Here is a 243,793-nt window from a genome sequence, read left to right on the forward strand (position 1 = left end):
GGCCCCAGCATCATGCACGGCTTGCCTCCTTTGTGCGCCTCTCACCGTCTCCCAAGAACAAACCCTGCGTTACAACTATGGCTTCTCAAGGGAGAGACAAGCCAGAATTCCAGGTTCAGGGTACCATGAACCTTGACTTGGTTTGCTGCTCTGCTTCAGGCAGCAAAATGACTTGGGCTGGCCCTGAGAGACTGTTAGTAAAGAAAATCACCAAGCAAAGAAGGTGTTGCTGCAGTATTCTGTGAGTTTTTGTCTCCCATGTTATGCTGCAAATAGGAGTGACCACTCCCCTAAGCTGCTATATTCATGCTGCTTTTTACACATCTAACATTAATGGTACTATATATATGGCTTGAAAATCATAGAGCTCAAGAAGCCTCACTTCAGTATCATAATACAGCCCTCCTACTTTTAAAAATTAATGCTGGTTTGAATATTAAGTAAATAATTATGTTGCAAACGTATACACCAACTTTCATTCATATATTTCAGTCTTCAAGGTAGCTACTTCGTTAAAATGTGTTTTTGCAACTTTTCTCCCATTTATAATGGGTGTGGGACCTAACTAGTATTCAAACTTGAAACAAAATTGTGACCTGGGCAAGTGTACCATTCAATTCTGAGATCTTAATGTTCACGGGAGATAATTTGTAATAAAAGAAATTAATTGAAAACAGAAAAAGTGAAACAGACGATTCAAACCAATGGCCTCATTCCACTCCTCCAGTTCTTTTGGATATACATTAATCTAATGTCCCCATTACAGGAGCCCCTGGGACATAAGCAAATCCCCAAAGCGATAGTTGTAATTTTTAATAAGATTTCTGCCAATCTTAGGGCAAAACTAACCAAGACATCAGGAGAGCCATGTGTCTGTTTTAAAATGGCAAATGCAGCCATGGGGGAAGAGGGCAGTTCAGGAGCCAATCTGCATGGCCGATTTAATGAGGAGGGAGAGCACATCAGGGTTGTTGGCAACAAATGACTCTGTCACCAATCCACAGCCAACCAGCTCTTTTCCCTCTTGAAAAGCTGCATTTTCAGAAAGTATGTTTAGTCCATATTTTTTACTTAAAGTGGCTCCCAGATGGTTCCGCTGCAGTATGCCCAGTTTCCCCATATTAAATCCTGGGCATGCCTCTGTGGCGTGGTTGTGACCTGGCAGTGAAATGGTCAAGGGCTGGGGCCACCCATTCCCTCCCCCCATTAACTTTTTTCCCCATTGGCAGTAAGCCCCATTGGCACAGCCTTCAGACTGTGTTTCCCATTCAGAATACCACAGTAGCACATTTTTGAGGAGTCAGGATAGCGAAGTAGTTGCTTTTGCCAGTCAGAGTAACTAGCCTACCTTTCCCATTCATGAAAGTGCTACAGTGAGGTTTCAGAATTGCACAGTTGTTGCTTTCATCAGTCAGAGTAACTAGCTTGCCTTTCCCATTCATGAAAATGCTACAGTGCTGTTTCTAGCCTTCACAGTTGTGCAGTAGCAGCTTTCGCGGTTCACAGTATGTAGCCTTATTTCAGAGCGCAGTAGCAGGGGCAAGCCTGGACAGGGGTGGGAAACAAGCCAATCTCATTTGCTAAGCAGCAGCTCTCGCCCAGGAGGAGAGGCAGCTTATTGGGAGGGGGACACCCACCGAGCTTGCTTTCAGCACTGCCTGTCCTGCAGTCAGTCAAATTCGAATATGATCCTGGTATGACATTGAGTAGACACATACATAGGACTGAGCCACACGGAACTAAAGTGTGTGTGTGTGTGTGTGTGTGTGTGGCGGGCTCCTGATGCTGGACACCCCTTTTCCTTCTGCTCCCTGTATTGTTTACTTTTCAGCAGATCGCAGTAATGCTACTGCAAAATACTGCTACTGAAGGCTCCCGGTACTGGCAGCCTCCTCGCCTTTTGGCTGTGTATTCTTCATCGTGCACAACATATTGTGAATAGCTAGTCTGGGGACAGACATCCTGCACGGATGGAAAGGGCTGGAGTTGCCTCCCTCTGCTAGCCTCTGTTTTCCCAGCTCCAAACTCTTGTTTCTGCAGGAAAGCCTCCTCCTCCTTTCCACGCATGCAGGGAGGAGCATGGACAGGGGTGAGGAACAAGCCTCTGTCATTTGCAGAGCAGAGTTGATGGGGCTGATGACATTCAGTTCTACTCCACTGACCTGGAATGAGAAGCGCTTTCATGTGACCCATGAAAGTGGGGTTTTAGCTGCTGTATACTCTGCTTTTTCTGCTTTGTGTGCCCCTGACAAACTAAAGCAATTTTAAAAAAAATCCATATATAACCAGATAGCGCTTCTCATTCCATTTCCATGTAGGACCCCCCCCCCATATTGGAGCTGCAATGCTGAGGGAAGGGGTATTTAACCCTTTTCCTTGTGCAGTTTTCCCAGTGTGAATTGCTCCCATGAAGCTGCTCTTTACTTATGTGAGGAACCTAGAAGTACTCTCCCAGCACCACAGCCCCAATCTGAATTGGGCCCCCATAATAGCATTTACTATTTTTAAAAAATTGTAGTAGATCTGGTCACAGACTTTCTGTTGTCAGGTGTGGTTTAGCTTTCATATGTATCTTTCAGGAGTGTGGAATACAAATGCCTGTATGTTAAATAGTGTTGGCATTGTTTAAATTGCTTACTATAGCAATCAGAATACTGTTACCTGCTCCACCCATGATTCTTATAGGGATGTCAGAGAATTCCGCCACGGATCTTGGGGATGCCGAATGCCAGCGCATTCGGCCCCCCGAAATCGGTGGCAGAACGGTCTGCCACCCCCCCGCCACCCCCACCCCCCCGGGACGAGACTTACCTGGGGCAGATCTTCCTAGCGGCGGTGGCTCCGGTGGTGGCTCTGGCGGCAGTTCGACGGCGGCGGCTGCAGCAGCCGGTCTTCCAACCAGCTGCCGCCGCCGCCATTTCCAGTTTAAAAAAAAAAAAACGTGATAGGCTACGTAAAGATTTACGTAGCCTAACACGGCTAGGTTTAAAAAAAACCAACGTGATAGGCTACGTAAATCTTTACGTAGCCTATCACGTCTGACTTAAAAAAAACACACAAAACCATGCGTACGCAAATGGCGGCAGCCACGGCCGCCGCCATTTGCGTTCCTTATTTTGGCACGTCTTAGTGTACATCAAGATTTACATAGACTAAGACGGCGAAAATAAGGGGAACGCAAATAGCATAGCGTCTACTACGCTATTTGCGTTCCTCTTATTTTCGCCATCTTAGTCTAAGTAAATCTTGAGGTAGACTAAGACGTGCCAAAATAAGGAACGCAAATGGCGGCGGCCATGGCCGCCGCCATTTGCGTACACGCGTGTTTTTTTTTAAAGTCAGATGTGGTAGGCTACGTAAACATTTACGTAGCCTATCACGGCTGACTGCAGGGACGCAAACGGCAGTGGCTACGGCTGCCGCCATTTGTGTCCCTGCTAGCCAGCAGCCGGATGTCCGACTGCTGGCAGAGCCGGCCGGCGGCTCTGCAGAATCGCTGCGGAGCACAGCCGGCCGGCGAGGATTCCGGGGGGAGGGATGGAGCACCTCCCCCCCATCAACATAATCCGCGAAAGGTACGTGACTTCCGTACATCCCATGATCTTCAACTCTAGCAGAGCAATCCTAGGCATGTCTACTGAGAAGTAAGCACCACTAAGTTCAATGGGGCTCACTCCCAGGCAAGTGTGTATAGGATTGCACCTTAAGTAGCTACATCTATATTTCTAGGTTAAGCATTTCCAAAGTAGGCTATCCAATTTAGACAATGCTTCATCAAAACTATTGGGAATTCTATGATTAAATAGCTTGATTAGACTTGGTTATTATTATCGCAGCACCCTTGTTTTTATGCTAAGAATGTAAAACAATTAGCCTGATTTTGAAAAACGCTTAACCTAAATTTTCATAAGTAATTGGTGATTTTTATCACTTCATTTTAGATAGCTTAAAGAATATTTAATTATAAGAACATCCGATAGCACCATTGAACAGGAGGGTCCTTTTAACAATTTGCAAACAATTGTTGAGTGTGGATCTGAATATATATCATTTCCCCATATATTCATAATAATTTCCAGTAAAGACTGACATGGGTATCTAGCATTATCTATTAATGCTAGATTTTGTGTGAAGTAAATACAACAGTATATGTTAACCAGAGTGTGTTTATTCAAAGTTTTCTTTAACTCTCAAGATAGAATGGATAATTGCTTAGCCAGTTCTGGATTAAAAACCAAAACAAAACTTAAGTTGTTTCCTGAACTTGACAAGAAAGACTCTGCTGACTACAGGATATCTGAAGGATATTTCAACTGACCCCACTCCTTTTCAGGCTCCCAAATTCTCATGCTATTTGACATTTAGGACAGGGCATGCATTACTTAATTTATATTCTGCCAGTATGCCTGTTTGTGAGTGTCTTGTTATTGGGAGAAATCCTGGGAGGCCTTAAATTAGAGAGCTTGAGAACTGTAGACTGCGAGATTCCAAACCTTATGACTATATTTCTAGCAGTACTTGGGAGCAGTAAACACAGCTGGAGCAACAGAGGTGCCTTATGGGGATATCTGACTACGATTGCATGGCAATTTCAAGTGTGTGTTTTTTAATTAATTGTGGCCCACTAACTCCTGGCTCACAAAGATTTGGGAGCATGAGAAAGAGTGGATCCTGGAGGTTTTAGGACACATGACATTCCATTAAAAATCCAGCACAATGTCAGGCAAGATTAAGCCAATCAGGCCTAAGCTATTCAAACCTTTCCTTGGATTTAAGCACATCTAGCTCTGTACTGGTTTATGGCCTTTGTGACACCTACAACCAATCACAACTATAACCTATTGGGATGGTGCTGGAAGTAATTCTATCCCATACCAGGGGCTGGGAATCTGTAGCCCTCCAGAAGCTGTTGGACTACAACTCCCATCATACCTGAGCATTGGTCATGTTGGCTGGGGCTGATGGGAGTTGTGGTCCAACAATATCTGGAGGGCCACAGGTTTCCTACCCTACATGCCATAGATCTTTGGACCTCTCTGTGATGATACAAAGGTCTAATGGTTGTCATGTATGTGGCATTCTTCCATTTTAGATATTCCTTAAACTGGCTCATTTCTGAAAGTATATTGTTTAAAAATTAATAGCTAAGGAAAAAACAGCAGGTGAAACATTTTAAACAATTCATGTTTTAAGGTAATTTTAAATTTTAATGGCTTACCTTTTTCTCTCTGAAAAGATTTAAATTTTAAAAGTTTAGCTCTAAGTGATTTAACAATGAAATCCAAAGCAGGCTGATGACTTTATTACATTTTGTTCTTACCTTTATAGCTAAAAGGTGAAGTTAAACAGATTTTATTTAACCGTGAGGGTAAGAGATGAAGGAGAATGTCACTAATTGAAGCCAAAGGGGAAATGGATACTTGTCATAGTTATATTTTCAGTAGATTTAATTAATTTTGTACCATAAAGAAATCTGTGTCATATATAAAACCAGATAATTTTATATTCCCATTAAAGCTACAATGAATTCCCTGCTTCTAGAAGGAATCGCATATTGACCTTACTGAAATTGTGGCTATTAATCAAAGGAAAGGTGGAGGGAGCACTGGAAGATAAGGCTTCTAGTTTCCTGATTCTCCATTGTATTTCCTTCCTGTCTGATCTCACTAAATTGTTCAATAAAAGCTCATTGCTTCTGCGGATCTTGGATACAGTGGATACTTACACAATGCCAAAAAGAGGATATGCACTACCAAGAAGTAGGATACAAATTTGCTATGCTAATACGTATAGATACAAATCTAGAAATAATGACTAGAATTTAAATTTCACAGAAGGCAAGCCAGTTAATTTCCCATCCAAATCACCCCAAATAAATTCTTCAATTAATTTGCATCACATCTCTGAATCACAACAGTTTCACTCCAGTCAATTAACTTCCAATTAATTCCCTTACCAAATCATCCTCCAAATCAATTTCCTTCCATTAATTCCCCCTCCGTCCATACACACACACAATAACTCACACTCAAAATGAATAGGGTAAGAAAACAGTTGGGTGGTGATTGCTTGCTGGACCACAGAGGGAGAGAGTTAAAGGGGTGAGAGTTAGATCATCCCCACTCATCTGGAGTTGAGGAGGTGCATGTGAATTACTAGTATTCCTTCCCCCACTGACTGCTGTCACTACCAGCCCCACTGTCTTCAATGGGATTTACTGTCTGGTATAATAAACTAGGTTTAGGGTTGCAGTCTTAGTGGCAACTCCTCAGGTTAAAATGAAAAAGAGGGAAAGGAGCTCTTCAGGGGGCTTTTTTAACCCCACAGTATCCCTTTAAACATCCAGCAAAAATTAGGGGGAACTTTTAGTATGGGATGAAATGCCTGGCAGGTGGTCTGTCTTTTTTTCTTTTACTTACTTTTAATCTAAAGGCAAGCTGGCAGCTCAGCAATTAACACTCCATGCAAAGCCTCTGCATGCTGATGGGGAATTCAAATGACATACACTCCTTCTCTCTTCCTCTTCCACCCCCCAGCCAGCCACCCCAGTGATGCACAGCTGGCATTAAAAAGGCAGCCAGAAGCAGCCCTGTTGTGGATGCAGCAGTTTGTTGTGACTGGCCTGGAGTGGGGTGCTCTCCCCTCCAAAAAGAACAACAAAGAGAAAAAGTAAAATAAAAAGCATGGCTACAGTAGTACACACACAGCGTTCCTCTGGAATCATAGCTGTTTAAAGGACAAATTTGGAACCCAGACAGAACCCAAACAGAACCTTAAAACAGTGGACTACCCAGGAGAATAGAGGACACCTGGCCCACATAATATTGGACCCTGCTTCTTGATTTTAAAATTTGCACTGGACATAACTACTTAGAAATAAGTTTTCTACGGAGTGGGCACTTCTCCGTTAGAAACTGAAGCAAGGTCACCAATTAACTTCAAATAAACTTCTTCATTGGTTGCTGGACAGTAACTGTTGCCTGATCCCTCATTTGATTTAAGTCATCCCAAAGGCAGTTTCCATTCCAAAACCCAACTTGAAACGTATCTAGAAAATCAGTTTCATTCCAGTATGTCTGGAGCTGACTGGTAACCATCCGCCTGAGCACCTTGCTCATGAAGGGGATATTAGCAATCAGCCTATAGTTGTTTACATCTTCTAGATCCAGGTTAAGTTTTCTTCAGGAGTGCTCTCAACACTCTGAAACGCAGAAGCTTTGCAAAGACTAGCATACTTAATGTATGAGAAATAGTCTGTCTGCTTCTGAATAACAGCACAATGCTGAAGTCTTTGCAGGGGGAGAACTGCATTAAATCCTTGGAGAAGCTTTCCAAGGTGAAAACGAATGAAGAGTTGGGGCAACCTATTTTAGCACTGTGAATCCTGTTCCTGTACTGTGAGATACATAGGTGGACCTGATCAAGAGATGGGGAACCTCTCGGTGAGGATTTGTGAAATTTCTCAGAACTACCTGAAGCAGATGAACCATTTCTCATGCATTAAGTATGCTAGCCTTGGCAAAACTCCTGTGTTTCAGAATTAAATAAATAAAGGATGTGTTACAATGCAACATAGCTCTTTTACCACCCAGTGTTGCATTGTGACGCATCCTTTTTTTTCCTTTCCTTCTTTACCATTATGAGAGGGAATGGTTGAGTTGATGGTAGTGGTGATTTGGGGTGAGATGCAAGGGAAGGGCCGTGATAAATCCATGCTGATAAAAGGTTGTGTATACAAAAGGTTGGGGAAGGCTACTACAGTACTGTTCCAAAGTTGGCGTATACAACTGGTGACCCACCAAGTGGCTAGCAATGTATTGTGTGGCCTGTCAAGTACTCAACCCCTCCCCTCTTTTCTGGAGGCAGAGCAAGAGAAAGTTTATTGAGCCCTTTGTGGGTCACAAGCATGGGCTGGCAAGGCACAAGTTGTGCGGGCAGCAAGCACTTTCCCCTGGAAACTACTTTCAGCCTTTCCTCTGGTTGGCACAGCCATTGTATACGAGGCTGACACACAAATGAAAACATGGGCCATATTAATAGGGATTGATAAGGGAGATGGAAGAAGTGATGTGAAAACAGGAGGCAGGCATGACAAAGCCCACATGGGGTAAGTTTCCCCACCTCTTGATCAGGTCCACCAATGTATCTCACAGTACATATCTGCTTTAAAATATGAATAAGAACTTGATTGTGGCCAAGGGCTCTAAATCACAGTTAGGCAATCCTTTTGGACCTGTGGACGCATTTGGCAATTTGATATACTGTCCTGGGCACCACCACAAAATGACTGCCACAGGAGGTGTGGCTTACCAGACAGAAGTGACAGGAGTCCCCTTTTCTTTCTTTTTTCCTTATTTTTCTTGGTGATTGGACACATGACAGAGGAAAGCATCAGTCTGCAGCCGCCCACCAGCTTTGTTTCCTAAAAATGTCTCTGAGCCAAGGTGTTCATGGGAAAGGAAGATGGCAGAGGCTGGAGGCCCTCATTTGCTTTGAAGTGATTCTAGCTGCTGGTAAAGAAATTAAACTGCTAATTTTTTAAAAAGTGGGAGAGGTACCAAGAAAAGTGTCTGATTGTGCACTGGTGGCCACGGGCATCATGTTGCTAACCCCTGCTCTAAATAAATAAAGCAACTCTCCTGTCCTTAGATGACACTTGAAATGGCAATAATTTGTTAGCTTGAGTGATTGCCAGTGAGTATGCTTTTCTTGTTTGGACATATTTGAAAAGAGAGGAAAGCAAGCAAAAGCATTTATCAAAGAGTTGCACAACAGAGGCCACAACAAAAACTGTGTATTAGTTAGCCCTTAAAATACTGTTCCGTTTAAAGGCTTTAGTAGTTTTGCTAGTCTGCAGGGGATATTAAAATGAATACGGACGAGATTCCCCCCTAATGTTAATTATCATAATCACTGAAGGATCAAAACCTGCCACAGCTTTTCTTTTAGTTGTTGCCAGTTGCTGCCAGTTTTTCCCCTTTGTTGAAATGTTGTTCGTTATTTTGATGTTTTTATAAAACAGCATACTTCTCAGCAGCAATGAAGATTTCTCAACAGCTCTGTGAGGCTCCATCTGTTCATTGTGAATTGGGGTGTCCCTGGGCTAAATTACTGGAAACATTACATTGATGATCCAAGAAAAGAAGTAATTTTGAATATATGAGTACAAAAAGATGATCACCAAACTTGAAGAATTTGTCTCTTTTTCTCATCATTTCAAGGAGTCTTCTGTTAATCTGTTTAAAAGTTGAATAAAAGTAGGGGAGGCCTGTTGCATTCAAATCTGTTTTGTAGGCTTCCTAGAATCACCTGGCTGTGCTCTATTTGGAACAGGAAGCTGCACAAGATGGACCTTTGATCTGATCCATCAGTGCTGCTCTTGTGTTCCTATGTAACTTTCTCATGCACTCGTTCTTTTTCTTAGATGATGAGAGTGGAGTGGGAGCTGTTGAAGCTCATTGCCTTCCTGCATCACCATGGTAACATGAGGCACCTCACGCTACATGAGAGGAATCCACAGTGCCCTGTCTACATCACCCTTGCCCGTGTTTCCAGTGTTGGAGTGGACAGAGCCACTGTTTGGCCACATCTCACATTCCCCAATAATCTAGGAAGGCAGGCAATTGTGAGATCAGCGCTTAATCAGACCCACATGGAGCTGTTCCACAAACAAGATCATTGGTGGGGTGTAGTCAGAATTTGCTCTGAATTAGGGGTAAGTGGCTGTACACCAAGGAATCAAAATAAAATGCTGCATTCGTTTTATTTTGGTAATAACTTTATCCTCAGAATGATTATGGCACTATTCCATATCTGATTTCAAGCTATAGCTGCCATATAGTCATGGTATCCATGCTGATATCATGCTCTGAATTTACCAGGGATTGGTGACTTTTTGTTAGGGGCTGGGGGTTGCACACCATTGCAAGAGCAGGTTTTTAGAGCACTCACAGTTGCAAGCATAGGTTCACTGAAATCCATGCTTTACTTGATATGAAAATATCCTGAGAGGAGGTCTTCAAAGGTGCCTTTCAAGTATCAAGTCAGATAAGAACTATGTGTACTGTGTGCTCAGCAAGGAAAACCTTACCTCAAGGAAACTCGTATTCTGCTTTAAGAAAAACTAAATGTTGCAACCTGTATAAATTATGCAGCTTAAATCTGCACATCTTATTTTACATAATTCATCCTGCATTTTTACTGTTTTTAAATAGTTTGTTCTACTTCTGCTAACTATGGGGAGGAGTAAAGAGATGTAAAGCACAGTGAAGCCCGACATATACAGAGCAGTGTGAGGAACTCACAAACTTCCAGGGATCTGTATTTTTGTGTGTAAATACCTTCTTTTTGTCTACATAGAGCCATCATGCCCTTAGTTGTGTCATTTTAAACAAATTCTCAGGAGTTGGAATGATCATAAGCATTCTGTAATAACTCAGCAGCTGAGCTGATTCCAAGATAACTTAAATCACAGTCCTTACAGCCAATTACTTTGAGGGTATCAACGGTTGCAGCCGTTGTGTTATATTGTTGTTGTTTTTGTTGGTGGTGTTGAGCTTATTTGATTTGGGGGATAAACTGAGAAAAGCATTCATTCTTTGCAAATGTACATGTTTTGTACTCTGATATCTTAAATATTCCTGCTCATGCCATGAGATTGTCATTGGAGGCCCTGCTCTGAGTGCCCCACCCCCACCCGCTGAGTTTTAGTGGGTGGCTGTTCGTGAATGGGCCTTTTCTGCAATAGCTCTCGAACTGTGGCATGCCATCCCTAGAGAGGTCTGCCTAGTGCCTACTTCATTGACTTTTTGGCACCAGGCAAAGATGTTTTTATTCTCCCAGGCCTTTTGAAAGTATTTTAACTAATGCTTGCTTTATTTTTTAATATGTTTAATGCTGCTTTTTAAAATCATCTTGCAGCTCAGTTATTTATCTACTCTAGATGCTGAATGTTTGTTGCTGCTTTTAAAAACAATACTTTACATGTGTTTTATTATGTGGTTTTATCAACAGTTTTATGTTTGCTTTTATTATGCACGTCACCCTGACAGCATTTGCTGTAGGGCGAATGATAAATTGAATAAATCTAATTAAATGAAATTAATATCCCAATCACCTCTCTTTTACTACAGTAAATGCCCTAAAACATATTTTAAGGGCACAATCCTATCCAGATAGTCAGCAGCCTCCAAATTTGGAGGCTGCCGAGTATCCAATGCAGGACAGGAGGAGAGTGAAGGCAATTGTTGCCTCCACGCTCTAGCTGCCCTGCATTTCTGCTAGACGGGTGATTTTGCCTGTCTAGCAGTGGTGCCTCAGAGTAGGAGGGAAGGAGGCTGGGGCAGCCATAGGACATGTCGTATGGCCACCACCCCGGTCTTCTCCCCTCCTTCCCTGGGAATGTCCCCTTTTCCCCATCTCTGCACTCCATTTTCTGAGTGCAGGGAGGTAGCCAGCACAGTTCTCTCCATGCCAGCTATGAGGGGGCAGGGAGCACAGTTTCCTGGCTCCAAGGTCAGAGCCCTATCTCCGAACCTCAGAGCCAGAAAATCAAACTTTGCTATGTTGTCAGAGCCGAGAGAAACTGCGGTTGTGAAGAATGTAAGCATGGAAGATCAACATAAGAAAAAAAAGCATCCATGTCCTGCTCTGATGTTTTACTTCCCATACTATACAAATGAGAATAAGACTTTAAAAATTGTGAATTTATATCTGAGAGAGAGGTGTATATCGTATCACTCTCACCTTAAATAGCTGAAGTAAAATTTCAATGTTTTTGCTGCTTAAGATGATATACCAGAATCTTACTGGGATGTTCTCCATTTTCCCAATATGCCTGTTATAAACAGGTTAAGGCAAATTCCACCTGCTGTGAAATATTATTTAACTCATGTGTAACATTGTACAACTCCTGATAAAGTTGCGGAGCTGGGCAGGCGGCAAACTGGGCTATAAGAAATTTCAACTTCTTATTTAGAGATATTTTTTGCTTTTTAAAAAAATCCTGTAAGAAGCGTATGCAATAATTCAGCTTGATATAAAAGCTTTACTGGCCTCCCACTCAGTGGCACAAGAATCAACTTTACCCTCATTAATTTTGAAATATTCAAGTAACTCAGTGAAGATCTGTAATTTAAACACCTCATCAGGAGTGAAACATTACCGCAACAGAGACTGGGAGGCCTCAAGCAGATCTAAAATTTGCAACTCCCCAGGCAGACTGGAACAAGGTCTGAGATTACCAGCATATCAGCCTTACAAATGCCCTAAAACATTACCTGGTATGGTTTTAACTTTGGTTAAAGTTAAACCAAGCTGGTTTTAACTTTGCAAATGATATAATGTAATATAAATGTGGTGAACAAATAATACACTACAATTTAAAGTTAAAGTTGTGGAGGTCTCATTACACATTACATGGGGAAGAAAATCCCTTATAAAATTAAGTAATGGCTTTTTATTCACTGTGAAGTGTGGCATACCATTTTATATTTGACTTGATAGCTGATGGGTCTGCAGGCAAAATTTGTCTAAGAGATGATAGTGCATCACTACAGAAAAACTGAAATCATAACTGTAATGGTACCAGATGCTACTCCCTTGAGGCCAAAGAGCATATTGTAGACAATGGTAATGATGCAAAATCTCTCTCCCCCTCCTATCATTTGCATAGAAATACCATTTCTGCTATGATCAAAAGACTGTGGCTGGATCTACACTTACCACCTTTTTTTGCTTCCAATGAGGTTTCACCGCCCGCCTTTCACACTACACAGTACCCGCCTCGAATTGGAACCGGAATTTCCCACTTCCATGCTCCCGCTTTCAATACCCTAATATCCCAGTATTTCCCCTTAATGTGCTCTGATTTTCCGCCTTCGCTACCATAGCCAGTCGTAGTCCCCTCCCCCGCCTGTCCATATACGGCGGTGTTTGTATTTCCCTCCTGTCCAATCACAGCTCTTGACAGCCCCATGTCTTCTTCTGGCTACTGATCGCATAGCTTCCTCAGCAGCCCCCGTTTCCACAGCAACAAGCAAAGGGCTGGATGTGCGTGCGCTTGTCTGATCTTGGATGCTAGGCGGGGTCGGCCCCGGTCAGTAGTTGGATGGGCGACCGCCTGGTAATCAGGCTTCCTGCACTGAGCAGGAGGTTATTCTATCCCTTCAAATGAGACTAAGTTTTACCCCCTCCTATCCCCCACTCCGGATGTGTGTGTTTTTAAATTCAGGCATTATCCTCGCAGAATCGGGGCTTCTCTGCGATGTTTTTTTTCTAATTCAGGCATGATCATTGAAGATTCGAAGTTGTGAAGCTGTGTTCGAATCTTCGAAGATCATGCCTGAATTAGAAAAAAAAACATTGTGGAGAAGCCCCGATTCTGCGAGGATAACACCTGAATTTTTAAAAAAACATCCGGAGTGGAGGAAAGGAGGGGGTAAAACTTAGTCTCATTTGAAGGGATAGAACAACCCCCTGCTCAATGCAGGAAGCCTGATTCCCAGACGGTCGCCCATCCAACTACTGACCGGGGCCGACCCCGCTTAGCATCCGAGATCAGACGAGTGCGTGCAGGAAAACAGCAGGAAAACAGCACAGCGCTCGAGTGTGAACCAAACCCGCGCATTCAATGAAGCACTGCAAAGGGGGAAATGGGTGAGTGTGAATAATCATGTTTTAAAGAGCGTTTAACCCAACGGGACACCAAATTCATTGCGATGGCAGGCACAATGTAGATCGGCCCTGTGTCACACCACTGCTATCCTATTGTTTACCAATTGCTGCTGAGAATGTTAAGGAATTTCTAATATAGAGTTATTCTGGTTTTTTAGAGTAGTTTGCTACTGATGATTTGAAATGGACTACACTGCCTTTGAACTGAAAATGAGTATTCTCAGTCACTAGTATATACAATTATTGCTTTTTATTTGTTCATGCCAAAGCATTAGGGCAGAGCAAGAAGTTCCACTTGATGTGCAATTGCCAACAAAAATGGTGGCCCCATGGCAAAGTTAATCATCTAGGCACAATTACTGATGCCAATGCAATGTGTGCTGGGGGTGTGGAAACACATGATCACAACATGGGGCAGCATGCCTAAGTGTTATGGAGAAGGGTATGAGAACTTGTGTGAGAGGTGATGCTGGTTCACACGTCACGATAAGCCATCCTGAAAATAAGCTTGGTTGTTCATCGCTAAGCCACATTACTCCCAACAGACAACCGGGTGGTGTGAGGCTTCCCATGACTTGTTCCTCCATTAGTCCTCTAACCCTTGCCTGGCATGTATCCCAGGAGCCCTTTTGGTACAATTCTATCCCAGGAGTCTTTGCAGGAAAGGCTGATGACGTTGCAGCAAAGGCCTTTTTGCCATTGGTCTGCTGAGGGTCCCTGGTGTGTTTTCTTTTGCCAGCTTTTCCTGGCTACAAGTGGAAAGTTTTCAGAATTAGCAGTGTAATTCCCCTTCCCCCGAAGCTTTTACTGGCACTTCTTTATCCCCACCTCTGTCTGTGATTTCCTCTCTGCTCAATGCAGAGAGCCCCCACCAGCTCACTGCCCCCACCAGCTCAAAATGTGGCAATCCTTCGCCCTCATTGTGCACCACCTCTGACTGCTCCAGTTTCTGCATTCATTGCCCCCTGCTTCATAATCAATGATCCTTCATCCTCCTCCTTTGCTTGCCCATGGAGATTATTTTTTTTTGCCCCATCTTCCCCAACCCACCCCACTTTCAAGGACTCTGCTTGCCCTAGTGGGTCACTTTTATGCTCAATCTCTCTCCTGCCCCCCCAATGTATGCATGGATTTTTTGGTTCCTCCCTCCCCAGTGAACTCCCCCACCCGGACCAGGGTAAGTGATCCGCCCATCCCTAGACACAGTTGCCTGAAATGTTTGGACTGCCCTTGGAGACTGTCACAATGAGCTCTTGCATTTCTAAATTTACCACTACACCACTGTGTGTGTGTGTGTGTGTGTGTGTGTGTGTGTGTGTGTGTAGTTCAATCCAGCTGGCTGTGTGGACGTTTCTGTTGGAGGGGGAGGGAGGAAATATAATGAAGGAGCTTAGGGAGACTAATGGGTAATGTTGGAGTGCTAAGGGAGTGTGCAAGGGGGCCGTTTAAATGAGATGGGATCTGTCCATGAGTGCTGAGTTGAGAGGGTGAAGTTTCCATACAGTCTCATATTTTGAAAACCTAAAATGTTTGTGAGTGAGTGAGCGGATGAAAACAATTTTAACACCGCTGCATTTTTTCTCAGACGTCCAGTTGAAATACCCCTGCCATACTCTCAGCTGCACTGTTTTTGGATCCCAGTTGAAGGTTGTATATCTTACAAGGTTGTGTAATCTTAGAAGGGGGCGTGGCTGTGACTGTCACGAAGGGACCCTGAACTTCTGAATTTGCCACTACACTACTGGATAAAAGTAACTCACAAAAGCAAGCAGAATCCATGAAAGCAGAGGTGGAGGGGAGACTGGGCATAAAAGTAACCTGTTGGGGCAAGTGGAGTCCATCACAGCAGGAGGTGGGGGAGATGGAGAATAAAAGTAACCCTCTAAAGCAAGCCTAGCCTGTGAAAATGGGGGGGATGGGGTGTAAAAATAACTTCTAGGGCAAGCAGAGGAGGAGGGTGAAGTATCACTGATCTTGGAGTGGGGGGCAGCATACGGAGAAACTGGAGCAGCCAGAGATGGTGTAGGGGTGCTTAGGGATTGCAAAGGATCACTACATTTCTAGTGGGCAGGGGCAGCAAACAGAGAAGAAAGCTCAGACTGGAGATGGGGACAGAGAAGCGCTGGTAAAAGCTTCAGGCAGAAAAAAAATATTTACACCAACTAACTCCAACAACTCTCCATCTACAGTCATTAAAAACCCAAATGGTCTTTGTGGCTCATAGCACCTTTTAGGTTGATATGCCAGTTACAGTCATACCTGGATTGAGATAGCCAAGCTACAGGTTACCCATGTTCTGGTAATCTCCTGTTTAAATTATTGCTATGCATTGTATGTGAGTGCTACCTTTGGAAATAGTTCAGAAAATGCAGTTGACTGAAACTGGGCTGCCAGATTGTTAACTAGGATGGGTATTTGAACATACCACATCAGTACTTTATCAGTTACACTGGCTCCCAGTCCATTTTGAGTCCCAATTCAAGTGCTGATTTTAACCTTTAATATGCGTAATGGATTGAGACCAAGATACATGAAATATTGCTTCCTCCTACATATACCTACCCAAACCTTCAGATCTTCTTCCAAGGCCATACACGAGGTGGCCCCACCAAGTGAAGAGAAACAGGTGGTTGCCCAGGAGAGCCTTCTCTGTGATGGCACTCCAGTTGTAGAATGCCTTCCCCAAAGAGGCTCACCTGGTGCTTTTCTTAGGGTCATTTAGCACCTGGTGAAGGTTTTTTAAAAATGTATCTGGCCTTTCTAGATTTTTGCCAGATGTACAAACTGGGTTTAGAAAAGGCAGAGGAACTAGAGACCAAATTGCCAATATCTGCTGGATAATGGAGAAAGCCAGGGAGTTTCAGAAAAACATCTATTTCTGTTTTATTAACTATTCTAAAGCCTTTGACTGTGTGGATCATAACAAATTGTGGCAAGTTCTTGGTGGTATGGGGATACCAAGTCATCTTGTCTGCCTCCTGAGGAATCTGTATAAGGACCAAGTAGCAGCGGTAAGAACAGACCACGGAACAACGGACTGGTTTAAGATTGGGAAAGGAGTACGGCAGGGCTGTATACTCTCACCCTACCTATTCAACCTGTACGCGGAACACATCATGCGACGTGATGGGCTGGATGAAGCCAAGACTGGAGTTAAAATCGCTGGAAGAAACATTAACAGTCTCCGATATGCAGATGATACCACTTTGATGGCGGAAAGTGAGGAGGAACTGAGGAACCTCATGACAAAGGTGAAAGAAGAAAGTGCAAAAGCTGGGTTGCAGTTAAACCTCAAAAAAACCAAGATTATGGCAACCAGCTTGATTGATAACTGGCAAATAGAGGGAGAAAACGTGGAGGCAGTGACAGACTTTGTCTTTCTAGGTGCAAAGATTACTGCAGATGCTGACTGCAGCCAGGAAATCAGAAGACGTTTACTTCTTGGGAGGAGAGCAATGACCAATCTTGATAAAATAGTGAAGAGCAGAGACATCACACTGACAACAAAGGTCCGCATAGTTCAAGCAATGGTATTCCCCGTAGTAACCTATGGCTGCGAGAGCTGGACCATAAGGAAGGCTGAGCAAAGGAAGATAGATGCTTTTGAACTGTGGTGCTGGAGGAAAATTCTGAGAGTGCCTTGGACTGCAAGAAGATCAAACCAGTCCATACTCCAGGAAATAAAGCCAGACTGCTCACTTGAGGGAAGGATATTAAAGGCAAAACTGAAGTACTTTGGCCTAGGGATGTCAGAAAATTCCACCACGGATCTCGGTGAGGCCGAATGCCAGCACATTCGGCCCCCCGAAATCTGTGGTGGAACAAAGCCCCCGCCCCCCCCCCACGAAAGGCGTGCAAAACGGAGCACTTACCTGCTGCCATCCGCACTGACTTGTGAATGGCGTCTGCGGCCGCCATTTGCTTCCTCATTATAGCCATGATAGGCTACGTAAATAATTACGTAGCCTATCACGGCTAATGCAGGGATGCCATTTGCATCCCTGTGGAGGCTGTGATAGGCTACGTAAGTATTTACATAGCCTATCACGTAAAAAAAAAAAGTGAACGCAAATGGTGGCGGCTACGGCAGCCGCCATTTGCGTTCCCTTTTTTTTTGCCGTTTTAGCCTACGTAAATATTTACACAGGCTATTACAGCAAAAAAAAAGGGAACGCAAATGGCGGCCACCGTAGCCGCTGCCATTTGCGTTCGCTGTTTGGTGTGGGGTTTTTTGCTGTGATAGGCTACATAAATACTTACATAGCCTATCACAGCAAAATGCAGGGACGCAAATGGCGGCAGCTACGGCAGCTGCCATTTGCGTCCTTGCAGGCTGCCCAGCTGCTGGATGCCTGGCTGCAGGTGGCCCCAGCCGGCGGCTCTGTGGAATCTCTGCGGAACGGAGCCGGCCAGAGAGAATTTCAGGGGGAGGGACAGAGCGCCTCCCCCCCACCGTGAATGTCACCCTTCGAAAAGGTAAGTGACTTTTGTACATCCCTACTTTGGCCACATAATGAGAAGACAGGAGATCCTGGAGAAGATGCTGATGCTAGGGAAAGTGGAAGGCAAAAGGAAGAGAGCCAAGGCCTGCAGGAGAAGCCACCACCACCGGGGAAGAGGCGTGCCTGCTGCTGCTGGGCCTGCTGCTGCTGCCGCCGCCGCCACCGCTACCACCGCCACCACCACCACCACCACCACCACCAGGCTTTCCCTGCAGACTTCTGCCTGGCGGACTGCCAGTCCCTGCAGGACCAGGCCCCCAGGTACTGAGCCAGCTGTGCTGCTTCCACCTGCCCCTCCCTGGAGGGGCTACATAAGCTGGCTGGCTGAGGTGGCCTGGGAGAGCCAGAGCCTGCAGGAGAAGCCACCACCACCGGGGAAGAGGCGGGCCTGCTGCTGCTGGGCCTGCTGCTGCTGCTGCACCACCATGTTTCAATCCACGGTTACGAGCTCTGAAACAGGAGGTGAGACGGCTAGAGCGCCGGTGGTGGAAGTCTCGCTCCAAAGACAATCAGACACAGGCTAGAGCTGTATCTTCAGCCTATCATGTGACGGTGAAGGCAGCAAAAAAGGAATATTATGCTGCCTCTATCGCGCCTGCAGAGTGCTGTCCCAGGAGGCTGTTCCAAGTGGTCCGGAGCCTGGTCGCTCCTGTGGCTCCTGAACCACTGGAGCATTCTAAGGCCTCCGGTGAGGCTTTGGCAAGGCACTTTGCAGATAAAATTGATCAGATTAGGTGTGTTACTCTGCATGCTGTGGATACAGTTAGTGAGCAAGAGGTGGCCTGTGGCAAACCGGTTTTGTGGGATCGGTTCCAGCTTCTTCCTCCTGATGAAGTGGACAAGGTGCTTTCATCTGTACGGCCGACCACCTGCTTACTTGATCCTTGCCCATCTTGGCTCATTATGGGCTGCAGAGAGAGACTGGGTGAGGGGATCAGGGCAGCGGTAAACGCCTCCCTTGAGGAGGGAGTGATGCCATCAGCCCTCAAGGAGGCAGTGCTAAGACCGCTCTTAAAGAAGCCCTCCTTGGATCCTCAAGTTCTGTACAACTTTCGCCCAGTCTCAAATCTGCCATTTTTGGGCAAGGTGATTGAGCGGGTGGTGGCGATGCAGTTGAAGGCACACTTGGAAGAAACTGATTATCTAGACCCATTTCAGTCGGGCTTCAGGCCTGGGCATGGGACAGAAATGGCCTTGGTCGCCTTGGTAGATGATATGAGGAGGGCTCTGGATAGGGGTGAATGCTCCTTCCTTGTTCTCCTTGACCTCTCAGCGGCTTTTGATACCATTGACCATGGTATCCTCCTGGACTGCCTGGAGGGGTTGGGCATTGGAGACACCGTATCGCGGTGGTTCCGGTCCTTCCTCTCCGGCAGGTACCAGAGGGTAGCACTGGGAGAGGAGGTTTCGGACCCGTGGCCACTCACTTGTGGGGTGCCACAGGGTTCCATCTTCTCCCCGATGCTATTTAATCTCTATGTGAAGCCACTGGGGGCTATCATCAGGAGGTTTCGGGTGCGGTGTTTAGGGATGGCGGAGAATTTCTCCACGAATCTCAGGGAGGCCGAATGCCAACGCATTCGGTCCCCCGAAATTGGTGGTGAAATTCTCCGCCGCCCCCCTGCCCCCCCCAGGATGGGACTTACCTCCTTCGAATGTCCCTCTCGCCGGCGGGTTCCGGTGGCATTTCGGTGGTGTTTCGGAGGTGGCCTTATTTGTGTTGCCCTTATTTTCGCCGTAGTCTACGTAAATCTTTACGTAGACTACCTCTGCCCAAACAAGTAACCAAATGGCGGCGCCCATGGGCGCTACCATTTGCATACGCGCTTTTTTTTTCTTCCAAAGTCACCCGTGATAGGCTACGTAAAGATTTACGTAGCCTATCACAGCTGACTTTGAAAATCTAGCTGAGATAGGCTACGTAAATCGTTACGTAGCCTATCACGTGTGTGTGTGTTTTTTTAATTTACTTTGTAATGGCAGTGGCGGCAGCCGGTCGGAAGACCGGCCACCGCCACCGCCACCGCCCCCGCTGAAACGCCGCCGAAACGCCGCCGGGACCCGCCGAGACTTTGAAAATCTAGCCGTTATAGGCTGCATAAATCGTTACGTAGCCTATCACGTGTTTTTGTTTTAAATTTACTTTTTTTATTTCAGGGCCGGGAAGACGGGGCGCTCCCCCCCGGCCTGAATTTTGGCGGCGAGGGATGGGGCACCTCCCCCCCGGCCTGAATTTCGGCCGGGAGGGGCGGGGCGCCTCCCCCCTGCCAAGAATTTCGGGGGGAGAACCGAAGCGCCTCCCCCCAACGCGAAGCAAGCTGCGGGACCAGGTAAGGGACTTTCATCCATCCTTAGGTGTCATCAATATGCGGATGAACAGCAGCTCTACCTCTCGTTCAAATCTTCACCAAGGTTGGCCGTAGAATCTCTGTCCAAATGTCTGGAGACAGTGAGTGGCTGGATGGGGAGGAATAAGCTGAACCCTGACAAGACCTAGGTAGTTTTGGTGGGAGACAAGAGGAGGCTGGGGGATGTTGACCTGGGGTTGAATGGGGTATGGCTACCCTTGAAAGACCAGGCCATCAGCCTGGGGGACATTTTGGACTCCCAGCTGTCCATGGAGGCTCAGGTGTCAGCTGTGAGCCGGACAGCGCTGTATCAACTCCATCTGATACGGCAGCTGCGCCCCTTCCTTCCCGACCATCTGCTCCCATCGGTAGTACATGCCCTGGTCTCCTCTCATTTAGACTACTGTAATGCACTCTACGTGGGGTTACCCTTGAAGACAGTTCGGAAGCTGCAGCTGGTACAGAACGCGGCGGCTCACCTGATTAAAGGCAGCCACCGGTGAGATCACATCACTCCAGTGCTGAAGGAGTTGCACTGGTTACCAGTTGTTTTCCGGGCCAAATTCAAGGTGTTGGTTTTGACCTTTAAAACCCTATATGGTTCCGGCCCAGCCTATCTTAAGGAGTGCCTCCAGCAGCACCAGACAGGCCGCTTAACAAGATCAGCCTCGGATGGCCTTCTCTCTGTCCCATCAGCCAGGACAGCTAGACTGGTGGGGATGAGGGTGAGGGCCTTTTCTGTGGTGGTCCCCACTCTGTGGAACTCCCTCCCTAGGAACTCCGCCATGCCCCCTCTTTAATGAGCTTCCGTTGTGCATTAAAAACGTGGTTGTTCAGGCAGGCATTTGGAGTGGGTTTGGGTATTTTAGAAAATGTTTTTATTGTAGAATTTTATTGTTTTAAACTGTTTTATTGTACGTTGTCCATCGCCCAGAGTGACTGGGTGACCAGCCAGATGGGCAATTAATAAATTTAATAATAATAAATAAATAAAAGAGGGGCCAACCAAGGGCAAGATGGATGGATGATATTCTGGAGGTGGCGGACTTGAGCTTGGTGGAGCTGGGGATGGCGATGGCTGACAGGAAGCTCTGGCGTGGGCTGGTCCATGAAGTCGCGAAGAGTCGGAAGCGACTGACCGAATAAACAACAACAAGAGTGCAATCCTATTCAGATAGGCAGCCTCCTCTGAACTCAGAGGCGACCGCCTATCCAATGCAGAGCATGAGAAGCATGGAGGGGATCATTCCGCACTCCTCCTGCCCTGCATTTTCGGCTAGACAGCCTGTTGCGGCTGTTTAGCCACGGGAGGGCTGAGCAGGGGAGGAGGCTGCTGTATGACATATTGGATATGCCCTTCTCTGCTCTCCCCACCCTGGAACGCCTCCTGGAATGCCTCTTTTTGGCCACTCCGCACTCACCTTGCGAGCGCGGAGGATGGGGCTGGTCCGCGCTGCCTTGGAGGCAGTGCAGAAGTCAGGGGAGATCGGTTCCCGGAAAACCAGATATCCTATGGCCATCTAGCCATTGTCTAGAGGCCATAGGATTGCTCCCTCTCTTTGGACATTTTTACATCAGAAATTTTAATGCCCCAAATACTTATTTTATGATATTGCATTTTTAAATTGTATTACTGTTCTATGCTGTAAGCTGCCCAGAGAACTAGTAGTGATGGTAATAGCAGTAGTATTAAATAGATTAAAATAAAGAAATACGTGCATAAAAACTCAGCACATATGAAATACTGATATTGAGCATTCCATGCTAATCTCAAGATTAGCATGGAACTGTAGAAGTGTCAAAGAAGAAGAAAGTCTAAGCAATTTCTTTAGATTGCTTTAATCTGTGTAGTAGCAGATGTTGTAGACTAGATAAAAATTCTTTTATTCCCTAAAACAGACTTTCCAAACTGTGTGCCGCAACACATTAGTGTGTCGGCAGCAGTGTGTAGGTGTGTCGCGCGAAATGCATAAAATTGTACGGGAGGGCACTGCGGAGCTCCCTTACTTGCATTTGCTTCCCTTGGCCCCTCTCCTGGAACTTCCTAAAGCAGCTAATGTTAAAGCAGCTAAGCCTTAGCAGCTAAGCCTTAGGTGCTTTAACATTAGCTGCTTTAGGATCATGTGGCGTCTTGACGTAGGATGCACGTGATTGGCGGTGTTGGAGCGGTATGGCGAGGAGCGTGGTAACGCTGGCTGCACGAGGAGTGTGGAGAATTCGAAGTTAGCGGAGCAATTAGTTGAGCAATTTGCAATCAGCTTGGGTGAAAGGCTTCCCCGCATCCTCGGTGCGGCTGCAGGGCAGCAGGGGAGAACAATGGCCCGCTGGATGTCCCCAGAGCAGGGAGGGCTGCGCTATGCAGGCGAGGAGCTTCGAGCCTGCGCTCCCCGGAAAGATAGAGGCATGGGGCGAAGAGAGGGGAAGGGAAGCGCTGCCCTGGGAGCAGAGCTCAGCCGACGCCAGTGCAGAGAAGTGGTAGCAGCCACCAGCCCTGCGTGGTTTCGGGCGTGCCCTTCACGGACTTTTGCACTGCGCTGCTGTGCAGCCAGGCCAGAGTAACACGTGGGTGGAAACGCCGCCTGGGACTGCACCGAGCGGGCCATCCGCCATCTTGGCCAGTCAGAATGGATCTCAGTGGAGGCCAGAAGCCTCACGATCAGCGTGCTCCCAATCACCCGGGTGAGCACAGCTGCAGGCTGTCACCCAGTCAATCCACCTGCTGCTGGCTGAAGGGAGGCCACCCTCCCAAACCCAATGTGGCAAACAGCAAGTCACCCACTACGTGGCACTTATGATTTGACTTCTGCCATTTACTTTTATTTTTACTCTGCTGTAATCATGGATTAACCACCCAGTGGCAGTGTACCACCGGAGAGTGCTGGAACTGGACTCTGGACATAGGCATTGCAAATATTTACAGCAGTATAGCCTTGTAGTGAGACATATATATTTACACCATTTTTGTTGGACTTTTGCTTCTCTACTTCATGTGTTTTTGCAGCTGAGCTCCTTCCTGGACCTATGTGTCCTAATATGTATTGTAAATACTTTAGTTAATTTTGTTTATTTTTCACATTTTCTCCTGGTCCTGATTCCTATCTTTATCTCACTCACTGTGGGAGTGGAGCGCAGGTGCTGTTATTTTCATAAGAAAAAACAGAGAAAGATAAGCGCTAAGAACAGTCCTGTTATTTTCATATTTAGTTAATGCTAAAACCTAGAAATAAATTTGCATAGATTTATTAAATTGCAGTTGAATTACCCGTAAAATGGATACGTTTCTAATTAAGAAAAGGAAAGCTGGTGAAGATGATGTTTGCAATAAACAAAATGTAGCCGCTATAGAGGAAACTACGCAAGAATCAACTGTTGAACGGTCTGTATTAGTACATAAGAAGTGTAAAGGAACAATTTCCAAGCCTCATTTATATAGTAAAGATTATATGAAACTGGGGTTCACATTTCTGGTAATGAAAACAATCCTTGTCCCCAGTGTTTAGTTTGTGGGGATTTACTTGCAAATGAAAGTATGGTACCAAACAAATTAAAGCATCATTTTACCTCAAAACACTGTCATTTGTCAGAAAAACTAGTAGAATACTTTATTGAGCTTTCAGAATCTATAAACAAGCAGTCTGCATCATTCACAAAGAGAATGAAGACATCAGAGAAAGCTCAAAAGGCAAGTTACTTGGTTGCTCAAATAATTGCCAAAAACAAGGACCCACACACTATTGCCAAAACCACCATAAAGGAATCTTGCTGTGCTATTGTTCGAACAATGTTTGGGCCCAAATTTGAGATAGAAGTTAATAAAATCCCTTTGGCAGATAACATGATTGGAAGACGTATTCAAGACATATCTGATGACATTAAGCAGCAAATGAAGGATATTTTTCAAGACGGTAATATGATCTTTCCATTGCAATTAGATGAAGCAACAGATGTCAGTGGGTTAGCACAATTATTGATTTTTATACATTTCATTCATACTGACAGAATTATTGAGCAATTCTTGTGTTGTCTAGAACTTCCAATGAGAACTAGAGGTGAAGATATATTTAAAACTTTTGATTACTTCATGAAGGAAAATAATTTGCAATGGTTAAATTGTGTAGGAATATGCACAGATCGCGCACCCTCAATGGTTGGTTCAACAAAAGGTTTTATAGCTTTAGCAAAGAAAGAGAATGAAAATATTATAATTACTTATTGCTTTTTACATCGCGAAACACTAGTCGTGCAAACCATTGGAAATGAATTAAGAAAAGTTTTGGACAAAGTGGTTCAAATGGTCAATTACATTAAAAGTAGACCTCTTCAATCAAGCTTATTTGCTCATATTTGTGAAGACATGGGGGCAAGGTTTAAAAAACTTCTACTACACACAGAAGTTTGTTGGCTCTCAAGAGGTTGAGTACTTTGTCGTGTATATGAATTGAGGGAAATGATGCTTAAACTTTTTGAGGAAAATCAGCAAAATGAATTCTGCGATCTAATTCAAACCAAACTTTGGTGCACAAAATTGCCATATCTTGCTGACATATTTGAACATTTGAATAAAATAAACACCAGTATGCAAGGAAAAGGAGAAAATATCTTAATAGCGGTAGATAAAATGTGTGCTATGAGAGACAAAATAGCAATTTGGAAAAGGAAAGTGAAAGAAGGAAATTTTGAAATGTTTTCCAAAACTGCTGAGTGCCAGCTAAAATGTGATATCAGCTCGCTAATTGTTGACCATTTAACATTGCTTGGAGAGAAAGCTCATCATTACTTCCCAAATGTTGAAATCCAAGACTATGATTGGATCAGAAATCCATTTCTTTCAACTGAAATGAGGAACTTTTCACTTATTGAAGAAGAAGAATTAGCAGACATAAAAAAATGATCGAAATCTGTTAATGATGCATGAACAGGGTGACTTAGACAGCTTTTGGATTTGCATTTCAAAAATGCATCCAAACATAGCTTAAAAAGCGTTAAAAATTCTTCTGCAGTTTTCTACTACATACATTTGTGAAGTATCCTTTTCAACGATGGCAAACTGAAAGACACTGAAATGTGGAAGCTTAAAAATGTCTGATGATGAAATGCGAGTGTCTTTATCTAATATTCCACCAAATATTGAAAAGCTGTGTTCATCCCATCAACCTCATACATCCCATTAAAATGGTAAGTAGTTATTGGTGTTATTCAACTTTTTAAAATTCTTGCACATATTTACATACTGTTACTCATAAATGACAACAATGTATGTTATTACCTTACAAATCCTATATTTTAAAAAATATAAATGAAAGGTTTTCATGAGATATGTTGTATCCCCATACATTTCGTTATTACAATTTATGTATGTGTCCATATCTCTTATAACAGGTTAGTTTAACCTCCGGTTTGCTAGTAAAAAAATGATGCATGTCTAAAAAGTGTGTCACCAACATGAAAAGTTTGGAAAGCTCTGCCCTAAAAGTTGTTTTTCTATAGTCAGAGATTTAGGATTTTAAAAAATACTTGCATCCAACTACCATTTTTGGACCTAAACCTCATGTTCGTTTTTTTATATAATAAATAATGTGGGCAGGGGACCATAATAGGCATTCCATTAATGCAAATTACACTGTGCGAGTGTAAGGGACCTCTAGGGCAATACCCGTCACTCAAATGACTGCTATTGGTGTTTCGCTAGAGGTCCCTTACGCTCGCACAACATAATTTGCATTAGCGGTATGACACTGTGGGATACTACCCATACTCTCCTTTCTTACAGCACAGCCATGCTTTACAAATTCCTCGCTCCCATTCCTCTGGAGACCCTTTTTATACTGATTTTTCTTTATAAGGTCAGTTTCCTTAAAGAGTGCTGGGGACTTAGGGGGGCTTCTGGAGTAAACTCTGAATTTATTTATTTATTAACAATATTTATATACTGCTTCTCATTTGAATTTACAAATCTACTTAGGCAGGGAATCAAGCAAGAACACAAAGCAGTACTAGTCATGAGCAGTACTAGAATTTTACATTGAATTCTGTAATTGGAGTGGGGGTGGGAAATATACTAAAGTAGCATTTGTTCTCTGATATATGGTTGACTGGACATTAATGCCATTTACTCTTTGTTAAATTATTTTCTCATTTACTTGGAATGAAAACTCTCTTCCTATCTGTTTCAGGGCCCTGTGCCTTGAAGTAAGGAAAATCTGTGTAATACTTTGGGGAGTCCTGCTTATTTTGTGTATGCTTGGTGACATTTTATCAAATTTACCTATTTTCTTGTCTTAATGTGGAAAACACAGTTGTACATTCAGAAGTTAATTATTAAAGCTGTTCAAAATGCTTTAGATGTATTTTCACATCTTGAAAGTACATCCCGCGAGTACAATGAAAATAGACCTTTCTGGATCAATTACATTCAGGTTTTAGGTAATAAATGTTTTGAGCATCATTTAGTTGTAAACAAAACTGGTTAAGAATTTATGCACAAGAGACACAAAACCTAATAATTCCATTGATGACGCTGGAGATCTGTGGACTTAAAAGAACGGAATGTAGCCTTGTTTAGGAGTCTTAGCCCTTACATCAGGGATGGAGAACCTTGGGCCCAGGAGCCAAATCTGGACCTCCTGGGATGCCAATCTGGCCCTTCAGAGTTTCCAACGTGGCCATGCGCCCTTTCATGGCCCTACTCCCCCCAACCACTGATCATTTGGTGGTTTCCCAGTTTTGGTGCTGTTCCCCACATTCTTAAAGGTTGAAATGCCTCTCCTAAGGCTTAGTTACTGGCAGGAAGAGCTTTAAGCTAAAATATGCTGCTGTCTTTGGATTTTTTTGGATTTTGGCCCCACCCCTTTTGCCTTTGGCCACACCCACCTCTGCAATGCGGCCCCCAAGAGCATCTCCAAAATGGAATTTGGCTCTTGGGCAGAAAGAGGTTCCGCACCCCTGTCTTCCATGCTGAGGAAAGAGTGGGGATGCACTCACTAATTCCACCCACTTTGTTCCATCCCTGCTGCTTTCCACATGTTGGTCAAGAAACTCTGAAGCAAGGGATCTGGCTCGGTGGAGGTAGGTTTCCTATGCTATTTAGAACTCTGATTTAGGTTTCTAAATCATGTGGGGAGTCTACACGGGTAGAGAAGGCTGCCTACTGCAGACCTCCCAACCTGTGGAGGGCCATGGGGCTAGGTGACAGGGTCACAACAGAGGTGGGGGGCCCTGCTCTCACCTCACGTGATTCTAGTTGTGTGAGGGCTAGAATGTCTGATCCTTTAGGGAGAATGCAGACCCCTCCAGGACAGGCTGAACACCACTCACCTGGGTGGATGAACCACTTCTCACAGTGCACAGAAGGGAATCCACACAAGCTGGTGATTCAGGAAGAAAGGACTCCCTTTCTCAGTACACAGAGAGGAAACATCAGAGCAGCTCCCTCTTATCTGCTGCTCAGCAGTGGAGAAGACGGAGCTGCTTCTTCAGGAACCAATTCAAGGTGCTCCAGATGCAGCTCCCAACTAAGGCGCATCCCTTGCCCTTCTCTGAGGTCTGGGGCTTAGGAGAAGGGCTTTGGCAGTGCTGGATGGGGAGGTCTAGCAGGAGAGAGGTTGCTACTGCTATATGAAAAAGTTAGAATAATGTAGCATTTATGTTGGGCATCCATAAACACATCAATCTACCTCCTCATCATTTTTTTTTCTGTCTCCCTCTTTTAACAATAAGCTGCCGATACATATTGTTGGATGACAGAAATAGTTGTGAAAATGAAGGAAAAGGTTCCACACATTTGTAAACCTGTGAGAAATGGTAAACCTCTAGTGACAGAGGGCATTTCTACACCAGCCTAAAATCCTGCATGTAAAACAGGACTTTCTGCTTCCATTTTAAATGCAAGATCACCAGTGACTCTCTTTACATGCGCTTCTTTCCTCCTCCCCTTCCCCCCTCCTCCCTCCCCTTCCCCCCCTTCTCCTTGTAGCTGAGTCTTCCATTATCTTTCATTGATCTCGCTCCTCTTCTTGCTGCTTTTACTCTTTGCACGGAGGAAATCTGTGATCTATTTAAAAACGGAACAAAGGGCATTTAGTGCAGGAGGCTCACGGCAGGGTCACGGCGTCATGTAAACAGCCCGCAAACCTCCGTGAAGGAGCAATCTCAGTCTCAGGATAAAAGTGCCGTGTGATGAAGCCCCTAGTGGTGGGAAACAAACACTTGCTGATTACGGATACTTAAACTTGGGTGAGTGGGGCTTATTGACATTTGAATTGCTCAGATGTTTGAAACATAGGAACAGTACAGTAAAGTATTATATTCCTATCAGGGGAAGAACATGTATACCATACTAATTAAGGCCAAACTGAAAGTTATCTGAAAACATACAGCTTGAAATTGGGGGCTGGGAAAATTTGCTGGCGGGGGGACTAGGAAGCAGTTGGAGAGGTTGAAGGTTTTGTGGGTCTTGAGACATACCATGGGTTGTGCTAGCATATCAACCCTGTTTTCTTTTAAAAAATACCTCTTCTTTTTTACCCCCCCCCCCCACTGCTGCACATGGTGGTAATTGTCAGGAGGCCCTAACCGGCCTCTTTCAGTCTACTCCAGTAGCCAACTCCAGACACAGACAAAGGATTCTTTTCAAGGCTTTATTCCTTTTATAACTTAATAACTCTATCATCAGCAACTAAGCTATGAACAGCAGAGTAATCTATGCCCTGGGTTAGAAACAGCTGGTCCTCGTTTGAACGAGAATCACTTGCAGACCCTGAACTTATGGGCTAGGGAGAGTCCTTCCCCTTTTCCCTTGGGTCCTCTGGACATGACCATTGCTTGTGCACCAAACAGGCGCTACGCCTCCTTTCCGCGCCCTCCATCGCTCGTCGCTCTCTGCGTCTGCGTCGAGCATCCAGCCAGTCCTCCTCCCATGCTCTTTTACTCCCAGGACAGCTATCTATGTCTGTAATGCTGGCAGGAGGAATCTCTGCCAGCTGTAGGGCCTGGGAGGGAAGAGCGCGCTCCTCTCCCACGGACGGCTGTTCCTCCTCAGAATCAGAACTGCTCTGAGGTTCTATGGGCTCAGTGTCCACCCTGACATCAATAGCCACGAATTATTGCTGTAGAATGTAGATCTTTGTGCTTATTCTTGTATATGTTGTTTTTTTTTTAGCTCTGTGTAGAAATGTCATGAATCTACTGCTGCCCCTTAATTTCCATGGTAAATATGTGTGTGGGGGTGTATCTGCCAACTAAGAATAATACTGACAAAGTGGCCTCTAGTCCAGGAAATATTATGTTATGTCATAATAAATGTTAGATTTTAAAGTATCTGCCTGTTATAAATGAATAAATACTGAACGTAGTACTGAGGAGAGAAAAAACAGTTCACGACCTTCTCATAATTATGTAAAGTCTTGAAAAATGTTTTGTGAAGTTGACAGAGGCTATTCCACGTCCCCTGCTTCTTCCTCTCCACTCCATATTTTAATGTAACGTACCCTAGAAGTGATGATTGATGCCTCCTTGGCTCGTTTCAAGGAATCATCATCATCATCCTATTTTTAATGCTTAACTTCCTAATGTTATGAGTGAGGCAGACTAAAATGAGGCAAAGAATGAGATACTAACAAACAGATGAGCTACAAAACTAAAATTTTATAGCCAGAAAGTCTCATAAAGATAATCAACAAAGGAGTTGAAACTGAGCTCAGGAAACCAAACAGATAATCCAGATGTGCCTGTACACTTCCTTTAGAATGCACTGCAGGGGCACTTTGTACAATCAGCAGAATGAAGTAGTAAAGCTTTCCTTTCTGTACTTTTGCTGGTGGTGGTGTGTAAATGTTGCTCTCCCTAAATAAATAAATCCTTAAACATAGAAAACTAGTATGTCAGGTTCAGCCTAGCCTTCTCCATGGCATGTAATTTTTCTGTGTGGCTGCCTTTTTTTATTGTTTTGGGGGGTGGGGAAGCATTCAGAGACACAGTCTTCCCTGCAGCTCAGTTGTATAAGCTGCACTCATCAAAATTCTTTTCTGAATACTGTAATTCAACTAGATGAAAATAGGAAAGTCCTTATCTACTAACATTTGTAAAATATAAATCTACTGTTGTGGAGCAAAGTACTTTGCAATCTGGTGTAATAAATTCCATTGACAACATTTACTGCTGTTATAACAAGGCTCTTTATGAAAGTAATAATTTCGCCTTCCGTCGCTGCATTAACTAAGAATACTTATTTTTTCAGGCAAATGTTGGCTGTTACCACTTGAATCTTTTTAGTATTTTCCCATTCTTTTGACCAACTAGATGCTTGTAAGTAAAATTATATTTATTCAATTTACTTTAGATTTACTGCAATATGTCTGGCTATTGTGTGAATGGAATTAGACACTCTATGGTTGCTTCCACTGCTGACATATTGCCTTTCCACAATTAGCTGAAAACTGAATTAAAAAAACATGGTTCCACATGGCACTTACTGTAGTGCTATATTATTCAGCAATACGTGTCCCCATAGTCAAATTCCTTCCTACTATGTTTGCTCACAAGTAAGTCCCATTCAACATAGGTTCTCCACAACTGCCCCTTTAATGAGACACTTCCTCCTTGTGGTTTCTGCCCCTTGAATTGCTTCCTATGCAGCAGGAACACTGCATTCATTAGTTCCTCTTTCCCACATGTACTAACTGCTATTTCCCATAGTAATTGCTCTTTTTAGAAAGAGTACTGCAAAATTGCAGTACTGCAAAATAGCATTCATTTAACAAAAGGGAACAGGAACTGAGCAATTAAGGGGCAATTCAGTGTGGCACTCTCCCCTGAACTGAGACAGAAAGCCTAAGGAAGAAATGTCTAATTAAAGAGACAGTAGCCCTTGAAAACTTCAGTAGTGCTTTGCCATCCTGCACTGCAAAGGCTAGAATGGTGCAATTGCATTTTAACTTAATATATTGCAAAAACAATCAGATCTGAATGAAGACAGGAGGACAATACAGAAAACCATGGAATGCAATGGGTTGCAAAAATTTCATTTGGATTCCCGTAGAATGCTGTGAATGAAGAATAGTAATTTTTGACTAAATAGCTAGTGTGGAAGCAACCTATGTACCTGAATTCATGTAACATTTCATTTCATTTCATTTTTGTGTCCTGGTGTTGCATTTCTAATCTTGGATAGAGTTGAAATGAATTTGGTCCCAAAAATTCCACACAAAATTTATCTCTGAATGTTTGTTTGAATATTTGTTTAATGTTCTGAAGTTTGTTAAGGATATCAGACAAATTGATATTTGTATTTGGCATGTTATTTTAATAATTTTATACTTGACAGCATTTGATCACTGAAAAACATTTCAATTTGTGGTAGTGAGAGATTCGATCATTAAACACATAGACAGCTGGGTTTGTGATGCAAGTGTAGACTAGGGATGTCATGAGAGTCCATGGGGGTGATGGTGGAATCCAACAGATTCCCCCTCGCCCGCCCTCCTGGACCCCACTCACCAAACCACAGGGCACTCGCAGTCCTGTTCAGCGAGCGGCCTGTGGCGTGGCAAACGTCAGGCAGCTGTCCCATCCTCCTAGTGAGCTGTCATTGTAATTGCGCCCTGTAATGTTGCGAACATTGGCCCTTTATGGCCACCAGTTACACAACATTACCAACCTGGAAGTGCCCAAGCTGCCATTGCTGCACACAGTGGTGGCTTGCTAGGAGGACGGGTGGCCCTGTGGCTTTGTTGGGCAATCACCAGGCTGTGGCAAAGCTCACATGGTGCTGCAAGCAGGGGTGGGCAGCGGTGGTTCAGCGAGCACCTGACAAAGCTAGGCGTGGGTGAGTCGGTCCATCCCTAGTGTAGACTGCATGGTAAATTGCCTGCCTGGTGTGAAGATTATGGATATCGTGCACCATCTAGATAGCATAGTAGATAGTGCAGGGATGGAGTCAGTGGCTGTGGTCCATCTTGGTACTAACAATGTGGGAAAATGTAGTCATGAGGTCCTGGAAGCCAAATTTATGTTGCTAGGTAGGAGGTTGAAATCCAGGACCACTAAGGTGGCTTTCTCTGAAATGCTACCTGTTCCACGTGCAGGTCCAGCTAGACAGGTGAAGCTGAGGAGTCTCAATGCATGGATGAGATGGTGGTGTAGGTAGGAGGGGTTCAGACTTGTTAGGCACTAAGGAACAATTTGGGATAAGCTGGGCCTGATCAAGAGGAAGGGGCTCCACATGAACCAAAATGGAACAAGAATCTAGATATACTGAGCATTATGGAAACCTGGTGGAATGGAGAGAACTAGTGGGATATGGTAACCTCTGGATATAAACTTTATAGGAAGGACAGGGAAGGGCATACCGGAAGAGATGCTGCTCTGTACGTCGAAGAGGGCATAGTGTCGAGAAGACTAGAAAACCTAAAATGGGAAGACTCTTCCGTAAAAGTGCTGTGGGTGACAATATTGAGCTTCAAAACTAAAGTAGTACTACATTAGGAACATGCTTTCGTCCCCTAGACCAGAATGCTCAAGGTGATCTTGATGCAGAAAATGAAATCAGGGAAGTCTTCGAACGAGGAAGTGTTGTAATAATGGGTAAGTTCCGTTAACCCCACATTGATTGGATAAATGCATGTTCCAGTCATGACAAAGAGGTTACATCTCTCAATGCCCTTGTGCCTTAGAACAGTTGGTCATGAAACCAACTAGAGGGGAGGCAACCCTGGATTTAATCCTAAATTGTGTTGCCCAAGACCTAGTATGAGATGAGTGTTGTTGAACCAGCAGGCAACAGTGACCACAGTGCTATCAGTTTTAATATATATTTAAGTGGGAAATTGCCAAGGAAGTCCAACACAGTCACATTTGACTTCAAAAGAGGAAACTTCTCTAAAATGACAAACCTGATGAAAAGTAATCTGAAAGAGGGAGTCAAGAAGGTTAAATCCCTTCAAAATGCTTGGAGGTTACTCTAAATCACAATAATAGAAGCAGTCCAAACAACAGAAGTGACCACCAGTAGCACATCCAGTTTATACATTTTATAGATTTAAATGTTTTAAATTTTATAGATTTAATTTTTTCTTAAAATACATACATATATACAGTGTGTGTATATATATATATATATATATATATATATGTATATGAACAGATTTTAAACTGTTAAAAGTTTCAGAATAAAACACCATCTTCAGCTACAAATAAGAGTATACTGCAGTACCACTTATAAACCGAGCCAGGGCCAATCAGGACTAAGCCAAGCCTCAATGAGGAACCATGGGTTGACAATCAAGTACCTGTATTCAACAACCAATCAAGCTGCATGAATAAACATCATGGCTTATTATTTATTATTATTAATGGTATTTAATATTTGCAATGCAATGGTATTTAATATTTGACAGTTGGGCGCTTGTAAGATTTCATATTTGATGCCTGCCAAAATCAAGATACCAAAGAAAATGCTAAGGCATGCTGAAATACTTCTAACATATGTATTCCTTCTCTTGAAGGAAGACATGACACCAAAAGAGGAGTATAATTAGGCCACAACTGTATTAAAAGATTATTCATTAGTCAGGACTGTTAACTGTAACGTCAAATATTGTAGTCTTAAGGGAGTATAGAGCTGCTGCCTCCCTCTCTGTGAACCAGGCACAGAACCAGCTACCCCTGGTCCTTGTTACCGTCACACCCATGAAGACCTCTATGTTTGGCCAGAGATTCAAGTTTCAAAGTTCAAGCTTCAAGGCTTCAAGCCTTGTATTTTTGGCCAGGGCCTCAGCACACTTCAAGTCCTGTATTTTTGGCCCTGTATTTTTCACCAGCCCTGTATTTTTGGCCATCACACCCTCAAAGGCCTCAGCACACTTCAAGCCCGTATTTTTGGCCCTCATGGATCACTGCCTTGTTGTGGCGAAGGGGCTTGCATAACTCAGTGAAGCCATAAGCTATGCCGTGCAGGGCCACCCAAGATGGACAGGTCATGGCAGAGAGTTCTGACAAAATGTGGTCCACTGGAGAAGGAAATGGCAACCCACTCCAGTATTGTTGCCAAGAAAACCCCATGGAACGTATCACAAGGCTAAAAGATATGACGCCGGAAGATGAGCCCCTCAGGTCGGAAGGTGTCCAATATGCTACTGGGGAAGAGCAGAGGGTATTTCCAAGTAGCGCCAGAAAGAGTGAAGCGGCTGGGCCAAAGCCGAAAAGCCAAATCCACACTCAGCTGTGGATGTGTCTGGCGGTGAAAAGAAAATCGGATGCTGTAAAGAACAATATTGTTTAGGAACCTGGAATGTCAGATCAATGAATCAAGGTAAGCTGGAGGTGGTCAAACATGAGATGGCAAGATTGAACATCGACATCTTGGGAATCAGCGAACTAAAATGGACAGGCATGGGCGAATTTAATTCAGGTGACCATCATATCTACTAGTGTGGGCAAGAATCCCTTAGAAGAAATGGAGTAGCACTCATAGTCAACCAAAGGGTGGAAAAAGCAGTACTGGGGTACAATCTCAAAAATGATAGAATGATCTCAGTACGAATCCAAGGCAAACCATTCAACATCACAGTAATTCAAGTCTATGCCCCAACCACTGAGGCCGAAGAAGCTGAGGTTGATCGTTTCTATGAAGACCTACAACACCTTCTAGAACTAACACCAAAAAAAGATGTCCTCTTCATCATAGGGGATTGGAATGCTAAAGTAGGAAGTCAAGAAATCACCAGGATAACAGGCAGGCATGGCCTTGGTGTACAAAATGAAGCAGGACAAAAGCTAATAGAGTTTTGCCAAGAGAACATGCTGATCATAGCAAACACTCTTTTCCAACAGCACAAGAGGCGACTCTACACATGGACGTCACCAGATGGTCAATATCGAAATCAGATTGATTATGTCCTTTGCAGCCAAAGATGGAGAAGCTCCATACAGTCAGTAAAAACAAGACCTGGAGCTGACTGTGGCTCAGATCATGAGCTTCTTGTTGCAAAATTTCGGCTTAAATTGAAGAACGTAGGGAAAACCACTAAACCGTTCAGGTATGACCTAAATCATATCCCTGATGAATATACAGTGGAGGTGAGGAATAGATTTCAGGGATTAGACCTGATAGACAGAGTGCCTGAGGAACTATGGACGGAGGTCCGTAACATTGTTCAGGAGGCAGCAACGAAATCCGTCCCAAAGAAAAAGAAATGCAAGAAAGCCAAGTGGCTGTCTGATGAGGCTTTACAAGTAGCTCACGAAAGAAGGGAAGCGAAAAGCAAAGGAGAAAGGGGAAGATATACCCAACTGAATGCAGAGTTCCAGAGAATAGCGAGGAGAGACAAGAAGGCCTTCTTAAATGAACAATGCAAAGAAATCGAGGAAAACAACAGAATGGGAAAGACTAGAGATCTCTTCAAGAAAATTGGAGATCTCAAGGGAACGTTTTGTGCAAAGACGGGCATGATCAAGGACAAAGAAGGCAGGGACCTAACAGAAGCAGATGAGATTAAGAAGAGGTGGCAAGAATACACAGAAGAACTATACAGGAAAGATCTGAATGTCCCTGATAGCCATGATAGTGCGGTCACTGAACTTGAGCCGGACATCCTAGAGAGTGAAGTCAAGTGGGCCTTAGGAAGCATTAGTAACAACAAAGCTAGCGGAGATGACAGTATTCCAGCCGAGCTATTTAAAATCCTAAAAGGTGATGCTGTTAAAGTGCTGCATTCAATATGCCAACAAATCTGGAACACTCAACAGTGGCCACAAGACTGGAAAAGGTCAGTTTACATTCCAATTCCAAAGAAGGGCAACGCCAAAGAGTGTTCAAACTACCGCACAATTGCGCTCATTTCACATGCCAGCAAGGTGATGCTCAAAATCCTACAAGCTAGGCTTCAGCAGTATGCGAACCGAGAACTACCGGAAGTACAAGCTGGGTTTCGAAGAGGCAGAGGAACTAGAGATCAAATCGCCAACATTCGCTGCATCATGGAGAAAGCAAGAGAATTCCAGAAAAACGTCTATTTCTGCTTCATTGACTACGCTAAAGCCTTTGATTGTGTGGATCACAACAAACTGTGGCAAATTCTTAAAGTGATGGGAGTACCAGACCACCTTACCTGTCTCCTGAGAAACCTGTACGAGGGTCAAGAAGCAACAGTAAGAACCAGACATGGAACAACCGATTGGTTCAAAATTGGGAAAGGAGTACGACAAGGCTGCATATTGTCACCCTGCTTATTTAACTTATATGCAGAGTACATCATGAGAAATGCCGGGTTGGATGAATCAGAGGTCGGAATTAAGATTTCCGGGAGAATTATCAACAACCTCCGATATGCAGACGATACCACCCTAATGGCAGAAAGCGAAGAGGATCTCAAGAGCCTCTTGTTGAGGGTGAAAGAGGAGAGTGCAAAAGCTGGTTTGAAACTCAACATTAAAAAAACTAAGATCATGTCATCTGGCCCTATCACTTCCTGGCATATAGAAGGGGAAGAAATGGAAGCAGTGACAGATTTTACTTTCTTGGGCTCCAAGATCACCGCAGACAGTGACTGTAGCCATGAAATTAAAAGACGCTTGCTCCTTGGGAGGAAAGGTATGGCAAACCTAGACAGCATAGTAAGAAGCAGAGACATCACCTTGCCGACAAAGGTCCGTGTAATCAAAGCTATGGTTTTCCCAGTAGTAATGTATGGCTGTGAGAGCTGGACTATAAGGAAGGCTGAGCGCCGAAGAATTGATGCTTTCGAACTGTGGTGCTGGAGAAGACTCTTACGAGTCCCCTGGACTGCAAGGAGGTCAAATCAGTCCATCCTAAAGGAAATCAACCCTGAGTGCTCATTGGAAGGACAGATAATGAAGCTGAAGCTCCAATATTTTGGCCACCTAATGCGAAGAGAAAACTCCGTGGAAAAGACCCTGATGCTGGGAAAGACTGAAGGCAAAAGGAGAAGGGGACGGCAGAGGATGAGATGGCTAGATAGCATCACGGATGCAATGAATATGAACTTGAGCACGCTCCGGGAGAGAGCGCAGGACAGGAAGGCCTGGCGTGCTATGGTCCATGGGGTCACGAAGAGTCGGACACGACTGAACGACTGAACAACAATTTTTCACCAGCCCTGTATTTTTGGCCATCACACCCTCAAAGGCCTCAGCACACTTCAAGCCCGTATTTTTGTCCAGGTTACAGCCCTATGTCTGGACTGCAACAGGAGGGGGCTTACACAATTGAATGCTTCCCGTATAAAACATTCTCTTAACATAGGAAACTAGCATGTGAGGCAGAAGGGTTGGCACTTAACCTTCTCTGTAACATCTAATTTCCTATATATGCAGGAAATATATCGGCAGACATACAAGCTCCCACCTGCAGTCTAAAGTAGTATACCCTTGACACAAGCTTACCATCTCAGTGAGAACTAGACCCCAGAAAGGGTGAAGCTTAAAAAGTCCAAAAGGATTTCCTTGGCCAGCTGCCAGCCTCTCCAGCACTGTGGGCCTACACCAAAGCAACCTGTACCACAACATGCTTTCTGGAGTTTTGCCAACACACTCTCTTCTCTTCTCTTCTCTTCTCTTCTCTTCTCTTCTCTTCTCTTCACCTGAACTGGGAAATCTATATGGCAGCTAATAAATGGGTTAAATAAAGAAGTCCCACATCAGGTAGCCACCAAAAAAAGGGACACATTTGCATATAATTTCGTACACTAATTTATATGTATAAATGCAAAGTTACAGACAATGACTATAACTTAGAGTGCTAGACAGCATCTAGATGGCCATAGGATTTTCTGGTTTCTGGGAATTGAGCTCGGAGCCAGGGCTCCAAGCTTGGTTCACAGAAACCCGACTCCCCACCCCCTCCCCCACTGCCTCATAGGCAGCATGGTTCGTCCCCAGCTCCACGCTCGTAAGAGCAGTGTGAAGCGGCCCAAAAGGGTGCGTTCCTGGGGGCAGAGAGGGGGGACCATGGAAGTGCAGTTATGATGCTTCCTATGTGCTTCCAGCCCCCCCACCCCTGCTCTGACACACCCTGGTAGACAGCCAAAATCGGCCGTCTAGCTACAAATGCAGGGCAGCCAGAAGGTGGATGAGAGGATCCCCTCTGTTCTCCGCTCGCTCTGCATTGGATAGTTGGCCTCCTCTGAGTTCACGCAGCCGACTGTCTCCATAGGATTGTGCCCTTAATCAGAAATACATCTCACCATTGCGGGGAAGACTGTAACAAGGTGCTCTGTGTACCTGCTTAATCTTTTCTGGAGCTCACTATTGATGGGCAACTTCAAAGCCCAACGTATGGTTCTTTATTTCGCTTCTTATGAGTCTTTAACTGTAACCCAGACTTGGATTGGACAGCCTTTGAAATAGAAAGCACAATCAAATAGAGGGCTGTCCACTGTAAAGCAGAAAACATGGCCACTATAATCCCATACCAGATCAATCCTGTATTTGTCCTCTCTCTGGATCATCTCAGTTTTGTAGGTGTCCTAAGAAGAAAACACTTTAGAATAGGATAAATTTAAATAAAATCAATATCCTTGATTCCCCCCACCCCCATAATAATAATATATATAGCAGCTTTAGACTTTCAAACTTGCAGGGGGAACAGAAAGCACAAGTAACTCATGATTTCTGTTTTCACACCTCTTTGAAAGGTTTGAAATGAAAGTCACATGTATCCAACAGTGGGAGAAGCACGTGTTCCCAACAAGAGAGCACAATAAAGAAGTGCACAGAAAAAAAGGAAGCACAAGTTTCTTGCACTTCCTGTTTCTCCTGAAGGTTCAGACCCCTAAAACTGCTTCTTAGATATAGTAGCTAGCTTAGAAAGTGATTCTGAGGTACTATCCAGAATGGGGAAAAAGCATACTGAAGAAGGATTAATATGGTCCCATGTGGTGTAGCCCATTTATGAAATGATGTTTGGCCTACTATTGGCCAACACCCTCCTGCTCTCTTTTTCCAGCTAATGAAGGGGAGCACCCCAAATGCTATTAAAAGATGTGTAGGTGATGTCTCTACAGGTGGAAGGAGGGTACAGATGCAACAACATAATTTAGGCTTCTTTGTAACAATAAAGCCCCAATAATATAGGTAGAGGGTGGTATAATGGGCGGGAAGAGAGATGGCTCAAGAAATATGTCCAAACCACTCTTGAAAATGTTTTCCCTAAAGAGGTACAGATCATACTACAAAGAACAAAATGTTAAAGCAGATATCAATATAACCTGCACTAAAATGATTATCATGTTACATTGGTTTTTTATTTTAGCCAAAATAGAAACTCATTCTGAATACTTTTGTTAGCTTGAGAATACTTTTCTAATCTCATCAAATGCAGCACAGGTCTAAAAGCTCCTTAGGCTTTGTGCCACAATTCCTCAAGTAAGGGGAGAGAGAGCTTTAGTATAAATGATTAGTCATGTCAGCTATAAATTTTGGTTTAATTGGTTTACTGCCTTGGGCACAACAGACTATATTGCAGATTTTTTTAAAAATGCTAATTTGATAACACAGTAAACAATTCAACAGTTGCTGTTAGAATAACTTCAGACCTAAACTTCTGGGGAAATGTAAAATAGAACAATCTAATAATGAAACAGCAGCTGAAGATCCTTTCCTCCCAAGTTCTGCCCATTGAGAGTTCTGCTGTGAAATGGGAGTCCCTTGAGAGTGCTATTTGTACCTCAGGTATCAGTGGTGAACAGATGTTAGAGATCAGTTTGTACTGTTGTCTTCTTTCAGAGGTTATGTTGCCCATACGATTTGCACATCCAGATCTCCTTTGCTTGGATCAACAAGGAACAGCAGGTACTAGCAACTCATTGATGCCAATAACAGAAGAAACAGGTTTTTTTTTAAATATGGCAGGCACTGTCAGGATCAAACCAGGGATTTTACCAGTCAGGCACCAATTATCTGCTCTCTGTACCACCAGGGGAAGTACTCGGAGAGAGGAACTCTAAAAAGGAGCACATATGACCCCCTCCACACACTGAATGAACACATAGCCATGAGGGCTACACCTGGCCACCACCACAACTGCGCACAACTACCATGCTCCTCCAACGAATGTCCAGTTGACATTCATCAGGAAGAGTTCTTTGGAGAGCTGAGCTCCTACACAGGAAGATGGATCCTGGTCAATAAGTTGTGCTCCTGGCATGTAGGAGTTATCCATGCATACACCTGTATGTGCAGAGAACTCTTTCTGATAATTGACAAAAAGATGTTCGTCACGGGAGTGTGGCAGTGCTGCACGACGATGGCAGTGGGCAGGGCAAGCCCGCATGGACCCCTCTGCGCATTCATTTAGTGCAGGGGTGCAGAATTATTTTTAGGTGGGCAGGCAGATTACCCTCACAGGCTGGATGATAACAGGGGACATGGCCCCACCCCCTGACATCATCGCCGCTTCTTTTCCTTTCTTTTCTTCATGCTGGGAGAGGTCTGGCTATGCGCTGTGCAAAGCAACTTGGTTTGTGCTAGGGAGAGTGGCTGCTCTTGCTATCATAGGCCAAGTCCCACTGCCCCATATCCCTTCTCTTATCTCTGATCTGAGATCACGGATAACAGTGAGGATGCCTCTGCTGGTGTGCTGCTGAGTCCTACCACCCTACATCCCTGCTGCTATCTCCAGTTTGAGACTGGAGATAACAGCAGGGGTGGCTCTGCACACTGAGCACTAGTGGCGACATCTCTGCAATGATGTCCTCTGAGGGGATTCCTCCAGGGGGTGGGACTTGGAAGCGAAGCCCCACCCTTGGAGGAACCCTGGGAGGTGCCAGATTGGGGTGCCCTGAGGGCAGTATCCAGCCCATGGGGTGGAGGTTCTGTATCCCTTCTTTGATGCAAGGACAAGGTTGTATGTAACCCTTTACATCATTCAAACCAGGATACTAACATCACAGACCAGACTCCTCCTTCCTTGGGCATCAGGTGATCCTGGAGAATTAATTCTATGTTGCTGGCTGCTTTATGTTTTCAATATTTGCTGCTTTCCTTCAGGCTGAGTAACATGTTACTGAGGCAAAGTAACTAAGCCTTCTAAATCTGACTAACTGCTGCCCCCCTCACCCCATGCCATCTACCTGCTGCTTTGTGTATTGGGGGTGGATGGGGGCTAGACCCTGCCAGCTCTTGAGCTCTTGTATGAGCTGTTAGTAGCTCATACAACCACACACATGACACACATGTCCTTGAGTTGTCTAGTTAACCATGGTTCACAAAATAATGATCCCACAATATCTAAGCCAGAATGAGTTAAATAAATTATCACTTATTGCCAGTATGTGGCTTAGCCCTTTCCACTTAAGTTCTAGCGACAGAAAATCAATACATATTGGATCCATACCTTACTTTGTATGTACTGATTAAGCCGATAGCTGTGCTAAAAAAAATTCCCAGGTTGTATACCTCATCCAAATGTTAATTCTTCTCAACATCCTTAGCTAATTGAGAATAAGAACACCTTTTTCTTATCAAATCCAGTGCTTTATCTACACCTAAATGACATATGACTCATCATGCAAAGACTTCAGCATTATGCTTCTCAGTTTTTCTGCTACCACTAGTTAAACAAAATGCTGATACAGATTTCTGCTAGTTTCTTAGTATAGCAACCCCCTTTCAAAGATAAGTGATCCAGTTCTCTACCACAGAGCAATAGCAAATATAAAACTTTTTGGAATGCTTTCCGTTTGTTGTTGTTTAGTATGGCAATCTCCAGTAGTGATATCCCCATACTAAATTCATAATTGATCTGTTTAAAATGGATTTGTTAAGAGGATGTCCACTGAGTTAATCAGGTTTTGTACTCCAGATGGCTGTGAGGACTCTTGATAAGTCAGATCCTGGTTTGGCCTAAACTTTCCACAGTAGCTGTAGCATGAATTTACTTGTGAACCCATCATCACAGTTTGTCTGAGGCCCACTTCTTCTCCCTCACACTATTCCATTGCTCGCTGTCTGTGATGTCTAAGAAAGGGTGAGATCTGAGAAGGCATTTTTTTTTTTTTTAGTACAATAATGTTTAACCACAGCAGTGTCCCTACAGTGTAAGGGTTATTCTTTTCTAGGAATGTCTGGTCTGGTCTCAGTGTTCTCCTTGGAAGCATGATGGGCCCTAGAGACCTTTTCAGTCCCATTTCAGAAGCTTTGGCTAAAATGAGGTGAAAAAGAGTGGACCTGCTAAACTGAGGGCAGTTCTAGATCCATCCCACTCCTAAATTCCAGAGAGGTTGTATTGTTTTGTTATTTTTTTATCTGAATAATTTACTATCTATATTTGTGATTTGGTTTAATCTATGTTAACAAAAACAGTAACAATATGGGGCACATTTCATTCCCAGTGAGGCAAAGAATGTGATTAACTCTCCAACTAAAATAAAGGGGACTTAAAGGTCCTTAACTTTGGCTGGAGGCTTGCCCATATTTTTCAAGAAGGAAGATTTAGAAACCTGCTGGCTGTTCAGAAAACTTATCCATAATAGTGAATAAGTACTTTTCACTTCAGGAGCAGATCATAATAGATATTTATTACATCCCTCTTTTAGTTTCTTCATTTGCTAACAGAATAAAGTATTGTTGCTTAAGAATCAACAAAAATCTACAAAAGATTTTATAGATACACAGAAACACAATATGCTTTTCACTTGGGGCATACTGAGCCCTCTGTTTGGATATTTCTTATGGTTTCTTGTTCATGTAGTTACAGCTGGACATTTGCTCCTAAACTTTCTGAAAACCAATTTACACCATTTTATTCCCCCCACCCCCATATTATTATTATTTTTGTTCAGATTAGATCCGAGCTGAAACAGGAATTTTTCACATTTGATGACTTTTCAGGGCTCTGCTAGCAGACAAAACTGTTTGCAGCCCTCATTCTGAAATGGGTTGATGATGTCTTCATATAGCCAAATCTGGGGACATGGCATCATTACATCATTATGTTCACATCTTCATCCCTGGTTGGCTGGGGGAACACAGAGTTGTGAACAAAAAGAGGCAAGTGGAAAATCACACTAGAGCAGCAGCCGAGATGGGCTGCAAATACCAGCAGGCAGGTGCAAAAAAGGGTAAATGTTGGGATGTTCAGGGGGCATTTCAAATCACCGATGTTGTGTCTACAGTATTCACTGGAGAATATCAGTGCAATATTGATGGATATGTCTGGTCCCTGGAGTGAAGATAAGATATAATTAACATGTGAAGGCTTTCCCTTTGAGCCTATATTGCTATTCTGTAGTCTAGTCCCAGAAGGTTCCAGTTGGTGAAGTATAATACAAATTTTGGTCTAGTCTGTATGTCCAGCTTATGAATGAGACAGCATGCTGGTGCACACTGCCTGATGGCTGCTGCTCCAGGTGGGAGCTGCTAAACAACCATGGACTTTCTGTCTGTGGCTGCTTACCATGACATGTGAACTCAGAACTCTGGCCGGTCTCTCCCCCAGCAAGCTAGAGTCCATGTTTTTGTGTGTGTTAGATTAGGACTCTGTCTTGTTGGAGAGACCAGCCAGAGTTCTGAGTTCGCACATTATGGTAAGCAAACCATGCTGCTCGTAAAGCCATGGTTACCATGTGCAAACTCACCCACTAGATCACTGAGTCACATTTTCTATTCTTTCAAGGAGCTGAGGAAGAGGTTTGTTGTGTGTGTGACCTCCATACCCGGATACTATAGGTTATTTGTGGGTTAAACAAACCAGAGTTAACCTAAGAACTAATTGTAGGTTAACTTTGGGTTGTTTAACCCACAAACAACTGCTGGTGTCCAGGTTTTCACGTCACGCAACGAATTGCAATTGGGCTAATCGGAGGTTGATTATGCAAAGTGGAAGCGGCATGCACACAGCACACAACTCGGCAAATCATAGGTTTGCCCATGATTTGCCGCCATTATGTGCAAACCGGGTCAGTGACTCTGAAGCACTTCTTTTTCTGACTAGACATTTCAGGCTCCAGTCTGCATTTTACAATATGGAATTGAAGAAAGCTTTACTGAAATGATGCCAATTTACGACAACATAACTGATGAGAAATTTACCAAGGAATAGTGAAAAAATAGCACTACTGAAAAATGGAATGCACAGCTACAGCAGTGTTTCAAGGTTATGTTATAAATTTGTTGGAAGGCTGAGTGTTGCATCTCATTTACTTATCATGCAGTTTAGTGTATACTATCGCAAATAAGGAGAGAAGAATTTCTTAAGTCATTGTTTTAAAAGTGGGGGCAAGCTATTGAAAGACAGACGGGCATCTCAGTATGGGATGTGGAGGGTGGGGGATATTCTATGACAGACTGCATTTTTCACCATCCGAACTTGGACCAGCAAAAGGTATGTTTTATTATCAGCAGATGCACCAGACTTTATCTTAAGTTGAGCAACCCATTGAAATGGCCGCCTTTAGAATTTAGTACTCCATCTGGTATCATCTGGCTTTGAGCTCATACAAAAAAATATATATGAAATCCTCCATTTCAGGGACTATCTTTTCCATGTGCCTGGAAGGCTGAGATGCCCACCAAATGGTGGTAATATGTAGGAATGTTTAGAGATAAAGATGAGTGGGTGGGCGAGTGCTAATTCCAGCTTCCCTTCCCAGCTAGCTTTGCCTGTCTTTTATTTCCCTGCTTCCTCTCTCTTGCTTCATCCCTTGGAATCCTCATCTCTGTCCCTGGTTCCCCAGGTTTTGCATTGTCACTTGAAGAATTTCCAGAAACAATTTGCTGGTTGTCCCTCACCATCTCCATTCTTGACTATGTGATCCCAAACCTATTGAGGATTACAGTTTTTCTCTCAGGTAGCCTTGCACAAAGTTGTTTATTGTGGTTCTACTGGATAAGAGGAAGCCCAGCCAAACAACTGCTACATTTTTAATTTTTAAATGTCATGGATTCATGTTTGTTTCACAAAGTAAATAATTCTGAACGAGATGGCAAATAAGGATGAATTGCCAGCATGCAAAAGAATTTAACAATAATTCCTCCCCTACTCCATGAGACATCATAATACTGGTTTACATAAATTAAGAATATTCCTTCTCAGATTTGCTACTCATCTAATTCCTTCTCAGCACCAGGCATTAGAGGGACTTTTAAAATGAGGAAACGACAACGGTATCAGAGGGCTGAAACAAATGGAATATCCTCTTGTTAATTCAATTCAGCCTTAAGACTTGAAAGATGTGACATGTTAAAGCTTGTGTAATTGTCTGGTAAAAGTAGGTGAACATCATTAATTCTCAATCTGATCTAATAAATAAGCTTAGGGAAACCTAAATGGAAATTAATCCCCCTTTCATGAAAAAGGCCACAGGCGGGTTATCTTTTCTTGCAACAGTAATACATGAAAAAGGGTTCACTTCCTCTTACAGTCCTAGTTCACATCCCATTGAATTAGATGGCAAAAAGTATAGATTTTTATGGCTCTGGATTTCACCCAGCATGACTTGCAACGATGTTAATAATTCTACTGGTTGCAACGTAATTGTGGGTAGGAAAGTAGGACTTTGGGGATATCAACTGTTGGGGGAATTTAAGCAATGTAAGTTGATTGACTGGTTGCCTACTCAGCTGATTAAGTTTAATAATTATCTTCCAAGAATTAAGAAGAACATGGTATAAAAAGAGTCCAAATCTCTTTCACTAATTACTACCCCCTTTATTTGAAATCACCAAGGTAGTAAAAGTGCAAAAAGCTGAAGTACATTCCATTGTCAGTGCTGGTGATTCCCAAACTGGTACCCTGTGTTGGACTGCAACTCCCATCATTCTCAGACAGCATAGATATTGGCCATGCTGGCTGGGAATGATTGGAGTTGCAATCCAAGACATCTGGGGAGGGCACCAGGGGTGTGTTTCCACCCTTTCGGCTTCACTTTGTTTGCAACTTTGTTGTGAAGTTTGTTTCCCCAATCGCGTCTTCTCCTTTTCCAGTTTCCACAGTGCTTAAAGTCCCGGCTTACCATCGCTGTAGCCTGGGGCTCTGTGCAGTTTCCACTGAGCTCTAATCGAATTATTTTCTTAATGGCTGGGTGGAGTCTGAGTGGACTCTGGGTTGGGTCTGATCAGTGTTCCCGCCTCCATGGCCGTGTTTCCAGGACAACGGAAGGAGAAGCTAATGGAGGAGTGCCGGATTTTTAAAAAGGAGTCAGCTTTGCTGTGAAGAGAGGCTTCCCCCCCCCACCTTCTCCTCTCCCCTGAAAGTCCAGATGCACATGCATTTCAGGAGCAAGCCTCATGGAGCACAATGGGAGTTACTTCCAAGTAGACACACATTTGCTTGTGCTGGGAAAGGGGGAGGAGAACACAAAGAGGGAAACTAGCCCCTATTTTAACTCAGAGGACCTCATTGACCACAATGGGAGTTACTCCTGACAAGACAGTAATGGGTTTGTTGTGGGAAAGAAGCGAAACCAGCCCCCTTTTGAATGCATAGGATCTCCATATGGAAGCTGTGAATGAATTACGTCCTAAGACAATGGACCAAAGCCTCGAGATCACACTTAATTGCATTTAAGGAACTGGGCTTAAAAGTGTGCCATTTCAATTGAGGGGGAATTTCTGTAAGTTCCGATGTAGGCATTCAAAGGCAAGCCTCATTCAGCACAATGGGAGTTACTTCTGAAGAGACACTAATGGGTTTGTTGTGGGAAAGAGACTTAAACCAGCCCCCATTTTAAAGCACAGGATCTCTATATTGAAGCTGTGAAGGAGTTATGTCCTAAGGCAGTGGACCGAAGCCTCGATAATGTTCTTAATTGCATTTAAGTAATTGAGGGCCTTGATACGTGCCATGTCAATTGAGGGGCTTCTCTGGTATTTCTGTGGTCATTGAGAGGGCAAGCCTCATTCAGCACAAAGGGAGAACCCCCCACCTGCTCCAAAACGGCGTTGTAACTTCCGGAAAACAGGGAGGGAAAGGGTTGGGTCACTGAGGTCAGAGCGACACACCCACAAAGGCTGGGCTACATGCCCCATCAGCAGGACTATGATACCAGACCCAGTGTGATTATGGAAACACGTCAGTAATGGATCCGCGGTAAGCTGGAAAAGTCGGACTATAAGCAGTCTCAGAAGAAGCAGTTGTTCAGCGACAAAATGCAGGGCTGGTTCTGAAAGGCCAAGACGTCATGGAAACACAGAGACTTCATCGCGCAGCCAGGTTGGAGTAAATCTCTGGTAGAAACACAGCCCAGCAGTCAGTTCATAGGTGAAAGTTTCACTGGGAATGCTGAAGTGTGCTGATGAATACAGAATGGCCTCCAGCAGTCCTTATTTGAAGGGTGCAGGGAAGTATGTTTCTCCTCAAATACATGCCAGCAGCTTCCAGAAAAGATTATTAAACTGCTCTTGAGGCAAAATGTTTCCTATTCATAAGCAATTTTTTTTTTCCTGGCAGTGATTCAGAATGGTGAAAATATGTTAGTGACAAAAGATGTGGTTAAAACAGAGACAGAGAAGTGCAGCAGTTTAAGACTTTCTGCTTAGAATAAGTATGATCTTTTCAAGTGTCATTTCCTTTAACTGTCATAATATTGACCAGGTCCCATTAGAGTCAAGGGTAAGGAGGAAGCATACATTTCTGATTGTTATACAAAATGTAGAAGCAAGAATATCTTATTTCAATTGTATGTGTGCCTGTCTGTCTGTCCTTTACTCCAGAGTAGGTAATCTCTTAGTGAACTTTGTGATTCAGTTTCCTGGCATGTCCTTTCCTTCCACAGTTGTAGGCATTTAGAACAAAATTGAAGTGGGCTGGCATGTTAGTGAGTGGAAACAAAATGGCAGGCAGCACCAAACAGCACTGCAATGAGACCACCACGTTTCAAGTAAGTCAGCCTGGACAAGAGGCACTTGGGGTGGGTGGGTAGAGTTGCCCTTGAAATGAAATAGTCTCATGCAAATAGACTGTTTTCTAGTACTTGCTGGGGTCCCCTCCTTTCTCCTTTTTTATTTGTATTTTTGTTTTTTATTTGTTTGGATTTTTAATGGTTGCTTACCTTAGCTGGATTCCCCCATTTACATTATCTGACACTTTTATGGCTGGTAAGCAGAGTAATGTCCACCATATATTTAAATCAGTCTATCTGGAAGCTGGAATGTGACCCACTTTTGTGCAGCGACTCATCGTGTGTACTGGATCATTTTCTTCAACTCACCGGGAACCATTTTTCCTGTGGCTTGGAGAGGCCCGGAAAAGGGTCTCATCATCACTTTAAATACAGCACATGTGGTGCCTCACTGTGTGGTGATGGGTGGAGCTAAACTGTCTTCTCCAAAGAAGTGGGGAAGTCTGCAAACTGGCCCTTACTCATCTGGAAATTGCTTTCATTCAATCAAATCTTGCTAAATTATCCCATTGACTTCTAGCACTGAGTGAGGTACCCCCAGCTTGCATCAGAAGAGATGTGGCCTACCTGCTTTCACTTTATGAGCCCCCAAACCACCTACCAATCTTCTGAGCCCCCTCCCCACTTCCTTCAGCCACTTCCTTCAGTTGGTCCTCCAACACTGGCTAGTTGTAGGAAAAGGGAAGGATCTCCCCCTCCATCTTCTAAGCATGGCAGCGCCCCAGGCCACAATGCCACAAGTAGCCACTGAAAAATGTAGGCAACTTATCTAGGCTTAAGGACTTCCCCACTTATGGAACAAGTGCTGTTATCCAACAGCACAAGAGACGACTCTACACATGGACATCACCAGATGGTCAATATCGAAATCAGATTGATTATGTCCTTTGCAGCCAAAGATGGAGAAGCTCTATACAGTCAGTCAAAACAAGACCTGGAGCTGACTGTGGCTCAGATCATGAGCTTCTTGTTGCAAAATTTCGGCTTAAATTGAAGAATGTAGGGAAAACCACTAAACCATTCAGGTATGACCTAAATCATATCCCTGATGAATACACAGTGGAGGTGAGGAATAGATTTCAGGGATTAGACCTGATAGACAGAGTGCCTGAGGAACTATGGACGGAGGTCCGTAACATTGTTCAGGAAGCAGCAACGAAATCCATCCCAAAGAAAAAGAAATGCAAGAAAGCCAAGTGGCTGTCTGATGAGGCTTTACAAGTAGCTGAGGAAAGAAGGGAAGCGAAAAGCAAGGGAGAAAGGGGAAGATATCTCCAACTGAATGCAGAGTTCCAGAGAATAGCAAGGAGAGACAAGAAGGCCTTCTTAAATGAACAATGCAAAGAAATCGAGGAAAACAACAGAATGGGAAAGACTAGAGATCTTTTCCAGAAAATCGGAGATCTCAAGGGAACGTTTTGTGCAAAGATGGGCATAAAGGACAAAGAAGGCAGGGACCTAACAGAAGCAGATGAGATTAAGAAGAGGTGGAAAGAATACACAGAAGAACTATACAGGAAAGATCTGAATGTCCCTGATAGCCATGATAGTGTGGTCACTGAACTTGAGCCGGACATCCTAGAAAGTGAAGTCAAGTGGGCCTTAGGAAGCATTAGTAACAACAAAGCTAGCGGAGATAACAGTCTTCCAGCTGAGCTATTTAAAATCCTAAAAGATGATGCTGTTAAAGTGCTGCATTCAATATGCCAACAAATTTGGAACACTCAACAATGGCTGCAAGACTGGAAAAGGTCAGTTTACATTCCAATTCCAAAGAAGGGCAACGCCAAAGAGTGTTCAAACTACCGCACAATTGCACTCATTTCACATGCCAGCAAGGTTATGCTCAAAATCCTACAAGCTAGGCTTCAGCAGTATGTGAACCGAGAACTACCGGAAGTACAAGCTGGGTTTCGAAGAGGCAGAGGAACTAGAGATCAAATCGCCAACATTCGCTGCATCATGGAGAAAGCAAGAGAATTCCAGAAAAACGTCTATTTCTGCTTCATTGACTACGCTAAAGCCTTTGATTGTGTGGATCACAACAAACTGTGGCAAATTCTTAAAGTGATGGGAGTACCAGACCACCTTACCTATCTCCTGAGAAACCTGTACGAGGGTCAAGAAGCAACAGTAAGAACCAGACATGGAACAACTGATTGGTTCAAAATTGGGAAAGGAGTACGACAAGGCTGCATATTATCACCCTGCTTATTTAACTTATATGCAGAGCACATCATGAGAAATCCGGGTTGGATGAATCACAGGTCGGAATTAAGATTGTCGGGAGAATTATCAACAACCTCCGATATGCAGACGATACCACCCTAATGGCAGAAAGCGAAGAGGATCTCAAGAGCCTCTTGTTGAGGGTGAAAGAGGAGAGTGCAAAAGCTGGTTTGAAACTCAACATTAAAAAAACGAAGATCATGGCATCTGGCCCCATCACTTCCTGGCCTATAGAAGGGGAAGAAATGGAAGCAGTGACAGATTTTACTTTCTTGGGCTCCAAGATCACCGCAGACGGTGACTGTAGCCCTGAAATTAAAAGACGCTTGCTCCTTGGGAGGAAAGCTATGGCCAACCTAGACAGCATAGTAAGAAGCAGAGACATCACCTTGCCGACAAAGGTCCGTCTAATCAAAGCTATGGTTTTCCCAGTAGTAATATATGGCTGTGAGAGCTGGACTATAAGGAAGGCTGAGCGCCGAAGAATTGATGCTTTCGAACTGTGGTGCTGGAGAAGACTCTTACGTATCCCCTGGACTGCAAGGAGGTCAAATCAGTCCATCCTAAAGGAAATCAACCCTGAGTGCTCATTGGAAGGACAGATACTGAAGCTGAAGCTCAGATATTTTGGCCACCTAATGCGAAGAGAAAACTCTCTGGAAAAGACCCTGATGCTTGGAAAGACTGAAGGCAAAAGGAGAAGGGGACGGCAGAGGATGAGATGGCTAGATAGCATCACCGATGCAATGAATATGAACTTGAGCACACTCCGGGAGAGAGCGCAGGACAGGAAGGCCTGGCGTGCTATGGTCCATGGGGTCACGAAGAGTCGGACACGACTGAACGACTGAACAACAACTTATGGAACACGTACACTTAAGAATTATATGAAATATACACATTTACCTATTACATCAACTGTTACATATAATATGCAAAAGAGATATGTAATGTGTGAAATCACTTTATTTCTTGTAACTTGAAAAGATTGTTATTTTGCTTATGAATGAACATATATTGATTAAAATTCGGTAAGGGCCAGGTAAAATGCTTTGGGGGTTGGAGCCACCCCATGGCTATCTCTTAGCTAAGAGACAAGATATGCAACAGAGTCCAGGGGTGGCAGAATCAATAGGTCGGAGGTTCTTTGGCCTTGCCATGTGTTGAAGATGTGGGGATGGATTTCATAGTAAATTTCCAGATTCTTCAGAGGCATCAGATACTCATAAGCAGAAGAATCAGAAAGGGGCAGGGAGGGGAGGAGTTTAGAATCTCTGTTCCCTGATGCAGTTAGAGGAGAAAATACTATGTATTATTGGTCTAAGGAAAGAAAGAGGAAGCAACTTTACACATTTCCAGGTATAGCCAATGGGTGGAGAAGGGAAAGGCTGAAATAGCGGGTTCCTATATCATTACCTCTATGCACTTGGCAAGGATAAGACTTAGTTCCCCATCTTGGCAAGCCACATAAATTTACAACTTTGCTGGAGCCAAAAAAAATCTGAAAGGACTCCAGTTTCCGTTAGAAGAATCATGGTTCCCGCCCACCACATAGTTGCTGTTTGGGGGAGTAGGGATATACAGAGCTTGTTAAGCCTGTTCCATCTGTGTTTTGCGGATTGTAAAGCGTCTTTCATTCCATCATCCTCTCATTGACAGAACCAGACTTTTGTATGAGAATTTTATTCCTGTTTGCAAATGCGCACTTGTGCAAATCCACAAGTGCACATCCCCCAAAGTAAAAAACTGGTCTGCAAGTCTGTAGAATCTGCATGACTCAGAAGAAGCTGGTCCGCTACAGAATTGGCAGGTTGGATCCATAGAAATCCGAACTAATTTGAATCTATTGTGGATTTCTCTGACATCCCAATTTGGGGGTAGGTGGGTATTTTCAGGCTTCTGGTTGAGGTTTAAAGATCATTTCATGTATACGTTCTAAAGCCCCCCATCTCTTGGATATACCTCTTAATTTCTGGGGTAAACATCCATTTGGAGGTGCTATTATTTTCTTGCTCAAGAAAATAAAACATTTTTCTAAGGAAAAACTAGAGGGGAAAGCACAGAAAAGTTTATTGATCACTGTTACTGGTACAAATTGAAATGGAAGGGGGCTGGAAATGCCGGGCACATCCTCCACCAGTTCATTAACTTCTGTTAATAGATACTCACAAAAGGCACTTAAAGCACATATTGTGCAGCACCTTTAATGCTTATTGTGGCCTTTAACTTTTCTGACATCTCCTAAAAGAAAAAGTCTGCTGATTTACGGTTTCCAAACAGGTTTGTACCAAACGGATGCTGTATTATAGCATCTTCCAGTGTTTTATTAAAAAAGCCAGCATGAAACAGCTCGTGCAGCACTTTTCAAGATTGGTTTTACTTGAAGCTGCTGGATTCTGTGACCCATCACGCTTAAGAAATTGTTTCTAGAACTTGGGAAAACAAAAATCTTAAGAATTTTTGTGCCTTGCACAATCATTTAGTCCTGAAAATGGTTCTCCTTGTTTATTGCCAATATCCAAGCATCCACAAGAGTTTATGGAAAAGTTTTACATCCCTAATAAAACCTGAGGGAGATTAGGGGCTTTGATGGCAAAGACAAAACTTAAAACCTTACTGAGAAACATTGATGATACCGTCAATATTATTTCCATTTGTATTGCAATTGTGTCTAGACATCTCCAATTACAAGGATAGCCTTGTTGAGCCTGACATTCTGCAATGATTAAGCAAGAGATCATGGACATGATCCAAGAAGTGAATAGCATGGGGTGGGTGGTCAGAGATTTCTCAGAATTGGCTTTTAAACAGGTTGGGCTCATGATTCTTTGCCTTCCATAAGCAACAATGGGATCAGGCTGGCCTGTCTGAATCACAGCCAATGTACCCAGAATGTCACCCATGCAATGCAAATTGTAAGACTGGGAATTGTTCAAAAACATGGCCATGCTCTTAAGCTAGTCCTACCCAACTTGTGACCCAAACCCACCAAGCTGAATACCAGCCAGAGGTGAAGTACACCTAGGGATCTCTGTTTGCTATTTGCCTGAAACGGCATCAGCAGGACCTGTCAGCTGCAATATATGGCTAAAGGGCAGAGTGCAGCTTGATGGTTTTGATCAATGAAAATGGTGTTTTCGCAGGATAAATTCCTAGTGAATTATGCCTAATGAATTTAAATCTGTGGTCTGCAACAAGTTGCTGGAAGGTCAATTTGAGAAGCAAGTGAGGGAGAAACAACTTCTAAGTGGCCTGCTGGCTAGTCTTGTTGCAACAGATCTCAATCCCACAAAGTAACAACTGCATGACATTATTGCATGTCTGTAGCGCAAATTCCTTGACATCCCTATTTGGGGGTAGATGGGTATTTTCAGGCTTCTGGTTGAGGTTTAAAGATTATTTCGTATATGTGTTCTAAATCCCCCGCCCATCTTTTGGATGTACCTCTTAATTTCTGGGGTACACATCCAGTTGGAGGTGCTATTATTTTCTTCTGCATCTATCCAAGAAAAAACATTTTCTAAGAAAAAGCACAGAAAAGTGCTTTTGGGCTGAATATCAGTGTGGACAATAGAATTCACATGGAGGTTGTTCATTTTTAGCATATGCCTGGCACCTTTGCTTACTAGAAAGAAAGAATGGTAAAAACTGGTACCTACTTTGGAAAAGGTGGAGCCCTGCATAATCTGGTGTAACAATGTCATATTTTAAAATGGAGAAGTCTTTATGGTAGGTGAGTTCACGATTTATAATATAGTTTGAAACTTTTGTTGTTGTTCAGTCGTGTCCGACTCTTCGTGACCCCATGGACCATAGCACACCAGGCCTTCCTGTCCTCCGCTCTCTCCCGGAGCGTGCTCAAGTCCATATTCATTGCATCCGTGATGCTATCTAGCCATCTCATCCTCTGCCGTCCCCTTCTCCTTTTGCCTTCAATCTTTCCCAGCATCAGGGTCTTTTCCAGGGAGTTTTCTCTTCGTGTTAGGTGGCCAAAATATTTGAGCTTCAGCTTCAGTATCTGTCCTTCCAATGAGCACTCAGGGTTGATTTCCTTCAGGATGGACTGATTTGACTTCCTTGCAGTCCAGGGGACTTGTAAGAGTCTTCTCTAGCACCACAGTTTGAACGCATCAATTCTTGGGCGCTCGGCCTTCCTTATAGTCCAGCTCTCACAGCCATACGTTACTACTGGGAAAACCATAGCTTTGATTAGACAGACCTTTGTCGGCAAGGTGATGTCTCTGCTTCTTACTATGCTGTCTAGGTGTGCCATAGCTTTCCTCCCAAGGAGCAAGCATCTTTTAATTTCATGGCTACAGTCACCGTCTGCGGTGATCTTGGGGCCCAAGAAAGTAAAATCTGTCACTGCTTCCATTTCTTCCCTTCTATATGTCAGGAAGTGATGGGGCCAGATGCCATGATCTTAGTTTTTTTAATGTTGAGTTTCAAACCAGCTTTTGCACTCTCCACTTTCACCCTCAACAAGAGGCTCTTTAGATCCTCTTCGCTTTCTGCCATTAGGGCCTGCATATCTGAGGTTGTTGAGAATTCTCCTGGCGATCTTAATTCCGACCTGTGATTCATCCAACCTGGCATTTCTCATGATGTACTCTGCATATAAATTAAATAAGCAGGGCGACAATATACAGCCTTGTCGTACTCCTTTCCCAATTTTGAACCAATCGGTTGTTCCATGTCCGGTTCTTACTGTTGCTTCTTGTCCCTCATACAGCTTTCTCAGGAGACAGGTAAGGTGGTCTGGTACTCCCATCTCTTTAAGAATTTGCCAGAGTTTGTTATGATCCACACAACCAAAGGCTTTAGCGTAGTCAATGAAGCAGAAATAGACGTTTTTCTGGAATTCTCTTGCTTTCTCCATGATGCAGCGAATGTTGGCGATTTGATCTCTAGTTCCTCTGCCTCTTCGAAACCCAGCTTGTACTTCCGGTAGTTCTCGGTTCACATGCTGCTGAAGCCTAGCTTGTAGGATTTTGAGCATAACCTTGCTGGCATGTGAAATGAGCACAATTGTACGGTAGTTTGAACACTCCTTGGCATTGCCCTTCTTGGAATTGGAATGTAAACTGACCTTTTCCAGTTTTGTGGCCACTGTTGAGTGTTCCAAATTTATTGACATACTGAGTGCAGCACTTTAACAGCATCATCTTTTAGGATTTTAAATAGCTCAGCTGGAATACTGTCATCTCCGCTAGCGTTATTGTTAGTAATGCTTCTTAAGGCCCACTTGATTTCACTCTCTAGGTTGTCTGGCTCAAGTTCAGTGACCGCACTATCATGGCTATCAGGGACATTCAGATCTTTCCTGTATAGTTCCTCTGTGTATTCTTTCCACATCTTCTTAATTTCATCTGCTTCTGTTAGGTCCCTGCCTTCTTTGTCCTTTATGCCCATCTTTGCACAAAACGTTCCCTTGAGATCTCCGATTTTCTTGGAAAGGTCTCTAGTCTTTCCCATTCTGTTGTTTTCCTCGATTTCTTTGCATTGTTCATTTAAGAAGGCCTTCTTGTCTCTCCTTGCTATTCTCTGTAACTCTGCATTCAGTTGGAGATATCTTCCCCTTTCTCCCTTGCTTTTTGCTTCCCTTCTTTCCTCAGCTACTTGTAAAACCTCATCAGACAGCTACTTTGCTTTCTTGCATTTCTTTTTCTTTGGGATAGATTGAGTTGCTGCCTCCTGAACAACGTTACGGACCTCTGTCCATAGTTCCTCAGGCACTCTGTCTATCAGGTCTAATCCCTTAAATCTATTTGTCACCTCCACTGAATATTCCTAAGGGATATGATTTAGGTCATACCTGAATGGTTTAGTGGTTTTCCCTACTTTCTTCCATTTAAGCCAAAATTTTGCAAGAAGCAGCTCATGATCTGAGCCACAGTCAGCTCCAGGTCTTGTTTTTACTGACTGTATGGAGCTTCTCCATCTTTCGCTGCAAAGGACATAATCAATCTGATTTCAATATTGACCATCTGGTGATGTCCATGTGTAGAATCGCCTCTTGTGCTGTTGGAAAAGAGTGTTTGCTATGATCAGCGTGTTCTCTTGGCAAAACTCTATTAGCCTTTGTCCTGCTTCATTTTGTACACCAAGGCCATGCTTGCCTGTTATCCTGGTGATTTCTTGACTTCCTACTTTAGCATTCCAAACCCCTATGATGAAGAGGACATCTTTTTTTGGTGTTAGTTCTAGAAGGTGTTGTAGGTCTTCATAGAACCGATCAAACTCAGCTTCTTCAGCATCAGTGGTTGGGGCATAGACTTGAATTACTGCGGTGTTGAGTGGTTTGCCTTGGATTCGTACTGAGATCTTTCTATCATTTTTGAGATTGTACCCCAGTACTGCTTTTCCCACCCTTTGGTTGACTATGAGTGCTACTCCATTTCTTCTAAGGGATTCTTGCCCACAGTAGTAGATATGATGGTCACCTGAATTAAATTCGCCCATGCTTGTCCATTTTAGTTCGCTGATTCCCAAGATGTCGATGTTCAACCCTGCCATCTCATGTTTGACCACCTCCAGCTTACCTTGATTCATTGATCTGACATTCCAGGTTCCTAAACAATATTGTTCTTTACAGCATCGGACTTTCTTTTCACCACCAGACACATCCACAGCTGAGTGTCCTTTCGGCTTTGGCCCAGCCGCTTCACTCTTTCTGGCACTCCTTGGAAATTGCCTCTGCTCTTCCCCAGTAGTATATTGGACACCTTCCGACCTGAGGGGCTCATCTTCCAGCGTCATATCATAGTCATTTAGCCTTGTGATACGTTCCATGGGGTTTTCTTGGCAAGAATATTGGAGTGGGTTGCCATTTCCTTCTCCAGTGGACCACATTTTGTCAGAACTCTCCGCCATGACCTGTCCATCTTGGGTGGCCCTGCACGGCATAGCTTATGGCTTCACTGAGTTACGCAAGGCCCTTCGCCACAACAAGGTAGTGATCCATGAAGGGGAATTTGAAACTAGAAGGGGATATTTGGATTCCTAAGTTGACTGTTAATTGAACTGGGCCCAGTTGTTTATATTCTTAAAATATGTTAGTCTGATGTATTTTGTAATGTTCCCCAAAGTGTTCTTTTTTATTCCTCATATGCTAGCTGTGTGTCCATTCGAGGATATGTGTGCAGACTGTAGTCAGTAATTTGAACTAGGGGGCTAGGAGGGGCATGAAATGGCACAAACCTAAATACAGGTATTCAAATATGTTTTAGCTATTTACAGTGCAATCCTGTACATGTCTACTCAGCAGTAAGCCCCATTTAATTCCCAGATTACTCCAAGTTAAGTGGCTATAGGTTTACAGCCTCAAAGTATTAAAATATTAATAAATGATACATTTTAATAAATCTAAGTGTCAAACCTTGCTTGTCAGTTGTCCCAGTGATTTTATGCTCATTGACTGGAACATGGGAAGCTTGGAGCAGATTTGCTGATTAATGGGCAATAGGGTAGAATGCTGCCTGCATACTTTTCATGACATCTCCATAAGTAAAAGAGTAGAGGCTTACTTAAAAATAAGGAGGGAAATCAGAACATTTAAAGAAGGGGCTGGGAATATCACACTGAGAGTGTAGCTCTTCTATGGCCATGGCCCTGGATACTTCATCCTGATCCATTTATTGTGTGAGGGCACAAAAATTCTGCTGCATCTCTGGAGCAAAGGCATGTCTCTGTCTATTGGGTCCCCCCACTGCAATAAATGGAGATGCCAATGCATGCAGGACTTCTGTTGGTACTTCAGCTCTGTTTGTACACAGAATTCTATATCTCTGTTTCAGAATTCATAAGGGCTCTTTCACACATCTGCCGTGATCCACCATGGGAGATATGCCTGTGGAAGCAGCCTTCCATGTGCATAGCTGATGTGCTTCCCCATCCACATTGCAATGCTCAACAGGGCCTAACAGTCTAACAGGGTCTAACAGTCTAAGTGACTGGAGGCATCTTTTTATGTGGATCAAACCGAGCTGGGATTACCAGTTGTAGCACATGCGTCTGCAGCTAGAGATGGAAAGAAGTATTTATATTTAGGGTGTGTACACCTATGGTATTTAAAAGTGTATACTTAAGAACGTTACATGAATAAGAGGAACATGCTTAGAAGCTTGTGTATCATACAGGTACATTCACTGGAGAGCTAGGATTGGGTGCAGCTTCCTGCCAAATGTTGTACACTTGGCAACAAAACTATGTTTGGTGCCATGTAATGTGCTGAATGGCCCTTAATCCCTAACTCCACTTCCTAAAATAGCTGTCTGCTTTCTGACTCCAGGATTGCAGATTTCCCTGATCAATACTATGCTTCTTTATCCAAGTTTACAGAAAACTTATTTTCTGTTATCATAGAACTTTTGGAGAGCTGAAACTATCAGTAGAGTTCTTCAATGGTGATGCTAAAGTTGTCATTACACCAGTTTTTAAAATATTTGTGCAGTTTTGATGGTTATGTACTTTTCCCTAGATTACAGATAAATAGGTTGAAAGTAGCTGCAGTCTAACAACTGCTTCAGTCTAAAGTCCATTCTGATTGACGCAACTGGCAGCTAATCTGTTCCACCTGTTTTCTTACTCGCTTGGCAAAGCAACAGAAATGCTAAAGCTTTTCTGTCTCTGATATAGCCCACTGTGCTCACTACAGTTGGTTTTCAAAGGAGACACTGAAATTTGTCCCATTGCTCCTTTTGTGTTTCTCTGATCAGTTAATGTCACTCTAACCTGTATCGCAGGCAAGTTTTTTTTAATCTTATCCAGATTGTATTCAGATAGATAGAACTATGAGAGAGCCTCAAAACATCCTCCTTGCTCTGTGGTGTCATGTAGCCAAAATAGACTCTTTCAGTAGCTTGCATTTTTCTAGTATTTTCTAATTTGTTCTGGTAGACTTCTTTCCTTCCCTATACCATCCATGTTAGTAGACTCACCTAATGCCTGTACCACAAAATTAAAGGTAAAAAAAGACTAATTCAGGATCTCATTAAGTTCATTTGAATGTTGATCAGATATTCAGTGGGAAGAGGGAGACCTGGCAATGAGACAGAATGCAATTAGCTAAGCTATCAGAGGAAGTTAACCGCAGTGTTGCTAAATCCAGACCTTGAGAGAACCTTTGAGGTTCCATGGAAGGTGACATATGGTCCTGTGCATCTTCTTCTTTCACTCAATGTTATGTTGGGAAAAGCCACCTGTGCTGAAATTATGTGGTCCCACTTGTTACAATAGCAAAGGTTAAAAATAAAACATCCTATCAAATGTGAACCACTTCACATAGAGCGGGGGTGTAAACCTGTGGCTCTTCAGATCTTGAATGACAACCGCCATCACCCCTGACCATTGGCTGGGTCTGGTGGGATTTGGCGTCCAACATGCCTGGAGGGCCACAGGTTCCTCGCTCCTGCCATAGTACAATCATCATCACTCAGCCAAGCTTGCAAAATTCAGAGATTCATTCAAATGGATAACATTCAAATCAGAGTTCAATACAACTGCAACAAAAGCAAGTTAACTGAGGTACAGCAGAAATCCCATTAAGAACAAAGAGAGATGGGCTCAGGAATAATATGTCATGAAGTATATGGGACTTAATAGAGTTTACTGGATTTTAAAATGTTGTAAACTCCCATGGGGACAGGTGTCGAGCCTGCCTGGACATCACATATTCTGGCCTAGAAATTTATTTTTCTGAATGTTAGAGCTGTATGAGGGTTTCCTGTAGCACAAGGAAAGCATTCTGCATATGCTCAAAGTTCATATGTGCTTGATTTTTTTTCCACATAAAATGAATCCTGGCACCAGAAATGGCTTTAGAGGCTAAGCTCTTGTGAAGCCTAGTTCAACTTAAATCCTGAAAGTATTGTGAGTCCAGCCTTTACACATCACCATCTCTTAATTGACCTGTTATGAACATGCCTTGTTGATTGTTTAATATGTGTATATGTTGCAGCGAAGATCAGAAACTTGAGGCCCAGCGGAAATGCCAGAAATATTTGCATAATATTTGTTTTTTATTCAACTATGGCAGGGAAGGCCTCCTTTATTGGTAAAATATGGAATTGAAGATGATATTTGGACACTTCCTGAAGACACTCAGATGGCTTTCAAATTTACTGGTAAATAGCAGAATTTTCTGGCATTTCCCTCTGGCCCTTTAAAAATTTTAAGACTTGCTAGTCAGTGTGAAAGGTCAAGTAATTCACCAAATTTTTGAAACCTACCGCATCTTATAAATGGTATAGTGAATATCCAAAATGTGTTAACTAACCACAGAAGAGAATGTTGACAATTATTCATGACTCTGGTGAATGTTCAAAATTATGGGGTTACACTAGTAAACATTGACAATGTCCATTAGGTAGTCTATATTTGCATTTTTGAATATTTTCCAGAGTACATGGCAGCTTATCAACATAGCATTATGACTGTTGGCAGTCACCATATTTTGGGCATTCACTGTAGCTTGTGGTGTATTAAAACAGATTTATTAAATCTCTTTGTTTCACCTAATGACTTTTATCTCCATTGTTTTGAATGGCCTCTGGATGATTCTCCCCACACAACACTTTGTAGAATGGGTTCTATCTCCCTATCCTCTATAATGAAAGCCAGGCTTCAGCTAAAGCAAATGCAAATCTAAATGAGTTTAACATGAAGATGCCAAGAAGAGCCCCTCAGCAGACAGCCGTGTTTGAAAGCTTTTTTTAGTATTATTAAAGGGGAAGGGAAACAGAGAGAGAACATCCGATATGCAATATTTATTTGTTCTACCTGCTTTCAGAACAACCTTTGCCAGCAGGCATCCCTTTTCTCCAGCTGTGCTCAACCCAGCACAAACTTTTCTTCTCAAGCACAATCCACGGAGATAGGAATGTGTGTGAGGGAGGAGTACAAATGATTTATTGTTTATGAAGGTGTATGTGCCAGTGCACTGTGAGGTACAAATCAACTCTCCCAGCAGAACTGGCTGTTAGTAATATATTGCAGCCAAAAGGGTGCCAAAGGGCTTGCCTGCAAGTTGTATAAAATATTTTTCCCTCCCCAGTATGCAGTATATTTTTCGTTTCTAGTTGACCTTATAAAAAGTATTTTTGTTATACTAAGATACAACAGTGAGCTCAGTGGATAATTGAAACTTACCTGTTTTGTTGAACTGATCTTGATTAAAATAAAAGAGTTGCATGTTTTGCAGAATAAAATAGTTGAATGTTTTGATTCTTCAATAATTTTCCAAACATTTTTAATAAATCCTGATGGTATGCAGTTTGTCACATTGATCTGAAGGAAAAGTTTCCTTTATGCTGTACACATTACTTTCCTCTGTTTGTGTGCTTGATTAACTTTAGGTTGTGTTTTATTTCTTCTTTTCATCCTTATAAAGCACTATGAACACTGATCGTAGGATATAGGCAATAACTACAACTTTAGCTTTTGGAGGATAATACAATCTAATATCCCCTTCATGGGTCACTGCCTTGTTGTGGCAAAGGGGCTTACGTAACTCAGTGAAGCCATAAGCTGTGCCGTGCATGGCCACCCAAAAAGGACAGGTAATGGCGGAGAGTTCTGACAAAATGTGGTCCACTGGAGAAGGAAATGGCAACCCACTCCAGTATTGTTGCCAAGAAAACCCCATGGAACGTATCACAAGGCTAAAAGATATGACACGGGAAGAAGACCCTCTCAGGTCGGAAGGTGTCCAATATACTACTGGGGAAGAGCAGAGGGAATTTCCAAGTCGCGCCAGAAAGAGTGAAGCGGCTGGGCCAAAGCCGAAGGGACACTCAGCTGTGGATGTGTCTGGTGGTGAAAAGAAAGTCCGATGCTGTAAAGAACAATATTGTTTAGGAACCTGGAATGTCATATCAATGAATCAAGATAAGCTGGAGGTAGTCAAACATGAGATAGCAAGACTGAACATCAACATCTTGGGAATCAGCGAACTAAAATGGACAAGCATGGGCGAATTTAATTTAGGTGACCATCATATCTACTACTGTGGGCAAGAATCCCTTAGAAGAAATGGAGTAGCACTCATAGTCAACCAAAGGGTGGGAAAAGCAGTACTGGGGTACAATCTCAAAAACAACAGAATGATATCAGTACGAATCCAAGGCAAACCATTCAGCATCACAGTAATTCAAGTCTATGCCCCAACCACTGAGGCCGAAGAAGCTGAGGTTGATCAGTTCTATGAAGACCTACAACACCTTCTAGAACTAAAACCAAAAAAAGATGTCCTCTTCATTATAGGGGATTGGAAAGCTAAAGTAGGAAGTCAAGAAATCACCAGGATAACAGGCAAGCATGGCCTTGGTGTACAAAATGAAGCAGGACAAAGGCTAATAGAGTTTTGCCAAGAGAACACGCTGATCATAGCAAACACTCTTTTCCAACAGCACAAGAGGCGACTCTACACATGGACATCACCAGATGGTCAATATTGAAATCAGATTGATTATGTTCTTTGCAGCCAAAGATGGAGAAGCTCTATACAGTCAGTCAAAACAAGACCTGGAGCTGACTGTGGCTCAGATCATGAGCTTCTTGTTGCAAAATTTCGGCTTAAATTGAAGAACGTAGGGAAAACCACTAAACCATTCCGGTATGACCTAAATCATATCCCTTATGAATATACAGTGGAGGTGAGGAATAGATTTCAGAGATTAGACTTGATAGACAGAGTGCCTGAGGAACTATGGATGGAGGTCCGTAACATTGTTCAGGAGGCAGCAACGAAATCCATCCCAAAGAAAAAGAAATGCAAGCAAGCCAAGTGGCTGTCTGATGAGGCTTTACAAGTAGCTGAGGAAAGAAGGGAAGCGAAAAGCAAGGGAGAAAGGGGAAGATATCTCCAACTGAATGCAGAGTTCCAGAGAATAGCAAGGAGAGACAAGAAGGCCTTCTTAAATGAACAATGCAAAGAAATCGAGGAAAACAACAGAATGGGAAAGACTAGAGATCTCTTCAAGAAAATTGGAGATCTCAAGGGAACGTTTTGTGCAAAGATGGGCATGATAAAGGACAAAGAAGGCAGGGACCTAACAGAAGCAGATGAGATTAAGAAGAGGTGGCAAGAATACACAGAAGAACTATACAGGAAAGATCTGAATGTCCCTGATAGCCATGATAGTGTGGTCACTGAACTTGAGCCGGACATCCTAGAGAGTGAAGTCAAGTGGGCCTTAGGAAGCATTAGTAACAACAAAGCTAGCGGAGATGACAGTCTTCCAGCTGAGCTATTTAAAATCCTAAAAGATGATGCTGTTAAAGTGCTGCACTCAATATGCCAACAAATTTGGAACACTCAGCAGTGGCCACAAAACTGGAAAAGGTCATTTTACATTCCAATTCCAAGAAGGGCAATGCCAAAGAGTGTTCAAACTACCGCACAATTGCGCTCATTTCACATGCCAGCAAGGTGATGCTCAAAATCCTACAAGCTAGGCTTCAGCAGCATGTGAACCGAGAACTACTGGAAGTACAAGCTGGGTTTAGAAGAGGCAGAGGAACTAGAGATCAATGCCAGTGCATTTGGCCCCCCAAAATCTGTCACGGAACAAAGCCGCTGCCCCCCCACCCTGTGAAAGGCGCGCGGGACGAAGTCCCCGCTGCCCCCAACCCACAAAAGGCACAAGAAATGGAGCACTTACGAAATGGAGCTACTGCCATTTGCATACACTGGGTTCCCCCCCCCCCCCGCCGTGATAGGCTACATAAATATTTATGTAGCCTATTACGGCTAAATACAGGGATGCAAATGGCGGCGGCTACGATAGCTGCCATTTGCATCCCTGCAGGGCTGCCCAGCGGCCAGATGTCCGGCTGCGGGCGGCCAGAGCCGGCCAGCAGCTCCGCAGCTTGGCCATGGAGCGGAGTCGGCTGGGCAGGATTCCGGGGGGGAGGACCAGATCACCTCCCCCCCATCGAGGATTCCAGGGGGAGGGACAGAGTGCCTCCCCCCCCAGCGGAAACAGAACGGAACGGAAGGTAAGTGTTCCGCCCATCCCTATCACTGATGTAATGAATATGAATTTGAGCACACTCTGGGAGAGAGCGGAGGACAGGAAGGCCTGGCGTGCTATGGTCCATGGGGTCACAAAGAGTCGGACATGACTTAACGACTGAACAACAACAACAACAATCTAATATGATTGCAGGGAATAAAGTAGGGATGTCAGAGAATTCCGCCACGGATCTTGGGGAGGCCGCCAGCGCATTCGGCCCCCTGAAATCGGTGGCGGAACGGTCAGCCACCCCCCGCCCCTCCCCAGGGACGGGACTTACGTTGGGCGGATCTTCCTGGCGGCGGCGGCGGTGGCCGGTCTTCCGACCGGCTGCCGCTGCCGCCATTTCCAGTTAAAAAACAACAACAAACGTGATAGGCTACGTAAAGATTTACATAGCCTATCACGGCTGACTGCAGGGACACAAATGGCGGTGGGTACGGCCGCCGCCATTTGCGTCCCTGCTAGCCAGCGGCCAGATGTCCGGCCGCTGGTGGAGCCGGCTGGCGGCTCCACAGAATCCCTGCGGAGCGGAGCCGGCCGGCCAGGATTTGGGGGGGGAGGGATGCAGCGCCTCCCCCCCGGCCAGAATTTCGGGGGGAGGGACAGAGCGCCTCCCTCCCACCACGAATGTCACCCTTCGAAAAGGTAAGTGACTTTCGTACATCCCTAGAATAAAGATATGGGAAATTGGTAAAGGAAAGCTGGTGATTAGCACATTTGGAGTATATTTGTTTATACCAACCAGGCCAGCACTGGTGACCCACCAAACCAAACATAGCCTGTCAGCCATGTTTTGTTGCCTACCAGAGGGGCTCAATTAACCACCCATTTTAATGCCTTACTGCAACTGCTAAAATAAGAAGGTTGTCAGATCTGTATACCCCACTACATGGTTTGTGGGCTGCATTCGGCTTGGCGGACCACATGTTTTGCAGGTTGGGCTGACAATACAAATGTTTATCATTATTCCTTTTTCTTCTGGATTCCTCAACAGAGTATATTTTTCCATATTTGTGTAGCCATGTTCAAAAGGTCTTGGCTGCTAGAGACTTTGGTAGAGCCCCCTACGTAGAGAGGTTGGAATCTACATTTAACAACTGAGGTGCTGAATGGGTGAGAAAATTTAAGTATTTATTTCAGGGTAGGGAATGGCTGGAAATCAGTGGGGTCTTGAAAAAGAAAATGAAGCACAATTACTTTGTGATAACTTCTTAGAGTGGCTAGATGCCCAGCACTACCCTCCACTGAATTAACTGAATGAAGACCACTTAGGGCTTTTGGTGTTGCTGTAGTCCATGAGTGCACTGGCTTGCCTATGGAGTCCAGCCAACAAAGCGGTCCTGGGGCACTAACCCAGGAAGAGTTATTTCGGTCAGCAGCTGTGCCAAGAAGACTGCACTAAGTGCAAACTCCACTTCTCAGAATAGGCCAGGAGTGGCATGGGTGGGGAGCTGAAAGGAGGACAGAGGCACAGGTAGGCCAGTTTGCCACTTGACAGCTTACCCATAGAAATTGGTACAGTTCCCAGGTAAGCAAACAGACATCAGCTTATGTGACTTGTTGTAAGAATCTCTAAGGAAAAAATATCTTGGTTGAAACTGGCTTGAGTAAGTTTGATTTGGGGTAGGGGTGCAGTGAGTATGAAAACATTTGGTACTGTAAAATGTGAGGGAGTGCAGATCAACCATTATTAGTTAAAGTAGAATCCACAGGTAGGAATCTACAGGGACAAATTCTTCTGTGAATTCTATGAAAGTTATACCAATTATTAAGCCTACATATCTAGAATGTCCAAACTCTGCAAAGAATCTCTTAGTATGTATAGAATTGGTGATCACATTCAATGCAATATATAAGGTCCTATATTATATATCACCCTGATCCTCCACTTATTTTTGTTCTTCATGGCACCTGAACCTGGAAATCTCCGAACCAGCAGAATGTCCAGTTCATGGAAGAAAGTATGGGAAAGCAGTTTCATTGGTTTTCTTCACATGGAGCTTTTATCCTGCAATTGAGATTGCTCCCTCACGGAAGTTTGCGGGCTCTTTACATGATGCCATGATCTTCCAGGGCACCTCCCACACTAAATGCCTTTTATTCCATTTTTAAATAGATCACAGATAATGAGCTATCAAATTACCCCATTGTGTTCCGTTTGAGTTCCTTCCATGAAAAGAGGAAAAGTGGCAAGAAGAGGAGCGAGATCAGTGAAAGATAGTGGAAGACTTAGATACGGAGAGAAGGAGGGGGGAAAGGGGAGGGAGGGAAAGGAAGTGGGTGAAAAGGGGAATCCTTGTGATCCTGCATTTAAAACGGAAGCAGAAAGCCCCATTTTAAATGCAGGATTTTATGCTGGTGTAGAGATGCCCATTGAAAGTATATGTTTTTCTGTCAGTATGTAGAAGGACCATAGCCCACATACAACTACTAGAACTTTTGGTAAGATGTCTACAGCACAATCCTATTCATGTCTACTCTGAAGTAAGTCCCACTGAGTTCAGTTATGCTTACTCCCAGGTAAGTGGAAATAGGATTACAGCAGGGGTAGACAGCCTTTTAAGCTCATAGGCAAATTTGCACATTTGAGAAATGGTCCTGGACTCAACTGTAAAATGGCTGCCATGGGTGGATATGACTAGTCACAAAGGACAAGTTCCCAGAGACATTCATGGGAAATTAAGATGACAGCAGCTAGAGGCCTTCACTTGAAGATGACAACACTTGAAACCACCATACTTTGGGGTTGGGTGGGAGGAGTCCAGCAAGTAGAACTGAACATCATCAACCAGGTAGGTGCTGCACAGCAAATGAGAGCAGCTTGCTCCCTGCCCCCTTTCAATGCTCCCCGCTCAAGGAAGTTTAATGGAAGAGATTAATTACATTCCATAGTTTACCCCACACCTTCCCCTCACATCCAACAGGACTGTGAAGCAACAATATTGAAGCCCTGCTCCCTGCATTAGTTACTATAGTCTGCTAGTGCAATATTGCACAATTGTACGATTACAGGACTGTGAAGGAGCAGTATTGAAGCCCTGCTCCCGGTGTGAGGTACTGCCCCTGTACAATTCAATTCTGAATATCACCCTAATGCGACATTGCACAATTACATGATTATTACAGGCATGTGAATTAGCAATTATGTACTGCAAAGTAAAAATAAACAGGACAGGACAGCAGCCAAATAGTGTGACTGCATAATAGTGCTAAGTGGGAACAGAAGACTGTCCAAAGGGGCTGCTGCCAATGGTGGGGGGGGGATGGGGTGAAAAAAGGGATGGCCCCACCTCTTGACCAGGTCACAGCCAGGTCATAGATACACCCCTAGGAATGCCCAGTATGCAGGATTTAATTCAGGGGAATGGGGCACACTGCAACAGATCCATGTGGGAGCTGGGTTTCAGGAAAAAAGCGCAGTAAAAGAACTTTGCGAAAATGCACCTTTTTGAGAGTGAAACTGCACGGCTGCGGGTTGCTGCAGGGTGGTGACAACATCATGTGTTGCGAGTACAAATTTCAACTAAAAAAAAAATCCCCAAATATATACTTTAGGATAAAATGCATATTTTGTGAGAGAACACATTAAAAAAGTGTGTGTGTGTGTGTGTGTGTGTAAGTGTGTGTTTAAATAGCACTTTGAAAAAATTATTAATGGGTGGATGTTCTCATAACTGAAAGTGCATCAGTATGCACTTTCCACTAGGAAATATTTCTTATTTAAACACACAATTTTTGTTTAAGCACATGAATAATAAAAGCTCTCTCTTGGAGAGCTTGATAGTTCTGGCTGTTTGTTTCTAAGAATGAGATAAATTCAGTACTATCTTCAGCTGTGTTTTGATAGTTCATATTAATAGACCTTTAATGTAATATATACAGCCAGTGTCACTCCTGGCTTCTGTTAAGCTGATGGCAGAATGGTGCAAAGGAAGAAGGTAAAAGAAATTGGTAGCCAGCAGGGAGCAGTGAGAGCAGAGTTTCTACATCATTCAAATTAGTAAGGCGGCAGGGAGAACTGTCCAACCCTGTCTTGCATATTGGTGTGATGTGGCGTCCTCCTTGCTGGTGTAGTTGGTTCCCCAGCAGTTCCCTTGGAGCACAGACATGAAATCCCTCAGGTCAGCAGTTCAAGATGCATTGCTGCTTCAGTCCTGATGGTCAGATGGCATTGGTTTCCTCTTGGTGCTTTGGGAAAGAAAGCAAGAAGGCAGGAGGTGAAGAAATCAGCCAATTTAACTTCTCCTGTGGTCCTCATTGTGGTCACCGACTGGAAGTTTTCTTTCAAGGCTGCCTACACTAAAACAACCATTTATCCTCTGTAACTTGTCTCCTATGGGCTTCTGTACTTACCTATCCAACCTCTTTATATGCTGTACTGTGGCAAGGCAATTAAGCCTGGGGAGAAAATCAAGACAATGCATCAAGGCTAAACCAACAAGCAATTTAAATTTTATAAAGGTTTCGAAACACAGCAATTTAACTGTTACTGGGATGATTTTTCTAGAGGCAGGGGTAACCAATTTTAAAAGTGTTTTAGCAGTTAGCCATAAAAGCAGTTAGAATATGAAAATAATATGGAAAAGTACATCCATCTAAACTTAGGCTAGACTGTTTCCCTGCTTATGCCAAGTTCTACCAGTAAAGTCATTTCAGCTCATCCTAGTCCTTTAGCAGTGCAGCTTCCAACCTACTTACTTTCAGCTCAGCTTCTTTCCCCCCTGGAATCTGCAAAGTTCTGTGCTGCAACATTGTCTGGCTTTCTCTAATTTCCGTTCTCGCTCTCTGTTGACCAACGACCCTGTAACACTCCCAGTGCTCTTGCTTGGTCCACTAATAACTCCCCCCCCCCAGCTTTTAGCTCAGGGGTGAGCAAACTGTGGCTCTCCAGATGTTTTTGCCTACAACTTCCATCATCCCTCACATTGGCTATGTTGACTAGGGCTGATGGGAGTTGTAAGCCAAAACATCTGAAAGGCCACAAGCTGCCAACCCCTGTCTTAGACAATCAGAAGGGCAAAAGAGCCAAATTAAGTTTTTATTAACCATAGCAAACTAGGTTTCTCTTTCCCCCTTAGTTTCTTGGGTTAACCTTTTAAATCTTTTGGCAAGAACAGCCTATAAACAGAAAGCAACCATTTTACAACCAAGAACAAAATACAAAATGGCTGAACAGTTTCATTCCTTCACAGTGCCATATTGAATGGAAATTCACCATAATTTTCTGTGGCGTAAGTATATATCTAGTTAGGAATAATGTGGCTCTCACGATAACACCAATGGCCATTCTAGGCAACTAGTGTAAATCCTGTGTCGCCACAGGTGCTAGTAGTCTGAGAATGATTAGATTAAAATACGTTCGCCCATTTCCCTTGCAACTGGAACTTTACACTTTGAAAATAAATGTACTACAAATAAACCGACAACAGTGAAAACAAAAAAATGTTCATTTTAAAAAGATCATTTACCATTTCTTCAAGTTTGAGATCGAAAACACATGATGTAAGATTCGACAAAGTGCCCCATGATATCCTGATGAGCAAACTAGCTCAAACTGGGCTAGATGAAACAATGATCCGGTGGATCCACAGTTGGCTACAGAATCGGACTCAAAGAGTGCTTATCAATGGGACCTTCTCAAATTGGGGAGAGGTAATGAGTGGGGTACCGCAGGGCTCAGTCCTGGGCCCAGTGCTCTTCAACATTTTTATTAATGACTTGGATGAGGAGGTGCAGGGAATGCTGATCAAATTTGCAGATGACACAAAATTGGGCAGGATAGCTAATACTTTGGAAGACAGAAACAAAATTCAAAGTGATCTGGATAGACTGGAGCGCTGGGCAGAAACCAACAGAATGACATTTAATAGGGATAAATGCCAAGTTCTGCACCTAGGAGAAAGAAACCAAATGCACAGTTACAAGATGGGGGATACATGGCTCAACAACACTACAAGCAAGAAGGATCTTGGAATTGTTGTTGATCACAAGCTGAATATGAGCCAACAATGTGATGTGGCTGCAAAAAAGGCAAATTCTATTTTGGGCTGCATTAATAGAAGCATCGCTTCCAAATCCTGGGAAGTACTAGTTCCCCTCTACTCAGCACTGGTTAGGCCTCATCTGGAGTACTGTGTCCAATTCTGGGCACCACACTTTAAGAAGGATGCAGACAAACTGGAGAGGGTTCAGAGGAGGGCAACAAAGATGTTCAGAGGACTGGAAACAAAGCCCTATGAAGAGAGACTGAAAGAACTGGGCATGTTTAGCCTTGAGAAGAGAAGACTGATATGATATATGATAGGGGAGATATGATAGCACTCTTCAAGTACTTGAAAGGTTGTCACAGAGAGGAAGGCCAGGATCTCTTCTTGGTCATCCCAGAGTGCAGGACACGGAATAATGGGCTCAAGTTACAGGAAGCCAGATTTCGGCTGAACATCAGGAAAAACTTTCTGACTGTTAGAGCAATACGACAATGGAACCAATTACCTAGGGAGGTAGTGAGCTCTCCCACACTGGAGGCATTCAAGACGAGACTGGACAGCCATCTGTCAGGGATGCTCTGACTTGGATTCCTGCATTGAGCAGGGGGTTAGACTCGATGGCCTTGTAGGCCCCTTCCAACCCTACTATTCTATGGTTCTATGATTCTGTTCTCCCTCTGGTGTCCTTTCAGCTCTTTCTCCTCAACTTCTCTTTCTGCTTCATCTCTCAACAACTGACTTTTCTTCAGCCCCTTTCCCAACATTCTGTGCCTATCCTTTTATTGGCCAGCACTATAAGGGTTCACAGGGGTAAGCATTATTACACATGCATACACACACTGCGTCACATGTTACATTACATGCACAGTGTGGGCCATATGCATTAACTTTCCCTTTGCCTCACCCCTCTCCTTTCCTGAGCTGCCCAAAGCTCAAGCTTTGAAATTTTTCAAAGTTTCAAAATTTTCTGCACATCTATGCTGCTCAAGCTTCAGTTAAAAAAAAATGAACAAAATTGGTCTGGTAGATCTCTAATAATACGCCTCATGCTACTGTATTCCTATGTAAGATTGTAATTCCAGGGAAGGTTTTCTGTACTTTTGATAAATTAATAATTAGTTAAATTATATCAACGGTTCTACTGTAAAATAATTGATTGAAGTGAACAAAATGATCAATATGCTAGCTTTACATTTCTGGACATTTCTAGTATGCTGTATTCTATTATAAAGAGTAGAAGGGCACTCAAGAGATGTGGCACCTAAGAATATGAATCTTTTTGGAAATGTTTGCCTTGATCTGCATAAATTCAGAAAATTACCCCCATCCAGCTTGTAACCATGATTTTTACAAAGTAAAACGTCCTACTTTAAACTGAATACATGTTTGTGTGCAAAACCCCTGCCTAATATTATGAACAAAGAGCAGGATCTTGTAGTTTAGAAGAAGACCAAAGCCATATAATTGTATCTTTAGGATAGATATTTATTTGGAAATGAAAACCAAAGATTATAAGATGAGTTTGCTGTACCCTCAGTTTTCTGTTAGTTTCTTCTGTTAGTTTCAAAACTTCGTTCATTGTTTGCAATATGGCAGTCTCTGTGGAAAAAAGTTTAGAAATAAGGGCAATAAATTAAAAGCTTCAGAATTTTGTGATTCATCAGCTGTTTTCCATTTTGTGGGGAGGAGTGGTGATTGTGGTGGAGTAACTGTTTTGTGATGAACTATCCTCCCATGCCAGTCAGTTAAGGCTTTTATGTGTCCTTCTGTCACTTAGGAAACCTTTTATAGCACCATTATGCAAATAGATGGTATGTCCTCAACCTTGGCAAAGTGTTCAGTTTCTGCTGCCTCTGCCTCTCAGCAGAAAAGAGGAGTCCAGGAAATGGCAAACTGGCACCAAATAACAGAGAGAGAGAGAGAGAGAGAGAGAGAGAGAGAGAGAGAGAGAGATCCATATCCAGCTAAAGTTACTAATGAGAGGATTTATGGGGCCTGGGGCACATGTGATGTTGGGGGTTCTGCCGCTGCCCTCTACAAGGACTCATGGCTGTGTGGGGCTTTGCTGAACAATGTGGCACGGCCACTGGGCCAGGGCAAGGACCAACAGTATGCACAGAGAAGCAAGGGATGGACCTCTTGCATTGTGGAGCCCAAGCGAATTGCTTCATTCTTCCCCCCTCTAGGCAGCTGTGGTCATTACTAAGTCTCAAAAGAAATTAAACTTGAGTTAACTGTGAGCAAAGTGTACTGGTTTCAATGGGACTTAGACTGCAGTTCTATACACCGGGGTGGGCAACTAAATTGGGCGGGGGGACTGGATGATCCCCCATGGACCTCGTGATGCCAGGGGGTGTGGCCATGCCCCTGACATCATTTGGCCTCTTGTCAACACACTGCATGGCCAGCATGCTGCTTGGGACCTGCTTCACTGTGCTTTGGCTTCTCCCGTTATGGAAGGCTGAAACGCAGTGAAGCCACCATGACTGATCCCACAGCTGGAAAAGTGCTCCAGCTGCTGTCCCAAACCAGGGACACTTCACCCACGCTACTCCTCCCCCAGTGCATCCTCTGCTGCATTTCCCGATGCAGCCCCCTGTCTGCATCTCCTGCTGCTACCTCCAATCTGTAATTGGACATAACAGTGGGGATTCCCCTGCTCGGTGCTCATGTTCAGGGGAATCCCTGCTGTTATCTCCAGCCACAGCTTGGAGGTAACAGTGGGGATTCCTCCAGGCCTCAAAGCCCCACCCCCTGGAGGAGTCAAGGAAGGCGCTGAGGGCCAGCTGGAAACTTCCACAGGCTGGATTAGACTCATGGGCCTTTTGGTACTGTGCTAAAAACAGAGCAAATTTTCCCGCATGTGTGCTGGATGTGTTGCAGAACTCAAGCATACTGGAAAATGATTAAGCAAGAAATATGGTCCTTTACTAATGTTAATGTACCTAGAGTTCAGGGGTGGACAATCCATGGCTCATTGGTTGCATGCACTGCAACAGGGGTGGACAACCCGTGGCCATGTTTGCTGCTTCCCTGCTGCCAAATTTGCTGCTTTGGCCACTCCCCACATGCCTTGGCAATTTCAGTGGCAGTGCCAACCATTTCAGTGGTCGGGGTGAGGTGTGGTCCCTGGAGGGAACTACGTGGCCCCTGACCCCTGGACTCTGGCCACCCCTGCTACAGATCCTCTTGTTTGTCTTCCTAATTTTATACTAGATATAGAGAGGCATGTATTGTGAACTTGTGATTCCTCACTTATGGTAGTTTGTTGGTTCTTTACACAACGTCATCCTCCAGAGCCTCTCCAGTGCTTTGCAACCATTGCAACCATTTTAGTGGGGTTTTTCCTAACAAGGAAAGTCTGATATATCCTGAATGGTGGCATAAAGCCCTCCATGTATTTCTGCAAATTCTGCTATGCCACAGCACCACCTAGTGGTTGTGTAATGGAACATATAGAAAGACAGAGAAAGAAAACCCCTGGAAAAAGACATGTGTAAAGGAGCCAAACTTAATCCCACAAAGAATCCAGAAACAGAAGTCTTGGTAAAGTGGTGGGTTAAAAGCCTCATATAGAAAAGCCCAAAGGAAATATGAGATAGTGTTAAATGTACTAGTGGATGCTAGGCTGGTTTATGCTCATTATTGGAAATGTAAAGAGATACCTTTCATACTAAAATGCCTAGGGAAACTGTGGGATAGTCTTTCATTAGCTAAGTTGATGGCATTTCATACATTCTCAAATGCATTTGAATGTGTTAATGAAATATAGAGCCCAGGAATTGTCACAATATGTAAAAACATGAATAGGTTTTGCTTCCTAGGAGGAACCAGGAAGTAGTTAAGGGCAAGACACACTGCTTCTGGCCTGAGGAGAGAGTGGCCAGAACCTGAGAGAGCTCTAGAAGCCCTTGTTTAAATAAAACTTGGAAGTTTATTTGTGAAGCAGAGTCTGTTTGAATCTGTGGGGTGTTGTCCACCAACTTTGAAACAGGAGTTGTTTTTATGAAGAACTATTTGTCACTAGGTTATGACCAATTAAAATAAAATAAATTTGTATAGAAGTTGAAACATACATTACACATAAGAAATACCTTTCTCTAAGACAAAATCCTTCCCAGAGAGGCTCACCTGGTGCCCACATTGTGTTCTTTTCAGCACCAGGTGAAGAACTTATTTTGCCAGGCATTTTACTCTTTCAGTTTCTGTTGTTTCAAATCTTTTACTGTATTTCAAATCTTTGCACTGCTGCTACATTTTATTTTAGTTTTTATTTTATACTGTAGTTTTACACTTTTAAACTTTTATATTGGGCAAGTTCGCACATCAAGCTAAGCTACCCTGACAATAAGCCACCGTGGGTTGTTTGTTTGCTAAACAACCCATATTACCCTATATGGCTCAGGTCCAGATTATCTGAAAGACCATATTCTCCCCTATGAGCCTACCCAAGCCCTGAGATGTTCAGGGAAGGTGCTTCTCGCAGTCCCACCACCATCCACAGGCTTGCCCGAGGCAGGAGAGGGACTCCTTGGTGGCTGCCCCAAGGCTCTGGAACTCCCTTCCCAGGGAGGCAAGAGTGGCACCCTCCTTGGTATGTTTTCGCAGGCAGTCCAAAACTTTTTTGTTCTGACAGGCCTCTGGGGATAGATAGTCTGGACCTGTGAGTATATGATGGATTGATACTATTGTTTATATTGTTGGCTTTTTAAATTCTAAAATTTTATACAGTGTTAATATTATTGATTTAATTATATTTTTAACTTTTGTATATTTCTATTTCTGTGTTTTAACTGTACAAGTTTTTAATGTTGTAAAGCCGCCTTGAGTCCCAGTATTGGGAAAAAGGCTATAAATCAATATAATGATGATGACGATGATGATGTTACTCCTGACAGACAGCTGGGCATTTGGAGGCTTGGCGTGGCTTCCTTCCCTCTCAGTCCTCCGGTCCACTCCTGGCACGTGTATCAGCTGCCTTTGCAGCACCCCCTTCTCAGATTCTCAGATTCCCAACAGCTGAGAGCTCCCCTCCCCCCAGTCACTACATGACTTCCAAACGTACAGGTTGCAAAGCACAAAATATCAGAGCTTTGAGAGAACTCCCCCCCCCCCCCGGAGCATTATCCCTTTTCTGAGCAATTTTAATGTTGGCAACACTTTTTTCGGTCCTTCAAATTTGCGCAAATGGTTTCAGGCTTTGTTTCTCTTCCTCCTGTCCTTCACACATGTGGATATTTGCAGGACCGCAGTTTACATTCTTATGTTGTATCAGTATGACAATAGCTAGTGCAGGACCCAAGTGCGTTCTGCCCTCTGCACATCTAGAAATGCCAATTGTCAATTCCCCCTCTCATAACATGTTGAAATGCCAGCTGTCAAATTCCTGTTCCATTTCAGCACTTCCTTTGACAGCAAATTCCGAAAGGGGTGGCTGAACAAGATGAGAACTTTTGCTGTAGGTGGGACTGTGGGAGTTTGGGAAGCTTATTTTTGCTTTGCCAATTTAACAATCAATGAAGCATGTGAATAAAATAGAAAATATGCCTTGCTGTGGTCCTTTGACTGTGTACAGTTGCACACTTGCGCAGAACCAAAGAAAAAAGCAACAACCCCGAACCAATTCGTACAATTTTTGAGACCTGAACAAAGGGCTGCCAACGCAATGGGGCATTGCCAAGTGTCAATGAAGTACTGGTGAAGGAAGAGGGTGGATGGCAGTGGCACTAGCAACATTGTGAGGAGTGGCTGCCAGCGTTCGCTTGCTGCTCTTCTCACCATTTTAAACAACCCATGTTGAAGCAACTCTGCCAGGTTTGGACATCACAGCAAGCCACCCTGAGAACAAGTCACCCTAAACAACCCTACTACAAGCCATGAATTCTCGGGGTGGCTTGTTTGCAAAAAACAACCCATAACAGAAAACTTGCACTGGGTTCAGGCGTCACAGTAAGCCACCCTGCAACTACCCATGGTGACAACCCACCATGGCTTAGTGTGATGTGCAGACCAGGTCATTGTATTTTATCTTGTTGTATTTTATGGTTTTAATTGTTGTGAACCACCCACTGAGCTTCGGCTATTGGGCAGTACAGAAATGTAATAAATATATAAATAACACACTGAAATTGAAAAGTGGCTGATATTCTAAGGAGTCCAAAAAGCATGATGCAAAACTGGAATACCAGGGTCATATAGGGTTATCATTATAGAATCTGTCAGTAGACAGTGATAACTGTCTTCTCCAACCTGTACTATGTTTTCTTTCTGTACATAATAGAACACTGAAGGAATTAAGAATGTAAGGAGGTGCATTATACTATTAGATGAATAGTCCATCTAAGCTAGTATTTTTCTTTCCTGATTAGCAATGACTCTCCAAGGGCTCAGGCTTTGGTCTTTCTCTGGTCTGCTACCTGAGATATCACAGTTTGAACCTGAGAACTTACATGTATAAAACAAGTATTCTACCATTGAACTATCCCCTCCCATATGGAGAATACCGCTAAAGAGTCTCCTGAAGTGGATCAAAATTTTAAGAAGACCATCCGGTTTAGTCACAAAGCCTACTAGACTTTTCCCGTGTTCTTTGGACTCATCAGTTTCCTCTAATCTTTGACATTTGAGCACTTATTTTTTTAAAATATATATATTATGGGAAGTGGAACATGAGCCTTGTAACATCCATCTTTGCATGAGCTTCTGCAAACTGATAATGTCCTCAGATGTTCCCCAATATAGTTGACAAAATTGGACTGGTATAGACTTGAGATAATCACAGGTGGCATTATTCACTGAAATGAACACAAATACAACATTGAAAACATGAGATCTGCATTTTCCTTACACTTAAGATTAGTGACTATTGCAATAATCTGTTACATCTGTGTGGATTTTAGACCAAGAAACAGATGAATAGCCAATAAGAATGAACTAGAGGAACTGGATGAAATGGGAGAATTCTAAGCAGACATTGTTTTCCAAGTATCTCCTCAGTATTCTAATACTCATCATGCTCAACAATTTCTGTTTCAACATGCATCTCAGCTACAATCCAAGGAGCTTAAAATATAGCTTTGCAAAACCCAGGGACACAGGCTGTTCCTATCCCTCTGTACATTTGTGCAGATAGGCTCCACTCACAAAGAGCTTCACAGTGCATTCAAAAACATAAAATTTTGCTAATGAATAGGGTGGATGTCAATTTTTGTAATTCTCCATGAGAGAGTTTTTAAATAATAACGATGTGCTTTGGGAAACCTGAATGCCTTGATATAAGGCCACTCATAGAGTTCCGCCTCCTGCCAATGCAGGTAATCCACTACTACAGCATCCCTGATATGTGTATAGTAGAAAGCTCTCCCTTCACTTGAAGCAATCTCATTGCTGCTAAGAAATGTAAAAAAATATTTTGCAAATAAAAATTGGGAGGAGGGGGGTGCCATGGTGGGCATATGGGAAGATGTTCAGGGGCACATTTGTGCCCATAGGCAACATGTTGTCTATCCCTGGTGGATACATTTCTTTTACATTTATGTACCCTCTCTCCTTCCAGTCTTTCCCCCCATTCCTCAGAACCCAGGCTGCTGCGTTAGCATCAACCTGTCAGGTTTTCAACAGAGCTGCTGAATGTGAGATTGGTGAGCATAAAAAGGATTTGATCCTGGATGAGAGTGCTGACCTGATGTGTAATCACTGGAAGAAGGTAGAGGTGTAAATCTCTCCTAGCTTTGCCCACCTGGTTTCTCAGTGCAGCAGCCCTGTAGGACAGGGAGGGGTGCAGCCCAGGTCTATTGGGATTCCTGTTCCCTTTCCAGATGCCCTGCTGTGCAGTTTGCAGAATTGTTGTGCCTGAAATTGAGCCTTCAAAACAGGATTGGGATTCCGTTGATGTACCACTCACCCTACCACCCAACAAGCTGCCTGCCTGAACTGATGTGGTTGTTTCAGGCAAGGTTTTGGAAACTTCTAGGCTCATTGTTAGCCATTTTGTATTTTTATGGTATTGTGTATGTTCTTATTTTTTATGTTTTTTATGTTTTATTACATTTATATCCCACCTCTCTTCCATCATGGAACTCGTGATGGCTACAAGTGGTTCCCAGGTAGTCTCCCCTCCAAGCACTGACCAGACCCAAACCTGCTTAGCTTCAGCAAGGTGGCTGCCTCGTGTGCCTTCAGACTATGCCCTGGTTTAAAGCCACCATGGGCATTCTAAGGGAAAGAAGGAATTAAAACATTTTGAAGAAATAATAAACAGCTACAAAACTACCACCTTGTCAGGTGAAACCATAGGTCCATTGCCTTAGGTTTGATCAGGCCCAACACATACAGGAGGTCATACACTCATTCTAGTCTTCTGTCCTGGGCAGGAAGAGAGTGATATGCAGGTGGAGGAACTAGATGTGGCTCCCATGTTTTGAACAAATTTCTTCCTGGTTAGGTTTAGGCTAGGGATGATGTCTGACCACTGCAGGGCTGGGGAGGCCTATTAGGATAACCTGCCTCTGGAGGCTTCTGGATCCAGATAATTTCTTTGTGTCTTTGGGGGAGTTTCCTGGCTGCTATAACCTCTGGATTATTGAGATGCAATTGCTCCTAGAGCCAAGTTGAAAGTGAAGCAAGTGGAGCAACAGCTAGAGCACAAATGGTGGACAACTTAGGCTAAATCCAACTGAACATGGGTTAGAGCCCATTTTACGGCCTAATCTGTGGTGGTGACAACAGTGTGGCAGCGGGGGGGGGGCGATCTTTTTGTATGCCACTGTCAAGTCTGCTCAGTGGTTAGAGGCTCGTTACATCATGGGGAGGGGAAGTGGAGGATGGATTAGAACTCTCAGAAATGCACTGTGAGCAATTTGCAGGATAAAATTGCTCATATCTGGTCTGTTTTAAATCTCATCATTATTTCAGAGATGGTGCTGGTTGGCACTGGTATTCTGTCTACTCGATTTTCTACAGGTACTTCTCCATTTGTGCAACCTGTGGCTGTGGACAAGGTTCTTAGAGATGTGAGACCCACCATACGTGTGCTTCATCTCTGGCCACCTTGACTTATAAAATCAGCTAGAACTAGGGGTGTACGAAACCCCGCTTACCTGGCTCCGCCGGGTTCTGCTGGGGGGGGAGGCGATCCGGTCCTCCCCCCTGGAATCCTCGAAAGCCAGCTGTGCTCCACGGCGGCTCCGCGGAGCAGCCGGCCAGGCCCAGGCCAGGGCCGTCCGCAGCCAGATTTCCGGCCGCGGAGGGCACTGGGTAAGGAAAAAACAAAACAAAACGCGTATGCAAATGGCGGCGGCTATGGCCGCCGCCATTTGCGTTTCTTATTTTTCTTCGTCTTAGTCTACATAAATATTTACGTAGACTAAGACGAAGTAAAATAAGGAACGCAAATGGCGGCGGCTGTAGCCACCGCCATTTGCGTACACCTTTTGTTTTTTGTTTTTTTTACCCAGACGCTTTAGGCTACGTAAAAACTTACGTAGCCTATCACGTCTCTGTAAACAACAACAAAAAAAGACAAGACTGCAAATGGCGGCAGTGGCAGCCGGTCGGAAGACCAGCTGCCGCTGCCACCGCCAGAGCCGCCGCTGCCCGGAACATCCACCCCAGGTAAGTCTTGTCCCGGGGGGGATCCGCGGGGGGGCGGGGGGGCAGGCCGTTCCGCCACAGAGTTCGGGGGGCCAAATGCACTGGCATTCGGCCTCACCAAGATCCGTGGCGGAATTCTCTGACATCCCTAGCTAGAACAGGGCTTGGGGTTTGAGTTGCAGAGAGGCCTGGTGTTACAGGTTGGCATACTGAGGTATTTGCTGAGTCCCCAGGGCTTCAGGAGGATCCACCCATGAATCCAGCCATGCTGCATCCTCATAGACAGCTACGTGCTACAGTAGTAGTAGTTAATCCAACTGTGGCATACATACTCCCAAGTAAACTTATATAGGGTTACAGCCCCTAATCAGTATTGTGATTCTTCACTATCTTTCTTAGTCAGATAGTGGGTAAAATAATAAATCACTCTGTGCCAGTTTTCTTACCAGCTATTCCTTTGTTGATAGAGGAAACAATTTTCAGTCTCAGTCAGAAGTATTTTTATTATTAATATTTTATGAACCCAGAATCTTGAGCAGCATCAGTCTGAGTAAATATAGCTTTTCATCTCTCCCTCCTGGCATGTCACTATTGCTTGTCCTAGTCTACCTCTCAGGGCTCTTTAGAGGTAAAGTGAGGTTAATTCCATGTATGTCAAATCATTTCGCTATCTGACTTGATGTTTGTAATTTTTTTCTTTGACAATAGAGGGTTGTCATGACCTCTAAAGAAGGAAGGGCCAAAAGGGAGGGGCCAAAGATGGGAGAGGTGTGGTCAGAAGAGGAAGGGGTAGTACCCAATGGTCAGTACCAAAAGGGCTGAACTGAATACTCTGTTGCTCAGGGTCCACAAAAATCTGGAGACGGTCCTGCCTGCAGAAGCGGTAAATGCCTCTTTGAGGGAGGGTTAGTTTCTGACAGTTCTTAAGGAAGTTGTTGCAAAGCCTCTCCTAGAAAAAAACACCCTTCTTTCTCCCTCTGATTTGATAACTTTTGCCCTGTTTCTAATCTGCCTTATTTATTTTTTTAGTAAGGTGCCAGAGCAGATGGCACAAGTTAGTTTCAGAGTTCCTTGCATGAATACAGATTATTTAGATCCTTTCCAGTCTTGTTTCTGGAATGTTTTGGGGACAGAAACCACCTTAGTTCCCCGGGTGAATCACCTGTGCCAGGAGTTAGACAGGGGGATTGTTCCCCATTAAGTACATGCTTGGGGGCAAACACAGGATTGCCTGTGCAATGTGTCAAAGGGCCAGGAAGCAGCCCTATATCTGCAACAAAAAGATTGGGTCATGTCCATTTGAATCCTTGTGTACAACTTCAGTACACCTGCAGCGAACACATACTAAAATCCAGCAGCCAACGTACTCTGATAAAGCTCAAATGGAAAAGCTGTGAACTGATGTGATGATTAATCCGGTATTTGACAAGCTCCAAAGCAGTGTTCTTGTCAGCTAGAGCTGAACTCTTAAAGCATGAGTCTGCAAGCACTCGATCAAACACTGCTGGTTGCTGCATGCTGTCTAGTGCAACTTCCCTGAGAGGCTTGCTTTTTCTGAACTGACACAGCAAAGTCTCGAGTTCTGAAACGAGTGCTCTCTCCTAGTAGCTCAGAAGTGAGAACACTCGCTGGATGCAATGCCATGTCAAGAGGTCCATCTGCTTCAGAGGAAGCACTGAAATCAAAAAACACTGAGATGCATGAGATGAGGGGCTGCAGTTAACACTTTGCGTCCACCTGCGTGGCCAGTGAATTTCCTCAGTGCATCCCACTACGTTGGCAACTTTTCTGTGTGCGAAGCAAAATACCGGTAAAATCCTCTCAACTTTCCTTCAGATTGCACAGTGGCTTGACAGCTGACTGGAATGATTTGTTAGCTCGAAGAATGTTGACTTTGGAATGGGAGTCCGAGGGACTGCAAACAGTGGGTATTGTTGTGGTTATATTTGCGTCTCTGAAGCTGCTCCATTTGCTCGGACTGATTGATTTTTCAGAAGGTAAAGTGGTCGCTCTGGTTTGTGCTCTTTATAGGTAGAGAGTCTCTGGTCTTCTGAAAGAGGCTGTGTAAGTACATTAGCTGTTTTGGGTGTAAAATCTATTGTTAATACCATTTTGCCAAGCAACTTACAATTTAATTAACGTGTGGGCTATAAATCTTGTTTTTATTGCCACTATTCTAATCAGTGCAGTTTTAGAATATTACATTTTACAGTGAACCAGTTCCGGGGAATGAGACCGAAAACAACATGCATACACATCCATCAATCACAACAACCTTTTCAAGCTAGTAGAAAAGTTCATAAGTGAAAAGATCTCTCTGGCTGCATATAGATTGTTGCTTCATAAAGTAGGCACGTTTCTGATTCCATATTAATGTTGATACTATTCAAGGGTTTCTTTCTTTCATGCACAACTGACTTCTAAAAACCATTTTGTTTGCATTCTGTTGCTTTATCACTTCAGAACAGGAGAAAAACTATAGGTCTGGCATTAATCTATGTAGATCAATATTTTAAACCACTTCCAAACACTAGTTGTAATATATATTTTTGCTGTGAAAAAAAATGCATTTGCATCAATTTATATTGGCTTACACTCTATTTGGTTTATTTCTATGTAAAGGAGCACCATATTTTTAAGCAAACGTTCACCTTTCATTAGGGAGGCTCTTTAATCACTCTGGCAAACTATGAGTACAGAAAGTAATACCTAATAATGTATAAATATTTCTAATTATTTGTTATTTAAAACTGATCCTAAAAATTAAAGTATGCAAAAGTCTAATGTATCTCTCTGGTGTTGCGGGAAACTGAAACCATTCAGTTTTATAATGCATTAAGGCCACAACGCTATGCACACAAGGAGTCCTATTGAATTCAGTGGGGCTTACTTCTGAGTAGACTTGCTTAGGATTGCATTGTAAGTCTCTCTCCCAGGCACACCAGTTCAGTATATTAAACACTGCACAAGCACAGAGTTTGCCACAAATGTCTAAAGTTATAATTCTCTCTCCTTGTTTCCCTCTCTTTTGCATAGTAGGATTTTTTTTTTACTAATGGTAATTTGCAGTAATCACTTCATAAAGTGAAATTGTCAGCCTTTCACTTTTTAGGACTTGTTAAATAATTCAGCCTTTAAACTGCAACTAGTGTGAATTTCTAACAGTGAACAAGTGCATATCTTGTTGCTAAAGTCTATGTTTTATAGAAAGCCTTAAGAAAACTACCTTGATCCTGCTTCATTGGCTGGCAATGTAGCAGGAATAGGTATTTTATGCAAGCTGATAAATATTTCTCTTAGGCTCTGTTCTGTTAATTATACTATCGTACTGGTGTTAAATTTAAGATTATATAGTAATGCAACAGATATACAATATCAAAACCTCTCATTTGAAGGGGAAAACCTATAATAAAAGCTTTGTATTAACTACAAGAAATAGTATAGGTAATAATTTAGTGGTATAAACCTTGGAACTGTAGTTCCAGTTCTTAAACAATTTATTCTAGAGCAGTAGCTACAATCAAGATAGTAGGGCTACTCTGGCTGTGGTATGGAGGCTGTGGCCTACACAGCATATCATTGTATTAGATTAACAGTGGCTATGATCCATTATCTCCTTGGCCCACCCGTATGCAAAGGATGGCAACCCAGCAAGTAAAGTTTGAGATTAGAGTCTAACAAAAAAGAGGCATGGGATGAAAGGGGATTGGTCAGCTAAGCATATTCCCCGTCCCACGCATCCAACCAGAGTCAATCTGTTCAGCAAGAAATAAAGATAGATATGCTAAAATAAAGCATTTAGCTTAGGGTTGGACACATATAACTATTATCTATTTATTTATTGCATTTATATCCCACCTTTTTTCCTCTTGCAAGGAGCCCAAGGCAGCTTACATTATCCGCCTCCTCTCCATTTTATCCTCACAATATCAGTGCTATGAGGTAGGTTGGGCTGAGAGTCTGTGACTGGCCCAAAGTCACCCAGTGAGCTTCCATGGCTGAGTGGGGCCTAGAACCCAGATCTCTCCCAGTCCAACACTCTCACCACTGCACCACGTTGGCTCTCTAACTAGACTATTTTATACATGTATACTGATGTGCTAAAGAAATTTTTATTAATAATAATATAAACTTATTTGTTCTATTTATCCTCCTGTTAATAATTCTAGGAACTGGGGAAATCCCTAGGTCTGTGCATACATCTTGAGATAAGAGGCATATCAGCCTGAATCAGGCTGTTTTATATGCTGAAACTAAAACTGCAAATCTGCTGGCTGGCTAGAGCCTGGTTCTTTGGTGTGCAAATGAGTGCTTAGCAGGCATTTTTTTCTTTGAAGTTGAAAGGTGAGCTAATGGCTCCTGCTAAGGCAGTCTTTTGCCTCTCTGACCTAAACTGTTGAGTGAATTAACACTTGTGCACCACAGAATATGGTGATTGCAAGGAAGTGAATTAACCCTATTCACCAAAAAAGAAAAGAAAAGTCACTGATCCAAATCTGTATTTACTAGTGTACAGAGTAGATGGAATACTGGATGACAACGGAGCACAATGTTATAGGAATACAGTGAAGGGAATAAGGACGGAGAAAAGAGGGAAATTGCAGAGGTGGGGACTGAATTGATCTGGGGATCCTGATTCTGTCTGGTCCCAGTCAAATTAGATTCTTTTGGATTACAAAGATAAAACAAAGCCATTTGTGCAAAAGGATGACAGTTTATTGATAGAAAATGGAGAAGAAATATGCAAAGAAAGCTCACAGCTCTCATCAGCCAATGAAGCTATCACAGCTGGGTGTCTATCTGGATCCCTGCCATAGATAAGAAGTCATTCTCCTAGGACCAGTAAAAGTTCTCCAGGCTGGTAGCGTGTGTATTCCCCCTTGGAGAGCGACCAAAGAACAAAGTCTGCAAGATGGATTTTATAGATGTCTCTTTCAGCTCAGGAGCCTGTCACGTGAAACACACACCCTTCCCAGGGGCAGGGCGGGGCGGGGGCGGGGTCATTCCTGAAGGTGCTCAAAGCATCACAGGCTGAGAAATCAATCACCCTTTCCCTGAGAACAGGGCCCCCACATTCCATCATGGAAGGGGGAGATACTCAGCTCTTCCGGGAGAATCGGGGCACAACACCCTTATCTTTAGAAGCATGAGCTAGCTTGGCATAGGCCAAACAGCTGTGGCTGTACTTGCCTGGTACTAATTAAGGCATGTGAAAGGCCTACTTAATTAACTATAAAGATGCTTGTTAGGCCAAACTACACAGGTCTCTAGGTGGCTACCAACATCATAGAGGAATACTGTGAAGTCCACATTATTGCTCACCAACAAACTCTCTACAGGGACAGACCATAGAAATGGGGATAGAGATCTGGGGAGCACAAACTTGCTATGGGCAGTAGTTTGGTTCACATTAGTAACATGATCTGTGATTTTGTTTTTATTTTAGTTAAACCTTGATTGCAGCTTTGCAGCTGTTCTGATAACAGTGGTTTGGGTTCTCAGTAGGCATGTTAAACCACCAAAGGCACCATGAACTCAAACACTTGATATTTTATAAAACTATATATCCAAATGTATATAAATAGAAATATTAACCACTGCACACAGCACTGGTTGGTCTCTCCCTCCCTCTCTCTCCCCCTCTGTCTCTCTTTGTCTCTCACTCTCTCTCTCTCACACACACACACACACACACACTGCCTGCTCCCATGTTTACATCCGTCTGCCATGTTGGGTCTAGGAAGCAAAAGCTGTGTGTCCTTTCCTGGTCTTTTCAGTGCAGTTTATTCAGTGAAATTTCTATGAGTGGGTTTATTTATTAAAAATATTCTTCTAGTTTTCTATACACCATGAAAATAGAAACATAATACAGTGGGACAGTAGGAACAAGACTTTCAAAACTCCAGTATGAACTACAAATTAAGACTGTGTAGCCAGCAACCAAATAGCTAATTCTAGAAACCCAAGTTCTTGCTGCTATTCATTTATTTATTTGATTTGTACCCTACCTTTCTACCAAAAAAAATGGCACTCAAGGCAGTTTACAGTCATAAATAAAATGTGATAGAGGAAGCAATCCTATGGCCCCTAGACAGAGTCTGGGGGGCACAGGATATTTTGTATTCCTGGATCCGAGGTCAGAGACAGTGCTCTGACGTCAGATCCAAGAATTAGAGCCCCCCTCCCCCTCACAGGAGGCGCAGACAGAACTGCACTGCCTGCCTCTCCAAGGTTGTGACCTCAGAGAGGAGGTAAAGGGGGCATGCTGGTGGGCAGGGACGGGACTGGGGAGGCCAGCTTGCAATGTATCCTTGGACCTCCCCAGCTGACCTCCTTCCCACTCCAGCGCGTCCCACCTAGACAGGCAAAAAAGCCTGTCTAGCCAAAATACAGAACAGGAGGCGTGTGGACGCAAAGATCGCCTCAGCGGATCCTCCCGCTCTGCATTGGGTGGCTGTAAGCTTCTGAGTTCTGATAGGATTACACCCTAAAACCATAACAAAACAATAAATAGATAGTATCCAAGGAACAAACACCAGAATAAAAATCTTTACTGAATAAAACTGGATAGCTCTTATATAGTATATAAGATAAAAAATGCAGCAATAACATTTCAAAAGATACTAAACTGAATAAGGGTATGTATGTATTCCAAAAAGATTATCCAGAGCTTCCAGCGTTACTTTTCTTTGCCTCTCTCTGACACTAAACCTGCACATGGTATTCTTAGTCCAGGGTAGGCAACCTGGTGCCCTCCAATGTTTTGGACTACAACTCCCATAATCCCAAACATCAGGGATTATGGTAGTTGTCACCTAAAGCATCCAGAGGGCCCCAGGGGCAGTATCCAATGTGACACAAGTACTAACATAAATTATGTTGCACTTTAGTGCAATGCCCATAGCAGTTGGCGCGATGGGATTCCCTGGAAAAGCCATTACGCCAGCTAACACTGTTGGCATTCCACTAGGGGTCCGTTATGCTAGTGCCAAGTAATTTACATTAGTGCTTATGTCACACTGGATACTCCCCAAAGTGGCCTACCCCTGTTCTAGTCTCGGGTATAAAGCTTAAACTTTTGAAAAGTTTGGGGAGAGAGAAAAATAGGTCAGTTAACACTTCTAACTTCTCTAATTATGCTTGCATACAGTTGAAACACATAATTTTTTTTTTGAACTGCCCAGAGAGCTTCAGCTATTGGGTGGTATAGAAATGAAATAAATAAATAAATATTAATAATATGGCAGTCAAGACACAGGTAACAGTTGTAAGATCTGTCATCTAACCAGCTTCTTCCTCTCACAATAGCAAAGGAATTGTTTCCTTAAAGCAAGTTCATAAACTTTTGCTAACGATGCTTGGGAGGAAATATCACCAAGTGGCAAATGTCACAAGCATGAGCACCGCCACCGCCACCAATTGTTTGCTGCCAAACATTACTGCTGAGAGGAGCCAGTGTGGTGAAGTGCGTGGAGTGTTTAACTTGGGCCTGGGAAGCCTGGACTCATCCATTGACTTTACTGAGTGACCTTGGGACAGGCTCTATCATTCAGCCAAAGCTAGCTCGCTGAGTAGTTGTGAGGAAAAAATGGGATAACTCCATGTATACCATCCAAACTCCATGGAGTAATGGCATGATAGAAACCAGATAAAAATACTCGTCTCTTAAAAACAGTTGTAATTTGAAGATTGGTGGCAGCTCAGATGATCTTTGAGTCTTTTTAGCAGTCTTTGAAGTTGACAGGAACCTCTCCTAAACCACTGTAATAGTATTTTTAATAGGGGTGGACGAAAGTCCCTTACCTGTCCTCGAAGGACGTTCGCGGTGGGGGGGAGGCGCTTTGCTGTTCCCCCCGCGAAGTTCAGTCCGGGGGGGGGAGGCTTCCCGCCTCGCCCCGGCCAAAATTAAGGCTGGGGGGGAGGCTTCCTGCCTCGCCCCAGCCGAAATTCAGGCCGGGGAGGAAGCTTCCCGCCTTGCCCGGCCGCGAACGCGAAAGTTAAAAAAAAATCAAAAACCGCCCCCTGATAGGCTATGTGACGATTAACGTAGCCTATCACGGCTAGATCTGCAAAGTCAGCCGTGATAGGCTACGTCAATCGTCACGTAGCCTATCACGGGTGACGTTAAAAAAAAAAAAAAGCGTACGCTAATGGCAGCCCTCATAGGGAGCCGCCATTCGCGTTCCTTATTTGGTCGCTGTAGTCTACGTAAATCTTTACGTAGACTACGGCGAAAATAAGGGCAACGCAAATAGCGTGACGATTGACGTAGCCTATCATGGCTGACTTTGCAAATCTAGCCGTGATAGGCTACGTTAATCGTCATGTAGCCTATCAGGGGGCGTTTTTTTTTTTCTTTTATTGGAATGGCAGCGACGGCAGCCGGTCGAAAGACCGGCTGCTGCTCCCGCCCCGCTCGAACACCCGCCGAACCGCCGGCTGGACCCGCCACCGGGAGGGACATTCGGCGAAGGTAAGTCCCGTCCCGGGGGGGGTGCGGAGGATTTCTCCCGAAACTTGTTCGGGGGGCCGAACACGTTGGCGCTCGGCCCCCCGAAGTTTCGGAGATAAATTCTCCGCCATCCCTAATTTTTAATAATCTTTGTTCCAGAATGTTTATCAGACCAACAGTCCATTAAAAGCAAACCTTTCTATATCAGGTAGAACTGGGGATGGGGTGGGGTCTGACACAAAACAATTTCAGTAAAATATTACTGCATTACACCGTTGTGTGTTTCTGTTGAAAAATGAGCCTAATAATTATTTCATAGCATTTGCCAAATTATAATTAAATTAATAAATTAGGGCATCACTCTCTCCTCACTGTGCTCAGGAATGGATTTCAAAGTGACAGAGATAATTTAATTGGTTATTCCCTTCATAATGTGCTTTTAAATAAAATAAATATCAATAATATATCCCATGATCTTTCACTAAGATGGTGAACTGCAGGTTGGGGCTGGGCTCAGATAACTGAGGTTCTTCCCTAATAAAATATTCCCTGCACATTGAAAGCTAACATGCCAGGTTTAAGACTAGGTTAGAAACCTTCTCCATGACATCCAGTTTTCTATTTAGAGGGAGTGCTTTCGTAAGGGGGAACATGGTTGTGTTTTTAATTGTATTTTTAATTTCTGTGTTATGTTTTAATTAAGATTTCTTTAATCTGGATTTTACTGTTAGCTGCTTTGAGCACCATTTTTTCTGGAAAGGCATGATACAAAACAAATAAACATTCAATCATGTGAGCCCCAAACCGCACTCTGAAGTAGTCCAGCCACAGGTTTAACATCTCAATAAGAACGGACCCTTTCCTAACTAAACTGTTAGAGAGCAATCCTAGGCCCAATCTACACTCACGGTTTTTTACGCTTCCGATGAGTCTTCACTCCCCTCTTTTCACATGAGGCTCTCCCTGTTTCATTATGGAACTGCAATGTCCCGCTTCCCTGTTACCCTGTTTCATTACCCTAATATGCCGTGATTTCCGAGTAGATTTCATTCATGTGCTCTGCTTTTCCGCTGTCGTTACCGTACATGGGTGTGGAATTCTCCTCCCATGACTGTCAATATATGACGGTGTTTGTATTTTCCTCCTGTCCAATCACAGCTCTCAACTCCCCCATGCAGTCTTCTGGTTACTGATAGCTAGGGATGGATGAAAGTCCCTTCCCTGATCCCGAAGCTTGCTTTGTGATGGAGGGGAGGCGCTCCGTCCCTTCCCCCAAAATCCTGGGCAGGGGGGGAGCCGCCCTGTCCCTCCCCGCCGAAATTCTGGCCGGGGGGGAGGTGCCCCGTCCCTCCCCGCCGAAATTCTGGCCGGGAGGGAGGCGCCCCATCCCTCCGGCCGTGAATCCTGCCCTGCCAGGATGCAAATGGCAGCGGCCGGAGCCGCTGCCGTTTGCGTCCCTGCAGTCAGCCGTGATAGGTTATGTAAATGTTTACGTAGCCTATCATGGCTGACTTTAAAAAAAAAATGCGTACGCAAATGGCAGCGCCCATGGGCGCCGCCATTTGCGTACGTGCTTTTTTTTTCCCCCCAAAGTCAGCCGTGATAGGCTACGTAAACATTTACGTAGCCTATCACGGTGTTTTTTAAAAATCTAGCCGTGATAGGCTACATAAATCTTCACGTTTGTTTGTTTGTTTTACTTGGAAATGGTGGCAGCGGCGGCAGCCAGTCGGAAGACCGGCTGCTGCACCGCCACCGCCGCCAGGGACATTCGAGCAAGGTAAGTCCCGTCCCGGGGGGGGGGGGCAGACCGTTTCTCCACCAATTTCGGGGGGCCGAATGCGCTGGCATTCGGCCTCCCCGAGATTCGTGGAGAAATTCTCTGACATCCCTACTGATAGCATAGCTTCCTCGGCACTCGAAGTTTTATCACCAACAAGCAAAGGGCTGGATGTGCCTGCTCTTGTCTGATCTTGAAAGCTTAGCAGGGTCAGGCCTCGTCAGTACTTGGATGGGAGACCGCTTGGGAATCAGGCTTCCTGCATTGAGCATGGGGTTGTTCTATCCCTTCCAATGACACTAACTTTTTAACCCAGTACCTCCCAATACATTGGCTCCCTGGGTGGATGGGGGAGTCTTCTTTTTCAGCCAAGCAGGAAAAGACCTTAAAAGTAGGGATGCTGGAGAATTTCTCCACGAATCTCCGGGAGGCCGAGTGCCAATGCATTCGGCCCCCCGAAATTGGTGGGGAAATTCTCCGCCACCCCCCCGGGATGGGACTTACCTCTGTCAAATGTCCCTCTCGGCGGCGGGTTCTGGCGGCGTTTTGGCGGCGGGGGCGGCGGCCGGTCTTCCGACCGGCTGCCACCACTGCCATTTTCGTAAGGGACAAAAGTCCCTTACCTGGTCCCGCAGCTGTTTTCAGTAGGGGGGGGGAGGCGCTCCGTTTCTCCCCCTGAAATTCTTGGTGGGGGGGAGGCGCCCCATCCCTCCCTGCCGAAATTCTGGCCGGGGGGGAGCGCCCCGTCTCCCCGGTCGTGAAATAAAAAAGTAAATTGTAAAAAAAACAACAAAAAAACATGATAGGCTACGTAACGATTTACGTAGCCTATCACGGCTGACTTTGAAAATCTAGCCGTGATAGGCTACGTAAGTCGTTATGTAGCCTATCATGTTTTTTGGGTTTTTTTTTACAATTTACTTTTTTATTTCACGGCCGGGGAGACGGGGTGCTCCCCCCCGGCCAGAATTTCGGCGGGGAGGCATGGGGCGCCTCCCCCCCACCAAGAATTTCAGGGGGAGAAATGGAGCGCCTCCCCCCCCCACTGAAAACAGCTGCGGGACCAGGTAAGGGACTTTCGTTCATCCTTACTTAAAAGCTGGGATTTCACTGGCTACTTAGGGCACAATCCTATGCATGGTTAGACAGAAAAAAAAGTCCTACAACTCCCAGCATTCCCCAGCCAGCATGGCTGGCTGGGGAATGCTGGGAGTTGTAGGACTTTTTTTCTATCTACACATGCATAGGATTGTGCCGTTCATTGAGTTCATCTGTCAGAGCTTGGCATATTTTAAGATTTTTTTTTAAGGCAGTTGCTCTAGGCGCTACTGCTTGGGTGAGAAAGCAGTGTCTGTCACCTCCAAATCAGAAGACAATTTGCTTTCAATGGGATTTCCCTCTGCGGCAGACAAAAACAGGGGAGTCTTCAAAGCCGCAAGCAGACCCCCCAAACCTGAGCGCTGAGGTGCCGCCGCAGCCGCCCCTCTTCCTCACGCCGACTATCAAGGGCTGGAGCAGTGAAAAGAGCCTTGGCAGACACACCCCAGCCTCTTGCCCTGGCCTCCAGTAGGTGGGGGGGAGAAGAAAATAAGTGCCTCCTTCTTCCCTCCACCCCCACCTGCTACAGCAGCAGTAGGGGTGCACGAAAGTCACTTACCTGGTCTCGCAGCTTTTCGCGGTGGGGGGGAGGCGCTTCGCTGCTCCCCCCACTAAGTTCAGGCCGGGGGGGGGAGGCTTCCCGCCTTGCCCGGCCGAAATTCAGGCCGGGGGGGAGGCTTCCCGCCTCGCCCGGCCGAAATTCAGGCCGGGGAGGAGGCGCCTCGCCTCGCCCGGCTGTGAAATTAAAAGTTAAAAAAAAAAACCGCCCCCGTGATAGGTTATTTTTGCCGTAGTCTACGTAATCTTTACGTAGACTACAGCGACCAAATAAGGAATGGGAATGGCGGCTCCCTATGGGGGGCGCCATTATCCGTACACGCTTTTTTTTTTTTTTAAAGTCACCCGTGATAGGCTACGTGACGATTTACGTAGCCTATCACGGCTGACTTTGCAAATCTAGCCGTGATAGGCTACATTAATCGTCACGTAGCCTATCACGGGGGCGTTTTTTTTTTTCTTTTATTGGAATGGCGGCGGTGGCAGCCGGTCGAAAGACTGGCTGCCGCTCCCGCCCCGGATGAAGACCCGACAAACCGCCGGCCGGACCCGCCGCCGGGAGGGACATTCGCCAAAGGTAAGTCCCGTCCTGGGGGGGGCGCGGGGGGCGGGGGGGCGGAGAATTTGTCCCCGAAACTTGTTCGGGGGGCCGAACACGTTGGCGCTCGGCCCCCCGAAGTTTCGGGGAGAAATTCTCTGCCATCCCTAAGCAGCAGTGGCAACGGACAAGGTGGTTGGACAAGGTGGTCGTTTTCCCTAAGGCCAGGAAAACTTATGGAAAACAACCAGCCTCTCCCATGCCACTGCTGCTGTAGCAAGGATGGGGGGAGGGCGAGAGCCGCTGCCTTCTTCCCCTCTTCTTGCTGAGGGAACTGTTGTCGGGTGGGGCAGAGTGGCAACGTCTCGCCGGGCTTCAAGCCCCAATTGGATGCTCACGCCTTCCCTACACACACACAGGGATAGAGGAAGAGAGGGACGGTGAGCGGGGAATCGGCAGAAACAGAAAAAGTTACTGCTCCAATGAGAGCTGCCTCCTTTAAGAGCAGGAAAAGAGCACAGCGCTCGAGTGTGAACTGTGCTTGCGCATTCGATGAAGTACTGGAATGGGGAAACGGGATGAGTGTGAACAATCACGTTTTAATGCGATGGCAGTTAACTCGGCAGTCTACCAACTTCAGTGTGCTAGCAGATGCAATGTAGATCCAGCCCTATGTTCCCTAGATAGTGTCCCAGCCGCCAGAAGATTGTGTGGGGAAACCCCTCTGCAGACAGAGGGCCAAAACACACATTACTTTAAATGTATATGTAGCAGTGATGTCTTCTTTTCATATTTACTCTAGAGTAGGTGCAGGGCCTCTGATCTGGATCTTAAAAGCCTCCCTACCGCCTATGCTAGGGGCCGAATCCAGACCTGCGCTTACTCTAGAGTGAAAATGAAATTAATACATGGCTGCTAAACACACATCTAAAGTAATGTCTGTTTTGGTCCATAGCTCCAACCTCAGAAGGCTTTTCCTGACATCAAAGCCATTATTTTGGCTCTACCAAAAACTCCACAGTAGCTCCCTCTATGAGTTTGGTAGTTCAACCTCTTAGAGGGGGGAATGGGTGGTTTGAGGTCATGCTGGTGGGCAGGGAGGGAGTGGCTGAGGATCTAAGGGATCCTAAGCCCTCCCATCTCCTGGCCATGGCCCCGTTGCTGGGAAACATTTAGACACGTTCAAGAATGCATCTAAACATTTCCCTCCCATTGCCAGCAATGGGAGGGAATGGTTTTTCTTCCATTGGTGAATGAAAGAAAAATATTGTAAGCCCCTGCTCCCTCTTGACTTCCCCCTGTCGGCAAGGGTCGATAGGGCATAGGAAGGAATGGAGTGTTCTGATCTTGGAGTGCTCTGATCTTGGAGAGCATAGGATTGTTCTCTTACTTGATTTTGGTAGGGAGCCATTTTAATCAGTGAAGCTGAAAGTTAAGAGTACATTTTGTTTTCTGTGAAGCTACTTTGGCTCTGGTGTGTTACCATAAAACAGAATATGAAGGGAAATATTAAAGAAGGAAAACCCATTTTATTTGTTAAATTGTATGTTATCTCACACTACTGTCAATATCTCAAAAGGGCATTTCTGTTTTAGATTTATATGGGAAGCCAGTAAGGAGCAATAGTTAAACATGTTGCATGTATACAATATACCTGATTACACAGAAGTTCAGGCATGTTGATAATCCTCTTAGTTAATGAGTGGCACTGTAGCTAACGCAGTGGGGAGAAAGCTACCAGAACTTCACAAATAGTATTTCAACTAATGGCTGTCATTTTTGCATGTTTGGTGCAGATCAATTGTCTTTGTTGGGAAGCTGGATTCATGAAGAGAAAATGTATAATTGCATTCATAATTGTGGAATTTGATTCAAAGGTTGTAATCCTTGTGGGTTTGAAAAGCACAAGTGTTCTATAATTCCTTGAAAAGTAATACTTCTTAATCAAAAGAAAGTGGGGGAGGACTCTATCATGCTAGTTTGTATCAGTTCTCTTTTCTTTGTAAGGGATCAAGCTAAGTTGGTGATAATGTGTTTGTTCTTTTCCATGAAGAATTTCTCAATAGCATGATATATTCTGCTATCAATCATAGTAGTAGAACAGAAGATAAAATTATTGGCTTATATTCTACAGAATCTAAGCAAAAAGGTTTTGGCTTTTTTGCGAGGGGGGGGGCGTTGCAGCAGGACTCCTGTAAATATGGTCTAGTTCTCACATAAACCATGGAGGAGGTGGTAAAAGTGTTCCAGGAATGTAGAAATTCAGATTTCAGAAGTGTGTGTACGTATGTGTGTATAACATAACTGAATCCTCCATATAAAAAACTCGTAAGCCTTCTTGGTACATTGCTCACATGAAGGGGCAAAGCATGTTGAAAGGAGTTGCGGGGTTGTAGGTTTAGCCCTGCCCCCAACATCATGTGGCTCCTACTAGCCGTGGTCTTGCCATTTTTGCATTAGCATGCATATCTGAGGCAGGACAACCTTCATGCATAGACCTCTCCACATGGAGGATTTCCCACATCCTGGAACCCTGTTTAATCAGGGTCCCAGGATCCGGGTGGAATCCTCCACATGTAAAGGTTTATGCTCAAAAGGTTTCCCTGCCTCAGACAACTACAGCAATGGGTGGAGGCAGGACTGGGCTGGGGCTGAAGGTGCAACCTGGGAGCCTGTTTCAACATACTATGCCCCTTTATGCAAGTAAGGCATAACAGTCTGTAGAAAACCAGATATCAATTAGAAGAGTTCTATTTGCAGGTCAGCGAATGACATACAATGTAAAATAAGTTTATCCAGAAATGGGCTATATTTGAAATTTTCTGGAATGATAAATATAATGGCAATACAAGACCCTATGTACTTTTTCATTGATCTGAATGCTATATATTACGTTTTTCTCTTAAAAAAATAACCTGTATACTGTTTATGGATATTACTAGGCAATTTTATTCTATATATTGTTGGTTAATGCTTTTGATGATTTTTTTTTAAAGATAATCCAATATAAAGAAAGAGAGTAAGGGAAAGGAAGGGAACATGGTCAGGTGGGGCCACCAGGTCAAGTGAAGAGGGTGGAAGGAACACAACTGGTTCTCAAACCATATGCAAACCCAGTGATTAACACAAGGGGCCAGGCAATATTTTCTTCACAGTACTGATTGGGAAGGGCGAGGATGTTTGTTGATTGACCTCTTGGCCAATCAAAATGCAAGAACTGAGAGAAGTGGATGTCTGGAAGAGAGGAAGGAGCTTGCATCTTTGCTGCTACACATCTTTAGGGAGGCCAGTTTTCCTTGAGGATTTCAGTTCTAGTGCATGTTGGGAATTAGATTAGATGAATGAGGCATATGGTATACTCAAAATATGTTAAATATGTTTGTTAATTAGGCCCAGAAAACTCTTCCTCGAGGACATTGTGTTCTATATTCTAAATAGCAAAGTGGATGTGCTAGACCAAGCCTGGTTGAGCTTACCCATTACAGAATTAAGGCTCTAGGGCACAACCCTATGCATGTGTAGACAGAAAAAAGTCCTACAACTCCCAGCATTCCCATCCCCAGCCATGGCTGGCTGGGGAATGCCGGGAGTCACAGGACTTTTTTCTGTCTAAACACACATAGTATGGCACATTTAATTGCATACTTTATACAGTTCATCTGTTATCAAAAGCCAAACCACTGTAGTTCCTGAAGCAACTGTTTGCTTCTTGTAGGAGAGGGCAGACAAACGAATGTTGTGAACTCATTCTCTTGTAGTCTCTATCTGCACACTTAGTAGGGAAATTCTGAAAGAACATTCCCTTCTTTATAGTATCCAAGTTAGAACAAACACCAGAAGTAGACTCGCCTTCCCCAGGTGTCAGTAGCAGCTATCAGAACTAATAGCAACTGCAGGTTCACAGAGGCTCCATTCAAGTACTGCCTCATTTAGAAGCATAGGTATGAACTGGGCTTCAGGATTCAACTTTTCCCTTTTCTGCTGTACGATCCAAAAATGGGACTCATGGGTGAGATCCAGAAGTCACCACTTGACTTTACACTTCTCTGCTTCTGTGTGACATGCATACTGGCTCTCTGCATTCTGATAAAGACAGCAAAGTGGCCTCGCAAAATGTTAGTCTCCCTCATTGTGATACAAAACCAAGCCTTCAAAACTATGCTGTAATTAATGCCACCATAAAATGAAATGCCACCATAAAGGGTTAAAGACCCAACAAACACAGCTTGAGCTTACAAACTCTAAAAAGTGCAGTTGGAATTTGTAATTAAGATGCACCATGTAATCCAAAACTCTATGGCTAAATTGTCTTAATTAACTGTATGATAAAGGTCGTTGTCACTTCCAGTTGCACAGTAACAATGGATATCGATATTTATTGAATAATGTTTGTCTGTACTCCCTGGTCTTTAAGTATTGAACAAAGATGGGGTGACTTCATATGCTCTTTCTCTAACTTGCTGTTTAATTTAAGATCTACGCATAGTGAGCACTCTGAAGCAATATCCTTACAGAACAAAATCAAGTGAAAGCTTTGGGGGTTTGTCTGATTTATTTTAGTTCCTTTATTTTGCTAATCTATTAGGGTTATTTTTTCCACTGATATAAGGTTTTATAGAATTTGAGATGAAAGACAAAACTGTTCAAAGGTTGAAATCAATCTTTCAACTAGGGATGGTGCCAAACTCCATCTCAGCTGGAGCATGGGCCAACTTCTCAATTTCTAGAAGGAACAGACCAGTTTTCAGACCGGATTGGGAAACTCCGCTTGTTCCGTCTGGGTCCAATCTGGGAACAGTATGCAAAGTGAGGCATAGCACAGTCTGGCGCCATCCTCAGACCTTTCTGCATATGAATAGATATCCCCAGAATCCATTCTAAAACCTGGATCAAATTTGGATTTTTGTCCATTTGGTCAGATCAGGAGATCGCAGAATTAATGAGTGAAATATACAGTAGCCTTTAGCAAAATGGAATAGTGAAAGGGGACAGAAGAATGTCCCTATTTTTTTTTTTTAAAAATGTTTTTATTTGTAATAAACAAACAGTAAACAGGTAAATACATCAAGAATGTCCCCATTATCATCTGCTAAATGTTAGGATATGTTTGCCTGCTTGGAATCATGCTTGTTTGTCCCCATCTTTGGTGTGTTAAAAGTGTTCTTCCTATCAGCAGTTTAAGATTTTTCTTTATCTACAACAATAATGCTAAATCATAATAGAACTTAAGAAGCAATGTAACTAACATTAGATCAAGTTTTTTTTTAAAAAATAAACAAATACAGATTATAGATACAGATATAGATATAGATATATAATCATATGGTACAAAACTATCACAAGGGAAATAGATTAAATTTATTTATTTATTTATTTTCATTTCTATACCGCCCAATAGCCAAAGCTGTCTGGGCGGTTCACAAATAATGTCCCTGTTGGACCTCTCCAGAGTTACTGAATAGCCAGTGTTCTGTTTTCAGTCAGATAAGTAGAAAGGTAAGAAACAAGATAAAAGAAGAATAAACAGAAACAAAAGGTGGAAAGTAGGGTGGGGGATCCCCTTCATGGATCACTGCCTTGTTGTGGCGAAGGCACTTGCGTAACTCAGTGAAACCATAAGCTATGCTGTGCAGGGCCACCCAAGACGGACAGGTCATGGCGGAGAGTTCTGGCAAAATGTGGTCCACTGGAGAAGGAAATGGCAACCCACTCCAGTATTGTTGCCAAGAAAACCCCATGGAACGTATCACAAGGCTAAAAGATATGACGCTGGAAGATGAGCCCCTCAGGTCGGAAGGTGTCCAATATACTACTGGGGAAAGCAGAGGGAATTTCCAAGTAGCGCCAGAAAGAGTGAAGCGACTGGGCCAAAGCCAAAAGGACACACAGCTGTGGATGTGTCTGGTGGTGAAAAGAAAATCCGATGCTGTAAAGAACAGTATTGTTTAGGAAACTGGAATGTAAGATCAATGAATCAAGGTAAGCTGGATGTGGTCAAACATGAGATGGCATGGCAAGATTGAACATCGACATCTTGGGAATCAGCGAACTAAAATGGACAAGCATGGGCGAATTTAATTCAGGAGACCATTATATCTACTACTGTGGGCAAGAATCCTTTAGAAGAAATGGAGTAGCACTCATAGTCAATAAAAGGGTGGGAAAAGCAGTACTGGGGTACAATCTCAAAAACGACAGAATGATCTCAGTACGAATCCAAAGCAAACCATTCAACATCACAGTAATTCAAGTCTATGCCCCAACCACTGAGGCCGAAGAACCTGAGGTTGATCAGTTCTATGAAGACCTACAACACCTTCTAGAACTAACACCAAAAAAAGATGTCCTCTTCATCATAGGGGATTGGAATGCTAAAGTAGGAAGTCAAGAAATCACCGGGATAACAGGCAGGCATGGTCTTGGTGTACAAAATGAAGCAGGACAAAGGCTAATAGAGTTTTGCCAAGAGAACACGCTGATCATAGCAAACACTCTTTTCCAACAGCACAAGAGGCGACTCTACACATGGACATCACCAGATGGTCAATATCTAAATCAGATTGATTATGTCCTTTGCAGCCAAAGATGGAGAAGCTCTATACAGTCAGTAAAAACAAGACCTGGAGCTGACTGTGGCTCAGATCATGAGCTGCTTCTTGCAAAATTTCGGCTTAAATGGAAGAAAGTAGGGAAAACCACTAAACCATTCAGGTATGACTTAAATCATATCCCTTATGAATATTCTGTGGAGGTGACGAATACATTTAAGGGATTAGACCTGATAGACAGAGTGCCTGAGGAACTATGGACGGAGGTCCGTAACATTGTTCAGGAGGCAGCAACTCAATCTCTCCCAAAGAAAAAGGAATGCAAGAAAGCCAAGTGGCTGTCTGATGAGGTTTTACAAGTAGCTGAGGAAAGAAGGGAAGCGAAAAGCAAGGGAGAAAGGGGAAGATATACCCACTGAATGCAGAGTTCCAGAGAATAGCAAGGAGAGACAAGAAGGCCTTCTTACATGAACAATGCAAAGAAATCGAGGAAAACAATAGAATGAGAAAGACTAGAGATCTCTTCAAGAAAATCGGAGATCTCAAGGGAATGTTTTGTGCAAAGACGGGCATAAAGGACAAAGAAGGCAGGGACCTAACAGAAGCAGATGAGATTAAGAAGAGGTGGCAAGAATACACAGAAGAACTATACAGGAAAGATCTGAATGTCCCTGATAGCCATGATAGTGCGGTCACTGAACTTGAGCCGGACGTCCTCGAGAGTGAAGTCAAGTGGGCCTTAGGAAGCATTAGTAACAACAAAGCTAGCGGAGATGACAGTCTTCCAGCTGAGCTATTTAAAATCCTAAAAGATGATGCTGTTAAAGTGCTGCACTCAATATGCCAACAAATTTGGAACACTCAGCAGTGGCCACAAAACTGGAAAAGGTCAGTTTACATTCCAATTCCAAGAAGGGCAATGCCAAAGAGTGTTCAAACTACCGCACAATTGCGCTCATTTCACATGCCAGCAAGGTGATGCTCAAAATCCTACAAGCTAGGCTTCAGCAGCATGTGAACCGAGAACTACTGGAAGTACAAGCTGGGTTTCGAAGAGGCAGAGGAACTAGAGATCAAATCGCCAACATTTGCTGGATCATGGAGAAAGCAAGAGAATTCCAGAAAAACATCTATTTCTGCTTCATTGACTACACTAAAGCCTTTGATTGTGTGGATCACAACAAACTGGCAAATTCTTGAAGAGATGGGAGTACCAGACCACCTTACCTGTCTCCTGAGAAATCTGTACAAGGATCAAGAAGCAACAGTAAGAACCAGACATGGAACAACTGATTGGTTCAAAATTGGGAAAGGAGTACGACAAGGCTGCATGTTGTCGCCCTGCCTATTTAACTTATATGCAGAGTACATAATGAGAAATGCCGGGTTGGATGAATCACAGGTCGGAATTAAGATTGCTGGGAGAATTATCAACAACCTCAGATACGCAGATGATACCACCCTAATGGCAGAAAGCAAAGAGGATCTCAAGAGCCTCTTGTTGAGGGTGAAAGTGGAGAGTGCAAAAGCTGGTTTGAAATTCAACATTAAAAATACCCAAGATCATGGCATCTGGCCCTATCACTTCCTGGCATATAGAAGGGGAAGAAATGGAAGCAGTGAAAAGATGCTTGCTCCTTGGGAGGAAAGCTATGGCAAACCTAGAGAGCATAGTAAGAAGCAGAGACATCACCTTGCCGACAAAGGTCCGTCTAATCAAAGCTATGGTTTTCCCAGTAGTAACGTATGGCTGTGAGAGCTGGACTATAAGGAAGGCTGAGCGCCGAAGAACTGATGCTTTCGAACGGTGGTGCTGGAGAAGACTCTTACGAGTCCCCTGGACTGCAAGGAAGTAAAATCAGTCAATCCTAAAGGAAATGAACCCTGAGTGCTCATTGGAAGGACAGATACTGAAGCTGAAGCTCAAATATTTTGGCCACCTAATGTGAAGAGAAAAGTCACTGGAAAAGACCCTGATGCTGGGAAAGATTGAAGGCAAAAGGAGAAGGGGATGGCAGAGGATGATATGGCTAGATAGCATCACCAATGCAATGAATTTGAACTTCAGCACACTCCGGGAGAGAGCGCAGGACAGGAAGGCCTGGCGTGCTATGGTCCATGGGGTCACGAAGAGTCGGACACGACTGAACGACTGAACAACAACAAGGGTGGGGGATGTTTTCTTGTATGTCATTTGGGCAAGGAGACAGAGTACATGCAGTTCACAGCAGTTGCTGTTTTCAGGCAGTTTAATTGTTTAATCAAAACGTTCCATAAATACATCCTATTTGCCATTAAATTTGTGGAAGACATGCCTTCGTCATTCTTATTATTAATGTTAATTGAACTAAATCTGAATGGCAGTATATAAATATTTTAAATAAATAGAATTTGCACACTGCTTTTCACCCAAAGACCCCCTCAAAGTGGTTTTGATGTCACTCACTCCTGAGAGGCCAATTCTAGGAGTTTCACTACCCAGTCAGCAGTGTCAGGTGGAAAGTGAGATATCCAAGCCTATAAAACCAGTCACCAAACGATATGCATACAGGAGCTGGATTTGTTGCCATCAGATGGCTGCGTTCCAGTCCTGGTTTGGTTGCCTGATGGAATTCCTGTGATATTATCCTCCAAAGACTGTTGGAGATGGTTGGAAATTACAAGGTAGACCTGTTCAGGGCTTAATTCCAGAGTCCAGCTCTGCTCATGGTTTGCCACCATGCTTCTCACACTTAGACAACTGATCCCACACTATGTCCATCATCTTCACTGAACATCATTTTTATGTCCTTTTTTGTTGAGCATATGGAAAGAAGTGCTCAGGAGGCTGCCCTGCATGTCATTTTCTTTATGTGCCTTAGGCAAAGTCAGTATTATTTTATCAACCTCTTCCATGCCAGAGAGACTTGAACAACACGATATTTGAGAAACTGTAGTCTGTTAAGAATATACTCTCATTATAACTGAAGTGAACTGTAGATTAAGAATGCACCTCATATAATTTCTGCTGCAATGTTATTTCAAATTGAGTTAATACGCACTGAGACATTATACCTGTCATGTTTAAATATAAGTGCAGGAAACCATATGCCCTTTATTCTGAGCAGCAATTTCACCTAGAAGCTGTTTTTAACTAGAAAAGACTATCGGTAAACCAGTAGCATGCATTCTTAATAGGTGTAGCTCTTTATTAGGCCTTGATCACCAAATTTTCTTGATCAAATATAGCAGTTAGGTTTTATTTTTAAGGCAAAGTTGTAGGTGGGCATGATAAAATGCCTTTTGCTGCCAGAAATACAAGTCATGGTACAATAATTAGGTTATAATAATAAAGATAAGGGTAATCTAAGGAAACATCCACAACTGAATGTTTGCAAACATTTCAGTGTATTTGCTTTGTTAGTACAATTTGAGCCCGTTATCAATCTGAAATGGTGCCAGTGCTTTGTGAGGCAGGCACAAGCTTAACCATTTTGAGGGCAAAGAGAGGCATCATTTTTGTTCCTAAAGAAATATTGGAGGCATTCAATAGAGCTGGAGTATTGGCAGGCTCTGAACAAGGGCACCGCCCCTTTACATTTTTACTATTTTTCAGAAATGGGCACTTGCTGTTTATCTGCTCAGTTATGCTCAGACCCTTGACCAGAAGAAGAGCCCTGCTGGATCATACCAGAGGTCCACCTAGTCCAGTATCCTGTTTGCCACAGTGGCCAGCCAAATGCCTCCAGGAAAGCCTCAAGAAGGAGATCAAGGAAATAGCTTTCCCATGCTGTTGTCCCCAGTCACTGGTATATGACAGCAATACTGTCCCTGAAGATGGAAGGTCTACTTAATCTTCATGGCTGATAGCCACTGTTAGGCCTGTCCCCCCTGAATCTGTCTAATCCCATTTTCAAGCCATTGAAATCAGTGGCCATCACCACAGCTTGCAGCAGTGGATTTCATATGTTACTCAAGGGAAGAAATACCCTCCAAGGAGATCACACTGGGGGCTTTTCCGGGTCCTCCCCTCTCCTCTGATCTACCTGGAACTAACTGATCTCCCTAGTCACGGTGGGTCAGTCTCCTCCAGGCCATGTTCAGTACACTTATTCAGCTCTGCTGGTGCCGTAAGTTTTCCTGCAGAGCTGAGGGGATACAAAGGTTTCAAAAGATATGTTCCCCCTGCCCTGCCCTGCCCTGCCCTACCAATAAATCATCCCATTTACGTTCAAATAGAGAATAAATACAAATGTAGTTTGGTCATGTCATATTTTGTACAGCCCACACCATCTGCAGGCAGAAACTTTCCCAGCTATGTATCTTCAGAAAGCAAATTGCCTAGACGAAGGACGAATAACAAGTAATCAAATCTTGGCTTGTGTTTTTGTGTGAAGACATCCCCAACCCCCCTAGACATTGATACAAATGTAAAGTGTTTCATTGATTTGTCTCCCCATTGACCGCTTTAAGTTCTTATCATTTCATGATCTCCTCTTCAATTAACCTAACAGGATTTGTCTTTTGGCATCCATCTGCTTCCTTTCCTGAATAAGTAGAGCAGCAGCATTTCATATTAACATTTTCACCTGTGTCTGCTTTTGCTGATGTTCCCTGCTGATGCAAGGTTAAGTCTCCTAAAGGCTCTGAAGTGCTTCCCCAGCAGTAGTTAATGCAGCGTTTTGCTAGATTGCAGCACAGGGAACTTTAATGGAGGGAGAAGGATCTACAGCTGTGTTGTAGTAATGTTCCATCCTGTAAGGAAGTAATTAATGAAGGAGGGGAGAGAAGGAGAGTGCTTTTGTTGAGACAAAGGAGGAAACCTCCCAGGGTTTTATACAAGGAGATAGGGCAGGGGAGAGCCTGTCTTATTGGCTGAGCAGCCCCTGCCAGTCAGATGACATTCACTCCAACCCCCCCACCCCAACCCAGTAGTATGTTCTGTGAATCGACTTATGCTGGTGCAGTGCAATCACTCGTGGAGCCCTGTGCGGACCAAAGAGCACCAAAGCCAATTACTAGGAAAATCTGGATAATCCTCCATTCACTTCTAGGGATGGACGAAAGTCACTTACCTGGTCCCGCAGCTTGCTTCGTGGGGGGGGGGAGGTGCTCCGTTCCTCCCCGCTGAAATTCTGGACTTACCTCTGTCGAATGTCCCTGGCGCTGGCAGCTCCCGGCGGCGGTTCGGCGGCAGTGCGGCGGCGGCGGCGGCAGCCGGTCTTCCGACCGGCTGCCACTGCCGCCGCCATTTCCCAGGGAAAAAACAACAACAACAACAAACGTGATAGGCTACGTAAAGATTTACGTAGCCTATCACGGCTAAATTTTCCAAAAACATCATGATAGGCTACGTAAATCCTTACGTAGCCTATCACGGCTGACTTTGGGGGGGGGACGCGCGTATGCAAATGGCAGCGCCCATGGGTGCCGCCATTTGCATTCCTTATTTGGGCACGTGTAGTCTACGTAAAGATTTACGTAGACTACGGTGAAAATAAGGGCAACGCTATTTGCGTACGCGCTTTTTTTTTTCCCCCCCAAAGTCAGCCGTGATAGGCTACGTAAGGATTTACGTAGCCTGTCATGGCTGACTGCAGGGACGCAAACGGCGGCAGCTGCGGCTGCCGCCATTTGCGTCCCGGCCGGCCAGCAGGATTCGCGGCTGGAGGGACGGGGCGCCTCCCCCCCGGCCAGAATTTCGGCTAGAGGGACAGGGCGCCTCCCCGCCGGCCAGAATTTTGGCGGGGAGGAACGGAGCGCCTCCCCCCTACCGCGAAGCAAGCTGCGGGACCAGGTAAGTGACTTTCGTCCATCCCTAGCAGGGCTGGCTCCAGGCAGTGGCAAAGCTGGGCATTTGTCAGGGCTGTAAGGCCAGCAGAGGGCCTGTTGCCCCAACAGCATTGCCATTCTTGCTTTGCGTGGAGCGCTCCAGAAAGTCAGAGTCGGTCAGAGGCAGCGTGAGAAGTATTTTGGTTAGCCATATCTTGCCTCATCCAGATTAAGGTGGGGGCACTAAGGATGCTCTTTGAGGGTTCCCAAAATCCTAAAGCCACCACTGGGCACTTGACAGTTACTTTTAACATATTGAAGTCAACATGTATTAACATTTTAAGTGAATTTCTTCATATTCATCCTCCAAGCATAATATAAACTGGGTGTCCAATCAGCAATTTGGTGATTAAGATAAAAAGATCCAGGACAGACTTAGAAGAAATTGCAGCTTGCTTTGTTTGCTCTGTTGGGTGAGGCCATTACCTTAGGCATAATGGATAGATTTCTGAAATATTTCGAATTGTACCATCTCCAGATGTCACTGTCATACTGAAACTGCTAAATCCAGGGGCTCTTAAGAGAGAAATTGGTGTATTTGTGTTTCAAGGGCACGTAAAGGATAATTTATTATCTACTAAGACCATGCATCCAGCTGTGAAAGTTTGTTGAACTGAATCCACTTTCATTTATAAGCATCTTTTGTTTTCTTTAGCTAAATTGCGAAATCTAACCATTTTTTTCTTTTGTTTTGGAGGAGTGAAATACTGGAAATTGCTGCCCATAGCATAAACATTTATCAGCAAATGTGGGGGAAAGTACTACTACAGGAAAATAATCTTTACTTTATACTTATAATATAAATAACATAGATGTGATAAATGCTCCCTTTGGAAGAGAAAAATGACTTGAATGAATGCAGGAATGTAAACTGTTGCTAAATAGCCAACACATTTATTCTATGGATTGTATATGAGATAATTTGCTTAAGTAATAGTGGTATTTTGCATAAAGTTTACAACTATTCCTGCATAAATAATGCAGAGTTTCAAACCAACACATTCACATATGGTATTATGATGTATATTAGCTGTACAGATCTAAGGGGAGCAATTTGGAATGTATATTAAAGCAGTTTCTAGCTTTTATGGCAAAAAAAAAAGAAACCTATACATAATAGCTGTCTTTCTGAGCACTTACTAATCAACAAACAAATTTCTAGCTGTGTTAGATGTCTAACTTTTTAAAAAGGAGTTTTATTGATTTTTCAAGCAGCAATTTTATGTCATGGTTCACACTGTATTTTTATTAAGACTACCATTACCAAATATTCTTCCCCAGGAGGGAACTGTCACCACTGTCAAAGAGATGACTGTCCCTACTCCAAATATCTTTTCATCATTCCATCACAAACTATTACAAACTTGCCCTGAAGATGAATGAAACCAAGCCACAGACCAGAGCAGCAATGCTATATGAGCAAACAAGAACTGTGGGATATTGCAAAAATTCCTGTCCCTATGGAAATCATGAGAATACTGGTTTTGTCTCTGGAGAAAAAATATGATAACCTTCTAGGGTACTCTCATCAATATAAGGGCAGTATCCAATGCTGCCTGCAACGGGAAGCTAGTTTTTCCTGAAGTGAGCAGAAATGCTCATTCCTGGAATGAGGCAGGTCAGAGGTGCTCACAGAAGGGAGCTCTGCTGACCTGTCCCATTCTGGAAATGAGCGTTTCTACTCATTCTCAGGGCTGCCTTAGGAAACGCTAGTTCCTATTGTACTAGCAGTTGGTCTGGTGGGTGAATGGAACAAGCGGAGGCCCAACAGCAGTACTGGATACTGCCCTATGTTTGTACAAGTTCTAGAAATATCCTTAACACAGGGGTACAGTGTAGGGCCCCTTCATGGATCACTGCCTTGTTGTGGCGAAGGGGCTTGCGTAACTCAGTGAAGCCATAAGCTATGCCGTGCAGGGCCACCCAAGACGGACAGGTCATGGCAGAGAGTTCTGACAAAATGTGGTCCACTGGAGAAGGAAATGGCAACCCACTCCAGTATTCTTGCCAAGAAAACCCCATGGAACGTATCACAAGGCTAAAAGATATGACGCCGGAAGATGAGCCCCTCAGGTCGGAACGTGTCCAATATGCTACTGGGGAAGAGCAGAGGGTATTTCCAAGTAGCGCCAGAAAGAGTGAAGCGGCTGGGCCAAAGCCGAAAGGACACTCAGCTGTGGATGTGACTGGCGGTGAAAAGAAAATCCGATGCTGTAAAGAACAATATTGTTTAGGAACCTGGAATGTCAGATCAGTGAATCAAGGTAAGCTGGAGGTGGTCAAACATGAGATGGCAAGATTGAACATCGACATCTTGGGAATCAGCGAACTAAAATGGACAGGCATGGGCGAATTTAATTCAGGTGACCATCATATCTACTATTGTGGGCAAGAATCCCTTAGAAGAAATGGAGTAGCACTCATAGTCAACAAAAGGATGGGAAAAGCAGTACTGGGGTACAATCTTAAAAATGATAGAATGATCTCAGTACGAATCCAAGGCAAACCATTCAACATCACAGTAATTCAAGTCTATGCCCCAACCACTGAGGCCGAAGAAGCTGAGGTTGATCGGTTCTATGAAGACCTACAACACCTTCTAGAACTAACACCAAAAAAAGATGTCCTCTTCATCATAGGGGATTGGAATGCTAAAGTAGGAAGTCAAGAAATCACCGGGATAACAGGCAGGCATGGCCTTGGTGTACAAAATGAAGCAGGACAAAAGCTAATAGAGTTTTGCCAAGAGAACATGCTGATCATAGCAAACACTCTTTTCCAACAGCACAAGAGGCGACTCTACACATGGACATCACCAGATGGTCAATATCTAAATCAGATTGATTATGTCCTTTGCAGCCAAAGATGGAGAAGCTCCATACAGTCAGTAAAAACAAGACCTGGAGCTGACTGTGGCTCAGATCATGAGCTGCTTCTTGCAAAATTTCGGCTTAAATTGAAGAACGTCGGGAAAACCACTAAACCGTTCAGGTATGACCTAAATCATATCCCTGATGAATATACAGTGGAGGTGAGGAATAGATTTCAGGGATTAGACCTGATAGACAGAGTGCCTGAGGAACTATGGACGGAGGTCCGTAACATTGTTCAGGAGGCAGCAGCGAAATCCGTCCCAAAGAAAAAGAAATGCAAGAAAGCCAAGTGGCTGTCTGATGAGGCTTTACAAGTAGCTCACGAAAGAAGGGAAGCGAAAAGCAAGGGAGAAAGGGGAAGATATACCCAACTGAATGCAGATTTCCAGAGAATAGCAAGGAGAGACAAGAAGGCCTTCTTAAATGAACAATGCAAAGAAATCGAGGAAAACAACAGAATGAGAAAGACTAGAGATCTCTTCAAGAAAATTGGAGATCTCAAGGGAACGTTTTGTGCAAAGACGGGCATGATCAAGGACAAAGAAGGCAGGGACCTAACAGAAGCAGATGAGATTAAGAAGAGGTGGCAAGAATACACAGAAGAACTATACAGGAAAGATCTGAATGTCCCTGATAGCCATGATAGTGCGGTCACTGAACTTGAGCCGGACATCCTAGAGAGTGAAGTCAAGTGGGCCTTAGGAAGCATTAGTAACAACAAAGCTAGCGGAGATAACAGTCTTCCAGCCGAGCTATTTAAAATCCTAAAAGATGATGCTGTTAAAGTGCTGCATTCAATATGCCAACAAATCTGGAACACTCAACAGTGGCCACAAGACTGGAAAAGGTCAGTTTACATTCCAATTCCAAAGAAGGGCAACGCCAAAGAATGTTCAAACTACCGCACAATTGCGCTCATTTCACATGCCAGCAAGGTGATGCTCAAAATCCTACAAGCTAGGCTTCAGCAGTATGCGAACCGAGAACTACCGGAAGTACAAGCTGGGTTTCGAAGAGGCAGAGGAACTAGAGATCAAATCGCCAACATTCGCTGCATCATGGAGAAAGCAAGAGAATTCCAGAAAAACGTCTATTTCTGCTTCATTGACTACGCTAAAGCCTTTGATTGTGTGGATCACAACAAACTGTGGCAAATTCATAAAGTGATGGGAGTACCAGACCACCTTACCTGTCTCCTGAGAAACCTGTAGGAGGGTCAAGAAGCAACAGTAAGAACCAGAGATGGAACAACCGATTGGTTCAAAGTTGGGAAAGGAGTACGACAAGGCTGCTTATTGTCACCCTGCTTATTTAACTTATATGCAGAGTACATCATGAGAAATGCTGGGTTGGATGAATCAGAGGTCGGAATTAAGATTGCCGGGAGAATTATCAACAACCTCCGATATGCAGACGATACCACCCTAATGGCAGAAAGCGAAGAGGATCTCAAGAGCCTCTTGTTGAGGGTGAAAGAGGAGAGTGCAAAAGCTGGTTTGAAACTCAACATTAAAAAAACTAAGATCATGGCATCTGGCCCTATCACTTCCTGGCATATAGAAGGGGAAGAAATGGAAGCAGTGACAGATTTTACTTTCTTGGGCTCCAAGATCACCGCAGACGGTGACTGTAGCCATGAAATTAAAAGACGCTTGCTCCTTGGGAGGAAAGCTATGGCCAACCTAGACAGCATAGTAAGAAGCAGAGACATCACCTTGCCGACAAAGGTCCGTCTAATCAAAGCTATGGTTTTCCCAGTAGTAATGTATGGCTGTGAGAGCTGGACTATAAGGAAGGCTGAGCACCGAAGAATTGATGCTTTCGAACTGTGGTGCTGGAGAAGACTCTTACGAGTCCCCTGGACTGCAAGGAGGTCAAATCAGTCCATCCTAAAGGAAATCAACCCTGAGTGCTCATTGGAAGGACAGATAATGAAGCTGAAGCTCCAATATTTTGGCCACCTAATGCGAAGAGAAAACTCCCTGGAAAAGACCCTGATGCTGGGAAAGACTGAAGGCAAAAGGAGAAGGGGACAGCAGAGGATGAGATGGCTAGATAGCATCACGGATGCAATGAATATGAACTTGAGCACGCTCCGGGAGAGAGCGCAGGACAGGAAGGCCTGGCGTGCTATGGTCCATGGGGTCACGAAGAGTCGGACACGACTGAACGACTGAACAACAACAACAACAACATCATGAGAAATGCCGGGTTGGATGAATCAGAGGTCGGAATTAAGATTGCTGGGAGAATTATCAACAACCTCCGATATGCAGACGATACCACCCTAATGGCAGAAAGAGAAGAGGATCTGAAGAGCCTCTTGTTGAGGGTGAAAGAGGAGAGTGCAAAAGCTGGTTTGAAACTCAACATTAAAAAAAACTAAGATCATGGCATCTGGCCCCATCTCTTCCTGGCATATAGAATGGGAAGAAATGGAAGCAGTGACAGATTTTACTTTCTTGGGCTCCAAGATCACCGCAGACGGTGACTGTAGCCATGAAATTAAAAGACGCTTGCTCTTGGGAGGAAAGCTATGGCCAATCTAGACAGCATAGTAAGAAGCAGAGACATCACCTTGCTGACAAAGGTCCGTCTAATCAAAGCTATGGTTTTCCCAGTAGTAATGTATGGCTGTGAGAGCTGGACTATAAGGAAGGCTGAGCGCCGAAGAATTGATGCTTTCGAACTGTGGTGCTGGAGAAGACTCTTACGAGTCCCCTGGACTGCAAGGAGGTCAAATCAGTCCATCCTAAAGGAAATCAACCCTGAGTGCTCATTGGAAGGACAGATAATGAAGCTGAAGCTCCAATATTTTGGCCACCTAATGCGAAGAGAAAAGTCACTGGAAAAGACCCTGATGCTGGGAAAGACTGAAGGCCAAAGGAGAAGGGGACGGCAGAGGATGAGATGGCTAGATAGCATCACGGATGCAATGAATATGAACTTGAGCACGCTCCGGGAGAGAGCGCAGGACAGGAAGGCCTGGCGTGCTATGGTCCATGGGGTCACGAAGAGTCGGACACGACTGAACGACTGAACAACAACAACAACAACAACAACAACAGTGTAGGGCCCTTTCACATATTACACAGCAACGTGCCAGTTACAAAATGCATGCTCAACAGGGGGCCACAGCAGTCCTAAGTCTCCATCAATTATACCTGTATGATACTCTTTAGTGTTCAAACTCTTGAGTGAACCATGCACATACCCAGAGATGGATGCGTGAATGAGCCCTAGACACATTGCCTCAGTAAATAAATTGACTTTTCAAATAAAGACATTAATTACTTATGTGTATTTGCATTTATTATGTATGGTTTAATTTATGAGTATTCCTACCATGTTTCCAAAGCTCAAATATGCTTAATGAAAAACAAGTTGACATTGTTGTTCTCTTGAAGCTCTGCTTGTCTGGTGGTTTTTTGTTTTTTTTAAAGACATATCTGTTTAATGATAAACAGCATGTCTGTCACCTTAGATTGCTCTTGAAGAAGAAAAGGCATACAGTTTTAATAAATAGCTCTGAGTAATTTCTGAAGTATGTTTACTAAATTGTGCACATGTATTCTAGTATGTGTGTGTGTATATATAATATATATATATATACACACACACACACACACACACACACACACATACATATGGCTTTATGACTGGCTACTTTCCTAGCTTGTTGCAAAAGTCTGTAGTATGCTTCCTTTTAGAAAAGAACATAAGAATCCTGTTGGGTCAGAACAAATAGCTAACTAGCCCAGCATCCTGTTTCCAACAGGGATCAGCCTGGTGCTTCTGGAAAGCCCACAAGCAGGCCACAAGGGTAATAGCCCTCCTCTGCTGCTGTTCCCTAGCATTTTTAATGGTAGCTATTTTTTTTTCTGATCCAGTCTGTGATCCCTGCAGTTTAGTATCAAATCAAATACAAAATATCTGCAATAGTTGCTCACAGCATATAGATAACAAGAGCTGTGAAAGAAATAATGACTGAGGAAAAAAGAGAGACATTTTATGGTTACAATGACACTAATTTGCTGTGTATTTGTCAAGCTTCCTTTTGTAACTTTGCATCATCAATCTGAGTTGGAAACTGTTTCTTCTAGTATAATTGCTAAAGCCATGATTTCAAGGTTCATACAGAAGTACGTGTGTGTGTGTGTGTGTGTGTGTGTGTGGTTGGTGTCAGGATTGCGTCTAACGGCTCTAAGTTGCTGTGCTGACCTTCATTTTTTGTGGCTTCCATATGCACAGGGAGGGACCGACACATGTGGCTGCAGGATTTGTGAGCCTCAGGTTTTCAGTGATCTGGCATGGTACAGAGCCTTCACTCATTAGGATTTAAAAGTACACACAGAGACCTTTGTGCAGATGGAAACTCCAATGTGTGGAGAGATCAGGGCCAGATCTACATGGAAACTGAATGTGAAGTGCTTTCATGTTTAATGCAGATTTTCATGAAATCAGCTTTGACCCGTCAGGGACACACATAGCCAGAAAAGCTGAGTATACAGTACCTTCAAATGCACTTTCACAGGTCACACTGCACGTCAGTCCTCCTTACTTTGGGCTCATGTGGGTGGAGTCCTGCCACTTGCACTGAGCATCATCAAACACGGAGATGCTGCTGAGAGGCTTGTGCCCCGCTCCTGTCCACACTCCCCTGCTCAGGGAAGTTTGGAAGTGCTGAATAAGGTCCCCGTAGTTTAACCCCACATCATCATCATCTCATCCACCATTGGGATATTGTGAAAGATTGAAGATTAAAATGGCACTCTGATGAATGGAGAAAGGCGGCATTCTATGAATGGGTCAAGCCTCTAATGGGAAAGCAGCCCTGGGGGGCGGGGAAGGGGCTCCGTTTTTCTCATTGGTGGTGGGGAGGGTAGATGGCTGCAGAATGGCAGCTCCTTACGGTGCCCCTTTGCCACCCTTTGGCTCACTTCCTCGCCTCTGCTCCTCTGAGTAGACCTAGCGCCGCGGGCTATTCTCTCAACCCCCCTCTGCTGACCCCTCCTGTCTGTGCTCCTCCAAAGCAGCCGCTGCCACAGTGGAGAAGAAGGCAGCTAAGGAGAGGCGGAGGCAGTGGGCCACCACGGCCAATGGTGGGAAAGAAGGAAATGGATGGAAAGAAGGGACGGCTCCACCCCTGGACCGCAGGTCACAGCCAGGCACAGACTTACCCCTAGATGTGACCCTGAAGTGCTTTCCCTCTGCAGTGAATCACATGTTGGCTTCAGGTGTGGTGAAGGGTTGAGGCCATCATGAATTCCCATGCTTACAGCTAGGGATGGCGGAGAATTTCTCCACGCTATTTGCGTTGCCCTCATTTTTGCTGTAGTCTACGTAAATCTTTACGTAGACTACCCCTGCCCAAACAAGGAACGCAAATGGCGGCGCCCATGGGCCATTTGTGTACGCGCTTTTTTTTTTTTTCAAAGTCAGCCGTGATAGGCTACGTAAAGATTTACGTAGCCTATCACGGCTGACTTTGAAAATCTAGCCGTGATAGGCTGCGTAAATCATTACGTAGCCTATCACATGTTTGTTTGTTTGTTTTTAAATTTACTTTTTTATTTCGCGGCCGGGGAGACGGGGCGCTCCCCCCCGGCCTGAATTTCGGTGGCGAGGGATGGGGCGCCTCCCCCCCGGCCTGAATTTCGGCCGGGCGGGGAAGGGCGCCTCCCCCCCCGGCCTGAATTTCAGGGGGAGAAACGGCGCGCCTCCCCCCCCCCCCCGAACACAGCTGCGGGACCAGGTAAGGGACTTTCGTCCATCCTTACTTGCAGCCATACCTGCTTTCTGACAATCTGCACAGGTGTTAAGGTGGTCATGTCCAATCTAGAGAAATATATTGGCTGGGTTCACACAATCATGGGGGAAACCACACACTATGGGTTGCTTCCCCCGCCCTGCGTGCGCTGTGCACGCGTCTGATATTTGCTTAATTACGCACACCTAGGGATGGACGAAAGTCCCTTACCTGATCCCGCAGCTGTTTTCGGTGTGGGGGGGGAGGCGCTCCGGTTCTCCCCCCGAAATTCTTGGCGGGTGGGGAGGCGCCCCACCCCTCCCGGCCGAAATTCAAGCCGGGGGGGAGTGCCCCGCCTCTCCGGCCGTGAAAGAAAAAAGTTATGTAAAAAAAAAACCGTGATAGGCTACGTAACGATTTACGTAGCCTATCACGGCTAGATTTTCAGTCAGCTGTGATAGGCTACGTAAATCTTTACGTAGCCTATCACGGCTGACTTTGAAAAAAAAAAAGCGCGTACGCAAATGGCAGTGCCCTTGGGTGCCTCCATTTGCATTCCTTATTTGGGCACGGGTAGTCTACGTAAAGGTTTATGTAGACTACGGCGAAAATAAGGGCAACACAAATAGCGTTGCCCTTATTTTCACTGTAGTCTATGTAAATCTTTACGTAGACTACCCGTGCCCAAATAAGGAACGCAAATGGCGGCGCCCATGGGCGTCGCCATTTGCATACACGCTTCCCCCCCCCCCAAATTCAGCCGTGATAGGCTACGTAAAGATTTACGTAGCCTATCACGGCTGACTTTGGAAATCTAGCCGTGGTAGGCTACGTAAATCGTTACGTAGCCTATCACGTTTTGTTTTTTTTTTCACTTTACTGGGAAATGGCTGTGGCGGCGGCCGGTTGGAAGACCGGCTGCCGCCGCTGAAACACCACCAGGATCCGCCACCGAGAGGGACATTTGCACAAGGTAAGTCCCATCCCGGGGGGGGGGGGGGGTGGCGGAGAATTTCCCCACTAATTTCAGGGGGCTGAATGCGTTGGCATTCGGCCTCCCAGAGATTCGTGGAGAAATTCTCCGACATCCCTACGCACGCCACGTTGAAGGTTGCCATGTCGTCCGAACCCGGCGCGCGGTGTAGCAGGGGTGGCTTTTAACCCATGCTGTAGCCCCTACTACAAACGGTGGGTTGTGGAGTTGTTTAGAAGCCACCCCCACCCCGCTGTGCGCCAGGTTCGGGTGACGCCGTGACATGGTGCAAGTAATTAAGCAAATACCTGGCATGCATGGTGGGTGGGGGAAACTACCCATTCAGCATGGTTTCCCCTGCTGATTGTGCGAACAACATGGCCATTGAGACAACCAGTTTTTAAAATGGAGTGCTCAGTGTGTCTGGGGTCCAATTCTTTCACAGAGAAGCCTATAAAAATGAACATACTCTGAAAAAACCTGTTTGTTTATTATGGTTTTGCAATATGGTTGTACAGCAGGGGTGCAGAACTGCTTTCAACCCAAGGGCTGAATTCCGTTTTGAAGAAGCCCTTGAGGGCCGCATTCCAAAGGTGGGTGGGGCCAAAGGCAAAAGGGGCAGGGTCAAAAATACCAGCAGGCATTAGTTTAAAGCTCTTACCGCCAGTAACAAAGCTGTAGGAAAGACCTTTCGACTTCTAAGAATGGGGAAACACCAGACAAAAGCTGGGAGATCAGCAGACGATGAGTGGTCAGGGAAAAGGGGGGTGAGGCCAGGAGAAGGGGGTGTGACCATTTGGGGAACCCCAGAGGCTAGCTTGGGACCCCAGGCAGGCTGGTTTTGTCCCCTGGGCCTGAGGTTTGGCACCGCTGTTCTATAGTGTATTTTCACATGAAACTATACTTCAACTACAGCAGCCCTATCCTAAGCATATTAACTTGGTAGCAAGTGTTAATGGGACTTACTTCCTAGTAAAGTTGCTTAGGATAGTAGCTTTAGGACTATGTGTAGATAGCTTATTGGTTGAGGTATTAGAGAACTAGTGAGATATTAGAGTGCTAATTGCATTTTGGGTGGTTATATTTGTTTGTGTAGTGATTGAACTATTTAAAGAAGAGCTCACTCAGCCAATATCTACCCCTTAACACATTGCAGGGCATTGGCTTGGGTTGGCTTGTTCCTCTCCTGTACCAAAGCTGATGGTCACCTCATGGGCTGGGGCTTTGCTTGAGTTCAGAGGAGGGAGAACAGCATTCACTCTGTCAGGTGGACTGAAAACATTGTAGATAATAATCCTATGCCGCTCCCGCACTAGCACAACGGACAGCTAGCGCAGCAGGAACTCGAGGTTCATGAAACAACTGGAAACTAGCTGAAACAAGCTCCTTCTGGGAACTCCTCTAATCTGTCCTGTTCCAGAAACAAGTTTTGCTGCCCATTTCTGGGGTTGTTTCTGGAACCACTAGTTCCTGTTGCACTATCAATCCATTCTACTTGTGCAATGCATTACATATTATACACACACACACACACACACACTCACACACTTTATACTACCAGGGCCTGGCAGGGCTGGAGCCATAAGCAGTCATACCCAAATCCAGCCCCAGAGTTGTGGGTTCTCCAGTACAGGATTCTAGAGAAGCCAGGATTTGGGCTGCTGCCCAAACTGGTGCCAGCAACAAATAGAATTGCTCTTCTGATCACATAGGGGTAGAAGGCCAGGCTCCTAGTATTTCTATCAGGCCTAGGCAACTCATGCTGCCCGCCAATCACAGGGGCTGATGTTGCACACCCTGTCCCTGATTCCCTTTCATGCTTGGAGAGGTCTCTAAAGCCTGAGCTCACACAGTCATCCAGCTCACCAGCCTTGGTTTCAGCCTCAGATAGGGAAGTTCCTGCTTCACCACCCTCCCACTCTGAATTATGTCACTCATACACACACACACACACACACACACACACAGACACACACAGACACACACAGACACTCAATTAACAAGAAACGTTCAGTTTAACATGTTGTGTTAAGAGCTTTACATGTTCACTTAAGCTCTACAATGCCAGAAAGTTACATCTTTCAAGCCGTTACAGACACGTTGTTTAGGCAATATTGCTATGCTATGCTGTGGTTAGTTCCATTTTCACCATTACTTTGGAGCTGGATGACTGTCAGTGTCAGAGTGGTGGATTTAAGCCCCAGATTTGTCTGTTCATTGGAATAGACACATGGAGTTGCATGAAGCTATCATACAACTGAAGCTACCATTCCACATTACAAGTACCCAGCTGGCAACTAATACAATCCACATAGAATGATAGCATTGGAAGGGATGTTGAACACCATCTGTTCCAACCTCCTGCTCAGTGCAGGAAAAGCCACAGGTAAAACACTCCTCCTGTACATCTCCCACACAGGCTTTTGGTTAGTTGTGTAATCCTGAAATAAAATCCTGTATAGTAGGTGCAGAATGAGCAAAAGAGCTAAGAGGGAGGGAGGGAGAGAGAGAAAGAATGCCTTAATATTAAGTAATTTTTGAGTTTATGGCACAAAAAGGATTCAAACTTTGAGTTGTATAGGTTACTGAACTGCATCATATGTGCAAACTTAGTTAAATGTAAGCCATGTACAAAGACTGAGGGTAGGGCAGAGTAGCTGTCCATAAATAGCAGTGTTAGCTTGTGTCATTCGACACTTAGTAAAAGGCCATTTATTTAAAGATTTAGGTAAGCCAATGTATATAAAGGACCCTGAACTTTATATAAGTAGTAAGTATTTCTGTTCCTCAACTCTCATTGTAACTTTGATCTCCATCATAATGTCACCCTTGGGGCAGGGACTTTGAGGAAAGGGCCACAGAGGTTGGAGAGGAACAAATTCCGTGACAAGGTATGAGAAATGAACCAGCCATACATGAAAATTGGTTTTCTATTCTTAAATAAGTGTCTGCTCTTTAAAAAATAAATAGGGAGCTCAGAACCTTGCAAGGACTCTGATCTGAAAATCTACTCCAAAAAGTGCTCTGATGACTTATTAAGGAGGAAATTCCATTCTACACGTGTTCATAAGTAAATAAATAAATCATGCTTTGCCTGTTACAGAGCTGGGCCCTGGCACAAAAAATGATTGCTACAATATTGTTTCAAATCTGGAGTGCAAAATGGTACACAGCATCACGCTACCTTCAGGTATGAAGTTATGCTGGCAGTAGCATAACATTAGTCCTTGTCCTGGTTTACTTCTGGGTAAGTGGGTATAGTATTGCAGCCTCCATTGGCTAAAAGGAAAGATGCATTTAAATGCTTTACCTCTGGTGAGGGGTTGGACTAGATGACCTTCAAGATCCCTTCCAACTTGATCATTCTATGTGGATGGTATTGAATGCCAATTGGGTACCTATAACATGGAATGATAGATTCAGTTGCATAGACTCCATGTGTCTATTCCAGAGAACAAGCAAATCTGAGACTTAGGTCCACCACTCTGTCACTGATAGCCAACCAGCTCCAAAGCAGTGGTAAAACTAACCATAACTGTGCAGTCCAGGACTTAACTGTAGGCCTCAGTTATTGACAGTTGGCTATAGAGCTGCCACTGCCTATTAAATGGGAGAAAGGCAGAATGCTGCTTCTCTCTTTCCTGGGGGAGATCTACGTGGAAATGGAATGAGAAGCGCTTTCTGGCTATATCCAGATTTTCTTGAAATTGCTTTGGTCCATCAGGCACACAAAGCAGGAAAAGTGGAGTATACAGCACCTAAAAACCCACCTTCACGGGTCACATGAAAGCATTTCTCATTTCACGTGGGCGGAGTAGAACTGAACATCATCGACCCCATCAACCCTGCTCAGTGAATGAGAGAAGCTTGTTCTCCCTGTCCACACTCCCCCCTGTGTGTGTGTGTGTGGGGGGGGGGGAGTAGGGATGCACGAGTCCCTTACCTTGCTCCGCTTAGGGGCATCCGCAGTGCAGGGAAGGTGATCCGTCCCTCCCCTCGGAATCCTGCCCGGCCGGCTCCGCTCCGTGTCAAGGCTGCAGAGCTGCCAGCCAGGGCCGGCTGCAGCCGGACTTCTGGCTGCTGCTGGGCTGTGGCCGCAAATGGCAGCCGCTACGTTGGCCGCCATTTGCATCCCTGCCAAGCCGTGATAGGCTATGTAAGAATCTATGTAGCCTATCATGGCAAAAGGCAGGGACACAAATGGCGGCTGGTGTAGTGGCCACCATTTGCGGCCGGAAGATGACCCGGAGCCGCAGCCGCCGCTGCAGCTGCCACCGCCGCCACCACCAGGTACGCTCCATCCCAGGGGGATTCCACGGGGTGGCAGGGGGGATTGCCCCATTCTGCCACAGACTCCGGGGGGACGGATTCTAAAGAACCCGGCCTCACTGGAGTCCGTGGCGGAATTCTCCAAAATCCCTAGGAAGAAGGAAACTTTCCTACAGAAATTTCCTCCTTTGTCAGGAGGTCGCCCCTGCCGCCTTCTGAAATCCTCAGGTAGCCAGAATCAACACGCAGACAATAGGGCTCTTTTCCAAGGCTTTATTCCCATTCAACCTAATGATGCTTACAGATGCTAATTGCTTGATCCTACAAGTGAGACTTAAGAGAGCTGCCTACTCGGGAGTTCTAACCTTAGGAATCAGTTGATCTCCATTTGGAGGGTCAGGTGGGAAACCTCTGTACTTATGGGCTAGGAGCAGAGAGTCCACCCCTTTCCTGTGGGGCATTGGGGCGCCACTGTTGCCGTCGCGCCAAATGGGCTGAGCGCCTCCTCTCAGCACCCGCCATCTCCCGCTTGATGCTGAGCCGGCACCTAGCATCCAGAAACTGCTGTTGCGCCTCCCTCTCCCTGCCAGGGTCGCTATCACTCTCAGGAATGTGTACTGGGAGGAGCTCTCCCCCTGGCTGCTCCTCTGAACATCGTGCGGGTTCCTCTCCCGCGGTTTCTATCTCTTCCTCAGAATCAGAACTGCTTTGGGGCTCTCTGGGCTCTGATCCAACCCTGACAGCCTTTCCCTCCATGCAGGATGTCTGTCCCTGGGCTAGATATTCACAATATGTTGTGCACAATAAAGAATACGTGGACGGGAGGGCTAGGGGGCAACCAGTAGCAGGAGCCTTCAGTAGTGGCATTTTGCAACAATACCGGGGGCAGAAGGAGAAGGGGTGGCCAATGCCGGGAGAGGGCCCCCCATTTAGTTCTGTGTCGCTCAGTCCTATGCTTGTGTCTACTCAGAAGTAAATCTCACACCATTCAAGGGAGGCAGTGTGCCCGGGTTTTGCAGTTGTGAAGTGTCATCCTGTGCCTTTTTACTCAGGAGTAAGTCCCATTGTATTCAGCAGAACTTTTTCCCTGGGAAGAGCACAGAGGATCACAGCCTTGCTCTGTCTGCATTCCCTTTCCATGGCTTGAATTTTATATACCACGAACCTTCCCCCCACACCACCACCACAATTTTCTTCATACCCTGGGATTGCCAGGCATGTGTGATGTTGTTTACTCTCATACCAGGATCATATTCGAACTTAACTGACTGAGCTGATTGGGGGAGGACAGGAAGTGTACTTTTATGAATGGGAAAGGCAGGCTAGTTACTCTGACAGGCAAAAGCAACTACTTCGCTATCCTGACTCCTTGGAAGATGTGCAACTGCGGAATTCTGAATGGGCAACATAGTCTGCGGAGTGTGCGCCCTACTGTCAATGGGGAAAAAGAAAGAAGGGGGGGCGCGGGGAAGGGCGGCCCCACCCCTTGACCAGGTCACAGCCACATCACAAAGGCACACCCAGGATTTAATGTGGGGGGACTGGGCACACTGCAGTGGAACCACCTGGGAGCCATTTTAAGTAAAAACTATGGAGTGAAAGGACTTTCCAAAAAATGCAGCTTTTCAAGAGGGAAGGTGTTGGTTGGCTGTGGATTTGTGACAGTGTCATCTGTCACAAACGACCCTGATGTGCTCTCCCTCCACGTTAAATCGGCCATGTAGGTTGACTCCTGGTCTTTACTCAGCCTCCTCGGGACTAGTCTTTTCTGTCTTTCTCCTCCCACAGGTACCTCTCTTCCCAATCTCTGTTTCCTTTTCTCTCCTCAGAATCCCTCCTTACACTATCTCTCCTTTTCCACTGTCCCCTCAGGATCTCCCTGCAGTGGTTCATCAGTGTCAAAAAGGGTTGAGATGCTGGCATTCCACCACTGAGCTGCACTCCATTCTGTTCCCCTTCCTATCCTACAAATATGAGCTTGTAAATCTCATAGGCTAAAATGGGGTGGAAAATGACACTTTTTTCAAAACCTACAAATATCTTATACTTCTTGTGGGACAAAGCACATACTATACCTTCTCCCTTATGTAAGATGACAATTTGTTTTCCAAAAGACACTGTCCTGGGAGTTGGCAGGGGAGACAACAGTGGAGGCATAATTGAGTGCCCAGCTTCAGCCTTTTCTATGGATGGGGCTGTCTCAATAGCCAGTGCCCCAAAGTTCCCCTCTGTACTTGGAGTCCTGGATGTGAGGTCCCTGGATGTGACATGATCTCCTCCTCTGATGTTCCTTCTGATTTCGGTTCCATGATTAGGAGGTCCTGAACACATCTCCAAATATTCAGGTAGATGCCACAGACAGGTGCTGGGAAACTAAGATTGACTGGGGCTCCCTGGCAAATGTCTGTTACATTTGCATCCACCCTTCATACTTCACTTGCTCCCCAGCAGGAACATCAGTCTAAATTCTGCAAATGCTTCACATATTTTTCAGGGGATACATCTAAAATTTAAGTATATAACACCATAGATGTAACATATGAATTATTCATGTGTGTTACCTTACCTACTCTGCCCTTTCTAATAATAATACATCAAAATAATAAATGTATCTCCCTCCACCTCCCAGGGGAATCTAACCACACCCTAGAGCCCAATGCCCTAATCCTACCCCTCAGAAAGCCAAACCCTATCCAAACCCCTAAAGGAAACCAAGTGCCTGTTATTCCCTCTCTCCCAACTGAAAAAGCAACAGCCAATCAGGAGACACCATTGAAATCTGAACATTCTAACTCCCTCCTCCCACCTAATTACCATAGCCTTTAGGAGAAAGGATATATTAGAATACATCAATCAAGCAAATAAACATTAAAATATGCAATTAAATTACAAAGCAAAATACCATTTCATCACAGAAGTCTATCAATGGCTACTAGTCCTGATGGCTCTATGCTAACTCTGGTATCAGAGGATACCAGAGGTATCAGTACACCAGTGGCTGAGGAACATGGGCGGGTGGGTGCTGTTGCACTCGTGTCCTGCTTGTGGGTTTCCCATGGGCAGCTGGTTAGCCACTGAGTGAACAGACTGCTGGCTGGACTAGATGGACCCTTGGTCTCATCCAGCATGGCGTTCTTATGTTTAGAAATGTGCATCCTGCAGGTATAATAATCCAAGCCAAGATTAGGTCCTTACTTGATGGCAAAACTGGGACAACTTCTGAACAAATGGTGTATAGTTAAAGACAGTACTGTTAAGAGTGCTTAAAATGCTCTGAAAATCAAAATAACTTTAAATATTTTCTGTGACTCATGGGAAATAGCGAATACCAACAACAGCAGTATCCACGTGAACACATTGTGCTTTTAAAAGACAATGTTTTAGAGTATGCATTTATAACATTAACAGTGTCTAAAGAAAGGAGCCTCTAACTGCACACCCTCTTGGGAAGGTTGCTTCAGAAAACAAAGAAATGAGCACCTGCAAGCTGTGTTTTGTAGCAACTCTGAAACAATTGCTATGAGGTTATATGGCCGCCAGGGGCCTTTACCCATCAATAAGACCTTGGTAACTGTTGCACATACAAGCAAGCGTGGAGTTTGGCGATAACTGATACCATTTTTACTTCTATCCTAGAGGCAAAACTTTCTGGAGAATAACGTGTTGGTTACAATATTTGTCTCCTCAAAATCTAATGCTCCTCCTTACCCATTCAGTTTGCAACAGTAGATGTTATTGATACTTTGCCCTCCAGCTGACAGATTATCACTGGATCAATCCACTCAGAACTTTTGTCTTTTCCAGTTTCAAAAACTACTGTATTCGCTATTTTAGATAATTTAAATAGTGTTAATGGACAATGACATCTTTTGATACTTTGGACAGAAGAATGATCAAAACAAGAAGTGCCATCTGAAAACTAAAATACCTAGTTCTGTCACATGTGGTTTCTCAGGAAAGAAACATCATCAACAGAGGAAAAAGATGCTTGTGGGCATATGGGAAGGGTGAGAGTGAGAGGCAAAACCAGAAAGAAACATATTATGAACTGTAAAGCTGTGCAGTAGATAGGAAGAGGAGTTAGTACACATTGGCAGCAATTAGACAGTTGTCCACAGCTTCATAAACCATGGCTTAAGAAGAGATGTATGTGTGCCATTGTAGCAGCCATATCGGGGGTCAGACTAAGTAGCCTCATGCCTCATGTTATTGCTGAGCTCTTGCTCTCTGAAATATATGTTTGTAAGCTGACGAGACGCAAGAATCTCTTAACTTGTCACCAAGGCTAAGGTCATAATGATATGTATATCATGTTCTCTGCTGTTCTCTGCTTATCATGCCCTATAACCCATTTCCTGAGATATAAACAATGGTGCTAGGAGAGAAAATGTTGAGGACTACAACCCCACACAGGAGGGAGAGGAGGAGCCGTTTCCTATGTGTCACAATATCTATAAAAACAATCTGCTGATGTAAATCGGGGCTTTTGGCTCTTTGGAAGTGATTCCAGCCATAAAGCCCGCGCGTTAAATAAAGAAGAACTCTTTTTCCTTCACTCCGTGGTCTCTCTGACTCTGATTTCTGCAACACCATGGCCACAGGCTCCCCCCTCCCCGCTTCATCATGCACCAGTTTTGGTGTGAAGATCCTACCTAACATAAAGCCAAAGTTCCCTGTAATATGTCTGAACTGAGGAACTCTTGTTCAGTGTCTGTTAACAAGCCAGGAGATAACCCAGGATCATCAATGGATAGTAAGCCAGTTCCCTTATTGCAAGCCACACCGAAGCCAGTGAACAGCAGAAAGAGAGGGATGTATGGCTACAGCGCTCATCATCGCTTCATAATCCATGGTTTATGAAGCTGCAGGTAATCATCCAAATATCACCTTTGTGTATAAATTTTAAAACTACATTGAACATAATTTATTTGTATCCAAGAAGTTCAGAGGGACATACGTGAGGTTGTGCCATGTTATTCTTATGACAGTAGGATTCCGCGGGCAGTGTGGTGCTTACTCCACACTGAGAAATAAAAATGTTGTGCCCAGGCAATCCAGATTCTGCACCAAGAAAAGCTGCATTCGGCAACTTGTATAAATCTTGCATGTTTTAAACAAGTTGGTGAATATAGCTCTCTTTGGTGCCAAATTTGGATTGCCAGAGTACAAAACAGCAAATTTGCATAGTGTCTTATTTTGCATAATCTAGTTTGCAGGATTTCCCCAACCCACATTTGAGATAGTTTTCCTAATTTTTCAAGTCAGTTCAGGGGGAGAAGATGTGAACATAAAAGCTGTGCTGGATCAGACCAAGGTCTATCTGGTCCAGTGTTCTATTCCCACAGCGGCCAACAAGATGCCCATGGGAAGCCTACAAGCAAGACACAACTACAATACCAACCTATCACTTGTGCTTCTCAGCAACTGGTATTCAGAGGCAAACTGCCTCTGATGCTGGAGGTAATATATAGCCATTAATAGCCTTATCTTCCATGAATGTGTCTATTCTTTGTTTAATGTATTTTTAATGGTTTTTAATCTTTGTAAACTGCCCACAGAGCTTTGGCTATGGGGCAGTATAAAATGTAATAAATTGTTACATTTTGTTACAATTGTTAGAATTAAACAAACATTAAATTGTTAGAATTAAACAAACAAACCCCTTTTACAGCCATCCAAGTTGCTGGCCATTACTATAAGTTGTGGTAGCAAATTCCATAGTTTAACTATGCGCTGCATGAAGGCGTCCTTCGTTTTATCTGTGTTGAACGTACTTACCACCTTCACACTGGTGATCTGAGTTTCCTGTATTATGCACTAAGTGTGCAGGAATCCCCTTGATACCTCCGACTGGTGATACAAAATAATCCCACTTTGTGACACTCATCCTCCCATCGGGAGGGCACACAGCACAACATGGGTGGGGGGTAGGGATGTCGGAGAATTTCTCCACGAATCTCCGGGAATTTGAAATTGAATTGGAAATAACCCCGAAATTGGTGGAGAAACGGTCCGCCACCCCCCTGGAATGAGACTTACCTTTGTCGAATGTCCCTGGTGGCGGCGGCTCCCAGCGGCAGTTTGGCAGCAGTTTGGTGGCAAAATTGAAAGTCACCAGCGTACGCAAATGGTGGCGGCTAGGGTGGCCACCATTTGCCTTTTTTTCATTGTTTTAGCCTACATAAATATTTATGTAAGCTATTACGGCGAAGAAAAAGGGGAATGCAAATAGCGTAGTGGGCGCCATTTGCGTTCCTTTTTTCTCCGCCGTTTTAGCCTACGTAAATATTTACATAAGCTATTACGGCGGGAAAGGAAAGGAACGCAAATAGCGCCCACTACGCTATTTGTGTTCCCCCTTTTTTTGCTGTAATAGCTTACGTAAATATTTACATAGGCTAAAACAGCGAAAAAAAGGGAACGCAAATGGCGGTCGCCGTAACCGCCGCCATTTGCATACGATGTTGGGTTATTTTAGCTTGCCACAAATGGCATCCCTGCATTAGCCGTGATAGGCTACGTAAGCATTTACGTAGCCTATCACGGCTATGATCAGGAAGCGAATGGTGAGTGCTCCGTTTCGCGTGCCTTTCGTGGGTTGGGGGGGCGGGGGCTTCGTTCTGCCACGGATTTTGGGGGGCCGAATGTGCTGGCATTCGGCCTCACTGAGATCCATGGTGGAATACTCTGACATCCCTACCATCAATGCATGACAAAATTTTGTTTATGGATGCCCATCTTAAAGACTGAAGCACAGTTGCTAGATTATATTGATTGATTGCCATATATACTGTTTTTTTCTTGAAACACAAGATAGGTGGCAAATTTGTTCATTTAGAAGTGTCAAGTTCTGACAGTTAAATAAACAGTTATGTTAATAAGCAATTAGATTCAGTGATGTTGAAAGCATTTTTGAATGTGGGTTTTTCATATTTCAGTTTAAATTGACAAGAGAAAAGAGCATTGGTTGTATTTGTTTGCCTTCTGGGTGTTATTAACCAGATAATTCTGAAGGTGTTGTCAGGTCATTATTTTGTTTTTTGGAAAAGATGTGAGTTAATTGCCTTTTTCTTCCCCTATTCCAACTTGGTACATGTGAGTTTACCTGCTTTTTAATTGGTAGTGTCAGTGAATATAAACTCTCCTTTGTTCGTATAGTTAATAACTTTGCTAATTAAGGGTGCTGTTGAGGAAAGTGATAGAAGAGGTGAGCTCAGTGCAGCCATCCATGGCCCCAAAGCCTTCAGTAGAATTATGCATATAGTTCCCAAAAGTTAAAAAAAACTGGTCTGCAGGCCTGCAGAATCTGTGCGACTTGGAAAAAGCCAGTCCACTGTGAAATCCTGAGGTCATAGAATCATAGAATCATAGAATAATTGGGGTGGAAGGGGCCTATAAGACCATCGAGTCCAACTAGGGATGTACGAAAGTCGCTTACCTTTTCGACGGGGTGATTCAAGGTAGGGGGGAGGTGCTGATCATCTTCGTAGCCATCCTCTGAACCATCTCCAATTTGTCTGCATCCTTCTTAAAGTGGATGCCCAGAACTGGACACAGTACGCCAGATGAGGCCTAACTAGTGCTGAGTAGAGGGGAACTAGTACTTCCCAGGATCTGGAAGCTATGCTTCTATTAATGCCGCCCAAAATAGCATTTGCCTTTTTTGCAGCCACAGCTCATTGTTGGCTCATATTCAGCTTGTGATCGACAACAATTCCAAGATCCTTCTCACCTGTAGTGTTGTTGTGCCACGTATCCCCCATCTTGTAACTGTGCATTTGGTTTCTTTTTCCTAGGTGCAGGACTTGGCATTTATCCCTATTAAATGTCATTCTGTTGTTTCCTGCCCAGTGCTCCAGTCTATTCAGATCACTTTGAATTGTGTTTCTGTCTTCCAAGGTATTAGCTATCCTGCCCAATTTTGTGTCATCTGCAAATTTGATCAGCATTCCCTGCACCTCCTCCTCCAAGTCATTAATACAAATGTTGAAGAGCACTGGGCCCAGGACTGAGCCCTGCGGTACCTGGCTCATGACCTCTCCCTAGTTTGAGAAGATCCCATTGATAAGCACTCTTTGAGTCCGATTCTGTAGCAAACTGCGGATCCACCGGATCGTTGTTTCATCTAGCCCACTTTGAGCTAATTTGCTCATCAGGATATTATGGGGCACTTTGTCGAAAGCTTTGCTGAAGTTGAGGTATATGATGTCCACAGCATTCCCACAGTCCACAAGGGAAGCTACCTGATCAAAAAATGAGATCAGATTCATCTGGCAGGAATCTGATCTTATTTGAATTCATTGCAGATTTCTCTGACATCCCTACCCACGGTCAGACCATTTTTTGCATGAAATGCCTACCTCAGCCTTCCTCAACCTGGTGCCTTCCAGATGTGTTGGGCTACAACTCCCAGCATGCTCTCTAACACATCTGGTGGGTGCCAGGTTGGGGAAAGCTGGCCCACCTCATGTACCATGTTTAGGGTGGGGGTTAGCCATCAGATACATCATAATCAGTGCTCATTTTCTCCATCCATCCCTCCACCCATCCTCACCAATTGTTTGTCCTTTCTCAGCAACTAGGAAGATGGCATCACCAGGGCTTCTGCAGTTGCCAGGGCAGTACTGCTGTGTTGGACTGTGGTGTTACCTTAAAGAAGGCATTCTAAGAAGGCAGCCCTTCTTGAAGGCACTGTTCTCTCTCCCCATGGAGGCAGTACTGACCCAAACAATTTTGCTGCCCATGGCAAAGGTCAAGATGGCACCCGCCCCACTCCCTATTCCACTCACAGAAACTGACCAGACAGTTACATTTTACTTCAGCACTGGCAGAGCCAGCCCTACTGTTATGCAGCAGCAGATGCTGGAGGCGCCTCCCACCCATGGCCACTCCTCCTGAGCCCCCTGGCCATTTCCATCTTTCTGAGCCAGCACTCTGGTGGTGGTGGCAATGCTTGCTTATTGCTAGCCTAGCTTTCTGGCTGCTGGTGCTTGGAGCCCCTGAGGGCAAGAGGCAGGCTACACTAGACGGATCCATGTGAAGTAAATCAGATCAAATCCAGTAGATGGGGTTGATCTACTATCAGGTCCATCTATTATCAGGTTGATCCAGTAGATCAAGTTGATCTACTGTCAATAATCCAATAGATCAGGTGATCGACTATCGGGTTGATCCATGTTGAAGTAAATCAGATCGAATCCAGTAGAACAGGTTGATTTACTATCGGGGCACCAAGGCCAGCCCCACTATTACGCATGGTCAAGAGCCAACATCAGGTGGCAGAGCAGGAAAGAGTGGCAAATTGCACTGCTCTTCCTACCCTGCCCCTGCCAGGAGAGCCCACTGCTTCGCAGGCAGCCACAGGTGGCCGTGGCTGGAGCTGCCACCACCCACCTGCCTATTCCTTTTCTTGACCAGCTGCTTTTTTCTATCATGGGAGGCCGCAGCTGGAACTGTGGCCACCACCCGCCCACCTGCTTGCTTGACAAGCTGCTCCCTCGCTTGCTTGGGCAGCAGCCGGCTGGCCACTTGCTCCTGCCTGCCCAGTCGCTCCTGCCTTGGGCCCCAGCCACCCATGAGGCTCCTACAAGCTATCCTGAGATGCTGGCCCTGGCCCACGGTTCATTGAACCTCTCGCAGTAGTTGGTGTACAAGGCAGGAGCAGCGGCCATGCTGGCAGGAGCAAGTGACCAGCTGAGCTGCCTGGCTAAGGAAGTGAGGGAGAGGCCAGCTGGCGAGGAGGAAGGAACACACCGAGGAGCGTGGGTGGCACTGGCAGCAGTGGTGGCGGCAGCCCTCCCAAGAATGGCGGTAAGCTGGCCAGCTGGGTGGAGCGGCACTTCTGCCTTGCTTGAGGCAGCAAGATACCTTGGGCCAGGCCTGCAGGGCACTGTATGTCAGGCCCAGTCAAAGATGTCAGGTTAATTTCAGTCAGGTCACTGTGAAGTTAAAGTCAGTCGTGTCGCAGTACATCAGGGCAGGGTAGGACCAGCCAGTTCATTACAGGCTCTCTGTGGTTGTAGTCTCCTAATGCATAAAAGAGAGGGAGTCAGGCCAGGGCGCACACTCCAGCAGGCGTTGTGTGCGTGCATCCTTGCTCTGCTCACAAGATGCACGCTGGCACCGGTGCTGCTTCAAGGCAGTGTTTCTTTCAGCAGGTAGTAAGCAGGGCCAGGTGGAGTGGTGAGTGAGTGGCAACAAGGACAGAACTGTGTGTGCCCTGCGGCCTATCTCCCCACCCCCTCAACATTGCCTGGTGTCCTCAGGTGAAGTAGAGGATGGTCCGATCTACATTGAGCCCACCATCGCAATGAATTTGGTGTCCCGTCGGGTTAAACGCTCTCGCATTAAAATGTGATTATTCACACTCGCCCATTTTCCCCGTTGCAGTGCTTCATCGAATGCACAAGCTCGGTTCTAGGGGTGCACGAAAGTCACTTACCTGGTCTCGCAGCTTTTCGCGGTGGGGGGAGGTGCTTCGCTGCTCTCCCCGCGAAGTTCAGGCTGGGGAGGGAGGCATCCCGCCTCGCCCGGCCGAAATTCAGGCCGGGGGGGAGGCTTCCTGCCTCGCCCGGCCAAAATTCAGGCCGGGGAGGAGGCGCCTCGCCTTGCCCGGCCGCGAAATTAAAAGTAAACAAAAAACGCCCCCGTGATAGGCTACGTGACGATTAACGTAGCCTATCACGGCTAGATCTGCAAAGTCAGCCGTGATAGGCTACGTAAATCGTCACGTAGCCTATCACGGGTGACTTTAAAAAAAAAAAGCGCGTACACAAATGGCGGCCCCCATAGGGAGCCGCCATTCGCGTTCCTTATTTGGTCGCTGTAGTCTACGTAAATCTTTACATAGACTACAGCGACCAAATAAGGAACGTGAATGGCGGCTCCCTATGGGGGCCGCCATTATCCGTACGTGCTTTTTTTTTTTTTTTAAGTCACCCGTGATAGGCTACGTGACGATTTACGTAGCCTATCATGGCTGACTTTGCAAATCTAGCCGTGATAGGCTACGTTAATCGTCACGTAGCCTATCACGGGGGCGTTTTTTTTTCTTTTATTGGAATGGCCACGGCGGCAGCCGGTCGAAAGACTGGCTGCCGCTCCCGCCCCGGACGAAGACCCGACGAACCACCGGCCGGACCTGCCGCCGGGAGGGACATTCAGGAAAGGTAAGTCCCATCCCGGGGGGGGATGTGGGGTGCGGGGGGGTGCGGAGAATTTCTCCCCAAAACTTGTTCGGGGGGCCGAACACGTTGGCGCTTGGCCCCCCGAAGTTTCGGGGAGAAATTCTCCGCCATCCCTACTCGGTTCACATTTGAGCGCTGTGCTGTTTTCCTGCATGGGCTTGTCTGATCTTAGAAGCTAAGCAGGGGCGGTCCCGGTCAGTGCTTGGATGGGAGACCGCCTGGGAATCAGGCTTCCTGCACTGAGCAGGGGGTTGTTGTATCCCCTCAAATGAGACTAGGTTTTACCCCCTCCTATCCCCTCCTCCAGATGTTTTTTTTTAAAAATTAGGCGTTATCCTCACAGAATCGGGGCTTCTCCGCGATGTTTTTTTTTTTCTAATTCAGGCATGATCTTTGGAGTTGTGAAGCTTCACAACTTCGAATCTTGCCGAGGAAACAGGCTGCTGAGGAAGCTATGCGATCAGTAGCTGGAAGAAGACATGGGGTCATCGAGAGCTGTGACTGGACAGGAGGGAAATACAAACACCGCCGCATATGGACAGGCGGGGGAGAGGACTACGACTGGATATGTTAGCAAAGGCAGAAAATCAGAGCACATTAAGGGCAAACGCCGGGATATTAGGGTATTGAAAGCGGGAGCACGGAAGTGGGAAATTCCGGTTCCAATTCGAGGCGGCTCCTGCGTAGTGTGAAAGGTGGGTGGTGAAACCTCATTGGAAGCGAAAAAAGGCGGTAAGTGTAGATCCAGCCATCGATGTTGTCCTGTGACTGCCAGCGTCGAAGTCAGATTTAACTGTTGGTTCATTCAACCTCTGTATGTGATATGGCACGAAGCATCTTGTCTTTCACCAGAGGCTAGGGATGTCGGAGAATTTCTTCACGAATCTCCGGGAGGCCGAATGCCAACGCATTCGGCCCCCCGAAATTGGTGGAGAAACGGTCCGCCCCCCCGCCCCCCCCCGGGATGGGACTTAACTTGTGCGAATGTCCCTGGCGGCGGTGGCTCCTGGCGGCGGTTCAGCCGCCGCCACCATTTCCAAGTAAAAAACAAAACAACAAACGCGATAGGCTACGTAAAGATTTACGTAGCCTATCACGGCTAGATTTTCAAAAAACACCATGATAGGCTACGTAAATGTTTACGTAGCCTATCACGGCTGACTTTGGGGGGAAAAAAAACGCGTACGCAAATGGCGGTGCCCATGGGCGCCGCCATTTGCGTTCCTTATTTGGGCACGTGTAGTCTACGTAAACATTTATGTAGACTATGGCGAAAATAAGGGCAACACAAATATTTTCACCGTAGTCTACGTAAATGTTTACGTAGACTACACGTGCCCAAATAAGGAACGCAAATGGCAGCGCCCATGGGCACCGCCATTTGCGTACGCGCTTTTTTTTCTCTTCCAAAGTCAGCTGTGATAGGCTACTTAAACATTTACGTAGCCTATCACGGCTGACTGCAGGGACGCAAACGGCGGCGGCTACGGCTGCCGCCATTTGCGTCCTGGCAGGAGAAGAGGTTTCGTGGCCGGAGGGACGGGGCGCCTCCCCCCTGGCCAGAATTCCGGCCGGAGGGACGGGGCACCTCCCCCCCGGCCAGGATTTTGGCGGGGAGGGATGGGGCGCCTCCCCCCCGCCCAGAATTTTGGGGGGAGGGACGGAGTGCCTCCCCCCCCACTGCGAAGCAACCTGCGGGATCAGGTAAGGGACTTTCATCCATCCCTACCAGAGGCAGCAAAATCTCTGGGGCCAACTCTGAACACTGGCAATGGGACAGCATTCTCCGCTACACCCGAGGGGAGCAGTTCCAACCAGGAGTCCCTGAGAATATGGTTAATATGCCTAAGAACCAAGTAGTAGCAGTATAGAGTTACACAAAGACATTAAGCAATAGATTTAAAGACTCTAGCTCCAAGAAAAAGAAAAACTAGCAGCGAGAGATCTTGAAAGGAAAAACCTGACATGAACTGTTGATATTGTTCCTCACACACAGAATTTATTTGTGTCTGTTTGATTAGGACACCAGCCATCTGTTGTTAGAAATTGTGGCATAACAACATGGCAATCTTATCACTACAAGCTGTTATGAGCAGTACTAGTGAGCATCCAACACAAAAGGGCTGTGATGGATGATAACACACATTCTGTTCAGAGGAAATTAGATTTTCTTAGTATAGTACTAAGAAGAAACATTTTAAAAGAAAAAAGTCAAAGCATGATACCAACTAACTGCTTTTCCCATCTGTTACACCAAAGGAAACAAGTATTTATTTTTCTCTAAGTCACAACTGAATGCAATTTTAATAACTGAAAATGTATATATTAGCTCACATCAGCAAGTGTGATATTGTCGAATTGAAATGGAATTTGGAGCCAGAAATTTTTTTCTCTTCTTCTCATTCTGACTGAAGCAACATGAAGGACTGCCTACAGTTCCTATCCCAGTTGTCTCATATTCATATATAATGGATATTGTTGTTGCTTAGTTTCTGTTCTTTTGTAATGGTGAATAAAAAGTATGCCAAATAGCCATGGATCTATCTATGCTCTGGGTCAGGGGTGCAGAACCTCTTTCAGCCCAAGGGTCAAATTCCATTTTGGAGAAGCTGTCAGGGGCCGCATTGCAGTGGTGGGCGGGGCTGAAGGCAAAAGGGGGATGAGTCATAATGCCCCAAATACCAGCATATTGTAGCTTAAACCTGTTACTGGCAGTAACTCAGCCTTAGGGGAGGCAGTTGAACCTTTTAGAATGGGGAAGAAACTGACCAAATCCAGGAAGCATGATTGGGGGGAAAGGGGGTAGAGCCAAGGGAAGCAGGCTGGGCCATCTGGGGAGTCCTGGAGGGCTGGATTGGGACCAGGTGGGTCAGGTTTGGCCCCCGGGTCTGAGGTTCTGCACCCCCATTCTAGGTGTTAAGCTGTTTCTGAGGAAGTGCTCAACCTGCTTCATAGACCCAGGATCTCTTCAATATTGCTTATAGATCAAGATGCCATTGTCTGACAGAGAAGGGCCATCTTCCCAGGTGCAGAGAAACCCCCAAATCCTGTTGCCTGCCCAGTATGACACAGCATATCACACACTCTCCAATATTTCATAGAATCATAGAATAGTAGGGTTGGAAGGGGCCTACAAGGCCATCGAGTCCAACCCCCTGCTCAATGCAGGAATCCAAGTCAGAGCATCCCTGACAGATGGCTGTCCAGCCTCGTCTTGAACGCCTCCAGTGTGGGAGAGCCCACCACCTCCCTAGGTAATTACCTAGGTATCATATTTCACATATGATAACAGGGTACTCCTCTCTTCTTGCAGCATCCTCTACCCTAATTTACATAACACACTGGGCTTGTGTCTTCCAGCGATTTACTCCAAGCCAGCTGCGTGTTGAGGTCATTAGGGATAGATGACATTGTGGCCATCCAGCAGCCACCCTGGAGCTTATCAGGGAAAAACCAGATTCCCTGAGACTGCTTGAAGTCCGATTCTTTTCCTCAAGTCGGGTTCTCCCTGGTATAGCTGTTGTGTGGCCCAACCCCCGCATTGGCCTTGAGTATGCTAGCCCTGCCCAAGGTTGTGCCTTTCACTGTGATCCCGGTCAAGGGGTGTTTCCTGTCTCCTGCACCTGTGTTTCCCAGCACAAACCAAGTAGTGTCTCCTCAGAAGTAACAGCCATTGTGCTCAATGAGGCTTGTCTGCCAAATGCGCACATAGGAAATAATTACTTCCCCCCTTCTCTGTTACAGAGATCAAGCACAGCAACACTTTAGGAAGCTTGGGGCTCCGTTTGAGGCTTGTCTGCCAAATTCGTTATAGAGATCCTGTGGGTTAAAATGGGGGCTGGTTTCCATCTTTGTGTTCCCCCCTTTCCCTGCACGAACATGTGTGTCTGCTCAGAAGTAACTCCCATTGTGCTCCATGAGGCTTGCTCCTAAAATGCAAGACATGCATCTGGACTTCCAGGGGAAAGGAGAAAGGGGGGGAGGGGGGAAGCCTCTCTTATTGGTTGAGCAGCCCCTGCCAGTCAGATGACGTTCACTCCAACCCCCACCCCCACCAGGAAGTATGTTCTGTGAAGCGATTTTTACTGCTGTGGAGAACCTGCTTGTGGAGCCCTGCTTGCAGCAAAGCTGATTCCTTTTAAAAAAAAATCCGGTACTCCTCCATTAGCTTCTCCTTCCATTGTTGTGGAAACACAGCCACTTACAAAGTCATCTCCTCCTCCTCCACCACCCCTATGTCATACTCACTTGTTCTGCAGCTGCCCATACTACACATCACATATGAGGCAGAGTAGGAGTCTTCCTCTTTGTTCTGGCATGGACATTTTGGGAGACTTTGGAAGTGCTTGTACGAACTCAATGCTGTCCTGTAAACTCATACAACTATTGTCTGGCTGGCTGGCCGGCATGCATTACATTCAGGAGTTGTGTGGGATTTGCAGTCAGCGCAAGGGCATCAGTGGTGTCAGCATGAGAGATTGCCTTGCCACAACGTATACCACCTCTGTGTGGACATAAATGCTTCTGCAAAGAGATGTTTAGTTTTGAGCAAAAGGACCAGCACAAGCTGATTCTCACATGGCGCCAGCTTGTGGTTGGCCATCCTCGTTTCCTTTGGAAGAACAGTGGGAAACCATTGTCATAAATAATGGGAAGGGGAGAGCAGTTGGTGTGTGGATGTTGAATTCCTGATGAAAGGGCTTGGAACTGAGCTTCCTGTTCAGTCTGTGGAAGGAGAAAGTCCCCTCAGTGAACAGAGGCAGTGGGAAATTTATCTCACTCTGGATTAAATTGTTTAAAAACAGACTGCTGTGCAGAACTGGAGCTCATTGGTGAGGTTAAGGCAAGGATGAGGAATGCGTGGCTCTCCAGATGCTTGTGAACCACAGCTTCCATCATCCCCAACCATTGGTCATGTTGGCAGGGGTGGATGGAAGTTGGAGTCCAACTGCATCTGGAGGGCCACAGGTTCCCAGGGTTAATGAATGTGCAACTGGTAAGAGTTCCAGGGCCGTCAGGGGAGCTGGGGTTCAAACACTATCATGTTGGCTGTGGAATAGCCAGGGTGCTTCAGCGCATGGTGCGTTGGAGTTGCACCTGGGAGATCTGAATTGTAATGTCCCTTATTCTGTGAGCCACAGTCTTGAGCAAGGTACCACCCATAATTAATCCTTGTTGGCTGGAAAGCAGGATATAAATAGCCACATGAATAAAAGCTCACCTTTAAGTAACCGCATGAAGATTGTAAAGCACTTCGCAAATTTCTAAGTGATTAATAGCTATACACTGCTAACATTTTACATCAGATTATGTGTCTGCCAACCGGTAGTAAAAGACCACGGAATGCCAAAAGACCTTGGTAACAAATCTGCTAGGAGTAACGTAACAGTGATGTTTTTATGAATGGGGCAAAATATAATGTGAACTTCTAATATTAGTCTTGCCAATCAGCACAAAAAGACATCAGCCTGACATTTTAAATCTTTGGTTCTTTTATGATTTTGGCGGTAAATCAAAATGTGCTGTGACTCCAGGGTCTAATCTTCATAAAACATCAAATTGTATCTCATTTTAGTTGTATTTCATTTTTTCTCATTTATTTCATAGACTTTCATAAAACAGCAACTTTAAGGCCAATGGGAGAACCAAATGCTGCTGTTGGCTCAAAGGATTGGCTCAGCAGGAAGTACTGCTGGGCTGGATGTGAAACTGGTGCTCTTATCAGTGGATGTTTGGGGAAAACCAATAAGGAGGGCAGGAAGAGAAGTGCCATCTCCTGTCATTTATATGAATAAAGCTGCAATCTTAAACATACTTTCTAGGTTGGAAGGGTGTAACCTCACAGACAAACTGGGACTTACGTCTGAGTAGCTATGTACAATTGCTCTCTAATACTCTTTTACCCATTAATGAACAGTTTTTACAATAAAACACACTAAGCCTGATGAGAAAAACGTTAAGCAGCAGCATTTGCTTCAAAATCCTGCTCTCATTGCCCCAGAAGGAGTTATGTTTTCCTCATTTCATAATGTCAATATTTTCTTGCTAGTAGTTTCAATAGTATATTATCTTGAGGGGTGGTCTGGGCTGTTTCTCATAGGAAGAGAGATGTGACAGTGTTATGTCTTTGAAGACTGAGATCCAAGTTCAGAGATCTTGCATGCAACAGTTCTCTGTGAGCATTCTACTTTGCGCAAGGATTTTCTCTGCCAAACACATGGTCAGCAGCAATAATTTTGAGAGCATCAGTCATGTTGGAGGAGGGGAAGAGGGTGTCTGGAATCTATTCTTCAACCATCTCCACCCGACAAGATGTTACCTTAATTGTTTTAGGGGTGTGCCTTTTAATTTATTCAGTATAATAATTAACTAAATCTTCAGCAGATTAAGTTAGCCAGTTTTAATCGACGGGCTGAGGAAAATTAAGGGTGCACTCATTTGTTATGATAGTTTGCTCATTTGGTTCTGATGCAATGTTGTACTGAGATCAAAATATTAAAGATAGCCTTTCCTTCAAACAATGAGCAGCAGTTTTTGGTTAATTATGTTGCAAATTGTCTCACACTCCCTTTGGCATGCTTAAATTGAGGTTTTGTCATATGGACACTTTAATTAAATGCAATTGATTAATCACTTAGTTACTTAAAAGGCAAATGATTAATCATCTAAAATGTTTTAATTGATTGGTGGTCTTTAACCTGTTCATAGCTGACAGCACTTACCATTGGTTCAGCAAGGCATGTGCAACAATGAAATGTGGTATGTACATCCCCTGGTTCCAGTGTGTCCCCCACCTCGTTGGCAATCCATGTGGATGCATTGGGTTCTTCCTCAGGACTGGAAACTATGGGCTATTCAGGGTTCTTAAATGGGAGGAAGAACCCTGCATGTATCCAGCTGTACAAATGCAGGGCCCTTTCTCATTAACGGTGCACTTGTGGCTGCAGTGGTCATGGCCCGTGGGTAAATCAGCATTTAGGAGCACAGCCACAAGTGTCCTTCTATGGCTGGATCAGACAGGCTAATTGCTAGGGCAAACTAAGGGGCAAGCCCAGTGGCAACTCAGGAAACGGGCAGAAGTCCAGCATGGTTGAATCAGTCCAGCAAGAGGGCAGTTCAAGAAAGCGTAAACAGGCAAGGGGCAGAGCACTGTGAGCTGTCCAGCACAAATACAGTCCAAGGAGCAGAGTCAAGCAGCGATCCAAAGGTCAGCAGCACAAAGGATCAGTCATGAAGCAACGTCAGGGCAACAAGGATACAAGACACTGGAGCTGGTAGAAATACATTGTTTCTAGCAGCCAGTAGGTCTCAACTGAAAGCTTTTGAGCTTGCGTTTTCAGAGCCCCCCACACACACACAAAGTCTCCGCTGGATTTCATCACAGGCCCTCTGGCAAAAGTCCTGCTCAAGAGGAGGGCCTTGCTGCCAAGAAGGATTTTACTCTTGAGGAGTCTTTTTCTGCAAGCAGGGATTCCTTTACCTGGCCATGGTCTTAGACTGTACCTTCAGGTGCCAGCATTCTCAGGGGCTGGGTGGTGGCACAGCATCCCCCTCTGACTCAGGATCAGAGCTTTCCACCTTTCTCTTGAGGGCCCAGGACCTTCTTGGTCAGCCCCAGTGTCCTTTGAAACATCTGGCTCAGGAGGCTCCAGATCATCCTCTGATGAGGAATCCTCCAGGGGAGGCATGACAACAAGTAAAGGAGGGCATTTGAACACACATTTCTGCATATAGATTCTCTTTGTTGGTTTAGGGCCCATAGGGGGTAAAATGGTCATTATTGGTTGGCACCACTTTTTAGAGCAAATTGCAAGCCATTTCAGAACAGGCTGAAGTTGCTTCTACTTAGAATTAATGTATTTAAGATTGCCTTTATCGACAACTTCAACAAGTTCTCATGGATAATCTACCTGCAAGGCCTACTGAATTATATATCTTTCTTCTTAAGAGAGAGATGTCTTTTATGTCTATTTTAATCTGAGATATTTTTAATTTCCAAAAAGCTAATGAACAGAGGACTTTTCATTAAAACTGACAAGGCAATAAAATGTGACACCATAGATCTGACTGTTTTGTCAGTACTCATAATCTCATCTGCAATTTAAGGCCATCCTAATGTAACCTCCTAGAAGGATGTGTCATGGAAAACAGGTTTCAGGAGTCAAGGCAGTATGAAATAAATCTGTTGAAGCCCCTTGGGTCAGGAACTTTCCACTGCGTTATGTACGATAAATTCTAATTAATTCCACAGTCCTCTCTGAAGCATGTACTGTGTCTGAATAATATGGTGAGGTGTTGATAAAAGGATGACTTCAGGGTTAACCCTGGACCTGTTGTTGTAGTTCCTCTGTCAGCATGCTGCTACCTTCGGCACCGGATACCTCATTTCTCAACTTGTTCATTTGGTGAAAGGAAAGGGAAACATGTTTTTCTACCTGGCTTTTATGCAGGGGCGTCATTTCAAGAAATTTAGACAGGAATGAGCATATAGATTTCAGGGGAAGAGGGCAAGATTTTCAGCAACGCTAAAGGACTTGGTCTTGGGTATATTCATGATTAAATTGCAAAAACCCAAGCCAACCAACAAACTAGGGTGGCCACTTATGAACTGCCAAAAAAGAGGGCAAAAGAAGACATAACGTCTCCATGTTCTTGTGTGTGTGTGTGTGTGTGTGTATCTATGTCTATATATGAAAATTTAGAAATATAATTTAAATAGAAATACAGTACATTTCACCATAGTGTGGAAAACTTTGACCAGGTGACCTGGGTACCTTGCTCAGTCTGTTGTCCAGGTGCTTCTTATGGGCAATTTCAAAGTCCAGCTTTTCCTTCTGATGGTTCTTTATCTTTAAATCGAACTTGGATAGGACAGCCCTTCAAATAGAGGACTGTCCTCTGTAAAATAGGATACATGGCCACCCTACAAGAAACCCCAGTGCCTCGTAAGAGATTGGGCCGGTTTGCACAATCAAACATCCCACTGTGGGCTGTTTAAGCCACAGTGGGCTGTGGCACATGCTGGTGGCCATTTTGTATATTCAGCATCCAGCAACGCAGAACATGGGTTGTTTAACCCTCGAATAACCCACAGTTCCCGGGGTTGCACAATACAACAAGCCGTGGCTGTACATTAAATATGCAAATCCCAGATGGCAGCGTGTTTTGATCATGTGAGCCAGGTCAGTATGTTGGAATGTGTTGTTTCTACCTCCTACTACAGAAGTGATCTCTAGACAGCTTAGCACCTAGGGCCATGTCTTAAAACAGTAGTCAATGTGTAAGTCCAGTGAATTGGGCAGAAGTACTGCTATATACTTGAAGTCAGCTGCTGACTGAATTCTAGTTGGTTGAGTTGTAAGACAGGGCCTCCCTTTGTGGCACACAAGCTGAGGAACATCCTACACCAGGAGGGCCATTTGACCCTCTCTATGTTGGCTTGTTTTTATTTCTTTTTAGTTGTTTGATGTTTTGTTATGTTTTAGCATTTTGATTGTTAGTCACTTTGGGATGGTTTTTTACAAAAGAAAAGTTGGGATAAAAATGCTCTTAATAAATAAATATGAGCAAAGATGCTGACTTTATACAACCTTGAAGATGTTTGCATGGATGCTTTTGCAGCAGTTTGGATACCCTTGCTGATAAGTTCTTTCAGGCAGAAAACAATTTTAACATACTTTGCATTCTAAAATAATTAGCAATAATAACAGATTGACTGTGATTGATAGTGGCGGGGTATCAGGACAGCTTTCGAAATCAAACAGGTTCCCATTTTTCTAAGTATAGGATATGGGTTACTTCATTCATGGAATGTATTAATTCATCCCAGTGAAGCAAATAATGTTTTAGTTCGTATAAAACAAATAGGCTTATTTATTATAGGTGAATAATTATTAGTGTCATTATTTTATCTTGGGGAAAGAATAGCACTTTATAAATACTGTTTTATTCATGCTTGCTAATTTACCACCGTTTTCCACGTGGACCTGCCCAGGTGTTATGCCCTAGGCACTGGAAGCATTTCCAGGTACTCCTACCTTCAGAGGTGAGTTAGGCGGTGAACAGAGAGGATCTTTTCAGATGCGGTGCCCCACTTATGGAATGCCCTTTCCAGAGAGGTCTGCCTGCGGCCTTCTTTGTTAACCGTCAGCTACCTGTTTAATATCTTTTTATCTGCCTGAGCATGTAGTGATAGATGAACTTCTCCACAGCTTGTTTTATTTGCTGTTTGTGGCAGATGGTTAATATGTTCTTATAGTCTTAAAGCTTTATAATAGTGTGGTTTCAAAGAGGTCAATAAACATTTTCCCCTCTCTTCAGAGTTGTTCCTTGTAATGTTTGTAAATCTACTCCATGTTTTCCTAACAGCGGTAGCATAAGCATACAAAAATTCGGAACAGTTCCAACAGGTTGGAACTGGGTTCTAACCCAGATAGAAGTCAGGGTCAAACTACACATTATGTTAATCACGTAGCATGACCCGATTTTGGTTTTCCTCTATAGTAAGGGGGGAAGTTTACAGCTGCTGGGTTCCTGAAATTCCACTCTCCCCCCACCCCCATATTATGGGGATTAAAAAAGGAACAAAAGCCTCCACTGACATCAAGTTGACTTAGAAATTGACTTCACTGGCATCACACACGGCTTCCCAAATTAATGCATAGCTTTGCAGTTGATACAGTTTGAAGCCAGGAGAAAGTAGTCTGAGGGACAGTGATATGACTGCCTCCCCCCCCCCCCCGTGCTATAGGTCATCCCACCTCAGGACAGTGGACTGAACAGATCCCTCCCTCAAGGGGCTAGAGGGGTGCACCATTGAGACACCATGCTTATGGGTGCCAGCAGCCGTGACTTCACCCAAATGGGATGAGCACAATGTATCCAACTCTGCAAGCTGCATAACTTTGCTTGAAGAACTGCATCAAACGAAGGGCTATTCCGCCCCATGTGAAACTGAGTCTGTTCACTAGTATAATATAAACCTTCCTGCCAAAGGTTTTATTTTCTGGTTGGTTGGTAACTGTTTTTGGAATTTTTGTTGAGTTTGGTGCCCATACACACACACACACACACACACACACACACACGGTATGTGTGAACCCACCACTGTCCAAGTTCTCTGGACCTGCCCAGCCCCTGCCCCTGCTCGCCGGTCCCCAGGCGGTGCTCGAGCCCCTTCAGCTCTCAGAAAGCAGCCCACACTCACCCCGGTGGCCTCATCAAGCTGTGCAGTTGCCATTTTTTGAAAAATAAAATGGCAACCGCAAAATGCTCATGTTTGTGGATGTGTGAAAATGCACATTTTTGTGATCACAATTTTATTTCTAAAAAAATGGCGACCATGAAGCTTAACGAGGCTGCCGGGGTGAGTGCGGGCTGTTTGCCAAGCGCAGGCAGAGGACAAGCAGGGGCAAGGGCTCAGCGAGTGGGGCTTGGGTGGTTCTGCCAGATTCCTGGACAGGATTGGACATGTGTACCATCCCTAATGTGGTGACACACGCACACATGGTGTGTGGTTATAGGAGCAATCCTATGGCCCCAAGACAGATGCTGGGGGGCCATAGGATATTTCGGATTCCCAGGTCTGTGGTCGGCAACTGTGCTCCAACTTTGGACTCAGGAATCTGAGCTCACCACCCACTCCCCCTCTCCCTTACAGCTGGCATGGAAAGAACCATGCCACCTGCTTGTCCAAGGTCACAAAAGCGGCCTCAAAGAGAAGGTAAAGGGGACATTCCCTTGGGAGGGGAGGGGACTGGAGAGGCCAGCTTACACTGTATACTGAGGCCACTCCAGCCTTCCCTCCCCATATGCAATGCCTCAGCTAGATGGCTGAAAAAGCCCATCTAGCTGAAATGCAGAACAGAAGGCGTGGCGGAGGCACCTCCCACTCTGCACTGCATATTTGTAAGCCTCTGAGTTCAGAGGCTTACAAGTATCAAGGGTGGGTTCCATAGGATTGTGCCCTATATTGATTTTCTTGAATCACACACATTAAGGGCACAGTCCTATGGAGATAATTGTCAGCCTCCGAACTCGGAGGCTGCAAACTACCCAATGCAGGGCGGCCGGAGCACAGAGTCAATATTCGCCTCCATGCTCTGGCTGCCCTACACTTATGGCTAGACAGGCGATTTTGCCTGTCTGGCTGGGGAGCTTCGGGGGGGGGGGGGGCTGCACGGTGCATAGGAAGCTGCAGTCTCCTCCTCTTCCCCAGGACCACGCCCTTTTCTCCGTCTCCGCACTCCGTTTCCCAGTGCAGAGATGTCACCAGCGTGGAGAGAACCGCATCAGCTACAAGTGGGAGGGGAAGGGGTGGGGAGTGCAGTTTCTGGGAACCGCTTTCAGAGCCCTGGCTCTGAGCTTGGTTCCCCCAAAGCAAAAAATCCTATGGCCCTCTAGACAGTGTCTACTGGCCATAAGATTGCTCCCTAAAGCAAACTTTGTAAGAAGAAAGGTCTTCCCCAGTTTTGGAATAAGTTGGTGGAATCACATTTTCCAGGGTCCTACTATATATTAGGACTCAACATGTTTTGTTATTATTCTCAATTAATATTTGCATACTTCTGTGATACCATTCAAATACAACCAAGTAAAACTGATTAAATGCTTTCTGGAATGCTTGTGAACAATGCCGACATTTAAACGCAATTTCCAGAGTGAAAGTAACAACATGAATGAATTTAACTTCTGTTGTGATTACATGAAATCTGATACCTTTTCATAAAATCTTTAACAAAATGTAAAAAAAAAACTGTCCAAGGAATAAGAAATTTAAACTTTGGGCTCATTAGAGATGCAAGGGACTGGGTATTCGATATTTTGTCCCTAACGTGAAGGTTTCAGGGTACAGCTTTCAATTAAGTTTCAAAGCTCATACAAATTGAATCTCTTGTTATAACAGTTTCAAAACATTTTCTGATGCAAATTGTGAGTGTGAGCAACACAATACATTGAGGTATGCAGGGCCGGCTTCAGGTTCAGGGGTGCTGGGCAAGTCCCCTTGCTGCTCCACCCCGATGCCCTTATCCCTGGGGGTCTTACATGCGAGATCAAGTAGCAGTGATGCTGTTAGTGGCAACAGCTGTGGCCCTGCGAGGAGCGCTATGCAGCTCCAGCAAAGGAGTGACTATCTTAGTTCACCCAATTCCGTAATGTAGTGCCACTAGATCAGGGACCATGGAGAGGTATCAAACTGAGAGCACTTTTTGCTCCCTACAGCCACCTGGTGCTCAGCAAGGGAAAAATGGATGCATTCTAAGTAGCTGCAGCAAAGAAGGGAGCTATCAGTTTAATCCCTCTCCAGTGACCCTGGCCCTGTTTCCATGACAACAGAAGGAGAAACTAATGGAGGAGTACCGGATTTTTTTAAAAAAGGAATCAGCTTTGTTGCAAGCAGGGCTCCACGAACAGGTTCTCCAGAGCAGTAAAAATCATTTCACAGAACATACTTCCTGGTGGGGGTGGGGGTTGGAGTGAACGTCATCTGACTGGCAGGGGGTGCTCAACCAATAAGAGAGGCTTCCTCCCTCCCCCCCTTTCTCCTTTCCCCTGAAAGTCCAGATGCACCTGCATTCATAGAATCATAGAATAGTAGGGTTGGAAGGGGCCTATAAGTCCATCGAGTCCAACCCCCATTTCAGGAGCAAGCCTCATTGAGCACAATGGGACTTACTTCCAAGTAGACATACATGTGCTTATGCTGGGAAAGAGAGCAGTAAACACAAAGACAGAAACTATTTTAACCCGCAGGATCTCTATAATGAAGGGTTCTTCCTAAGGCAATAAACCAAACAAAGGAGAATCAGAGCCTCAAGATCACACTGTGCCTTGCCAATTGAGGGGGTTCTCTGTAAGTTCTGTGGCATTAAGAGGGCAAGCCTCATTCAGCACAATGGGAGGAAACACCCCTTGACCGGGGTCATGGTGAAAGGCACACCCCTGGGCAGGGCTAGCATACCTGAGCTGAATGCAGGAGTTGGGGCACACAGCAACTATACTGAGGAGAACTCGACTTAAGGAAAAGAATCAGACTTCAAGCAATCTCGGGAAATCCAGTTTTTCATTGATAAGCTCCGGAATGGCCACAACGTCATCTATCCCTAACAACCGCAACACGCAGTCAGCTCAGAGTAAATCACTGGTGGAGACACCCCCCCACCCCCTGACATAGCATCATGCCTAGGTCAGGGCACTGGGAAATTATAAAACACACAGCTCCCTTTCTTCAGCGTCCTGATGCTTTTCTCAGTGCTGAGCACAAACTGTGTGTGTATGGGTGGGGGATCTTAAAGAGACCCACTCAACCAAGTAGAGCTGAGGTGGGCATTTTAAGTTTTTTTCCCCCTTAGTATTCAGCACTGAGAGTCAAACTACAATTTACATTAATTCTGTGGTGTAGTTGAACCTCATCTTTACCTGTAGGTGTGCATTGTGGTCCTGATTTGGATCAAGACCACCATGCACCAGGAGGGGAGGATAACACCTCCCCCACCCAAGCTGTTTGTTTCCTCAAATCCCCCCCCCCCGGTGAAAAGGGGGGAAATGGAGGCTTTAAAAAGAGAGACAAGCCTCCATTGTTATTCCCACCACCACAACTTTTTAAGTCCTGTGTAGGTGTGTGTGGGGTGTGGGGTGGGGAAGCTTGGGATGGAAAACCCCAGTACAGAAAAAGTGGACACTACAGGCATCCTGAACTGAAGGAGGAACGGCTTTCCCTTGTTTGAGCTGATTTTGCTGCTCAGTTATTAGGAATGAAATTTTGGTTTACTAAAAACTAGTTGTATTGGGATTATTTGCTGGAAGAAGAATTAATCACAGGACCTCTGGATGTCCTTTCGTTGTTGCAAAAAGTATTGTTAGAAAATATAATTAGCTCAAAAGCAATCCTAGGATGGATATTGAACACCTGGTTTAAATATAAGAAACAATTAAACCACAGATATCACCTTTATCGTCAATCATCTGGCATGAGATATTTAAAAAAATTGGGGGGAAATTTTGTTAAATGGGGGGGAAAGTGTTTGATCCAATATGAGGTTCATCAGCTCACTCTCTGAACATTCTTTTTAACTGAACTGTTTTCCAGTAAAGCTGGTAGATTTGAATTAATCTTGACACTGATGTAATAGGCAAGGTAATCTTTTGTGCATGCGGTGTATTGGTATCTTGATGGTTTGGGTATTAGTATGCTTCTCTGCTCTGTACACAGTAACATCCCTGGAATGTTTCAGGTGCCTAGAACTGAGCTGAAAATAACATTGTGATGATCAATTATTGCAAATAGTTAACTGGAAGGCAATTCATCTTATTACTGGTGTGCTTGTCACAAACCAGTAAAGCTGTAATGCTGAAAGCAGCCAATAGTTTTGAAAGCTGACGGAAGTTTCGCTTCCTGTGATGTATGTACACTTTTTTGTTTGTTTGTCTCTATTGTCAAATAGTTTTCGCAAATTTTTGAAATTATGCTACATAAGCCTTTAAAAACCTGCTTACCAGAGGCAAAAGTGGGATGATCGCACACTCAGGTTGAATCAAACTGCCTCCTGTTTTCAAAAAATAAAATAAAATCTCTTTCCAGGCTTAGCTTCAGAGGATTGTAGAGACAACAATTAATTTTCTACAAACTATCCTTTAGAAATTTAGACTCGAAACTAGCTGGTAATGTGTGAACTGTTGGCACCATCAAGAAATAGTCTGTCTTCACACTCACTGTTTCAATCATCAGTGATGATTTTATGAGGTTTATTGATTCACAAGAGGCACAATGTCTCTAAAGAAACATTAGTTGCCTACTTTGTCCAGTACTCTTCCGCAGACATATTCTCAGAAGAAGGTTCCATAATTCAAAGCAATGGCATGGAAACAGAGCAGGACTGTAAATTGTGGAGCATGAAGGCTGCTCAATTTCTTTTGTTGAGTAAATAAATGGAAAGGGTAAATCATCTGCAACTGAAATGGGAGAGAGCAAAGGGAGCAGAATTGGGTTTGTGTGACAGCACGTGTCTGTACACACAAACACAGAGAGACATCTGTTTTGCCATGGAATAAAAGCACTAACTACTGCTGTTGTTAACATGTATAAAACACCTAACGTTTTCTAAGCACTGTACAGTTATTGAAAGGTAAGACACTTCCTGCCTGCAGGTTCACAATATAATAGAAATGATACAAAAGGAAAAAAAGAATAGGGAGGGAAGAGGAAAACCACTTTTCTTGCCAATGGTCTCATTTCAAATAGGTGTTCTTTCTGGCAGCAAAGGGTAACGCAAGCTCCCTCCAGCTGCACCTTCTCTGGCTGATGCATTGGCTGATAGTCGGGTCCAGGCTGATCTCCCCTTTGCCATGATGATCTTCCTGGGAGGCGGAAGGCACAGCCTCTCAGGCTCCTTGGTCCTTGGTGGGCCGATGGATGAGGCCAGAATGTGCTGCCTTTCAGCTCTCCAGTCTCAGGGCAGCACCTCTGGTACTCCTGGTTCTCATAATTTATGTTTCATCCTAATCATTTTCTCCTGCTTTTAGAAATTTGAATGCTTTGGTGCCCTTAATTGTTTGAGAGAGACAAAGCTACAGATGAAAAACAACGACCAGTTTATATAGTATTGTAAACTGAAGGTATGAAAACAGAACATCTGCAATCTTGGATTGACTCATAACTCATTGTTCCCTCAAGATAGATGCAGTCTTTTTTTCCTTTTAAATCTGTTCCCTCTCCAGTACTCAAAGTGTCACTTTTCTGCTGCCTTTAATACTAAGGGTACAAAGAGAAAAAAATGGAAATGCATGGCTGCTGCCAAAAGCAGCCATCTCCTCTTGTTCAGTAACATCTAGTGAAACAAAATCCATGATGTGTTGTCACTGCATTGCAGTTGTACCCCCTCCCCCCGTGCCCTGTCTTCACTGGCTGCCACTTGCAGGAGCACTCTTAATGCAATTCACAGCACACATTTTGTTTACTGGATGTTACTGGGGAAGAAGAGAGGAAGAGATGTGGGGATGCTACTTGGTTTTAGCAGTAGCCACACATTCCCCACAACTCTGTAGTTCCACCCCAGAAAATTATTATTAATATTTAGCATTCTGAAGTGCTTCACGTTTGTTGTTCAGTCGTTCAGTTGTGTCCGACTCTTCGTGACCCCATGGACCATAGCACGCCAGGCCTTCCTGTCCTCCGCTGTCTCCCAGGGTGTGCTCAAGTTCATATTCATTGCATCGGTGATGCTATCTAGCCATCTCATCCTCTGCCGTCCCCTTCTCCTTTTGCCTTCAGTCTTTCCCAGCATCAGGGTCTTTTCCAGAGAGTTTTCTCTTCGCATTAGGTGGCCAAAATATTTCAGCTTCAGCTTCAGTATCTGTCCTTCCAATGAGCACTCAGGGTTGATTTCCTTTAGGATTGACTGATTTGACCTCCTTGCAGTCCAGGGGACTTGTAAGAGTCTTCTCCAGCACCACCTAAAAAGTAGGTCAGACTTATTACCCCGTTTTGCATATGGGGGGCCTGATGCTGGGAGAAAGAGTTTGCTTGATGTCACCTAGTCAGTTTCTGGCAAAGATGAGATTTGAACCACTGACATCCTTATTGAAAGCTCAGTCTCTTAGTCATTATGCAACACCAGCTCTCTAAGATATTTTTACTCATCTCTCCCTTGCTTTCTTAAGCACAGTTAAGAATTCCTGTGAGTAAACTAATTACAAAGATAATCTGGCATTTACTAGCCAGATGTCTTCAGGGCCTAACTACGTGTGGATGTTAAATGCATTGCTTGTAGCAACATCACGGTTTTAAAAAAATAAAAAAGGGGGTTTTCAGTGTCTTATAAACAGTGTCACTGTTTCTACTAGAAACTGGGATCATCCAATGAAGCTATCCTGAGAGTCAGGACAGAGAAAAGGAAGTATTCTTCAAACAGTGCATAGTTAATCTATGGAGTTTGCTACCACATGAAGTAGTGATGGCCTCCAACTTGGATGATTTAAAAAGATTAGACAAATTCAAGGAGGATAAGGCTATCAGTGGCTACTACTCATGATGGCTGTAGGTTACCTCCAATATCATAGAAAATGTGCCTCTGTTGCTGGGGAACATGAGTTGGATCGTGCTGTTGCATTTAGGGCCTATTGCGAGCTTCCCATAGACATCTGGTTGCCACCACAGTGGGAACAGAATGCTGGACTATTATTTATTTTTTATTGTATTTATTGCATTTATACCCCGCCTTTTTTCCTCTTGCAAGGAACCCAAGGTGGCTTACATTATCCTCCTCCTCTCCATTTTATCCTCACAACAACAACCCTGTGAGGTGGGTTGGGCTGAGAGTCTGTGACTGGCCCAAAGTCACCCAGCGAGCTTCCATGGCTGAGTGGGGACTAGAACCTGGATCTCCCAGCTCCTAGTCGAACACTCTTGCCACTACACCACACTGGCTCTCACTATTAGATAGTTCTGATCCAACCTGGCTCTTCTTATGTTCTTAGTTTTAGGGGAATAGTTCTGTTTCGTGTTGCTTTTCCCCAAATATATCAGTCAGTGCTTGATATAGGGAAACTGTTTAGTTTCTTCATGCAATAACTTCTGCAAGAAAAGCTGGAATAATCTCAGATAAAATAAGCATTGATTTCACAGACAGTAGTCCTTGACAGAATCTTCAGCTTCAATTTTAGCATCCAGTTAGCTTTTTCTGATAGGCATGCTATAAATGTATGGCTTTAGGTCAAACTTATATTATCGTCAAGAGATCATAGGCCTTAAAGATCAAAGATAAGATGAATATGTGGCAAAAGTTTATCAATTCAGATGTATTGATTCCCATGATAGGCTTCAATGCATTTCAGATTTCCCTGGAACATACTGATCGAAGTGATTGCTTACTTCAGGTAGAACAGTGTAGAGTCTCAGATGCACAAAGTATTATCCTCAGTTGGCAGGTGTATATACACATGGTATAGAGGGGCGGGAAATGGAAACATTGAGGCCAGATGAAAGTGAAATGCAAACACCTGCCCCCCCCCCCCAAATCCACCTGTGACAACTATGGTAAAATCAATGTAATTTATTTTAATTGTCTGTCATATCACGTTGGTTGGAAATCCAAGGCAAGCTGTGGTAGCCTGCCTTTCCCCATAAATTGAAGCTAACGCTCCATTCCAACATCCTTCTCATTCTTTATGGTATTGATCTCTGATAATTCAATGACATTTATTTTTTTCTTTACTATAACTAAATAGCTAAATTAAGTCTTAATTTCTCCTGTACATGAAAAATCCATCATCATTATTATCATGAATGATACAGGGAAAAACAGAGAATTGGTGCCTATCAAAGAAAGGCAAAAGTACCAGCTGGTTATCACAGTTCCAGAATGAATGACATGTGCAAATTGTTTGATGCGGCTCAGTAGCAGAGCTTAAAACATCATAGGGGACAACAAAGTGGATTTTTTTCTTTTATAATTCAGTCACCAGGCAATTAAAGCAATTACAGAGGTGTCTGTCAATATTTTGCCATTTAATCTTTAAAAAGCACATAAACACACTGAGACATCTGGCTCTCATTTACAAAGAGGAGTTAATGCCATTGTTTGCATTTATGTATTTGCTGCTCTGGGATGATCCACTTATTGAAAAGTGAGCATTTGTACAAAAGCCTCCTGGGGACGGAACAAAGGCAAAGAGGAAGAGATTTTGTTGTCTTCTCAATGTTTCTCAGCTGGGAATGTCTACCTGAGCTCCCTCCCTCAGTATGCAAATGTTTGGTGTGCAGTAATATGCCCGCTTATTTTTGAGAGATGTAACAGCCCTGATAATGTATCTTCTAGGTTTCCTCTACACCCAGAGCAGTACCAAACACAGCATTAAAGAGCGGCTTATGAAGCTCTTACCCTGTTCAACTGCCAAAACGACATCTCCTGATATTCAAAGCAAGTTTTTCTTTTCCCATTTGCTAAACATTGGTGTTCAGTTTTGCATGTGTCACAAGGTATATTTTAAACACGATTCTGCTAACTTACCTCTATTTTAAGAAATATGACCACTGATGTAACCATATGTTAGATATTAATTGTATACCTTTGGAGTGTCTGAGGGCCTGCCATACCAAAATCTGAACATTATGGGCCACTATGGCTTATGTCCTGTGGAGTGCAGCTGAACTTGATGGATCCTGCAACAAGGGGCTTGTGAAGCTGCCAGGCTGCGAGTTTTCAAACCGAGTTTTGGGGAAGCCTGGAGTCCTTATCAGCATTCTTCAAATCAACAGATCAGTAACAGTGAAGATGCCTTACCCAAAAGCCATCATGCCCATCTGCAATGTGGAGAAGTTAGGTGTGCTCTAGGATGAGAGTCTGTTAAGTGTATTCTAGGACAATGATCTTCAACTTCAGATTGGGGACCTGGATCCACCTTTAGCCCAAATGTGTATTATGGGACCAACTTCTTAACCATATGCGATTCACTGTTGTTGTTTGTTGTTGGTTTTTACTTAGCATAATGTTTGAGGCCACAGTTAAATATAGCAACATTGGGACCCATTAACAACTGAAGCAATAATAACTAGGGGTGTGAGCCAAAGACAAAATTCAGCTCAGACCCCACTTCAGAAAGTGGGTTGATTCAGCTCAGACCACTTTGGGCATGACCCACTTTGACTTGGGTCCAAGCAGAACCTTGCACTGGAAAATCCAAGGCTTTGTATGTCTCCCTGATGACTTACATAGGGGAAATTAACAAAAGGCTATAACTTTTGTTTTATTTTTTCAAGAATTGGATGAAATTTGTAAACATAGTAGCCCTTTCTGAATTAATGAAGCCTGCCAAATATCAAACAAATAGGTGCAGGGGTTGTGCACGGGCAGCATTTACAGTTTAGGGGTGTTAAAAAGGAACTTATGTCTCTCCCTGTTTGTTTTGTGGGCAATTTAAATGAAAGTGTCATATATCGTAGAGGCACCCCCTAGGTAAGTAAACTGCAAAATTTCAGACAGATTGGTGCATGGGTTAGGGATTTGTGATGAAAAAAAAAAAGTTGGAGACTTTCTTTTGGTTTCCTCCTCAACTGACACCAGCTGATAAATTGATTCTTCTATGTGCCTCCCAAAAGCACTGTGACGGTCAAACAACATGGTATGTACAATGAGTGATGGACTCTATAGTCAACAGTCACTGGAAATCTGGTGGAATTTTCCTGGGTTGTCCAGCAAACTCTTTGAAGTGTTGGCTTCAAAGGTTTTGCTCTGGCTCACCTCCTATTATTTTCAGCAGGTCTACGCAGGAGAGCTTCCTAGAAGATTATGCCAAGAGCATCAAAAATATGAACACACACATGTAATAATGATAAATGTGGCAGATCAAGTGTCTATTTTAGGCACTGAGAAGGTTTTCTGGAGGCTGCTTAGTGATGTAGTACCCTGAAAATAATGTGATGGGAAATAGGTTGCCACAAAGGCTGCCTAGCTAGTATTTTGAAACCAAAATATACATTTTTTGAGCATTTTTTTTTCCAGTGATGAGGTTAATGAGGTTAATGAGTGATGAGGATATTTCATGTTAATGAAATATCCAAGGCAGGTTAGGTTGAACAGTTAGAAATTTATTAAAGCACATCACAGCTAAGGGAGAGACAGTCAACCCTGTGTCTCACCAAATAAAAAGAAACAGGATGCATTTATACAGATTGAAAGTTGGAGAACAAAGAAAGTACACTACACATGCTCAAGAGCTAATTTAACTCAGCAACAGTCTTATCAGCACAACTGCCTTATCTTTAGCGATGAGCTTACTTTGGTGGATAGGAATTTTTTGTTTATAATGTTGTTGTTCAGTCGTGACCGACTCTTCGTGACCCCATGGACCATAGCACACCAGGCCTTCCTGTCCTGCGCACTCTCCCGGAGTGTGCTCAAGTTCATATTCATTGCATCGGTGATGCTATCTAGCCATCTCATCCTCTGTCGTCCCCTTCTCCTTTTGCCTTCAGTCTTTCCCAGCATCAGGGTCTTTTCCAGAGAGTTTTCTCTTCGCATTAGGTGGCCAAAATATTTGAGCTTCAGCTTCATTATCTGTCCTTCCAATGAGCACTCAGGGTTCATTTCCTTTAGGATTGGCTGATTTGACCTCCTTGCAGTCCAGGGGATTCGTAAGAGTCTTCTCCAGCACCACAGTTCGAAAGCATCAATTCTTCGGCGCTCAGCCTTCCTTATAGTCTAGCTCTCACAGCCATACATTACTACTGGGAAAACCATAGCTTTGATTAGACGGACCTTTGTCGGCAAGGTGATGTCTCTGCTTCTTGCTATGCTGTCTAGGTTTGCCATAGCTTTCCTCCCAAGAGCAAGCGTCTTTTAATTTCATGGCTACAGTCACCGTCTGCGGTGATCTTGGAGCCCAAGAAAGTAAAATCTGTCACTGCTTCCATTTCTTCCCCTTCTATATGCCAGGAAGTGATGGGGCCAGATGCAGTGATCTTAGTTTTTTTAATGTTGAGTTTCAAACTAGCTTTTGCACTCTCCTCTTTCACCCTCAACAAGAGGCTCTTTAGATCCTCTTCACTTTCTGCCATTAGGGTGGTACAATTACCTTCTCATGGTCAGACACACACACATTCTTTTAATCCTATCAGGCACCTTCGTTGGTTGCTGGAACCAAACTACTCAAGAGGCCTAGTCAGGCCTACCTTCACACTCTCCACATATGAAAAAAAAAAAAAATCATCATTTAATTCAGCATCATTGTTTTTCGCAACAGCTGTTTGCTAATATATTGCTTACTAAGAGCTCACTGCTACAGGTACATATTCACCTCTTCAGAGGGGACTATACTCTGTCAGACAAGATGCCTCCTTTGGGAAGAGAGAGAGGCTGCAGTCTGCAGATGACTGCATTCCCTCCCTGCCCCTTTTCAGATAATGGATCCAGCTGCAGAGAATTAGAAGATCCATCTTACAATACTCTTTTTCTACAAGCAAACAAGCTGGAGAAAAGAGAATTTAAGATTACATTAACTGACCTCCAAAGGGAAATTGTATGTGGAGAATATCTTGCTTCTCTTGGGGTTCAGTTGGAAAGGTGGTTGCGGTGCCAGGGGTGGGCAACTCATAGCCCTCCAGATGTTTTAGCCCACAACTCCCATCGGCCTTATTTTATTTATTTATTTATTTATTATTAAATTTATTAATCGCCCATCTGGCTGGTCACCCAGCCACTCTGGGCGATGTACAACATACAATAAAAACAGTTTAAAACAATAAAATTCTACAATAAAAACATTTTCTAAAATACCCTAACCCACCCCAAATGCCTGCCTGAACAACAACGTTTTTAATGCATGACGCAAGCTCATTAAAGAGGGGGCATGACAGAGTTCCCTAGGGAGGGAGTTCCACAGAGTGGGGGCCACCACAGAAAAGGCCCTCTCCCTCGTCCCCACCAGTCTAGCTGTCCTGGCTGATGGGACAGAGAGAAGGCCATCCGAGGCTGATCTTGTTAAGCGGCCTGTCTGGTGCTGCTGGAGGCGCTCCTTAAGATAGGCTGGGCCGGAACCATATAGGGTTTTAAAGGTCAAAACCAACACCGTGAATTTGGCCCGGAAAACAACTGGTAACCAGTGCAACTCCTTCAGCACTGGAGTGATGTGATCTCGCCGGCGGCTGCCTTTAATCAGGCGAGCCACCGCGTTCTGTACCAGCTGCAGTTTCCGAACCGTCTTCAAGGGTAACCCCACATAGAGCGCATTACAGTAGTCTAAACGAGAGGAGACCAGGGCATGTACTACCGATGGGAGCAGATGGTCGGGAAGGAAGGGGCGCAGCCGCCATATCAGATGGAGTTGATACAGCGCTGTCTGGCTCACAGCTGACACCTGAGCCTCCATGGACAGCTGGGAGTCCAAAATGACCCCCAGGCTGCAGACCTGGTCTTTCAAGGGTAGCCGTACCCCATTCAACACCAGGTCAACATCCCCCAGCCTCCTCTTGTCTCCCACCAAAAGTACCTAGGTCTTGTCAGGGTTCAGCTTCAGCCTATTCCTCCCCATCCAGCCACTCACCATCTCCAGACATTTGGACAGGGATTCTACGGCCAACCTTGGTGAAGATTTAAACGAGAGGTAGAGCTGTGTGTCATCCGCATATTGATGACACTGCACCCCAAACCTCCTGATGATAGCCCCCAGCGGCTTCACATAGATGTTAAATAGCATCGGGGAGAGGATGGAACCCTGTGGCACCCCACAAGTAAGTGGCCACGGGTCCGAAACCTCCTCTCCCAGTGCTACCCTCTGGTACCTGCCGGAGAGGAAGGACCGGAACCACCGCAATACGGTGTCCCCAATGCCCAACCCCTCCAGGCGGTCCAGGAGGATACCGTGGTCAACGGTATCGAAAGCCGCTGAGAGGTCGAGGAGAACAAGGAAGGAGCATTCACCCCTATCCAGAGCCCTCCTCATATCATCTACCAAGGCGACCAAGGCCGTTTCTGTCCCATGCCCAGGCCTGAAGCCCGACTGAAATGGGTCTAGATAATCAGTTTCTTCCAAGTGTGCCTTCAACTGCACCGCCACCACCTGCTCAATCACCTTGCCCAAAAATGGCAGATTTGAGACTGGGCGAACGTTGTTCAAAACTTGAGGATCCAAGGAGGGCTTCTTTAAGAGCGGTCTTAGCACTGCCTCCTTGAGGGCTGATGGCATCACTCCCTCCTCAAGGGAGGCGTTCACCACCACCTTGATCCCCTCACCCAGTCTCTCTCTGCAGCTCATAATGAGCCAAGATGGGCAAGGATCAAGTAAGCAGGTGGCCGGCCGTACCGATGAAAGCACCTTGTCCACTTCATCAGGAGGAAGAAGCTGGAACCGATCCCAGAAAACCGGTTTGCCACAGGCCGCCTCTTGCTCACTAACTGTATCCACAGCGTGCAGAGTAACACACCTAATCTGATCAATTTTATCTGCAAAGTGCCTTGCCAAGGATTCACAGGAGGCCTTAGAATGCTCCAGTGATTCCGGAGCCACAGGACCGACCAGGCTCCGGACCACTTGGAACAGCCTCCTGGGACAGCACTCTGCAGACGTGATGGAGGAAGCATAATATTCCTTTTTTGCTGCCTTCACCGCCACATGATAGGCTGAAGATACAGCTCTAGCCCGTGTCTGATCGTCTTTGGAGTGAGACTTCCGCCACCGGCGCTCTAGCCATCTCACCTCCTGTTTCAGAGCTCATAACCGCGGATTGAACCATGGTGCAGTCCGAGCCCTGTTCAGGGGGAGAGGGCGTTTCGGAGCCACCTGATCTAATGCCCCAGGGATTGCGGCATTCCAGCCACCCACCAGGGTCTCGACCGAGTGGCCGTTAGGGGTGGGGGAGAATTTCTCCCTGTAACTTCGGGGGACCGAGTGCCAACGCATTTGGTCCTCCAAAGGTTGTTCGGGGAGAAATTCTCCGCGCCCCCGCCCCCCCCGCCCCGGGATGGGACTTACCTTTCACGAATGTCGCTCCCGGCAGCAGGTCCCGGCGGCGGTTCGGCAGGTCTTCGTCAGGGGCGGGGGTGGCAGCCGGTCTTTTGACCAGCTGCCGCCACCGCCATTACAAGAAAAGTAAAAAAAAAAAAAAAAAAAACGCCCCTGTGATAGGCTACGTAACAATTAACGTAGCCTATCACGGCTAGATTTGCAAAGTCAGCCGTGATAGGCTACGTAAATCGTTATGTAGCCTATCACGGGGCTTTTTTTTTTTTACTTTTGAAGTTCGCGGCCGGGGAGATGAGGCGCTTCTCCCCGGCCTGAATTTCGGCCGGGCGAGGCGGGAAGCCTCCTCCCCCCGGCCTAAACTTCGGAGGGAGGGGAGAAGCGCCTCCCCCCCACCACGAAGCAAGCTGCGAGACTAGGTAAGTGACTTTCGTACATCCCTAGTGGCCGTTGGCATGCCCCAGAGAATCCCCAAGCGCGTTCAGGAATCCATTTGGATCCATAAGACGCCTGCGGCGGACCATTTTAATGGGTCCTCCACCCCTGCAGAGGGGTTGTGGAACCGAGAAGTCCAACGTCACCAGATAGTGATCTGACCATGACAACGGGGTGGTGGATATACCCCCGACTTCCAGATCACTCCCCACTTCTCCAGAAACAAACACAAGGTCTAGTGCATGACCGGCTACATGGGTGGGCCCAGTTAGAATATGGTGCAGCTCCCAGGAGGCCATGGTCTCCATCACGTCCCGAGGTGCTCCTGTGAGGATGGCCTCCGAATGTACGTTGAAGTCCCCCAACACCAGTAAGTTAGGGGACTGTACACGCACATCAGAGACCACCTCAAGCACCTCGGCCAGGGAGTCAGTCGTGCAGCGGGGTGGACGGTACACGAGCAGAATCCCCAGACTGCCCTTCGGGCCCAACCTCCAGTACAATCACTCAGCAACCTTGGTCTCCCGGAGAGGGGGTCTGGTGAAGACCAAGGACTCTCGGTAGATAACAGCCACTCCCCCTCCCCGATCCCCAGCCCTCGGCTGCTGTGCATACGAAAATCCAGATGGACACATGGCTGCAAGGGTTGGAGCAGCAGCCTCGGCCAGCCAGGTCTCCGTAATACATGCCAGGTCTGCACCCTCATCCAGGATCATGTCATGGATGAGGGAGGTTTTCTGGGTAACAGACCTGGCATTGCAGAGCAGCAAACGAAGGCCAGAAGATGGGGTCACGCCTCCCCCAGCCATCCTTTGGCTCTGGACAGGCCCAGAGCAGGGGACAGATACTACACATCTCTCCCTTGTTCCCCTTACCTGGCATGGCCTGCCCCTAGTGCTCCGCCAGCGCCTGCTGCCCAGCCTCGGTATCTTCTGGCCCCCACTGCCTCCATCAGGTGGACACATGCTCCCTCGCTCCCGCCTATCAGGCAGGCTACCCACCCCTAAAACCACAACAAAATCCCCCAGGAAAAAGAAACACACACACACACAACAATTAAAAATCCCCTTAAAAATAATGCCCGGCCGGAGTCCACAGGGAAGGCCAGGTGGTGGTGGTGGTGGTGGTGGTGGTGGTGGTGGTGGTGGTGGTGGCGGCGGCGGCGGCAGCAGCAGCCGCTGCAGGCCCAGCAGCACCAGGCGCGCCTCTTCCCCGGTGATGATGGTGGTGGCCTCTCCTGCAGGCCCTGGCTCTCCTAGGCCACCTCAGCCAGCCAGCTTATGTAGCCCCTCCAGGGAGGGCAGGTGGAGCAGCACAGGTGGCTCGGTACCTGGGGGCCTGGTCCTGCAGGGACTGGCGGTCTGCCAGGCAGAAGTCTCCAGGGAAGGCCTGGTGGTGGTGGTGGTGGCAGTGGCGGCGGCAGCAGCAGCAGGCCCAGCGGCAGCGGCAGCAGGCCCAGCAGCAGCAGCAGGCCCGCCTCTTCCCCGGTGGTGGTGGTGGTGGTGGTGGTGGCCTCTCCTGCAGGCCCTGGCTCTCCCAGGCCACCTCAGCCAGCCAGCTTATGTAGCCCCTCCAGGGAGGGCAGGTGGAGCAGCACAGCTGGCTCGGTACCTGGGGGCCTGGTCCTGCAGGGACTGGTGGTCTGCCAGGCAGAAGTCTCCAGGGAAGGCCTGGTGGTGGTGGCAGCGGCGGCGGCGGCAGCAGCAGCAGGCCCAGCAGCAGCAACAGGCCCGCCTCTTCCCCAGTGGTGGTGGTGGCCTCTCCTGCAGGCCCTGGCTCCTTAGCCACATATCAATGGTGAGGGATCATGGGAGTTGTAGGGAGAAACATCTGGAGGGCCACAAGTTTCCCACAGTAAGAATGGTGGTGGCCATTGCCCATCCTCAGTTTTTCCCTATTGTCCTGGGAGGCTAGCTCTTAAAATGGTTGCTCTGTGGGGGAAGAACCTAGTCTATGATGTCCACATCTTATTATAGCATTAGAAGAACATGTATTACAGACAGATCCTGCTTGTTCAGACCTTAGGAACTGGTTCTCAGAAGGAAAACAGCAGCATAGGTGTGCATAGCATAGATTAGAAACCAATGCTTAGGAGGAATGGAATATGCAGTGACCAAATAGCCATTTAGTTGAATGCTAATTGGATGCCCTTTCATTTAATTAGTTCTGACCTGAACAAATTTTCAGTTATAAATTAGCGGAACATTAACTTGTCAGTTAAAAAAACCTGTGACATTGAGCTTGCATGACAGTTTCTAGCAAAAGTTCATAGGCTGTTTATCATGACCTCAAAATTCAGGTTTGTTGGCCTCTTGAATATTGAAAATCACGGTGTGCCACTTCCTCTGTAATAAGAAAAGGGAGATTTAATATTCAAATGCAGATTAGAAATATTTGAAATGTGCAGATTCTAAAAAGCCTTTAATTTTTAGTTTGGAATATTCACTGTGCTGTCTGTAAGAAATAGTTTAAACCTGAAGATGCATTTTAACGTGCTTATGGAGATTACAGTCCACAAATGACTAATGCTCAATCCTAACACCTTAGTCACAATCCAGCACAGAATTAGAGCCAATTTGCACATTCAGGCAAATCATGTGGTAAGGCTGTTCTTGGTCTGCACCATTTTGTGCTGCAGGTCAGGGGAAGCATTTGAATCCTATGAAACAAGTTCCTGGCACATAAGAAACTAGCACATGGGGAAGAAGGTTAGGCTAGAACCCTTCACTCTGATGTGCTAACTTTTTATATGTAGGGACTTTTTATTATGATGCAACATTCAGACATTAACATATTATATTTGCATTTTCCTTACAGACTTTAACCAAAAAGATCTTCCTTTTAATAACATTGTTTAGTTCACCTATGTTAAAAGACAAATTCTATATTGTAGTCATTTCAACAGTTTGTTTCAAAAAAGAGAAAAGAGGCAATTTTTTCTATTTTTTTATTTTTTTTTGGAGTCTCATGCTGATCCTTGCTTGCACCTTGTAAGATTTCCCAGGGAATGTCAATTCATTTTCAACTATCAACTTTAAGGGCCAGAAACTTTTTTAAAATATGCAAGCTGAGATTCTCAGAAAATTCAGTTTTGTAGCTTTTCAGCACTTATACGCAATTGCAGGATATACACGGCCCTGAGCATGTCAGTGGAGTTGCATGAACTACGAAATGGTGAAGGGGGAGAACAAACAAGCTCAGATGTCATGTTAACAGCTCTGATGGCCAGACTGTGACATCCAGTCACATATCTTTCCCCTTACCAAAAGCAGGCTTAGGTTGGAGCCTGCAAGTTTGAGTAGGGAGGGGCTACCTCCAGATGTTTTCTCCCTCAAAATCAAAACCTCCAATTACTTTTCTCCTCCAGGTGAAAAGATAAGGTACTCTGAGACCTTGGAGCTCTGTCAGTCAGAGCAGAAAACACTTAACTAGAAAACAAATTGCCTGACTTGACATGCAGAAGAATATGGTCCAATTCAACTAAAGTTACTTGTGAACAAGGCCTAGTTAAACCTCTCAAAGAGCAAATAATAAACCTGCATCTGGACTGTACCACCAGATTGCAAGCATGGGCTCACGTGATGGAATGCTTCTCCGTGGGGGTGGGGAATCCTAGATATAGAAAATTAGCATTTCAAGGAGAAGGCTAAGCTAGAACCCTGCTTCCAGGCATCTAATTTTCTTTGTGCAGGGATTTAGGGTACGGGTTTGGAGGAGCACTTCATCAGGCGAGCCCCCACCAGCAGTCTGAATTAGTACAGTCCATCACATCAGCAGTTTATGGGAACTAGGCCCTAAGGAAGGGCACAATCCTTTCACAATAGTCAGCCACCTCCAAACTCAGAGGCGGCTGACTATTCAATGCCGGGCGGGCGGTGCACAAAGAGGATCCTCTCCTCCATGCTCCAGCCACCCTGCATTTCTGGCCAGATTGGCTGTCTAGCTGGGGGCGTCGGAGAGGGGGGAGGCTGGACAATGCATAGGAAATGTGATGATGGTTCCACGCTCCCCTCCCCGCCCCCAGAAACACCCCCTTTTCACCCGCTCTGTGCTGCAGTTACAAGTGCAGAGATGGGGAAGAACCGTGCCGCCTACGAGGTGGGGGGAGGGGGGAGGGGAGCGCGGTTTCTGGGAACAAAGCTCTGCGCTCTGGCTCTGAGCTCAGCTCCCAGAAACCAAAAAATCCCACGGCCATCGTGATGCTGTCTAGCTGCCATAGGATTGCTCTCCTGTCCCATTGAAACCAGGGTAGAAAATTAACTTAATTTCTGGTGTTTTCAATGGGACTCAGTGATGGTAAAAGTTAGGTCAGAGCCTAAAGTTTGTATTTTCAACATTGTGAATTATTTAGATCATTTGGGAATAAGCTCCATGAAACTGGGCATATTGTAATGTTTGTTTACCCTTTTTCTCAATACCAAGTAAGATATTATCCATGTTTGTAACGTGTTTTTTGAGTTGTTGTTTTGACTGAGATGAGATTACATTTCTACAGAAGGATCAGCTATTACCCTAAAAGAAGGTAGAACATTTATTGATGTTTTTGTCCCTGAGTTCTTAAATAAATTGTACTCTGAATGCTGACTTTTGTTTAAGTATATTGCTGGCATCAGAAAGAGGAACTATCATAGAACAAAACAAAAATAGATGCAATATTTGTTATGTGAAGGCCTTTGGGCACAACATTTCTGAGCTATATAATGTTAATTCCTCAATGGAAGACCATTAACCAAATGTATGTCCGTCAGGCTTGGGGCTTGGTTTTTTACAGGCTGAAGTGGGGCCTAGTCAGACTTGGGCAGACACTATTCCAGCCTTCCCCAAACTGGCACCCTCCAGAAATCTAACACATCTGGAAGGCACTATGTCGGGGAAAGCTGGACTAGCTACATATGCCAGAGACAGGCAATGGAGCCACAGATGGGATGGAAGTCACATCCCGGATCAAGCAGGCAAGGCGATGGAGCAGGGGGCCCCAACCTTTTTGGACCCATGGGCACATTTGGGAATTTGAGAAACTGTTGTGGGCACCACCACAAAATGGCGTGGAGGATGTGACTAGTCACACAATGGCTGCTGTGGGGGCTTGGCTAGTCAAAAGTGAGCTAAAGAGGGACAGGGCGGAGAAATAGTGAGGCTAGAGGCTGGGAGGGAGGGGGAAACAGGAAGGCAAAGGGGTCGAGAGAGAGCAAGGCTAGAGGCTAGGAGGGGGAGAGACAGTGAGCTAAGGAGGTTGTGGGGAAATAGTGAGGCTAGAGGCTGGGAGGGAGGGGAAAATAGCAAGGCAAAGGGGTAGAGAGGAGAGAAGGAGCAAGGCTAGAAAGGGAGAGAAAGAAATGGGGCAGAATGGGGAGAGCTTCACAGGTGCCGTAGGAGTGGTCACTACTCTGGGAACCCCTGCAATAGAGAGTGTATTGCTACTCAAAATGACAAATTTCTCATACTGTAGAGCTAGCTTGGAAGGAAAGGTTTGACAGAACCGGGCATGTCTCCATTGGCTTGTGAGGTCAGCTGGCCATCTTCAGGCAGTGAGGTCAGCTGACAGGCTAGTACTGCAGCCTAGAGGGCACCATTGACTCAGAGAGCATCATCTGTCTGGGTGACTGAGGGACCAGAGTACTGGTGAGTGGCGATGCAGGAGGTTCACTCTTGGAGGTCTCCATTCAAGACCCCCCCCCCCGCCGCCCCAGCTTACAAAATTCTAGTTCTGTTGTCACCATATGTCATGCTCAGGGCAGAACTCCATGTTAGGTTTGTTTCCATTATTCTTCCCTCCCAGGACTTCCTTTTATCCTGTAAAACAGCTTTGGGTGGCTTCAGGTTAAGTGCCTGAAACATGGCCTGAATCTACACATAGCAGTTTTACTGTTATCATACTGCAGTGATAACTATTGGTGCCCTTTGGTGTCATGTGCACCAACAGTTGTCATTGCAGTATGAGAATGGTAAAACTGCTGTGTGTCAGTTTGGCCCATATGGGGATGGGAGGACAGGTTTAATTCTTTCCTACCTGGCTGTTTGTCAGGTCAAACTTATGCAACTGCCTGAGGTGCTTTTTTCTTATGGGATAAAAGATTCATGCTCCCCTGACTTTTGCCTCTTGGGGAGAAAAGCAAATGGCTTAGAAGAAAAGTAACAGACCATTCTCTCTCTCCACCCCTCACAATACACATTCAGCCTGAAGTCCACTGCAGCTGCTTCAGATGGTAAAAGAAAACCAGGGTGTGGGGACAATCATGCAAGGTGTAGTTTTGTCCTCAACGAGTCTTGAAAAAGTGTGTGGGGTATATTGAGGATATTCCCACAGCATGTAGATTCTCCGTCTAATTTTCATTTCCATCAAATGTTCTGCCATTAAGGCCTGTAATCTTATGTGTCCTTGAGAGTAAGCCCCGTTGAAGTCATTGGGACTTCTGACTAATCATTCATAGGATCAGGCAGAAAAATCTGACTAATATTTTATAGGAGCAGACTGTAAATGACCCAATACTTTTATTCTCTCTGAACTGACAGCTCCAACAGCAGAAAGCTAGTTGGACATGATTCCTTTTGTTTTTACTGATATTTTTAAAGTGCTTAAATGTAGGCCCTCAATATTATCACCACCAGCAGCAGCATGCTTTATTCCAGGTAATGGGAACTGGGCACAGAGCTCTAGTAAATGTCCCGTGGGTACCAACTGAGGGCCAAACTAAATGTTGGTCAAATCATGCATAGTGTGATTGGCCTTTTTTACTTCAGTGTAAGTATGCATGGCCCTAATTTGGATCAGAACCATGGTGCTCCAGGTGGTGACATTCAAACTCCCCGCCCATCTTCATCCCAAAATTCCACACCCCCCCCATAGATGGGTTTTTTTAAAAAAGGAAAAGCGTCTCCATTGGAATTTCAGAATGAAAATGGGGAGGGGGAAGCTTAAATCCCCCCTCTCAGAGCACCATGGTCCCAATCTGAATCAGGACCATGCATGCTTACACTGAAGTAAATAAGCCAATTGTGCATAGCTCTGTTAATGCGTGATTTGAAGAATGTTTAGTTTGGCTGTGAGACAGCTTCAGAAGGGGATTGGGCATGTTTGTGGAGGATAAAACCCATCAGCTACTACTCAGGATGGCTATATGTTAACTCTGGGATCAGAGGCAGCAAGCTGGAAGGGAACAACAGTGAGAGGGGGCTATCGCCGTATGCCCTGCTTGTGGGCTTCCTGTAGGCATCTGGTTTGCCACTATGGGAAACAGGATTCTGGACTAGATAAGTCTTTGTTTTGAGCCAGCTGGTCTATTCTTATGTTCCTGGTTGTGCACCTTTTTGATGCTTGGATAAACAGATCCAAATCATTTGGGATCCTATATTGCAGTTTCCACCTTTAGCATACCATGGTTTTTGGGGGATTAGAGCCAGTTCACGATGGCTGCAACGTCAGCTCCAGTTGCAGAAACAGGATGCAGAGATAGTGGTGGGACTTGTGAGGTCCTGGCCTGTTCCATCACCTAGTTGTGCTCCCTGCACTGGTGTTCCAGGTCTGGGAGTAGGTGATAATAAACCGTGATATGTCAATCAATTCAGGGCTTTGCACACACACACTAGCTGCTCTTGATCCAATAAAAGCTATCGCCCCGTCTGCGTTGCGTGTCTTTCCCCCATGGAAACTGTACAGTTTCTAATAACACTTTCCTTACATGAAGGTTTGCCTCAGAGTGACTTTGCCTATCTTGATTTCAGTTCAACTCTGGGCTGTATACGCAGGTTGGTTCACACATACATCTCTTGAGGATTTGTAGCTGCATGTATGAATAGCCTCAACTGAAAAATTTGCGGTAATGTGCGAAGTGATACGGAATTTCTGTTTGTGATGGTTTTTGAGATGGGCCATTCATACATTGCTTGATGCTGTGGTCTAGTGATGAACATTTGTATGTGAACCAGTCCTAGGACTTCAGCTGTTACAGCCCATTCACGTTTTCTCAGAAATATTTCCTTTCTTCGTGAGGCTTTGTGACAGGAATAGGTCCCACTGATCTTAGTAGGACTTAGTTCTGGGCAAACACACATAAGATCAGGTGGGCTGTTAGTCTTACCATCATGAATATCACCAACAGTGCAATCCTACACATATCTGCTTAGAAGTAAGTCTGATTTAGTTCAATGGGACTTACTTTTAGGGATGGACGAATCTGGAAAAAATGAGAGGAACTGAAATTGACAATCTTAAATTCAGTTCTTGTCCAACTTTGAGAATTATTTTTACAGTCATAAGCAGTTTTGTGCACATTTCTTCTAATACATGCATTTTGACTAATATATTAGGAAAATTGCTTGCAAAAATGTGTATAATGCATTTTTAATGTTATTTTCCCTAGTATACACATTTTTTAATTGGAGAACTCAATTGCAAAATTTGGAGAAGTGCCAGGTCTGAAGGATAGCTGAGTTTCAGTTTGCATGATGGTTCACAACTGTGAAATGAGTTAAGCTCCTATTAAAAATGCAAACTGAACAAATTTCTCCCCCATTCTTACATACCTCAGGTAAGTATGTCTAGGATTGCAGCCTAAATGAGTTTAAATCTAAGTTCTTTGCCTTAAATGAGTAATTAAATGTGCTGATGGACGTCTTCAACTTGGTCTCTGGGGTCAATATACAATGTGGTTCATATTTGCACTTTGAAGGACAGATGCCAAAACCATGAGTGGATCAGAGCTAGGATCTCTGCATCTGGGTTGTAGAAAATAAGTTTTACAAATTGTTTTTTTTTTTAATTACAGAATTATAGATATTAGGAGTAGAAAGAACCCATTAGGTAGCTAAAACCAATCACTCCCAGTAGTAGTATGTAATTTTATTAAATACCTAGATTCTGAGACACAAGGAGCTCTACTTACTGTTAAGTGCTGCCTATACATCGATGAGCTTGTTCATAATTATTGTAAACGCAAATCCCTTTTGCTTCATTTTATTCATCAGGTATGCATTGAAGAACTATTCCCATATATGGGTTATGTCTGCTGACTTCTCTTTCTGTCTCACAGACAGCGTAGAAGATGAAATGGAAATGGCGACCGTGCGGCATCGGCCTGAAGCCCTTGAACTTCTGGAAGCACAAAGCAGATTCACAAAGAAGGAACTTCAGATCCTGTACAGAGGGTTCAAAAATGTAAGTGGTGCTTGCTAATTTTGCCATCAGCTCATGTAGCATCAAATTCCTAAAAATTGGGTAGTGGACAAGATTCTGATGTAGATCCCTTCTGCAAAGCTGCCAAGTAACCACAAGGTGCCCTTGGCCTGTCATCAAGATACTAATGCACTTAGGGATGTGCTGTGCGGTGGTGATAAAACCTCTGGCAGTGATTGGCTAAATTGCCCTAATGCCACAATGGAGGGGTGGGGGCAGAAGGTGTCTCTGAATGCTATTGGATAAGCTGCTCAGAAAGGCCTAGGAAAGAAGGGGTAAAAGAAGCAAACGCCTACAAATGCAGGAAGCAGGAGCCTGAGAAGGCAACAGGCTAAGGGAATCAGAGCGGTCTAGGAAAGGAGGTTTAGAAGGAGGAGTGATCCATAGGAAGGAGCAGAAGAGGAGAAAGGGGAAATAGAAAAGTGTGAATTAGAAAGAAAACTGTAAAGTGGGGTGGACAGAGGGGAGAGCTGCAAATGGCCAGGGTTGTAGTGGTGAGGAAGTCTGAAGTTCACTTATTGATTTGAAATTGCCAGCCAAATTAAGCTGCAGATCTCTAGTTTTCCTTTGATGTGGCCACCTTGTGATCTCATCCCCATGCAGCAAAACGAAACGCTACCACATGCAGATAATGGATTTCCCTGCCTTTAAAGACATCCAGCTTTCGATTTTGGAATATAATGGTGGCATCACCAAAACACCTTATCATTGAAAAGGACAGCTAAAAGTCATTTTATGATCACTTCACTACAGCAAGGACAGTTACAATGACTGAATTATTATATTCATGCAAGGGCCGAGGCTGTTAATCTTGTCAAGTTAGGATGAAATACCAATCACTAATTATATATTTGCCAGAAACATTGTGAAAGTTCGGAGTATGAATAAGCTTGATTCATAGAGCTTTTGGAAGTATTTTCTATTTACTATTCATGTCAATGTCACAACATTGCAGAAGGAATAAGATGAGCAGGTGACAAAACGTCTGTACAGAAGCACCAAACTGGGCATTAAGATATGCTTTACAGCAACCTGAACTTCAAAGACCCAAATCAAACTCCAACAAAGAGGGTGATTCAACCATACTTTAGCATTTTAAGTCCAATTTATTTCACTGAGAAAGTTGCACACTTGATCTAGTGGCGCTTAGATATGTTTACTGTTACTGACTGAATCATAGGCCTTGGAACAAGAATGGACATCTAATGCTTCTGACAGTCCTGTGCAGTTGTTGCTACTTCCCTGTTCCACCTCCTGTCTTCAAGCCTTCCTCTACCTTTCTCTTTGGCTATTATTTTATTGCTATTTATAAATTCTGCTGAATTCTCCCTCCTAGGGGAATATTTCTCTGTGATAATAAATACAATTAATGCTAGGTCAGAAATATTTGATGTGGAAGAACTTTGAAAATACTTACTGGTCTCTTGCCAATCACCAGAATTTAACTTCAGTCAGTATGCTGCAAGTTTTCAGTAATGGATCAAAGGTTCTTTGGCAAGCTGAAAACAAAAGTAAATGCAGACACTTGTATGTTTCCCTTCACTTGACAAGTGATGGCCTTTTCTGTGATGGCGCCCTGACTTTGGAATGCCTTCTCCATAAAGCAGAGGTGGTTAACTTGTGGTCTGCAACTCCCATCATGCCTCACCATTGGTTATGGTTGGTAGGAGTTGTAGGCTAAAACATCTGGAGGGCCACCAGTTGCCCTCCCCTGACACAGAGGTATGACTGGCACTAACATTACAATCTTTTCCATGCCAGGTCAAAACATTTTCATTTGCCCAGGCATTTTAAACTACTTATGTTGTTTAGTCTGCTTTGTTGTTTTAGCTGAGTAATTTGGGGGATTTAAAAAAAGTTTTTACATTGCAATTGGAAAATAGGTTTAATAGGGTCTTCAACTCCCCAGGCTTTTGAGGCTGCCTCTGGTGTTTTCCAGCTTCCCAGCCTTCACTACCATTGCTGATGAATCATTGCCAAGCTGCCATCACAGTGGGAGAACTCCATTTTGTAGCTGGCTTCCTGTCATCTCCCCTCACTGCAAAATGAAACTGTGATTGCTGCAGTCATTAACCTTTCAAACCAATGGCTCTGTGGCATGCCTTGTACAAGTGGCACTTCACAGTAAATTGCCCAGACTATCAAGCATGCGCCCAGCATGCAGCCTCTCTTTCTCTTTTGCCCACTGATAAGTTTCTCACAGCTAAAAATGGAAACAAAAAATATATATTTTATACTTCTATACATTTCCCTACTCCAAGTAGTTAGTTAAATAAGACCCTTCGAAGCAAATTAAACCCCTCAGTTCTCTTCTTAGCAGTATACCCTCTGTAACCTTAATCCAATTTCTGCAATGCACCGTCCTATCCTATGGATGCTGTAAATACCTGTGACTTGAAGACTGAAAACTGCATATCTGTGTTTGTGTCTAACTCTCTTACATATGTAGCATGTTCCAGAATATTATCACATTTTCATCAGAACTCTAAAGATGAGAAGAAGGCAGTGCCTGGATGTACAAGCAGAAGTGCAATAGTATGGAATAATTCCATCCAGAGTCCTTCCAGTGCTACATTTCAAATCATAATACACATGCAGATTTCCCAGTGGAGTAGTGCATAGAGATGTACTTCCCAGTGCAGGACCATGATGTGGCTTCAAGCCATTGGGTGCATGCACATATTTATGCCCATCCAATTTTGAAACATATATGGGCTCTACCAATGCAACCCCAGGTATCGAGTGTGGCAGTTTTGGACTGTCTTCTGGTGTTTCCCGGTTTCTGTTTAGGAGAGTTTGCAGTTAACCCATGGTTGCATATAACATTTTATAGAACTGTGGCCTTGGCTTTTTGTGAATAAGGCTAACCTTACATGGACTAGACTATTGGTCATGGAGTTTGAGCATTGTAAATAGTTCTTAATGATAAATTATGTAGGCTGTGACCCAGCCATTGTAAGTTATTCTGAGTTCATGTGCTTAATTATTTGCTTTTGAAACCAATGGGTGGATCATGTTCAATATTAAGAAAATAGTAAATCTAAGGGGCAAATCTTATCCTTTTTAAGGTTAGCAATAGTAGATATTTGCATGATTATCAACAGTAAATTATTACTACTTAGAAATTAATTAAGAAATAATGTTTCTCCCCTTCTGACATAAAAGTACTCTGGTTTAAATACTGAATATTAAGTCCTCTGAACATTAATTAAAAACTACATACGGAGCCAGCCTCAATGGTAGGTATAGTTGGGCGCTTGATGAGGGCCCACACCCCATCAGGGGCCCATTGGCAAGAGCCCCCTGGAGTTGCTCTTCTTCTTCACCATTGCAACCTGCATGTTCACTTGCCTCTCACTGTGGCCCAGACAATGAAGGTGAGAAGGAGCAGTAGATGCCACTGCCTACTTGCTCCCTGCCTCTCTGCCTGTCCAGCAAGCAAGCGGTAGCAATGATGAGGACAAGGAGTAATAGCAACTGGAGACAACGGGGGTTTGAAAGTAGACTCACTGAGGGAGGGGCCCATTGACAGCGCCTTGCCCAAGGAGTCTCAAAAACCTAGAGCTGGGACTGGCTACATATGTCACTTGAGGACTTCCATTTTTGGTCAGGCTAAGGTGTAGGAGACATAGCTGTATGTGTTTAAGCTCTTGTTGATTATTTTCACTACATCTTTAAATAATAAGATGATATAGCCAATAGGGAAAAGTAGGCAATGACTCAAAATCCACAGAAGGGTAAGCATGCTTTAGCCCATTTATTTAAATGGATTTAATCACACATAACTCTGTCTTGGATTGTTGCCAATAGGTGTAGAATAAATCTATGGTTTGTCGGGAAGGCAACGTTTGCCAGCTCAAAGACTGGTAACTGATCACGCTTCTGTAAAGAAAACTGTATTGTGTATTTCTGTCATACAATTACAGAGGTGCAAGAACTAACATTGCCAACCGTGAACATAATTACAGTCACAAGTACACTGGTACTTGGAATGTTTTATAATGGCACATTGTGACTAGATGTACCAGATTTCGACACACTTAAAGAGATTTTCTTAATGCTCACAATTTACCTCCCAAGGCAAAACTATTTGCCTAGAGCCAAACACATTCTATATCCCCATAGTCAATCATAGCAATAATTTTAAAAGTCCTGGCAAATCTGAAAGCTGTTTCTCAGGGGCCATACTACAGGGATTTGTTGACTGTTAGACAAATTAGGCATGACACGGGCAGCCACATCGGTTTGAGCACGTGTTTGCCCTGTTGATATATAAAGCAGTGGGGATTTGCAGGATGTGTTTGATTTTAGCATCAAAAGGGCATGCAGATGAAGAGAGCTGAACTCTCCCCTGTCTTATCTGTCCACCATCCATCATCCCAGACAGAGAATGGGAGACACATCTGGGATGACAGGACCATAGGAAGGTGAAGCAGGGAAGATTGAACTCCCAGTACTCATGTGTCCCTTTTGATGTTTAAATCAGAACCCCATGTTTTATAAGTGAAGATGCCTGCCCCATCAGACCTAGCTTGGCCCACAAAAGTAGAGGTCTGTGCAAACTACTTGAGACTTTTCAATAATCTTATCCAAAAAAATTTAAACTTCCTTTGAAATTCCTACAGGTATTTTACCTAAGCAGGGCCCACACAAGCCTTAGATCCCTCCGAAATCATAGTACAAAGTTCTTCATTTGTCATTGACTGTTGGTCATATTCATGTGAATGTTTTGGCTTCTACCTGGTCCCATATATAGTTACTGAACTTAGAACTACTTTAGGTTTGTACCAGAGTAATGTTGTGGGGTTTGTTTTTGAGTTGTTAAAAAATGTAATTGTCAGATCATCCTGAGCTGATACTTGTTGGAAAAATAAATAGGAGCAGTGTTCAAAGCATGGTACAAAAGCACAATGAAATAAATCTATCAGAGAAAGGTTAACAACTCAGGGCTTTTTACTTGGATGTTGCTGCTCACCATCTTACATAAAAGGGCCACTTTAGTTTCATATGCTTCTCCATGGCTTGCCAGATGGTTTCATAAGCACTGTTGTTACATCCCAGCTCAGCATCATCTTTGCACACTCGGCTGCATTCTTCTGCTGCATTTTGTCCTAGCCTATACAACCGCCTGTCCTGCTTTAAACTGGGTCCTGGCTTTTTGCTTGCCCGTGCAGGGACGTAGACAAGAGAGTGGTCAATTAAGCAGGCAAAGGGTCAAAACACAGCCAAGCAGTCCAGCATATGGAGTCAGACAAAGTGGGAGCAGTCAAACAGGCAGCAGTCAAACACAGTTAGGCAGTCAGATACATTACTCAGCTCAGAAGCAAAGTCAAGGAGAAGTCTAAGGGCCAGTATCACAGATCATCAGTCACAGGGCAAGTTACAAGGCACTAGAGTGGCTGGAACATTGTTGTTTCTAATACTGGCTAGGCAGATACTGAAGGCTTTGAACAGCAGAGCCTGTTGCCCCACTCTTGGCTCAGCTGCAGCACATTAGAGCTCTCTGGTCAGAGCCCTGCTCATGAGTAACCCCATCCTCTCAAGTAGATCTCCATAGCAGCCTGCCACTTCATTGAGGTTCCCTGAGTTGGGCCTGCCTCTGCTGGTACCGTCACTCTCTGGGACTTGGAGGCTGCTCAGCCTCCTCCTCTGAGGCAGACAGACTCCCCCTCTTCTTGAGTGGCTGGGACCTCAGCAGGCCCCTCCATGGACTCGGGCCCCTGTTGCAGTGCGGGCCCTGGCAGGAACTGGGCATCTTCCTCTGTTGGAGCCTCTAACTCTTTGTCTTCAGAGAAGGAGCACAATGGGGGCATGATACTGACAATGTTGTTAGGCAAACCATATGGTTCCTTTAAATGAGTCTTCTACAAAATGTATACAGCTATATCTTCACAAAATGCAGAGCCATAATGGATGCTTGACATCTGTCTGGAAGGACCGTCCATCCTGCTTAAATCATGATTATCTTGACTAACAACAACTGGTGCCCCAATCCTTCCTTCAGCAGTGCCTTGGTTATATTTTTTTATTTAATGTTTTATTTAAAATAATTTTAGCCTGCTTTTACCTTCCAAAATCCACTCCAAGCAGCTTAGAAAGTATAAAAACATAAAAACAAGTAATCATTAAAATACATTAACAGGCTAAAAGCAACAGCACCCCCCCCCCCATAGTCAAATTATAGCCAGCTTAATGTTATCTATGAATGTTGGTTAGGTTGTACATCTTAACGTTCTTCCAGAGATATTTGTAACTGCTGATCATATGGAATCATAATAACATAAAAGACACCAATCCTAAGTGAATCGATCCTGTTCCAGATAAGGCTAAGTTAAGCTTAACTAGGCACATGTAATTGGTTCCATTCATTTCAATTAGACTTGAACTAAACTAAACCAAACTAACTTTAGCTAGACCAGAGCTATTAACTCAAAAGTAAGTGTGACTACAGATAGCAATATATGAAATGACACTTTCCCACAATGTGCACATAATCACAGGCTAAATTCTGAGGATTATTTTACCAGACTTCTGCACTTGATCAGAAGCCATGGAGTGGTACATTTTCCCCACCGCTTGGTAGCATTATACAGATGATCAGCTTACCATATGGTTACATATACATGTTAACAGTTCATTAAATGAGAACTTGAAAATAAATTATTACATCTGAGTGCAGTAAGAACTTGTAATATATTAACAGAAACGTAAGAACAACATTTTAAAATGTATAAAAATAAAAAAATGGCACATCATAACTTAGTCCAAAGTGCATGGCAGATAACTCAAAAATCCATGCAAAGCAAATTACTAGGAAGTGTGCAAAGTTACAATATATAGGTCCAGTGAATGAATGGCAGAACACTGAAAACCAATGCAGAGCAGAATTCTCAAGAAAGTGAGTCAACTCACTATAGACTACAGGCTGCTGGGGTCATTTGCGTCTGGTAAAACAGGCTGTACATAGCCCATTTTACTTGGTTAGGAAAATTCAAAACAAATTGCAAGCTCAAGTTGCTTGCTAGATATAAATTAGTAGGATTTATATCCTTTTTTCCTCCCTATCTTAGTAAGAGCACTGCTGATAAAAGCTTAGTAATCTTACTGCCACCAACTGAAGCAATAGGAAACAAAGCAGGACATTTCACTTAAATGCTTCTGTTCATTTAACATCCTCCATATACAACAACCCTGGGAGGGCTTTGCCCTGAGAGGTGGAGTACAAATCTTTTAATAACAATTTAAAAAAAAAAACTTCCCCCATTTGAATAAGGGTCAAAAATTCAACTCCAAGATATCTCTCTGGGCTAAAACAATAACAGTTCAGAAGGGCTTTCTCTCTGCTTCATATATTCTTTATAGTAGCACAGTAATTAGGTGTGTTCAGGTAGCAGAAACCACACAAGCTGGATGTTTGGTTTAGATGTATGTTTACTCTGTACGTGCTTTTACCCAAAACTACAAGATTAAGGGCACAATCCGATGCAGACAGGCGGCCGCCTCCGAACTTGGAGGCAACCGCCTATCCAATGCAGGGCAGGAGAAACATGGAGGAGATCGTTCCCTCCTTGCTTCTCCTGCCCTGCATTTTCATCTAGACAGCGGATTGCGGCTGTCTAGCTGCGGGAGGGAGGAGCAGGGTAGGAGGCTGCTGGATGACACATGGGATGTGTCGTACCGGCATTTCTGCCCTCCCCGCCCGGAATGCCCCCCGGAACACCCTGTTTTGGCCTGCTCCGCGCTCCTCTTGTGAGCCTGAGAGGCAGTGTGGAAGGGGGGGAAGGTCGGTTCCCCGGGAACTGACCTCGGAGCGAGGGCTCTGAGGTCAGTTCCTGGAAAACCAGATATCCTATGGCCGTCTAGCCGCTGACTAGGGGCCACAGGATTACTCCCTCTGTAAGAAAAAAAAAATCATTTTCACAGGTTTATGAGCAAAGTTGGATAAATGCTCCTTCTCTTTCTGCCTCTGTACATACCCTTTACATCAGTGGTCTCCAAACATTTTTGATTGTGCACCCCTTCAGTAAAAAAATTTTGAGCATGCACCCCCAATATATGTAGATTTATTTATTTATAAATTATATGCATGTACTACTGCACTAATATATTATGTACATTATAAAATATAAACAAAAATAGAAATTAAAAAAGTATGAGATAAAGATGAAATAAACAATATTTTTAAATTGTTTTATTTATTTTATTTATTAATTGTACAAAAATGTTTTTGCTCTTACTAAAAATATTATTAATAATATTATTATTTTTTAGTGAGAGCAATGTGATTGACTATGCTTCATTATTCTGAAAACCTTGGTTTAACACTTTGTGATACAGCGATTTAAAGGTCTGGTTCGAAGTTCAGTATATTTCGATACTTGGTTTTAATGGCTGTCATAGCTGACATAGCACGCGCTTTCTTCTTGGCTCCATTCTGCCAAAGGAGAGCAGAAAGGGTTAACCTCCTTCCCGCTCCCCTTTGGCAGGATGGCAGCTGCTCTGGTGCCATGGCCAAGCAAGCAACTGCATCTTCCTCTGTTGTGCCTGGCAGAGACTGGCACAGTTGCTCTCAGTGTCCGCAGCAGAGGCAGGATAGGACCGGAGCCGAGTGAGAAATGCCATGGAGTGTCCCTCTCAGATCCTGTCCCATCCTGCTGCCACCGCCACTGCCACCATCACTGCACACAATGGCAGCTCGTCAGGGCAGTGGGAGGCTGCTCAATTATCAGGTGGCTCGCGCACCCCAATGGATCACTTTGGAGACCACTGCTCTGGATCACTTTACCTGAGCTTTTGGTGAATGCCCTTCAAGGCCGCCATCTTGGGCCCTTGGCTGCCTCAGTGTATCCTGTGGAATGTCTGGAGTGTGTGTCTGCTCTAGGGTCCTCTTGACAACTCTTTCTTGCATGGCTCTCGCAGTTACCAACAAAGATTCTTTACCTTCTGTATTTCTGTTATTTTGACTCCACTTCTATTCAACTGGCGTATTCCAACACATTCTTTCTCTGGAGAATTCCAGAATGGAGCATGCCATAGAATGAGCCCCCTCATCCATTTAGTGGATGCATGAAGGGGCAATGGGAGTGAATTTTCTGGTCACACCATTTTCACTCCTATCTTGTGTGTGGATTTCTCTTCAGTTGCCTAGTTTGCTTAAACTGTAGTTTGCTGGAATATTTAAAGCAGGCAAGCTCCGGTTACTGCTAACCAAAGATGGGCTCCAAAGCCAAACTGTGATTTGTATACTTACTTCAAATCATGACTTTTAATCATGGTTTGGAAGCAATTCCTGAATAACAGTAACCATAGTTTGCCTGAAATTGGCAAAAATAGCCAGCTATGGCCTGAAGAAAGGAAGGAGGGATCTGCCTGAGGAGGAAGTTGTAATGCGCTAGTCTGTGGGGTACTCAGAATCACCAGACATACTGTAGTATTAAACCAGTCCTTATGTCTGCATGTAGACATATTTCATATTTGTAGAACCTCCAGGTCCATTGAGAGGGGGAGGGGGAGTCTGTATGTTTTAGAACACTAGCAATGAAGAATAAATAAACTGCATTAAATTGCTGCAACTCCCCGAGGCCCCGGCTGAATCTGCGCTCACGGTTTTTCACGTTTCCAAAGAGTTTCCACTCCCTTCGGTGCTCATGACGTTCAAGCTGTTTTGTTTCAGAGCCGCAATTTTCCTTTGACCTGTTCCCGTATTCATTTTCCTGAAATACTGTCATATACAGCTAGATTTCCATTCATGTGGTCCAATGTTTTGCATTGAATGTATTTAATCCAGTCCGTGTTTTCTGGTCCACTGTTAGCAAACTCTGGGGAGCTGTGCCTGTGCCTGAGTCTTTTCAGGGAGGGAGGGAAATCCCATTGAAAACAAATTGTCTTCAAGGTTTCTTTCTGATTTGGAGCTGACAGAGATTGCCTTTCCCACCCAAGCAGCCAGTAGTGCCAAAGCAACTCCTAAAAAAAACACACCTCTTAAAGATTACCATGCCAAGCTCTGCACAACGAATTGCACTAAGGGCACAATCCTATGCATGTTTGGACAGAAAAAAAGGGCTACAACTCTCAGCATTCCCCAGCCACCCATGCTGGCTGGGGAATGCTGGGAGTTGTAGGACTTTTTCTTTCTAAACATGCATAGGGCTGCGCCCTAAATAGCCAGTGAAATCCCAGCTTTGAAGGCTTTCTCCTGCTTGGCTGAAAAAGGAGACACCCCCATCCACGCAGGGTGCCAGTGCGTTGGGAGTTGGACTGGGTAAAACAGGGATCTATTAAATAAAAAAGGGATCCTCATTTCATATGATTTTTAAAGGGGAGACGAAAAAAACCATCATCCAATCACAGAGCACTTCTGCCTCCATGGGCTGAAGCAGAAAAATCACGGATCTGCCACCTGTGGGTGCGGCCACTGTGGAAAAACGTGGATTCGAGGCAGGGATCCTTAGGGATCCTCACGATTTTTACAAGAAAGATACCCCCAAACACTGTCATATCACTGAATGACAAAAAACATAGATTTGGGCCTTCATGGCACCATCATGTTATAAAGCCATGGATAAGATGCCCAATTCAGTATGGATCCTCTGAATTTTTACATTAGGTCCCCCCTGCCCAACACCCCCCCATCAAAGCACAGAACTCATCTTTGTCCAAGTATGCATGCTAAGAATCCCAGATCTTCTGCTTCACCTCAAATGGTGTGAAACATCATATGAAATCGAGAGGATCCTTGCCTTGGATCCCTGTTTTTGTGCTGTGGCTGCACCCACGAGTGACAGATCCATGATTTTTCTGCTTCAGTTTGTGGAGGCAGATGTGCTCTGTCATTGGATGGTGGTCTTGGGGGGGGTCTCCCCTTTAAAAATCATATGAAATAATGAGGATCCCTTTTTGATTTCATGGATCCTTGTTTTATTTTCTTCCCAATGTGCTTACTCAATGTGCTTACAGCCATTGAGTTTACTCAGAAGTAAGCATTGCTGTGTTCAGTGGGATCTTGGAGAAGCCTTGTGGAATTTACAGCTCAAGCCTGTGCATGTCTACTCAAATGTAAGTCCTATTGATTTCAATGAGAGTTACTCTCAGGTAAGTGTGTATAAAACTGATGGCAAGAATGCTATCAATGGGCATGCAGGCCACCTCCCAGCATGGAACCTTTCTGGAATGCCCTTGAAAGGAACTGGAGCCCCAGGAACTGTACCTTCTCTGCCATTTCAGCCAGGGAAACCTAAAGCAGACGCAATATTGTCAAGGGAGGCATCACTGGGTCCTTCGTGCACAGACACATGCACTCACACAGGAACACACACACATGCAGAAAAAAGGGAAGACTGACAGCTAAAAGGAAAACCATGTTTAGATTCTGATAATCATACTATGCACAAAATACAGCACATGGACGGAGCAGTCTCTCTGAAGATTCAAAGTTTCGGAGAGTTAAGCTGGCAGAAAAAAAAATCAAAGGGGCCAGGGGACGTAAGTGCGAAACAGTTAATGTAGAGGTCATTAGAACATGGAGGGAGGGGAACTGGGAGAACAAGGAAGAAGAGACTGCTCCTCTACCGTGAACTGCCCACTTCTACCACATTGAAGACTCTCCGACTGAACAGTATGAATCAAGGTAACTGTTTCAAGGAAGTACTGAAACCCGGAAATAGACTGAGGGCGAATTATCACCAGCAATATTCTACCAGCTTCGTTGCGATTATGCGCTAAGTGTAGATTGCCCTCCTCCCATCTACACAGAGATGGGCAATTATGAGGCAATTCCACTTAAATCCGGATTTTCATGTAATCGGGTTTGCTCCTCCCAGGGCAAACATAGCCATTAAAGTGGTGTCTACTTTTTAAAAAAATTCCGCTTTCACGGGGCAAATGGCATCTGAAACTGCATTAGTTCAGGGTTTGGAGTGCCATGAGTAGAACTGAACATCGTCAACTCTGTAGGTGCGGGCAGTGAATGAGCAGAGGCTTGCTCCCCGCCCCTCTCCTCACTCATGCGCTCAATAAAGTGCCATGGAGGAGAGTTAGTTACTTCCAAGCAGTCACGTTTAGACAGTATCCCCCTTTATGTCCACCCTTTCTCTGCAGGAAGAAGGCTCCTTTGGGGGCGATTACCTTCATAACTCATTAAACTTATGTGCACATTCGCTGGTCATTTCAAAAAGAGCAGGCTAAGGATTCTCCCGACTCCTCTCTCCACTTGTAGGCGGTAAACTACAATGGAAGGGAATGAGTTACTTCTGCGTAGACATGTTTTGGCCATGTCTCTCCTCATGTCCACCCCTTCACAATGCCACTTTCCCTTCTGCCAATCAGCGCTGCTCCCCCCAGCCTGCACCGAAGGCAGTTCGGGTCACGCACACTCCCAAACTGTGCTGAAGCTGCTGCGACAGGAAAATCCATCAGAGAGCCAGTTTGCAAAAAATCGGGTTTTATGGCTGCTGTGGAGAGGGGTGTGCATCATGTGCCATGATTGTCTTGGGGGCACAGTAGAACCAGAGTAAAAGCCCTGTGTAGATGGGCCCTGAGTGATTTTTAGATGATTCTTGTGTTACAAGAATTCACAATATGGTAATATCATTTTTATATGATATAAATCCGGCCTGACAAACTTGTAACCTACCAAATGAATGCAACTCAGGTGCCCTATATTACAGACTATCCAGAGCTGATAAACCTGGTTTTGCCACTGCCCTGGGACTGCAAAACAGGTGGGAGTGGGGAATTATCAAGCACCTGACGCTGGTGGATTTTGCTCAGCTTGGTGGATCACAGGTTTGTCAGGCCTGGTGTAGGCAATGCTGATCTGCTTTCATAGTTCACCTCTCATAGGAGGCGGCGACTATCCCCATAGGATTGCGCCCTCAGATATTCAGATATATTGTTTTTACCATAGTTAAGCATTAATCTGCATAAGAACTATCTCTAGAACCAACACCTCAACTGCTGTCTCTTTTTCCAGTACTCGAATCACTCATTTTAAAAGATAAAGGACAGGAATGTCTTGGGTTAAAAAGATAAACAGCAGCTAAGCTTCCAAGCTAGAAGTAATATATTGAACAAAAGAGCACAAGAACTTGGCAATTCTGGCTTGGGGGCTGAGAGTGAAGAAAATGTTCCAGAAGCAACAGTGGCCGCAAGTACAGTTTCTCCCCCCCACCACCCCCATGTTCCTGTGTGACTACTAAAGTATTTGTAGCAGCAGATTTCGTAGAACCTCTTTGAACTTTTGGTTCTGCTACCTTAAGCTTAATTACAGCTCCTGCCTCCCTTGCTGTTCTTAAAAACAGCATCATTGGATCGCCTGCTGGAGTGATGAGCACGCACTGAAAGAATAAGAACTCTGGATTCTCCCAGCAGAGTATGACGTGCTTGGGATTCTTGTTTAAGTCAGATGGTATGCCAAGTTATTTAGCACTATTTAGGGTGCAATTCTATACATGGTTAGACAGAAAGAAGTCCTACAACTCCCAGCATTCTCCTGCTGGCTGGCCGGAGAATACTGGGAGTTGCAGGACTTTTCTCTGTCTAAACATGCATAGGATTGAGCCCTTAGTTGCTTAATATATTTAGGGTGCAAGCCTATGGGGATAGGTGGCCGCCTCTGAACTCAGAGGCGACCACCTGTCCAATGTAGGGCAGGAGAAGCACAGAGGGGATCCTTCCCTCCGCGCTTCAGGTGCCTAGAGATGTACAAATCCCCTACCTGCCAGTCGGGGGGGGGGGTCGGCGGGGGGGTGTAGATCCACTCCTCCCCCCAGAATCCTCTTCGGCTGGCTCTGCTCTGCAGTGATTCCGCGGAGCCGCCAGCCAGCTCCGAAGTGCCAGCGATACAGCCGCCATGCCGTATCACTGGCTGAAGGGGACTACTGCAGACATAAATGGTGTCCGGGATGCCATTTGCAGCCGTAAAGGCCTTAGTTTAAGGTAAATGCAGCTACAAATGGCATTTAACTAAGGCCTTTACAGCCGCAAATGGCGTCCCGGATGCCATTTGCATCCGCCGTCAGTAGTCCCCTTCAGCCAGCGATATGGCATGGCAGCTGTATCGCTGGCAATCCGGAGCCAGAGGATCTGGCTGAAGAGGATTCCGTGCGGAGGTGGGGGTAAGTCTTCCATTCTGCCATGGACTCCGGGGGGGCGGATTTTAGGGATGTACAAAAGTCACCTGTTCCCGAAAGCTGATTCGAGGTGGGGGGGAGGCGCCCCATCCCTCCCCCCGAAATTCTGGCCAAGGGGGAGGCGCCCCGTCCCTCCCCCCTGAAATTCTGGCCGGGGGGGAGGCGCCCCGTCCCTCCCCCTCGAAATTCTGGCTGGGCAGGAGGCGCCCCGTCCCTCCTGCCGCGAATTCTGGCTGGCCGGGGACGCAAATGGCAGCGGCCGTAGCCACCGCCATTTGCGTCCCTGCAATCAGCCGTGATAGGCTACGTAAATGTTTACGTAGCCTATCACGGCTGAGTAAAAAAACAACAACCGCGCGTACGCAAATGGCGGCGCCCATGGGCGCCGCCATTTGCATTCCTTATTTTGGCACGTCTAGTCTACGTAAACATTTATGTAGACTATGTCGAAAATAAGGGAAACGCAAATAGCATAGTGTCTACGCTGTTTGCGTTCCCCTTATTTTCGCCGTAGTCTACGTAAATGTTTACGTAGACTAGACGTGGCAAAATAAGGAATGCAAATGGCGGCGCCCATGGGCACCGCCATTTGCGTACGCGCGGTTTTTTGTTTTTTGTTTTTACTCAGCCGTGATAGGCTACGTAAACATTTACGTAGCCTATCACGGTATTTTTTTAAAACCTAGCCGTGATAGGCTACGTAAATCTTTACGTAGCCTATCACGTTTTTTTGGTGTTTTTTTTTTTTTACTGGAAATGGTAAATGGTTAATGGTTTTACTGGAAATGGCCGCACCACCGCCGGAGCCGCCGCCGCCAGGGACATTCGCCCGAGGTAAGTCCCGTCCCGGGGGTGGGTGGGGGGGCAGACCGTTTTGACACCAATTTCGGGGGGCCGAATGCGCTGGCATTCGGCCTCCCCGAGATTTGTGGAGAAATTCTCTGACATCCCTAGGATTCTTTAGAATCTGGCCTCATTGGAGTCTGTGGCGGAATTCTCCGCCATCCCTACAGCTGCCTGCATTTGAGGCTAGACAGCCGATTTCGGCTGTCCAGCTGGGAAGGCAGAGTGGGGGAAGCAGCTGCTAGACGACACATAGGATGTGGTGTACCAGCGTTTCCGCCTTCCCTGTCCCAGAACACCCCCCGGAACATCCCGTTTTCACTGCTCTGCACTCCTCTTCTGAGCGCGGGGCCATTCCAAGCTGCCTGTGAGGCAGCATGGGCTGGGGAGGAAGGTCGGTTCCCGGAAACCAACTTCCTATGGTTTCCTATGGCCGTCTAGCTGCTGACTAGCAGCCATAGGATTGCTCCATCCAAGTTTCTCAAGTTATTGTCAGGATTGATTCTGAGCGCAGGAAGATAGCAGCTCAGATTCAGAATAGGAACAGCCAGAAACGGGGGATGCATTTTCCCAAGCCAGATCAGATATTGGTAGGCGTTCTTCTCAGGTTACTAACTCACAGATATCCGGGCCTGAAGCCCCACCCTCACCCCCTTCTGTGAGAAGCCGGGAGGAGGATGAGGATGAGGACGAGGAGAGCCGAGGCTGTGACCTAAGAGATGCTAGATTGCAGTACAGAGCTAAGAGGGAAACGTCAGGGGCGGAGCTCAGACGGTTGACCCAGTTAGCGATGCATGAGAGGCGATGCAGGGAAGCATCACTGGAAGGGCGGGACATCCCTCCCTAAGTTAGTTAGTCTAGCCAGCAAGCCTCACTTCAAACTGCAGGCAACAATCCCCTGGAGGCATTCCTTTGTAGCCTGACAGTCTTTGAGGATTTGCATCTGTAATGAACCTGTTGATAATGAATTAAAGGTGTGAGACTGAAGCCTCTCTGTTTGTTTGTGTGAGTGCATAAGGAAAGAGGGGGCCCAAGGGAAACGTGACAATTATTTAAATGAATGTATGTTGAAGGTAGGCACGTTATTTTTAGAGCAGTGACACCACTTTGGAAGCACCCTCACTACAACGCTGGCCCAAGTCATTTTGCTGCCTGAGGCAAAGGACAAGATGGCGCCTCCTCCCCATTGCATGTGCAGAAGCCAATTGAATCTTGCTCCAACACTGGTGGTGGAATAGTGCCCTTCCCCCACCCAAGGAAGCTGGTTTCTTCAGGGGGGCTAGGACTGGTTGTGTGAGGGCCCAGGACAGGTTGTGTGTCATACACACCTCTGTCCTCCAATAGAGGGGAGCAGCTGCAGAGTTCATGAGGAACAGCTGCCGCTGCCTGAGGCAGTTGCCTCACTGTGCCTAATAGTAGGGCCAGCCCGGCCTCACTGTGTTGAAGCCAAATGCTCCCTCCCTCTCCAGGGCTGAGTTCTTTAAAAACGGAGTTCTATGCATCTGAAGCAGAAGCCAGTTGTTGGCAGTACTGATTGACTGTCCTTCACGATGTCACTAGAAACACTGACCCCAAATGCCCAAAACAACAATTGCACCTTAAGAAAAGGGTAAAGGTGGTGGGTGAACAGATAAACACACCCACATTCATGAAGCACTTTTAAAAATAAAAGAGGATTCGGAACCACACAATCCCCCCGTACACATGGGGAAGACGAAAGACTGAATGGCTGCGCCAGCATTCAGTTTACTGGCATGTCTCGTTTCCATTGCAAAGGCAGTGGAAGCACCTCTCGCCAATTCTTGAACAGCTACATTGGCTGTCACTCCATTTCTAAGCACAATTCAGGGTACTGGTGCTTGCCTTTAATGCCCTAAGCTACTTGGGATCTAAAGCACCTGCCTTCACTCACATGAGCCTGCTTGAATGTTGCAGTCGTTATCAGAGACCCTCCTTTGAGAGTCTCCCACACACCCCTGCTGAAATCACATGGGGTGGGACCAGGGAGAGGGCCCCCCCCCATCTATGGAATGCCCTTCCCAGGGAAGTCGGCCTTGTGCCAAACTTAATCTTCTTTGTCTTTCTTGAAGACCTCTGTATCTACCTAGGTCTTCTGGCACATCGTCAGCGCTGGTTTTAATTCTTTGCTTTTATTGATTCTGCTGCTCTGCTCTGTTTTACTTCCTTTGCCAAGTTATTCATTTTTTGTTATTCATTTTTTGTTATATGCTTTTGATACCATTTTCTGATTGTTGTGAGCCATCCTGGAAGGAAAGGCATAAATGATTTAGGGCACAATCCTATGCATGTTTAGCTGGCTGGGAGTTTTAGGGCTGTTGTCTGTCTAAACATGCATAGGCAAACGTGCCTGTAAATAACATATATAGGAAAGTTGTAAAGATTCCTATGATGGTTGTGAGTGCTTTGAATGCTCATAAAAAGTCCTATAGAAATGCTGAGTACTTAGGTAACCAGTTGCAAAGGAAACTAGGGGGTCTGTTGTGTAGAAAAAGGAATTTTAGCAGTTGCAGCTGTTCATGCACAGGTGAGAATTTCCAATGGCTGAAATTTCCTCTTCCATGAAACTGTTAAAGGTACGGGATCCTTGTGCTCCTGTGCAGATGACCATAGCTCAGTGGTACAAGGTCTGCTTTGCATGAGGATGGTTCCAGGTTCAGTGCCTGGAACTGTCTTCAACTAAAAAGATCCCAAGTACCACAGCTGGAGACCTGCTTTAAGTCAGAGTAGAGTGTGCTGAGCTAGATGCCACCAATGGAACAACAATGTAAATCAGCTTCATACTTATCAATATGGGTAATATCATGGTCAAGAAACATGCAACGGTACTTTCCAAAGGATAGGGGATAGGGAAAGTGTGACCCTGTTGATACTTTTGGACCTCTCAGCAACTTTCATTGTCATTGACAATGTCATTGTCATTGTATCTTCCTGGATAGGCTGTCGGGATCAGGAAATGGGGGCCCTGCATTGTTGTGGTTCTGGACAGCTGATTCTAGAAGGTTATATAGGGAGACTTCTGTTTAGCTCCTTGGCATTTGCGTTGTGGCATTCTGTGTGGATATACTTTGTCTTCCATGCCTTTTAACTACATGAAACTGCAGCGTGAGGTCATCTGGGGGGTTGGAGTTGGGTGCTCTCAATATGCTGATGATACCCAGCTCTAGTGTCCATTTCAAATAGATTTGGATGAGGCAGTAGCAGTCATTCGTACATCCAGACAAGATGGAGGTGCGTGGTTCATCTTTGTATGGGATAGTGGTTTTCGACCTGTTCTAGATTCCCCTGAAGGATCAGATTCACAGCTCATTAACCCAGGTTTGTTAAGGGTTGCCCATGTGATCTTCATGACATAGAGTGTTTTCCACTGGTTGAGGCTGGAGTGCCAGCATTGACAGACAGCCCAGCCACAGTTATCTATGTTCTGATAACCTCCAGGTTAGCTAACTGTAATGTTATTACATGTGGCTGCCTTTCAAGTCTGGCCAGAAACTGTAGTAATTCAAAATACACAGTAGCTGCTAGGCATGCACTGCCATCAGGCGTTGGGGATATCATCTTACCAGTGTTGGCAAGTGTGAGCCAGAGCAGCTGCCCATGTCTGAGCACAATTCAAGGTGCTAGTGCTTGCCTTACGCCCTATGGCTCGGGACTGGGAACCTGAAAGTTTGCCTGCCCCACATTTCAGCCAGCCTTCATGTTAAGATCTTCTTCAGAGGCCCTCCTCTGGTTGCCCCTGCCATCTGAAGTAAGGTGGGTGGTGACACAAGAGTGGGCCTTCTCAGCAGCAGCAAATTAGTTGTGGACTGCTCTCCCCAGGGGGATTTGCCTATTTTGTTAGATTCTTGGAACACGGTAAGCCCCCCACACACACACTTTTCCCAGACTTTTAAAAACATCCCTAGGCCTTTAAATAGCTATACTACATCTGGAATTATTTTTACACTTAAAAAAAAATATTATGCAGTTTTAATATTGTTGGGAAAAATCTTTTGAAGGATGGGAGATAAATTTTATAATAGATAAATACAATATGTAAATATAGATTTAAATTATTATGTCTCTTCTTAATTGTATTAATTTGTGATTTTTTGGACTTATATTTTAATATGTTCTCAACTATATATTGTTTTCTTAAGCAAATACATTTTGAATGGAATGGAATATTCCAGCTAGCACTGTCTCTGTGCATCAGGGAGAACAGCCTTTCTCTGCCATGTAACTTACGGTGCTCCCTTGCAGAAGATGGAGGTGGAACCCAAAGCTCCAGTGGCCCTCTCTGCGCCAAAGCACCATGTTTAACATATGACGCCAAAGACATTTCCAGGCTTGAAAATTAATAGAAAGGAAAAACTTCACCTGCTAAATTTATGGGCAGTATCCAACAGTGTCATTCTGTGAACTCAAGGAGCACCAGCAGAGCTCCGCCAAATCTTGCCATCGTGGTTGCACGTTACACTTGCACAACTGGTTGCGCAAGCGTGATCATAACTAGTTGCACAACCAGTTGTGCAAGCTGTTGCACAAGCGTGATGCTCAACCAGTTGTGCAAACATGCTTATGCATACATAACTTCAGTTGGATTCTCCTCTTGCATAGTTCAGAACCTAGTTTCTGCTAGCACAATGTCATTTGCACTAGCGGAAAGACACAGTTGGATACTGCCCTATATGTGTCAAATTGAACAGGAGCAGAGCTAGTTAAAAATCTGTGCCCCACACCTTCCCCACAGATGTGTTCTAGAATTTACCTCAGATAATTAAACTAAATGTTTGGCTTATTGCCAACAATAGAAGTACTCCTTAATTCTTAAATTTGGCTGTAGTACAAGCACACACACAAAACAAGAAGGCAATAATAAATTCTACTGAAGCAGCCAGGATGAATAGCTCTCTAACCTCTCTCTCTCCTGATAACAGCAGATAATTGAAGTTTTTTTAAAAATGGTATGCATCATAATTGAATCAAACACAAGTAATTAGAGAAAAGTGAAAAAAAATCCATCATGATAGGTCCTACCTCCTCATAAGCACATTTTCATATATAACGTATATTCTTGCACATACTGAGGATGATATCACCAAAATTATATTAATTCTGGTCTTACAGCTGAAATTCTCAGGAAAATGACTCAACACTATATCCTAATAACACTTAATAATTTGGAACATTTACAGTTACTTCCAACTGAGGATCTCAGGGTGCCTGACACATAACGAGTTGGGGCTCACAGCACTCATGCAAAGCAGCAAAATATTTCAGCTAATAAAATAATTAATCTTCGTTTTTACCCCGCATGCCTTTTTCAGTGCAAACTTTGGTGAAATGATTTCTTCTGAAATGATATTTTAATTACTAAGAACTGTGCATATTTTGCCCTAAGCAAATGAAAAACTATAATTAAGGGGATTTAGTAGTTAACCAGTATGACCAAATGAAAATGAATGAAAGGGTGAAAATGAGCAGGCCTGAAAGAGCTGATCCCTTGAGTTAGTATGGACCAAGTGAAATTATTTTCCCCCTTTAAAAAATACCCCACAGCAATCGTGAGCAGTTACTGAACCTGCCTGTATTTTTAACCCACAAGGCCAAACGCCCAGAACTGAAATATTTATTTTTAATAGCTGCAAGCTTTAATCACTAAATTAATCCTGTCCTTGAGTTACACCTGATGGGTTGAATATTACACTTTGAGCAAACCATCCACGCAGCAGGGAAACACAAGTTACACTGGTGTTGTGAATTTACATGGGTATGGTGGGCTGTGCAACAAATCCCCTGTTCTGGTGGAACACCATCATGCAAGGGGGAAAACATCAGAGGTGTGGCAGGAGGAGACACAAGGCTTGCTTGGAGGCCTGTGTTCCTTCAGGGATGGCTCCCGCTGCCCCTCAGCTACAGCTGATTAATTGGTCAAGGACAGTTTTAATTGGTGGGGCTGAGAGCTAAAGTTAACACTTGTCAGTGTTGTGAATCTGTTTTGATTCTGGCATGCTAAAGTAATTGATACTGAGAAAAAAAATGAAATACTTTTTTTCTTCTTCTCTGCCAATGAGTAGAATTTAATTCAGTTGTAGGTTATCTCAAAAATGCACCTATATTGAGGGCTGTGGGGTGTGTGTGTAATATTTAAATTATATTTAATTAACTGCTCAATTAAAACATCACCTAAAATATTTAATAGGTTGATAACGCTACTTTTAAATATTTCCTCAGAGTTCAGTAAACCTTTAATACCCTTGAGAACTCAACGTAACATTGCATTTTCTTTATAAAAAAGAGAGAGAGAGAGAGAGAGAGAAAAGAGGTTTGTACTTTTTAAACTTTGTATCATATCTGACGTAAATAGGAGCTAGCAATTAATCATTTCAGAAAATACAGAGTTTGAGTAGTCAAACTTGATTGGAACGTAGCAAGGTAATAGGTACCATAATATAGCTCTGGGCAAACCATTTTTAAAATAGATTCTTTTTTCCCTTTCATCTCTTGTTACTTTTAGATTTCTATTTTTAAAAGATGAAATCCTATCTCATCTGAGAAGGTCATGATCCCATAACAGAAACTCTGAGTGGAAGCAGTATTTCTAGCTGTAATGAACTGGCTAAAGTTGTTCCTGGTGAAAAGCCTGATTGTTATTTTATTTTTGGTCTTTTCATTAAAGCAGTTAAAAAATTTTTTTTTACAAAACTGATTTTATGATCATTTTGGTTTCCCAAGTTTCTATTTCTACTTGGAGACCACAGAGGAGAGAAGCCTCTGACAACTCTACCTAGTATCAGAATTACCTAGATGTATAGTAGCTGCTAGGAAAATAAGCACATCAAAGTTCAAAAATAACAAGAAGACAAACGTGACCAGTGTTTACTGTTACTTGCAGTATAAATTGTATACTTGGAAACTTGTTAAAGAACAGGTTAAAGAACAGGAAGCAAAGATGGACAATTCTTGAAATGGATGGATGTAAAGAGCAGGGTCCCACAAGGATCTGTATAGGATCAATGCTTTTTAACTTGTTCATAAATGATCTGGAGTTAGGGGTGAGCAGTGAGCTGGCCATGTTTGGTGATGACACCAAATGATTTAAAGTGTTTAAAACAAAAAGGGCAGAGATCCTAAAGGATCTGATGAACATTGGGACAAAAAATCCTAACCACACATATGCTGATGTGGTTTGAGCTCATGACTGACTGACAAGGAAAGGGATCTTGGGGTGGATAGCTCAATGGAAATGCTGACCTAGTGTGTGGCTGCTGTGAAGCAAATTCAATGTTGGAGATCATCAGGAAAGGGGGGAAAAGAAAACTGTCAGTATCCCTGTATAGAAAATCTATGGTGTGACCAGGCTTGAAATATATATTTTGGTCACTAGACATACCTCAAAAAGGCTATTGTAGAGCTAGAAAAGGTGCAGAAAGGAGCAATCAAAATGATCAAATTGCTGGAGAAACTCCCCTATGTAGAAAGGTTATGACGTTTGGGGCTGTTAAGCTTAGAAAAAAGAGAAGTTAGGAGACATTTATAGAGGTGTATACAATTATGTATGATGTGGTGAAGTTGGATAGGGAGAAGGTTTGTTTCCCCTTTCACATAATACTAGAACTCAAGGTAAACAAATAAAGCAGAATGGTGGAAGCTTCAGGACAGACAAACAAAGTACTTCTTCTCGCAGTACATACTTAAACTATGGGATTCACTACCACACAGTGTAGTGATGGCCACCAATTTGGATGGGTTTAGAAGGGAATGAGATAAATTCATGGAGGCTAAAGCTATCAATGGCTACTAGTCATGATGGCTATATTACGCTCACATTCTGCTTGTAGGCCTCTCATAGGCATCTAGTTGGCCACTGTGAGAACAGGAAGCTTGACTAGATGGGTCTTTGGCTTGATTCAGCAGGGCTCTTATTATGCTTTTACATTGCCATAGCTGCTGCTGCTGTTTTACCAGTAGACATGAAAAGTCTACTGTAGCAAATTAGTCCATCTTTCTAATGGGCCAAATGTCAGTTGAGGAAGGACCTGAATATTGGAAGGTCAAGAGGGTGGTCCCTGTTAGTGGAAGCTAGGTCACCGAGTGTTAAAGATGGTAAGTGAGTTTTGCCATCATGATAATATCCCACATACAACTTTACTTTTCCCGATCAGAACAAATAGCCTTTCACTTATATGGAAGAAAATAAAGGGATACTTTCATAGACACTTTTGGAGTGGAAGCAAACCCTGCCACCTGGTGACTCCACGAGAAGTAGGTTTTGTCTTTTCTTAACTGTATTCCAGATTGCAGACCATTTACTTTGACCACTAGGATGAAGTGCTAGCCAATAAGAGCCAAGCCAGCCCCATTGCTGTGGGTTCTTTTTCTTAGTCACACTAGAATAGAATATGACAGAATGTTAAGAACTGAAACAGAGGCATAGTAAAATTGTGCTGAATTGGCAAAGGACAGTATTTCTGAGCAATGTTCGTGCTGATTGGTTATTCAGAAAATAAAACTGATATGTTTAGCTCCTTTAGGCAATTTCATTCATGTAGCACTGCATCTCCCTAGTCAAAATCCAAGCGGGGTTCCTATCCAGAGAATTTGCACAATTAAATTCCATCCCCTTTTCTAATCCCTTGTATTACTTGAGAGGCTAATAAAAGGATAAATCGCCCTTTAATCTTATTTATTTCCCTTCCACATAAGTAGCAATATGGTTGCTTGTAGGGTTAGTAGTTTAGAGAGACAGGATGCTGAAATACTGAATTTTGTTGTGGTTTTGTTTTTAAAGGGGGTTCTTTTTTGAGCACGTTGCTGCCCTCTTGTGTCTCAGAATTTTGATAAATATCCAAGAAAGCAGAACTTTGGTTCTATCCATAGACAGATTTTGCACAGCTGATTATGGTTTGCTGGTTTCTTTCAATATGTGAGTATGAATGTCTGCTTGTGTAACTGACCACCTGCATACTCTAAAGGCATTAGAGCAAACTGATTTTGTTTCCTGGTGTAAGATGGTACTGAAGCAATAAACTGTTAAAAGCATGACAAAGCATACATCTATAATATATAGCAGGGGAGGCAATGTGATGCCCACAAGCACCAATGTGCCCCAAGACACTTTCCACCAAGATACTCCACTCCCTCCAATTTATATATCAAAAATATGTATGTGAGTGTGTATTCTTCCTGTCAGCTAGGATTGCTTCAAAGTGAAGTGGGAACCTCTAGCTTCTGCCATCTTAATTTCCCATGAATGCCTCTGGCCAGGTTACTTGTCCTTTCTGTCTAGCCATGTCTACCCATGGCAGCCATTTTACTGCTGTGCCCAGGACAGTTTCTCAAATTTCCAAATGGACCCAAAAGGTTGCCTATCCCTGATAGATAGGATTGGATCCAGAGATCCAGGGAATGGAGTTTCACTCATGGAACATCCCACTTATGGAAATGGGGGAAGTGATTTTTGCTGATCTCCCCCACCCCTGCCCCTCCAGAACACTGTGAGACGTAGCACAGGAGGTTGCAGAGGGAAGGGGCATTGGTGAAAATTGCCTCCCCTCTCCCTTCCATGAGTGGGAACCTCTACAGGATCACTAGCCTCTTCGTGGAAGGCCTATTCTGGATCCAAGCCATAGTAAAAAGTAAACAATAGATATTGCATTCTGCACTGCAATAGGTTTATTGGTTGATTGATTTTTAAGTAGATATTTTAATGATTTTATCATCTTGTGGTATGTTCTGCATCTGTCTTGGGCCCTTTGAAAACTTCGACCCTACCTTGCACAGGTCAAGGTGGGGTCAAAAGTAGAAACATAGACTGGTGTCCTAACTGTATGCCACATTTCATTCTGAGATCTCATTTGTATTACAAAAGATGCCAGATGGGCTGGTTAAACTAACAGACTTACTTTGCTCAGCCAATTATCTTTCCATTATCTTTGAGTGAGGATATCATTTTTTTTTTTCTGAGCACAGCAGTCAATAGCACAACTTCTCCTAATCGATAGAATGTGGGTCGGTTACGGAATATAAAAATGCTGCTCACATTTCTCCTTGTAGTCATTGACCAGGTTCTCATGATCACCTCAGCTCACTGTGTGCCAGCCACCCTTTTGGATATTCAAGCTATGGCAGGCAGTCGCTGTGGCTTATCATGTCATGATAACCCAGCGAGGTTGGCTTATGCAAGGGTTAAACAATCCTCACATAACCCATGGGCTGTTTTAGGGTTGTTTTACCCTCTCATAAGCCAACTTTGCCGTGTTTGCATGACACAATAGGCCATGGCGCCCACTGCAGCGTAAATATTCAGAAGAACGGCCGGCATGTGCGGCCATCCACCACATGACTGCGGCGATTGTGTGAATTGGCCCATCAACTCTACCAGGAGATGGGATCAGGCATCAGTCTTCTCTGAGGAAAAGGTGCTTCTGCTGGCCCTGGCTTCCTCTTTTCAGGAAAGGTTTTGTTTTGTGTGATACGTTTTTGAAACCACAAAGTTTGCAGTCTCATGGACAGATCCTGCATGGAGATCTTATTCATATGAGTTCTTTGCCTCCTCCTTTAGGAATGTCCCAGTGGGGTTGTTAATGAAGAGACCTTCAAAGAAATTTACTCCCGGTTCTTCCCACAGGGAGGTGAGTACTCTGTGGATAATTAGTCTTGTTTGCATGCACAACCAATTGCTTGTAATTGCTTTGAAATCTGGCCTAAACAGGTTGTTGTTCTAATTAATTAAGTCTTTCATACTTCTTAATGGGTGGACAGAAGTACTTTGGGGCTTTAATTAAAGACTGAGCACTCCTACTAGCAACAGCTATTTACACAAGCACAATCTGCAGTTTGTTTCTTTGTGTAGGTTTATAGTCTACCCCATCCCAAAGGCTCAGGGCAAGTAACAAAATCAAAAAATGAATTTCAATGACATTTCTCCCTCTTTTCCTGACTTAATTCTGAGGCCCAGAGGCCATCCCAAGCAGATAGAGTTTTGCAAGACTTCGGAAGATATAGGCCTTGGTAAATCTGCAGTGGGGAAGAGTTCTGTTTAAACCAGAATTCTCTTCAAGGCTGGTGTAAAGAGGCTGATGGCCACAGGCCGGTTTGCATGATTGCAGGGAGGTTAACAAGCCACTGTGTAAGGTGGTGGAGTGGTTTGTTACCCATCCCAAGAAGCCACTGTCCCTGGGTTTGCACAACATGACAAGCCATACCAGTGAGGTGTGGAAATTCGGCCAGCATGAGCAGAGTAATTACGGAAATCTGGCTGACATGCACAGGGGGGTTAACAAGCCACAGTGGTTAACAAGCCACCATGGCTTGTTAACCCCCCTGTGCATGTCAGTCAGATTTCCATAATTACTCTGCTCATGCTGGCTGGATTTCCACACCTCACTGGTATGGCTTGTCATGTTGTGCAAACCCAGGGACGGTGGCTTGTTAACCGCCCTGCAATTGTGCGAACCAGGCCAGTGATTCCTCAGCAACACCTGTATTTCTGGCCAGCTCATTAGCCATAGAACTGCATTCTGGGTATGCATGCTAAAGGCAAACATCTCTTTCCTTTAAAAAGTGTGTGTGTGTGAATCATCTTACCTACATTGCCAACATTGCCATAGATACAATTAAGCATTGACAAAGAAAGTAGCTGTGTTTCTCTTAGTGGTCTTGCAGTTTAATCTTCAGTATGCCCAAGAATCTGCCTTTGAACCTTGCTGTGCTCCCTCTTGGTCACCCTACCCCCAAAATCTGAAATGGCACCGCAAGCTCTCGTTGAAGAGCTTAATCCTGCCAATTCCAAGCATTCCAAATAAGAAAGAATGACTCTTTCATTCTCACAATGAAAGTTGGAGCTTTAAGGGGGAAAATCTGTTTCTGCTTGGAGTCGGATCATGAGAACTGGCAACACTGTCGATAATTCCTTATAAGATCTATATGGGTCTATGTGTTCTCAATTATTTCCCTCCTACAGAACCTTACATTAGCATACGCAGTGGGAAATGTAGGTGGTAGTTTAATTGTGTGGGTCAAAGCCTGAAGCTGGATAAATTTGTGATTCTCCAATGATCTCTATGGGCTTTCCTTTGTTTCACTTGCCGTGCTGCTTTTTTTTCTCAACAAAGTTGGCATTTTTATGTTATCCCTGGGTACTTTCTGCATCTGATATATTTCAGTATAGTGTGGATAACACAATCATCCAGCTGGTATTACTTTTCCTCTTGTTATGCAGATTTCCCCTAGCATTTATTGTGGCATTTCCTCTGTTCTCTCCCTGCAACCAACCTCACTATTTTTTTTTTTTGTCCTTTATATTTTATCAAATATACAAGGCACACAGCCAGGTGGTAATCATATTTTCACTTACTGTTCTGTCAGAGCAATCCACTGGGAAGTTCTCCTATACAAGCTCCATTGAACGGAATGGGAGCCACTCAGGAGCATTTGCTCTTTCACTCATATGCCTTGTGTAGCAGAACATCCTAGTGGGTTTGACCCTTAGTTTCAATTTCTCATGCTCAAAAAAGAGTAGCAGACTTCTGTGGGCTAACTGAAGTGACTTTGACCCAGTTCATGTTCAACCCACAGTGGGCTGTGGCATGTGCTGCCACATGCCGGGTGGTTTTTGAATATCCAGGTCATGGTCTTGGCATGTTGTGTCGTATGAACCCAGACGACAGGAATTGTGCAAAGGTTAAACAACCTTTACATAACCTTACATAACCTTACATAACTGCCAAAGACACTCTCAACAGACTCCACTACTAGAATGTTCACCAAGATAAAGGAAATCATTCTAGGACAACCCATATAAAGCTGTCAGTGTTATGATAAGGACAATGATGCCATAAAATATCCAATATGGCATATTTAAGACTGCTTTTCTGTTTTGGTGCATCTGTTTTTTCCACTCTTATTCTTAGTTTGTTCATATCCCTCATTCCAAATAAAGATTAGTTGGAGCTCATGATGCCTCTTAAGAACATAAGAAGAATCACTCTGGATCAGATCAAGAGTCTATCTAGTACAGCATTCTGTTCACACAGTGGCCAACTGGCTGCATATAGGAAACCTGCAAGTAGGACATGAGTGTAAGAACACCCTCCCACTCAAGTTCCCCAGAAACTGGTTTACATAGGCATTTTTCCTCTGATACTGGAGGTAGTAGATGGCCATCAGGACTAGTAGCCATTGATAGCTTTATCCTCCATAAAACGTGGTAGAGGTACATCTTGTGGTAGTGAATTGATAGTTTAACTATGAGCTGTATGAAGAAGTACTTCCTTCTGTCTGTCTGAATCTCCCACCAATCAGCTTCATGGGATGACTCTGGGTTCTAGTATTATGAGAAAGGGAGAAAAATATCTCCATAACCACTTTCTCCACACCATGCACAATTTTGTACACCTCAATTATGTCTCCCCTTACTCATATTTTTTTTTCTAAACTGCACAACAATCCCAGACATTGTAGTAACCTTTCCTCATAACGGAGTTGCTTCACCCCCTTTATCATTTTAGTTGCCCTTTTCTGCATTTTTTCCCAACTCTATAATACTCTTTTTTGGGGTGCGGCAACCAGAAGTCTACACAGTATTCTAAGTGTAGTTGCATAATAGATTTGTATAAGGGCAGTATGATATTGGCAGTGCTTGGTTCAAAGCCATGTTGATTCTTTTGCAGAGAATTGTCCTTCTATAGCCTTATAATTTTATCTTAATAATGCTTTCCACCAGTTTACCCAGAACAGATGTTAAACTAACTGGCCTGTAGTTTTCCAAATCCTCCCTGTTTAAAAATTGGCATTACATTGGCTATTCTCCAGTCCTCTACTACAGAGCCTGATCTTAGGGACATGTTGCATATTTTTGTTAGAAGATCAGCAGTTTCTCATTTGAGTTCTTTAAGAACTTTAGGATGGATACCATCTGAGCCTGGTGATTAGTTAGCTTTCAGTTTGTCAGCTTTCAACTTGATCTCTTGCCACCACTCATTTCCTCAGAGACATCAGTTCAGGCACAGGTATCTGCCCTATCTGAAGATAGCTAAAATGAATTCATTCAGCTTCTCTGCAATCTCCTCTAGTAGGCCTTTAATTCCATTGTCATCCAACTGTCCAACTGCCTCCCTATCTAGGGAACTCTATGTTCCAGTTCCTCTCCCCACCATGGAAAGAACCGTGGTGGCTGCTTCCTGAGGTCACAAATGCGACTTTGGGGAGAGGAAAAAGGGGATGTTCCAGTGGGTGGGGAGGGGAGGGAGGAGGAGAGGCCAATGGGCTCTATCCAATGGGTTTTCAAGCCCCAAACCTTCCCCCACCAGCACGACTCCACTAGTCAGGCTCAGAGGCCTGTCTAGTGGAAACATAGGAGTACAGAGAGGCAAAATCATCTCTGTTGCTCCTTCTGCCCAGGTAGCAGCAGCCTGGCTGGACATAGGAATCTTGGAAGCCTGTGAGATTGGAGACTTCTGTCTAGCGGGCCGCAACCTGACAGGGTTGTGCCCTAAATGTCACAGAATATGACTCTAAGCAACAAAGCATGTGCAGTCACGTAAACAGAATGTATAGATGTGTTGTAGCTATGCACGTGAATTACAATTACACACCACCATGCAGCTTGGCACCCCCACTGGAAAACATCCTGCGGATACCCATGGAGAAGGCAGTCGCACGTGGGAGCTGAGATGGGCTCGCATGGTTAGCATATTGATGTGGGTGGAACAAAGCTGGGTGGCTTGGGGGCCACTTCAGGGTTGAACCAGGGCAAGGGCTACCTCGTCTGTTGGACAGAGGGGAAGAGGGAAGGGATTGCTTGTACATCTTCATGCTTGCTGTATATATTGTTATTAGACCTACAATTATTGCCTGTTGTCAGGAGAGATGTGTTTTGAAAAGGCACAGCGAGGTGGAGGGATACCAGGAGTGGCCCCTGAAACAGTAGAGGGCAGAAGGAGATAGAACAGGGCAGGGCAGAGCAGAGAGAGTGGTGGGAGTCAGCTGGGTCATTATGGGGGTGGGGAATGCAACAGGGTGCTGGCTGCCCCCAAGCTGACTCTTGTAGCCCTGGTGACAGTCTCCCTGGGTTGAAGGCACTGCTGCTGAACGCCAGGTCAGTGAATGTGAAAACAACTGCCATCCAGGACCTGATCCTGGATGAGCATGCTGACCTGGTCTGTATCATGGAGACCTGGTTGGATGAGACTGAGGGAGTAAATGTCTCCCAGCTTTGCCCACCTGGGTCCTCCGTGTTGCAGCAGGCAAGACCTGGGGGGTGGGGAGGTGGAGTCATAGTGGTCTTTTGTGATTCTAGCCCCCTGTCCAAGTGCCCCATCCTGCAGTCTTCCAGTTTGGAGTGTGTGTATCAGAAGGTGGGTGTTTGGGACAGAATAGGGATTCTGTTCGTGTACTGCCCACCCCGCTGCTCCCCAGTCTCCTTTCCTGAGCCATCCAAGGTGGTCTTGGGGTTGGTGCTGGAGTCTCTGCAGATTGTTGTGCTGGGGGACCTTAACATACATACTGAGGCTGCCTTGTTGAGAGAGGCTCAGGACTTCATGGCCTCCATGGCAACCATTAATCTGTCCCAATTAGTATCTGGCCCCACTCATTCGGCAGGGCACACTTTGATCTGGTCTTTTGTGTAGGATGGGTTGATGGTGATCTGGGGGTGGAGGAAATTCTATAGTTCTGTTGTCATGGACAGATCACAACCAGGTGGGGTTTAGGCTTGCTGGGACTCAGAGCCTCTGCAAGGCCAGGGGGGCAATTAAGATGGTCTGCCTCAGGAGACCGATGGAGCTGGATAGTTTTCTGATGGCTCTTGGGAATTTTCCTGTCACCTTGGGAGGCAGTTCTGTCGAAGTCCTGGTTGGTCTCTGGAATGGAGAAATGGCCCGGGCAGTTGACACAATCTCTCCTGAGCATCCGATTCCATGGAATGGAGCCCAATGACCCTTCTGGTTTTCTGGGCCACTGCTGGCAATGAAACGAGTGGGACATCGACTAAAGCAACGTCGGTAGAAAACTCGGAATGAGTCTGAAATGAGCTCTAGCCCATTTTTGATCAAAGTATACTCCATGGCAATGAGGGCAGTGAAGAAAGCACACTACTTTGCCACTACTGAAGCTCCACAGAGTCACCCAGCAGAGCTTTATCAGGTGGTCAGAGGCATATTACAGTCTGGTCCACAAGAAGAGGAGGTGGACCACTTGATATTGTGTGACACACAATATCCAATTTGTGCGACACTTTGCAGATAAAATCGATTGTATCCATGCTGACTTGGATGCCATAGTTGATAATGGTCTAGTGGATGTAACTTTGGTCCCTGCTTGTCCATTTACAATGGATACTTTTCAGTTTGTACAGCCTGAGGATGTGGGCAGGATCCTTGGAGAAGTGAGCCTTACCACTTCTGTGCTGGACCCTTGCCCTTTCTGGCTTATAAAAGCAGCCAGGGGCAGGGGGACTGGCTGAGTGGTTAAGGGTAGCAGTGAATGCCTCTTTATGGCAAAGTGTGGATCCATCTTGCCTAAAAGAGGTGGTAGTAAGATCTTTGTTTAAAAAACCCTCCCTGAACCCCAGTATACTGGATCATTTCTGTCCTGTCTCTAATATTCCATTCTTGGGCAAGGTGCTGGAGCATGTGGTGGCTTCTCAGCTTCAGGGATTTCTGGATGAGATGGATTATCTAGATCCATTTCAATCTGGCTTCAGGCTTGGCTATGGGACAGAGACTGCTTTGGTCACTTTGGTGGGATTTCTACACCAGGAACTGGACAGGGGGAGTGTGCCCCTGTTGGTTCTGCCGGACCTCTTGGTGGCTTTTGATATCATTAACCATGGTATCGTTCTGAGGTGTCTGTCTGACATGGGACTGGGAGGGACTGTTATACAGTGGTTCCAGTCCGCCTTGGAGGGTCGATCTCAGAAGGTGGCACTGGGGGATTCCTGCTTAATGTTGTGGCCATTGACCTGTAGTGTCTCTCAGGGTTCCATCTTATCCCCTATGCTATTTAACATAAACATGGAACTGCTGGGAGAGATTGTCTGAAGGTTTGGGGTTTGGTGCCACCAGTTGGCTGATGACACCCAACTCTATCTCACCTTTTCCTTCCAAATCCAAGGAAAATGTTCTAGTACTAAATCAGTATCTGATGTAGGTAATGGACTGGATGAGGGCAAACAAACTGAAGCTTAATCCAGATGAGTCAGAGGTGCTCCTGATTAGTCAAAAGGCAGATCAGGCAGTAGAGATTCAACCTGTGCTGGATGGGGTTACACTTCCCCTGAAGACTCAGGCTTCCAGTTTGGGTGTACTTCTGGATGTGGTCTTGAATCTGGATGCCCAGATCTTGTCAATGGCCAGGAGTACATTTGCACAGCTGAGGCTAGTGTGCCAACTGCACCTGTTCCTAGAGATGTCTGATCTGGCCACAGTTACGCATTCCTTAGTTACATTCCATTTGGACTACTGTAACATGTTCTATGTGGGTCTGCCTTCGAAAACTGTTCAAAACCTTCAGCTGGTCAAGAATGCTGCTGTCAAGACTGTTGACCAGGGCTGGTTACAGAGAGCCTTGTTACAACAGCTTCACTGGCTACTGGTCTGTTTCCAAGGAGAATTCAGAATGCTGGTTATGACTTATAAAGCCTATATGACTTAGGGCCAGGCTACCTGAAATATTGCCTTCTCCCTTATGAGTCTGCCCAGTTCTTAAGAACTTTGGGGGAGACCTTTCTTTCAAGACCACCGCCTTCAGAGGTGTGTTTGGTGGCAACGTGAAAGAGGGCTTTCTCAGTGGCCATTCTCTGGCTACGGAACTCCCTGCTGAGGAAGGCGAGGTTCACTCCCTATCTGCTGTCCTTCTGCCAGCAGTTAAATAGTACTTCATTCAAGTGGGCCTTTGGTGTGTAAGTGGGTGTGTAAAAGGGTGTGTAAATGGGTCTGTTGAGCTGAGTACTTTATTCAAGTGGGTACGGGTCTGTTGAGCTTGAGTACGGGTCTGTTGAGTACGGGTCTGTTGAGCTTGAGTACTTCATTCAAGTGGGCCTTTGGTGTGTAAGTGGGTGTGTAAACAGGTGTGTAAACGGGTCTGTTGAGCTGAGTACTTTATTCAAGTGGGTACGGGTCTGTTGAGCTTGAGTACGGGTCTGTTGAGCTTGAGTACGGGTCTGTTGAGTACGGGTCTGTTGAGTACGGGTCTGTTGAGCTTGAGTACTTTATTCAAGTGGGCCTTTGGTGTGTAAACGGGTCTGTTGAGCTGGATGCTGTTTTTATTCTGTTATTGTTGTGTTTTTAATTGTATTTTAATGTATTTGCTTATTGTTCTTATCAAGTTTTATTGGTGATTGTAAGCTTGCTTGATGGAAAGGCAAGGTACAAATCAAATCAGTGATTAATAAATATACGACTACTTCTGGAAACATGGGGCTGCTGCCAAAAACAGTAACAAGAGCAACAACAAAAACTTGTTCAATTCTCCCTTTTCATAATGTTAAAGAAACTACCTTATACCATGATGACATCATGCTGTGTATTTCCGTCCACAGTGATAAGTGCATAAGACAAATTGTGCTGAATCAAACTAAAGGACTATCTATCCTAGCACACTGTTTCTGACAGTGGCCAGCCTGAAGCTTCTCAGAAGCCCTCCAATATTGATGGAAGTCAACTATTTCCCATCATCCCACTAACATTTCTACACAGAGATGTTCTGCCTCTGAACATGGAAGTATTCAGCTGTCCTGGCTATCTATCTATTTATTTATTTATTTATTTATTTATTTGGAAAAAAATTAACCTGCCTTTCAAGGTGCACTGCTCTCACAAATTGGCTTACAATACCACCAAAACATTAACATACAATTACAGTTACACACACACACACACACACAAGCAGAAGCAGCAGCTAATGATTTTTAAGCATTAAATGCAGTCTGGAATAAACTTTAAAAGTTATGAGGCCATACATATATTTCTGGGGAGGGAAGAGTTTCAAAGGTGTGGGGCCACCACTGAGAAAGCTCTGTCCTTAATACCCACCAACCTAATGGCTGTTGCCAGTGGGCCAGAGAGTAGGGCCTCTGATGCGCATCTCAATGCTTGTGCAGGCTCATATAGATAAAGTGGCTCTAAACCATTTAGAGTTTTAAAGACCAAAACCACCACCTTGAATTGGGCCTGGAAACTAACAGGCAGCCAATGCTGTATAGCAGTAATATGATCTGAGTGCCTAGTGCCACAAATGTTCTAGCTGCTGCATTCTGTACCAGCTGCAATTTCTAAATTGTCTTCAAGGGCAGCTCCACATAGAGCACATTACAGGAATCTGGCCAGGACATAACCAAGACATGTGTCATTCACTGTCCATGAATTTGTCTAAGCCAGTGGCTATGTGCGCAGAGGAAATGTACACAGAGGAGAACAAGAAACAGCCCCATGTTTCTTGTACTGTGTAGTTCTGCTCATTCGTTCAGTAACGTCCAAATTGTCTGTCTTTATGAAAACTGTTGGATTGGAATGCTGAATGTGTGGCCACTGTGAATATGCCAATAATAAATTGAAAAGACAGCTATCAAATCCCCTAGGTTGCAGGATCTGAGTCTCTAAGATGTTAGTGCTCTGTATTGCTTCTGTTGTCACCTGTCAGAACATTAATGTGTCATAATAGTTATGATTACTGGGTGCTAAAGACAAGCCATATTTCATCTGAAAATCCACCCCCCTTCTCTACTGATCTATATTCCAGATTTAGTGGGAGAGAAATCACATTAAGTGGCTCTAACTTCATCCTTCAGCTTATGCTTAATCACTATTGTCTTCACAGCCTTCGATGTTTTACTGAATAAAGACCACTGAAACCACTGGAATTATCTGAAAAATATGAAAGGTCACTATAAAAGTCAGATCTGGTAAAGCTGATAATCTTTATTTTTATAGTGTGTGGTTTAAAACATTTGATCATTTTCAGTGGCAAAAATCTGACAAATAGCATAATAAAAAACAGCCTTTAATACATTCCTAGTTTTTGTTTTTAAATCACCAAGTATCACCAATAGGGAAGAAAATATAAGAAATGAATACCATGTAGTCAGCTAGCAAACTGTTTAATTTTCTTGGGTATAACATTGTAAAATCAGGAAATCAGGAGCACCATTAGGAAGGTGCTAAAAAGACAAAGGCTAAAACTAAAGGCTAAAAAGACAAAGGAAGGTGGGGTGTCAATCTTTGTTTTAAAAATGTGATTATTACTCAGAGTGGACCTGTATCTCAGGCCATGTCTCATGTATTCTACATATTAACATTTGTAAAAAATGAAATGGGGCTCTGTTCTAGGTATGCATGCCAAAGACTCAAATCCTTTGTTCAAAACAGATTTATTTTGTTCATTAAAACATTTGTATTTTACAGATATTTGTAAATATTTGTAAATTTTTGTACATCTTTCTGTTCTAAAATAGAACCCTCAAGGCAGCTAACAACCATTCTAAAAACCAATAATCAATAAAACCTTAAAACAAAACACACCCACACACAAAATAAATGTTGATAATGTCGGTGTGGTTTTTATAAAGTATAAAAAAGATGATCTTAAAAATATACTGTTGATTGATGGATTGAAATGTGTGCAAGTTATTGGATCTTGCCTCTCCTAAAATCCTTTTCCTCCCTTCAAATGGTACCTTGTCATAAATATGTCCAATTGTATCTTGCATAACGTCATGAATTTTATACAGCACATTTCTGAGCACTTTGAACGTTTAAAATGCAGTATTATTAATATTGTTATTAAATACCAGCCAGCAGAATTATAGTACTTTTAAGTCTCATTTAATTCAGTGGGAGTGTTAACCATGTGGTTAACTAACTGTCTTCTTAGAAATATCCAGGTCGATAAACAATTCCTGCATAATATTCCAAATCTATGGCACCCATTGTAGTGAAGAAAGATTCTGGAGCTCACATCATGTCATATATATGAAATCATGCTCATCTGGGCCATATTTCCATAGCAGAACACCTGCTTTTCAGGCAGAGGGTCTGAGATTCAATTCCTGGCATTGCCAAGTAGGGCTAGGAAAGACTCCTGCCTGAAACCCTGGAGAGCTGCTGCCAATCAGTGCTGACAGTACTGGGCTAGATGGACCAGTGTCTGATTCAGTATAAGGCAGCTTCCTATGCTCCATAAATAAGAATAGCTGAAGTCCAGCTTATGCCACTTGGTCAGTTTTTGTAAGTATTTCTGTCTTATTTATTTAATAATTTATTTATTAGAATAAGTAGTGAGCGTGAAGTGAAGAAAAGACTGAAATTAGTTTAATGATACAGATTTTTAAAAATGCCGCTAATCAGGCACAACCTTGTTTAAATTGCAGATTCCACAACATATGCACATTTTCTGTTCAATGCATTTGACACGGATCACAACGGATGTGTGAGTTTTGAGGTAAGGCCAGCAATTTCTTTCTGTTCTTGTCAACTGTGTTCCAAAGCTGTGACCTACTATACCTGTCAGTTATGTGCTTACAAGTTGCCATACAGAGTGCTGTGTCTGTAGGATAATAATGATGATTATTATAATAATTAGGGCCTGATACAGCCAAAGTCCCACTGATGTCAGTAAAAGAGTTAAGCATGGGTTCAGATCTGCCCTTTGAAATAAATGGGACTTAAAAGTGCTTATCTTGGGCTGGATCAGCCTCTGCTTCTGTTTTCCTGAGTATCATTACATTATCTCAGTATTCTACACAACAATACTGCCATGTTGACCAGTATTATTACTCGTATGTTATAGATGGAGGAACTGAACACCTAACTACATGTTACAAGTGTAACAAAAGCCCAATTTGTGAGGAGATGCTTTGGAGCTAGGATAAAGATGTGTTTGAAGCCCCTCAGGAGGAAAAGCAGCTGGAAAGAGACAACCGAGAATTGAGAAGCAGTGGATAGCGAAAGGGTTAAGCACAGGTTCTCTACTCCAAATCTCCCTTCTGGCACCCAATGGGCTGATGCGTATGCAACGTTACACTGGCAATGCACAAAGGTTCTTAAATAAAGCCATTTGGTCCTCACTCAGTTGTGGATGTGTCAAAACTGTTCCACGATGGATAGAAAGTTACTGATAATCATATAGTGGAACATCCTTTCATTGCTAGAAAAGTGTGGGAATGGGGCATTTTTATGTCCAGTAGCTGAAATGTGTGACACAAAATCCAGTACAATTTCCAGTGCAGAAAAATTCAAGCCACAGGTAGGACAGAATGGTGGTGTGTGTGAATTCCCCTTTCTCGTGTTTCAGAAAGCCTTGGATTGCGGGAGGGAGCTTTGAAGGGACAGCCCGGCAAACCATGCATGTGACACAGTGAATCAGTGTGGGTAGGCAGCAGACGCTGGTAGCTCCAATGTCAGTGGGGCGGTAAGTCTGCTCCGGGTTCCAGTCAGAACAAGTCAGAACTCTTAAGGAGCTATCCAGGGTGCTGAAACGATTTATGGGATAGGGTTCAGCGGTGTGGGTGGTTCCTTTATTTTATTTATTTATTTCATTTAATTTATATACCGCCCAATAGCCGACGTTGTCTGGGCGGTTCACAAAAATTAAAACCACAGAGTGCAACATAAAACTATAAAAAATAAAAGCTTAAAACTACAATATAACAATACAACCAGAATAAAACCTAGCAGCAATCCAGAAATTTAAAATACAGATTTAAAACACCAGAGCTAAAAGATTAAGAAGCTAAAATGCTAAAATACTGGGAGAATAAAAAGGTCCTCACCTGGTGCTGGAAGGAGAACAACATAGGCGCCAGGCGAACCTCTCTAGGGAGCTCATTCCACAGCTGGGGGGCCACAGCAGAAAAGGCCCTCCTTCTGGTAGCCACCCGCCTTATTTCCTTTGGTGGGGGCTCCCAGAGAAGCACCCCTGAGGATGATCTTAGGGTCTGGGCAAACACATATGAGAGGAGGCGAGCCTTCAGATAACCTGGCCCCAAGCTGTTTAGGGCTTTGAATGTTAATACCAGCACTTTGAATTGGGCCCAGAAATGTATTGGCAGCCAGTGCAGCTGGAAAAGTACTGGCGTAATGTGATCTCGTTGGTCCCTGTTAACAATCTTGCTGCCCTATTTTGGACTAGCTAAAGTTTCTGGACTGTTTTCAAAGACAGCCCCATGCAGTAATCCAGACGAGAGGTTATCAGAGCATGGATAACTGTAGCCAGGCTATCTCTGTCCAGATAAGGGCGTGGTTGGTATACCAGCCTAAGCTGATAAAAAGTGCTCCGTGCCACTGAGTTCACCTGTGCCTCAAGTGACAGTTCTGGGCACCCCCAAACTACAAACGTGATCCTTTAGGGGGAGTGCAACCCCCTCCAGAACAAGTTGAACATCATCTAGCCAGGTAGACGAACCACCCACTAATAGTAGCTCTGTCTTGTCTGAATTGAGTTTCAGTTTAGAGTTCTGACTGGTTCTGACTGAAACCCAGAGTGGATTTACCATCCCACTGACATTGGAGCCACCAGCCTCCACTGTTGGTCAGCTCTCCTTCACAGACTTTGACAACTCTCTTGAATCTCTCAGAGGATTTTTTTTTTTTTTGGCTGTTGTTGGGAACATATTTCTGTTTACAGAATATAGGCTGTCAATAGTATAGAATCTGAGTTGGATGTGACATCATAGATCATCTAATCCAACCCTTGCTCACTGCAGGATCTGCACTGCAGGGTGTGGCTAGAGTCATCCAGCCTCTGGCAAGGGAGAACCCATCACCTCCTGAGGCAATCTGTCCCACTGCTGGATAACTCGTACTGTTAGCAATGTTTGGCCAAAATTTGCTTCCTTGCAATTTCCACCCATTGGTCCTAGTCTTGCCCTCTGGAGCAACAGAGAGCAAGTCTGCTCTATCTTCTTCATGACAGCTTTTCAGATATTTGAAGACAGCTATCATATCTCCCCTTCATATCTCCTCTTTTAAACATACCCAACTCTTTCAGCCTTTCCTCATAAAATTTGTTTTGTAGACCTGGTTGCTCTTCTCTGGACATGCTCCAACTTGTCAATGTCCTTCTTAAAATGAGGCACCCAGTACAAGGCACAGTATTCTAAATGCAACCTGAATAACACAGAATAGAGCAGAACTATTACTTCTTGTGATCTGAATACTGTGTGTCAGTTAATGCAGCTCAATATTGCATTAGCTTTCTTAGCTGCTGCATCACACTGCTGACTCATATTCAGCTTGTGATCCACTAAGACACTCAGGTCTTTTTCATATGCCATGCCAGGTCTCCCCCAATCTATACTTGTGTCTTTGATTGTTTGTTCCTAAATGTAAGACTTTACATGTATCTCTGTTGAAATTCATCTTGCTAGATTCAGCCCAGTGTTACAGCTTGTAACCTTTTGAATCTTGATCCTGTCTTCTATGGCGTTGGCTATCCCTCTTAGCTTTCTGTCATGTGCAAATTAGATAAACAAGCCTCACTGGCTGACCAAACCCATTCATGGGGTACTTAAATTCTTTGGATGCTTCCCTAACAACTAAAAGGCTGATATTTCATAAAAGATAGATACATACATGATCAGAAATGTCTGAAAATTGAATGTATCATAACAACGCTTGTAAAATGTGAGCTGGATTTAGTAGTCCTGGCAGAAATAGTTAGGATTAAAATCCTGCTTTATTTCAAGATATTTGAAATCACAGAAATTCCTGAGTTTCTTCCTGTTGTTTGCAGGTAGCAAAGAAAATAACTTATTTTCTTATCATAGCCTTAGGGTGCAATCCTATGCAGGTTTAGACAGAAAAAAGTCCTACAACTCCCAGCATTGGCTGGGGAATGTTGGGAGTTGTGGGACTTTTTTTCTGTCTAAACCTGCATAGGATTCTGCCCTTAATCTCTTGAGTTGTTCCAGAGCCATAGATAGTCTAGGTGTGCAGAACCTCAGGCTCTGGATTAGGGATGTTGGAGAAATCTGCTGTGGATTCAAATGAGGCCGGATTCTTTTGAAACTGGCCTCAGGAATCTGAGGCAGATTGGCCCCCACTTGCCTCCTCTCCAGGAGGATTGGAGGCAGAATGGCACTTGGCTGCTTCTTTCTGGCCAGATCCGTTCGCCTCCTCCCTGCTGATCGCCATTTCTTAAAAAAAAAAAAAAGCGATTGGCAGGATGTGTCCATAGGCTTATACACAAGATTCACGGCTCTATTTTGCGTATAAGTCTGTGCACACGTCCTGCCAATCGCCTCTTTTTTTTTAATGGCAATCAGCAGAGGGGAGGTGAATGGCTCTGGCCAGCAGGTGGCAAGGTAAGCGGCCCCCAAGCTGGGCTCCCCCCGCCCCGGAATCCTCATGGAGCAGAGCCACTCCAGAGGATTCCAGGGGGGGAGGAGGAACGGATCGCCTCCCCCCCGACAGATTCCGCACCAGAACAGAAGGTGGGGAATTCATATATCCCTGCTCTGGATCCCAATCCTTTCCCCTAACCACCAATCATTTGGTGGTTCCCCACTGTTTGTGCAGTTTTTCCCCATTCTAAAAGGCTGAAATGTCTCTCCTAAAGCTGAGTTACTGGCAGTAAGATCTTTAAGCTACAATACGCTGGCTTGGGGGGGGGGGGCACCCCTTTCGCCTTTGGCCCTGCCCACCATTGGAATGGGGCCCCTGAGAGCTTTTCTGAAATGGGATTTGGTTCATGGACTAAAAGGGATTCAACACCCTTGAGGCATTTTAAATTTATTATTACATTTTTATCCTGTCCATTTTCTTCTTGCAAAGAATCCAAGACAGCTGACATGGTCCCCCTCCTCTCCCTTTTTTATTAACACCTTGAACAGATGCTTTTTCTGCCACACCTGTTATTCATTCTCTGGTCATTTGTTGAGATTACTATAAACACTTCCTTGCTGGTCCTCTCGTGCGGTACAGTACCTCTCTGACCAATCAACAATGCCTTTGACAGACCTATAATTCAGAAGCCATGTTATCTGTTCACCTGAAGCAAATAGCAGCAGTTTCCAGGAGAACTTCAGTTCCATGACTCCAATCAATTGGTTTCACCAAATTTAATACAGGTGATGTGAATCCAAGGTTTGTTTGCATTGTAGTAAATAAAATTCAGCAAGCTGATACTAAATATTGATCTATATATAACACTATGTGATTTTTTTAAAATATGGCCACTTACTCCAAGAATAAAACAGAAAAGCTCTACAGTTTATCAATATTTTATTGAGTATGAAAACAGAATAGTATAATCGTTTAAAAAGTATATTAAAATAGTTTAATAGTATAAAAATAACCAAGTAAATATAACCTTTTAACAATTCCTGGTTTTTCAAACCCTCTTTATTCCTCCACCTGGGGCTTCCAGTATGGTGCCTGTAGGCACTAACATGCCCGTGGAGCCTGCCCAGGCTCCCTGCCCCTTCTGGTTTTTATTTTATGCTGGGAGCTCTTGTCCAAAACATCTGGAGGGCATCAGGTTGGGGAAAGCTGCCATATGGTGTTTAGGACACCCTCTCCTTAATTTAGTGAAAAATTGTGGGGTGAATTCTGTTCCTACTGGAATGTCTGAGGGCTTCACCACATGAGGCGAAAATCCTGCCTCCTTTCTGGGGCTTCTGCTTCCAGACTCTTTGTGGGATTAAGATCATCTCCTTTATATGAACACATGTTTTGAATCAGGGAATTTCTTTCTCGGCAAGTTCTATATGTTTCATTTTACAGACAGTAGATGGTGCTGTGGTTATAGTGGAACTACACAATTACACACAGACAATATTTCAGGTTAATGTTTCTTATTGGGTTCTCACCAATCTTTTAAAATGCAGGATAAAGGTCAGAAAGCGCAGGAGATGCTCTGAAGGTTGACAAAGTCATGTAAAGGACCCACAAACGTCTGTGAGTGACCAGTCACAAGCATGTAGTAAAAGCCTCATGTAAAGATGCTCTGAGAAAACCAACAAACCATGCACATGAGGCGCTAGGGGTCAAAATAAAAAATGCTAGTTAAAGTTGTTAGTTACTTGTCAAATCTACAGATGCTTAGCCTCTAAGAAAGAGTATAGAGGGTGAAAACACAATATTTTGTTTATTTTCATAAGAGACAAATCACTCACTTCCCTTGACATCATCAGAGATTATATCAGGGTCAATGGTGCCCCAAAAGTTTTCTAAATCCCTTCCCAAACCCAAATCGTTTGAACATTTAAAAAAAACATTTTTCCTTGAGACCCAACAAAACAGTTTTTACACTGCAACTCCAATTGTCTCTGGAAATGTTTTCAAACAACCTGCACCATCACCTCAGCAGATGGCCAGACTTAATGGCAACTTTCAGCCAATGTCCTTTAGATCAGCACTTTTCTCTCCTCACAGAAAGGCCATTGCAAAATGTGCTGCAGAGTGTTGCCGTCAACACTCTTAAGGCACTATGTTGCTCACTTCCTCCAACAGAATCAATGAAATCCTCAGATTTGATTATTGGCTTTAACACTGAACTACCACTGTGAGAGACGAGCTGGTCCTTGAGTGTGACCTGTGGGATATGCTTCCTGCTTTGTGAGAAAATTATGGTTGATGAACAATTAGTGCTGTTCAGAGGAAAATGTTGAATGAGGCAGTATATGTCATCCAAACCCACAAAGAATGGCATTAAATTCTGGCTTTGTTGCAATTCCCGAACATCATCTGATTCTGACACAAAGGTGGGGAGGCCCCAGCCTGCAAACCCTTGGCCAGACAAAGGTTGCAAAACTAACATTTACAGAGTTCTGGACGAAATAACAACTGAATAGGGACTGGATCCAAGATCTGCCTTTCACGAGAAGAATGGCTGTGTTCGCAGAAGGTCCTTCTGCCCGATTTTGGGGGATCTCCCCCCCACACACACCACAGCTCAACATTTGCAGGAGAATGGAGGGGCTGCTGTGGGAAGGAGGGAGCAGGGAAGCCCACTTCTGTTAGCGCAGTTGGTCCAGCGTATTTCTGGATCCAGTAAAAGGTCTTCACCAGTCTATCTCTTGTTGTTGTTCAGTCGTTCAGTCATGTCCGACTCTTCGTGACCCCATGGACCATAGCACGCCAGGCCTTCCTGTCCTGCGCTCTCTCCCGGGGTGTCCTCAAGTCCATATTCATTGCATCAGTGATGCTATCTAGCCATCTCATCCTCTGCCGTCCCCTTCTCCTTTTGCCAAGTCTATCTCTAGCCAGGGGCTTAATTAAAAAACAAATTCTGGTTGGCACATTGAAAACAAACAAACAAAAAATTTGAAATCCCCCCAGAATTCATTCCCCACAAATCTAGAAAAGTGAACAGCAGCATTTTTGATTTTCAGGAAGATCTGACAGTTGCAAGTTATATGCCAAAAAAGGAAGGACAGTGATTCTCCTTTTTTCAGTGCATAACGATGCAGAAATCTCAGACAGAATCCCAAGCCTGAGATCATCCCGTATTATAATAAAGCTAAAGGTGGCGTGGACACTTGTGGGGAGATGGTTGTTGCATACACCTCTGAATGCATGATCAAACTGTGGCCAGTGATGTTCCCCCTCCCAAATATAGTGAACATTGCTGCTTAAACAGCAATATTGTTTGAAGCTGAACAACCCATGATGGTATGAGCAACCCATAAAAACATAAGAGCTGTGCTGGATCAGACCAAGGGTCCATCTAGTCCTGCATTCTGTTCACACAGTGGCCAACCAGCTCCCCATGGGAAACCCACAAGCAGGACATGAGTGCAACAGCACCTTCCTGCCCATGTTCCCCAGCAATTGGTGTACATAGGTATACTGCTTCTGATAGTGGAAGTGGCATATAGCCATTAGGACTAGTAGGCATTGCTAGCCTTATCCATTAATTTGTCTAACCCACTTTTAAAGCCATCTAAATTGGTAGCTATCCCTACATCTTGTGGTGGTGAATTCCATGGTTTAATTATCCTCTGTGTGAAGAAGTATGTCCTTTTACCTGTACTGAAACTCCCACCAATCAGCTTCATGAGATGACCCTGGGTTCTGGTATTATGAGAGAAGGAGAAAAATGTCTCCCTATCCACATTCTCCACACCATGCATAATTTTGTACACCTCTATTATGTCTCCCCTTACGTGCCTTTTTCCCCCAAGGTAAACAATTCCAACTGTTGTAACCTGCCCTCATAGGGGAGTTGCTCCAGCCCCTAGTTGCCCCTTTCTGCCCTTTTTCCAGCTCTACATTAACTTTTTTTTTAGGTGTGGTGACCAGAACTGTACATAGTAATCCACGTGTGTTCACACCATATATTTGTATAAGGATAGTATGATATTGGCAGTTTTATTTTCAGTTCCTTTCCTAATTATGCCTAACATGGAATTTGCCTTTTTCACAGAAGCCACACACTGGATTGACATTTTCATCGAGCTGTCCACCACAACGCCAAGATCTCTTTCTTGTTCAGTCACTCTTAGCTTAGATCCCACCAGCTTATACTTGAAGTTGGGATTTTTGTCCCAACATGCATCACTTTACACTTGCTTACATTGAACCACATTTTCTATTTAGATGCCCATTCTCCCAGATTGGAGAGATCCTTTTGGAGCTCTTCACAATCCCTTTTTGTTTTACCCACCCTAAATAATTTGGTGTCATCAGCAAATTTGGCCACTTCACTGCTCAGTCCTAATTCCAGATCATTTATGAATAAGTCGAAAAGCATTGGTCCCAATACAGATACACCCCACTACTTACATCAATACACCCCACTATTTACATCACTCCACAGGGAGGATTTACCAGTTATTTCTACTCTCTGCTTTCTGCTCTTTAGCCAGTCACTGATCCATTAGAGGACCTCTCCTCTTATTCCACAACTGCTAAATTTGTTCAGGAGACTTTGGTGAGGGACTTTGTCAAAAGTCTTTTGGAAGTCCAAGCAGACAATGTCTACCAGATCACCCTGCTCACATATTTATTGATACTCACAAAGGACTCTAAAAGGTTAGTGAGACAGGACTTACCTTTGCGGAAGCCCTGTTGATTCTTTTTCAGCAGGGATTCTCCTTCTATGTGCTTACTAATTTTATCGTTAATAATGTTTTCAACCAATTTACCTGGAGCAGATGTTAAGCTAACTAGACTGTCCTTTCCCAGATCCCCCTGGATCCCTTTTTAAACATTGGACTTACATTGGCCATTTACCAGTCCTTTGGTGCAGAGGCTGATCTTAGGGACATGTTGCATATTTTTGTTAGAAGATCAGCAATTTTATATTTGAGTTCTTTAAGAACACTAGCATGGATACCATCTGGGCCCTGTCATTTTTTCACTTTCAATTTGTCAGTAAGGTTGAGAACTTCATCTTTTGTCACCAATATTTGCCTTAGTTTCTCAGACTCCCTTCCTGAAAACATCAGTTCAGGCACAGGTATCTGTCCTATATCTTCTGCGGTGAAGACAGATGAAAATAATTCTTTCAGCTTCTTCACAATCTCCTTATCCTCCGTTAGTACTCGTTTAACTCCATTGTCATCCAGTGGTCCAACTGCCTCCCTAGCTGGTTTCCTGCTTGTGATATATTTAAAGAATTCTTTATTGTTGGCCTTGATGTTGTTAGCAAATTGCTCCTCAAAATGCTTTTTTGCATCTCATTGTCGGCTTGCATCTCCTCTGTGCAGGCTTGTGCTCCCTTTTGTTTTCCTCATTTGGGCAAGACTTCCATTTTCTGAAGGAAGACTTCTTTTCTCTTATAGCTTCCTTGGCATTGGTTGTTATCCCAAAGACATCTCTTCCTACTAGATCTAGGATCAAACCATAGGTTGAGTCTGCTAGACATAGAGGCACCTTGCCTGGGATGTTAAGAGAGGCAGCTTAACTACTGGCACCAAGAAAAGGGGAAGGTATCATTGCCGTGGTTAACACAATGACAAAAATAGCCCCAATGCTGTGCTTCATGTAACTGTTTTGCCTGTCCTAGTCATGCAGTTGGGGCCTGTGGTAATTTTGCATAGTCAGCTTGGGTAGTGTGTACTATGGCTGCAGGGTTTGTTGTTGTTGATGTTATTCATCATTATTTCACTGTTATACATGTGCTATGTATATGTTAATGGCACAATAAGTTTTTTACGTTTAAATAACTGTGGGGTTAGTTAGGTCCTACATACCAATCATGTCAGTTTTTGTACTTTACATTGTGTGGTATTGTTGACTCTGATGACTTATGTGCAACTATATTGTTTTACTAGAAAAGGAAAGTACTCAAGAAAGGCATGCTTTTTCTTTTTTTACTTGCAAATGGTGTCATGCTTAATAACTTCCCCCAAAGATTTTATTAGTGTGGCTTTCTTGGGGTATATTTGAGCCCAGTACCGGATTGGTATCATCACGTTTTCGATCAACAGAGGGTAATGATTGTATAAATAAGCCTATAATGAATAAAAACTAGACTTTTTGCCATGAAAAACAGGGGTGGTTCCTGCCAGAAGTAATAACCAGTCTCAGCATTTTAAAAGTTTTGTTGGAAATATGCTGATAAACCCTTTAAGTCTATGACCCAAAGCTCAGTCACCTGTACGTAAGCCATTTTGACATCAGTGGAATGTTGTTCTCTGGATAAACATTCCTAGGATCAAAGATAAATCCGCTGTTGCTGGGGTAAATAAATAATTCCTGCCTGTTTGCCTCAGATGAGACACAATTACATTGTGCCGAATGGATAGTAAAATAGGTGCTAAAGAGCACCTTTAAGTCAGTAGAGTCGTATTTGTTTACTTTCACGCTGCTTTCCTCTGTTGAGATGTTGCTTGCACATTCTTTCCATTTAGAACAAATTTCTGTGGAATGTATTGCTGGGTTTATACTGGAAGACCTATTTGATCATAGGCAATTCCCTGGCTTATCCCTGGCTGCTTGTAAGTAGAGCCTCATGTCAAAACAGCTTTGGGAAAGCTTGGAGAGCTGCCTACCAGCAGAAAGATGGAGGCCTTCGTTTGCCCCTTTGGCACGTTGCACCTTTTTCTTTCTAAAGCCAGAGTGGCAGAAGCAGCTCAGACAGAGGATGGTGACACCGGAGCTCCAAAATGTATCCTCTTAATCTTTCCTGCGCCAGTTTGCTGATTTCTCATGCCTGGACCAAAATCTAAGGAAGTGGGCTGTTCGTCATCTTTTTCTTATAGCTTAAAAGGTTTTTTTGGTGCTTGTAAACAAAGTTGTGTAGAGAGCAAAAGATTCCAGAAAGAAATATGAAGCTGAAAAGGAAAATGGAGTGAAAAATATTTGTGTGTGTGTGTGCATGTGTGCACGCACCCCCCCCCCCCAACAGAGCTTTTTTAAGATGCAGCCTTATTAGTGTGCCAGCCTAGGGAAGAACAACCAGGTATCTGTTTTTTCTTTCCTGTGTAACATCACATCAGAATACGCACATGATAAATAGTAAAACTTTGTTGAGCAGAGTCCTTTAAGACATTGTTGCGTTATAACTATGAAGTTACTGAAATGTATAAATGTATCCTAAGGCCTTTGCCATTTTGGTTTATGTATTTCTCCAAAACCCTTTGCTCTGTTTTTATAAATAGTGAAAATAATTTTCAGAACATAGCCTGTAACAGAATAGTCAACTGCAGATGGTATATAAATATGTATTTAAAGATAAGATGGAATGGCCACAGAAGGAGTATTTTGTGTTAAATTTGCAATTCTGTCAGTTTTGTCATCTCCATTTGTGTCGTTTGTGAGGCTTTCATGGTATGTAATTTGGGAAGGGTATAGGCAAGTCACATTAAGAATGATGGGCATGATCCAACCAAAGTTAAGCACTTTCAAGTCCCACTGCCTTTAAGGAGAAAGATTTAAGTGCATGCCTAATTCCTCTGTTGAAATCAATGGGACTGAAAAGTGCTTAGGTGGGTTCATGTCTGATATTTTTATCTCTTTATTAAACTATGTCCTACCCGTTTTTTTAGAAAAGTCAGAGAGCAGCTTACTGGGGCATGCTCAGGTCCACACCCAAATAGCTTCAACAGCGCTATAGGACTGAATCCAGATTTATGCTGGATCAACTGCATTAGCAGAAGTAGATTTCTCTGCCCTCTCCTTCCTACAGCAGCTGCTCCAGCCCCCTTAAAATCTACACAGAAAGTCAAGAGAGTCAGGAGACCTTGCTGAATGAAGGGAGGTGTGGCGTAGCGTAGGGAGTGGGGAATCCCAAAAGTCAGGCAGGGGGGCCTTCTGTGAGTGGAGGCCTTCCTCTCACAGAAAGGAATTCCTGGATCCAGCCTGAAATATTGGGTGCTCTCAATCATTGCTTGTGCTTACTGTCTCCCTCCAAACAAGAATTAAAGAGTGGAAGCATACCCACAACACAGTAACATTGAAATCAGTGGAAATCATTCATGAAACCATGAATGGACATAATCCAGGCACAGTTCAGTTTTTTTAATTGCCATTCATTTCAGTAGGAGAGTGAAGGGTGTGTTTAATCCTCCATCAGTATAAAAATGGGCCATACCAATCTGGTATCAGGGTCAAATGTATCCCAAGAAACCCAAGCAAATAAAATACCTGGCGGAAGTTATTAAGTATGACACCACTTGCAAGTGAATAACATCATGCTTTTATTGAGACCTTCCCTTTTGCAGCAAAACAATATAATTGTGCATTAGTCATCAGAGTCAATAATACCTGACAAGATAAGGTACAAAATCTTTCTCAGACGGTATGTGGGGTCTGATTGCACAGTTTTTAAAACTTAAAAAAACATTTTGTGCTATTAACATACATATAACATAGATATTGTCCTATTATCATACAGATAACAAGTGTAACCCTACAGTAATGGTTATTAATTGCTGCCTTCCGGGGTTACTGCTGCATGTCGAGGAGGGAGGGGCTGTGTGAGGACAGAGCATGCAGACAAAAGGCTTGTGCATATCTTGGCTTACTCAGGTGAGATATGATCAACTGAGCCAGGCCATACAACTTCCTATGTTACCTATCCTAACCCATTTTTGCTGCTTTTTGCTGCTTTGTCAACAGAATAGTCTTCTTTTCTCTCCTCCTATAAGATCTCCAGGCCAAACGAGATGGTGCATGAATGCCCTTCACAAATCTGTTTTTTAAAACTTAAAAAGTAGCTGTCTGGATCAGAACTGTGAGGTGCAGGGCGAGGGAGATTTAACCCTTTTCCCCATGCCACAGTTCCAATAAAATTGCCCCCAGCTTGCTGTTTGCCAGCTTCTCTCTTAGGGTGAATAGTAGCTTCTGTGTCTGTGCTTGCACAGGGAGTCATTACAACTGCAGCATGGGGGAAAGTTTTAAATTCTGCTGCCCCACACATCGCAGTCTGATTCGGACAGTTGCTATTTTAGTGTTAAAAAACAGATACATGACATGCATTCACTCATTTCCTATTTTTGGCTAGTGTAGCTAGTTTGTCACTAGGAAAAATCCCTGAGAAAAGACAGTGGCTGAAATCCAAATTGCTGCTGGGGCTCACCTAAGGTTAGCAACATGGAATTTGTGAGCTTTAAAAAAAAACAAAACAATGACAACAACACTGTAGTTCAGTCACAAACTGCTTTTGACAGCCGGCGCAGTTCTGAAAGTGGTTATCCATGAGTCACGGTGGGGGGCTGCTGAGAAAAATAACACTTCCCATTCCTTCTCTTGAATTAACAGGCCTGCCCAGAGCGGGGGGGGGGGCAGTTTGCCCCAGGCCACATGCAGCAGGGGGAGGCCCTGGACAAGCGTTATTTTCTTTTAATAAAATGTGAGCCATTCACATGAGCCAAGGCAAGGAGAACAATTTTTTTTTAATTTCGAAAAACATGCTTGCACGTGTTCAGAACGTTTCTGCTGTTCTAGAGCTTTTCCCTGGACCGGAAAGGCTTTGGAGTCTGCCTGGTGCCCAGCGCCAGGCAGTGCTAGCCCCCTAATTAAGAGAGGAAGCGCCACGAAAAATAGGGTCAGCTCAGGCTGTTGTCCTGAGCTGGCCATTCAGAGATGACCCCTTCCCTCCGCATGAGAGGGGTACTTTGGGGCGATAGCGGGGAGGTTGCACAGAGGAAGAAGGCTGGCTAATTGCCTGATCAGTAAATGGAGTAGTGGCTGGCTGGCCAGTCAGTGGCCAATCACAGCCACTTGTGGGTGTGTTGGGTGGTCCAAGCCCAGTTGAATGGAGTGGGTGGAGCGACTGAGGCACAGTATCTGCTTTATTTCCACTTTGAGGGGACACTGCTCTCCAAACCCACTTTAACATGAGGTCTGAAATATTTTTAATTACCTACTGAAGAAAGATTAAATGTACTAATAATTAGTTATTAGGTACAAATATTTTGATATTTACTTTCTAATTATGTAGGTATTTATATGTATGCTATAGTTATTTGAGAAGCTGAGACTTTTAAAATGGGATTTATGGTCTTTCAGTTATATATAATTTCAAAACGCTTGAAATGTTTGAGTGTGACATGGGCCCCCCGATTCCTCTGGGTGGCCCTGCTTGAATACTATTATGTTTTCCTATTAGTGAGCTTAAGGATGTCAGATGCTCATGGCTGTCAGGGGTGTTCCTGAGTGCAGGGAGTGGGATAGCAGTTCAGATTCTGAAGGAGAACTGCCAGACATGGGGGAGGTGCTTTCCCAGGCTAGTCCAGATATGAGTAGGCCTGCTTCTCAGGTTACAAACGTCCAGCTGGCTGAGCACAAGGGTCCCTCTTCACACACACCCCCGTGAGAGGCAGCGAACAGGAGGAGGCGGGGTTTGGGGAGAATGACCTAATAGACGCCAGATGCAGGTGTGGAGCAAAGCAAAGAGAGAGAAGGCAGGGGCAGAACTTAGACAGTCTACCCGATTGGCCTTGTGTGAAAAGCTGCGCTTAGAGGCCTCACGAGAAGAGAGGGACCCCCCCCCCTTCGGTTAGGCTAGCGAGACCACCTCCCTCTTCAATTGGCGGGCAACTCTCATAACTTCCTTTTGAATCCCCTGAAGGCTTTCCTTTGTAGACTGAGAGTCACTGAGAATTTACATCTGTATGACCCTGTGAAGTAATGGATTAAAAGCTGTAGACTGAAGCCTCTCATCTGTGTGTGTTTGGGCATTGAAGTAAAGTGGGGTTAAAGGAATCCTGATAGCGGCCCACTCCTAAAATGTTTGAAACAGACTTGGGGATGGATCCAACTTTGTCGTTGTTCCCATGGAACAGATACTGCTGGTGGAATGGGGTTTCCCCATCCTCTCCTTCTTGCTGCAGACAGCCTCCCTGCCCCCCAAGCACACCCTCCAAATCTGCTCTGGAAGTTGGGAGACTCTCTGGAGATTTGGAAGGTGCATTGGGGATGGTAGGGGTCAGGAAGACACAAAAGTCCCCTTCCTCCAGTGGTATCTGTTCCACAGGTGCAACAGCAAAGTTGGATCCAATCCACGGAGTATGCATTTCCTGTAGAATAGGAAGCTGGAAGGCTAAGAAGGAAGTTTCTTACCACAAATTCCTGTTCCCTGGAAAGCATTCAAGAACTTTCAGGGATAGCATTTTCCCAGAGCAGCAAATGGGATCCAACCTTGTAATCTTGCTTCTGGCGAGTTCTCTTGTCTTAACCCTTTTTCATCTTTTTTTTTTTTTAAGATTGTTTTGATTTTCTCCTTCTCCCTGCACAGTAAGTCCTAGAGAGGAATGGATTCTGGGGACACAGGCCGTGGGGGGTGGCAGCGGGACGGGCAGGTGGGAGATTCCTTCTAGGTGCTGTCAGGGCAAGCAATACCCGCTTGCTCCAGGGAGTGAACGCTCCTTTGGCTCGTGCTCGGCACAGTGAAAGACTAGAGCAGCGGGCACACAACAGCTGACCTTCCCAGGGTTCTGGCATGCCCTCTGGGAGCCACAGAAGCAGCTGCTTTTTGTTATGCCACTAACCCTAACTTTATTTAGGGACTGTGTGTTCCTGGGTCGAACATTCTACCTTCTATTCCTATTGAAGTCACCGGAGCTGATCTATAATAATTTCTTCTGTCCTTGCCTCCCCTGGGCATCGGCAAGTCTGTGATACTTGTCCACGGAATCCAGACCAATAGGAAATTAAGGATACTCACAGATAATCCCAAAGGCGGCCCTTAAATATATCCCTACATATATAAACTCTGCAAAAGAGCAGTTGACCCTCTTTAATTGAGCTATGTAATTAACTTCTGTTTGCTTTAAGATAGAAGTTCCTAGTAGCTCTCTGGTCACTTTTATCCCTCTCAGGATGAAACTTTATTACTAAACTATATTACTATATTAATTGAGTTTACTGTATATTGCTAATGCAAAAGTGTCAGAGACGACTACCATCTCATACAAAAATCAGATTTCAACATAACTAAATGTATGCTTAGCTATAAAAGTACCTAACTTTGGACTGTCACCTTTACTGCAAGGGAGGAAGGCAAAGCTGCCATTCTGTTCAAGGAACAGGGTTTCACGTGATGGCCTTATGGTCTTTTACATTTTTGTTTCTCCAGCTGTCCAAGATGTAGCATTGTTATATCAGTTTAGAAAATATTAAAGCCACTTTTCTTTCTTTCTTTTAGGATTTTGTTATGGGCCTTTCAATTTTGCTCCGTGGAACAGTGCAGGAAAAACTCAACTGGGCTTTTAATTTGTATGATATAAATAAGGATGGCTATATAACTAAAGAGGTAAGGAGTCCATTTCACTCACTATACAGTGGTGAGAAAAAGTTTGTGAACCCTAATGATAATTATGGAAATTCCATAGTTTTACCATGATTGCCTTTGTGAATCAAAACCAGTCCTTTTCTAAATATCCAACAGGGTTCATATTAACTAATTCTGTGTCTTGTGAAATAAAACAATGTATACATTAGGCAAACAATGAATACTTAACTGACAGGGTATGTGCAAAATTAAGCAAACCCCTGGTTGCATCAGCTCAGTTAAAGGGAATAATTAGAATCAGGTGCTTAAATAATTAGGTAGACCTTCAGGGTGAATTTGGGAGGCCCCACCCTATAAAAGGATCAGAAACTTTGTGAGTTTGGTCTTCACTGTACTGTTGTGTGGAAACATGTCATGCCACGATCAAAAGACGTCTCTGAAGACCGCAGCAAAGGAGTTATTGCTGCTCATCAGTCTAGAAAGGGTTACAAAACCATTTCTAAGGATTTGGGGCTCCACCAATCCACTGCCAGACAGATAGTCTACAACTGGAGAAGACCACAGTCACTCTACCCAGGAGCAGTTGTCCTACCAAAATCTTTCCAAGAACAAACTGGCACATCATCCAGGAAGCCAAAAAAGAACATCGGAATAATATCGAAGGACCTGCGGGCCACTTTCACCTCAGCTAATGTGAGTGTTCATGACTCAACAATCAGAGAAAGACTGAACAAGAATGGTGTTCATAGGAGGATAGCCAGGAGGAAACCACTGCTCTCTGAAAAGAACATTGCTGCCCATCTGAAGTTTACTAACGATCACATAGATGATCCCCAAGACTTCTAGAACAATGTTCCTGGACATATGAGTCAAAGGTAGAACTTTTTGGCCTCAATGAGAAATGTTATGTTTGGCGCAAAACAAACACTGAGTTCAAACAGAAGAACCTCATCCATAGGGATGGTGTGGGCATCTGGGAAGGGGATGGAGTCCAACAGACTCCCTGCTGCTCACCCCTCTGGACCCCTCTCGCCAAGCTACCTCTACCGCCCACCTCCACTCACTGTGCGAGCTGCTGGAGTGCTCAGCGAATTACCGACAAGCATTGCGGGGCCACCTGTCCTTCTGGAGGGCCTGCTTATGCACAAAATGGCAGCTGTTCCCCATGCTGTGTAAGACCTCTTCTACAGAAATAGTGGCTGACTTCGCTGCTTCTCTAATGCTTGTGTGACTTCGCTGTATCAGGGCCGTGCAATCAGGGAATCGTGATTCTTCTCTGATGCATGTGTTACTTCAGAGCTTCTCTGATGCACGTGTTACTTCACAGGTTTGAAAGTGCACGTAAAGAGGGAAAGAGGGTGGGAGCAATAACTCCCCGACAGTTTGCTGGAATGGGTCGAAATTACACAGGTGGGATGCCCTCAGGGCACCTCTCCAAATGCTCTACTGGATGATAGCAGAATTTAGCTGCTTCATGGAAAAGTGCACATAAAGGGGAAAAGGGGGTGGGAGCTATAACTCTCTGCCCGTTTGCTAGAATGAGGCAAAATTGCGGTGGTGGGGTGCTCTCATGGGGAGCCTTCAGATGCCATCAGGGATAATTGTGGATTTTAGCTTCTTCATTGAAAAGTGAGCAGCTCTTCCCCTGTTCCCCCATTTTCCTTGCCATTTTGTGTACAACCGAGGCTTGACTCGCTATGGGGATGGGTAGCTCCTCAGCTTTCATTGGCTGCTTTCTGAGCCCTCCAACAGCTCATGGCAGGGCAAATGGGGGAGGGCAGCTTGGCGAGCAACTGACACGCACGGACATAGGTGAGTCCGTCCATCCCTACTCATCCCAACCATCAAGCATGGTAGTGGGAATATGATAATTTGGGCCTGCTTGCTGCCTCCGGACCTTGCCATCCTTGATACAACCATGAATTCTGCAGTGTATCAGAAGATTCTAGAGGAGAATATCAGGCCATCCATCCGTGAGCTGAAGCTGAACCAAAAGTGGGTCATGCAACAAGACAATGATCCTAAACATACAAGCAGATATACAAAAGAATGGCTGTGGAGGAAGAAATTCCGTGTTTTAGAATGGCTTAGTCAAAGTCTGGATCTAAAACCCATCAAAATGTTGTGGCAGGACCTGAAGCAAGCTGTTTCTGCAAGAAGGCCTCAAATGTCACTGAGCTGAAGCAGTTCTATAAGGAGGAATGGGCCAAAGTTCTTCAAAACCGATGTGAGAGACTGACCAACAGTTACAGGAAATGCTTCCTTGAAGTCATTGCTGCTCAATGGAGTTCACCAGGTACTGAATCTAAAGGCTCACATACTTTTTCACACATGGATACTGAATGTTGAATCAATTGCAGATAAATAGAGGTTAAAAAAGCATCATGTTTGTGTGTCATTTGTTTAATCAGGTTATCTATGGTTCTTTATCTAGGATTATGGGGTTAGATTAAGATCCAATAACATTTTAGGTTGGAAATATGTGACAGTCTAAAGGGTTCACACACTTTTTCTTGCCACTGTAACTTGAAAGTTCTTGGGTTGGACCCAGGGCCATAAACCGAAGGGCTCTGCTCATGGCAGGTGTCTCTGCCCAGTTTTCCCCTCTCTCTCCCCACACAAAAGCTCACCCCTTTCACCAGGGTCCCCTGATCCTCTGTGTAGCAATTTCAGGGGGTTGGACAGATTGTCATGGGGAAGAAGACCACTTCCGCCATCCCAGTTGCACATGCCTAAATCTGGATCCAGTCCCTTGTCATTAAGTGCATGTGTCAGAGCTGTGTAGATCAAATCCAGGGGCTGACGAGAAATTCCTTGTTATTCAAGCAGTTCCATCTTGCGGTCTAAAATAAGAGGTGCATGCCCAGATCCCTTATGTACAGGGTGTTGGGGACAAAGCACCCCTTCCTCCTTTACAAGCGATCTCATGCTACACACCTCCAATCTCAAGTTACTTCATTAGCGTCTCTGAAAGTACTGTGACTCCAACCATTTGCTTGGGTTGCTTCTGCAGTCAAGGCTCTGCTGCATACCTCTCCACTCCTTCCCTCTCTTTCAACCACACAGACAAAGACATAGACACACAGCCAGCAAAATCAAGCAATAAAGCTGGTTCCAGAATGAACCACTTCTGTCTGTGGGCGGTTGTGTGGTCCTGGTGTAAATGCTCTTCCACAAAGACAATCCCTCCAAATTTGGAGGGTGGGGACAGTGGAGAAATGCAGCATGACAGAGAGACAGCATGATAGCAGACTCACAAGAGTAAGCAAGTAACCTTGATTTTCTCAAATAAATTTTTGATCTCCCTTATCCTCTTCACAGGCTTGACTTTATCTAGCAGTAGTTTCTTTTCAAAGAAAATAGTCTTTAAGGAATCTCTATCCAGTGTAAAATGGTCCTCCTTCCTTTAAATATAATTCATTGAGCGCCCAGATAAAGTTTGATATAATGATGGTTGAAACACAGGCATGGGTTGTTTTTTTCAGCCTTCATTTCCTCCTTATGGCTATCTTTTCACATTGCTTTTGAAAGATACAGCTGAGACATTGGGGGAAATAGTGTATTATAGGTCAGAAAATGCTTTTCTAGACCTGCAGACATTAACACCAGTAAGTTTCCACATGAACATGTGGGTTGTTTTTTTTTCTATTTGAAAAGATGGATAGGGAGAAGCATCCATCACCTGATTGAAGGTTGATTACTAGCAGTTTACTTATCCAAACATCAGCAACTGACTTTAATTCATTTCAAAACAAACCTATACACAATACAATCTAGTACGGTTTAAATTCTAGGTTAGCAGGGCTTCTAAATGCAAATCTTGTACCAAATAATGCATGTTTTTCTGTTGACTTTAACATGTGTTTCTCCCACCAGGAAATGCTGGATATTATGAAAGCTATATATGATATGATGGGGAAATGTACTTATCCTGTTGTCAAAGAGGATGCCCCAAGACAACATGTGGAAACCTTTTTCCAGGTGAGAGTCACCAACTGATAGTAGGAAAAAATGATCGTCTTGGAAACATCACATTGATGATTTTCACTGTTAGGGTAAGGAAATGTGCTGCTCTTATTGTGTCCTTTGCTAAGCAATCATGTCTCCCCTCCCCCTAATTTCTTTTTAAACTCACCTGTACTGGGTGCCTTTCATTGTGGTTGTCAAAGGAAATATAATGTGGTAGCTAACGTAGGAGTAACAGTGTTAGCAATCTAGCAAGCAGCTTTTTTGGCTGGCATTATTACCATCTTCATACAGCCTTTGTTTCAAACAGTAATGAAAAGGGCAGCCTTAACAAGAGGATGACATCACTTAACCAAAATTTTCTTCTTTGGCAGAAAATGGACAAGAATAAGGATGGTGTAGTTACCATAGATGAATTCATTGAAAGCTGCCAAAAAGTGAGTAGCTGGTGTTAACGTCATAGCTATTGCAAGCCGTGGGGCTCATAAAGTCAAGTATGGAAGTGATGTGTTAAAACTTTGCACATACAATATTTCACAAATTCCTGTCGTACTTTAGAAAACGCATTTATTATTTCATAGATTCAGAGAGTTGGAGGAGACCTTGAAGACCATCTAGTCCAACCTGCTGCAGGAACTCCAGATCTAGAGCATATCTAGCAGATTGCTGTCCAGCCTCTGCTTGAACTTGTCAAGCTTGGAAGAGCCTACCATCCCTCTAGGTCAGCCTTCCCCAACAGTGCCCTGCAGATGGTTTGGACCACAACTCCCAGCATTCCTGACCATGGATTATGCTGATGGGAGTTGAAGTGCAAAACATCTGGAAGACACCAGGTTGGGGAAGGCTGCTCTGGGTAATTGGTCCCATTGTTGAACTGCTCAAGTTGTTTCTTCTAATGATCACCTGAAATCCACCCACCTGTAACTTAAGCCCATGAGATCTAGTCCTGCTCTCTGGGGAAGCAGTGAGCAAGGCGTTACTCAATGGTGGGCAACATGTGGCCTTCCGGCTGTTTTGGCCTACAAGTCCCATCAGCCCTAACTAGCATTAGAGTTGTAGGTCAAAACATCTGGAGGGCCACAGGTTGCCCACCCCTGCTTCACCCTCTTCTGGTATTTGAAGAGCGCTATCATGTTCACTCTCAGCCTTCTCTTCTCCAGATACACTTTCCTGGTCCGCTCAGTGCAGACCTAATCACCCCTAAGTGTTTCTGTACCACATAATGGCAGCACCCCAAGGCCATATGGTTAATCGACATAATTAATTAATTAGTTGCTTTTTCTGTGAAGCTACCTTCAAAGAGACATGTAAGACAAAAAGTGAAAACGTCTCAAAAGTGTAACCAGTAAACCAATAGTTTTAAATCAGATGCCATAAAGACTAAAGCAGCAGCATATTCAATAAATAAGCCCAGTGAATTCCCACTAAAAACCCTTTGATATAAAATGCCTTCACTTCTCAATGGGAGCTGTACAGAAAGCTTGCCAGGTGCCACTTCCCTAAGCAAATATTCCCAGAAACTTACTGAGTCCCAGAAAGTTACTGAGGCCTGAGGATGTGGGCAAGGTGCTTGGCCAAGTTCGATCGACCACTTGTGTGCTTGACCCTTGCCCTTCATGGCTTATTAAATCAAACAAGGAGGGGATGTCCGGCTGGGTCCAGGAGGTTGTAAATTCCTCCTTGAGAGAGGGAGTGGTGCCTGCCGCTTTAAAAGAGGTGGTAATTAGACCACTCCTGAAAAAGCCTAATCTGGCCCAGAGGATGTTAACAATTATAGGCCAGTGGCCAACATCCCCTTCCTGGCCAAGGTGCTTGAGCGGGTGGTTGTAGGACAGCTCCAGGCACTGTTGAATGAAATGGATTATCTAGATCCATTTCAATCGGGCTTCAGGCCTGGTTTTGGAACGGAAACTGCCTTGGTCGCCCTGTGGGATGACCTCTGCTGGGAGAGGGACAGGGGGAGTGCAACCCTGTTGATTCTTCCGGACCTCTCAGCGGCTTTCGATACCATCGACCATGGTATCCTTCTGGATAGGTTGTCTGGGTTGCGAAGTGGAGGCACTGCGCTGCAGTGGTTCCGCTCCTACTTGGATGGCCGATTCCAGAAGGTGGTACTGGGGGATTATATCTCTGTGCCATGGCAATTGTGCCATGGGGTTCCACAGGGCTCTATTTTATCCCCTATGCTGTTTAACATCTACATGAAACCGCTGGGGGAGGTTATCCGGAGGTGTGGGTGAGGTGCCATCAATATGCGGATGACACCCAGCTCCACCTCTCTTTCTCATCAAACCCAGATGAGGCAGTGGCTGTTCTGAATCAGTGTCTGGGCACGGTAATGGAGTGGATGAGGGCCAATGAACTGAAACTCAATCCAGACAAGACGGAGGTACTGTTAGTGGGTGGTTCGTCTGCCCAGCTAGGTGATATTCAACCTGTTCTGGAGGGGGTTGCACTCCCCCTAAAGGATCAGGTTCGTAGTTTGGGGGTGCTCTTGGACCCAGAACTGTCACTTGAGGCACAGGTGAACTCAGTGGCACAAAGCACTTTTTATCAGCTCAGGTTGGTATACCAACTACGCCCCTCTCTGGACAGAGATAGCCTAGCTACAGTTATCCATGCTCTGATAACTTCTCGTCTGGATTACTGCAATGTGTTATATGTGGGGCTGCCTTTGAAAATGGACCGGAAACTTCAGCTGGTCCAAAATAGGGCAGCAAGATTGTTAACGGGGACTGGCCTGCAAGCTCATATTACACCAGTACTTTTCCAGCTGCACTGGCTGCCAGTCCATTTCTGGGCCCGATTCAAAGTGCTGGTATTAACATTCAAAGCCCTTAACGGCTTGGGGCCAGGTTACCTGAAGGATCGCCTCCTCCCATATGTGCCTGCCCGGACCTTAAGATCTTCTTCAGCGGCCCTTCTCCGTGAGCCCCTGCCAAAGGAAGTGAGGCGGGTGGCTACTAGGAGGAGGGCTTTTTCTGCTGTGGCACCCCGGCTCTGGAATGAGCTCCCTAGTGAGGTTCGCCTGGCGCCTGCGTTGTTCTCCTTCCGGCACCAGGTGAAGACCTTTTTATTTTCCCAGGCATTTTAGCATTTTAGCTTTCTAAACTTTTAGCTTTGCTGTTTTAAATCTGTATTTTAAACTCCTGCACTGCTGCTAGGTTTTACTGTGGTTGTGTCGTCATATTGTGGTTTTAATGTTCTATATATTTTAAATTGTTTTAGTATGTGCTGTTTGGTTTTAATTTTTGTGACCCGCCCAGAGAGCTTCGGCTATTGGGCGGTATAGAAATGAAATAATAGATCGATAGATAGATAGTAAAAACCACGGAGATTTTCCTGCTTTGTGCCCTATTATTTTGTTGGTTTATAGAGAAGCACGGAGCAAGTCTGAAGGCCCTGATCCCAGGTGAGGGGGGTAACATATAGAATGCACTCTCAAGTACACAGAGCCCAGGCAGTGCCCTTCAGACAAAGCCAGACATATTCAAGGGCGAGTGTACATGTACATGTTACATCCAGTCGTGTACATATTACATCCAGTCGCTTAGAACTTTTTTTTTTTTTTTTTAAGACATGCAGTTATGGGAGGCTGCAATGCTAAGCGGATCATAAGTGGCAGGGAGAAGTTGGTCACTTTCCTCCCATACCGCTCAAAATCCCTCACTATATATTTTTCCTATAGCCACCAGAAGGAGCAGTTTTGTGTATTAACACACTCTGCAGAGAAAGGACTGTGCACCCTTTCCCCTTTCTCCACTCCAAGCTCTACCCAGCCCTGGCGGTTTTTGATTCTAGTAGCAGCTAGACGAATGTTGCACACCACTGGGTGTAACGTATACTTTTGCCTCTAAATTCACTGAAACGAATGAACGTGCTCGTGCTGCTTCAATCTTCAGGGCTACTGTAGAAGAGGCTAATGAGATCAACAGAAGCGTAGCAGTTCAAGCTTCTAGTTTTTTGCAGTGGTACAATTATTGGCCCACAGGCCTGATGCTCAAGCCGGATCCTGTACTTGGTCAATGGTTTCTCAGGCACTTCTCCTTTCCCCACTGCACTGAAGTTGCATTTGAAAAGCTGTCCCATGAATGGGAGGCTTATAGCCAGACCTTTTAAGGAGAGGAATTAAGGATATACTGGGAAGAAATCATGTCAATGCAAAGCAGCAAAACTCTAAATACAGGTAGTCTAATATGTTTTATTTAAAGTGATGTAATTTATTAAATCATTTGAACAAAATAAAAGTTAACTTGAAGAAAATTAAGTAGCAAGAGCCAGACACTGGTCAGTCGTCCCAAGTCCTTGTCCAGAATAGAACACTAGTAAGGGAGAAGAAATTTACCCATTACCAGGCAATCGGTCAGAATATATCCTGCAAGTTTTCCCTTAATTGTCTTCAGGGAACCTCTTTCAGCCCAAGGACCAAAGCTTGGGGGGGGGGGGGGTAGCATTCCAGTGATCAGCCGGGCCAAAGGCAAAAGGATCGGTGCAAAAAAATACACCCACACACTGCATCATATTGCAGCTTAAGGACACAATCATATGTGTGTTGAGACTGAGAAAAGGCCTACAACTCCCAGTGTTCCCCAGCCAGCCATGACAATGGGGAAGCATGCAGGCTGGGGAATGCTGGGAGTTGTAGGCCTTTTCTCAGTCTCAACACGCGTAGGGTTACATCCTAAAGCTCTTACTGCCAGTAACTAAGTTTTAGAAGAGACATTTCATCCATTTAGAATGGGGGAAAACCTGCACAAAAACTGCAGGAAACCACACAATGATAGGTGGCTGGAGGAAAGGGGGTGGGGACAGAGAAGGGGGGGTGGTCCTCTTGGGAATCCCAGCAGGCTGGATTTGGCCTCCAGGAAAGTCAGATTTGGCCCCCAAGCCTGAGGTTCCCCACCCCTGCCTTAGCTAAAGGGGTTTCTTCTTAAATAAAAGTTAAAGAGCCAGTGTGGTGTAGTGGCGCCGGGAGATCCGGGTTCTAGTCCCCACTCGGCCATGGAAGCTCACTGGGCGACTTTGGGCCTGACACAGACTCTCAACCCAACCAACCTCACAGGGTTGTCATTGTGAGGATGAAATGGAGAGGACAATCATGTAAGCTGCCTTGGGTTCCTTGCAGGGGGAAAAAGGGGCAGGATATAAATGCAATAAATATGACAAATAAAACTTGAGGGATGAGATCCTGAATATCCCTGAGGGGAAGGTGCCCCATATACACACACAGAACCCCAGGTGTTGTGTCTCCATGCCATTCCCATTCTCTTGCGAATTTGAGCAAGGGAGGCCCCAGTCTAGAAATCCTATGGGTTATTGCTGCTTGTGTACCACCCTGAGAACAGCAGTGGAAGCTTTACGTGGCTGTTAAACTCTTAAGCCAGTTTCTTTGAACTACCTTCATTGCTACATTAGTGACTATTAATCATATTTTCCTTAACATTATAAACTGCCTCTAATAAAAGAAGTTCAGTGTAAGAAGGGGGGGGCTATGCATAATCCTATGCAGGTCTACTCAGAAGTAAGTCTCACTGAGTTCAATGGTACTTACTCCCTGTTAAGTATGCATAGGGTTGCAGCTGAAGTGTTTCATTTTTAGGTTCACAACTGTATAGCATAGCCACAAAAAAATGTTAATAGCTTCACTCCTGACATTCCCCACAATGTTTTCTCCAGAAATTATTTGTAAAAGACTGTAAGCAGATACTACTGGCAAAGTTCCATGCAATGACAGCAGTTCTGAAACAAGCCACTAACAGTGCAATCTTATATATGTTTATTCAGAAGTCCCATTGACTCCCTGGTAAGTATATATAGGACTGCAGCCTAAATATCTCCAACCTTATATGCTTGCCACTTTTCTTCAAATCAGATTATGAGAGAGAAATGTGTTCAACCCCCTTGCCATATCCCATTCAGAGGTGACTGAAGATAAAGGTTGGCTTTATAGATCCACCCGTGCTAGGCTATTTTCACACACACACAAATAATGGAAGATATTTAAATGAACCCCACAGAACCCTCCCTTAAGAGAATAATTTGTATAATTGTGTTGCTAGTACTGCTGCAACTTTGATTCATAAATATTAATACTGTTTGTGTTCCCATCACCATGTTTTGTGTTAACTGCATGCATAGCAAAGAAAATTTTGTTTTGTTTGTCTGAAATAAGACAGTCCAGTAAATAAATTTGTTATGCATTTGGGGGAAAAGTCCTTTTAAATATAGAGGGGAGTTGCACCATCAGGACACTTGCATCTTTTTGGATAATGGTATGGGTGAAATCTGCTGGTCTAAGTCAAAATAATCAAAAATCCTATTCAGAACACCCTAAGCCCTTGGGCACACCTAAAGGATCACAATCCTAATTTCAGTTGCAAATGATTCTGGAATACATTTTTAAGCTATGGTTTTTCACCCTCATAAAGACAAATTATTGGTTGCATGACATTAAACGTTTCTGACTTATTTTCACTTTCAGCTTTCAAGGCTCTTTCTCAGATAATGAGATGATGTGTTTTTCCTACAGGATGAAAACATAATGCGTTCCATGCAGCTCTTTGAAAATGTGATTTAACCTCATGCAGTTCTCTCTTCAATTAATGGACAATATGAACAATTCTGCAGCAACAAATCCATAAAGCTGTTGCCACTTTACCATAAAACAGGATTGCTCAGCTTTACACTGAGATGTGTATAATGCAAATAAGCTTTGTTTAATTAAAGCCTACCTACTGAGACTGTATTTTTCCACTAGTTGGGCTAAAACAGTCCTGTTAAACAATGCTCTTGTAGTTGTTCTTGAAACCTCATTTGATTCAGAGAACAATCCAAAGAAAACAACAAAATGGAAACTGCATTATTGCCATCCCAACCTTGAAAGAAGAGGTCCAAGAAGAGATGGAAAAGGGCAGGATCTATTACTCATTTTTATTAGATAAATTCCTAGAATATAAAACTATTTAATTTCATGCTCCCTTTTGTATTAACACCATTTTACACTATTCTCAATGATAGGTTATTACAGCCAACTACACTTCGAGCACAATTTCCCCATGCATGGTTGGGATTTCCAAGGGGAGTAGGACAGTTCTGTTCCAACTCCCCCCACCGTACACTTGACATCACACCAGGCCATTACTGGAAATGGGAAGCCTGCATGCATCCAAGCTGCCTTCTCTGGAACTAGTGGTTCTTGACTGAGAGGAGGAGCTGGACAAACACATGAGAAGGATGCACAGGTCCTCTATTACCCATAATGATATGACACACTGAGTACTTGTCAGATATGCACGTGTCTGTGTGCACAACTGAGTGTCATGTGGCGGGGGGTGGGGGCACCAGGCACCATTATGCTTTATGGAGATCCTGCCCATGTGGGAAAGAATTGTGCCCTCTGTATCTTGGTTCAGTGACCTATAATTTTTTTTTTAATTCGTGATCTACTCATTTTATAGAACAAGTTTTTTTTATAGTATAAGGTTTAAATGAATCAACTGATTTAATAGTTGCCTATGGCAAACATCTTCCATCCTCAAGACTACCAGTTGAATAAAAACGCACCCAGAATTTTACATAAAATTTTATGCCCCTAAAGGATAGACATCCTTTACAATAACTAGATCTTTAGCCGAATAAAACAAAAGAGTGAATTTAAATATTACTTTCTAAGTATAAGTTCGGCCAGCTAATTAGTAGGGGGAAAAGGAGAGAATGTTCTGGTAAGTGTCCAGTATTCACTGCTCAGGAAACATAGCAGTATATGGTCATGCTTAATGGTAGGCACCCTACCATCAACTGTGTCAAAGGATTTGTTTTCCTGTTGCATATTCAGAGCAGCGTGGGAACTAACGTTTATTAGCACAGTTATTTAGAAACAATGGTAATAGTGGATGTTTGAGAAGAAGGTGCAACTACTTTTAAATGGCCATGATCCACTGCTATTGTGCACAAAGGGCAGAGAGGGAAGGCTGTATAAAGCATAGGAAGCCAGCAGAGCAACAGATGAATGAAAATTAAGGGACCATTTGCCTGCATGTGGCTTATCCACATGCAAGCAACTCACCAGTAGCAGGAATAATGTGGCACACAGGTATCAGCCTTTGAACATGACCAGGGAAGAAATGGATGTGCCAAGATGGAGCTGCAAGGGAGAGGGGAGCAGTATAGGCTGGCCCAGTCAATACCTTTCTCCCTGGCCTCCAACACACAGAGGATGCCTTGTAACTAATGAAAAATCATGTTTCCCCAGCATAGTCAAACAAATCATTATTAAATTACTGTCTGTCCCGAAGCCTATAACTACTGGTACAAGACATACGCCAACCTTAACCGCGACATTTCTGCACAAAGGATCTGAACAGCTTACAGATGTATGAAGAATGCGGCGAACCATCTTTGCAAAAATAAAGCAGGCATCTATTCTGGTGTAGAGATGGAATAGGAAGGCATGTTGAAGGCTGCTCTGCTATCACCAGTGTAGGAATATGAGTAGTACAATACATGTACACCTGAAATTTGCTGTAGTCTGTGAAAATTAAATGTGCACATTTTTATAATAAAATGAAAACACAGAATGTCTGGCTCTTTGTTGCTGTTTGTTTTTTAAAATAACTTCTGTGGAGTAAATGTTCACAAAACATATTTATTATATAAAAGTTTAACACTGGAAGCACATGCTGAGTGTTTTAAGTTATCCTTTAATACTTAAAAAGTATTGAAAACAGATTTTAAGTAATCCTAGCATCTTAAATGTTTGCACTATGTCAGTGAAACATCCTTTATACATTCTCCGGAACCCTTAAGGAAAGAAATATTTCCCTAATCTGACAGTATAAAAATACATGTATCTCTGTGACTTAGCAATGAGCTGATATCGGCTTAAAAATAAATTAATAATGGGACAATCCAGGCAATATTAGACACTTTCAAGTACTATTAACTTTACCTCTCTTCTACCAAACAGAGGTTAATAGTGTTTAACTTTGGCTGGATTGTGTCCTCGGTTTCTAGCACATCACATTTGTTAAACATACCTTATACCTCAAATTAATAACATATAAACACAGCAAGTAAGTATTCATATTTTCTTTGTGGTTATTATTTGACAAGGGTGGATAACCCATTATTAATGTAACAAAACAGATAGATTGATTTACAGTTCCTGGTAGAAGTACTGGAACAAAGATAATGCCATTCCTGGTGTTTCTCATAATTAAATGTCTTGAACACATTTTCATTTGAACATTCATCTTCATTTTTAAATATTAATCCCTTATTTCCCCTGAGAGATAGAAAACAGTGTGCCATGGAAAACTATCACCAAATGGTTTCAAGCAGGTTCTTCATCACATCTCTCTTCAGGAGGAAATTGAACAATACGTTGGAATTTTAGATTTTATAATAGTTAAACTTTCCTGTTGATAAAATGAAAATTGAATATAATAAGTACTAGGTTTATGCTTAAATAAAATTTATCTAAAACCAAAATTGATATAAAATGATAGACATGCAACCTGGAACAACCCACACCCATAAGAAAAAAGTAAAAAAAAAAGACCAGGAACACCACTCTCTTTTTCTTGAACGAAGCAAAACATTTACATCCAGTTAGGCGCACATGTTCATAGCTGGAGAAACCATGCATGCCATGTGTGAAATGCGACTCAGTTCCCCTTCTAGAGCGCATGTGCATGGAGTCTTTTAAGAAAACTGAAATCCAACAGTTAGCTCACAGGAGAGGAAGCAGGGGGCTGGATTATTGCCCCCCCCCCCCAACACACACAAATATAACTGATGAGTAGGAGCTTTTTAAAAAGGCTCTGAATGCGCAGCTCCAGCTGCTCCATGTGCCCTCTGTTGTATCAGAGTCAGAATGTTACATCATCTCAAACACAATGATTTTCAATGGAATCAGTGTGAAGTGTCCAGTAATCAATTGCAGGGATAATCAAACAATTGCATGCATACATGATCCAGCCCATACTTTGTGCAGTTACTGAGAATTATGTTAGACTGAAGTCCTTCCATAGAACATCCACAGTTGCACAGTCCTAGGAGGCTCACAAGACCCATGCGATTGCCTGAGAGAGCCTTGAGAAGTCTCAAGAGACCCACGAGAGCCCTGCAGCTGCTTCTCCTGGCCATGCAGCTCTCTATAGAGTGATGACAAAGATAAAGGTGAGAGGGGCAAAGGATGGAGGGTGGGGGGGTTGCAGCAGCCCATCTTCTCTCTCACCTCAGGCAGCGAGAGACCTTGAAGTAGGTGTGTTGTGAGTGCTGGGAAAACAGTAATGTAGATGGGAACTAGAGGGAAGATATTTGCACACCTTATGAGTACCTGCATTTCCCGCACAAAGAGATCCAAGAACAATTCACTCTTGCACCAATCCCACATCACTTCCAGGTCACCTTTCAGTATATAAAGTAACTAATTCATTGGGTCAGGGAAACGAAAGGTAACTAGATGCAATATTGACTAGTCACATCTCGGCAGGGGTCAGTAGGCACACGGCAGCATTATAGCACACCTGGGTTTAATGCTACAAAGCAGTGAGACAACATGAGAAGCAAATTTAAACCTAGGTTTGCTGCAGTTGATTTAGCTTACCTTTCCACCATACTGTTCCAGCTTTTGTAAAGCATCTGTAGTTTGCTCTTTGAACTTCTTGCTCATCTGTCTCTTTGAAAGCTGTGGTAAAAGTAAAAAACAAAAGTGAGTTTTCTATTTAAACATCGTCCCAGTCTCTGCGGCAGAATCCTCCTTTGCATGCATTACATGCAGAAATGTCAAATAGATTGTAAATGAGGCCTTGGGAGCGCTGACTGATAAGATGCAGTCATAAATGCATGAATTTGGAGGGCACTTTGTAATGTCTATCTAGTCCAGACTTCCACAACTTGTGATCCAACATGCCGAGTCCCACCAGCAGCACCTTGATCACCCTAGTTTTGCTGCCTGTCTGGGATTGCAAAACTGGGGTTGGGCCACAAACATGGCTGGTTAACCATATTCACTTCGGCACATCACAAGTTGTGCAGTTCTGGTCTAGTTCAAGAGTGCCCAAGTGCCAATATGCCTGACTCCCAATTGTTTAACAACAGCAGCAACAAAATGACTCTGCCCCACCCTCTAAACTATACTACTGAAATAAAGAAAGCTTGGAGTAAGCAGGAGTGGATTTTTGTGTGGAAGGACTTTCCCCAAAGCTAATTCCTGGGCTCAGTTCTAGAATTCAAAGCATATGTCATTTACACCAGGCTCCAGTTGGTGGATCTTGGCGTTCTAGCAAAGAAGTAAATCCCTGAAGTCTACCCACCATTACTTAAATGTACTCACTCGTGCAATCCATCGTGTACTATAAGCTGAAGCCAAATGCTTCTCACGTCCCAGAAGAAATGCAGGAAACGCGGTATTAAATATTGTACTCACACTTGAAAGCAGATGCTTCAGATGATCATTAAGAGAAGGGCCAACAACAGCACTTAGCTGTACCAAAGCATTCAGGCCCCTTTCAAATACTTCACCATCTGAGTGGGCCTTCAAAAAAGGGAAAAATAATCAATCTGATGTCCATCTCGTTTAAGAATCCCCTGCCAAACTGCATGCTCCCTAGAATGACAGTCTCTTGACTATACTAATAATTAGCCCACAGAGTACACCAACGTGTTGTTAAAGGTTGAAAAGCATTTAGCTGGCAATCCCTGCTTTTTTACTTGGAAGTAGGTTCCATTAAAACCAATGCTGCATGTGATGGATTTCAGTCAAACTTTATTTTTATATATTCACAGCACAATCTTATGCATGTTGACTCGAAATAAGTCGCACTGTGTTCAATGGGGCTTACTTCCTAGTAATGCGAAGCCAAGACCATAACCCTAAAACCTCCTCATTACAAGTATTTTTTCATTCCTGCAGCTACCAAGAAGTTTAACACAGAGAAGAAGAATCAACACATGCTGATCTCTAGAGAGCTAGATACAAAACCAAGCCACTTTATGGACACTACTAGGATACGCAGAAAATATCTGGATGATCAGAGGCTCCAAACACAATCACTTTTACATGAGGATGTGTGGAACCAACACTACAAATTCAGATAACTGAGGGTCAAGTAATATACTCTACTTGATCATCCTGGGTCTGTGGTCCATTTTTTGTGCTCCAGCCTGAAGTATTTACAATTCAAAATACTATGTTGCTTTTCAGGTACTTCTCTCCCACTGCTCATCTCTCCATATTTGTTCTATGGGGTTCCATTTCTCAGTAAGAGCACGTTCACACATTTTTAAAATAATGGGATTACACACTAGATTTATTACAGGAAATGTCAGTCAGCACTTCTGCAACCCTTATCCCAAATGATTCAGCACAGTACGTCACCATAACTGGTACTCTACCATGAATACAAGAGCCTAATTAGCCCATAGCCATTACGATGGGACCTCCCCCTTCCCCTATGCATTCACTGCATGAGCTGCACAACACTCTTTTCACACCTCCTGGGTCAGTACACATTCATTGCTGCCGTGGCCACTTCCACCCACTTTCCCCATCAACCTGAAATGCCGCTTATATACCTCACAATGTATGGTGGTTGGAGTTTTAGTACAGCTGTAGGGTGCTGGTGATGGAATGTTTCTGATTGCACTTGGAAAGAAGGTAAAAACCTTTCACGTTCATTCCTCTTATCTCACATTTTAAAATCTCTGTTGGGAGCTTCGGGGTGGGGATCTGTGCACTGTATTCATGTACCGCACCAAGCATACTTTAGCCGCTCGTCATAAATAATAAATTATGATAGTGGTAGTCCCAACCCAGATATAATATAGCAGACTGTCCAATCACAAAGAGGCTAAACTACTGAAAACCTGTAGGACTGAGCAAGATCAAAATCCAGATGGAGAAAGATCAGTTGATCCATCTCTTGGAGTAATTTGATCTCACATGCAGAAGCTTTCATTTAGCATTTTGTTATCATGTGCTGGAGACTGTGACCATCATCAAAATTGTTAAGTAATACAATAAGCTGTTCTTAGATTTCATAAAGAAAGAGAGACATACCAAAGCAGTTTTTAATGCTGGAACAAGCCGGGGCAGCAATGGAATGGCTTTCTGAGCAGCGTCTTCCACCAAGAGCAATTCTTTAAAGCCCTCCCTGGATACAAATGTATGTGGGTGCCTTGTCTCTCTTAGCCCCTGCCACAGAAGTACAACATCACATTAATATGTAGCTGCCCCTGTCTTTGTACATAAAAAAAGTTTAACATTCACTCAAACAGCAGAATATGCTACTAGAGTTTCATTACAGACATTCAAAACACACGTATGCCACCTTGTGGCGCCATCAAACATAAACACTTTAAGCAAGACTCGCATATCGAAACTATTCACATACCTGAGAAAACAGTTCATTTTCTCAACATATTTCCTGACTTTCTATGTACACAAATATGTCTATGTTTATTCAGGAACAGTACATAATATCATTTCTAGGCAGTTTGCTTCTGCTGAAAAAAGTATCCTGTGAGTCAAACAAAAACGCACTGCCCCGCTTGCCTCAGCAGTCAGAACTCCTTGAGAGGGCTTTACTTAGACGCAAGACCAAATTGGCAACAGGAGTTATGGGTACAATGGGTTGCAGTAGCCCCCTCCATTCTCCAGCCTTGAAAAAGGCTTTGACCCTGTGATGTGTAAGGGCCCCAATGGAGGAACAGCGCCAATAGCTCCATAGCTCCTGTAGCTTCAGCTCAGGGGTAAGCAAAGCCCAGGACTGCAACAAAGGGGCAGAGGGTTTCATTGCATCAAAGTCGGGGAGTCAGCGCTGGTTCTTGTGTCCTTCTGTCTTGGCACAGCAAATTATATGATGAAGATGTTCACACATTCACCCCTACCGTCCCGGCCTCTTCTCCCAATTCAGAAACATAGAAATTCTGAAAGCCTGTAAAAATGCTAAATTCAGTTTGACGTCCTACTGCTGCAGCTCTAGGTTTACATTTTGTGAGGTTCAATTACTGTTTTCAGGCACACTCTTGGCAAGTGCAGAAGAATTCCAAACCTGTCAGGTAAGGAATTGGGAGGTGCTGCTGTACAAAGCAGATGCCAATCAACTCACTCATGTTTTTGGTAACTGTCTGCCATGCTGTTTCTTCTAGGAAGTCTATTTAGTCGGTCATTAGGTAGGCTTTTTGTAAGCCAGATGGATTTTAGGGTCAGATGTGAAATCAATGTAAATGAGCAACAGGATATCGCACACTGAAATACTACCCTAAGTGAGCTACAAATGAATACTGCCCAATCAAGGACACAAGTACAATTAAAAATAGGGCTGAATAAAGTTCACAGGAAAAATGTGTGATCAATTATGTACATCCAGCCCTGAGCAGCAAAGACAGAGTATGCTTCTTCTGAACAGAATGGGACAAAACCAAACTATATTCTGGAGGAGAGGAAAAGGTGCCCTAGTGGGCTAGAATATCACCAGCTTGCTATAGATTGGTTCCTTCTGGATTACATGCATTAAAAACATCTTTCACAAAGTATTTTCATTTTTCTTCAAAAGATTACTTACACATGATATCCCCAATTTTCTATCTATTAAAAAGGAAGCTTATAATAAGTAATGTCATGGTTTTTCTAAGCTACTGCCAGCCTCCAATTGCACTTTGATCAAAAACAGCCAGAGAATTTCAGCGATGTATGACTGCCATCTTTGGAAACTGTGTATTATCAAGCAATAAAATATGAAAAGGGAGGTATCTGCCTTACTCTAAATAATAAGGGCAAAAAAGGTTTACCTCTGCTAAAGTTATAAGAAGAGGATCAAACTGAAGTGTTTCAGGATGACAATCCCACTGGAGTTTGTGTTTTACAGAGCCATGAACTAACCTGAAACAAAACAAAACATTAAGAAATATCAATAGTAAAAGGCAGTATTGATAGTTAACCTTTTTACTTCATGCCAAAGATCCTAATATAGTGTTTCCAAAGTATACCCTAACTGCATGAGTTAATATATACTTTGTATGACCTTCCACTGCTCTATTAGGGTCAGCTGTTTTGAAGCTATTCTATTAAAAAAAACCCTTTAGAGACTTCCCAGATAAAGGATAGGATATTGTTTTACTTTAACACAATTTGGTTTTATTTAAAAACAATGGAGGTAACAGGTTTTTTTTTTACTAATAACCATTACAATAACAATAACAACACAATGTCTAGTAATATATTATGCTGTTCAGACATTGTACAACAGCTGCAAAGGTCACTGACTTCCTTCAGTATTAACAAGCAAGTATTGCTAGCGGAGATGACAGTATTCCAGCCGAGCTATTTAAAATCCTAAAAGATGATGCTGTTAAAGTGCTGCACTCAATATGCCAACAAATTTGGAACACTCAACAGTGGCCACAAGACTGGAAAAGGTCAGTTTACATTCCAATTCCAAAGAAGGGCAACGCCAAAGAGTGTTCAAACTACCGCACAATTGCGCTCATTTCACATGCCAGCAAGGTGATGCTCAAAATCCTACAAGCTAGGCTTCAGCAGTATGCGAACCGAGAACTACCGGAAGTACAAGCTGGGTTTCGAAGAGGCAGAGGAACTAGAGATCAAATCGCCAACATTCGCTGCATCATGGAGAAAGCAAGAGAATTCCAGAAAAACGTCTATTTCTGCTTCATTGACTACGCTAAAGCCTTTGATTGTGTGGATCACAACAAACTGTGGCAAATTCTTAAAGTGATGGGAGTACCAGACCACCTTACCTGTCTCCTGAGAAACCTGTACGAGGGTCAAGAAGCAACAGTAAGAACCAGACATGGAACAACCGATTGGTTCAAAACTGGGAAAGGAGTACGACAAGGCTGCATATTGTCACCCTGCTTATTTAACTTATATGCAGAGTACATCATGAGAAATGCCGGGTTGGATGAATCAGAGGTCGGAATTAAGATTGCTGGGAGAATTATCAACAACCTCCGATATGTAGACGATACCACCCTAATGGCAGAAAGCGAAGAGGATCTCAAGAGCCTCTTGTTGAGGGTGAAAGAGGAGAATGCAAAAGCTGGTTTGAAACTCAACAGTAAAAAAACTCAGATCATGGCATCTGGCCCCATCACTTCCTGGCATATGGAAGGGGAAGAAATGGAAGCAGTGACAGATTTTACTTTCTTGGGCTCCAAGATCACCACAGACGGTGACTGTAGCCATGAAATTAAAAGACGCTTGCTCCTTGGGAGGAAAGCTATGGCCAACCTAGACAGCATAGCAAGAAGCAGAGACATCACCTTGCCGACAAAGGTCCGTCTAATCAAAGCTATGGTTTTCCCAGTAGTAATGTATGGCTGTGAGAGCTGGACTATAAGGAAGGCTGAGCGCAGAAGAATTGATGCTTTTGAACTGTGGTGCTGGAGAAGACTCTTACGAGTCCCCTGGACTGCAAGGAGGTCAAATCAGTCCATCCTAAAGGAAATCAACCCTGAGTGCTCATTGGAAGGACAGATAATGAAGCTGAAGCTCCAATATTTTGGCCACCTAATGCGAAGAGAAAACTCCCTGGAAAAGACCCTGATGCTGGGAAAGACTGAAGGCAAAAGGAGAAGGGGACGGCAGAGGATGAGATGGCTAGATAGCATCACGGATGCAATGAATATGAACTTGAGCACGCTCCGGGAGAGAGCGCAGGACAGGAAGGCCTGGCGTGCTATGGTCCATGGGGTCACGAAGAGTCGGACACGACTGAACGACTGAACAACAACAACAACAACAAAGTGAATGGGAGGGCTTTGGATCTAGGGGATCCAACACCTCTCCTGATCCAACTCCTAACAGCAGAGCAACAAGGGCAGTAGAGGTTTCTGCACCTGCAATGAAGCTTATGAGGGCAAATCTCTTTCTCTGCAGGGAGGTAGAGAGAGGTAGCCTACCGGCCATAGGATTGCAGCCTAAACAGCACACCTGGAACTGAATACTGTTCTGCTGGACTAATTTTATTATTTCGTGAGCAATGCTCACTTGATGATACAAAGCCTATTGCTTAAATACATTAATTCTGCTCACCCACCTCTGGCTCCCCAGCATTACCTGCAAGGAATGCCCCCTTTAGAGTAAATAGCAGCAAAGGCAGTTGGAGCTCTTGACTGAACACCAAACTAGAACAAAAAGACAAAGACACATTAGACAGCAAAGTGCCAGTTATAAATAAAATAGCAATAACATTAACAATGCTACACAGGCACATCCCAGTCAAAGTTAAGCTCTTCAGTCCTATTTAATTCAACACGAAATTCTTTCCACTGAAATCAATGAGGCTTGAAAGTGCTTCACTTTGGCTGGATCATACCTTATGCATTACATTTTACGAAACAGGATCTCTAAAACCGTGTGAATAGAAGTGTTTGAGGAGATATATTACACAGTAAAAACAATATTCAAATCAGTCCATCCTAAAGGAAATCAACCCTGACTGCTCATTGGAAGGACAGATACTGAAGCTGAAGCTCAAATATTTTGGCCACCTAATGCGAAGAGAAAACTCTCTGGAAAAGACCCTGATGCTGGGAAAGACTGAAGGCAAAAGGAGAAGGGGATGGCAGAGGATGAGATGGCTAGACAGCATCACTGATGCAATGAATATGGACTTCAGCATGCTCTGGGAGAGAGCGGAGGACAGGAAGGCCTGGCGTGCTATGGTCCATGGGGTCACAAACAGTCGGACTGAACAACTGAACAACAACAAAAACAATGTATGTATGTATGTATATATTCAGAACACAAAATAAAATTAAAGAATGAGTACAGGCAATACAAGATTTAACATAAAAAACAGTATTCATAAAATTTATGGACTAATTGGAATGCACTTTATTATTCGTTTTTAAAAGAAATTCTCACAACTTCTCCAGCAAGGTCATACTTCAAAAACCTGGGAAATTCCTGTTATGCCACCTTGTAATTTAGCACTCCCCTAGTCACCTGAAAGGAGCACCATTTTCCCCTCTGCAAGCAAATATGTTAAATGACAACCATGAGGCAGAAGAGCTGTGTGTATAGCCTCCATAGTGCCACCCTATATAATAAGGGGCAAGCTTATGAAAACTGTGCATCCAGCTCTGTCGTTTTTCTCTTAATGAAGCAGCCTGTCCTGACTCCATCTTCATAAAGGCCAGAGGACAGAGAGGTAGCCATAATAGCAGGAAGAAGAGAGGATCTTCTTGTAACCTCTGAAGGTTACAGTAATGTGCAAAAGCTGATTCCCTTGGCCATTAATTAAATAATTTTCCAAAAATAATAAAACATTATTTATGTTTTCGCTTGGATAGTTGAACACACATTTTCTTTCCTTGCCTTAAATTAAAATACTTAAGGTTACTAATACTTAGAATCTTGTAAGAGAGTACTGAAGTTTTGCTAGGTGGCTAATGCAATGTTTAAGATGGAGATTGAGTTTTTAGCCAACTCAATCTCCACATGCGCAGCCAACATGGAACCATCCACACACAAGTTTGGCAGAAGCTGAAAAAACCCCAACAGCCCAATCAGGACTAAGTTTGCTCAGTGGGCCTGGAATGCAGAGTGTTGGGGAGGAATAGAAAACCAGAGGGGTAGGGAGAATGGAAAAGAGTATCCTGGAAGAGGCTGGCTGTAACCTTGAAACATTTACTTACAGGTCACACTTGTTTATTTTAATTTGGATTGTTCACAATGACCTTTCAAAATGTAAGTGTTTGCCAGTAAAAAACCACATTTGTCAAATTGCAATGACATCAGCCTTTACAAGCTACCATGCAAGAAAAATGGTCTTGTATTGAAAAAGTACAAAACTCATAAGGAACACAAGTCCACTCTTTAAAATCATACAGGGGTTAACAGCGCAATCCTATCTATGAGGTTAATGGAACTTACTCCCAGATAAGTGTGTATAGCGGGGGTCCCCAACCTTTTTAGGTCAGTGGGCACATTTGGAATTTTGGCAGAGTTTTGTGGGCACTCTCACAAAATGGCTGCTAGGGGTCTTGCCCAGTCATAAGATGGCTACCATGGTGGGCATGACTGATTATAAAATACTCATTTCCCAAAAGGCAAACTGATGAAACGAAATGAAAAGTAACCTCCCTAAGAACCTAAGTACAAGACAGAGGTGGAGTCTGAGGTCCAAGACGCAAAACCACTCTTTTGAATCCAAATAAAGACAGTGCTGGAGGACAACACTTTGCTTTACAGCATGTCACCCTCCCAGTTAAAAAACCTTAATAAATAAAATAAATATCAGGAGGGGAAGGAAGTTTAAAAGATGCAAAAAGATGCCCATGGGTACCACACTGAAGGCCCAGGTGTATAGGACTGCAGTCTAAGAGGGGGGTTTCTCCCCATCAAAACACATAGGGGGTAAAGATATGTCACAGAAGGCATTATAAGGTATTTTGAAAACTGACCTGCACACAGTTCAGAGAAGAAAGGTAATACAGTACTAGCGTCAGCGGAGTTTCTTTAACAGAGACAGCCACAGAGCTCCAGATATACTGGACAAGATCTGTTGCCAGAGGCAGACAAGTAGCCTCTTGCACTACTAGAGTGTCTCTGGCTGTTGGAAAGCAGGTGTAGGAAAATAGCAGGATATCAAGGTAGTAGGGAGCTGTAGAGATTCCCCACACACACGCACACACATTCTTACTGCCCGTAGCAAATATCCTGGCGCAACAGGGATTGTGCTCATCAGCTGATCCTCCGTTTGTCTCAGCACGTAAAAAAAAAATCACTTGACTTGTTCTGTCTTCATAAATCTCTCTCAGAAAAAATGGGGTTAAGATCAGCCCCATCACTATGCAAACTCCTTAAGTTATATCTATACATACCGGATCAATTGTTTTGGGATTAAGCCTGTCACTGGGCCGGGGCTGTGGCCTAATTACAGAATCTGGAGAAGGAGATGAAGTAGACACCATCTTTCTTTTCTGTGTCACAGTCTTCTCTTTCATTTGAGAGCCTGAAGATACTCTTTTGCCAATACTTCCTGGGATACCAAAACAACAACACCCCACAGATGAAATCAGACACAGGATTTGCATTATTAGTTTAAGATAATGAAAAATAATTAGATTGAGAAAGATAAATAAAATATAGCCCAGATGAACTAAACAGTGAAGACACATACCAGCCACTCCATTTTTCAAACTTGAACCTTCACATTTCTTTGCTTGTTGCATGCCTCTCTGGGACACTTTATATGGTCACCTGCGGCAAAGAAAAACTGATGCTGGTTTCACTCTGATTTTTCTATTCTGGCAGCACAACTTCTGAAGGGAGTGTTTGGATAGAAGGAATTTATTATAGAACTTACTATAGACAAGAACAGGATATGGGGCTAAACTACAATCTATATCAGGAGTGCTAGGGACACTTGAGGATCTAGGGAAACTTGAGGGAATCCATATATGGTTAGCAAAAGGCAATCATCACTAGCAGATGGATCTGTTGCAACTCCTGCAGGGTTCTGAGCAGCATAGAGCCAGCTATAAACAGCGCTTAACATCTGAGCTACAAGTGTATTCACACTTACACATGATGAAGATTTTGCTTGGTCTCCCACTTTATAATACAGGAATTGAGGGTCACCTAATGAAATCACAAAGCATCATTAAATGGAATTGAGTGCCACAAGATGTGATGATGGCTATTGGCTCAGATGGTGCTCAAAAGAGTTACAGAAATTCATGGAAAATAGGAGTGTGTCAATAGCAATTAGCCATGACTGCCTCTGAACATGAAGGTTCTTTTTCCTGTGTACCTCTGAATACCAGTTTCTGGGGGTCACTGGCAGGAGGAAGGAGTACCTTCAGCTTTGCTTGTGGACTTTCCTGAAGCATGCGGCTGGCCCCTGTTGGAAAAAGGCTGCGGGAATAGACCTCTGGTCTCACCCAGTGAAGTTGTTCTTATAGGAGTACGCTTTGTTGAAGCCAGTAGGGCTCAGTGCCAAGTAAACGTTAATGGGATTGGATTTGTGTACCTACAGGAGCTACTAACGCTAAAGCCAGCCTGGAAATGGCAGCCTCTTCTTCCCCGAAGCCCTTTTCCCCGTTTCCCTTTTACGGTAGCTGTAATGAGGGCTTGCTGTGGTTATTCAGCAGCGAGGGCGCAAGTTACTCTGCACGTGCTCTGGGAGCAGGTTTTTTCACACAGCTCCCCAACGAATTAAAGCAGCGTTAAGTATTTGTTAACGCTTGCAAGCTGATGCCCTCCAGACAGCTTGGGTGCCACTCCCAACAGCCCCAGGCAGGATGATGAAAGCCAAAACATCTGGTGGACCCCAGGCTGCCGGCTCGTCTTAGGCGAGGCCGAAGGAGGCGTGGGGATGAGGAACCCATTCCGGCGCAGCCCATTCCTGCAAGCGGTGCTCGGACGGAGGGTATCCGCGCTCCCGGAGGCCTACGCAGGAAGGCTGGCCCCGGGCTCCGGCTGGAGGGGCGGGGCCCTTCCTCGCCACGGCGCGGGGTGGCATTCCCTTCTTCCCCTCACTTACCGAGTCCCCCGAAGGGAGGGACGGGGACAAGCAACCCCCCTGTCTTGCCCCGGTGCGGGAGGGAGGGAGGAGACGCGCGGCGCGAGCTTCCAATCCGTTGCTAAGGAAGCTACGGGCGGCGGAGAGGCCGAACTTCTTCCCAAGGCGTGCGGGAGCGCGTGCTCCGCTCGGATGCGGCCCCCTCCTTCCGCTCGGAAACGAGGGCGCGCGTGCGCGTAACGCACCCGGCGTGATTTCCTTGCTTTCGATAGAAGCTCCGTAAGCCGGACCGTCGAGGCCGCGACCCTGTGCATGTTTAGAGTCCCGCAACTCCCCGCAGTCGGCCACGCGGGCTGGCGAGTGTTGGGAGTCGCAGGGCTTTTTTCCGTCTGACCATGCATAGGGTTGCGCCCTTAATAGGCTTATTTTGATCTCTGCTGTGTCAGCCACCCCTCCCTTGCCTGGAAATGGCTATAATGGGCTGCATCCTGCAACGGATCCGCAGCCGGCCTGAATGAAGTGCTGTGTAAGGCCCAACCCTATGCGCGTTTAGGCAGAAAAAAGGCCTACAGCTCCCAGCATGCCCCAGCCAATTTCTGGGATGCTGGGAGTTGTAGGACTTCTTTCCGTCTAAACGTGCA

The 243,793-nt window shown here is 44.3% G+C and overlaps 2 protein-coding genes across 5 annotated transcripts; one reads left to right on the forward strand and one right to left on the reverse strand.

The window, feature by feature from the left end:
* The first annotated feature begins 81,541 nt into the window (after positions 1-81,541).
* KCNIP4 (potassium voltage-gated channel interacting protein 4) lies at positions 81,542-230,232 on the forward strand. 4 transcript variants are annotated; one of them, XM_084857034.1, is made up of 9 exons: positions 81,762-82,010; positions 149,850-149,951; positions 164,952-165,076; positions 190,631-190,700; positions 201,434-201,504; positions 217,600-217,707; positions 221,563-221,667; positions 222,027-222,089; positions 228,182-230,232. In XM_084857034.1, exons 2-9 carry the CDS (start codon positions 149,900-149,902, stop codon positions 228,227-228,229), a joined length of 642 nt encoding a protein of 213 aa, XP_084713160.1. In that variant the 5' UTR covers positions 81,762-82,010; positions 149,850-149,899; the 3' UTR covers positions 228,230-230,232. The 4 variants fall into 4 exon arrangements, with proteins under 4 accessions (XP_084713158.1, XP_084713161.1, XP_084713160.1 ...); XM_084857032.1 differs by lacking the exon at positions 149,850-149,951 and having other exon boundaries at positions 81,542-82,197; positions 228,182-230,220; XM_084857035.1 differs by lacking the exon at positions 149,850-149,951 and having other exon boundaries at positions 81,748-82,010.
* PACRGL (parkin coregulated like) lies at positions 229,127-243,364 on the reverse strand. The gene is made up of 9 exons (XM_084857031.1): positions 243,174-243,364; positions 241,809-241,888; positions 241,510-241,667; positions 238,739-238,806; positions 236,449-236,539; positions 234,716-234,850; positions 233,084-233,191; positions 232,262-232,342; positions 229,127-231,068 (listed from the first exon to the last, which is right to left on the reverse strand). Exons 2-9 carry the CDS (start codon positions 241,858-241,860, stop codon positions 231,012-231,014), a joined length of 750 nt encoding a protein of 249 aa, XP_084713157.1. The 5' UTR covers positions 241,861-241,888; positions 243,174-243,364; the 3' UTR covers positions 229,127-231,011.
* Positions 243,365-243,793: the final 429 nt, after the last annotated feature.

The sequence above is a fragment of the Heloderma suspectum genome, chromosome 5 (genome assembly GCF_057233095.1).
Source record: "Heloderma suspectum isolate Gila_16-S chromosome 5, 16-S_ref, whole genome shotgun sequence".
NCBI lineage: Eukaryota > Metazoa > Chordata > Lepidosauria > Squamata > Helodermatidae > Heloderma > Heloderma suspectum.

Excerpts from the sequence above, each read along its gene's own strand:
- KCNIP4 (XM_084857032.1), top strand. The coding sequence starts at position 82,086 with ATGTTGACTTTGGAATGGGAGTCCGAGGGACTGCAAACAGTGGGTATT. Across the intron at positions 221,668-222,026 it reads ATGTGGAAACCTTTTTCCAG|AAAATGGACAAGAATAAGGA; the intron begins GTGAGAGTCACC and ends CTTCTTTGGCAG. Across the intron at positions 222,090-228,181 it reads TCATTGAAAGCTGCCAAAAA|GATGAAAACATAATGCGTTC; the intron begins GTGAGTAGCTGG and ends TTTTTCCTACAG.
- PACRGL (XM_084857031.1), bottom strand. The coding sequence starts at position 241,860 with ATGCAACAAGCAAAGAAATGTGAAGGTTCAAGTTTGAAAAATGGAGTG. Across the intron at positions 236,540-238,738 it reads AAAGGGGGCATTCCTTGCAG|GTTAGTTCATGGCTCTGTAA; the intron begins GTAATGCTGGGG and ends GTTTTGTTTCAG. Across the intron at positions 234,851-236,448 it reads TTCTTATAACTTTAGCAGAG|GGGCTAAGAGAGACAAGGCA; the intron begins GTAAACCTTTTT and ends CTTCTGTGGCAG.